The following is a 288,358-nucleotide window of genomic DNA, read 5'->3' as shown; positions in this document are numbered from 1 at the left end:
GAGTGAAGTCCTGACCCCTAATATCTCAGAATATGACCTTATTTGAAAATAAGGTCACTGTAGATATAATTAAAATGAGGTAGTAATAGATTGAGGGAGCTGCTAATCCTGTATGACTGGCATCCTTATGAGAAGATGATATGTGAAGCAAAGGTTGGAGCAATCTATGTACAAGCTAAGGCATACTAAGGCTTTTAAATCATCACTAGAAGCTAGGAAAGAGGCCTGAAAATATTCTCCCTTTCAGAAGAAACCAACCCTGTTGGTATCTTGATTTCCAACATCCACACTCCAGACCTCTGAGAGAATGAATTTTTGCCTTGAAGCCATCTAGTTTGAAGTTCTTTGTTATGGCAGCCATAGGAAGTGCATAAATCTTTAATTCTGATTTATGAAATTAAAAGCATATTTGAATATACATGGAAGGTATAGTTGACTGGTTTTCCTTACATACAAGAAAAGTCATTTCTAGAAACAAATATCTTTTTTCTGGCTTGCTTTAAAAGTTTTATTTGAAACATGTCATGAGATGTTTTTGTAAGTCTTCATTTTTTAGCTTATATAAGGAAAAAGAAAAACAAAATCATTATCAAAATGGTGATTCTCCAGATTGAGCATCATAAAGTGTTATTATTGGGCTGTGGTATAGTTCAGTGGTACAGCACTTTTCTAGCATATACAAGGACTTAGGTTTGGTTCCAGTATTATTTCAAAGAGTTTAATTTCTAAAGAAGGTGAGTTGCCAAAATGAATACTTAAAAGTGGAATCAGGTTACATATTTTGTACAGGGAGGATTACAAAATGCTAAAGATGACAAAAGTAAAATAAAGACTATCATATTTCAGTAATGTCATTTGAGTGTGTTAGTACAAATGTTTACAGTTAAAACTCAGCTTTCAAAGGCTTTGGAGGAAAATCTCCTGAAGTGCCGCCAGGTGGAGATAACATTATAAAAGATGTCAGTCAGAACAGTGGCTTGTCATCACCAACATGTACAAATGCTATGAGCAGCCACAATATGACAGTGACCCTCTTCATTTCCCTTCAGAAAAACCTTTGCCCTTGAAATATGAAATGTAGTGAATGAGTTGAACTGAATAGTTATTAATGTGTTTTGATTTTTTCCTTCCTTATCCCTCTGAAATGTATGTTATATAGTTTTTATAATTAATAATAAATACATAAATAATAAGAAAATAGAAATGCAATAATGTACACCTCCCCCCAACACACTGTATTTCAAGGAATTAGTTAAAATTAAAACACAATTTAAAATAAATTTTAGCCATGTTGTTATTTCTAAACTGAGGGATTAGAACCTCACAGATAATATAGGTATAACATTTATAAATTTGATACTTGACTCATTTGGCAAACAGTAACAAAAATATTTCTACTACAATTGTTGGAACACTGTAGACACATTTGTATTCTCAAAGTACCTTTGTTTAGTCTTGGATTTGCATCAAATTTAGTTGTACTTTTTAAAAAGTTTCTTCATTTGATTTGAACTTTGTAAAAAGCAATAGGAACAAAATTCTTTAGGAGTATTTTTAAGAGGGTTTTTTTGTTTCTTCATTGTTTATAAGCTTGCCTAAATGGTTTCTATTCAATCTAGTATTGAGAATAGCTGCAATTAGATTTATAAAAACTATAAAAGATGATTTATAATTTATTTGTATTTCTTTGCTTGCTGGTTGCACAGGTGGATGTTGGGGGACTGCGGGTTGATTTTTCCTGAAATCAGCCTCTATGTATACAGGAATATTTTGAATGAGTTAATTTTGTGTAACATTTGAGGGAAGAATTTCTAGTTACTCTAATATAATGGTAAAACAATCTAGTAGATATTATTGCTTGAAATGATTTTATATATCAGAAGGCAGTTTAACACCAAGACCATTCCAAAACCAAACTCAAAACTCTTTCAGTTACTATAGAAATGTACTGTTATGACTTTTATCTAGATGTCCCCCTGCCCAAGCCTCATATAGTCATGGGTTGGGAGTTTTGAAGGTGACTGGATTAGGCTGTATGATGCTGAGATTAAAGATGTCCCACCCTGGGTATGAGTGGCACCACCCAAAAGGTGGGTAGACTGCATGGAATAAAAAGGGACAGAAAGGTGCTTTGCTCCTTCATTGCTTTGCTGCCTTCTGCCTTCCCTGTTTTGCCATGAACTGTTCCTCCCAGGCTGTGCCCCTCTGCCATGCCACCTTACCTTGGAGCCAGCTGAATATGGACTGAAATTTCTACAAACTGTGAACTTAGATGAATCTTTCCTCCTTTAACTTTGGAAGTTGAGTATTTTTTGTCAGCAATGAGAAAAGTAAAACATGTATAGCTATTCTTTTAAAATTAAGTTGCTTTGGGGGACTAATTTTCTAGTATTTACCTTCATTTTTAGGACACAATAACATATTCTGTTTTCTGTACCTATTTTTCATATAAGGTATGCTTGAGATTTTCTCTCTGGTCTTTCACAACTCAGAATTCTTTGCAAACATTCCTACAGAATGTAGTTCCCAAGAAAATTAAGAAACAAAACTTTTAGTCAACCATTATAATCTATAGGAAAAAAATATTTTTAAAAATATAAAATCTCTTTAAGTAATTCTGAGTGCTAAAAAGGGCCAGTGGAAGAAAGCCTTTCTAATATTTTTCTTTTGATAAAGTCTTTCATAGAAAGGGTTATCTGATATTATGGATAATGACATGGTGTCCAACTTCAAAAGGTTTTTGATCATAGAGCATAGAATACCCTAATTCCATACAGTGGAGAAAAAATTTGCTTGTACACCCTGAAAAATCCTTTATGTAAAATGGAATCACAGATTAACCTGTGATCCTGCTGCTGTCCAGCCTTGCTTGATGAAACACTACAATTATCTAGAATCAGGGTAATGAGTTTACTGACAGCCAACTGGTGGACATTTTATTACATCTAGTTTTCAGAGAAGATGGAATTATCATACCAAGGTGAATTAGAGCTAGAATATGGCTTTGTTTGTGCTTCTTTAATTTTTTTTTGTTATTTCAGTCTCCTGTGATTGTTTTAACCTAAGCTACTATCTACCTTACAAGAACTGCCCTAGAAATTTTACTTGAACTTTGTACTGTAGGCAACATGTTTTCAACTTTAAAACCTCTATGAAAACAAATAAGACCCAAGAACTGATGTTAGGCCAAGGCTTGCTTACTGTCAAAAAATAGGTTAAAAACAATTTATCTTCAATTGTACAATTTTACCATTTACATTTCAGTCTTTGGCACTCTTTGAATGTTTTCTTTCTATGCCAGAAGGGTAAAAAACTAAATCCCTTCTAATGCCCCTGGTATTCAGTATTATTACTACTCAAATGCTTTGTTTCTATGTATCACTTAAAGAAAATTATTCTCTAATATTTTCATCCCACCATTTAGCTGAAATGTTGGCACTTACAGGCTATATAGATGAAGCAATTCCCTATAGAATTCAAGCAAAAGATCATTTTTGTTGTATTTCATCAAATTAAAGCTTTGGGCTATGGATTTTGAGGATATTATATCAAGACTATTTTCTAAACTACCTTACGTCTGTTCAAATGTACTTTGAATACTATATTCTGTGGAAGCTTAACATCCTTTTAGGGGAGAAAACAAAACAGTCTAATTCTATCAATTTGATCAAGGGATTAATTACTTATATTTAGCATTCTGGATAATTGAATGGGAAGGAAAATTTGTAGCCATTTAGAAGTCAGCTGGTGGGGAAGACACAAATGGGAAATCTGAGGAGGATCAAGAGGTTTCATGAGTAGAAAGACCTGGAAAACCTTCTAAATTACAAAACTGAATACCAGAAAAGTCTCAGTCTATGCATCTTATTTCTACATTCTGAAATACATTCTACAGCTTAAATGTGTATAACCACATAGTCGAACATTAAATGAGTGGAACATTAGAAATGACAACATAGATTATGATAGTAATTTTTTAAATTTAAATTCTTTTTAAACTGATAGGTAAAAATATACACATTGATGAAGAACTGTGTTTTGATACATGTATACATTGTGTAATGCTTACATCAGATTAAATATATCTATCCCCTCATTCATTATTTCTTTATGGTGAAAGCATTCCACATCTTTTCTCCTTGCTTTTTCAAATGTACAGTACATTATTGTGACCTATATTCACCTTGTTGTGCAAAAGAAACCAGGATTTCTTGCTTCTAACTGAAACTTGGTACCCATGTCCAACCTTTCCCCACACTTCCCTCCCTAATACTCTCCGCAGCCTGTGGAAATCACCATTCTACTCTAAACTCATATGAGATCAACTTCCTTAGATTCCATATTTGAGTGAAATCCTGTTGTACTTTATTTCTGGGCATGGCTTACTTCATTGAACATAAGGATCCCTCATCCCATCCATCTCCTAAATGAGTATTTCATTTTCCTTATGGCTGAATAGTATTCTGCTGTGTGTATGTACTATATATTTTTATCCTATAATAATAATTTCTAAGGCTTTTATATTACCTCAGACTTGTCCGGTACTATTTAAGCAGTTTACATATATTAGCTCCTTTAATTCCCACAACACTCTTATAAAAGGATTACTATTGTTGTCTCCATTACTTTCTGTTGTAAACTTGAGGTATAATGTACTTACACAAACATTTGGGACAAATGAATGCAAGACATAGTCCCTTACTCCCTTTCCTAGATGAGTTCCCTTTCTTTTTAATTTTTGTTTTGGGGCTTTTTTTTGTTTGTTTTGTTTTGTATGAGTCAGAATCTTGTTCTGTAGTTCAAGTTGGCCTTGATCTCACTATGTAGCCCAGGCAGGGCAATCCTCCTTCTTCAGCCTCCCAGAGTGCTGGGATTATGGGCATGCAGCACCATGCCTGGCAGGAGTTTGCTTTCTCGAATCATCTTCAGAGATAACTACTGCTCTTAATTCTATCACTAGACTTTAATTTATCTTGTTATAGAACTACATGTAAATGAAAGCATGCAGTATGTATTCTTTTCCATCTGGTTTCTTTTGTTCAACTTAATGATTTTTGTTAGTTTATTTTTTGTTTTGAGCAGTAGGTATTGAATCCAGACCATCTGCACTAAGTTACCTCCCTGGCCCTTTTTAAAAACTTTTTATTCTGAGACAAGGTCTCACAAGTCCCTAAGTTGCCAAGTTGTCCAGGCTGGAGTTGAACTTGGGATCCTCCTGCCTCAGCTTCCCAGAGTGTTAAGATTCTAACCTTTGTCACCACACCTTCCCAAATTAATGTTTTAAGATTCACCCATGTTATATATTGCAAACATCTATATCTATATCTATCTATATCTATAGCGATACCTATATCTATATCTATATCATCTATCTCTCTCTCCAGAGTACACCATAATTTATTTTCCTATTGATGGGCATTTTATAAGCTAATGTCAGTATGTTTGTATAAATCTTTTTATAGGCATATGATTTCTTGATCTAGCACTAGAATTATGCTGCCATTGTTTAGGAGTTTGAATTTTCTTTAGGAACCATGAGACATTTACCGTATAGCAGACATCCCTTCCCAGTACTAGTGGGCTATGAGTGGCACCTGCTTCTTGCTTTCTATAATTCAGCTATACTGTTTTTTTAAATATTATTTTATTGGTACAATTTAGGTATATAATATAATAACATTCATCATTGGAAATTTGCACCTTTACATAATCTCTCTTGGTTCTTAATTTTCTCCCCTCCCCTGCCCTCCCTTCAACCCCTCCATCCCTCCCTATTTACAAAGTTGGCTATACTGTTCTATATCAGGAGTCAGACCGAAGCTCTACATGACTCAAATGGGCATGTCAGATGGTAGACTGGGCAAGTATAGCTTCTCCCTCAATGGCTGCCATGGGAACCCAGGCCCTGGTCTGTGAAGTGGCAGGACTCTGCTGAGTTATGTGCAGCTGAGGTCAGTGTGACCCCAATTAAAAACCTTTCCTCTGAATTATGACTTTTCACTGACCCAATGGATTGCATGCTAATTGTACCCGGTCCCAGTACTGGTTTGTTCTATCCAAGCAAGATAACTAGTGTTTACTCCTTAACAGCCCTGCCTGGTGCCATCATGCCAGAAGTTCAGCAGTATTTCACTAAATGTCTTCAAAGCACACCCTGCTCCCTCTTCCTTCCCACGATTGTGTTCAATAAACACAGAATGTGCTTGGCGGCCTTTGTCTTTGCTGCCATCAGCAGCACTGACCAGGACCCAAGACTCAGCTTCTCCACTCTAAATCTTGTTTCTGTCTGTTCTTGAATTCACCTTGTGCTGTGGTGGCTCACATCCCAGGACTCACAGCAGAGGTCCTGGTAACGTCCCCTTCCTCATTCCCTACATTTTCCAAAATGGTTATATCATTTAACATTTCCACCAATGTATAAGAATTCTAGTTATTCCATGTCTTCACCAATATTTGGTTTAGTTAGCCTTTTTTAATTAACTTATCCTAGGGCTGGGGATTTAGCTCAGTGGTTCTGCCATCTGCCTAACAAGCACAAGGTCACGAGTTCAATCCCTGGTACCAAAAAGAAGAATAAAATTAACTTATTCTAAGGAGCTTGCAGTGGTATTTTATTTTTGTCTAAATTTGTATTTCCCTTATAAATAGTGATGTTGAGGTATTTTAATTTACTTACTGAATATTATGATTCTTCTATTATGAAGTGTCTTGTTAAAGCCCTTTACCTATTTGTACTATTATTATTAATGTTATTTGTATATTATAAATACAAGCCCTTTGTCAGAAATGTGCGATGTGGCGATCAAAGAAACTTGACCCAGTGGATCAGTGGTATACCTGCCCCAGTGGAGATCAACGAAAACAACTCTGGTGCTCACTGAGAAACAGAATGGAACTGGATCAGGAGAGTCTTGTACAGCCAAAGACAGTGGTGAAAGTACTCAACAATATTTCCCAAATGACAATTCCAGAGGAAAAAACATTGGGCCACTTTGTTGCTCTGAATAAAAGAAGGGAAGAGCTGTCCATCCACAGTGGACTACCGGCACTTGGTCAGCAGATTGAAACCAAACTCCACTGCAAGGACTACCTAGATCCACTAAAACTGGCCCCGGTTACAGGGACAGAGGCAGCCACTGATCAAAGAAAAGAGCAGGCAAGCAGCCTTGGCTGGTGGCAGGAAGGGGACACCGTGGATGTGAGCAAAGCACCCTAGGTAGTAGCGGGACAAAAGAGCCCACCCCCACCCTTAGCCAGAAGGGGAAAAAAAATCAAACGTGTGGAATGGAGGAGTCCATTCAAGACCTGGGAGGGGCCAACAGTGCACAGATCTGAGAATAGCCTCAGGCTGGCTCCAACAGAGGGCACCACGCATCTGGCAGAGAAAGTTGTGCAGAGAGGATCACAGAAGGGAGAGTTGGGCAAGCAAAACCAGAAGGCTGCTGACTGGGGAAAAGCCCCAGCTTTCAACCCCAGAAATCAGAAACAGCCTCATGTCCAACACTGATCTTACTACACACTTGATGGAGCTGCAGAGCACATTTATGTGCTCTGTCTCAGACACTAACACAGAACTGCAGAAACCAGAGGAATTTTAATATTTTTATTATCTTTCTTTTTCCTTGTTTGCTTGATTTGTTTCCCTGTTTTGGTCTGGTTGGGTTTAGGTTTTGGTTTTTTCTTTTCTTTTTTTCTGTTGTTGTTTAGGTTTTATACATTTATACATGTTCATTCTATTTATCTTCTTTTTCTCCCTCAACTCTCTCTCTCTCTCTCTTTTTTTTTGGCGGGGATACAGGGGATCAAACTTGAGTCTTTGTGTTTGCACAGCAGGCAACGAAACCACTGAGCTAAATCCCTGGCCCTAACTCTCTCTTGATTTTATGAAACTTTCATATGAATGAACAGTGTCTCTGACCTTTCTAGTTCACTTCAATATTCCTTTGCTTCCTCCTTCATGCTTTCTCTCCTGTCCTCTCCACTAATATCCCAAAGCTGGGTGTTCATCCCTTGCCCTCTAGCCTTTCTTCTACTATATTTCTCTTCCCTTGTCTCTCTGTTTTGTCCCCTACCTCACTTAAATTTTCCTCCAACAGGATAAAGTCACTTTAATAAAGAGAAACTCATTGCATACAAGCTCCTGATTTAAGGTGGATCTTGTTATACAATAGTAGAGCTTGATTATATGGTTAAAGATACCAAATTAATAGGGATCACAGTTTGTCAGTTGCTAGACTGTGTTACATGCTGTAGATACTGCTACTTGTACTACTTTAGCCAGGATATTGTACCTGTTGTAATTAATCTCCAATCTACAAAAACACTGCAGTTGTCTACAGTCACAACCACCACCACAGTACAGTACCAAAGAACTAGGTGCTGAGTTAACTACATAGCAATCTCTCCTTCCCAATAGATTGGGAAGGTAGGAACTTAAAATAAGAACAAAACCAAAACCACCTATACCTAGAAGACATCTCTGAGGAGTTGGCACTTCCTAGAGAAGTCTTAATAATAGTGATACAGCTATCTACCATAAGAAAGCTACAAGCAACAACTCAGAAAACAAAATAAAATTTAAAAATAGAAAACGACAAGACTTAAAAGCAAAGTGCAACTCCAGACATCAAGCCCAATCAGGACAAATACAGGAGACAATGAGATAGAGGAAATAGGAATCACCCTACCTGAACTTTATGAAACAACAGTTGCAGAGGTAAATAAACAAATTAAAGAAGCTGTAGAGAAAATAATTCCCCAAGTTAAAAAAATGGAAATGAAAATGAAGGACATGCTCAATCAAAATAGTGTAGAAACAGATTTTAAAAATGGAGGAACTTAGGAAAGTGATGGAAACCATGAACACCCAACACAGGAAAGTAATAGAATACATGACACAGATTCAAGCAGATATCCAGGAGATTAAAAACTCCATTGAAAGTATAGCCAATAGTTTAAATCAGGATGAAGACAGAATTATATATCTAGAAGACATGATTTTACATACTGACTATGAAAAGAAAGCTATCTTAAAAACAAGAAACCATAAAAAAATCTGTCCAACAAATGCAAGATGATGCAAAGAAAACAATATAAGACTGATCAGAGTCAATGAAAGAGCAGGAGAAGTGACAATTGCCATAAAAAGCCTATTCACAGATGTAATGCCAAAAATACTTGGCAAACATGAAAAAAGGACTGGATATACAAATAAGTGAGCATACAGAACTCCAAATACTCATGACCAAAATAAATCTACACTAAGGCATATAATAATCAAAATCCTAGAAATTCATCACAAGAACAGAATATTAAAAGCTGTTCAAGAAAAGAAACATATCAGCTATACTGAAAAGCCCATCAGAATCACAGCAGACTTCTCAAAATTAAGGCAAGAAGAGCATGGAGTGAAGTACTTCAAGCCCTAAAAGAAAACAATCTCCAACCCAGATTGATGTACCCTGCAAAACTAACTTTCAAAATCAATGGAGAAATAAGATACTTTCAAAAAAGAAATAAGATACTTTTCAAAAAGAATAATAAAAATACTTGAAAAAATTCACAACCAAAAAAACAGCTCTACAAAACATTCTGAAGGGTACTTTAGAAAGAGAAAATGAAAAGCATAATTCCAAGAACACCAACAAAAAGGAGCCACTAGGCAGGGCAAGAAATTAAAGAGGGGAAAGATAAGGAACCAAAAGCATGAAAATAATATGACAGGGATAAATGGATATATATCAGTTATAACCATCAATGTAAAGGCTCTCAATTCACCAATCAAAAGAAACAGACTGGCAGAATGGATCAAGAAACATGATTCAAATCTATGGTACATGCAAGAAATATATTTAACTGGCTGAGGAGCAGATCTGCCCCAGCACAGAGGAGGTGAACTTACAGACCACAAAACAACCGCCCCCAGCACCGAGGAACAGAGCTTCCCCCAGGGCAGAGGAGGTGACCTGCAAAGGCACCAGCAGCACACATCCCCCCACCCCTGTTGAAATGAGAAGACATTTAGGCAAGTCTCAAAACCAGACTCCCAGATCACCTAAAGAAACCCCAAAGGGAAACAAGATGGAACAATCTGATACTCAACCACCTGGACTCCCTGAACTGGCAACAAAAGAGAATCTAGAAACAATGAAATCAGAAATAATTTCTCAGAAAATAGCAGAGATTGGGCCATAGTACAAGACATGATTAATAAATCTAGAAAAGACACATATAAAAAATAGAGGAACTGAGGAAAATGATGGAATCTCAACATACCAAACAAATGGAATACATAAAACAGATGCAAACAGATTTCCAGGAGATTAGAAAATGCACGGATTACGGAGCAGAATGAGACAATATGTGAACAGAATTTCAGATATAGAATATAAGATTGCAGTTAGTGACCAGGAAAAGAAAAATTTCTTGAAAATAGTAAGGGACCATGAGAAATCAATCCAGCAGCAGCTAGATGAAACAAAGAATAATAATGTAAGACTGATGGCAGTCAATGAAGAAACATGAGAGAGTGCAGACGACATGAAAAAATTGTTAACAGAAGAGATGGCAGAAAACTTCACAAATAGGGGAAAAGAACTTGAAATATAGATAAGTGAGGTGTACAAGGCTCCAACTAGCCTTGATCAAAAAAAATCTACACATAGGCATATAATACTTAATATTCCAGAAACCCAACAGAAGAACAAAATTCGACAAGCAGTTAGAGAAAAGAAACAAATCACATACAAAGAAAAGCAAATCAGAATCGGAGCAGACTTCTCAATGCAAATCCTCAAGACAAGAAGAGCTTGGAGTGACATATTTCAAGCCCTAAAGGAAAACTACCCCCAACCCAGACTGAGGTACCCTGCAAAACTATCTTTCAAAATTGATGGAGAAATAAGATACTTTCATGACAAAGAGCACTTTAGGAACTTCAAGAATACCAAACCAGCACTCCAAACAATTTTAGACAATATTCTAGGAAATGACAATGAGGATCACAACCCCAGGAAGCACAGCAAAATTAATCCATTGGGTGCAACAAGAAATTAAACACAAAGGGGGAGAATCCAATAAAAAGAAAGAATCATGAAAATGATGTCAATGCATATCAGTTATAACCATTAATGTTAATGGTCTCAAATCACCAATCAAAAAAATAGACTGACAGAATGGGTCAAGAAGCAAGATCCAACAATATGCTACATACAAGAAACACACTTAATTCAAAAAGAAACTCATAGATTGAAAGTTAAAGGGTGAAAAACAATACTCCATGCTACAGGAACCCTCAAAAAAGCAGGAGTAGCTATCCTCTTGGCAGATCAAGTAGAATTCAAAACCAACACTGATTAAGAGAGACAAAGAAGGACAATACATTTTTATAAAGGGGACAATCTAAGAGGAAGAGATGACAATCATAAATATATATGCACCAAATACTAGTGTGCCCAAATATATAAAACAAATACTAACGGACATGAAAAATCAAATAAGCACTAATACAATAGGAGTTGGGGACCTAAATACCCCATTGACACAAAAAGATCAACTAGACAAACATAAGCAATGAAATACTAGAACTCAATCAAACCCTTGAACAAAGGAACTTAACAGATGTATACAGAGTGTTCCATCCTACAAAATCAGAATACGCATTCTTTTCAGCTGCACATGGTTTGTTCTTCAAATTAGACCATATACTCACTCATAGAACATGTTTAAGTAAGTGCAAAAGAATTAAAGTTATCCTCTGAATATTATCAGATCATAGTGTGATGAAATTTGAGATCTATAGAAACAAAACTGCAAGAATTTAATGAACACATGGAAACTGAACAACACAATTCTGAATAACAAATGGGTCACAGAAGAAATTAAAGAAGAAATCAGACAGTTCCTACAACTAAATGAAATGGCCAAACAACATATCCGAATCGATGGGACACAATGAAAGCAGTCTTAAGAGGGAAATTTATAGTAGTGAATACTCATATTAGGAAAACAGAGTGAGCCCAATTAAACAACCTGATACTGAACCTCAACCTTCTAGAAAAAGAAGAACAGGACAAACCCAAAGGTCATACAAAGGAGGAAATTATAAAGATCAGGGCAGAAATAAATGCAATGGAGACTAGAAAACAATACAAAAAAAATCAATGAAGCCAAGAGTTGGTTCTTTGAAAGCATAAAACAAATTGACAAACACTTAGCCAACCTTATCAAAAAAAAGGAAAGAAAAGGCCCAAATCCATGCAATTAGGAATGAAAAGGGTGAAATTACAAGGGACCCACCAGAAATCCAAAGGATCATCAATACCTATTTTGAGAACATATACACCAGTGAGATGGAAAATACAGAAGAAGCCGACAGATCCCTAGATACATGTGAATTACCAAAGTTGAATAAAGAAGACCTAGAAATTCTAAACGGTCCAATATCAATCAATGAAATTGAAAATGTAATTAATATGTTACCAATTAAGGAAAGCTCAAGTCCTTATGGCTTCACTGTTGAATTCTACAAGACATTTAGAGAGAAACTACTGCCACTAATGTTTAAACTCTTCAATGAAATTCAATGGGAAGCAACACTCCCAAATTAATTCCTGGAAGTAAGCATCACCTTGAACCCCAAAGTAGAGAAAGACCCAACCAAAAAAGAGAACTATATAGGCCAATCTCACTAATGAACATAGATGCAAAAATCCTTAATAAGATACAGGGCAAATAGAATGCAGAAGATCATCAAGAAAATCATACACCCTGACCAAGTGGGATTCATCCCAGGGATGCAGGGATGGTTCAACATATGCAAATCAATCAATGTAATACACTATATCTATCAATAGAACCAAGGACAAAAAACATATGATCATCTCAAAAGATTCAGAAAAACCATTTGATAAAATCCAGCACACATTTATGATAAAAACCCTACAAAAAACTGGATGGTCTCTACCTCAATCTAATAAAAGCCATCTATGAAAAACCAATGGTCAACATCATACTAGAGTGTCAAAAAATTAAATCCTTCATATTAAAATAAGGAACAAGACAAGGATGTCCATTATCACCACTCCAGTTCAATATAGTTTTGGAAACATTAGCCACGGCAATTAGACAAGGGAGAGAAATAAAAGGAATAAAGATAGGAAATGAAGAAGTCAAATTGTCATTATTTGCAGATGACATGATACTCTATATAGAAGACCCCAAAACTCCACCAAAAGTCTTCTGGACTTAATAACCACATTCAGTAGAGTAGCTGGAAACAAGGTCAACACACAAAAATCAATAGCTTTCCTCTACATGAACAACAGACTCACTGAGACAGAAATAGGGCAAACAATTCCTTTCACAATAGCATCCAAAAAACTGAAATACCTAGGAATCAATCTAACAAAAGAAATCAAAGACCTCTTCTCTGAAAACTATAGCACTCTGAAAAGAGAGATTGAAGAGGATATCAGAAAATGGAAAGACATCCCTTGCTCCTGAGTAGGAAGAATCAACATAGCGAAAATGTCCATACTTCCAAAACTGCCATATAGATTCAATGCAATTCCAATTGAAATCCCAGCAGCATACTTCATGGACCTTGAGAAAACAATCAAAAAATTCATTTGGAACAAGAAGAGACCCAGAATAGCAAAAGCAATCCTAGGCAACAGAGACATGGCAGGGGGTATCACAATCCCCAACTTGAAACTATACTACAAAGCTACTGTGATAAAAACAGCATGGTCCTGGCAAAGAAACAGAACTGAGGACCAGTGGAACAGATTAGAGGATGCAGAAACTAGTCCAGACACACTCAGCCACCTCATCTTCAATGAAGGAACCAAACACCCTCACTGGAGGAAAGATAGCCTCTCTAATAAATGGTTCTGGAAAAATTTGGTTTCAAATTTCCAAAGATTAAAACTAGACCTGTATCTCTCACCATGCACTAAACTAAATTCAAAATGGATTAAAGATCTAAATATTAAAACAGAAACACTGAATCACCTGGAACAAAGGTTAGATAGAACTCTTGAAGACAGCGGTGTAGGAAAAGCTTTAATGAACAAAGCCTCAGTTGCCCCTGAACTACCACAAACAATCAACAAGTGGGATATCTTCTTACTAAAAAGCTTCTGCACCACAAAGAAACCATCAACAGTGTGAAGAGACAACCCACAAAGTGGGGAAAAAAATTTCACCTGCTGTCCCTCAGACAAAGGTCTACTATCTCAAATCTATAAAGAAAGTAAAAAAATCAGACCTCCCAAATGTAAAGACCAATCCAAAAATGGGCATCCGAAATGAATAGACATTTCTCAGACAAAGAAGTGGAAATAGCAAATAAATATGTGAAAAAATGTTCAACATCACTCTTCCTTTGAGAGATGCAAATGAAAACTACACTGAGATTCCACCTCACCCCAGAAAGAAGGCCTGCTATCATGAATTAAACAAATAATAAATGCTGGTGGGCTTGTGGGGAGAAAAGAACACTTCTCCATTCTTGGCAGGGGTGCAGACTGGTGCAACCACTATGGAAATCAGTATGGAGATACCTCAAAGAACTAGGACTGGAAGTCCTATTTGACCCAGTTATTCCCCTGCTGGGTATCGTTCCCAAAGAATTAAAAGAATCATACCACAGTGATATATGTGCACCCATGTTCATAGCAGCACAATTTGTAATAGCTAAAACTTGGAAGCAGCCCAATTGCCCATCAACTGGAAGCTGGATAAAGAAAATGTGGGGATTTTTTATAAAATGGAGTACTACTCAGCCATAAAAAATGAGAAATTAGAGACATTTCTAGCTAAATGGATGCACATTGAGGCGATAATCTTAAGTGAAGTAAATAGGACACATATGTGTAAATACTGAATAGTTGAAAGAGACAGATGAAAGAAACTATGACAGATGAGACAACAAGAGCAGCAGCCCTCCTTCTGTCATCTTCTGTCTTGGGTTCGGGAAATCCTCAGTTGGTGAGTGGGTTTCCATGTCCTATTGGGGAGCCTAGGAAATTAGTCCCAGGGCTGCGCCTTTCCTCTCAAGGAGATAGAGAGCCACTCCCTCTGGTGGGGTTCGGGCCAATGCCCAAAAGGACTATTTCAGTCCTGATTCCTGGTCAGTGAACCAAATGTTCCAGAAATCTAGGAAAGAAATACATGGAGACACAGAATTTGGGTAAAATAATAAAATTTCTACTTGCAAGTGGGCAGGACTACCAGAAACCAGTCTGGTTAATATCCGTGTGCCCCTTTGTTCAATGTTTCCCTTTTTATATCCTTTTTAGCCATTATCTCATCCCTACTGGTCTTTGATGTGTAAATACTATTCCAATTCCTATTTATAAGTCACAGACACAAGATAGGCACATATACATTGTAAATTCACCCAGCCATTGCAACTTTGTTAGGTTAATGAAGTTACTGGTTAAAGAGTCAGATTACCATCACCTTAAACAATGAGAGTTATAGGAAAAGCAAATCCTAAAGGAACACATTACTTATTTTGCTTCTACAACTACCTTAATATTCAATCTACTAAGTTATCTAAAACTTTTCCCTATCAATATCATTTAAAGTGCACTTATGTACTGCGGAACTCTAGATAAGTTCAGCTCAATAGAACTATAACTTGAGCAACACATGAAAGAAAGAAGAAAAATAAGAAAGAAAAGCCAAGGAGAAAAAATAGTCATTGTTTTAATATATTGTATTTAAACCAAAATATGCAAAATGTCATTTCAAACTATAATCAATTTAAAAATCATTAATAAAATACGTTATATTCTTTGCTTTTTATAAGTCTTGAAAATCAATATGTATTTTACAATTCTAGCACATCTCGATTCAAAGTAGCTATGTTTCAAAGTTTCAAAAGCCATTTGTGGCTATAACTCTATTGGACAACAGCTGTAGGCTATAAATAAATGAAATGCCCCATTTTGAGTCAAATAGACTTTGACACTTCCATATCAGTCAAGCAGGGACTACCCCTAGAGAAGGAGGCAGGTGTGAAACTTCCTACTCATGGCTGGAAGAAGCAGCTCTCATCACTTGTAAGCAAATCTCTAAAGAAGTCATAATTGTAAGCCACTAGCTGCAACACTTTCAACTTTGGGTTTGGGTGTGTTGTCTGGAGAAGGTATCTGGGTGAGAATCCTATGGTGTCTACTATGCTAAAATAGCTAAACCCAAAAGCCTTAACATGTAGCAGAATGCTTGAGGTATTATGGATTGTATCTAGATATCCCTCCAAAGCCTCATGTGATCACAGGTGAGACTTTCAGAGGGCTTCATCTAGTGTGTGTGATGCTGAGATTAAGAGTGCAGTGCTGAGATTAAGGATGTGAAAGTGGGATTGAGGGTGCATGATTACTAAACTAGTGCACTGATTAGCTTAGTATAGTCCTGGTTATGGATAATGGGAAGGCCCATCCTGGATGTGGGTGGCACCACCCAAAAGGTAGACAGCCTGTAGGAGATAAAAGATAGAAGGAGGCTGTTTTAGCTGCTGCTGCTTCTACTTACTACCTGCCACCTGCAGCTTTCTTTCTTCTGCCTTCTGCTTGTTTCTCTTCTGTTATGTCCCCCCACCATGACAGTCTGCATATGGACTAAAACCTCTATAAATCGTGTGAGCTGAAATAAGTCTTTCCTCCTTTAACTTTAGGTATCAGATATTTTGTCTCAACAACAAGAAAAATAATCACAACATATGGCTTTATCTTATACCCCTTATTTTTAAGAAGCTTCCTAATGTGAGCTATTTCATAAAACAGTAAATGCTGAGCCATTCTACTAAGTAGGAGAGAAGGGAACACAGCAAACCTATCACATTCAGGAAGGTAAATCTGCCAAACACAAACAAAGCCTTAAATTAAAGCAGTCACTCTCAAATCTCGGTGCCAAGTCACCAGTATCAACAACATTAGCAGCATTTGAAAACCTATTAGAAATACAAATTTGGGAGATCTTGGAGTGGGGGTCAGCAACCCCTGAACAACCAGCTCTTTGAGTGATTCTAACCTGCAGTCAAGACTGAGAACCACTGAATTAAATGTATGTCCCTTTTGACAAAGCAGCCTCAGCCCCCACACACCAAAGTGAAACTCATTAAATGACTATATTTTTTACCCCTTTAAAGAAGGCAGATTGGCTGTATATATTTACAACTCTTTCACAGTGTGCAATTTCCATGAGATGCCTTGGGTGGGAGAGCCTTCAGAGTTGATGCAATTGTAATTAAGAGGGACCAAGTCACCATTTATGTATGGTAGAATGCTTGAGCCTAGTGTTCTATTTTCATAGTTTATGGAACAGAAAAGGATTCTGAATTTTTACCTGATTCATTTCTGGGAGAAAGTGCAGCCCAGTATGACAGCTGCTAATGCAACAGACCTAACACAATGTGACAGCGAAACAGAAATGACAGCCAGAATTATGCTTAACCCTTCTGCAAAGCTGCCCAAGATTCACTAAAATTTGTGACTAGGCAGATGTGTAGAATACACAAAATGCTTATGAGTTTTCCTTCCTAGAGATGTAGGTCTGCCTTCCAACTCACAAAAATCAAACTACTGCTCAACAGATAAAATAAGTTCAATTAAAGACCAAATACAGAAAAGTCATCAAAACAGAGCCAAGTAACAAAAATACACTAGGGACTATTTTTAACTTCAAATAAAGAACATTTAATTTAGCTAGTATTTTTAGGCATTTAAAAATTAATCATTGGAATATTGCTTGTTTATAACATAGGCAGAATCATGGCAGGTACTTAGTATAATTAATACAATGCCAATTCTTGCTCTCACATTTTTTGTTCATTACTATTTTGCTTCAATTCTAATCCATTATAAAACTGTGCAAAACTTGCTACAAATGTCCATGTTTTTATTCTAACTGTTTGCTAAAATGTTAAATAGGCAATACCATATTAAAATACACTTTTCCACATGTAATTTCTCTGTTACCTATTCTGATGTCTACTGCAGTAGTTCATTAAACACTGATAAAGTTTACCATATATACCATAGCTTATTAAACAATTTTCAGAGAACTAGAACATATTAAAATGTAATATTTAAAGATTGTGAAGCAGACATATATACTTGTGTAGGAGAGAGCACTTTAGGTACTTACTGTGTTTCTGGATTACAACCATGACCATTTTCTTTGTGCTTTTGTGTGTGGTTACATTTTCATCTTGATTACATGATTATTGATGTGAATTCTATTATATCCATTTACTAATTGCATGACACCTAGCAAGTAAGCCTTAATTTTCTGAGCTTCAGTTTCTTCCTCTGAGAAATAAAATAAAGACAGGCTTCCATTGAAAAATTGATTCATAATAGGACAAAGGTGAAATAAATTCTGGGCAGGCAAAATTGAGATGACATTTCAATATTTTCTATATTATTCAAATAATAATTCAGCATTTGAAAAATTAAAAATAAATCCAGCTTATTTTATGAAGTCTCAAATGACACATCAAGAATTAATCTGTAGAAAAAAAAGAATTAATGTGTAGAAGTTACTGGAAAGCATGTTCCTAATCAACATAAGAAAGAACTTAATAATTGTTAATAAGATTTGACAAAAAGCTAAATCAAAAGGTGAAGATATCCTGTCACAAAGCTTCCAAATTTAAATGCCTCTTGCCAGTGTTATAATACATGGAAATTTTTTGAATTGGACAAGAAAAAGCAATAGATACAGTCGAAAGCCCCTTTGCAACTATTTAGCTGTGAAACATTTATAGACATTGTAGCTGAAAATTGTCTATAGCAGTCAGATTCTTCTAAAAAGCCTCTCTGGCTTCTAAGGAGGCTGAATATGAATTTTTGACCAGCTCTTCAGTTGTTATGGTAACCGGAGAAAAGGACATAGCAGAACAGATTGGCTAGTGATTAGGGTTGTTAAATAGTAATTGCTGCAAACGATGAGAAAGCTGAGTGTGTGTAATAGTACTATGAGAAGAAAAGAGTGTTTGACCATCACTTTAAGAGGAAAACTCAGGATTGGATATACAACCACAACTGATGAGAGAAATTTCAAATATAAATCTCTGCCTAAACAACAGGAAGGAAGATACAAAGCTCTATGAATAAGCACTGGTTAGCATTTTTTAACATAATCATCCACAAATATCATTTTAAATTTTTAATTAAATGAGTATATCATTTCATCAGTGATTTGAAAATTCAAATATGATGGCTTAGATCAGGGATGGCAAACCTTTTAAAGCTTTCAATGATACAAACAGTCTGCTGAAGCATACATTCCATAAATGTGCCACCACTGGTTGAGATGATGCTATGAAATGGAAGTTAACTCCCTCCCATCTACATGAGCTCCTTGTCTAACTGGGTGGGAGTTGGGGAAGGCAGGTGGTAAGTCTACTTTAGTCAAAAACATATTGGCCAAAATGAAACAGAGAAGTCTAAATCAAATGTCTAAATGAGTCAAACAACAACTGGATAAAATGTCTTAATTAGCCTATAACGCGAGAGAAACAAGAAAATAATGTTTTCTTGTCATAATTTTTATCTTGTATATCTCTCTGTGCATCTCTTTTTTTTCCTTTTGCTCTTTCCCTTTCATGCCTTTCATAGCAACTGTATATTTTATACATTGATGAACATATCATACTTCTTGAAATGTATTTAATGCTTTGCCATAGATCATTTTAGTAGTAATTCTCAGATTCTATTATTCTACTTAAAAAGACAAGGTTTTTTTCTAGGTAATGCTTGTTCATAGGCCTCTGATATGTAACCTATACACTATTTGGAACATACTTTGTTTCTTTCCTTATATACATACCTAGAGTGAAGACTAAGTGTGTCCCTCCCAAATTAGCTTCCAACTTACTATGAGCTTTGCTGTTGTTCATCTTTGCTCTCCATATTAAAAGTATATACTCTCAAATCAACTTCTTATGTAGCTCTGTGAGGAACTGAATGCAGAACACACATATTTTCTCTTTTTCCCCCTTAAATTCTTTTATTGGTACATTTTAGGTATACAATACATTTACATTTATCATTGGAAACTTGTACCTTTACATGATGTACCTTGGTTCTTATTTTTTCACCATTCCCTGCCCTCCCTTCACCCCTTCCACCCTTCCCTATTTAAAAAGACTTTGTGTCCACTTTTTCCATTTCTCATAATTTTTCCTTTCCCTTCTTTCCTTTCTCCTACCCCTCCCACTTCCCCTACACCTTGGGACCTTTTCTTCCTATTTTGCATTGTCAATCATTCACTTTAATCATTCGTATATTTTAGGTAGACAATATAATGACATTCATCATTGGAAATTTGCACCTTTACATAATCTCTCTTGGTTCTTATTTTTCCCCTTTCCCCTTCCCTCCCTTCAACCCCTTCATCCCTGCCTATTTACAAAGACTTTGTTTTCATTTTTCTAATATTAAGTCCATTCCCTTCTTCCCTTTCCCCTACCCTTCCCACTCCCGCTTCCCCTTTGCCCCTTTTCTTCCTATTTCACATGATCTACTATACATTTTAGTCCTTATTTACACTTTCAGTTTCTCACACTACAGACACTATTCCATATTTACACATGTGGCTTATTTATTTCACTTAAGAGTATGGCCTCAATGTGCATCAATTTAGCTATAAATGTCTCTAATTTCTCATTTTTTATGGCTAAGCAGTACTCCATTTTATAAAAAAAAAACAAAAAAACTCCCATTTTCTTTATCCAGTCTCCGGTTGATGGGCATTTGGGCTGTTTCCAAGTTTTAGCTATTACAAATTGTGCTGCTATGAATATGGTTGCACATATATCACTGTGGTACGATTCTTTCAATTCTTTGGGGAAGATACCCAGCAGGGGAAATGGGTGAAATGGGTGAAGTGGGACTTCCAGTCCTAGTTCTTTGAGGTATCTCCACATTGATTTCCATAGTGGTTGCACCAGTTTACACTCCAGCCAGCAATGGGGGAGGGGTCCTCTTTCCCCACAGCCCCTCCAGCATTTGTTATTGGTTGATTTCATGATAGCAGCCATCCTTTCTGGAGTGAGGTGGAATCTCAGTGTTGTTTTCATTTACATCTCCCAAATGACCAGTGATGTTGAACAATTTTTCATATGTTTATTTGCTATTTCTACTTCATTGTCTGAGAAATGTCTGTTCATTTCAGAGGCCCATCTTCAGATTGAGTCTTTAAATTTGAGAGGTCTGATCTTTTTAACTTCTTTATAGATTTGAGATAGTAGGCCTTTAAGGAACAGCAGGTGAAGATTTTTTGCCACATTGTGAGTTGTCTCTTCACACTGCTGGTGGTTTTTCTTGCTGTGCAGAAGCATTTCAATAAAAGATTCCCGCTTGTTGATTGTTTGTGCTGGTTCATGGGAAACTGAGGTTTTCTTCATAAAATCTTTTGCTACACCAATATATTCAAGAGTTCTACTTAACCTCTCTTCCAGATGATTCAGCATTTCTATTTTAATATTTAGATCTTTAACCCATTTCAATTTCAGTTTAGGGCATCATAAGAGATTTAAGTCTAGTTTTAATCTTCAGCAAGTTGAAACCCAATTTTTCCAGCACCATTTATTAGAGGGTATTTTTCCTCCAGTGAGGGTGTTTGGCTCCTATACTGAAGATGAGATGGCTGAGTGTGTCTGGAATTGTTTCAGCATCTTCTAATCTGTTCCACTGGTCCTCAGGTTGGTTTCTTTGCCAGTACCATGCTGTTTTTATCACAGTAGCTTTGAAGCATAGTTTCAAGTTGGGGATTGTGATACCCCCTGCCATGTCTCTGTTACCTAGAACTGCTTTCCCTATTCTGGTTCTCTTATTGTTCCAAATGAATTTTTTGATTGTTTTCTCAAGGTCCATGGAGTATGCTGCTGGGATTTCAATTGGGATTGCATTGAATATATACAGCAGATTTGGAAGAATAGCCATTTTCACTATATTGATACTTCATACCCAGAGGCAGGGGATGTCTTTCCATTTTCTGATATCAACTTCAATCTCTCTTTTCAGAGTGCTATAATTTTCATAGAAGAGGTTTTTGATTTCTTTCGTTAGGTTGATTCCTAGGTATTTCAGTTTTTGGGATGCTATTGTGAAAGGAATTGTCTGATCTATTACTGTCTCAGTGAGTCTGTTGTCCATGTAGAGGAAAGCTTTTGATTTTTGTGTGTTGACCTTATACCCAGCTACTCTACTGAATATGGTTATTAAGTCTAGAAGACCTTTGATGGAGTTCTTGGGGTCTTCTATATAGAGTATTAGGTCATCTGCAAATAATGACAATTTGACTTCTTCACTTCCTATATTTATTCCTTTTATTTCTTTCTCTTGTCTAATTGTCATGGCCAATGTTTCCAAAATTATATTGAACAAGAGTGGTGATAGTGAACATCCTTGTCTTGTTCCTGATTTTAGTGTGAAGGATTTCAGTGTGAAGGATTTCAGTTTTGACCATTTAGTATGATATTGGCTGTTGGTTTTTCACAGATAGCTTTTATCAAATTGAGGTAGAGAACATCTATTCCGATTTTTTGTAGGGTTTTTATCATAAATGTGTGCTCTATTTTGTCAAATGCTTCTTCTATATCTATGGAAATAATCATATGATTTTTGTCCTTTCCTCTATTGATATAGTGTATTACATTGATTGATTTGTGTATGTTGTACCATCCCTGCAGCCCTGGAATGAATCCTACTTTGTCGGGGTGTATGACCTTCTTGATGATTTTTTGCATTCTATTTGCCAGTATCTTATTAAGGATTTTTGCATCGATGCTCATTAGTTAGATTGCCCTATACTTCTCTTTTTCGGTTGAGTCTTTCTGTAGGTTGGGGATCAAGGTGATGCTTGCTTCCAGGAATGAATTTGGGAGTATTGCTTCCCTTTCAATTTCATTGAAGAGTTTAAACAGTAGTGGCAGTAGTTTTTCTCTAAATTTCTTGTAGAATTCAGCAATGAACCAATGAGGATCTGGGCTTTTCATAGTTGGTATGTATTTAATTATGTTTTCAATTTCATTGGTTGATACTGGGTTGTTTAGAATTTTTAGGTCTTCTTCATTCAACTTTGGTAATTCATATGTATCTAGTAATCTGTCCATTTCTTCTATGTTTTCCATTTTAATGGCATATAAGTTCTTCATGTAGGTATGGATAACCCTCTGGATTTCTACTGGGTCTGTTGTAATTTCATGCTTGTCATTCCTAATTGTATGTATTTGGGCTTTTCATTTTTTCTGATAAGGGTGGCTAAGGGTTTGTCAATTTTGTTTATTCTTTTCAAGAACCAACTCTTGGCTTCATTAACTTATTGTATCATTCTCTTAGTCTCCATTGAATTGAATTCTCCTCTGATCTTTATAATTTCCTCCCTTGTATGAGCTTTGAGTTTGTCCTGCTCTTCTTTTTCTAGAAGCTTGACGTTGAGCATCAGGTTGTTTAATTGGGCTCACTCTGTTGTCCTAATATGTGTATTTACTGCCATGAATTTCACACATAAAACTGCTTTCATCACATCCCATATATTCTCATATGTTTTATTGTCATTGTCATTTAATTGTCAGAACTGTCTGATTTCTTCCTTAATTTCCTCTGTGACCTATTGGTTATTCAGAAGTGTGTTGTTCAATTTCCACGTGTTTATGAAATTTTGGCTTTTTCTTTTGAAATGGATCTCCAATTTCATTGCACTATGGTCTGATAATACAGAGGGGATAAATTCAATTCCTTTGTAGTTACTTAAACATATTCTATGAGCAAGTATGTGGTCTATTTTGGAGAATGACCCATGTGCATCTGAAAAGAATGTGTATTATGATTTTGTGGGGTGGAACACTCTGTAGACATCTGTTAAGTTCATTTGTTCAAGTGTTCAATTGAGTTCTAGTATTTCATTATTTATTTTTTGTCTAGTTGATCTATCTATTTGTGACAGTGGGGTATTGAGGTCCCCCGCTACAATTGTGTTAGGGCATGTATGACTTTTCATGTCCATTAGTATTTGTTTTATATAGTTGGGTGCATAGATATTTCTGATTGTCATCTCTTCATGTTGGATTGTTCACTTTACAAAGATATAGTGTCCTTCTTTGTCTCTCTTAATCAGTGTTGGTTTGAAATCTACTTGATCTGCAAAAGGGATAGCTACTCCTGCTTTTTTGGGGATTCCTGTCACATGAAATATTGTTTCCCACCCTTTAACTTTCACCCTATGAGTTTCATTTTGAATTAATTGTGTTTCTTGTATGTGGGATATTGTTGGATTTCATTTCTTGACCCATTCTGCCAGTCTATTTCTTTTGATTGGTGAATTGAGACCATTAACATTAATGGTTACAACTGATATGTATTGAATTATCGTTGTCATGACTTTTTCTTTTTGTTGGATTCTCCCCCTTTGCTTTAATTTCTTTTCACACCCAATGGATTCATTCCACTGGGCTTCCTGGGGTTGTGATCCTCATTGCCTTTTCCTAGGGTATTGTCTAAAATTTTTGTAGTTCTGGTTTGGTATTCATGAAGTTCCTAAGGTGCTCTTTGTCATAAAAGTATCTTATTTCTTCATTAATTTTGAAAGATATTTTTGGAGGGTACATCAATCTGGGTTGGAGTCTGTTTTCCTTTAGGGCTTGAAATACATCACTTCAAGCACTTCTTGCCTTGAGAGTTTGCATTGAGAAGTCTGCTGTGATTCTGATGGACTTTCCTTTGTATGTGATTTGTTTTTTTTCTCTAAATGTTTGTAGAACTTTGTTCTTCTTTTGAGTTTCTGGAAACTTAACAATTATATGCCTATGTGTACATTTTTTTTGAATGAGGCTATTTGGAATCCTATATGCCTCACTTATCTGTATGTCAAGTTCTCTTCCCCTCCTTGGGAAGTTTTCTGCCATTAATTCTGTGATCAGTATTTTTATGTCATCTGCACAATCTCCTGTTTCTTTGTTGATTCCAATCAGTCTTATGTTATTCTTCTTTGCATCATTTAGCAGGTGCTGGACTGATTTCTCATGGTCCCTTACAATTTTGAAGCAATTTTTCTTTTCCCTTTCACTAATTGCAATCTTATCTTCTATATCTGAAATTCTGTCCTCACATCGGTTCATTCTGCTGTGCAGACTTTCAGTGGAGTTTTTAATCTCTTGGCAATCTCTTTTATAGATCCCATTTGTTTCCTATGTTGGGATTCCATCATGTTCCTTAGCTCCTCTATTTTTTATCTGTGTTCTCTCTAGATATATTAATCATGTCTTGCACTATGGGTGCAATCTTTGCTGTTATTTGAGGAATTATTTCTGATTTCAATTTTTCCAAATCTTTTGTTGCCAGTTCTGGGAGTCCAAGTGGTTTAGTATTAGAGTGTTCCATCTCATTTCCCTTTTGGGTTGCTGCCAGTGATCTGCAAGTTTGGTTTTGAGACTTGTTTATGTGTCTTCTCATTTCAACTGGAGTGGGAGTGCTGTTAGCACCCACATGGCTCACCTCCTCTGTGCTGGGAGTGATGGAACACATATTTTCTCTTATGCACAGAAATGAGATGGCTTTCTAAAGTTAGATCATTGGCCAGAGTTTCTGAGTTATGAGAGCCACTCCCAAGATTTATTCTAGCAAAACAATCACCATCAACAGTACATTTAAGTGACAAAAAATGAATCACAAAACTTACTCATATGACATATTCAACCCACTCAATTAACTCAATATGTCACTTGAATGGAGAATGACAAGTGTGTTCAAGTTGGAAAATAAAGTGGCTGCAATCAAGGCTAACCTATAATTATGCAAGTGATGAGTGAATATTAGGATTTTTGACATATTTTGAACATTAGTAGAGATTTTGATAGAGACTAAGCCAGGTTCTTCTTTCTCCCAGTTGGATCATGACCACCTATCATGGTTTTCAAAAGAATTTGAGGATTACTTCTCAACCACAAAAGATGTCCAAACTATGAAGAAATGGATCCAGAAAACTCATGAATATGCTGGGTTAATCAATTTTATCCATACTAAAAGAAGCTTGACTGTTTGAGATTATAAATGGTGTCCTTAAAAGTATGTTTGAGCCCGGCTGCCATTCCACCACTCCCAGGGCAGAGGAGGTGAGCCAATCCCAGGATGCTCCCTGGTCACCATTCCACCACTTCCAGGGCAGAGGAGGTGAGCCATGCAGGTGCCAGCAGCTCCCCCCACCCCGTGGTAATGAGAAGACACATAAAAAAGCCTCAAAAACAAACTTCCAGATCACCTACCACAACCCCAAAGGGAAAAAAGATGGAACAATCTGATATTCAACAACTTGGATTCCCTGAACTGGAAACAAAAGAGGATCTGGAAAAAATAAAATCAGAAATAATTTCTCAAATAACAGCAGAGATTCTGTCCATAGTGCAAGATATGACTACTAAATCTACAGAGGATGCAGATAAAAAAAACAGAGGAGCTTAGGAACATGATGGAATCCCAACATAGGAAACAAATGGGATCCATAAAAAAGAAACAAACAGATTTCCAGGAGTTGAAAAACTCCATTGAAAAATCTATGCAGCAGAATGAACCAATGTGAGGACAGAATTTCAGATATGCAAGATAAGATTGCAATTAGTGAAAGGGAAAAGAAAAATTGCTTCAAAATTGTAAGGGACCATGAGAAATCAGTCCAGCACCTGCTAGATAATCCAAAGAAGAATAACATAAGACAGATTGGAGTCAATGAAGAAACAGGAAAGAGTGCAGATGACATTAGAAAAACTGTTCACAGAAGTGATGGCAGAGAAATTCCCAAGCAGGGGAAAAGAACTTGACATACAGATAAGTGAGGCATATAGGACTCCAACTAGCCTTGATCAAAAAAAATTTACATGTAGGCATATAATAGTTAGGATTCCAAAAACCCAACAGAAAAATAAAATTCTACAAGCAGTGGGGGAAAAGAAACAAATCACATACAAAGGAAAGCCCATCAGAATCACAGCAGACTTCTCAATGCAAACCCTCAAGGCAAGAAGAGATTGGAGTGATGTATTTCAAGCCCTAAAAGAAAATAGCCTCCAACCCAGATTGATGTCCCCTCCAAAACTATCTCTCAAAATTGATGGAGAAATAAGATACTTTCATGATAAATAGCACCTTAGGAACTTCAAGAATACCAAACCAGCACTCCAAACAGTTTTAGACAATATCTTAGGAAATGACAGTGAGGATCACAACACCAGGAAGCACAGCAGAATGAATCCACTGGGTGTGACAAATTAAATTCAAAGGGGGGGAACCCAACAAAAAGAAAAATTCCTGACAAGGTTTTTAAAATGTTTAACTTCATCTCCCTAATGATTTTATAACTCAATTTTGTTATTTTACTGATTAGTATTTTTCTGATTCTAGTGTTGCACACCTTTCCTTGTGCTGTACTGGCTATTTATCATCTTCTTGTGTCTACTTTTTAATTGGGTTGTCTATTAATGAGCTGTAAGAGTTCTTCACACATTCTGGTCATAGGTTATAGGCACTGTAAATATGGTCTGTTTAAGGACTACTTTTCATTATAACGATGTCATTTAAAGTTCTAAATTTTGATGGAATCTCATTTATCAATTTTTCCTTTTATACATCATGTTTTTTGTATCCTAGGAAGTTCTTGCCTACCCTAAATTCATAAACATTTTCCCTTATAATTTCTTCTTAAAGTTTTATAGTTTTAGTCGTTCATATTTAGGTTCATAGATCCTTTCAAGTTATTTTCATGTATGGAAATAAAGGGTTGAGGTTAATTTTTTATATGCAGATACCAGATGTTCTACTGCCATTTTCTGAAAACACTATCTTTTCCTCAGCTCTTGAACTGAGTTTTTATTCTATAAAATGTTAATGTTAAATAATCTTTCAAAACTCAGTGAAACATATATGTGTGGTTCTATTTCTAAATTCTCTGTTATATTCCAATGATCTACATGTCTTTCCTTGCACCAACTCTGCCTTATTATAGCTTTAGAGGAAATATTAAAATTATGTACTAAACATCTTCCAACACTGTTTTTTTTTTCCTTTTTTCTTTTCTAGTTTCTTTGTACTCCTACATAACTTTTAAATTTCAATATCCAGTTCTTCATTTATAGCAAGTATACATAGACCTGAATTTTTATATATACCTTGTATTTTCTAATCCTGCTAAATTCAAATACAAGTTCTAGGGCTCCTAATGATTTCTTAGTATTTTCTCTGTAGATGATCATCTCAGCTACATAAAAAGATTTTGCTTCTACCTTGCCAATCCTATCCTAATTGTGTCATTTTATGGCCAGACTATTTTGGTTTGGGCCTATGTTTCAAAGTTTAATGGACAGATGAAGAGTAGGCATATCTGCCCTTGTTCCCCACCTTAGGGAGAAAGCATTGTATCTTCTCCATTCATATAAGGCGTTTTTGCTGGAAGTATGAAGCACATGTCTTTGATCCATTGAGAAGGTTCTCTTCTACTTCTAGTCTCCTTATAGCTTTTACCACAAATAGCTGTAGAATTTAGTCCAATACTTTTTCTGCAACTAGTGACAGCATCATATGGCTTTTTTATTTCCTTTGTTAAAATGATGACTTTGGGGGTGGATCTTCCAATGCTGAACGAACACTGCCATCCCTATAATAAAACCACTTTCTACATCCTGCCAGATCTGACTTCTAATAGTTTGTTTTGTTAAACAAATTTCTATCTATGTTCATACTTTTTTCTTCTTTTATCTTTATCCAGTTTTAGGATTAGCACAATGTTGAGTTCCTAAAATGAGGGGAGAAGTGTTCCTTTTTTCTGCTTTAAATGGTTGATATAATTTGTCAGTGAAAATATGTATGAGTCTGCTGTTGTCATGTAGGTAGGTTTTCAACTAGGAATATACTTTCTTTAATAGGTGCTATGCAAATTTTATATTTCCTCCAGAGTTAGTTTTATTAATTTGCCTTCTGAGGTACTTCTTAGAAGTTGTCAAATTTATTTCAAAATAGATTTTTTGTAATATACTTTCTATAGCCTTTTAAATTCTGTAAAATGTGTGGTAATGTCTCCTAGATCTTGATATTGTAATTTTAAAAATGTATGATTCGTATTGTGTAATAGGAAGGAAAGGTCTAAAGGAGCAGGAGAAGAGGGAAGGGTAGGGGAAAAGAAAGATGGGAAAAGAAAAAATATGAGAAAAGGAAAAAACTGGAAGCAAAGTCTTTGCTAATAAGGAAGGGGTGAAGGGGAGGGGGTGAAGTGAGGGCAGAGGAAGGGGAAAATATATGAACCAAGATACTCATGTAATGGTACAAGATCCCAATGATGACTGCATGTGTATTTTATACCTAAAATGTACCAATAAACTTAATGGGGAAAAAAGAACCAAGATACATCATATAAAGGTTAAAAAAAAAAAAAAGTATGATTGAAATTTCAAATCTCAATGCTTTCTTAAAGTCAAGGTGAAATATCCTGAGATTGCTACAAAATCACTGAAAAGACTGCTTCCATTTCCAACATCCTGCCTCTGTGAAGGAGGGTTTTCTGCAGTGATAGCAACCAAAACAAGATGGGACTATCGAGTTACAGGAAAACAAGCTCAGGCCTCTCACTGATCCTGCACTGTTGTGGGCTGTATAATTATTTCATTGTAATGTAATAATAATGGAAATAAAGTACACAAAAAATGTAATGTGTTTGAATCATCCCTAAACCATCCCCCACTATCTTTTCCATGGAAAAAATGTCTTCCATGAAACTGGTCCCTGGTGCCACAGAGGTTGGGGATCCCTATCTTAGAGATTATGAATAGTATTGCAAAAAAAGTGGGCAGGCAGTTATCTCATTGGTATGCTAATTTCATTTCCTTGGATATATACCCAGAAATAGGATAGCTGAATAATACAGTAGATGTATTTTTAGTTTTTTGAGGAAATTCCACACAATTCTCTGAATCAGTATAATGAGTATACTAGTTTGCCTTCTGAACAGCAATGTGTAAGTCTTCCTTTTTCTCCACATACTGATTACATTTGTTTTTGGTTTTTGATAATAAACTTTCCAACAGAAGTGAAATAGTGCCACATTGTTTTCATTTGTATTGCTCTGATAGTCAATAATACTCAGAATTTTTCATATATTTGTTGATCATTTTTATTTCTTCTTCTGAGGGTGTCTATTCAAATCAGTTAACTATTTTTAAATAGTTTTACTGATTTTTTATTGTTCTTTGAGATCTTTATATATTTTAGACAATAACCTCTGTCAGAAAAATTGTTGGCAAATATTTTCCTGCCTTTCTATATGTTGTCTCTTCACTCTGATTGTTTTAGATTTTTTTGTTTAGGTTTCTCATATATAGACTTATAGTATCTGCAAACAGAAATTATTTAGTTTCCTGCATTTCTATTTGTGTTTCCTATTTCCTTTATTGTGAAGCTTTTTAATTTGAAATAATCCCACTTGTTCATATTTGCTTTTATTTCCTATGCTTTTGACTACTATCCAGAAAATCACTGCCTCTACCAATGCCTTGCAGTGTTCCCCCTATATTTTTCTCAATAGATTTAGAGTTTCAGATCTTACTTTGATGTCTTTGATACATTTTGAGTTGACTTTTATACAGGGTAACAGATAGACCTCAAGTTTCAATCTTCTGCACATGGATATGATGCTTTCCCAGAGCTCTTTATTGAACAGGCTGTTTTTTCTCCAGTGAATGTCTTTGGCACCTTCATATAGAATCAATTAACTCAGATGCATGGGGTTGTTTCTCAGATCTCTATTCTTTTCCATTGGTCTATGCATTTGTTTTTTTGCCAGTAACACACTATTTTGGTTATCATGGCTCTATAGTATGTCCTGAAATCAGTTATTGTAATGCCTTCAGATTTTTACTTTTTGTTCAAAATCGCTTTTCCTTTTTGGGGTCTTGTAATTCCATGAATTTTAAGATTATTTTTCTAGTTCAGTAAAAAAAATCATTGGTGCTATATGCAGATTGCGTTGACTCTGTACATTGGTTTGGACAGTATGAACATTTTAACTGTAGTATTTTTTCCAGTTCATGAACATACAAAGTCTTTCTATCTTCTTGTGTCATCTTCCATTTCTTTCATCTGTGTTTTGTAATTTTTGTTATAGAATTCTTTCATTACCTTGGTTAAATTTATTCTAAGTTTTTCTTTTGTTTTGTAACTATTTTAAAATTTAGTTTTCCTAATTTCTTTTTCAACAAGTACATTATTGGTATAAAGAAAAGCTATGGATTTTTGTATGTTGATTTTTTATTCCACAATTTTACTATACTCATTTATCAATTCTAATAGTATTCTGGTAGTTTTTAGGTTTCTCTACATATAGACTTATATCATCTACAAACAGGAATCATTTGACTTCCTTTTTTCCTATTTGTTTACATTTTATTTCTTTCTCTTGCCTAATTTCTCCAGCTAAAACATTTAGTACTATATTGAATATTAGTGATGAAACTGGATACCCTTGTACTGTTTCTGATTTTAAAGGAAACGCTTTTAGCTTTGCCCCATTCAGTATGATTTTGACCATGGGTTTGTTATATATAAACTTTATTATGTTCCTGTACAGTCCTTTTACAGTTAATTTGTTCAAGGCTTTTATCATGAAGAGATGCTAGATCAAATACTTTTTTCTGCATGTATTGGAAGGATAATATGATTTTATCCTTTATTTATTGGTTTGATATATTGCATTTATTAATTTGTGTGTTGGACCATTTTTGTGTCTCCTGATCATAATAAATGACTTTTGATATGCTATTAAATTTGATTTACTAGTGTTTGTTTAGAATTTTTCTATGTATGTCCATCAGATATATTTATCTGTTGTTTTGCTTTGTTTTGTTTTGCTTTTGATTTTGGTGTATGCTTTTCCAGTTTTGGTAATAGGGTAATGCTAGCCTCATAGAATGAATTAGGGAGTGTTCCCTCCCTTTCAATTTTTTGGAATAGTTTGAGAAGATTTGGCATTAGTTATACAAAAGTTTGGGGGCCGGGGATTTAGTTCAGTGGTTTCATCGCCTGCTGCGCAAGTGCAAGGGGCTGAGTTTGATCCCCGGTACCAAAAAGAAAAAGAAAAAAAAAAAGTTTGGTAAAATGGAACAGTGAAACTCTGTTCCTGGTCTCTTTTTTTTTGTTAGAATTTATTACTACTTCAATCTCACTGCTTGTTATTGGTCTATTCAGATTTTTTACATCTTCATGGTTTAATTTGAGTAGGTCATATATATGAGTACAGAAATTTGTCCATTTCTTCCAAGTTTTCCAATTCATTATATAGTTTGTCATAATCTTTAATGATCCTTTCTATTTCTGTGATATCAGTTTTAATGTCTCCTTTTTCATTGCTAATTTTATTTGAATATTCTTTCTTTTTTAATCTAGCTAAAAGATTTTCTATTATGTTTATCTTTTTCCAAAAAAAAAAAAAAACCCTCTGCAATATTCTGTCTCTCCACAATCATAATGGTCTAATCACCAAGGTCAAACAGTCTGCAGGCTCTTCAATATAAATAGGGCTCCTTCAGAGAATTTCAATTCACAAATCAAAATCAAAGTCAGATATGATACAGATGCTGGAATAACAAGAAAGAGAATTTAAAATAATAACAGAAATATGTGAAGGGCTGTAATGGATAAAGCAGACAATCTGTATGAACAGATGGGTGATGTAAGCAAGAACTGAAAACTCTAAAAAAAAAAATGGAAGAAATTGAAAATATTATAACAAAATTCTAGAAGCCTTTGATGGAATCATTAGTAGACTGGACAGGGAAATTAAAGCTTGAAGATATGTCCAGAGTTAGTACACTCAGGACTAAGTAGAAGCAAGGCACAGTTTTACTTTTGTTGAGAGCCTGTTAGCCACTAGGAAAGCACTTTCAGGGCCAGTCTCCTAAGCCACAGCCCCTAAGGGCAGCAGTGACTGTTAACATTCTTTCAAAGATTGTTTGTTTGTTTCAGATAAGATTTACCAGAGAAACATACAAGGGTTAAGGTTAGAGTTAACCAGCCAAAATTGACAAGTCACTCTGATTCACTCTTTTTAGGTGACCTAGATTAAATTTTGCTCATTACAATACTAAATTATCTGCCCATGAGGCATTTATATACATCATTTTTGAACATGTAGGATCTCAAACTGAGCATGTTCAGGAATGTTTTCACTTCTACATGTGATGACAAGTCTTTCTTTTAAGAATATGTAGGAGTTTACAAATAAAATGAATAAACCTTGCTTTCTTTGTCCAGATGGAGCATTACCTTAGGCATTACCTTCAGTGCTCTTCTTTGTTGATGCAACTGATAAAACCTTCATTCTTTTATCTCCTGGTTGTGCTATAGGAAAAGGTGACATAAATTTGAATTATTCTGCTGAGAAAAGATATGGTAATATTAAATTTAACATCAATAAGTTTTTTAAAGGACAATGAAGAAGAATAAGAACAGCAAGCATCTGATTGTTTTCTAGAAAACAGAATTCAGAAGATGGCTTTAGAGCATAGTAAGATAGACTTAGATTATGTATTGTTACACACAAAAATGAGCTATCTGAAGGACAATTGAAATAGATATCTAAACAAAATCCCAGACCTTGATTTAATGTGAACTGGTCTGGATTTGGCTAATAATTTGTGAGGTTCTTATTTTGCTTTGTTTTTTTTGTTGTTGTTTATCAAGACTGGCAACTAATTTGCTTACCTGTCAAATGCAGACTGATACCTCTATTCAAAACTATTCACTACTGAGCAATTTTCATTAAGAAGCCAGTCTGTCTTACATCCCATACAAACAGTGCTTGATTATTGTAGGTCAAAAGGGTCAGAGTATAAATTTTCTCATCTATAAAGCAATCTCACAGTGTACAACTCCAGTATAGTGCAACTGTGGTCCTCCAGTAATATCACCCTTCTGATGCAAATGGAACCCCTACTAGGAAGTACAGCCAAGTACTTTGAAAAAAAGGAAATAATTCTTACCCACAGAGTCACTTTCTTGACAAGCTTCATTTGTTATATCTCCTTTATTATATTCAAAGGACTATCAAGCATTTATTCAATAATCATGGATAATAATTTTTTCATTTTTAAAAGAATCACAGGCCCTATCAGTTTTCGTCCTTGACCTAGATTTAAGAATTTATTCATCTTGATTATTTATCAATTTTTTAAAATAGTTGAAATTCAAGGATTCATTTTAGCTAAATATTTCACACAATATTTAATAAATATTTCACACAAAATCCAAGAATTTTTTTCAAATTTAAAATATTTTATTTTTCTTTCCTGTTCATCTCCTTAAAAACATTATTGACCTAAGATCAATTGTAAGTCACATAAACACATCTCTCAAAACTCTGAGGTTTTTAAAATCACAAATTCTGATAAAGCAGAAAAGTTTAGAACTTTCACAAATCTTAGATTTGGTTTAAAAAGATCTTTTCAATACTTGTCCTTTCATTCTAATGAGAATAATATATCAAACAGACAGTAAAGGATAAAGGGTATCATTAAACTTCAATATGAGGTAAAAGATATGAATATGAAATATTCATAAGCAAAGAAAGGAGAATTGATGGGAACAGAAGATGACAAGAATGTTGTCTGAAACAAAGATTACAGAAATAATCCAGGATAATTAACTGAATGATTGCTCTACATTGTCATGAGTAAATTTATAGTGGGAGAGGAAGGAGGTTAACAGTTAAGTCTGGTTTTACTGTAAGACCGAGGGCCTTACCAAATGCTCTGAGGAGCTGACTAGTGAAGCACACCCAGGAATCCCAGCGGTGCCTTCAGAATGTAAGACCAAGAGCCTCACCAAATGCTCCAAGGAGCTGACTACAGGGAAGAACACCCAGGAAGGAACACACCAGACAAGTTGGAAAACAGACCTTTATTAGTCTGGCCAGATGGCACTCCCAAAGCAAAATAGCTTAGAGAGGCAACTGGTTCAGAATCCAAGGCTGTTTTTATAGGGGGTTGAGGGGGAAGTTAACATATAGAATTAAAGAAAAGGCGACAAAGGTTAGTGGTCGACTGTCACATATTGATGGTCAGCAGACATCTGCAGCTTGTTCTAACAATTGTGGTGCCTGGAATATCAGTTCCCGGTAAACAAAGAGTTGAGTAGTTTACTCTGGGACTCTAGGTCTGTTACAGATCCCTATCTAGCTTCCCTAAACTAACAAGCATCTCCATCCATTAACTCACATTTTAATCACAATGGGGCTGGAGAAAAAGGAACAAAGGTTATGCAGTCCCACATTACTTACTATCTTCCTGAAGATAATCTAAAAGAGGTGCTAAAATATTCAGTGTTCACAATACACTGCTTATAAATTGAGGTCATCCAGAGACTGAGATATATATGTCTGTTCAGCATATTTATATGAGAGTCTTCCTCTTATTTGATAGTGTAAATCTGGTAAGTGTAACCAGTATACCCAATATCTTCAAGTATTAGATACAACATAAAACCTATACTTACATACAATCAAAGAAAAAAAACATGTTTATTATAAGTTGCTTTAAATCTTGTTTTAAAAATACACATAACAGAAAAATACTAAGAAAAAGTCAGCAATATTAAAAATATTTTAAAAAATAAACAGATAAGATGATTCTTCAATAGCTACACTAAACAACCATGAAATAGTAGAAAAAAATATAATGAATGTAATCCTCAGGTGACAGCTAACCCTGCTGGCCCAGGCTTAAGTTTCCTCATGTCCATTTTCAGAGGGTCATTGTTAGTCTAGTCTAGAAATTTGTTATGTCTAGTACCTAGATGTTCTCCCAAAGCCTCATGTGGTCATAAGCAGGGTTTTTTAAGTGGTGGCTGGATATAGGGTATGTAATGCTGGAATTAAGTATGTGATGCTGGAATTAAGAGTGTGTGGATATCAAATTAGTTCACTGATTGGTTTAGCATAGTTCTGGGTATAGATAATGGGAAGGTCCACCTTGGGTATGGGTGGTACCACCCAAAGGGCAGGGTAGCCTGGAAAAGATAAAAAGAAGAGACAGAATGCTGCTACTGCTACTTTACTACTTCACTGCTTGCTGCCTTACTGCCTTCTGCCTGCCATGAACTGTCGCTCCTTCTCAAAACCCCTCTGCCATGCCACCCTGCTTTGGCACCAGCCAACTACAAACTGAAACCTCTACAAACTGTGAACTACAATAAGCCTTTCCTCCTTTAACTTTGGGTGTCATGTATTTAGTCTCATCAACAAGAAAAGAAAATAAAACAAGGTTCATAAGGGAACTACAAATCAGAAAACCCCACAACCCTAGGCACTGCTATACTAAAATAGCTAACACCTTTGCAGTTTACATGTACTCCTTCCAATAACCCTGTGAGATAAGAGCTCTCCTTTTCCATTTATTAATATGAAAATATAAATGAATAAAATACTATTGAAGAAGGTAGCCAAGGTCTAGGCATTCTTAAGAGCAAAGATCAAGCTGATTAAAGCCACTGAATCAGTTGAGGAAAGAGGACACAATATTGCCATTAGTCCAATCTAGTTTACATACCACTCTCAGGCTGATAAGAAATTCAAGGAAGTAAATTTACTCATAGATTTCTGCTTACAGTAGCAGAGAAGTCAAAGAAATCTGTCCAAGTAGACAAATGATGTGTCCATTGCTGAACAATCACTATTGCAGTGTAACAAACCACTCCAAATTTAGTGATATATTTTGTTCAACACCAAATTAGCACATAGAATTTATTTCCCCAAAGGATTAAAAGAATCATACCACAGTGATATATGTGCACCCATGTTCATAGCAGCACAATTTGTAGTAGCTAAAAGTTAGAAGCAGCACAAAGGCCCATCAACTGGAGACTGGATAAAGAAAATGTGGGGGTTTTTTATAACACGGAGTATTACTCAGCCACAAAAAATGAGAAATTAGAGACATTTATAGCTAAATGGATGCACATTGAAGTGATGCTCTTAAGTGAAATAAACAGGACACACATGCATAAATACCGAATAGTTTCTCTAGTGTGAGAAACTGAAAGTGTAAATAAGGACTAAATGGTATAATAGATTTTAAAAAAAGAATTTGTTTCTGAAAGAACATATTAGAAACTAATGCCATTCTAGAATATACAAAATATTTTTAAATTGTATATCTCAATATGCAAACAATAATAAAACTGGAGAACTAGCAGTGGAAAACAACTGTAATCCCAGCACTTTGGGAATCTAAGGTAAGTAGTAAGGTTGAGTCCCACCTGGGCAATTCAGTGACTTCAAGATATCTTGTTTCAAAATATAAAAAGTGCTAGGGATGTATGCCAGTGTGAAGCTCATGGGTTCAGTCCCCAGTAATGAAAAAAAAAAAAAAAAAAGTAGACTGGTTAGTAATATATACAGAGATCTGATGCTTCAGCTCACTGCAAGGTTTATCTTTAAATCAGAAATTCAAAAAGTATATTGCTGCTATTAATAAAAGCAAAAACAACAGAAAGAACACTAAGAGAATTGATGGATACCCTGGAGGTATTGACAGAGTGTGGTGAACACAAGGACAGTGAAGGCTAACTGCTCATTCATTACTTTCACATGTTCAACAATGGAGTCAGATAGTCAAGAATTAATGGGAGCACTAGGACCAAGGGCCAGAAAATGTCTTTATGGTTATTAAATTTCATTTGTCATTTTTATCTTGAATTGCTTTTGTGTTACTTATTTATGACTTTCTGTTGCTATTTTTGATATGCTAATTATGTAGGTGTTTATGAAAATTTGTTTCCTGGCCAATAGAATGGAGGAAACATTATTCAGGTGACTGAAAGAGCATAATTTACTTTCTAAAATTTATAAAATAGTATTAACAAATAGTTCATCATATACAAAAAAATCACTCTCATTCACCTTTTAATAATAAAAGAATTGCATATTTGCTTGCTTATAGACACACTCTCTGTTCATCAGTATTTTATTGATATTACCAGATAAAATCATTTATATCATATAATAATATAGTGCATTATCACTACGAATTTTGAATGGCACATCTAACATCATTTTCCATTCTCATTTGGTATGTTTCACACCTCAAATATGGCTCTGATTTTTTTACACTTACTATCATTTGGTACTAGTATCTCATTCACAAGAAATACATTGGAATAACAGAAGGTGAATTGGCCCTAATAAAAGCTGATTCTCTCTCACTTACTGACTTGGGCAACTACTAGCTCTGTGTTCTCAGAAAATGTATAGATTAGCACTATATTAGTGGTTTTCAAGCTTTTCCTCACATTATAATCACCCATAAAACCAATGCCAAAGTTACATCCATATCAACTAAATGAGAATGCCTGGACATAAGACTCAACTTGTACCAATGTTTGGGAAACCTTAGGACCACTTTATAAGTTGATCACTGAATTTCCTTCCACTCTAGAATTCTGTGCTATTGTATGAATCAAGGTATTCAATTAAAAATTTCAAGACAAGGAAAAGAAATTTGTGGAAAAATTGAATGTGTTAAGGAATCATGAAATAAAGAGATACTGTCATCTGAAGCCTCAAAATCAAGATGAAATCTGAAATCTTTTGAGAAGTAAATCATTAAGGTAGATGTTATCAGTTCCAACCATGGTCATTTCTAAAAGGACTGAAGAAATGAGTACATGAGGAGGTGCCTTCCTCACACTGCTGAACCACCGCCCCCAGTACAGAGGAGCTGAGCTACCCCCAGGGCTGAGGAGAAGCACTGCAGGCCATGGTACCACCACCTCCAGCACCAAGGAGCAGAGCTGCCCCAGTGCAGAGGAGGACCCCCCACCGGGAAAATGAGAAGACACTTAAAAAGGTCTCAAAAACAGATTTCCAGATCACCAAAAGTAACGCCAAAGGGAAACAAGAAGGAAAAATCTGATATGATACTCAACCACTCTGACTCCCTGAACTGGCAAAAAAAGAGGATCTAGAAAAAATTGAAATCAGAAATAATTTCTCAGATAACAACAGAGATTGTGCCCATGGTGCAAGACATGATTATTAAATCTAGAGAGGACACAGATAAAAAAAATAGAGTATCTGAGGAACATGATGGAATCCCAACAGAGGAAACAAATTGAATCCATGAAACAGATGCAAACAGATTTCCAGGAGATTAAAAACTCCATTGAAAGTTTACACAGCAGAATGAGCCAATGTAAGGACAGAATTTCAGATATACAAGATAAGATTGTAATTAGTAAGCAGGAAAAGAAAACTTTCATGAAAATAGTAAGGGACCATGAGAAATCAATCCAGCAGCTGCTAGACAATGTAAAAAAGAATAACAAGACTGAACAGAGTGAATGAAGAAACAGGAGAGAGTGCAGATGATGTGAAAAAACTGTTCAGAGAAGTGATGGCAGAAAAATTCCCAAGCAGGGGAAAAGAACTATACATACAGATAAGTGAGGCATATAGGACCACAAATAGCCATGATAAAAAAAAAAAATCTACACATAGGCATTTAATAGTTAATATTCCAGAAACCCAACAGAAGAACAAAATTTGACAATCAGTGAGAGAAAAGAAACAAATCACATACAAAGGAAAGCCCATCAGAATCACAGCAGACTTCTCAATTCAAATCCTCAAGGCAAGAAGAGCTTGGAGTGATGTATTTCAAGCCCTAAAGAAAAACAACCTCCAACCCAGATTGATGTACTCTGCAAAACTATCTTTCAAAATTGGTGGTGAAATAAAATACTTTCACTACAAAGAGCACCTTAAGAACTTCATGAATACCAAACCAGAACTCCAAAAAATTTTAGACAATATCCTAGGAAAAGACAATGAGGATCACAACCGCAGGAAGCACAGCAGAATGAATCCCTTGGGCATGACAAGAAAGTAAATGCAAAGAGCGAGAATTCAACAAAAAGAAAAAGTCATGACAATGATAAGTCAATACGCATCAGTTAAAACCACCAATGTTTATGGTCTTAATTCACTAATCGAAGAAATAGACTGGAAGAACAGGTCAAGAAGTAATATCAAACAATATGCTACATACAAGAAACACACTTAATTCAAAAAGAAACTCATAGACTGAAAGTTAAAGGTTGCAAAACAATACTCCATTCAACAGTTACCCCCCAAAAAGGAGGAGTACCTATGCTCTTTGCAGATCAAATGTATTTCAAACCAACGCTGATTAAGAGTGACAAAGAAGGATGCTACATCCTTATAAAGTGAACAATCCAACAGGAAGAGATGACAATCATAAATATATATGCACCAAACTCTAGTGTGCCCAGCTATATAAAATAAACACTAATGGACATGAAAAATCAAATAAACACTAATACAATAGTACTGGGGGACCTCAATACCTCACTGTCACAAATAGATCAACTAGACAAAAAATAAGCAACAAAATACTAGAACTCAATCAAACTCTTGAACAAATGAACTTAACAGATGTTTACAGAGTGTTCCACAAAATCAGAATACACATTCTTTTCAGCTGCACATGGACCACTCTCCAAATTAGACCACATACTCACTCAAAGAACATGTTTAAGTAAGTGCAATGGAATTGAAGTTATCCCCTTTATATTATCAGATCAGAGTGCGATGAAATTGGGGATCAATAGAAAAGAAACCGAAAGAATTTCATAAACACATGGAAATTGAGCAACACATTTCTGAATAACTAATGGATCAAAGGGGAAATTAAAGAACAAATCAGACGGTTCCTACAACTAAATGACAAAGCCAATACAACATATCGGAATCTATGGAACACAATGAAAGCAGTCTTACAAAGGAAATTCACAGCAGTGAATACTCATATTAGGAAACAGACCAAGCCCAATTAAACGACCTAATGCTGAAACTCAACCTTCTAGAAAAAGAAGAGTAGGACAAACCCAAAGGTGATAAAAGGGAGGAAATTATAAAGATCAAAGGAGAAATCAATACAATGGAGAATAAGAGAACAACACAAAACATCAATGAGATGGTTCTTTGAAAGAATAAAACAAATTGAGAAACCTTATCCACATTTATCAGAAAAAGGAGAGAAAAGGCACAAATCCATGCAATTAGGAATGAAAAGGATGAAACTACAAGGGACCCAACAGAAATCCAGAGTATCATCAATACCTACTTCCAGAACCTATACCCCAATAAGATGGACAACACAGAAGAAATGGACAGATTCCTAGATGCATATGAATTACCAAAGTTGAACGAAGAAGACCTAAAAATTCTGAACAACCCAATATCAACCAATGAAATTGAAAATGTAATTAAAAACTTATCAACTAAGAAAAGCCCAGGCCCTGGTGGCTTCACTGCTGAATTCTACAAGTCATTTAGAGAGGGACTACTGTCACTACAGTTTAAACACTTCAATGAAATTGAAAGGGAAGCAACACTCCAGAATTCATTTCTGGAAGCAAGCATCACCTGATCCCCAAAGCAGAGAAAGACACAACTGAAAAAGAGAACTTTAGGCCAATCTCATAGTTAACATGGATGAAAAAATCCTTAATAAGATACTGGCAAACAGAATACAGAGTGTCATCAAGAAGATCATGCACCCTGAACAAGTGGGATTCATCCCAGGGATGCAGGGATGGTTCAACATACAAAAATCAATAAATGTAACACACTATATCAATAGAGCCAAGAGAAAAAAACCATATGATCATCTCAAAAGATGCAGAAAAAGCATTTGACAAAATCCAGCACACATTTATGATAAAAACCCTGCAAAAAAATTGGATGGTCTCTCCCTCAATCTAATAAAGGCCATCTATGAAAAACCAACAGCCAATATCATACTAAATGGTCAAAAACTGAAATCCTTCACACTAAAATCAGGAACAAGACAAGGATGTCCACTATCACCACTCCTGTTCAATATAGTCTTGGAAACATGAGCCACAGCAATTGGCTCATGACAAGAGAAAGAAATGAAAGGAATAAAGATAGGAAATGAAGAAGTCATATTGTCATTATTTGCAGATGGCATGATACTCTATATAGAAGACTCCAAGAATACCAACAAAAGTCTTCTAGACTTAATAACTCAATTCAGTAAAGTACCTGGATACAAGGTCAACACACAAAAATCAATAGCTTTCCTCTACACGAACAACAGACTCACTGATAGAGAAATAGGGCAAACAATTCCTTCACAATTACATCCAAAAAACTGAAATACCTAGGAATCAAACTAACAAAAGGAATCAAAGACCTCTACTCTGAAAACTATAGTGCTCTGAAAAAAGAGATTGAAGAGAATATCACAAAATGGAGATACATCCCTTTTCCTGGGTAGGAAGAACCAACATAGAGAAAATGTCCATACTTCCAAAACTGCTATATAGATTCATTGCAATCCCAATTGAAATCCCAGCAGCATATTTCACAGACCTTTAGAAAAAAATCCAAAACTACATTTGGAACCAGAAGAAACCTAGAATAGCAAAAGCAATTCTAGGTAACAGAGACATGGCTGAGGGTATCACAATCCCCAACTTGAAACTATACTGCAAAGCTACTGTGATAAAAATGGCATGGTACTGGCAAAGAAACAGACCTGAGGATCAGTGGAATAGATTAGAAGATACAGAAACAACTCCATACATACTCAGCCATGTCATCTTTGACAAAGGAGCCAACCATCCTCTCTGGAGGAAAGATAGCTTCTTTTAAAAATGGTGTTGGAAAAACCTGCCAAATATTAAAACTATACCCATATCTATCACCATGCACTAAACTAAGATTGAAGTGGATTAAAGATCTAAATATTGAAACAGAAACACTAAACTTGCTGGAAGATAAATTAGGTAAAACACTTGAAGACATCAGCATAGGAAAAGACTTCATGAAAAAAACCTCAGTAGCACAGGAACTACACAAACAATCAACAACTGGGATCTCATCTTATTAAAAAGCTTCTGCACTTCAAGAGAAACCACCAACAGAACTGAGACAGCCTACAATGTGGGAAAAATATTTAGCAGCTGTACCTCACACAAAGGACTATTATCTAAAACATACAAAGAACTGAAAAAAATCAGACCCCAAAAATTTAAAGTCCCAATTCAAAAATGGGCATCTGAAATGAGCAGACATTTCTCAGAAGTGGAAAAAAGAGGTAAAAGCATCAAATAAACATATGAAAAATTTTCAACATCACTGGTCATTCGAGAGCTGCAGACCAAAACAACACTGCAATTCCACCTCACCCCAGAAAGAATGGCTGCTATCAAGAAATCAACCAACAGCAAATGTTGGTGGGGTTGTTGAGAGAAAGGAACCCTTCTCCATTGTTGGTGGGGGTGCACACTGGTGCAACCACTGTGGAAATCAGTATGAAGATACCTCAAAGAACTAGGACTATAGGTCCCATTTGGCCCAGCTATTTCTCTGCTGGGTATCTTCCCAAAAGTATTAAAAGAATCTTACCACAGCGATATATGTGCACCCATGTTTATAGCAGCATAGTTTGTAATAGCAAAAGCTTGGAAACAGCCTAAGTGCTCATCAACTGGAAACTGGATAAAGATGTGGGGTTTTTTATAAAATGGAGCGCCACTCAGCCATAAAGAGTGAAAAACTAGAGACATTTATAGCTAAATGGATGCATTTTGAGGACATACTCTTATGTGAAATAAATAGGACATACATATGTAAATAGCAAATAGTTTCTCTGGTGTGAGAAACTGAAAGTGTAAATGATTAAAATGAATAATTGATAATAGGAAATAGGAAGAAAAGGTCCAAAGGGGTAGGGGAAGTGGGAGGGCAAAGGGAAAGGAACGAATGGAAAGGAAAAATTATAAGAAAAGGGAAAAAATGGAAAAAAAAATGTCTTTGTAAAAAAGGAAGGGTGAAGGGGGTGAAGGGAGTTCAGGAAATGGGGAAAAAATAAGAACCAAGATATATCATGTAAAGGTACAAGTACCCAATGATAAATGTAAATGTATTGTATACTTAAAATCTACCAATAAAAGAATCTAAGGAAAAAATAAAGTACATGAAGCAAAAACTGAAAAATTACAATAACTAGTTGACAAATGTAGTCATAGAAATTTTTATACCTGTCTCCATAATTGATAGGATAAAAAGACAAAGTTAGTAAAGTTACACAATATTTGAGTAACAATCTTCACCAGCTTGATCAATTTAACATTTGAGTATTGAATCTGTTTCATGGATTCCATTTCCTTCTTATGCTGGGCATTCATGGCTTCCAGCATGGTTCTGAGCTCATCTACTTTTCTACCTGTTTCTGTTCTAGAGGCTCTAATCATGTTTTTCACTCTGCTTACCATCCCTGTAGTTATCTGGGAAATTATTTCTGTTTTGAATTTTTCTAGAGCCTCATTTATTTGTGTTGTTACTTCCTGTGCTATCAATTCAGGTTGTCCAGGTGGTTGATTGTCATATTTTTCCACCTTGTTTCCCCCAGAATTTGCCTTTGATGAGCTGGAAGTCTGTGTTTGTGTCCTGCCAAGGTGTCTTCTTATTTTTAATTCTGTTGTTGGTGCTGTTTTTTGCTTTAATTCTTGTGCTGATACTCCAATATTTCTTATTTTGAGTATCTTTAATACAGGTGTTTAGAGCCCCTATGGAGTGACTGCTTCTCATACATATCTTCCGGGTATAGCCAGACTTTTAGGCTTTGAGTCTCTAATGCCTCTTAGGCAATCTCATTTTCAGTACACCCAGGAGGGCAACTGATTAGATCAATCACAACACCTTAGCCCAGTTGACACAATCAACATCAAACACAGCTTAGAAAATGACAGTTTGTGGTAGCAGTTAATCTGTCATTTTTAACCACTGGAGCTATATCAGCATCTAGGGCCAGCCCAAAATATGTATGTAGTAAATAAACCCTTCAATATGGCAAATTTACCCTTCAGCATAAGGATTTAGCAGGGGTTGGGGAGGGAGGGGTGGGGAGATAGGGGGAGAGGGAAAGGTTAGAGGTGAGGCTAGAGGACACGGGAAGATCAGGCAAATTGTGGGGATCTGTTGGAAGACAGGAGGAGAAGACAGAGTGAAAGAACAGAGACAAGTACAGAACAAACTGACAAGAATAGCTAGAAATTGTATTCACCTTCCTATAAAAGTGACAGTGGAGAGGACAGAGAGAGAGAAAAATTCAGAATGGGACAGGAGTAGGAACAAAGAGGGAGAGAAATATAAAGCCAGAAGGTATAGAGAGAGAAAAAAAGAAAAGAAAAAAGAAAAGAAAAGAAAAAAAATATATATATATATAAACAAAACAAACGAATAAATAAAGGTCTCCCTTAGGATATGTCTCTGCTGTCCTGGTAGGCAATGTGGGCAGCAGTGTGCAGGTCTAAGTCGATTAGTCAGTCTCAGCAAGCCAGCTGTAGTCTACTGAGATTCAGACTGATTTCTGGCTGCAAGGTCCAAGCTGAGGTCCCTGACTTCTTGTAGGATTAAACTCTGCAAGGTTCTACTGCAGGTTCTAGCTGTCCTCCCTACTATGTGAGTCCAGGTTTCTATGGGAGGTGCTGATCCCATCAATTTACCAACCATGATGGTCCAGTGTGCTTTTATTGAAGAGTTTTTCTTCAGCTTCCCAGTGGGCTTCAATTTTCATTGAGGAGCGTCAGAAAGGCCCTCTCTGTTATTCACTTCTGCTCCATCTCTGGGGCTCACAACCATGGCCTTTATGTTCCCCCTGGTGCCTCTGCTGTGCAGATTCAGATGATGTGTGGTATCGTGCCACATGGTCTCCGGCGGGGCGCGGGGACTGCTAGCGTCCGCGCCACGTGCTCCATGTACTTTAAAACTATGCTATACAGGGCTGAGGATTTAGCTCAGAGGTTTTGTTCCCTGCTGCGCAACAACAAGGACCAGAGTTCGATCCCTGGTACAAAAAAAAAAAAAAAAAAAATTATGCTATACATGTCCAAAATTGTCGTGTGCTTTTGATTGATTCCTCAATCATTATGAAATTTTCTTTGTTATTCCTAGTAATATTCTTTATTCTGAAATACATATTACTGAATGTAGTCTAAAAAATCATTTTTAAAAACTTAGTTTTCCCACGATATATATTTTGCCATTCTCTTACACTCTAGTCTATTTTGTTGATATACTGAAATATATTTCTCATAGTCAGTATGAACGTGACTACAGTGTGGGATGTCTGATTTACATTGTAGCAGATAGACCATTTATATTTAAAGTGATTATTGATATGGTTAGATTCAAATTGATTATCTTGCTATTTATTTTTTATTTGTGCCATCTGTTCTATTTCTTTTTCTCCATTTATCTGCCTGCTTTGGTATTGCTTTTCTTAATTTTACTTTATTTTCTTTGCAAGCTTTTGTTTACTCTAGTTATTTTTAAAATATTACCTGTAAGTCATTTATTATGCCTTGGTTTAATTTCTTTATGACTTCTGTGCTTAGAACTTACTGAACTTAGAACTTGTTTTCTTAGATCTATGGCTTTGAGCTCTTTATTTTGGTGTTTATACCGGGCATATTTAACTTCTTACAGCCTACTTTCAAGTGACATTATTCTGCTTCACATATTATATGAGAACTTTATATTAGGATATGTCCATTTCTTCCTCCTTGATTTTTGTACTTTCTTGTTGTTTTCATTTTTTATGTTCTAGAAATATATATTTTTGCTATATAAATCAGTTAAAGTTTTTTAATATTAAGAAGAAAGGTAGTTACAAATTATTATAGTCTTCATTTGTTATTTACACCTAGATTTCAACTTGGTATCATTCTGATGGTGAATCCTCTGGAGTTTTGTTTTTGGTTTTGTTTTGGTTGTGTGTGTGTGTGTGTGTGTGTGTGTGTGTTGTGTGTGTTGCAAGATATATTTTTTTTTAATGAATACATGTTTGTAGTACACATAGTTAACAATGGGTGCATGTACATAATACTTGATTCTTTTTCTAATCCCCTTCCTCTTTCCTCCTGCCTCCTCCTCTAAATCCCCTTTCTCCATATTTATTCTTGTTGATATTATTAAACTTATTTAATATTTATGACATATAATATTTGCATTCATTCAGATTATTAGGTTCCTGTACATGGCATATGTTTATCCTATTTTTCCCCTTTTTATCCTCCTCTTACCTGTGCTCTCTTGGACACCTTTCCATTGCAAGAGATACATTCCCTTGTCTTCTATTCATCTTTTATTATTCCCTGTGTTTGTACTTTGACTTACTCAAGTGAGAGATACTCTATGGTATTTAAGATTGTGTGTCTGATTTATTTCACAAAGCATTATATTATCCAGGTGCATTCATTTTCTTACAAATGCCTCAGATTTGTCTTTCTTTGTAGCCAAGTAGTATTCCATGATTTATAGATACATGTTCCTTATATACTCATCTGTTGAAAGATGTACAGGCAGCTTCCAAGATTTAGATACTATGAATTGTGCTACTATAAATATTGGCATGTATGTGTCATGGTAGTATGATGTTTAACTCTTCGGGGAAGATACTGAGAAGGAGGAGAGCTTTGATCATATGGAATTCCTAATTTTAGTTTTTTGAGGAATTTCCACATTGACTTCCATAATGGTTGTGTTAATTACTTTTCTCTTATTACTGAGACAAAATACCAACATCCAAAGTTGAAGGGGAAATGGTTTATTTACCTCACAGTTTGTAGAGGTTTCAGTCCACAATTGGCTGACTCCAACACAGGGTGGCACATGGCAGGGGAACAACAGTGCATGGCATTAGAAGATAGCAAAGGCAACAAGGGAATCTTACAGTGTCCTGTTCCTTTTATCCTATCCAGACTACTGAGATTAGGGCAGTGCCAAACCAATCAGTGTACTGGTTTAAAAATTACACACCCTTAAGCCCAGAATCACACACTCTAGATTCAGCCACCTCTGAAAAAAACACCTATGCTGTAGAAGGCTTTAGGGAGGACATCTAGACCTAAACTATAGCAATACTTGAACTAGTTTGCATTCCCATCAACAATTTAGGAGGGTTCTTTTTTCACTGCAGCCATGGCAGCATTGTTTTTCTTTATTTCTTCATGACTGCCATTCTTTCCGGTATAAGATGGAATCTAGGCATTGTTTTAATCTACATTTCTGTAATGGCCAGGGATGTTGATCTTTTTGTCGTATATTTGTTGGCCATCTATATTTCTTCCTCTGAGAAGTGTCTGTTCATTTCACTTGACCATTTCTTTATTGCATCTTTTATTTTAGGTGGTCTAATATTTTTTGAGCTCTTTATATATTCTAGATATTAGTATTCTATCTGAGGAATAGCTGGCAAAAATGTTTTCCAATTCTGTAGGTTGTCTCTTCACTCCACTAATTGATTCCTTTGCTTGTAAAAGCTTTTTAATTTGATGAAATCCCAATTGTTATTTCTTGTGCACTTCCAGCTTTGTTTAAGAAATTCTTTCCTATACCAATGACTTCAAGTGTTTTACCTATTTTATCTTCCAGTAGATATAATGTTTCCATTTCAATGTTTAGATCCTTGATGATTTTGATTTTAGTTTAGTACATGGTAACAAGTGTGGATCCTGTTTCAATCTTATTTGAACAGATATCCAGTTTTTCTAGTGCCATTTGTTCAATAGGCTATGTTTCCTCCCGTGTATGCTTTTGGTCCCTCTGTCAAAAACCAAAGAGATGAATGTGTTCGGAGATGTTTCTATATCCTATGTTATGATCCACATCTCTGTTTTTGTTCCAGGACCAGGCTGTTTTAATTGCTGTTGCTTTATAGCATAACTTGAAGTCAGGTAATGTGATGCCTCCTGCTTTTCTCTTGTTGCTCAAGATTGCTTTGGGTATTCTGGGTCTCTTCTGGTTCCATATGAATTTTAGGATTGTTTTCTCTGAGTCTGTGAAGTATGCTGTTGGTATTTTGATTGGGACTATATTGAATTAGTGTAATAGTTTTGGGGGTATGGCCATTTTGACAATATTGGTTCTGCCTACCCAGGAGCAGGGGACATCTTCCATTTTCTGATGTGCTCATCATCTCCTTCTTAAGAGTACTGTAGTTTTCTTTGTAGAAGTCTTTCACTTTCTTAGATTAATTCCTGGTTATTTCAATTTTCTTGATTCTACTCTGTATGATGTTTTCATCATTTTCTTCTCATTGAGTTCATTTTTGATGTACACAAATGCTATTGATTTTTGAGTGTTGATTTTGTATCCTGCTAAATTGTCAAAGTTGATTATTAATTCTAAGAATTTTGGGTGGAATTCTTTGGGTGTTCTATGTAGATTATCAAGCCATCATGATAATCATGATAATTTCAGTTCTTCTTTTCCTAAATGCATCTTTATTTCTATCTATTGCCTGATTTCTCTGGCTAATGTTTTGAGTACTATGTTGAAGAGAAATGGTGATAGTGGACATTCTTTTCTTGTTCTCGATTTTAGAGGGAATGTTTTTAGTTTTCCTTCACTTACTATGATGTTGGCTATTGGCTTATCCAAAACAGCTTTTATCACATTCAGATATAGTCCTTCAATACTAATTTTCTTCAGATTTCTTAAGATGAAGGGGTTCTGTGTTTTGTCAAAAGTCTCTTCTGCACCTATTGATATAATCATGTGGTTTTTTAACTTGCTTCTGTTTATGTAATATACTACATTTATTGGCTTGCATATGTTTAGCTATCTTAGTATCCTGGGATGAACCCTACTTCATCATGATGTATGATTGTTGATGGTCTCTCTAGAGGGAGACCTGGAACCCCAGAAAGCACCGACTTTTAAAGAAAGAAAAGGAGACAGCCTGGGGGATGAACAGCAGTTTAATTCCTCTGGCACTATTCGACAATCCCAAAGGGAAGAAGCAAGGCTTTTATACATGTAGGAAAGCATCTTAGTTATTCTGGCTATTGTCTTTCTGATTTTAACCTCTGATGATAACCAGTGACTTTAAGTGACTCATAAAAGCTACAGGAGAATTCACAAGTCCCCTGTTTCCATTCACCAATCCCGTTCATCAAAGAGCACACTGCAGCCCTCTTTTTATCAGATAGTATCAGGAGAGCAGGATGATTTCAGCCGAAATCAAGCCCACCAGCCACCATAAACATCACAGATGTGCATACTGAGTCCTATCTCTCTTACTACCCATAGAGTCATTGGGTCGTGGTCCTCTGATCCCAGAAAATGGTAAATAAGAAAACCAGGAAAACCTGTTTTTCTCCTGTGAGATTTTTACAAGGTCTCAAAGTTTTCTGGCATTCTTTTAACAAGCAGACTTGTGGAATTTCCCAGAAACGACTTAATTCTCTTAGTTAACAAACTTCTTGTGATCTATTCTTACAACTAGATAGCTGAATTCTACCATTTCCCACATATGATCTTTTTGATGATGTGCTGAATTCTAATTGCTAATATTTTGTTGAAGTTTTTCCACCTATGTTAATTAAGAAGATCAGTCTGTGGTTTTCTTTTTCAAGTCTCTTTATCTGGTGTTGGAATCAGAGTGATGCTGGCACCTAAAAGTTAATTTGGAAGCACTCTGTCCCTTTCAATTTCTTTGAAGAGTTTCAGGAGCATAGGTGATGTACATCCTTAAAGGTTTTATGGAATTCAGCAGTGAATCCATCAGGTCCTGGACCTTTTTTATTTGGTAGATTCTTTATTACTCTTTCAATTTCATTGCTTATTAGTTGGTTTTCAGTGTTTTTCTGTTTTCTTAGGTTACCTTTGGTAATGTTTATGAGTCTAGGAATCTGTCTAGTTCTTCAAAATTTGCTAATTTTTTGGAATACAATTTTTCATAGTTCTTACTATTTTTTGGATTTCAATGGTGTACTGTTATTTCACCTTTTTCATTTCTAATTGCATTGATGTCAGTCTTTTCTCTCTTTCTCTTAGTGAGCTTTGCTGTTTATCTATTTTGCTTAATTTTTCCAAGAACCAGCTCTCTGATTCATTGATTCTTTGTGATTTTTGTTTAGTGTCTATTTCATTGATTTCTGCTCTAATTTTTATGATTTCCCTCCCTAATTTTTGGGGGGGCCTGGATTGTTGTTGTTTCTCAAGTATCTTGAGGTTCCTCATAAGGTTATTTACTTGAGTTCATTCTCTTTCCTTAATGTAAACACTGATTGCTTGAACTTCTCTCTTCGGACTGCTGTCATAGTGTGTCAAAAATTCTGTTGAGTTGTATAGGTATTGTCATTAACTGCTAGAAATTTTTTAATTTCTTCTTTGATTTCTTTTCTGACCCATAGGTTGTTTAGGGTGTATTATTAATTTTCCAGGTGCTTCTATATTTTTCATGTCTTCTTCTGTCACTGATTTCTAATTTCACTGAAAAGTGCTCTGATAGTACAAAGGAGGGTGATTTTGATTCTTTTATATTTATTTAAGCAGGTTTTGGGGACTAGTAGTACATGATCTATTTTGGAAAAAGTACCATGTGCTGTAGGAAAGAATGCACTTCTTTTGTAGTAGGATGGAATACTCTGTAGATATCTATTAGGTACATATTTTGTTCAAGTGTGTGATTCAGCTCTAATATTTCTTTATTGATTTTTTAGTTAATCTGTCTCTTCACAAAAATGAAGGGTTATGACCCCCGATTATGATTGTGTTAGTATTCATTTGATCTTAATATTCAGCAAGAAGATGAAGATGAGTGCTTCAGTATTTGGTGCATAAATATTTATAAGCATTATCTCTTATTTTTTCCCTTAATTAGTATGTAGTGGCCTTGTTTTTCTCTTGTAATCAGTATTAGCTTGAAGTTTATAATGTCTGAGGTTAAAAATTGCTACCCTTGCTTGTTTTCAGGATCCTGATGTATGAAAATGTTTTTTACACTCTTATTTTTAGTTTATGAATATCTTTTAGGATTAGATGAGTTTTTTGAATGCAGCAGACTGTTGGTTTCTGTTTTTTAATTTGGTCTGCCAATCTGTGTCTTTTAATTGGAGAATTGAGGCCATCAACATTGAGAGATATTACTGAGATGTGTTGATTATTTACTGTCACTGCATACTTTCTCTGTTGTTGACTCCTTTGTTTTTCTTTTATTTATTTATTTTTTTGGTTGTTGTTGTTGTTGCTGTTGTTATTGTGTTTTGGTTGATGTTTTCATTTCATCTGGGATTTTAGCTTTATTGGTGTCATCATTTCCATCTAGGATACTCTTGAATACTTTTTGGAGTTTTTGTTTTATAGTCATATAAATCTTGAGCTTTACTTTTTCATAAAAGTGTCCTTATTTCTCCATCTATTTTAAAGGAAAGCTTTGCTGGATATGTTGATCTGGATTAGAAGTATTTTGCTCTTAGGATTTGAAATATGTTACTCTAAGTTCTTCTGGCATTTAATGTTTGTGTTGAAAAGTCTGCTGTAATTCAAATGAGTTTATCTTTGTATATTATTTATAGTTTTTCTTGGACTGCTTTTAAAATTTTGGGCTTTTGTTGTTGGATATCTGGCAATTTAATAAGGATATGTCTTGGTGAGATTCTTTTTTCATCATAGTTGTTTGGTGTTCTGAAAGCCTCACTTTTATTTTGAAATCCTTTTTCCATATATGCTATGATTTCTGTAAATATATTAATAATTCCATTTATGTTAGAGCTTTTCTCTAACTCCAATTAGTGTTAGGGTGGTCTTTTTAATGTCATCTAGTAGCTCCTAACTGGTCTTTTATTTTTCTCTTGTTTTTGTTGGGGGGGGAGGGTGTTTGCAGAGTACTCATAATTTATCATTTTTTCTCAATTTCAGTTACTCTGTCTTCACAATGATCATTTCTGTAACTTATGAATTCTATGCAGTTTTTGGTTTCAGGTATTTCTTTCAGATATTCCTTTGAGGATTCTATATCTTTGGTGAACTTGTCATTCATTCTTTGAGCCAGTTTGTTCGGTTCTTCCACTTTTTTACTTATTTCCTTCATATCCACTTTGGGCATTCTGAGTGATGTTTCTGTGAACTTTTCTTTCACTTCCTCTTTGAACTCATCTAGTTCCTTCATCTCCTCTATAATCTTTTTGTAGAGTTCTGCTACCTGGTACTTGCTTTCCTCTCCATTTGTGCTCCTTTGATCTGTGTTAGGCAAGTTGGGAGACCTTGGAGAGGGCAGTCTTCTGTTGACTTACTTTCCCATGTTCATGTGTGTGTGTGTATCCACTTTTTATTGTTCATGGTCCCTAGGAAATCCAGATATTGGCATAGTGAGAAAACCAATTGTTCAGACACAAATATGTTACCTTGGCTATACTAGTAAATTCAGCAGCATCCATGGCATCATCAACTGGATATTGACAAACTCTAGGAGCCACTCATGAACATGCCCTAACCAGAAAAAAGAAGGCCATGATTTTAGTGAATGTAATTTGACCATCCATATATTTGCCTATAATACTTCAGACCATTAATTTCTGCTGGTTATAGGCAACATTTCTAGAACTCAAAGATAAAAATAGAATAACTGCCTTTTCCTCCAGAACTTTATCCCTTCTGATGATTTCACCCACGACATTTGGCCTCTCACAAAAGAATACAGACCCTGTGAACTTCCTGGTCTGATCCTGGCCCTCACAGGAGATACCTACTTAGTGTTCCCCTTTCCCAAGCCTGTCTCCCAAGGCTCCCTCACCTGGTGGTCTGTGGTAGGATAACACTTGAACCTTGAAATGAACTATCCTTCTGGGTGTCGGTCTTTTCTTTGATCAAGTCAGTCAGTTGGTTGTCACCTCTATTGCCCTGTGCTATGATGACCCTGGAAGCAAGGCTGTCATTGGTTGGAGGTGGGGGGCATGGGCAGTTCTTCCTGCCTTGATGTGCAGGGCCAGCACATGTGGCATGGGCAGTGGAGGCAGAGCAGTCACTGTGTATGGTCAGTCCCAGGATCCTTCCTTCCTCTGTTTTTATGTGTTAAAAAAGAAACTACAAAAACTCTGACTTGAGGTCACTAATACTTTCTTTTTTATTAGTATATGTTTGTGATACATGATAATCACATTTTGGAGGAAATGTATTATATTAATATTATAATGTATATAATATTATATATGTAGTCTTGATCATTTTTTATCATCTTCCCCCTACATTGCCCTCTCTCTCTTTCTCCATCCCCAAGAAGTCTACCTCCCTGTTTCCTACCCTTTCTCCTTTACTTTTCTCTTTACATTATTTATATTTGGGATTTTTTTTTATATAAGAGAAGCCATGTGACATTTAACCTTCTGTGTCTGATTTATTTCACTTAACATTATGGTCTCAAGATTCATACATTTCCTACAAATGAATCAAGGTATAAAAATGGAATTGACTTTTTGAGATAATATGATATCTCACAAAACAAAAATATTATCGCAAAAACTGAAAAGCCATTTGTTAAAGGTTTTTGTTGCAGAAATTAAATTTTATTACTTAGGCTATTGTTAGACCTCTGAGTATATGATATTCTATAGCTCTAGAAGAAAGTGATCCAGAGTTCAAGATAGTTGGAAATAAAAATACATCCACACTTGCATAAGATACACTCATCCCACTGTGTAAATCATTTGAGAAATACTTTCAGCATGTTAAGTTATAATAATACCCATATTGTTTAAATCAGTAAGCTTCTACTTTCCCTAAAAAATATTATCTATTTAATGCAAAGATGCAAAGATATTGTCCAGTCTCTTGAAATTCAAGCCTTTCAATTTAGTTTTTGCAGTATCATCTGAACAAATATTATTCATAACAATAATAATGTATGATCATGAGCCCAAATTAAGGTGAAACCAAACTCAAAGAAGGAATTAGTATGATCTGATTTCCCCAAGTCCCCCAAAATACATTTTTTATTATTTTCATTATTTGATACAGAATGTCTGTAAGTACTTCTAATAAGTAAGATAGAGCACCAGACTATCTGAGGAAAAAAAAAAACTTTTTCCATAGAAATAAACAGAGGAAGGATCTACATATGTGGGTAATTATTCTTTAATAAGCAGTTGTATTGATATGGAAAAGTTTTAGATAACTTAATAGATTGAATATTAAGGTAGTTGTAGAAGCAAAATAAGTAATGTGTCCCCGTAACTCCTTGTTTAAGGTGAAACTTCATTAACCTAACAAAGTTACCATGCCAGGGTGAATTTAAAATGTATATGGCCTATCTTGTGTCTGTGACTTGTAAATAGGAACTGGAATTGTATTTACATATCAAAGACCACTAGGGATGAGATAATGGCTAAAAAGGATATAAAAAGGGAAAAGCTGAACAAAGGGGGTATGGATACAGACCAGACTGGTTTCTGGTGTTTGTCCACTCACGAGAAGAAATTTTATTATTTTATCCAAATTCTGTGTCTCTGTGTATTTCTTTCCGAGATTTCTGCAACAGTATTATTCGTGGTCCTGACAGGAAACAGAGGCATGTCCAAAAGTATTTAAATGAAAAGACATAGATGAAGATCTTATACATAGAAATGTGTACAATGTGATTTATTTTAGCACAAAGCTATTACCTCTCTTAGACCTAAAGGGACAAAGAAGTGATCAGTGGTGGCAAAAACTGGACCAAATGAAGATGTGCCAGAATCATGGAATTGTGGCTGCAGAGTAATGCAATACTGCCAGAATTATGCTCCTCTTTAAGGCAGGAGAGAACAATCTCAACCTCTTTTCATTCCAACCTCTGATCACCAGCCAGTATTTCCAGAACACAGCCAGAAGCCATGGACAGGAAGCCCAGGTAATGATTTCTAGAATGCAGCCTTCCAAGATACACAACAAAACCCAACAGCAAGCAATAGTGAATGAATTCAAGGATAATGTGGTAGTAACTACAGAAAAATCAAAACAGGAGGATCTCAGAGAAGGAACCAACCAACAGATTGGTGACAGGTGCCTGTGCTGGCTCATTAAGTATTCACAGTCCTTGGAAACCCACACACTCACTTATGAGTCACCCTCTCACACCTTCCCTGTTTCATTTATTTCATTGCATAACACTGTCTGAAAGTGTTGTACTTGTCTATTTGTTATTATCTATCATCTATCTATCAGTATACACACACCAAAAGAGCAAGTGATTTCTGTGATCTAACACTCACCAATTCCTGGTACATAGGTAGTATTCAAGAGAAATTTCCTGAAAGATTTTTTTTTTTTCTAAATACATGTTTGAATGCCTGCTGCTTTCAATCCAAACTTTCTGGAATAGGGAAGCTTTAAAGCACTTTCCTATATGGAAAACTATGTAACAGCTACATAAAGACTTGCAAAATTAGAATAAAATATACAAAGGACCAAAATTCCTGGGCTAGTTTTTGCCTAGAAACAGATGTGGGGATAAGTCAAGGAAAATCACTGCAAGAATTCTTGATGAAAAGATTTAACCAACTTCAGGGAATCATACAACTGTGATTCTTCCAAATGGAATATCGTTCCAAATTAGTATGAGGATCCAGGAGAATCGATATGAATACTTCCAAACAGAACTTTGATGTGAGTTTTGCCAAAAACCAGCAGTGATGAGTTATGTCTGACAGCCCTTCAGTTGAAATCTACTTGGGCCAACTAAAATTATGTTAAATGAAATAAAAACATAGGTGACTACTTTTGTAGCCCAAAGAGGAATAAGTCTTTTTTTTTCCTCTTTCATTTGAAGGCACTTAGATATTAAAGAGCATACAAAATCATACAATTTTAATTTATGAAACATAAAAGTGGCTCAAAGGAAAAGTCAATCATAGTGTTTAGTGTAAGTGGTATTTATTAATTTAATTTTTATTGAGTATTTACTATTTGTCAGTAGCTATCACCAAGCATATAAAAATGAATAAGATACAATTCTTGTCCTCTGGAAGATTGCAGTCACATGGGCAGAAAGGATATGACAGCTATCTACATTACAATGCCTTCTTTCTAGAGGTAAAAACACAAAAATGAGCAAAAGGCACTGTCCAAAGAATTTTAAGAAGAGTTTCACAGAGGAAATGATATTTAAACTGAGGCTTAAGGATACAGAGAAATGTTTTATTTGAACATGTGGATACAGAAATGGAAAAGGTTTGGCAAGCACTCCATAATACTGTGAGTATTTGTACTTGTGTTCACAGTCTTGTGGCTTCTAACAGCAATTTTAATTATGAACTAAGAAGAAAAAGACAAATTCAATTAATTCATAAAGGATACCATTATGTCATGTGGAAACTAAGTAACTACAAAGTAACCCATATGACTACAGTTTCGCAGTAGTCCAAATAGATAAAAGTAGTAAAAACACAAACATCACACAGTACTTGGGAAAATGACCCATTGAAATCCAAACAACATTAATATTGCAAATGAGAATTCAATTTTAGCAACAGTTTCTGCCACATTGAATTGTTCTTAATTTGATCTTATTCAGTTTTGTGGCTCTAAATACCATCTCCAAAAATTTTAGCACTACCTTAGATTTCTCCTCTGATCTTCCTGGTATTTGTTCAACATATGTCTCAAACTAAACATGTCTAAATGACAACACTTTTTCTCTTTATTATCATTGTCCTTCCCACAGACTACTTCACCTCCATAAATGACAACTCTAGTTGTCCAACAGTTCAATCATCTAGTCATTCTTTAGCTTTCTCTTTTACATTCCTCATTCAGTTCATCAGCAAATCTATCCACAAAATATACCCACAATGTGATCATAGCTTACTAGCTCCAGTCTACCTTGTTGGTCTGAGTCACTGTACTCCCTTGCCTCTTAAGAGGTCTCCTTGCTTGCCCCTTATCACCCCTGCAGTCTCTCATTCATACAATCTTCAGAGTGATATATTTAAATATATTGTGGGTCTCCCCTCTATACAAAACTCTCCAATAACTTTCAATTTGCTTTAAATATGTATCTATGGATACACCTCCGTGTGTGTGTATTTTTGTGTCTGTATATTATCTAGATATCCCCCTAAAGCCTCATGTGGTCATAGGTGGAATTTTTTCGAGGTAGCTGGGTTGAGGGTGTGTGATGCTGGGATTAAGTGTTTGATAGTAGAATTAAGGGTGCTCCACACTGAATTGGGTGGCACTGCCCAAAGGGTGGGTAGCCTGGATAAAACATAAAGGCAGGCTTGGTTGCTGCTGTTGCTTTTGCTGCATCACTACTTGCTGCCTTCTGTCTGCTATGTCATGAACTGTTTCTCCTCTGTGATGCTCCTCTGCCATGCTGCCTCACCTTGGAGCCAGCTGGCTGGGCTGAAACTTCTACAAACTGTGAGCTGAAATAAACCTTTCTTCCTTTAACTTTGAGTGTTGGATATTTTGTCTTATCAATGAAAAAAGTAACTAAGACACGGTATTTCTGTATCTGTGGGTCTGTGTGTATATATGTAAATATACATATAAATAAAGTACATACATACATATATCTATATCTATCTATCTATCTATCTATCTATATATATATATCAACTTGCCTACAAAACTCCTGTATAATGTGCTCCCTCCTGTCCTTCCACTCTTAGCTCTCTGACCTAAGTCCCATTCTCTTCCTATGCTACAGTTTGGATCTTGAATGCCCCATATAGCCCCAGTCTTTGAAGACTTGATCCTCAGCCTGTGGTGCAGTTGGGAGGAAGTGGAACCTTTAGGAGGTGGTTCCTCATGGAAGAAAAGTCACTGGAGATGGGGATTCAAAGATAGTATTGGGATTCCAGCCTCTTCAGATTTCCCTCTCTACTATACATGACTACCATAAGATGAGCAACTTCCTACAGTTTGTGCTCCTTTCATCATGTTCTGCCTCCCCACAAGCCCCAAAACAACAAGACCAAGTAATCATGGACTGAAACCTCTGAAAGTGTCACCCAATATAAACCTTTCTAGCTCAGGCATTTATTTTAGTGAGAGAAAGCCAACATCTCATCAGTCATTCTGCTGCAGTGCCAGGCCTCACTGACCTCCTTGATGTTTCTCAAACATACCAAGCAGCCTCTTGCCTCACAGTTCTTTGCTCTGTTTGCCACTTCCTCACATCACCTAAGTCTCAGGGAGATCTTTCCTGGCGTTGTCCAAAATATAAATGGCTCTCCCCCTCTCTGTCTACATTCCAAACTTTATCTATCATATAATGCACGATTTGCCATGTTTTACTTGTTTATGTATTTCTTCTCTATTTCTTCTTGTTTGAAAAGGGCACAGATCTTTGTTATTCTCACTTCCTTGTGTATTATATCTTCTATTTTTGACCCACATAATCTGATTCATAAATAGTATTCAATTTTTTTAATGTCGCTTTTTGTTAGATTCTAACCTCTGGAAGATATGCAATTGTAGTGTGTTTCCCCTAACAGATAATTGTTGAACATTTAAGCCAGCAGGGGGCAGCAAAGCCTCACTAGCCATCATGTTGGGTCAGCAATTCAGAGGGGCAAGAAATGGACTATCAGGCTAGGTTTGAACTTGTAATACTTAAACTCCCAGAGTGCTAGAATTAAAAAGATATATGACCACAATCAGTTGAATCTGTAGGTTTTTTATTTTTAATTCCCAGGTGATTTGTTTGTGTTAGAGTTTGAGATTCAGGAACATAAACTGCAGCCAATAGTCATGACTCACCCGTTCCTTGTATTTCTGGTATGTAGAAGCTGCTCAACCAATAACATTTAGTGTTAAAACCACTTTGCAGCTTCTTGTTACATACTTGCTATTCTCCTAAAATGGCTGATGTGCTTAACCATGACCAAGCTATCTGCTGGACAGCACAGATGTAAAAAAAAAAAAAGGCTTCCCTATCTCCTTTGGCCTTCTTTGTCTTTCCATAGTCCTAACTCTGTCTTTATTCCACATATTGTACTTATAGAATCACTGAATGTTAAACTAGAGATGACTACCCCTTTGGTTCATTTTCAGGGAAGCAAGAGACAGGGATTTCTATTCAAATGATGTTTTATTGGAATATGTTTGCAACACAGAATAATTACATTTATTTTAAGAATTTTGGTCATTTTATCATTTTTATCTCCTTTCTCTCCCTCCACCTTCCTCTGATCCCCTTCCTAAAGTGATTTACAAACACATTTGTCCCATCCTTGCTACTTACTGAAGCAATTCTGCAGATTCTTTCATAAGAGCCTTTAGTTGGGTCATTGTGGCTGCCTCAAAGTCCTGAATGGATTCAAACATTTACTTTTTTATGATCATTTTGACATTTGGGAAGAGACAGATGTCACAGGCACCAGATCCAGTGAATAAGGTAAATGAGAAAACATCATAATATTTTTACTAGACAGCCTTTCCATTGAGTACCACTTGGAAACATCATTCACTATGTTTTTCCCATGTCATAAAGACAAAAAAGAGGACTTCTAGAACTACTTCAGAAATTGGCAAGAATAAGTGTTCTAAATGATAAGTTCCAATCAAGACGGCAGAGTGATGAGCAGCAGAGCAACGGCCTCTCTGAGATTTGGTGTCCAGATGCTAGAATATGCCAACGTGAGGAAGAGAAGAAGGAAGAAAGTGGGTCCCAGGACTTGAGAAGCTCAGAAGCATGAATTGAAGTTCATGGCAAAAACAAAGAGCAACACCTCAAGGCAGAAGAAGGAGGTGCCAAGAGGTACTTTTCCTTGAGCCCTGACTCACTGTGTGAGAGGGGCAACTCAAACCTGCAGATCCACAGTGACTACTGGTGACACAAGAGGCCTCCAAAAAGAAACACACTGGTGAAATGTAGTATTGGACTCAGCAGGCTGCAGTGGCTGGTGAGTTATTCAGGTTCAGATGTCTCTCAGGACAGGGCTAGTAGCCATCTTGGAGATGGTCCAACTGAACTCAGAGCAACTGCTGGCTCTATCCAGCAGCTCCCAATATCAAGGGGAGGCTGCTGAGTTCAAGTTGACAGGAAGCCAAGGAGCCAAGTTCAACCTGGTAAGAGACACATGCAATGTTACTGACTGAACAAATCTGATCCCAGCCTCAGAGCTAGAAACCAGCTTGAACTTCAGTGGAATTACAGGTGCAGGCTTGTAGGGAATACCCGCTAACTCACTGTAAAGCTATGAATGGTCTGCTGGGATTAATAGACATGGATCTGTACTCTGACCATTTTGTCTACAGTGACAACAGAGACATACATTAAGATGGACATTTTTTTTTCTTTTCATGTTTTTGTTTTGTTTTGTTTTTTCCTTTTAAAATTGATTTCATTGGTACATTTTAAGTATACAATATAATGACATTCATCATTGCAGATTTGTATCTTTACATAAGCTATCTTAGTTCTTATTTTTTCCCCATTCCCCTGCCCTCCCTTCAACCCCTCCAGCCCTCCCTTTTTACACAGACTCTGCACTTTTTCTTTTCTCATATTAATTCCCTTCCCTTCTTTCCTTTTCCCAAACCTTCCCACTTCCCCTTCCCCTTTGGAACTTTTCTTCCTATTTCATAAGAATCTATTATGCCTTTTGATTCTTATTTATACTTTCAGTTTCTCATACCAGAGAAACTATTGAGTATTTATGCATGTGTCCTATGTATTTCACTTAGGAGTATCACCTAAATGTGCAACCATTTAGCTATAAATGTCTCTAATTTCCCATTCTTTATGGCTGAATAGTACTCCATTTTATAAAAAAAAAAAAACCACACACACACTTTTTTTTATCCAGCCTCCAATTGGGCTGTTCTAAGTTTTAGCTATTACAGACTGTGCTGCCATGAACATGGGTGCACATACATCACTGTGGTATGATTCTTTTAATTCTTTGGGGAAGATACCCAGCAGGGGAATAGCTGGGTCAAATGGGACCTCTAATACTACTTCTTTGAGGCATCTCCATACTGATTTCTACAGTGGTTGCACCAGTCTACCCTCCCACCAACAGTGGAAAAGGGTTTCTTTTTCCCCACAACCCCACCAGCATTTACTATTGGTTGATTTCATGATAGCAGCCATTCTTTCTGGGGTGAGGTGGAATCTCAGTGTTGTATGTATTTGCAACTCTTGAATGACCAGTGATGGTGAACATTTTTTCATTTGTTTATTTGCTGTTTCTACTTCCTCGTCTGAGAAAGGTCTGTTCATTTCAGATCCCCATTTTTGGATTGGGTCTTTAAATTTAGGAGGTCTGATTTTTGTAAGTCCCTTATATATTCTAGATAATAGACCTTTGTCTGAGGAAGAGCTAGTAAAAAAATTTTCCCACATTGTAGGTTGTCTCTTCACTCTGTTGGTGTTTTCTCTTGCTGTGCAGAAGCTTTTTAATAAGAAAAGATCCCACTTGTTGATTCTGTGTGCTAGTTCACGTGTTACTGAGGTTTTGTTCATAAAATCTTTTTCTACACCAACGTCTTCAAGAGTTCTACCTAACCTCTCTTTAGCCAATTTAGTGTTTCTATTTTAATATTTAGATCTTTGATCCATTTTGATTATAGTTTAGTGCATGGTGAGAGACATGGGTCTAGTTTTAATCTTTGGCAAGTTGGAACCCAATCTTTCGAGTACCATTTATTAAAGAGGCTATCTTTTCTCCAGTGAGGCTGTTTGGCTCCTTTGTCGAAGATGAGGTGGCTGAGTGTGTCTGGGGTTGTTTCTGCGTCTTCTAATCTGATTCACTGATCCTCGGGTCTGTTTCTTTGCCAGTACCATGCTGTTTTTATCACAGTAGCCTGGTAGTATAGTTTCAAGTTGGGGATTGTGATGTCCCCTACCTTGTCTTTGTTGCCTAGAATTGATTGTGTTGTTCTACATCTCTTCTTGTTTCAAATGAATATTTGGATTGTTTGCTCAAGTCCTGTGAAGTATGCTGCTGGAATTTCAATTGGGATTGCATTGAATCTATATAGCAGTTTTGGAAGCATGGCCATTTTCACTATGATGGTTAATCCTACCCAGGAGAAAGGGAGGTCTCTCCATTTTCTGATATCCTCTGAAATCTCTTTTATCAGAGTGCTATAGTTTTCAAAGTAAAAGTCTTTGATTTCTTTCATTAGGTTGATTCCAAGATATTTCATTTTTTTGGATGCTATTGTGAAGAGAGTTGTTTCTCCACTTCCTCTCTCAGTGAGTCTTTTGTTCTAGTACAAGAAAGCTATTGACTTTTCTGTTTTAACCTTGTATCCAGCTATTCTACTGAATTTGGTTATGAAGTATAGAAGATTTTTTATGGAGTTCTTGGGTTTTCTATATAGAGTATCATGTCATCTGCAAATAATGACAAATTGACTTCATTTCCTATCTTTATTCCTTTTATTTCTTTCTCTTGGCTAATTGCCATGGCTAATGTTTCCAAAATTATATTGAACAAGAGTGGTGATAGTGGACATCCTTGTCTTGTTCTTGATTTTAGTGTGAAGGATTTCAGTTTTTGACCATTTAGTATGATATTGGCTGTTGGTTTTTCATAGATGGCTTTTATCAGATTGAGATAGTGTCTATTCCAGTTTTCTGTAGAATTTTTATCATGAATGGGTGTGGGATTTTGTTGAATGCTTTTTCTGAATCTATTGAGATGATCACATTTTTTTGTCCTTGGCTCTATTAATAGAGTATATTACATTTATTGATTTGTGTATGTTGAACCTTCCCTTCATCCCTGGGATGAATCCCACTTGGTCAGGGTGCATGATCTTCTTCATGATCTTCGTCATTCTATTTGCCAGTATCTTATTGAAGATTTTTCCAACTATTCCCATTAAGGAGACTGGCCTATAGTACTCTGCTTTTGGGACCAAAGTGATGCTTGCTTCCAGCAATGAATTTGGGAGTATTGCCTCCCTTTCAATTTCATTGAAGAGTTTAAACAAAAGTAGCAATAGTTCTTCTCTAAATGTCTTGTAGAATTCAGCAGTGAAGCAATCAGGATCCAGGCTTTTCTTCATTGGTAAGTTTTTAATTATATTTTCAGTTTCATCAATTGATTTTGGGTTGTTTAGAATTTTTAGGTCTTATTCATTCAACTTTGGTAATTCATATGTATCTAGAAATCTGTCCATTTCTTCTGTATTTTCCATCTTATTGGTGTCTAGGCTCTCAAAGTAGGTATTGATGTCTGGATTTCTGCTGGGTCTGTTGTAATTTCACTCTTTTCATTCCTAATTGCATGGATTTGGCACTTTTCTTTCTTTTTTTGATAAGGATGGTTAAGGGTTTGTCAATTTGGTTTATTCTTTCAAAGAAGGAACTCTTTGCTTCATTGATTTTTTGTATCATTCCCTTCATCACCAATGTATTGATTTCTGCTCTCATCTTCACAATTTCCTGCCCTGTATGAGGTTCAGATTTGTCCTGCTGTTCTTTTTCTAGAAGCTTGAGGTTCAGCATGAGGTTGCTTATTTGAACTCACTGTTTTCCTATATGAGTATTCACTGCTATGAATTTCCCTCATAAGACTGATTTCATTGTGTCCTATAGATTCCAATATGTTGTACTGGGATTGTCATTTAATTGTAGAAACTGTCTGATTCCTTTGTTAATTTCCTCTGTGACCCATTTGTTATTCAGGAGTGTGTTGTTCAATTTCCATGTATTTATAAATTTCTTGCAGTTTCTTTTGTTATTGATCTCCAATTTCACCACACTATGATCTGATAATATGCAAGGGATAACTTCAATTCTTTTGCATTTACTTAAACATCTTCTCTGAGCAAGTATGTAGTTTATTTTGGAGAATGACCAGTGTCCAGCTAAAAAGAATGTGTACTGTGATTTTGTGGGACAGAGCACTCTGTAAACATCTGTTAAGACCATTTGTTCAAGAGTTTGATTGAGTTCTACTTTTTCGTTGTTCATTTTTTGTCTAGTGGATCTATCTATTTGTGACAGTGGGGTATTGTAGTCTCCCACTACTATTGCATCAGTGCTTATTTGATTTTTCATGTCCACTAATTTTTTTGTAGCTGTTTGCACTAGTATTTGATATATATCTATATATAGATATATAGATATTTATGATTGTCATCTTTCTCTTTCCTGTTACAAGGATGTAGTGTCCTTCTTTGTCTCTCTTAATTAGTGTTGGTTTGAAATCCATTTTATCTGCAAATAGGGTAGCTACTCCTGTTTTTTTTTCAGGTTCCTGTCACACAGAGTATTGTTTTTCACTCTATAACTTTCAGTCTATGAGTTTCTTTTTGAACTAAGCGTGTTTCTCATGTGCAGCATATTATTGCACCTTGGTTCTTTTTTTTTTAAAGTTTACTGAAAAGTTTTATTGTAATCAAAACGTGACATAACAGGGTTGTAATGAATTCAGCAAATCATTCTGCTGATATTTTAGAACTTGTATCAGCTTTTGCCAGGCAATTAAAAAAAATTCAAATGTGAAAATTTCACAGTAAACTCCACCTCAACTAATTAATGGTGGTTAAAAATAATAGGCCCTAGCAAAACCTCTCACGTTACATTGTCACAACTCACAATTCTGTACAAAAGTTCATGCTATAAAGCTCTGATGTAAAAATCAAATAAGCAACAATATTTTAAGTATCGCACAGGGTCTTCTATGTCATTATTTACAAGGCTTGAATCTCTCTACATTGTAACAAAATTTAATACAGATGACTTAGTAATTAAGTCAATTTTAAAAATCTTACACAGGGACAGATTTCACTTTTTGGTCATCCTTCTCTTTTTCTTTATCTTTGTTCTTCTTTGACTTCTTTTTCTTGTGTTTGTGTTTTTGGCTTTTTTCTAATTCTACTTCAGTGCCTGCATGTTTCTTATGCTTCTTATGCTTTTTGTGTTTTTTATGTTTCTTCTTTTCTTTCTTTTTCCTTTTCTTCTTGCTGTCCTGACTTTTTGCTGAGCTGGCACCGCTACTGTGACTTTGGGTCTGACTTCCTGAAAGGCTGTGACTTCTACTTGGACTAACGCTAGGGCTGTTTTGACTCTGGCTCCTGCTTACACTGACCTGTTCAACTGCTGGTGCATCCAGGCTCTCTTTTGCTTTCTCCACCATTTTATCTTTCAGGTCCTTACAAATGTTTCCAGAAGTTTCCTTTTCTTTCACACATAGATTACTTTCACTGTCACTGTCATTATAGTCTGGTTCAAAAGCAACTTCTTCAGTTTCTCTAGTTAAGTCAGAGAAGAGTCTAGGGGAGAGATTTAACTGAGATTTAGGCTTTGGAGCTTTCTTGTTGATTTGCCCAGCAACTTCTTCCTTTTCAATCTGTGGGCCTGGTGGGTTAGGTATATAAGGTAACTTACTGGCACCTGATTCTTTACTGTTCCATGCCTCTAATACATGTTTCTCATGATCCTTACAAGAATTTTTATCTACAGATTTTGTCTCTTCAGTTTAGTATTAGTATCATAAGGGGACTTATCATCACGAGGTTTTTTTGTCTCTTGAGGTACAAGAAATAATTGTTTTGGAATCTGCCATTTCTTTTTCAGGAAATCTCTCTCCTCCTTTGGCTTATTTTTCTGTCCAGATGCAGAATCTTTATTCTGAGGAGAGTCTTTTCTTGTTAATTCATTTCTTTTTTATTTCATTAATTAATTTCATTAATTAATTTCTGGTTAATTCATTTCACTTCATTAATTTCTTTCATCTCTCCATTTGGAACCTGAATATTCTCTGTTGTCATAGTCTTTTTTTTTTTTTTTTTTGTCTCTGCTGGGAGTAAAGTCTTTATTTGAGGAACTACAGACAGATTCATGATTTTTGGAAGTTAGAGTCTCTTTGGAAGATTGAGATAGACTTTTAAAATTTCCTTGTTCATTTAAATGGTCCAAATTACTCTTTTTCTGGTTGAATGTTAGTCTTCCTTTTTTCAAGATTTTCTTTTTCTAATGCTGAAATGATCTCGATCTTTGGTTTTCCTCTTTTCATTAGATGTAGAATTTTTTGAACTTCTTACCTCATGTTGCATAATTTCATGGCTCACTTCTTTGGTGAGTTTCTGAATTTTCTCTGAGGACTCACTTTCTTTCTCAGTATACTTAACTGTATTTGATGGCTTAGTAGCAACATTTTTAATAACACTAGAAGGCTTTCCTACACTTGCTATACACTGTGTGGATGTAATATCTTCTTCAGATTCAAAGTCATCTTTATCGCATTTGCACTGAGGAACCTGAATCATAATAATAACATCTTCAGCCGGAGCTGTATTATCATTATTATATTCTTCCATAGTTTTAATTACAGTTGAATTTGTATCTGTTTTTTCTTCAGATTTCCACACAGGACTGCCACCAGTTGAGCTTGTACTGGTATAATCCACAAGAATTGAGCTGGATCCTTCAGTTCCAGTTACTTTTCATTTGGCTTTCCTTTGACTTTTTCCAGTTTAACTTTGCTAGAGGTTGATTCCAACTTTTCAGAGGGCTCTTTCGTACTAGATACATTTTCTGTACTCCCAATTTTTTTTCCCAGTTTCTTGGTTGAGATTAATTTTTTGGACCGGGGCAGATGAGGATGGAATTTTGTCCTTTTCTGGGGACGGATCCATCTTTTCAATATCCGGTTCCATTTTGCACTTTGGTGATGGTTTCATTATTTCAGTTACTTCTAGTTCAGAAATTTTCATTGACAAAGACTCAAAATCTTTATCTCCACCTTTTTTTTCAGTTTTCCTTTTTCTCTTTTCTCCCTTACTATCCAGTAGCTTGCTTTTCACATTAGACTTCTTGATCTTTTCTTCTTTATTAGTTAGCTTTTGTGATTTGACATCTTTGGAATAGTTCTTCTTTATCTTTTCCTCTTTGACTGGCTTTGTCTCTGGGTGTTCTTTTGCTGATTTAGAGTAGGCTTTCCTGAGGGTACCAATGATCTTTTCATCCTTCTGAGAGGAAGATGACAATTTAGCAGGATCCGTCTTTGGACTCTCCTCTTTGGCTTTTTTCAGTGGAGATTCAGATCGAGGAGATTTTTCATGCTCTCCATCTAGTTTTTCTTGGGGTCCTTTAGCGGGTTTTACAACATTTTCTTTTTTGGACACAGCATATCCATCATTTTTCCATTTCATCTTGTCACCTTTTGATTTTGGTTTATCATTTTCTCTCTTGTCTTTTTCAGACACTGATTTAAAAGTGATGGATTCTACATCCATTGGTTCATCCCTAGCAGGTGTAGCATCATCTCTGCTTGGGAGAACAAACAATGAATCTGTCTTATTTTCTTCAACACCTATAGGTTCTCTTGATTTTCTAGCAGTCTCTAATAACTACGGGTTCAGAAAACCTTCACTCTCCTCACCCTTTCTTCTTTTTCTGCTTCTTATGCTTATTTCCTTTACCATCTCCAGGAACACTTTCACTGTCCTTCTCTTTTGACTTTGCACTATCCTTCTGATTATGACTCTCGTTGAAAGCTTTTCTGGATAATTACCACCTATATTTCAACTTCTATGACTTTGTCCAACATAATCTTCTCTGTGACCTCTTGTGAAGGGTGAATTCCTGACATTAACTGGTAAAAACCTCTCTGGAGAAAAGTTCTCTCTGTGGAGGGTCTAGGCTGTGCTCCAGCAATATACCCTTTATAATATCTTTCGTACCACTCTATATTTTCATTCCCATTCTCAATAATACTCTTTTTCAAATGGATCTCTAAAATCCACATTCCTCCCATAATATGCTTTCATGTCATAAGGTGGTGGAACTTCTCTGTATCTATTAAAATATTCACATTGGGTTTCTCCTTGAGGGACATTACGTTTGTTGAGAGATTGTCCCCTAAATGCTTGAGGAGATCTTGATCATGAATGACAGCATCTATATGGGAGTGACCTTGATCTAGATCGATGATATCCATGGGACCTAGACCGAGATCGGTAATTGCAACTCTTGCCTCTAGCTCTTCTGGGGTATGGAGGTGATGGTGAATAGGAATGAGAATGTGAGCAGCTGAATGATCAGGAGTAAGAGCATGAGTGTGTTGAACCAGATCTTGATTTAGAGTAAGTATATGAACTTCTTGAATATGATGACCCACAATAGGGAGATTTAGACTCTTCTTTCAGTTGGCTCTGTTCTCGATAGAATTTCTCCTGGAAAAAGGTGGTGCTTGGTTGTTGGGACGGTATTTCAATGAGCTGTCTGCACTCCTGAGGATACCCATGGTGTTGATAAATTGGCAGGAGCTGGAGGAAACCCTGGAGGAGGGAAGCTATACCCAGCACCCAGCAGGTGGTGGCTGGCCAGGATGAAACTGAGGAGAAAACTGTGGGGGAGGAACACCTATAGCAACTTCTCTCCCCTCTTCTAATTTGCTATGGTGGAGAAACCAGATATCCAAGTTTGTTGGAATGTTGCCAACCTGGTCGACCACTACCTGGATGAGCAGCATTTATTCTTACTGGACCAGTTGTGGGAATCAGCTGTCCATGTAATAATGACTGCCCAAGCAAAGATGGAATTCCAAGAACAGGCACCTGGTAAACCTCTCCATAAGAGCAGTGATTGCAATTGAAGAAGTTCCCTTTGAGTGCTCTGATGTAAGGGCTGCAGCTGGCAATATTTTAGTATCAGAATCCCTAGAAAATAATGTAATTATAACACATTATCAAGTCATCAAATATGGTAGATTGTGAGTAAAATTAACAATAACTGTCCATCATCAAGATGAGTTAAGTCAAAAGTGATGAACGTTTCTAGGAGCTGACTGAATCTTTGGTGAGTTCTTTATGCATAAGTGCAAAAGTAAAAAGCTGCATCTTGCTTCTTGACCCATTCTGCCCATCTATTTCTTTTGATTGGTGAATTGGGACAATTAACATTGATGGTTATAACTGATATGTATTGACTTATCCTTGTCATGAACTTTTCCTGTTGTTGGATCTCCCCCTGTGCATTTAATTTCTTGTCTTGCCTGATAGATTCATTCTGCTGGGCTTTGTAGGGTTGTGACCCTCATTGTCTTTTCCTAGGATATTGTTTAAAATTGTTTGGAGTGCTGGTTTGGTATTCATGAAGTTCCTCAGGTGTTCTTTGTCATAAAAGTATCTTATTTTCCCATTGATTTTGAAAGATAGTTTTGCACAGTATGTCAATCTGGGTTAGAGATTGTTTGCTTTTAGGGTGTGAAATAGTTTACTCCAGGCTTTTCTTGACTTGAAGGTTTGTGTTGAGAAATCTGCTGTGATTCTGATGGGCTTTCCTTTGTATGTGATTTCTTTCTTTTCTCTAACTTCTTGTAGTATTTTGTTCTTCGGTTGGTTTTTTGGATACTTGACTATTATATGTCTAGGTATAGGTTTTTTTTTTCATGGCTAGTTGGAGTTCTGTATGCCTCAGTTTTCTGTATGTCAAGTTCTTTTCCCCTGCTTGGGAATTTTTCTGCCTTCACTTCTCTGAACAGTTTTTTCATGTCCTCTGGATTCTCTCCTGTTTCTTCATTGATTCTGATCAGTCTTATCTTATTCTTCTCTGAATCATCTAGAAGCTGCTAGATTGATTTCTCATGATCTCTTACTATTTTTCAGAAATCTTTCTTTTCCTGGTCACTAATGGCAATCCCATCTACTACATCTGATACTCCGTCCTCACATTGGTCCATTCTGCTGCATAAACTTTTAATGGAGTTTCTAATCTCTTGGATATCTTGTTTGCATGTATTTTAGGATCTGTTTGTTTCCTATGCTGGGATTCCATCATGTTCCTCAGCTCCTCTATTTTTTTTTATCTGTGTCTGCTCTAGAGTTATTAATCATGTCTTGCACTATGGACACAATTTCTGTTGTTATCTGAGAAATTATTTCTGATTTTATTTTTTTCCAGATCATCTTTCATTATCAGTTCAGGGAGTCCAGGTGGTTGAGCTTTTGTTCCATATCACTGCCCTTTGGGGTTGCCTTTGGTGGTCTGGAAGTCTAGTTTCAAAACTTATTTAGGTTTCTTCTCATTTCAATCAATGCAGACTGCTGCATCTTTATTGAGGTGACTCTTTGCTCTTCCAGTGGTCTTCAATTTTCAACAAGCCTGAGAGAGGCTTTCTCTATGCTGCTCACTGCTGCACCAATACTTGAGTTCAGAATAATGACCTTCTGGATCCCTGCCCTGGGCCCTTTTCCAGGTGGACCTCCAGCTGGGGCCTTCATGCCTGAGCAGCTGTTTTCCAGGCAGGACTTAGGTAGGGTCCTCCGTGTATCTGTGCTGCTGTTGTCTGGATTGGCTTCTGGCTGGGGCATGGGTGCCCAAGTCGCTGCTCTCTGCGGGCGGGGGGGTGGGGGTTGTTCCTGGCTAGGGCTTGCTCCTCCATTGTGCTATTTTCTGGGTAGGCTTCTGGCTGTTTTTTGTTTTATTTCTGCCCTAAAATAATGGTAAACTTTTACATGCAACAGTTATCCTGACCATTTCACTGATCAGGACAAATAAGAACCTGGAAAATACCACTTCTCCCTACCCCATCTGATAACAGTACCACACCCTGTGTAATTTATAAAGAATAAAGATTTATTTGGCTCATGGTTCTGGAGGTTGGGAAGCATGGTGCTGGCATCTGTTTAGCATCTGGTGAGGCCCTTCCTTCTTAGTCTTAACATAGCAAAGGGTATCACATGGCAAGAGAGAAAAATCATGCCAGAGAGAACTTGCCACTTCTACAGCAATCCATTACTTCCTGAACGGATTAATTCATTCATGAGTGCAGGGACTTTATGACCTAATTACCTCCCACGGGTCCCCCTTCACAAATTGCATTCATGTGAGACTCTGGGGATTAAATTTCCAACACATTAAATTTGGGGATAAATTTGGGAAACACATTCAAACCATAACAATTATCTTTAATCCACACTCTAGAGAAATTGATTAATGGTTGTAATAATTAGTGAGGAATCCATTTCCCGGAAATACTATACTTAGTATTTGAAAAACCAACCAGAATGACTAGGTAACCATTGACCAACACTAACAAGTTTGACAATTAGAATATGGATATTACAAATGATACTTCATTGATGCTGGCAATGGTGTGCAAAGTACTGGCAAAAAGAACTGCACAGTTTCCCGCATGATAAGTAATAAGAATGTAACAATTTCAGGAGGCTGCACTGTTAAGAATAGCCTGACTGTAAGCCTAAAGATTCCATCAGGTCTCATGTCTAGATATTTTTGTCAGTGTTTCTTGTCTGATTTTGCAAAGAGGGTAATGCAACTAGAATATTGTTTCATTTGCCTTGAGTGAATCTTTCTTGCAAAGTGCTTGAAAAAACAAAGAACATGGATGCCATTGAAGTCACAACATAAGTTAGTCACTTTTTTCCCTATCTACTTATTCTCACCTGTTTCTACCTGTGCAATATTTTGGTCTGAGTCTTGCCTTCACTGTAACGTTCTGTTAACAAAATTTGCAGGAGAAGACCTGGAGTTCTCATATGCTCCTTTTTAATCAGGCTATTTCTATACCAAAAAACATCTAATAATTATAAATTATCAGTTATTCATCCCTAAGTATTTGTTGCAAACTGTTTACTGTCTTTCTTATCAACATCTTTAAATGCTCAAGATTATAAACCAATTGTGAGAAAATTAAAATATGCTCATATTTAGTGAACAGTTATTTTATGTTAAAAGTAAACAAATCTTTACCATTAAAATGTTTAATTATTGGTTTTGTTTTTCCATTTGAAAATTTTAATTAAAATTATAAATAATTCTGTGTAGGTTCAGTTTTTATTACTAAATGGTTCCTAAATTGGAATTCATTTTTTTAGAAACTGACTGATAAACATCTTCTGGTTTCAAATTAATTGTTTTATAGGTGTTCTTAGGGCTTCAGAGAGTGGTTGCAAATGAGAAATCCCTTTATTGATTCTGTGAATGTTCTGATGAACCCCATATGATAGGAACTTTTCATTTTTGCATTATCACTGCAATTGGGAAAGAGCCCAATGAGTACTCAAGGAGAACAAAGACACAATGTTCAAAAACGTCAAACAGAAAATGTTGCCAAAAGGAAGTAAACATGATAGGAATTAAGAGACAATGGGAAATGACCAAAATCTGGCTGCAAGTTAGTGCTTACTTTAGTGTATATCTGGGCTTAAGTATAAAAAAAATATAATTTTGAAAATGTAAATTAAATGATTTAAATTGTTTTCTCATATTGGAATATTTTCTTTAATGGAAAGTAAATATGTATATTGAGTATATATGTTGAGAATTATTACATATACCCTTTTGATAAATGTTACATGTTTATTTCCATATTAAGGAAGGGCATCACCACATTTTGGATTAGGGACTGGGACTGAGAGGGCAAGGTTCTCAGCCTCAGTCTCTGTGAACTCTGAGGGCTACAGAACCCTTAGGGAGCACACCAGGACACCCCAGAACCTGGGAATGGAATCAGTGACCTTTATGGATATGGCTATAAACTTCACTCTAGAGGAGTGAGCTCTGATAGTTTCTTCACAAAAGAACTCTGCAGAGATGTAGAGCAGAAAACCCTGAGGTACCTGTTGCAATAGGTAAATGTGAAGACCCAAATATTGAAGATGAGTGTAAAAACTCCAGGAAAACTGTAAGGACTCAAGTTGTAGACAAACTCTGTGAATATACAGAAGGTAATCAATGTGGAGAAACCTTCAGGTAGACTATAGAGCGTGTTGTAAAGAAAACTCTCCCTGGAGTGTATCACCCTGTAAAAGCTGTTTATGTGGAGAGTTCCTCATTAATCATTTATCCATAAATATGCCCCTCAGAGCTCACGATGTATGGGAACCTTATGAAAATCAGGAATATGGAGAGAAGGCTTAAAACCACAGGGAAAATTAGAAAGCCTTCAGTTATTCTTAAGGCCTTCAGAAACATGAAAAGACTCAAATTGGAGAAAAATCTTATGAATGTAAGCGAGGTTGGAATGGCATTACTCATTCCCCTTGTTTTAAAAAACATGAACCAATCCATATTGGAAAGAAATGCTATGTATGTAAACAATGTGGCAAAACCTGCACAAGCTTCCCACAGGAAAGCTGGACATGGCAATACATGCTTATAATCTCAGTATACTGGGAATGCTGAGACAAGAGGATCACATGTTGGAGTCTAGCCTGAGCAGTTTAGCAAAACTGTCTCAAAATTTTTAAAAAAAATTTAAAAAGAGCTCAGTGAGAAATCTTCAGACACACACACACACACACACACACACACACACAATCTCAAAAGGCTCCATTTATAGGAAATATTAACTGTATTTAAGGATTATAGTGTATGGTCTTCATTCTTTGTCTTCTCTGTCTGTCTCTAATGACTTTCAAGGTATAAAGTTAACATCCAAATGCTACTAAAATAATCAACATCTTTTTATTATCAAAATATTCTAATACAGAGTAAGAACTATTTAAAAAGCTTTTAAAAGCCAAAGCCTCCTTGTTTTATATCAGTACCTACATCATAACACTATAGAAAACACCACTATGGAAAAGACAAAGAATATAAAGCTTTGAGGATTTTTAAAAAATACCCTGAATTTGTACATTTTAATTTATACTTTAGAGACATCTAACTTATAAAAATGGAAATAATCTTTAGGTTTGTGCTTTTTGGCAAAGGCAGTAAACTTTATAGTTTGTGCTTTTGGTAAAAATAAGGCACTTCCGAGATCTGTTTAAATTTTAATATTTATCCTACCCTCTGATCCTATTAGCACAACATCTCCCTTGTAAATAGACTTTTATGATTGTTTTAAAATTGGAAGCAGCAATAATTAAACACAAAAATACTTTGAGAATCATGTGGCTATGACTTTAAAACATCTGAAAATTTATGTAACTGGGAACCTTATTGCTTCAATAACTTAAGTATGTATAATATATTATAAAATGTTTCATCAAAAATTTTGATATTTAAAACTTTAGTTGCCTGACTATTTTATTCTATTTTAACTTAAAGTCTAAATTTTGGAGAAGTCAAATATAAATTATTTGGGCCTTAACTAATCTATCCTTTACTTATATGCAAAAATATATGCATGTCTAATTCTGTAGAGAGGATTCACAACTTTAAATGGCTTCTTAAAGAGGTATGTGATACAAATTGGAAAAGAAGTATAAAAGTCACCATGTTAGATAATCCTTAAGGCCTTGTTTGCAATCAATGCTATTGATGTCTGCCCAGACCATCCTGCTGACAAATGTTTAGTTGTCAATGTCAGCTAAAGGAACTCAAAACTACCCTCTTTTTAAAAGGAAGCCACATAGCTAAACAGGAGCTACCTATCTGGGAGGCTAAGAACACACCCATCACTCCATCACTCCATATCCTTATCCCAAGGCAAGACAGACATTGACTAATGACTGATCACCATTTACTACATACATAAGACTAGCCCCTTATCTCAAGGAGAGAGCAATTCTGAGGTGCAATTTAAGCTTTAGAACTTTCCTGATAACAAATTAAAGTGAGTCACTAGTAGAAATCATATTCTTGATTAGCCCTTTTTTCTTAGCCTGATCCTGTTTCTCTCCCTTGCTTTTCAAAGCACTCACTAGAAACCACGTAAGAATCCATATCTCAGGCTCTGCTTCCAGGAAAATGGAGACATACATTTTCTTTTCTTAAATTCTTTTATTGGTACATTTTAGGTATACAACACATTTACATTTCTCATTGGGAACTTGTACCTTTACATGATGCATCTTGGTTCTTATTTTTTCCCCATTCCTAGCCCTCCCTTCACCCCCTCCACCCTTCCCTATTTACAAAGACTTTATTTCCATTTTTTCCATTTCTCAGCATTTTTCCTTTCCCTTCTTTCCTTTCCCCTGCCTTTCCCACTACCCCTACCCCTTTGGACCTTTTCTTTTCTTCCTATTTTGCATTTTCAATTATTCATTCTAATCACTGATACATTTTAGGTATACAGTATAATGACATTCATCATTGGAAATTTGCACCTTTACATAATCTCTCTTGGTTCTTATTTTTCACCCTTGCTCAGCCCTCCCTTCAACCCCTCCATTCCTCCCTATTTACAAAGATTTTGTTCCTATTTTTCCAAAGAAATAGACAGATTTGTAGATATATATGAATTACCAAAGTTGAACCAAGAAGATATAAAAATTCTAAACACCCCAATATCAATCAATGAAATTGAAAATGTAATAAAAAATTTACCAACAAAGACAAGCCCAGGTACTAATGGCTTCACTGCTGAATTCTACAAGAAATTTAGAGAAGAACTATTGCCACTACTGCTTAAACTCTTCAGTGAAATTGAAAGAGAAGCAATATTCCCAAATCCATTCCTGGAAGCAAGCATTGCCTTGATCTCCAAAGCAGAGAAAGACCCAATCAAAAAAGAACTACAGCCAGGGATTTAGCTCAGTGGTTCCAGTGCCTGCCTCACAAGCACAAGATCCCGAGTTCAATTCCTAGTACCAAAAAGAAAGAACTACAGGGCTGGGATTTAGCTCAGTGGTGCCAAAAGAAAAAATAAAAAAGAGAGAGAGCGAGAAGTACAGGCCTTTTACTTAATATTCATTTCCTCCTCCACAGTTTTGTGGCAGTGAATATGGGACTTAAAAGTGCTGGTAATCTGGAGAAACATAGGTGTTAGAGCAAATTCTAGTGGAGTCAGTAAGGAGAAGCTTTGCAGAGAAACTGGCTGATGATGAAGGCACCTGAGGGTTCTAAGTATGCCAGAAGTTTAGGTTGCAAGGAGGGAGACTCAGGCTATTTCAAAGACTCTGTGGCCTATGCTAAGGATTTTGGGTTTTTGCCTGTGAGCCCTAAGGATAAAATGGGACTCATTAAACTCCCTCTGTTGGTCCTAGTCTCTCTGTTCAAAAATTACCAGTTTAAGCCACAGTACTTCCTGCCTGGTATCTTTCTTGATTACTGAACATGTCACTAGGTACAGTAAGCCCCCAACTTATGAATGAGTTCTGTTCCAGGAGAATGTTCATAAGTTAGAGTCATTCGTATCTGACAGAGTCTTGTATGTACCATATGAGTATGAAAGATTACAACTTGAATGTTCATAAGTTGAGGATTTACCATATTGTACTGATCAGCAGTCCTTTCCAGACTCTTGCTATCCTATCCAAAAATTTGGGGGGGCTGTAGATTTAGCCCAGTGGTACCACCTCCTGCCTTGCAACTGCAAGGTCCTAAGTTTGATTCCCAGTACCAAAAAAATAAAAAATAAAATAATAAAAAAGTTGGACAGGACAGTTGATGAATGTGAAAGTTTAACATTTATTTAGGGTGGAAGGGCTCAAGAAGAAAAAATGTTCTAAAAAGAAGTGCTCTGCAGAGTGAATGTGGGCCAGTTAAAGTAGGAAAAAGAAGTACACCCTGCAGAGTGCAGGGTGAGCTGATAAAAAGGCTCACACCAGCTACAAGCTTAATAACTTAGTAGCCACTGTCTTTTTATCCCTCACTCTGACATCAGATCTAAGCCATTCCATCAAAACTAAGCTTACTTGATTTCATGCCAGAAGAATTGAAGACAGTATTCCCTGATTGATATCAGGTCCAGGGCCCTGAAGCTGTTCTGTCCATGAGTCCTGAATTTCCATGATTAACAGTTCTCCCCAGTGGACAGTTCATGCCCAATTACCCAGCCACTTTGCTCTGCCCTAATCTCTTACCTCAGATATACTTGAATTAATGATTTAGTCAGATTTTCATTTTTAAAAAGAATCTCACTGATATAGAGACTTTGAAAGGGTGTAGCACTAAAGGCAAGTAGACAAGTTGACAAATTATTATATAAATGACCCAGAAAAGAGATGATGATGTTGTGAATTAAAGCAGTACCTGGAGTTAAAACAGAATATACAGGGGTAAGAGATATTAGTGTTACCATCCAAACTGGGGCTGATGTCTCATGAAAATCAAAGAATGAATTCTTGCAAAAGGAAGCAGTTAAGGGGAGTGTTTATTGGAAGTATAAGAAGAAAGCTCCCAATAGTTGGGAGGGGGTCCTGAAAAGGGTCCACAAGAGTGGGCTCTTTGTCTAGGATCTGTTATATCTAAGTGGCCAAATCTCTGGCCATAGTAGGTCAAGGTGGGTTTAGCTTATAGAATTTGGATATGGACAGTCTATTCTGTATTATAACCTATAGAGAAGCAGAGCATGCAGAGGCCATGCACCGATCAAGCACTCCTTGGGCAGTCAGAAATCTTGCTGTGTAATTAGGGAGAACAAAGCATAAAGGAAGAGGGGGTGAGTTACAACGGTCACTTCCCCTATTTTCTTTTACATTCCTGAGTTTAATGATAATATGGCTTGGGCTAACCCTTAACCCTGGACATGCTGTTTTCTTCAAAAGGCTGACCACTCTGACACAGGCCCTGCTCCTTACTAGCTGCCTATTTGTAAGCTAAATAGCTAAACTCCCTTTTTAAAATTTATATATTAATTGGTATATTTTGGGTAAACAATACATTTACATTTATCTTTGGATGTTTGTACCTGAACATGATGTATCTTAGTTCTTATTTTTTCCCCCGTTACCTATGCACCCTTCACCCCTACCACCCTTCCCTATATACATAGACCTTGTTTCCTTTTTTTTTCTTATGCATAGTTTTTCCCTTCCTTTCTTCCCTTTCCCCTTCCCCTTCTGCCACCCCTATCCCTTTGGACCTTTTCCTATTTCAAATTATCAATTATTTGTTTTAATCATTTTCATCCTTATTTACACTTTCAGTTTCTCACACTAGAGAAACTATTCGGTATTTACACATGTGTGTCCTATTTATTTCACTTAAGAGTATGGCCTCGATATGCACCCATTTAGCTATAATAACTCTAGTTTCTCCTTCTTTATGGCTGAGTAGTACTCCATTTTATTAAAAAAAACACGTCTTCTTTATCCACTTTCCAGTTGATGGACAGTTGGGCTGTTTCTAAACCTAAGCTATTACAAACTGTGCCACTATAAACATAGGTGCACATATATTGCTGTGGTATGATGTTTTAATTCTTTGGGGAAGATACCCAGTAAGGGAATAGCTGGGTCAAATGGGACCTCTAGCTCTAGTTCTTTGAGGTATCTCCGTACTGATTTCTACAGTGGTTATACCAGTCTGCACTCCCACCAACAATGGAGAAGGATTCCTTTCTCTCCATACCCCCACCAGCATTTGTTATTGGTTGATTTCTTGATAGCAGCCATTCTTTCTGGGGTGAGGTGGAATCTCAGTGTTGTTTTCATCTGGATCTCTCAAATGACCAGTGATGTTGAACATTTTCTCATATGTTTATTTGCTGTTTTTACTTCTTTGTCTGAGAAATGTCTGTTCATTTCAGATGCCCATTTTCGAATTGGGTCTTTTAATTTGGGGGGTCTGATTTTTTTCAATTCTTTATATATTCTCAATAGTAGGCCTTTGCCTGAGGTACAGCTGCTAAAAATTTCTTCCCATATTGTAGGTTGTCTCTTAGCTCTGTTGGTAGTTTCTCTTGCAGTGCAGAAGCTTTTTAATAAGATGAGATCCCAGTTGTTGATTCTTTGTGTTAGCTCCCGTGCTACTGAAGATTTGTTCATAAAGTCTTTTCCTATGCCAATGTCATTGAGAGTTCTACCTAACTTATCTTCCAGCAAGTTTATTGTTTCTGTCTTGATATTTAGCTCTTTAATCCACTTTGATCTTAGTTTATTGCATGATGATAGGTATGGGTCTAGTTTTAATCTTTGGCAGGTTGAAATCCAGTTTTTCCAACACCATTTATTGAACAGGCTATCTTTTCTCCAATGAGGGTGATTGGCTCCTTTGTCAAAGATGAGGTGACTGAGTATGTCTGGAGTTGTTTCTGCATCTTCTAATCTATTCCACTGATACTCAGGTCTGTTTCTTTGCCAGTACCATGCTGTTTTTATCACAATAGCTTTGTAGTATAGTTTCAAGCTGGGGATTGTGATATCACCAGCCATGTCTCTGTTACCTAGGATTGCTTTTGCTATTCTAGGTTTCTTCTGCTTCCAAATGAATTTTTGGATTGTTTTCTCTAGTTCTGTGAAGTATATTGTTGGAATTTCAATCAGTATTGCATTAAATCTATATAGTAGTTTTGGAAGTATGGCCATTTTCAATATATTGATTCTTCCTACCCAGGAACAAAGGATATCTTTCCATTTTCTTATATCATCTTCGATCTCCTTCTTCAGAATGCTGTAGTTTTCAGTGTAGAGGTCTTTTGCTTCCTTTGTTAGGTTGATTCCTAGATATTTCATTTTTTACATGCTATTGTAAAAGGAATTATTTCCCACATTTCTCTCTCAATGGGTCTGCTATTTGCATATAAGAAGGCTATTGTTTTTTGAGTGTTGACCTTATAACCAACCACTCCACTGAATCTGTCAATTAGGTCTAGAAGGCTTTTGACTGAGTTTTTTGGGTCTTCTATGTAAAGTATCATATCATCTGCAAATAATGACAGTTTCACTTCTTCCTTTCCTATCTTTATTCCTTTCATTTCTTTCTGTTGTCTATTTGCTGTGGCTAATGTTTCCAGAAATATATTGAATAGGAATGGTGATAGTGGGCATCCTTGTCTTGTTTGTGATTTTAGTGTGAAAGTTTTCAGTTTTTGACCATTTAGTATGATGTTGGCTGTTGGTTTTTCATAGCCTTAATCAGCTTGAGATAAAGACCTTCTATTCCAATTTTCTGTAGCGTTTTTATCATGAATGGGTGTTGGATTTTGTCAAATAGCTTTTCTGCATCAATTGAGATGATCACATGGTTTTTGTCCTTGACTCTGTTAATATAGTGTATTACATTTTATTGATTTATGGATGTTGAACCATCCTTGCATCCCTGGGATAAATCTGACTTGGTCAGGATGTATGATCTTCTTGATGACCCTCTGTATTCTGTTTGCCAGTATCTTGTTTTGTATCTATGGTCATTAGGGAGATTGGTCTGTAGTTCTCTTTTTGGGTTGGGTCTTTCCTTAGTTTTGGAATCAAAGTAACACTTGCTTCCAGGAAAGAATGTGGAAGCATTGCTTCCCTTTCAATTTCCTTGATGAGTTTAAAGAGTAATGGTGATAGTTTTTCTTTAAATGTCTTGTAGAATTCAGCAGTGAAGCCATCAGGACCTGAGCTTTTCTTTGTTGGCAAATTTTTTATTACATTTTCAATTTCACTCATTATAATTGGGGTGTTTAGAATTTCTATATCTTCTTCATTTAACTTTGGTAATTTGTATGTAGCTAGGAATCTGTCCATTTCGTCTGTGTTTTCCATTTTATTAGAGTACAGGTTCTCAAAGTAGGTATTGATGATCCTCTGGATTTCTGCTGGATCTGTTGTGGTTTCACCTTTTTCATTCTTAATTCCATGGATTTGAGCCTTTTCTTTTTTTGATAAGGTTGGCTAAAGGTTTATCAATTTTATTTGTTCTTTAAAAAAACCAGCTCTTCGATTCATTGATTGTTTTGTATCATTCTCTTAATCTCCATTCCATTGATTTCTGCTTGGATCTTTATAATTTCCTTTCTTGTACAAGCTTTGGGTTTGTTATGCTCTTCTTTTTCTAGGAGCTTGAGGTTCTGCATTAGATTATTTATTTGAGCTCTCTCTGTTGTCCTAATATGGGTATTCTCTGCTATGAATTTCCCATGTAGAACAGCTTTCATTGTGTCCCACATATTCCTTTATGTTGTACTGACATTAGCATTTACTTGTAGAAACTAATTTCTTCTTTAATTTCCTCTGTGACCCATTGGTTGTTCAGGAGGGTGTTGTTGAATTTCCATGTGTTTGTGGGAGTTTTGCAGTTTCTTATGTTATTGATCTCCGATTTTATTGCACTATGGTCTAATAATATACAGGGGATAACTTGAATTCTCTTACATTTACTTAGATTTGCCCTATGAGCTAGCATGTTATCTATTTTAAAGAATGAGCTGTGTGCAGCTGAAAAGAATGTGTATTATGATTTTGTGGGGTGGAACACTCTATAAACATCTATTAAGTCCATTTGTTCAATAGCTTGGTTCAGTTCTAGAATTTCATTGTTAATTTTTTTCCTAGATGATCTGTCTATTTGTGATAGAGTGGTGTTTAGGTCCCCCACTACAATTATGTTATTGTTTATTTGGTTTTTCATGTCCATTGATATTTGATTTGAATAGTTGGGGGCATTCATATTTGGTGCATAAATATTAAGGATTGTCATCTCTTCCTCTTGGATTGTTCCCTTCACAAGGATGTAGTGACCATCTTTGTCTCTCTTAAATAGTTTTGGTTTGAAATCTACTTTGTCTGCAAATAAGATTGTTACTCCTGCTTTTTTCTGGGTTCCTATTGCATGGAGAACTGTTTTCTATCCTTTTACTTTCAGTCTATGAATTTCCTTTTCAGTTAGGTGTGTTTCTTGTATACAGCATATTGCTGGGTTTTGCTTCTTAATCTATTCTATCAGTCTGTTTCTTTTGATTGGTGAATTGAGGCCATTAACATTGATAGTTATAATTGAGAGATATTGACTCATTCTTGCCGTGATGTTTTATTGTTGTTGGCTCTTTTCTTATTTTTCCCCCTTTCCCTTTAGTGTCTTGCCTTGAGTGGTGTCTTCTCTCTGTTGGCCCTCATGGAATTGTGAACTTTATTGTCTTTTTCTAGAATATTGCATAAAATTGTTTGGAGTGCTGGTTTGGTGTTCATGAAATTTCTCAGGTGTTCTTTGTCGTGAAAGTATCTAATTTCCCCCATTGATTTTGAAAGATAATTTTGCAGGATACAACAGCCTAGGTTGGAAGTTATTTTCCTTTAGGGCTTGAAATACTTCACTCCAGGCTCTCCTTGATTTTAAGGTTTGTGTTGAGAAATCTGCCATGATTCTGATGGGCTTTCCTTTGTAGGTGATTTGTTTCTTTTCTCTAACTGCCTGTAGAATTTTGTTCTTTTGTTAGGTTTCTGGCATCTTGACTATTATAATGTCTAGTTGTAGATTTTTTTTGATTGTGGCTGGGTGGAGTTCTATATGCCTCACTTATCTGTGTGTCCAATTCTCCACCTCTATCTGGGAAGTTTTCTACTATTACTTCTGTGAACAGTTTTTTTTTTATGTCAATTGTACTTTCTCCTGTTTTTCTATGGACTCCTATCAGTCTTATGTTATTCTTCTTTGCATTATCTAGCAGCTGTTGGATTGATTCCTCAAGGTCCCTATATTTAAGAAATCTCTATTTTCATGGTTCTTAACTGCAATCCTGTCTTCTATATCTGATATTCTGTCTTCAGATTCTCTTAGTCTGCTCTGCATGCTTTCAATGGAGTTTTTAAACTCCTGAATATCTGTTTGAATCTGTTTCATGGATTCCATTTCTTTCTTATGTTGGGCAATCATGTTTTCCATTTCTTTCTTATGCTGGGCATTTGTGGCTTCCAGCATGTTTCTGATCTCATCTATTTTCTTATCTGTTTCTTCTCTAGAGCCTCTAATCATGTCTTTCACTCTACACACCATCTCTGTATTTATCTGGGAGATTATTTCTGCTTTGAATTTTTCTACAGCTGCATGTGTCTGCTTTGTTACTTCCTGTTCAATCACAACGTGTTAGGCTAAATGTTACAATCAGAGATACCATAGTGTCATGTGCAGCTTAGAAAATGACAATTTGTGGTAGTTATTAATCTATCACATTTAACTATGTGAAGTATAATCACCTGTGCCTCTGTTGTGTGGGACCAGGTAGCAGAAGAGCCAGAAGGCAGGGCGGGGGGTGTTGGAATTGGGCTTTGCAGGTGCCCGCATGGCTAAGCAGAGCACAGGATGAAAGCAGGGCTCCAAGCCACTCCCAGGACCTCACCATGTCATGGGCAGGAACCGGAGTACAGCCAAGGAGCTTCACGCTGCTCAGCTGACCTGCAGAGAAGAATCAGAGACATGCATCTTTTAGATCTAACTTTTTATGAGACTAGAAAGTGGTCTTAGGATGCAAATGCTAACTAACAATCCATCTCTGGCATTGGGTCATTTATTCTGTATTATTCAGGAGCTAGATGACAATAAAGATGTAATCACTGATAAGTAGAATGTAATAGTTCCTGTCATGTGAAGAAGTTATTTTTTCACTGTGATGACTGGAATAAAATATAAGTGAATAAGAACCCACTGAGTGACACCAGTGGTATTGAACAACTGGCAAAATAAACATGAAAACAGTGAAATTGAGTAGCTCTTGCCAAGCATAATTCATTTATTTAAAAGTGATATGCTTATATCTGTTAATCAACAATTTAAAGCAAAGAGGATCAGGAAACCTCTTGGTAGCCAATTTCTTTATTTTTTGAAGCTGGAGGGCCTCTGTTAAAAGTAAGACTCACCAATGAGTTGTACTACTAGCAGAACTTCAGAGAAGGTTGAATTTTCAGTGCTGGCAAGTGTCTTGTACCACAGTCCTTTGATAGGAATGTGACATTCAGACTTGAGTTGAGTATCTAGGTAATACATACGAAAACAATGTAGTAGATGTCTAATACATATTTGTTCAATGATAAAAAGAGAAACATTAACAGGGATAAGTGAAAATATTGAGTTTTGCTTTCAACCCTTATTCAGTCAGAATTGGATTTGAGTTAATGAGGAGCTATTACAAATATAGTATGACTACCATGAGAAAGCTACTCAAATATTTGACTTCACTAATGGACATGTAATGTAATAGGCCATGGAGGTGAAAGTTTTTCTGTACTTGCATTGCCAGACTGCCTGCTATTTCTGGGTTGTTCATGTTTTCATGTTTCCACATCTCACCCTTCTTTGTTTTTTGTTTTTTGTTATTTTTTGTTTTTTTTTCTGTACCTGGGATTGAACTCAGGTTCTTGTGCTTGCGCAGCAGGCAGCAAAACCACTGAGCTAAATCCCTGGCCCTCACCCCTCTTTGTTATTGGTGATGGATGCAGTTTCACTGATGATCCCAAACACCCTGAAGCTTAAGGCCCTTGATTAAACAAAATGCTTCAGATTTAATGTTACTCTTTTTTTCTGTTGTTTCTTTCACTGTCACTAGATTGTTTTGAGTTGAATTATATTCCATTTATTGTGTGGCACAATCACTTGAGAAAATCATTTGCCTTAAACCTTGGATCTAGTAATATAACAAATAGTAATATAATTAATTTTCAAAACAAAAAGATGTCTCCACATGATCAGAAATGAGACACTAGTCAGCTTTTTATTTTTTTCCCCTCCAAAGAAACTAAAGCTAAACACCATCACTGGACTGTACACTCTGGTTGGATAAGGTAAACTTCCATATATCCCTGGTTTCTAAGGTTATTTCCAGTGCTAAAATTCTATAACTGTTATTTTACAGTTAAGGAAAGAACTTTAGGCAGGTTAAGTGATTTGTTCCATCATAGCACAAGTATTTAGTGAAAGAACCAGCCTGTTTTCTTCCACTGAAGTGTTTTTCATGATGATCCATCATACATGTTCCAAAAAAGGATATAGCTGTTATATAGATAAATGTCTATATGTGATATATTTAGAACTTTGTCATACTCTTCAGAATAAGTCTCAAAAATTTACTAAGAGATCATCGTAAAGTCAGCAAATGAAACCATTAGATTGAAAACTAGTGATCTCTTCAGTAAAGAAGAGAACTGACACACTTATAATATTAATGGATATGACCCAGGCACGATGTCATATGGCTGTAATTCTGGCACTCAGGAGGCTGAAGCAAAAGGATTATGAGTTTAAGCCCAGCTCACTATATAGTGAGTTCAAGGCTGGTCTGGACTATATACATAGTGAGAGCCTGTTTCAAAGATAAATAAATATATCCATATATATATATATTATATATATATATATATATATGGAAAGAGAGCTATATGAAATAATATCAATCAGTGTAAATGTAGCTATTTTGATAAATTTGTAAATTTCATTTTTTGGTACCCAAGACTACAAAATTTAAATAATAGGGCACACTAAAGCAAGAGGTGATATGAGAGAATCAGACTTTGTTGCAGCTAGAGAGGGAGCTAGAGATAGAAATATCACAACATTAACAGATTATATTTGCTTGGTTTGCTTTGAGAAATCAGCACATCTAAATCAAAGATTTTGTTTTGTTTTTCTCTCTCCTACCTCTTTCTTACTTTTTTTGGATAAATAGCAGAGATGCTTCCACAAGCCAATTTCATTTAAATTAAAAAAAGAAACAACCAACATTTGGAAAGGAACCCATAAAAACATTAGAAGATGGGAAGGGATATGTGACCTCTTTGAAACCAGTAATAGTGTCAACATTAAATAAATGAATAGGTTATCCAAAATTGCTTTGAATTATTAGCAAAGGCAACTCTATGGGGAGAAACATTATTTCAATATTCTGGGAGAAATTACTGTATTTGAATAATAAGTTAACATTAAAAATGTATATCCTTTAAAAGTAAGTTAGTAAATTAATGCTACCCTATCTAATAATTATTATAATAAAAATAATCATACTTAAATTATAAATATTTGCTAATAGAGAATAACATTTAAGTGATTTTATTGCTTAAAAACATGTTCAAATAATGTTCTTATTTCATAATTAACAGCAAATCATTAAAACCTAAAATTTATGATAAACCATTTTTAGAGTTGAAGAAACTTAGAGTCAGAATTATGGGGGTCAGGGATTTAGCTCAGTGGTTTCGCCGCCTGCTGCGCAAATACAAGGACCTGAGTTCGATCCCTGGTACCAAAAAAAAAAAATTATGGGACTTAATAAGTTCATATGGCTGAAAACTCATGAATCTCAAAGCTGGTCTGGACTGTACACATAGTGAGAGCCTGTCTCAAAGATATATATATAGAGCGGGGGGGAGCTATGTGAACTCGTGTTCTTTCAGTGTTTTCATAATGTTACATTTTTCTTCTTTTGAAAGAAGGTTTATTTGTTATGTGTCTTACGGATTGTGAATGATAATCCCTGGTAAAAATGCTCTGGCCTTAACTTTACTAATACTGAGTGTTTATTATAAAATATGTCCTATTTATTATTATATATAATTAAGTCATATATAATTATAAGTTGTGTAAAATAATAATATATTGCTAATTAATAACTCCTGATTTGCTGTCAAATGCTTTTTATTCATTTATTGATCATTTTTCCCTTTAGTCTATTAAAATGGGTTATCACACCAACTTTCCATTCTTGAGATAAATTGCACTTAGTCATGTTGTGTAATACTTCTTCTATTACAGCTGTATTTGCTTTGCTACTATTTTGTGGGGACTTTTACATTAATATTCATGTTACACTAATTTGCAGTTTTCTTGAGATGTCTTTGTCTGACTTCGTTTTCCCTTTCATCTGACCTTGTAATTCTTTTCATCGGTTTTTTTAGAGGGGGGGAGTCAGTGCATACAAGCCCTTGTCTTGAGACAAGATTTCAGACACTCCAGCCAAGTGAAAATTTCTGTATGTAACAGAGAAAGAAAGCTATATAATCCTTTGGGGTTTTTTTCCTACCTTCCTTCCTGTTCCACAAGCCAACTAATAAAATATGTTCTTTACAGTCCAGATTCTAGTGCTCGCTTGGGCAGCTCAAATACTATATTCCAGATCTTATTTATAGTCTTTTGATCATGTATTTTCATTGGCCTAAATCTACAGTTTTATGATCCTCTGCCAAATCAAGCGGCACCCCACTTCCTGAATGAGCCCTTTTGATGTACCTCCAGCCACCAACTTGCCTCCCCAGTATAATTTGCCAAGAGTACAGTAAGGTGTCTTTAGTCGAGAATCCTGGTTGTACTTGGTTGGAACCTTAATCAGAAGAAGGTAAGTTACCAATACGACACTATCAGGGAAGAAACTAAACCCAGGCGGTGGCGACACCTTTGGAAGAGTCTTAGGCAAGGAGAGGTGCCTGAGAAGCCTGCAGATTTTAGCTGCACGAGGACCCAGCAGGTGGGCTTGGAGCTTCCAAAGGGGCTGAGTGAGGTCTCCGGGGAACAGCGCAGACTTCCGTTGCCCTGGTAAGGGGACTAAGGGAAAAAACTTTCCCACGGTTCCTCCGGGCGCCGCTTGCGGGTCTGCGCGGGGTCAGGCCTCTGGGCCAAGGTGACGTCGCCCACTCGTGGCCCGGTGGGACCCTGCGGAGGCGAGGTGAGAGCCCGGGAGCGGAGTCCCAGCTCGCGGGGTCGCGGCTGCCGGCGCAGCTCGAGCGCTTTCCGCGGGGTTTGGCTCTTGTCGCTTCCCGTCTCCCCGAACCCGCATCCTCCGCCGCGGCCGCAAGTCCTCAGTGCCGGGCTGCGGACCGCCGGGTGCGCCCGAGGGGGCGTGGAGCTGCCTGGCCCCGGACGCCCACGCAGGTAGGGGTGGTGGCGGACAGCCCGGCGGGTCGCAGGGCGGCGCTTCCCCGAGAGCCTGGCCTCGGCCTAGCCCGGCCGCAATGGCCCAGGGCCCCACTGGCCCCGGTGAGGTCGGCCGCGGGGCGGGGCTGGGCTGGCCCGGCCCGGCTGCCTCCCTGGCCTCAGGTGACGGGCGGAGGCTTAACTTTGCACTTGAGGCTCCGCGAGGCGGCTCCAGGCGCGCCCCACCGGGAGGCTGGTATTACAGGGACTCTGGAAACCAGAGCCCCGGCGGCGAGGCGGCGGGGGCGTGGTGATGAGGCCGGGCGTGGGCCGGTGCGGAAGGCGGCTCTGGACGCCGGCCTGGCGGAGGGGAGCAGCTGCGTCCCCCGGGGCCTCGGCCGGGAGAGAGGCAGTCGACGCACACCCCCCTGCACGGCCAGCCTTCTCCACGCGAATACACTCTCTTTTGTCTGGTCCGTTTCAGCATTGGTGTTTGAGCTGCTTTTGTTGCAGCCTTTTCTGGAGTGCACAGACTTTCTGCGAGGCAGAGGTCAGAAGTGACGCTGAGAAGCGTTGGGAGGGAGGCGGGCCGAGGATCCTCTGGGGAAGTTATTATTAGCGCGGTAATTAGCGCTGGCGTGTAGATGTGGCCGTGTTCTTTTTCAAATAATCGGTGATTTTGTAGCTTCTAATAGATTTTAATGGACCCATGACAGCGCTCATTAGTTAACTTCAAAGGAGCGTTATGTGGGCAGGTTACTCATTACTCCGTTTTATTGCCGGGACTGCTGGGGCACCCAGGAAGAAAAAAATGATTGTATCAAAACTAAGAAGTCAGTCCTTGGGAAAGCGGGGATTAGAACCGTGTGACGGAGAGTTGTCCTCTCTGTTCCCGTTCAGCTCGGATCTGCAGACAAAATTTAGTGCTCAAAGGGAGCCAGGCAGGTACTCATTTTATTTTACATATTAATTATTAAAATCTTTTTTAAAAAATAGAATTGAATCTTTTCGGACTCCTGCAATAGTACCTCAAAAGTGATACTTAAAAGACCAGAATTATTTCAGTTGTTGAATAGTATCAGTAGAGTCGAAGAGTAAAATTCTTTTGTGTTAAATTTTTCATTTCCTCTATAAATATAGTGCGACTGGCAGCCGGAAGATATTTGATGATGATCATAGCGAAGACTTTGAGTATTAATAAGTAGGATGGAGGAGTAGAGCTGCTAGGTATCCCTGAATATCTAGCAGCAAGTTCGCTTTTCTTATAAGGAATTGAACATTTGGCAGAATCGTCATTTTAATTATGGTGATGAAAATCAACTTGTACAGAAATTGTATTCATGTAATATTGTATTTATTTCCCCAGAGCTGTGAACAATTTGCCAATTTCCCTAGTTTTACCAATGGAACTTTTCTAGCCCTGATTTTCTTCTTTTATCGTTTTTCATATATTATTTTTCAAAGTGAAGTTTTTCTTTTAAAATTTAAAAAAGAGCATTAAAATTGTTTTGGCTTGTAAAATAGAGTTGACTGGATATTTATTAGTGAATCTGAGGTCAGATCCCCGCCTCTTTAATAAGTAATTCTCATACATCAAGGAAGGAGTCTTCCTGGCACATAGGCAATGAATTAATAATCATTTTTAATAGACATAATATTTTATGGCACATCTACCTGAATAACAACTTGTACTAATATAATGCCTTTTTATCAAAAAGCATAAAGCTACAATATTTCACTTAGATTTTGCTAACTATATAGCACAAATTTTAGAGAACAGTGTGCCTAGACATAATTGTTACCTCATGGAATAGACAAAATTTTTCCTTTATGCCACTTGCACTCAGTCATCTGAAAAAACATAATATTTTATCCTTTCTTTCATAGGATTATTTGGAGAATTAATGAAGTAATGGCTAGAAAATACTGTAGTTTGAACTCTATACAGGGAAGCTGCCTCCTATCATTACAGGGTAACCAGACAGTGGAAAAACCCTTCCTTCCCTAAATGTGCTATCATTTATGTTTTAAAGTAATAGTCATTCCAAGTAGTCACCATAGGAGCCAAAAAACTTACTCCAGTAATGCTATTGCTATTTATAATTTTTAATCCTTTGGAATTTTGAGTCAATTTACATGTAATATAAAACATTACTATGTCAAGGTATGTACAATATACATTAAGTAAAACATAAAGTATTATGATTATTTTATAAGCACTTGTTTGTGGTACTGGGGATTAAACAGATGTAGTGCTGAGCTACATCTTTATCCCCTTTTAAAATTTTTTACTTGAGACAGGTCCCCATACTTTATCTAGGCCTGCCTTGAACTTGAGATTCTCCTGCCTCAGCCTTCTAAGTATGTGGGATTACAGGTGTGCACCACTATGCGTGGTATTGTTTGTTTAAATAATGAAAATAAATATAACATAGCTTGAGCATTTATTTGCTCCAGTTGGCAGAATGATTTCTGCCTGGTTGCAAAACTTAGTTCTAACTTTTCCACTATTAAGGATATTTAAAGGATTATCCTGACAACTTTGAAGGCAATTTTGAAGGTATGGGCAGTTTTAAAATACTTTAAAATAATGACATTATTAGAATAAGTTTGCAGCCTTGCCATAGGACTACTCTGAAAGGTACAGTGTTTATTGTACGCTAAAGTTCCATGCCTGTGTGTACATTTACACATTGTTACACATGTTGAAACTAATAATTTGTATTGTAATCTTACAGTGACTTCTTTTTACCAAATTGATATTTTTGAGAATCAGCTCTTTCACATACTATACGTTAAGTAGAATATATTAAGTAGATATCTTACTGGAAGAGTATTAGTTTGGAGGTATATTTCATATAGAAGTTTAAGCTTCACATAAACACAAGTATAAATCTTTGTAATAATTTAGTCATAAAATCTGGCTCCATGTTAAATGTTTTGATGCAAATACAGCTGAGATAAAATAGCCTTATCAAAATGCAGGATTCTATTTTTATAAATAATTAGCAGCTGTGTGTGCAACAGATTTTTCTGACCACACCACAGTCAAAAGATGAAATTCAGTAAATATAGTTTGAAGATCTAATTAACTTTTATTAGTGATTCTGAAATCATGCAGCATCTGATAAAATGAGTGGTCCTCTGGGCATTGTAGAACAGTAGATTTTCATAGGGTGAGAATAAGGAAATAGAATAATTGAAAAAGTCGATCATGTTACATTTCTTATAAGCATTAATATAGAAGAGATCCCCTTTGCATGCCAACTCAAGTTGACAGAGCCAGTTTGAATCGATTGCTGCATGTCTCTTTTCAGGAAAACCTAATCTGATTGGGTTTTACTTGCTTTTTAAAAGTTTCATTTTGATTATGTGGCACTTAACTTACCTGACTTAATTTTGTTTTGATCTATTGGGACCTACTGAAGGACTTTGGTTATAACAATGGTGTCTTATAAATTTTATTTACCCGTACTTACTACAGACACTCATTTTGTTCATTCATTTCCAGGCTTGAAAAATTGATAATTGTATCTTACATCTCAGACCATTTGTGTTACATAACAAAATACCTGAAATTGGATAACTTTTAAAGAATAGGAATTTACTTTTTACACTTCTGGAGGCTGGAAAGTCCAAGATCAAGATGCTGCTAGGTTTGATTTCTGGTGAGGACCCTCGTCTCTGCTTCCAAGATCAACACTTAGCCTCAGAGTAGAAGGCAGATGTGTAAAAACAGGCCTAAGCTAGTAACCCTAAAGCTTTTTTATAAAGCACTGATCCAGTCATGCAATATCATAGTTTAATCACTTCCCAAAAGACCTCTCCTCTTATTATCACCTCAATGAAGGTGAGGTTTCAGCATTAATTTTGGAGAGACACACTGTTGTGCCCAGATCACGAAGTCTCCAAAGACCACCAAGGAGCTGATTCCGATGCAAACACACAAGGGTTGTTTATTCAAGCTTGAGCAGGGACTCTCATCCGACACCGACGCAGCAGGTCAGGATTGAGAGCCCCAACTCTAAAACACCAGGGGTTTTTATAGAGGTTACAGCAAGGTGTGGGGTTTTCAAAAAGGCACAGGGTTTCAAATCACATGCAAATCACACGATTGGCTAACATTTAGCAAGTTTTGAAAGTTTAAGCCTGATTGGCTGTGCCTTGCGCACTGAACTGCAAATGGCTGCTCAAGTCATCAAAAAGAACATCTGGGATACTGGGGTATTGGGGTAACTACTGATTAGCTGTTGCAGGCCATCGAGAAGAGCATCTGGGACATTGAGGCAGCTACTGATTAGCTGTTGCTAGGCTAGTTGCTAGGGGACTGCTGAACATTATCACAGGCAGGTGGCCAAAGTACATCTTGTGGTTTTTCTTGGAACTAGAGTTTATGTCCAGGCCACCTCACTCTAAGATGGGGCCAAATTTTAAAATGGAGTCACTCAGGCCTCACATTCCCCCCTTCTCATGAGACTATCGAGGCCCAATCATGGGTCTCAGGGGGTTAACTCTATTGGGTTTTCTGATATAAGTTGATACTGTGACCTGAGAGCCAATACTTGTACTGCACTGACACGTTCTTTAATGAATGAAGCCAATTGGTTAAGTAAGCAAGGTCCAGATATCAAAAGAAGTAGCAAAATAAGCAGGGGACCTAACAGTGTGGAGATTAGGGTGGTCAATTATGGAGAATAGTTAAACAGTGATTTAAACCACCCTTGGGGTTGCTTGCACTCCCATTTGCGCTTGGCAAGGCCCTCTCTAACCTTTGCCATGGACTCTTTGATCACACCTGAATGATCTATGTAGAAACAACATTCTTCCCCCAGGGCGGCACAGAGCCCTCCCTGTTGTAGGAAGATTAAATCTAGGCCTCTTTTATTCTGGAGCACCACTTCCACTAGGGAGGTTAATGACTCTTGAAGGTGTGTGATGGAGTTTTCAAGTCTCTCTATATCAATATCTATGGCAGCCCTCAGATCATTATAATGCTTGTTTTGTAAGACTAAAGAGGAGACCCCAGTTCCTGCTCCCGCCAAACCCAGGCCTAGGAGTACTATCAGGGTGATTGCTGTTATGGGCTCCCTTTTTACCTGACTGGGGCCCCCCACTAAATGAGCTAGGTGAGTATAAATTTCCTCCTCTGAATGATACAGCAGTCTAGGTACTAATTGCACCAGCACATGAATGTCCTTAGTCCGATTGAGTACTCCTCCATGTACACATGGGGTGAGCCCAGTAGAACATGCCCACCAACCATCTGAAGGGGGTACAAAATATTTTTCTGAGGACATTGAGTGAGTCTGGCTACACAGGTGTTGATGGGTGGGAGGCACATCACCTAGACATGTGCCTCATCCGACCACCGACTGTAGGGTTAATCTAGCTGAACCCTTCTGCTGCCATCTGCATTGGCTACGACTATCTGATTCAGTAAAATTCCCCAGAAAGGCTATCCCTTCATAGTAAGGGGGCTTAATATCATAACATAACCAACAAGATTGAGTAAGATCAGGTCGAGAGGCATTTAGGGTTTGGAAAGTTTGGACCATGAGTTTCCAGAGTGGTTCGTCTGGGTTCTGGTCCTGTCCTGGGTCCTTGTGAATCAGTCGAATACCTCTTAAAGAAAATAACAGTTCTTTATCACCAAGCTCAGTGAGCACTTCAGTCTGGAGGTTAGGGATAATGGGAGGGGGCACCCCAAACATAATTTTAAAGGGAGTCAGTCCCATCTTATAGGGTGAATTGCATACCCTATAGAGGACAAAGGGAAGGAGAGCCACCCAGTCACCGCCAGCCTCTAAGGCTAATTTAGTTAAGGTCTCTTTTAGGGTCCTGTTCATTCTCTCTACCTGTCCTGAACTTTGGGGTCTGTATACACAATGTAATTTCCAATTTGCCCCCAGGACCTGCACTAAACTCTGACTCACCTTAGAGACAAAAGCAGGTCTATTGTCTGATCCTAACATAACAGGAAAACCATACCTTGTTAGGATGTCTTCTAAAAGCTTTTTGGCCACAGTCTGTGTCGTTTTGTGCTTGGTGGGGAAAGCCTCTGTCCAGCCCAAGTCCTCATGCAAAGCTTCATCAGAAATGGTGGGGGAGTTTTTTAAATCCTTGAGGAAGTCGGGTCCAGGTCAGCTGTCCGTTGATGCCCTGCTCTGGGTCGCTCCATTCAAATGCGAAGATGTGCTGGCTTTTGGGTCCCAGCGGAAGGCTAAAGAAGGCATCCTTGAGATCCAAGACCGTGTACCATTGATGGCTCGGGAGAAGTGAGCTCAGAAGAGTGTATGGGTTAGACACTGTAGGGTGGATATCTATGACCCTTCTGTTTACCTCACAGAGGTCCTGCACTGGTCGATAGTCATCCGAGTGGGGTTTCCGCACCGGCAGCAAGGGGGTGTTCCAGGCCAATTGACAGGGCCTTAGAATACCCTGAGCAAGCAACCTCCTGATGTGTGGAGTTATTCCTTTGCGGGCCTCTAGGGACATGGGATATTGGTGAACTCGTGCAAGGTCCGCTCCTGGCTTTATTTCTACGAACATAGGTATCCTGTGTGCAGCCAGCCCCGTGCCCCCAGTCTCTGCCCATGCTTGCGGGAACATGGCAAGCCATTGTTCCATGTCAGGATTAGGGGAGGGCTGCCCCTGGTGTAGCAGATATTCGTCCTCAAGGCTCATAGTTAACACTTGGATGGGCTTTCCCTCCTGGTCAAGGACCTCCGCACCCCCGTGCTGAAAATGGATTTGGGCTCCTAATTTAGTGAGCAAGTCTCTTCCAAGTAGAGGATAGGGGCAATCAGGTATAATCATAAATGAGTGGGTTACCCGGCCCACTCCCAAGTCCACCGTTCTTTGGGTAGTCCATGAATACTTTTTTTATGCCTGTGGCTCCTTGGACCCAGGAAGTTTTGTCAGATATATGGCCATGTGCTTTAAGCAGGACTGAATGTTGGGCGCCAGTATCTACCAGGAATTCAATGGGCTCCCCCTCCACTTTAAGGGTTGCCCTGGGCTCGGGGAGGGGCACCGAGCCCCATCCCCCCAATCACTTAGTTCGTCTATGGCCAGGACAGAGGCCTTTGGATGGCCCCCCTGTGGCCTTTTGGGGCACTCTTTAGCCCAGTGGCCTTCCTCTTTGCACTAAGCACATTGGTTTCTTCCCAACTGGGGGTGCTCCCTGCATTCCTCACCTCGTCCTTCCACTGCAATTTTTCTCAAGTGATGTTCACGTTCCCTCGTCTCTCCCACTGTGGCGGCCAGAAGGATTCAAGCCAGTTTTCGGGTCTGGCGGCTGTCAGCTCTCACCTGTCTTTCCTCTGCGGTTTCCCTGTTGTTGTACACTCTCTCTGCCACTGCCACTAAGTCCTGAATACTCTTTTCTCCCAATCTACTTTCTGTAACTTTCTCTTACTATCTGGTGCCTCCTGGTTGACAAAATGTATTATTACAGCTGCCTTTGTCTCATTTGCTTCTGGGTCCATAGGAGTATGCCTATGGAATGCTTCCTGAATTCTTTCTAGGAAGGCTGCAGGGCTCTCGTTTCACCCCTGTTGTACATCCCCTATCTTAGCTAAATTGGTGGGCTTTCGAGCAGCCGCTTTGAGAACTCCCAACAGAGCCTGGCGATAGACCCAGAGCCTCTCCCTACCTTCTGCTGTGTTGAAGTCCCACTTGGGCCGGGACAAGGGAAAAGAAGTGTTGATAGTATCAATATTGGTGGTGGGTTGACCATTGTCACCAGGAACCAATTTCCTGGCCTCATTTTGGATTCTCTCTCGCTCCTCCATGATAAACAGGATCTGGAGGAGCTGCTGATAATCATCCCAAGTGGGCTGATGCGTAAACAAAACAGTTTCTAATAGGTTGATCAAATCCCTAGGGTTATCAGAGAATTTGGCATGTTGAGTATGCCAGTTATAAAGGTCACTGGTGGTGAAGGGCCAGTAATGATGAGGCTGGTTACCATGCTCATCAGGGGTCCCTATCGCTCTCAGCGGGAAAACAGTAGAGTCCACCGGCCCTGCCTGCGAGATGGCATGCCGGTGGTGAGTGTTCTGGGCAGAGCCATCCCCACTGCCGGCACCTGGAGCCGGGCTTCCCTCCCCAATTCCGGCTGGGGCCGGGTCTTCTCTTTCTGCCTGTTGTCGTGAGGGAGAAGGGAGAGAGTAAGGTGGGGGGGGGATGAGATCTTCTTTGGTCTCTCCTTGGAGGACCAGGTAAAGCGGTGTGGTCGGCTCGGTTTCGGTCCGCCTTTTTCCATCGCACTCTCTGGGAGTCTTCTCACAGGCTGTCAGGATTACCTCCGGCTGCTGTTTCTGTGGAGGCAAAAAGGGGCTTGACCCATGGAGGTGGGTCGCAGATTAGACTCTCCCAAGTGACAATGTAGGGAACCTGATCAGGATGTCCGGTGTAGGGACAGAAAACAGCTCCGCGGACCTTGTGTATGACCTGTAAATCAAAAGTTCCCTCAGGGGGCCATCCCTTCTGAAAGGAAGGCCACTCCAAACTACACAGAACGACAAGTCTGGACTTCTTTATTTCTAATTTTAGACTATAAGCGCACTCTCTAACCTCTCTAAAATGGTCCGTCCTGAGGTACAGGGGGGTGGTCGCAGTCTGTCCCATCATCTCAGTCCAAGTCACCACAATAAACAAACAAACACAACAGAAAAACAAAAAGCAAGACAAAACTGTCCTCTGCCCGATCGGAGGCAATACTGAAAATGGGACGATGGCCTCATGCCGTACCGTGGGAGTGATCCGCACCGTCCCTCCAGGAGTCTCACAGACTCATACTCATGGGGCACTTCCGTCCTCTCCAGACTCACGGGGCACTCCGTCCCCTCCAGAAGGATCTGGAACGTCTTCCAGGATCCCAGGTCGGCGGCCCTCGCAGCGCATCTGCCTAGACCGTCTGCCGACCTACTCAGAGTTGGGCCCCCCGAATTGCAGACAAACAAAGAGACACCAGACACTCACTGGCTGTCGTCGACCCTCCAGTACGGGGATCCTGGGGTCTTGGGGATCCCGGATGAGCCCCTAAATGTTGTGCCCAGATCGCGAGGCCCCCAAAGACCACCAAGGAGCCGATTCTGATGCAAACACATGAGGGTCGTTTATTCAAGCTCCGAGCGGGGACTCTCATCTGACACCGACGCAGCAGGTCAGGATTGAGAGCCCCAACTCTAAAACACCAGGGGTTTTTATAGAGGTTACAGCAAGGCATGGGGTTTTCAAAAAGGCACAGGGTTTCAAATCACACACAAATCACATGACTGGCTAGCATTTAGCAAGTTTTGAAAGTTTAAGCCTGATTGGCTGTGCCTTGTGCTCTGACCTGCAAAAAGCTGCTTAAGTCATCGAAAAGAACATCTGGGATACTGGGGTATTGGGGTAACTACTGATTAGCTGTTGCAGGCCATCGAGAAGAGCATCTGGGACATTGAGGCAGCTACTGATTAGCTGTTGCTAGGCTAGTTGCTAGGGGACTGCTGAACATTATCACAGGCAGGTGGCCAAAGTACATCTTGTGGTTTTTCTTGGAACTAGAGTTTATGTCCAGGCCACCTCACTCTAAGATGGGGCCAAATTTTAAAATGGAGTCACTCAGGCCTCGCAACACCAAGCTATAGCGTATATCATATGTCAGTTCCAGAAGGTTTCTTCTAATGGTATTAACAGTTAAGGAGATAGTGACTTGATCTCCCTAATTTATCACTCAGAGTTTTATAATAAACATGTGAATTAATTTTCTGAGATAACAGGAGTAGGGGATTATCTGTACACTGTATAGCTTAGAATAAGTAATAATACTGTGGTTACAAATATAATGCAGTCTACTGCATAATAAATCTATAATCAAGGATATATAAAAGCAAGAGATACTTGTCTTTTAATATTCAAGTAAAAAGGTTCTATTATTCAGGAGCCAAATTTCTCTTTGAGATAAATCTAGGATTTTTAGATGCAGACTGTTGAAAGCACAAGTAAATTATCAGCAGAAAATTATTTTCCCATAGAATGGCCCTTTCTAAGACAAGTAAATGTGATGGTAAACATTTCCTAGTTATTCACGTAGTGTGTCTCCTAGGTCCTGTCCCACACCAGTCTCATCCTGAATGGTCCTTCATCTTTGATTGTCACCTTTGGGTAGGATATAGTTGGAGATAAGGAAGCTCAAGAAAAGAATGAGGATGTCTGTTTTATATATATCATTAGTTTTTTCCTGAATCTGGAAATTTAATAGTTCATTGTTAAAATCTTGTCAAAAATTTTCCTCATCAGAACAACCCCATAGAATTACCTGTATCAATTTTTTTTTGCTTTGGACCAAAGGAAACATTATTAAAACCCAGAAAGAGTAACTAGTACACAATAAAGTGTACAAAAATAGAATTGTGTTAATAACAAGTATTCTTGGTACCATGCACATTAACTACATAATTACCAAAGTATTTTCTTGCTTTCTTAGATTTTAGAATATTTTTTTGAGAAATAAATGAAATGATTGAGTCTCTTTAAACAGCTAGCTGAGGAAATGTGCAGCTGCTACATTGAAAAAAATCTTGGTAAATTTCTCTGTAGCAAGCAGAAATGCTAGGGAATATTCTGTTAGCAAAACTGTAATCTTACCTGATTAGTCCATGAATGGTTTGATAGCTGGAAAACCTTGTAAACAAGGATAGACCATTAGCATAGATTTTAAAAGCATCTTAGCATTGATTAGCATGGGGTTTTAAAAGCAGCTTTTTTTTTTTTTTTTTTTTTTTTTTTTTGTAGAATAGCTGAGATGTGCATGGGTTATTCTGAATGAGAATTGCCTGGCCTGTTCAGTGACCTGTGACAGAAACATCCAAAGCCAAAATTGACATATGGATACCAATTTAGGACAACATGGAATGAGTAATATGATCATGTGGGCTAGTGATATAGGTAAATTGAGTGCCCTCTGATCAAAGTTTCATGGAGATAGAAATTAAAACTGGGGTTTGTCTTTCTGACCAAATTCTGTTCAAATATTTGTCTACAGGGTAAAAATCTATTCTTTCCCACATCATATGCCTTCTGGGAAATATATAAATTATGCAATAAATATTTTTACAGCTGCACTTCTTGGCTTAGAACTATTAAAGTTATAGAGTCAGAAATAAAGCTTACCTGCTCAAGTCAAGAATTCTGCCAATCAAGCAACAGGGTATGATTGTACCTTCTTTCATCTTAATGTTCTAGCTTATTTTCCTCACTTGAGAATCCCATTTGCCCACCTAATGTTATCTGATTCCTCTATCATTTAAGACCTAGGTGTAATATTTCTTTCTCCACAAAGCCTTCTTTGACTGAGTTTCTAGTTTTTACAGTTTAACTAATAGTTCTATTTGTTAGATACTTTCTGTGATCATAATTATTTATTTTGGCCTTGAATTTTTTCTTCACTTAGATTCTTTTCCCTCAAAATCTCAAATCATTTATTCTCAGTTTCTCTCTGTGCACCCCCTCCTCCCCAGAACTTGTACCAATGGGAACATTATCATCTCTAGGGCTGAAGGGGCAAAACAGCAGCAGCAGGAACAACAACAACAACAAACAAACAAAAACACTGAAACCCAGAAAGGGAAGCTAGCTATGTGGAGAAGGCTACCTGACTAGAATTCTGGGCTGTCTGTGATCTGACAGAGAGGGAGCTAGGAGAATAAATACTCCAGCTTCACTTTCTTACAGCCCTCTTGATTTCCTGTTGATACTTTCCTCTGGCAAATTGAATTGGAAGCCCAAAGGCAAGAGAGCCCAGTTGTTATGTGCAAAAGCCAGCCTCCTGGGAATTAGAGCAAGGTAAAGGAGCTAGAGAGTAGATCTGGAAGAGGTAACAAAGAATATTCAGTATTGTTATCATAGCAGCAAGAGAATGTTTCAATTAGTTTGTGTCGTCTTTATTCCATAAAAAATACAACTATTTTTTTCTTGTCTGATTCAGTTGCTAATAACCAAGAACATTTTATGATTAAAACTTTTCATATAAAATGTAACCACTATCCCTTATTCTTTGTGGTGTTAAATGTCATCTGAATGATTTATGTTTTCATATTTCATCTATTGCTTGTACAGTGTACAGGTAGGATACATAGAACTGGCCATATGACCATTGATAAAATTGAGTCTTCAACATTCCAACCACATGACTGTCTAAATCAGTCAAGGTTGCTCATTTTCTCATTGAGCTGTTTTCATAGATTAATGACTTTTTGGTCTTGTGTGCAGTCTTTACTTCAGATCTTCTGAATCAAGCAGGCTTAGGGTGAGTCCTGAGCATCTAGTCTCTTAGAAAACATTCAAGTATTTCAGATGCACAATGAGGGAGACCACTTGCACATTTGGCCCAAATGTTTATAGGGGTAGCCCCTTCCCCCTTACTATAAATATATTGTACTTTAGTATTCAAGGATTAAATGGAAATCTAATGCTGCTCTATATATACTTCAAAGCAAAGCAAATTTTGTTTTTGTATTTTGCACATTGATAAATGCTTGAACTTACCTTATAGTTCTGTTTGTTAATCCCTGTGCTCTTGAATACTTCATTTGTTTTAGCCCCAAACTTGTTCTTCACCTAGATTTCTTTTCCTCAAAGGTACAAAATGACACAAAGCATGTGGTTTCCATATTTCTGATAAGACAAAGTTTTAAAAAATTGTAAACTTCCTGAAACATGTGTAGAAAATAGCATACTATCACCCATGACCCATCGCTTAGCTTTAAAAACATTAACATTTTATTATTCTAACTTTTGTTTTTTGTTTTGTTCTATTGCAGTCCTGGGTGAACCTTGGGCCTTTGCAAACCCCAGAGGCTTTTCACTGAGCTATATCCCCAAGCCCCCTATTTATGTTTTATTTTGAGACAGGGTCTCCTTAAGTCACTAATTTGCCTAGATTGGGCTTAAATTTGTAATCCTCCTACCTCAACCTCCCAGACGTTAGGATTACAGGTTTGCCCCATGGTGTCTGGCTATTTTTTCTAATTTTTAAAAGAAAAATGAAGATGAATTTAAGCCCTCTTGTCCCTTCCTAGAGGTCACTTTTCTACAAAGTAGTGTCTATTGTCCCAGTGCATGTTTTTCTGTTTTTGCTACTTATGCATGTATTACTAAATAAATTTAACAGTTTCACATGTTTTAAAACTTGTGTTACTATACTACATTCTTTAATGTGTGTATTTCTGCAGTTTTTTTAACGTGTTTAAAATCATTTTGAGTATTTTCTAGATACAGTTATCTTTAGTTTATTAACTTTTAATACTATATAGTATCCTATTATATGAATGAAGAAAAATATAATTATTAAATCTATTAGTGCATACTTTGGTTGTTTCTAGTTTTTGTTATTGTTGCAAAGTGTTGTCAAGAAGAGCATCCCTATATGATATAATGTTTCTTTATGTACATACAAACCTAGAAATAGAACTGCAAATCTATATAAACACTTTCTCTTAACAGATTTTATCAAATTATTTTGTAAAATGCCTAGTTATACCTTCACACAGCAGCTTATGACATTCTTGTTGCTCCTCTATATCATTTTTATACTTGGTATTATAAAACTTTAAATTTTCCAAATGTGAAATTGAATCTAATTTTGATTTTCATTTTCTTGATTTCTAGTGAAGCTGAACACTTGTGATGTGAATGTTGTCCATTTGGTCTTCCTCTTCTGGTTACTGCATTTTCATTTGCTTTGTTCATTTTTCTGTTGGATATTTGTCTTTTGAAAAATTTGTGCTGTTTAATTCATTGCTTATATACACATATTCATAAGTTTCTTGTAGCTTTGGGGCTGTATCTTAATTTGGTCTTATACTAAAGCTTAAAAATCATCAACATTTCAGTTTATCAATATATTCTATCTTATTTTTTGAAACAGTTTTATGAACCAGCAATGTAAGTCACAATCTTGGCCTTCACAAAGTTTGCAGCCTTCTACCTTATTGTCAAAAAATGTTTCTAGGTAAGGCAGAGTATGAATAGGTAAATGAAGAAATAAACATGCCACCTAGTTTTTTGTTGGAATATACATAAAATATTAATTTTAAAAATGTCTATAAGTTTCCTAGTTCTAAAATGTTATTTAGCTAGCAGCCTCCCATATGGCTTTGTCTCATTTTTTCATGAGTCTATGAAGATGTAGGATAAAATTAAAATTCACCATAAAACCAGTAATAATAATACAACTAAAACCCAAAACCAGAAGGAAGTGACTTAAATTAAGAAGCAGATGGTAGAAAGTAATTCCAGCATCAGTGTCTCCATATCCTATCCTTGACTCAGTGCTTCCTGCTTGGTAAATATAGGCTGAGAGGGTCCATTCTGCCCTTGTAGTAGGATCAGCAAACTGAACAAACAGCTCTCTCTACCTCTTAGATTCTGCTCTGTAAGATAGGAACTGATGAATTTTCTTTTACTTCCATGTTCAGAGCAAGTTCCAGGAGGCCACTGACAAAAGGAGGGTTTGTCTTGGGTACTACAGAGCAGAGACCTGAGGCACAAAGAACCCTGGTGATAATACATGAGCAATTGTAGTTAGTTTTTATCATGGGCTATTTCAGTTTCTCTCCCAGGGAAACAGGTAGGCAATAAAGGGCCTACAAAGTGCCCACTCTGAAAAATAGAGCAGGGAGAAGAAAACCAGTCATGATGGCCCATTAAAGATAAGGTTAAAGGGTGGAGTCTTTTCTGTATCACCAAGTTTTGACCCCATAGATTTGAGCAAATGGGCAGAAAAGCCATCATTGATCATGGGTAATTTCCTCAATCTGTCTGTTTACCTGGGCAATTACCTGGTCTGGGCAATTAAACTTGTGTAAAAAGAAAAACAAATATGGCAACCTAAAATAAAACCTCTGAAATATTGTGGAATAAGGGAAGGTTTATTATTGAAAGGAATATGTTAATTTCATAAATTGATTGGTAACATTTTCATGAATATAGTGTTTTGTATCTTTTTTCAAGGTTTTTGCAAATAATGGAATATTTAACCCCTTCATTGCTTTTATTAGGTGGATTTTGGTATTCTGTACCAAATTTTATGTGAGAGTAAAAGTACAGCAGCTGCTTTCATAGATAATATGATTTTTAAAACACTGACTTTAAAGAAATTTCACAAAATGAATCAACTTATTTCATGGGATGATCTTTAATAACCTAGAAAGTTTCATTTCAAAATTTGGTGTTGGATTTACTGAGAGTTGTGAATAACTGTTCAGAATGTAGAAAGCATTAATATTGGGAAACATTTAAAGAAGAAAAGTTAAACCCTATATACTTTAGCAGCCTCCAAGGGCTTCACTGAATGAGAAGACAGAAGAAGCAACTAGTGCAGCATAGCTATTTTATATAAGCCAAACTTTCATCTCAATATACCACTGAAGAGTATAATTGAATTTCAGGAAGATCAATGCTAAAGGACTATAAAGAGCAGCATCTGCAGCAGCAGTCGCTGACAGACAGTGAGAAATTTATAAAAAGAAGAGACTAAATGATAGTAAATTAGATATGTCTTGATATGGATTCCATAAAGAAAAGAGGAAAGTACAGTGAAAAAGACCATCAAATCCATATAGTAAGATAATAGCGTGTACAATAGTGTGTGAACTCTGACAACATATTGGACCTTGTTCTAATTTTAGAATAGATAAAGTAGAATATGTCTGATGTAGTATAAATGATGTTACATGGAGATAGTTACTGCTTCTGGGTTCTGCTTTTCTTATTGAAGCCAGCTTAGATACCAACAGGTAAGGGAGTACAGCCAATGATGTTGGTTGCCTTGTCTGTTCTACTATAGTGACTTTACAGTGAGTGCTTTGCTGTCTCAACTTAGAACTCTGTTAGGAATTCAACATCCTTAACCTTTCTCATCCTTGGAAATCTGAAAACTGGAATATTTGGAATGATTTTAGAAATTTGAGAAGTTCCTTAATTTCTCAGAACTCAGTATTCTCATCTATAAAATAGAGTTAATAATCCAGACCACATAGGAATGTCTTTTTTTTCTCTTTTTTTGGGGGGGGTAACCAGGGATTGAACTCGGGTCTTTCCGCTTGCGAGTCAGGCAGCAGAACCACTGAGCTAAATCCCCAGCCCTCATAGGAATGTCTTTATGATTGAAGAAGCCAATGTCATTTACTAAGTATTATACTCAAAAATAGTAGCTAGTTTTTAAAATAATAATATCAACCTCTTGACTTCATATATTACATGTGGAGATTTTAGTTTAAAGACTATAGAAGATATATCACCTTTTGGCCAATTGCTAATTGAAAAGAGGGAAATATGTATTTTATGATGGATAGTTTAATAAAGAAGATTATAAGTAATTTTAATGCATCCAGTTACATACAATAATCAAAACACATATGATGTCGTGAAACTTGGACTGTATTCTATAATAGCATCAGTCTCTGTAATAGCTTTATGAGGCTAATGAGACTAACCTCCTCTGCTGGTGTTTGCTGAATTTGTCTTGGTCATGGCAATAAATTATGCCCTGACTTTAAGCAGAATAAGGACAGGATGATTTTTTTTTTCTTTTTGGTCTTGCTTATGATTACTCGTGCACATACACTTACTCATTCTATAGATACTATGGAATACTGTTAGTACTATAAAAGTCAGTCCTCAGTATCTATGAATTCTGTATCCGTATATTCAACCAACTATGTATTGGAAGTACTGGGAAGAAAATTGTGTCTACTGAACATAAACAGACTTTTTTTTTTCCTTGCCATTATTCCCTAAACAATATTGTATAACAACTATTTGCATAGTATTTACATTGTTTTGGTATTAAAAGTAATCTACAGATTACACAAGAGGATGTGTATAGATTTCATGCAAATATGTATTATATAAGAGACTTAAAAATCTGAGCATTTTAGTACTGCTGGGAATCCTGGAACCAATAACCCATGGACACTAAGGTATGAAACCGTTGAGGAGTTTACAACTCATAAAGAAGGCATGAATGAAGTAATAATCAACAAGTGTAAATGTTCTGAAGGAAAACAAAGAGGGACTTCAGAGGAAAATAAAAAGGGATCATACTTAGATGAAGAAAACTGTCTCATGTATTAGTTAGCTTTTCTCATTGCTGAGGCACAGTACCTGACACCCACAAGTTAAAGGAATGGTTTATTTTGATTCATGCTTTCAAGAGATTCAATCTCTGGTGACTGGCTCCAGAACAGAAATAGCATGGGAGAGAGGCATGTGGAAGGAAAGATGCTCAATCCATGGCAGCCAGGAAGCAGGGAGAGCATAAAAGGACAAGGATATACTCTTCTAAACTCTGCCCTTACTTATCCACCTGCTCCAACCAGGCCCAACAGCATACCTAGCTATGACTACATCAGTGGACTAATCCACTGACAAGTATACACACCTTTCTAAAGCCCTACTTTTGAAGAAAGGAGATATTGGAATGACATTTTAGATCTAAATCATAACATTCTGATTCTGGCCCCCAAATGCTCATATCCATGCCATTATACAAAATTCACTCAGTCTACCTCTAAGAGTCACCAAAGCCTTACTGGTTCTACATTGATGAAAACTTACTAGTTCAAGCAAGAACCAATCTCTGAGATTCAAGGCAAACTCTTAACTGAGAGTACCTGTACAAACAACAGAAAAAGTTAAATATCTCCAACATATAATGACATAGGTTCAATATTCCTATTCTAAAGGGACAAGTAGGGAATAGAAAAGAATCAGACTAAAGCACCACTGAAATCCAGCAGAACAAAAATTAAATCCTATAGCTCCTTGTCCAGTACTGTGGCTGCTTGTGATGAGATGTGAGCCTCAAGGGGCTTGGGTATCCTCACTCCTATGGACATGCTAGTTGGAGCCTACATGGCCTCCTATCTCTTGCACTGACTCTAATCACTGCCTTTGTCTTTCCTGAACAGATGATTTATATTCCTGGCATCTGCCACTTCCTGGAGTCTCTACTGAACCTTTGGCTTCCCCATCACAGCTTCACACATTGCCCTTTCAGGAACACATTGTTTGGCCTTTCAGAGCTTCCTTTGAAGTCTGGGTGAAAGCCTCCTTGACCCCACAACATTTGCATTTTGCATGCCTAAAACACCAGCATTACATGGATAATGCCATGTCTGCTGCCAGCTTGAGCAGTAACCTGGCCCCCTCGGATAACAGCTGCAGTGACCTCTGAGGACCTGGAAGGCTGAATTTGGGGGAAATACTTCTCTAGGTTGCCATGAATGACCAGGGCACCCTGAGGCTGTCTTCTCAAAGCAGTTTTTCACAGGAGTTTACCCTTTTATACCCCCAAGCTTGGAAGCTTGAAATGTATAGGATCTGGCCATTTCCTGAGATGCTCTCAAGACATCTTTCTTATTGTAATGATGCAAAATACTTTACTTCTTTTAAATGTTAATCTTTTTCAGCAACTGTCCTCTCTTTGGCTTCAGCTTTATAGATGCTTTCTTTCTGGCAAAGCTGCAAGGTTTTCAGATCATGCAGCTCTGCTTTTTGCTCTTGATTCAGGTACAAATTTTTTGTATTAGTCAACATTATCATCATTGAAATAGAATGCCTGACACCCACAAGTTAAATGAGGAAAGGTTTATTTTGACTCATGATTTCAGGGGATTCAGTCCCTGATTGACTGGCTCCAGAGCCAAAAAAAGCATGGCAGAGAGGCATAGTGGAGGAAAGCCAGGAAACAGAAAGAGGGAGTAGGAGGTGTGGATAACAACACACCCTTCCAGGTCATGTCCCTAGCAACTTGCTTCAACCAGGTCCCACCTCCCAACAGCACATCCAACTATGAACAAACCAGTGGACTAATCCACTGGTCAATATAATGCTGCTATGAACTAATCCCCTTTCAAAAGCACCACCTCTGAACACAGGAGACTTTTGGGGGAGCATTTTTTATTTGAAACATAACACTGCATCACCAACAGAAGGGGGCCTTTAAACTGGCACTTGAAGTATATGACAATATTTTCTAGAGGCTAGAAACAAACTTTTCAAGGATCCAGGAATGTGAACAAGAGGAGGGAAACATTGAAATGGGGAGTGAAAAAAAGGCTATATTGCTGGACTATAGAGCATAGTTTGGCAAATCAGGGGACCTGTTTAGCAGAGGACTGGGAAGCCCCTAAAGGGAGGAAGAGAATAATAATCTGTTTTTCATTTTTCAAGAAGGATTCTGCCTTTAGTATGAAGAATAAAATGCTTCAGGTTTTCTATAAAAAACCTTGATGTCTAAAACCATAACTTCTGACCTACAATTTTTGACATCTCATATTTGCTTATTGTTTTTAGAATATGTAGGATGAAATATCTCCTTCAGTCTCTAAAAGAGATAAATTCTGTTCCAGTTTACCTTTCTGAAAAAGCTGGAAATAAGTATTTGTGCTCAACCCACCTTAATCCTCTTTCCCCCCCTTCCCTCTTCCCTTTAGGATTCTGAAGTTTTTAGATCAAATCCTAAGAATTGTGGCTATAATTTTGAATGACATTGCCAAATAACTGGAGTTAGTTTTTCTTTTCATGGTTCACAGAAGTGGAGGCTTCTGGTTATGATAACCTGAAAATGAAAATGTAAGTAACAAATATGCAGAACAACTCTAGAAATTCTTGATTAAACAATACCAAGATGCATAGATTGACTTGGAGTAAAGGAAAAAGCCAAAGGGGCTGAAAAGAACAAGGGTGGGGAGAACATAGGAAATACACACATGGCATAAATTCTACCCCCACGCCCCATGAAGGTGGATTTGCTATCTTCTTTAATGTAGGAGCTTGGATTTTAATACTCTTGGTTTTACAGAAAACTAAGACCTTGTGTACACCTGAGCCAGATAATTGGGAACTGAGACTCTTGAGTAAAGCCAAGATTTGGGAAAGACAACATTCTCATTTGAAAGGTAGTTTAGAGAAAAAATGGTTCATTGACAAAGAGAGATTAGAAAGAAGTACATATTGGCCTAGTCTCTGAGTAGATGAGGAAAATCTCATCTAAATATTCTATAAATTAATTTTTCTTAAACCTCTTATGGAAATTTTAAAGCATGCACAAAAATAGAATCATATAATGAATATCAGTCAGCTTTAATGATTATTTATATTTCTTTTTTCTATATTATATATTTTCTTTATATATTATTTAATTTGACCTATAAATACTTCAGTATTTATTTCTAGCCTAAGGACCTTAAAAACATAGTGACAATATTGTGTATCATATTCAACAAGATTAATATTTCTTTAAAGGTGATACACATTCCCTGACTGTTGTTAACTCTAGTCACTATACAGTGCAGTACATGTTAAAAATTTATTCCACTTTTCTATGTCCTATGGTCAATGGGTCTGTTGTTTAAATTTCAAGTTTCTCCTTCCTCTTTCACAAATTACATATTTGTTGAAACACATCATTTGTCTTGTAGAATTTGCTATTTTCTGGATTCAGCCAGTTATATCCTCATGGTGTCATTTAACATATTTCTCTGTTCTTCATATGGCACATAAAGTGGTTCTTAGACTTAGATGTTTGATATGATTCAGATTATTTTTTAATCTTTTGAGGATACTACTTGAATGGTGCTAAATTTTTCCTATGACATATCAACAAGAGTCTCATGATGTTCAGTTAAGTTGTATCTTTCAAAATTTGTAAATGGAAGATCTAACTAAAAGTATATCCAAGCATGATGATATTTGGAGGTAAGGCTTTTAAAAAGGTGATTAATGATGTAAAGTTGGGCCCTAATATAATCATACTGGTGCCCTAACACAGGAAATTTGGACACACACAGAGACTCCAAGGATGTGCACCTATGCAGTAATAATCATTTGGATAAAGTGAGAAGACAGCCATCCTCAAAACAAGGAAAGAAGCCTCAGAAAAAAAGCAGGCATGGTGAAACCTTAATCTTAGACTTCTACCCTTCACAACTGTGAGAAGATGAGTTTCTGTTGTTGAGCCACCTACACGGGGACACTTTATTATGGCAGCCCTAGCAAACTCATATAGCTGTGCTGTCATTACTGATTTAGTGTTGGTCTTTGATTTCATGTGGTAATAGCCTTATCCATTCATTATAAAATGCTTCATCATTCTTTTTATTTCTTATTTTTAATTAATAAATAATATAACTAAGGTATATAACATCATGTTTTGAGATATATATATATGCCCTGAAGTAATTACTATAATCAAGCTAATTAAAATAGCCATCACCTTAAATTTATATAGCAATAATTTCCTCTGCTTAGAAACATTTTATAATATCACAAGTAGAAAAATACTCTTAAATGAAAAGAAAAATGTACTAATCATCTCACTACCAGAGACAGATTGAAACAGATAACACCATTCTGTACATCAATTCATTCTTGAAAATAAAAAAATGGCAATACCATATATATTGTTTGTAACTTGTTGTTTCATGTAGTGGAGTGTACTGGATATCTCAATAAATTCATGTCAACACCATAATTTCTTAATGATATAATTTGTAACTTTTTAATTCTCCCATTATACTCACTTCCACCCCCTTCCACATTACACCCTGCCTCTTGTCTAATAATAGTATCCCTTCTACTTTCATGCCACTTCTTTTAGATTGAATATTAGGGGAAAATGTGATACTTGTCTTTCTGAGTCTAACTTATTTCATTTAAAATGATGATTTCCAGTTATGTCAATTTTCCTGCAAATGACATAATTTCATTCTTCTTTACTGTTGAATAATACTCCATTGGTTATATATACACCATATTTTCTTTATTCAAATGTTGCTGGGCACTTGGGTTGGTTCTACTTGGCTACTGTGAATTGTGGTTCCATAAACAAGGTATCAATATAGTATGCTGACTTTAATTCATTCAGGTATATACCAAGGAGTGGTATAACTATGTCATTTGATAGCTCTCTTCATTTTTTGATGAACCTCCATACTGAGCTATATAGAGGCTATACTAATTTACATTCCTAGAATGAGTGTAAAAGTGTTCTTTTTTTTTGTATCCTTACCAGCATTTATTGGTTTTTTTGCATGCTTTGATGATAGCCATTTTGACTGGAGAAAGATAGGATCTCAATGAAGTTTTGATTTGCGTTTTGCTAATGGCTAAACGTGTTGAACATTTTTTCATATACTTATTGACTATTCATAGTTTTTCTTTTGAGAAGTATCTAATCATTTCATTTTTCCCCTTATTGATTGAACTATTTGATATTTTGGTGTTTTTTAGTTCTTTATATAATTTACATATTAATAGTCTGTAAATAGACAGCTGGCAAAGATTTTCTCCTACTCTGTAGGCTGTCTCTTCACTCTGTTGGTTATTTCTCTTGTGGTGCAGAAAGTTTTTGATTTGATATAGTCCCATTTGTTAATTAATTTGGTGTAGTACCATTTAATTATTTTTACTATTATTTCCTGTGCTATTGGAATCCTATTCAAGAAGTCTTTGCCCAGGCCTGTGGCTTTAAGTATTTCCCTGTGTTTTCTTCTAGTGGTTTGAATGTTTCAGGTCTTATATACAATTTTTTTTTACCCATTTTGAATTTATTTTAGTGCAGAGTGAGAGATAGGGATCTAGTTTAAATCTTTTACATATAAATACCTAGTTTCCCCAAAACATTTGTTAAAGAGACTGTCTTTTCTCCAAAGTTCTTGCCCTTGTTGTCTTTCTTTTATTTCTGAAGCAAAGCATTTACTGATACATTTTAGATATACATAATGATAACATTCATCATAGGAAATTTGTACCTGCACATGATATATCTTGCTTCTTCTTTTTTCAAATTTCCCCAAGCTTTCTTCCCCTCCCTATTTACAAAAGCTTTGTTTCCATTTATTAATTCTATTCTTTTTTTTCTTGTCCCTTCTTTCCTTTCCCTCTCCCCCCTCCCTTATATCTCTTATCATTTGAACATTTTCTTCTCATTTCCCAATACCTATTATACATTTTGGTCCTTATTCCACTTTCAGTTTCTTACACCAGAGACCAATGCAGTATTTAAACATGTGTGTCCAATTTATTTCATTGAAGAGTATGGTCTCAATATGCATCTGTTTAGCTAGAAATGTCTCAAGCTTATGCTTTTTTGTGGCATAGTGAGGTGGAATCTCAGCATTGTTTTAATTTACATCTCTAGAATGACCAGTGATGTTGAACAGTTTTTTGTATATTTTTTTTGTATATTTATTTTGAGTTCTTTATATATTCTAGATAGTAATCCTTTGTCTGAGAAACAGTTGGCAACAATTTTTTCCCACACCGTGTGTCATCTCTTCACTGTTGGTGATTTCTTTTGCTGTGCAAAAGCTTTTTAATAAGATGAGATCCCAGTTGTTGATTCTTTGTGATATTTCCTGTGAAATTGAGGTTTTGTTCATAAAGTCTTTGCCTGTGCCAATATCTTCAAGAGTTCTAGCTATTCTATCTTCTAGGAGATTTGGTGTTTCTGTTTTAATATTTAGATCTTTGATCCATTTTGATTTGAGTTTAGTACATGGTGAAAGATATGGGTCTAGTTTTAAACTTTGGCATGTGGAAATCCAGTTTTTCCAGCACCATTTATTAAAGAGGTTGTCTTTCTTCCAGTGAAGGTTCTTTGCTCCTTTGTTGAAGATAAGGTGGCTTAATATGTTTGGAGTTGTTTCTGCATCTTCTATTCTGTTCTGTAGATTCTTGAGTAGCTTTGTAGTACAGTTTCAAGTCAAGGGTTGTGCCTTGCCTTTGTTCCTTACATTTGCTTTTGTAGGTCTCTTCTAGTTCCACATGAATTTTAAGATTGGTTTTTCTAATTCTGTGAGGTGTGCTATTGGTATTTTGATCGGGATTGTATTGTATCTGTATAACCATTTTGGAAGTATGCCTATTTTCACTATAGTAGATTTTCTTAACCAAGAAAAAGGGATATCTTTCCATTTTCTGATATTCTGTTCAATATCTTTTTTCAGAATACTGTACTTTTCCATGTAAAGGTCTTTTACATCCTTCCTAGATTAGGAAGGATTGATTCCTAGGTATTTCATTTTTTGAATGTTACTGTGAAAGATGTGGTTTCCTTAATTTCTCTCTCAGTGAATTTGTTATTTGTGTATAGGAATGCTATTGAGTTTTGAGTGTTGACATTGTATCCAGCCATGCTACTAAACTTGGTTATTAAATCTAGAAGTCTTTTGGTGGAGTTTTTGTGTCTCCTATGTAGAGTATCATGCCATCCAAAAACAATGGTAATTTAGCCAGACATGGTGGTGCATGCCTGTAATCCCAGCACTCGGGAGGCTGAGGCAGGAAGATTGCTGAGAGTTTGAGGCCAGCCTGGGCTACATAGTGAGTTCAGGGCCAGCCTGAACTACAAAGGGAGACCCTGCCTCAAAAGCCAAAAATAATTGTAATTTAATTTCTTTCTTTCCTATCCTGATTCCTTTTATTTCTTTCTCTTGTCTAATTGCTCTGGCTAATATTTCCAGAACTGTATTGAATAAGTGTGGTGACAGTGGACACCCTTGTTTTGTTCCTGATTTTAGAGTGAAATCTTCATTTTTTTCCATTTACTACGATGTTAACTGTTAGTTTGTCATAGTTGGCTTTTTTCTGATTGAGATAAAGACCGTCTGTTCCAATTTTCTGTAGAGTTTTTAATCACGAAAGGGTGTTGGACTTTGTCAAATGCTTTTTCTGCATCTGTTAAGACAGTCATACGTTTTTTGCCCTTGGCTCTGTTAGTATGATGTATTGCATGATTGATTTGCGTATTTTGAACCATCCATGCATTCCTGGAATGAATCCTACTTAATCATGGTGTAAACCTTCTTGATGAATTGCTGCATTCTGTTTGCCAGCATTTTATTGAGGATTTTTGGTTCTCTTTTTTGGTTGGATCATTTTCTGATTTGGGTATTATTGTAATGCATGCTTCAAGGAATAAATTTGGGAGTATTGTTTCCTTTTCAACTTCATTAAAGAGTTTGAGAAGTATCCACATATGTTTTTCTCTAAATTTCTTGTAGAATTCAGCAGTGAATAATACATCAGGGCCTGGATTTTTCTTTGTTGGTAGCTAAAAAGCTACCAACAAATTACATCTTCATTTTGAAATTACATCTTCATTTTGATATTGGTTTATTTAGAATTGGTATATCTTCTTGATTTAGCTTGGTAATTCCTATCTATCTAGGAATCAAAGTAGGTGTTGATGATCTTCAGGATTTCCGAAGAATCTGTTGTAATTTCACACTTTTCATTCCGAATTAAATGGATTTGAGTCTTTTCTTTCCTTTGTCAATTTTATTTAATCTTTCAAATAACCAACTTTTTGATACTTTCTATTGTTTTCTTGGTCTCCATTGCATTAATTTCTGGTCTGATCTTTATAATTTACTCTCTTGTATTTTCTTTGGGCTTGGCTTGCTTTTCTTTTTCTAGAAGCTGGAGGTTCAACATTAGGTTGTTTATTTGACCTTGTCTGTTTTTCTGATACAGGAATTCACTACTATAAATTTCCCTTTTAGGACTGTTTTCATTGCATCCCATACATTCTGGTATGTTGTATTGGCATTATCTTTTAATTGTAGAAATTGCCCCAATTCTTCTTTAATTTCCCAATTTCTTCCTTAATTTCATTTGTGACCCACTGGTTGTTCAGGAGGGTGCTATTTAATTTTCACATGTTTATGAAATTCTTGTGGTTTATTTTCCCATTGATTTCCAATTTCATTGTACTATGGTCCAATAATATGCATGGGATACTTTAAGTTCCTTTGGATTTACTTAAGTATGTTCTGTCAGCTAGTATGTGGTCTATTTTGGACCACATACTATTCCTATGTGCAACTGGTTATGAATTTCTTCAGATGTTCATTGTCATGAAAATATTTTATTTTTCAATTTTGAAAGATAGTTTTGTTGGGGACAGCAATCTGGGATGAGGGTGTTTTCTTTTGGGCCTTGAAATACTTCCAGCTTTCCTTGCCTTGAGGGTTTGTGTTGCAAAATCTGCTGTGACTTTGATGGGCTTTCTTTTGTAGGTGATTTGTTTCTTTAACACCTTTAATGTTCTGTTTATATGTTAGATTTCTAGAATATTGACTATTATGTGCCTTGGTGTAGATTTTTTTTTATCATGGCTAATTGGAGTTCCCTATGCCTCACTTATATGTATGTCAAATTAGTTTTCCTTCCTTGGGATGTTTCCTGCCATTACTTCTGTGAACAGATTTTTTTTTTTTAATGTCATTTGGGCTATCTTGTGCCTTTTCATTGACTCTGATTAATCTTGTGTTGTTCTTTGAATCATCTAGCAGCTGTTGGATTGACTTTTTCATGGTCCTTTGCTATTTTTAAGAAATCTCTTTTTTTTTTTTGGTACTAGGGATCAAACTCAGGACCTTGGACTTGCAAGGCAGGTGTCATGCCACTGAGCTAAATCCCAGGCCCAAGAAATCTTCCTTTTCATAAGCACTAACCACGATCTTGTCTCCTGTATCTGATATTCGGTCCTCACATTGGCTCATTCTGCTGCATATACTCTTAATGGAGTTTTTAATCTCATGGGAATCTGTTTGAATCTATTTCATGGATTCCATTTGTTTCCTATGTTGGGAGTTCATAGTTTCCATCATTTTCCTGAGCTCCTCTATTGTTTTTATCTTTATCTGCTGTAGAGTTACTAAGCATGTCTTTCTTTGTGATCATCATCAGTGTAGTTATCTGGGAAACTATTTCTGATTTGATATTTTTCCAGAGCCTCATAGAAGTCAGTACAGAAGATAACTGTGGCTGGAGACACATTCCTTGAAGGCCAGGCTTCAAGTAAAAAAGAATTTATTATATCCACATACTTTCCCTAAGGATGAATAGCAGTGATTACTATTCCCAATAGGCATCAATCACCTGGGTGGGGGACCAAGACCTTAACCCATCCCTTTCAGGAAAGGTCCCTGACCCATCTCTTCCAAAAAAAGGTCCTTATTTGTTCTATACACACTTGCTATGTGACTTGCTTCCCTATTTGATCCCCATTTAATCAATACTATCTAAGCAAGTATACTTATAATCTTATTGGTTGACCATAGTTTTGTCCCATGTCATACCCACCTTGTGATTTTCCATTGAATCACTATTACCTAAGAGACTATACTTGTAATCTTATTAGTTAACTATAGTTTTGTCTCACCTTATACCTACCTCACCTTGTGGTTTTGTTGTATAAAACTCTCTTGAAAAGCAGAGTCCATGGGTAACCCACTTTCTGGGCCCCTTTCTGTCTCTCTTGGGTAGAAGCTATTTTTCTCTTAATAAATATTTCCTACTCTTAACCTCTGTTGTTCCTAGAACTCATTTTTCAATGTTAGAGAACACAAACTAGGCATATTGGACATCTAGCATGTTGGGAATTATATAATATTTCCCTTATATTATTTGGTGGTCCATATATCATCCCTGTATCATTTGCCCTATATCATTGTGAATGGAATTTGCTTTCCTGATCTAGTTCATAGAAAGGGCATTGGGGCATTGACTTTTTAATTAATTTTATGTCCTGCTACTTTCCTGAATTTATCAATTCTGATAGTTCTTCCATGGAGTCCTTAGGGTCTTCTAGGTATAAAATCATACTGACAGTAAATAAGAATAATTTGACTTCCCTCTAATTTCTTTGTATCCATTTCCTTTATCTTGTCAATTTGTATTTATTTCTTTCTCTTGCCTAATTGCTGTAGCTAAAATTTCAAGTAGTAGAGTGAATAGAAGTGATGAGAGCAGTCATCCCTTGTTTCTGATTTTAGAGGAAATACTTTTTCCCCCTATCAGAATGATGTTCATTGTGCACATTGAGGTAGGATCCTTCCATATCTAATTTCTTCAATGCTTTTATCATGAAGGGATATTTTGTTGAGGACTTCCTGCCTCAATTACAATGATTGTTTGATTTGTATTCTTGATTGTATTTGTGCAGTGTATTATATTTATTGATGTGCATATGTTCAACCATCTTTGTATCTCTGGAATGAAATTAACTTGATCACACCATAGGATCTTATTAATATATTGTTAAATTTGATTTGTGAATATTTTATTAATAATTTTGAATCTATGTTCCTTGTCTGGCTTGGGTATCAGGATGATGTTGATTTTTTAGAATGAGTTAGGAAGCATTCTGTTATGGTTTATAACAAGATGTCACCCCAAACCTCATGCACTCATAAATGCAGCTATTAGGCAGTGATTAGATTATTGTGGCATGGTACTTATCATTGGATTAGTCCATTGATGCATTTATTGGTAAATGTGATGTTGGGAAGACATGGGTCACTGGGAGCATGGCTCAGAAGGGTATATCTCCCACCCTCCCCCCTGGATTGCTCTCTGCTTCCTATTGCCACATCATGAGCACTTTCTCCTCTCCTGTACCATTCTTCCATGCTACCCTACCATGGAGTCAGCTGACTAAGGACTAAAACCTATACAAACTGTAAGCCACAATAAATCTTTCCTCCTTAGAGTTGTGGGTACTGGGTCTTGTGTCTCAGCAAGGAGAAAATAAGACAGATTTTGGTGTCAGAGCAATGGGGTCATTGTGACATTACCTGACCTCATGGTTCAGAAACCTTTGGAAACGGGTTGTAGGAGGAATTTAGAATGGTCTGGAGACGCTGGCTGGAGAAGCATCCCTAGAATACTGTAAGGTGAGCTTGGTGGGATATTCTGGTTAGAGCTCAGAAGACTAAAATGCTGATAAAAAAAAAAAAAAAAAAAAGCAGATGGAAAAGACCAGGCTCGGGAGGTTTCAATTGGGAACAAGAACTCCATTGGCAGTTGAACTTCAGGCCATGTGTGTTACAGTTTGTGGACAATTTTTCTGCATTTTGATCATGTTCAGAGACTTTGTGAGAAACTGAGATTAAGGGCAACAGACTAAGTAATCTGCTGGAGAAAATTTCAAAGCTAAACATTCAGGCTGTGGCTTGGTTACTGCCAGGGGCTTTTAGCCAATTCTGCATTGAACATCAAGAGCAAATGGCCCAACATAATAATTTTAAAAGTTTTGAGTTTGGTCTGAAAGGATGGTCTAGTAAATTTGGGGCCTGCAAAGATGGAGCAGAGGAGAGCTTGATTGCTAATAGATTAGCATTTTTAAAAAGCTGAATACTTTGGAACAGGACAATAGGAAAAATGGCTTAATGAGGAATCAGGAAGGCTCTACTCTTTGTAGGGTCAAAATTGCAAAGGCAAAAGATATTTCTTTGGGTAGAGAACCCCAGGCCACTGTGGTCCATAATGGTGGCAGCCTAGGGAATGAGAATTTACTTCCTGGGATTCAGTTCACTATTCTCAGCCATCCAGACACTCAGAGACCTCTGCAACCCCCACACAAATGCAAAAGAGCTCAGCTATTACTCTAGCTGGCTATAGACTTTGGTGCCCTCCACATGGTGTTGGGTCTACACATATGCAGGATGCAAGAGTTGTGAGGTCTGGGAGACTTCCACCCAGATTTCAGGAGAAGGCCTGGGAGGCCAGTTAGTGCTCCTGGAGAGGGCAGTGTGTGGAGGTGTGAGGGTGAAGCTGAAAGTGCAGTAGAGACTCTAGGATGTTGGAAAAGCCAGGAATGTGGAGCATCTGAGGAAAGCTGCAAGGAGTGAACAAAGCTAATCCAAAAAAGAAGCTCATAGAGCTGTAACCACCACTGGCAATGTTGGATGAGCAGGGTTACCCAGCCCTTTGGAGTTCACATCTTGCCACGGATTGCTCAAGGTGCTGACATGGAACTAGAGGATTTCATGTTTTCCCTGCTCGATTTCAGTCTTGCTTTGATTTGTTTCATTCCTTTCTATCCCCATAATTATCCCTTTTGGAATGGGAATATTTGTTCTGTGCCTTTGTACATCAACAGTGTTTAACTTTCTTTTTGAATCTTACAGAGGCTCACAGCTATGAGTTTTCCTTAAATATCTAGGGAGACTTTGGACTTGGACTTTTCAGCAGTGCTGAAACTGTGAGGACATTAGAGATGGGCTAAATGGCATAAAGGGATGCACATGAGTCTTTTTGGGACTAGACGAGGAATGTTATACTTTATATCTAGATATCCCCCAAAGCTCATCAGTGGGGCTTGGAGATGATTGGATTATAGGGTGTGATACTCATTAATTGATTAGTCCATTATTAAGTGTATAGCTAAACGTGATATTGGGTGGTACAGCCTTGTGGAAGGAAGTGGGTCACTGGGGGCATGACATGGAAGGGTATATCTTCCTCCTTCCCTTGATATCTCTCTCTCTCTCTCTCTCTGTCTCTTTCTGTCTCTCTGCTTCCTGTTGGGCATGGTGTGAGCTGTTTCTCCTCTACTGTGCCCCACTGACATGCAGTCCTGCCTTGAAGCTAGACAACTTTATGGACTGAAACCTCTGCAAAATGTGAGCAAAAATAAACCTTTCCTCCTTTGAGCTACAGGTGTTGGGTATTGTTTCAATGATGAGAAAATAACTAAGACAGATTCCTTTCCTTTCTATTTTATGAATTTATTTGAGGAGCATTTGTGTTCTTCAGAGGTCTGGAAAAATTCAGTTGCAAACCCGTCTAGTCCTAACCTTTTCTTTGTTGGGAGTCTTTTCATTACTTCTTTAAATTCAGTGCTTCTTATTGATCTATTTAGAGTTTTTATATTGTCTTGGTTCAATTTCGGTAGGTTATATGTCCCTAGAAATTTATGCATTTCCTTTACATTCTTCAGCTTATTAGAATATACTATGTATGACTGAAAAATAAAAATAAATGAAAAATAAATGTTTAAATTTAAATGAATTTATTAAAGTAAAAGACACATTACTATTCCTGTCAGAATATTCTTCCTCTCTTTGAACACACTTATACTATCATTCTTGCCACTGTCTGAAGTATGCTGGACCCTTGAATTACAAACTCCATTGGTTCCTGATAGCTGGTTGTAACTAAGGCAATATAGCTGAGTTCTGGATGTTCACCTGGGTACGTGCTATAGATGACAAGAGGCAGATGAATCTTACATTAACCTAATTAACCCAAACTGTTCATATGTCAGGCCAGTCATAACTTGAGGAGCCACTGTTGTTCTGGAAGTCCTTTATCATGTGTGTCTTTAGTTGTGCTGTCTTGGCTGCCTTGATACCCTGAATTGGTTCAAAGCATGATCATTTTGAATTTGGGGAAGAGCCAGAAGTTTCATGGTGCCAGATCTGGTGAATCAGGTGGAAAGAACACACCATAATGTTTTAAAAAAAAAATTTATTATTATTTTTTCCCCATTCCCAGCCCTCCCTTCACCCCTTCGACCCTTCCCTATTTACAAAGACTTTGTTTCCTTTTTTTTCCCATTTCTCATAATTTTTCCTTTCCCTTCTTTCCTTTCCCCTAGACTACCCACTTCCCCTACCCCTTTGGACTTTTTCTTCCTATTTTGCATTATCAATTATTCATTTTAATCCTTGGTACATTTTAGGTATACAATATAGTGACATTCATCATTGGAAATTTGGACATTTACATAATCTCCCTTGGTCCTTATTTTTCCCCCTTCCCTGCCCTCCCCTCAACCCCTTCACCTCTCCCTATTTGCAAAGACTTTGTTTCCATTTTTTCTTTTTCTCAAATTAATTCCATTCCCTTCTTTTGCCCCTTCTTCTTTCTTTTGCCCCCTTTCTTCCTATTTCACATTATCGATTAGACCTTTTAGTCCTTATTTACACTTTCAGTTTCTCACACTAGAGAAGCTATTCAGTATTTACACGTGTCCTATTTATTTCACTTAAGAGTATTGCCTCAATGTGCATCCATTTAGCTATAAATGTCTCTAATTTCTCATTTTTGATGGCTGAGTAGTACTCTATTTTATTTTAAAAAACCCACATTTTCTTTATCCAGTCTCCAGTTGATGGGCATTTGGACTGCTTCCAAGTTTTAGCTGTTACAAATTGTGCTGCTATGAACATGTGTACACATATATCACTGTGGTATGATTCTTTTAATTCTTTGGAAGATACCCAGCAGGAGAATAGCTGGGTCAAATGGGACTTGCAGTCCTAGTTCTTTGAGGTATCTCCACATTGATTTCAATAGTGGTTACAGCAGTTTACACTCCAGCCAGCAATGGAGGAGGGTTCCTCTTTCCCCACAGTCCTGCCAGCATTTGTTATTGGTTGATTTCATGATAGCAGCCATTCTTTCTGGAGTAAGGTGGAATCTCAGTGTTGTTTTCATTTGCATCTCCAAATGCCGGTGATGTTGAACATTTTTTCATATGTTTATTTGCTGTTTCTACTTCTTTATCTGATAAATGTCTGTTTATTTCAGATGCCCATTTTTCGGTTGGGTCTTTATATTTGGGAGGTCTGATTTTTTTTAAGTTCTTTATATATTTGAGAGAGTAGGCCTTTGTCTGAGGAACAGCAGTTGAAGATTTTTTCCCACATTGTGGGTTGTCTCTTCACACTGCTGGTGGTTTCTTCTGCTGTGCAGAAGCTTTTTAATAAGAAGAGATCCCACTTGTTGATTGTTTGTGCTAGTTCACAGGCAACTGAGGTTTTGTTCATAAAATCTCTTTTCCTATACCAATGTCTTCAAGGGTTCTACCTAACCTCTGTTCCAGCCAGTTCAGTGTTTCTATTTTAGTATTTAGATCTTTAATCCATTTTGCTTTTAGTTTAGTACATGGTGAGAGATATAGGACTAGTTTTAATCTTTGGCAAGTTGAAACCAAATTTTTCCAGCACCATTTATTAAAGAGGTTATCTTTCCTCCAGTGAGGGTGTTTGGCTCCTTTATCAAAGATAAGATGATTGAGTGTGTCTGGAGTTGTTTCGACATCTTGTAATCTGTTCCACTGGTCCTCAGGTCTACTTCTTTGCCAACACCATGCTATTTTTATCACAGTAGCTTTGTAGTATAGTTTCAAGTTGGGGATTGTGATACCCCCTGCCATGTCTCTGTTGCCTAGGATTGCTTTTACTATTCCAGGTCTTTTCTTGTTCCAAATGAATTTTTGGATTGTTTTCTTGAGGTCCGAGAAGTATGCTACTGGGATTTCAATTGGGATTGCATTGAATCTATATAGCAGTTTTGGAAGTATGACCATTTTCACTATATTGATCCTTCCTACCCAGGAGCGGGGGATGTCTTTCTATTTTCTGGTATCATCTTCAATCTCTTTTCAGAGTGTTATTGTGTTCAGAGAAGAGGTCTTTGATTTCTTTCGTTAGGATGATTCCTGGATATTTCAGTTTTTTGATGCTATTGTGAAAGGAATTATTTGCCCTATTTCTCTCTCAGTGAGTCTGTCATTGGTGTAGAGGAAAGCTATTGATTTTTGTGTGTTGACCTTGTAACAAGCTACTTGACTGAATTTGGTTATTAAGTCTAGGAGACGTTTGGTGGAGTTCTTGGGGTCTTCTATATAGAGTATCATGTCATCTGCAAATAATAACAATTTGACTTCTTCATTTCCTATCTTTATTCCTTTTATTTCTTTCTTTTGTCTAATTGCCGTGGGCAATGTTTTCAGAAATATATTGAAAAAGAGTGGTGATAGTGGACATCCTTGTCTTGTTCCTGATTTGAGTGTGAAGGATTTTAGTTTTTGACCATTTAGTATGATATTGGCTGTTGGCTTTTCATAGATGGCTTTTATCAGATTGAGGGAGAGACCATTTATTCCAATTTTTTGTAGGGTTTTTATCATGAATGCATGTTGGATTTTGTCAAGTGCTTTTTCTGTGTCTATGGAGATAATCATATGGTTTTTGTTCTTGGCTCTATTGATATAGTGTATTACATTGATTTACGTATATCAAACCATCCCTGCATCCCTCGAATGAATCCCACTTGATCAGGGTGTATGATCTTCTTGATGATCTTCTGCATTCTAGTTGCCAGTATCTTATTAAGGATTTTTGCATCTATGTTCATTAGTGAGATTGGCCTATAGTTCTCCTTTTTGGTTGGGTCTTTCTCTGCTTTGGGGATCAAGGTGATGCTTGCTTCCAGGAATGAATTTGGGAGTATTGCTTCCCTTTCCATTTCATTGAAGAGTTTAAACAGTAGTGGCAATAGTTCCTCTCCAAATATTTTGTAGAAAGCCATCAGGACCCAGGCTTTTCTTAGTTGTTAAGTTTTTAATTACATTTTCAATGTCATTGTTTGATATTGGGTTGTTAGAATTTTTAGGTCTTCTTCATTCAACTTTGGTAATTCATACGTATCTAGGAATCTGTCCATTTCTTCTGTGTTGTCCATCTTATTGGTGTATAGGTTCAGGAAGTAGGTATTGATGATCCTCTGGATTTCTGCTGCATCTGTTCTAATTTCACCCTTTTCATTCCTAATTGCATGGATTTGGGCCTTTTTCCTTTTTCTGACAAGGTTGGCTAAGGTTTTGTCAATTTTGTTGATTCTTTCAAAGAACCAGCTCTTGGCTTCATTGATTTTTTTTGTATCATTCTCTTAGTCTCCATTACATTGATTTCTTCTCTGATCTTTATAATTTCCTCCCTTGTATGAGCTTTGGGATTGTTCTACTCTTCTTTTTCTAGAAGCTTGAGGTTCAGCATCAGGTTGTTTAATTGGGCTTGTTCTGTTTTCCTAATATGTGTATTCACTGCTATGAATTTCCCTCATAAGACTGCTTTCACTGTGTCCCATAGATTCTGATATGTTGTATTGTCATTGTCATTTAATTGAAGGAACTGTCTGATTTCTTCTTTAATTTCCTCTGTGTCCCATTGGTTATTCAGAAGTGTGTTGTTCAATTTCCACATGTTTATGAAATTTTTCCAGTTTGTTTTGCTATGGATCTCCAATTTCATCACACTATGGTCTGATAATATACAGGGGATAACTTCAATTCCTTTGCACTTATTTAAACATGTTCTATGTGTGAGTATGTGGTCTGTTTTGGAGAATGAATCATGTGCAGCTGAGAAGAATTTGTATTCTGATTTTGTGGGGTGGAACACTCTGTAAACATCTGTTAAGTTCATTTGTTCAAGAGTTTGATTGAATTCTAGTATTTCATTACTTATTTTTAGTCTAGTTGATCTATCTATTTGTGACAGTGGGGTGTTGAGGTCCCCCACTACAATTGTATTAGTGCATATATGACTTTTCATGTCCATTAGTATTTGTTTTATATAGTTGGGTGCACTAGTGTTTGGCGCATAGATATTTATGATTGTCATCTGTTCCTCTTGGATTCTTCCCTTTACCAGGATGTAGTGTCCTTCTTCATCTCTCTTAATCAGTGTTGGTTTGAAATCTACTTGATCTGCAAAGAGGATAGCTTCTCCTGCTTTTTTTCGGGTTCCTGTCGCATTGAGTATTGTTTCCATCCTTTAACTTTCAGTCTATGAGTTTCCTTTTGAATTAAGTGTGTTTCTTGTATGCAGCTTATTGTTGGATTTTGCTTCTTGACCCATTCTGCCAGTCTATTTCTTTTGATTGGTGAATTGAGACCATTAACATTGATGGTTATAACTGAAACATATTGACTTGTCACTGCCATGACTTTTTCTTTTTGTTTGGTTCTCGTCCTTTACATTTAATTTCTTGTCATGCCAGATGGGTTCATTCTGCTTTGCATCCTGGGGTTGTGATCCTCAATGTCTGTTCCTAGGATATTGTGTAAAATTCTTTGGAGTGCTGGTTTGGTATTCATGAAGTTCCTAAGGTGCTCTTTGTCATGAAAGTATCTTATTTCTCCATCAATTTTGAAAAATAATTTTGCCAGGTACATCAATCTGGGTTGGAGACTGTTTTCTTTTAGGGCTTGGAATATGTCACTCCAAGCTCTTCTTGCCTTGATGGTTTGTGTTGAGAAGTCTGCTGTGATTCTGATGGGCTTTTCTTTGTATGTGATTTGTTTCTTTTCTCTAACTGCTTGTAGAACTTTGTTCTTCTGTTGAGTTTCTGGAATCTTAACAATTACATGCCTATGTGCACATTTTTTTTGATCAAGGCTATTTGGAGTCCTATATGCTCCACTTATCTGTATATTGAGTTCTTTTCCCCTGCTTGGGAAGTTTTCTGCCATTATTTCTGTGAAGAGTTTTTTTTATGTCATCTGCACTCTCTCCTGAGAGTGACTCTCTCCATTCATTGACTCCAGTCAGTCTTATGTTATTCTTCTTTGCATTATCTAGCAGGTGCTGGATTGACTTCTCATGTTCCCTTACAATTTTGAAGCAGTTTTTCTTTTCCTGGTCATTAATTGCAATCTTATCTTCTATATCTGAAATTCTGCCCTCACATTGGCTCATTCTACTGTGTAGACTTTCAGTGGAGTTTTTCATGTCCTGGAAATCTATTTGCATCTGTTTTATGGATTCCATTTGTTTCCTGTGTTGGGATTCCATCATGTTCCTGATCTCCTCTCTAGATTTATTAATCATGTCTTGCACTAGAGGCACAATTTCTCCTGTTATCTGAGAAATTCTTTCTGATTTCATTTTTTCCAGATCCCCTTTTCTTTCCAGTTCAGTGGGTCTAGGTGGTTGACTATCAGAGTGTTTCATCTCATTTCCCTTTGGGGTTTCTGTAGGTGATCTGGAAGTCTGGTTTGGAGACTTATTTAAGTGTTTTCTCATTTTGAATTGGGCTGGGCGCTGTTAGCGCATGCACAAATTACCTCCTCTGAGCTGGGAGAGGTGGGACAGGGGCTGGGAGCAGTGGTAGGGATGGTGACCCAAAAGCCCTTTCCTGTGGGCTGAGAGCAGCGGAAGGCATGGTGGCCGGGAAGCCCCTTCCTCTGGACCAGGAGCAGTGGGACAGTGGCTCAGAAGCCCCTACCTCTGGTCCGGGAGTGGCGGGACTCAGTACCATGGTCTCGTGGTCCGGTGTCCTCTGTGTCTTTGTAGTGTGGAACCAGGTGGCTATAAAGAGGAGTGGGGGGGGGGGATTGTCCAGTGGATTGTTGCTGGGGCATGGGCTGATTTGGCGTGTTCTGTGCACCTCGTGACCTTGGTAGTGCATCTGCCGGAAATTCCATTCCTAAAGTTGCCCATAACAAAGAATTCGGAGCCATCCTTGACTTTTGGATTCCACATTTAATCTGAAAATCTTATCAGCTAGCATGTTAGTAGCAAAACTGTATAGTTAGATCCTTATATTATGCGTATATTGCCCTAAAAATGTTTTCCATTTTAGTAGAGTTTGTCTGGTAAAAAATCACTTTCATAACTATATTCCTACTTTATTTCAGATAATTTTATTTAAAACTAAATCTAGTAATCCATTTCAAAAGTGTTGCTAACTCCATGTTTCCTCTCTAATTTTAAGTAATTATGTGTAAGTTACAGGTTTACTAGGGAGGGGGCGGAACCTTATAAAAGCACATTACATACTAGGGCAATCCTTTTGATTCAATAAGAATCATATAATGATGCAAATCATAATTTATTTTATGAACTGGACTTTTTCCCCATGGTTTTTGTTTATAGGTGAATTTAAGTGAAATGAAGACTGATTTATACCTGATATAGTTGAGATTCCTTTCAGTGTTCAAAGAACAGTAGATCTTCTTGCCTCCAATTCTGTTCAACAATATGCATAGTACAAGGCATCCTGTTATATTGCAGGGGGTGATAAAGACATGAAATACTTTTTGTGCTCTTTTTCTGAGAGTTCCTAAGTAAAGGAAGAAATGCATACACATTAGTGTGATATTTAATGGTGGCTCAATGACATAAGTTCTAAACAGAGTCTTGGATAACAGATGGACTATTTAAAGGTAAAGACCATTGAGGAAAGATAGAGCAAAGAATAAAAACAGTAGGAGGTTTAAATCTTCCTTTGGGAAAGATGGTGGGATAAATTAGTAAATAAACCCAAGTCTCATGGCTGCCCAGTCAGTGATTTATCTATTAGGAGATACCTTTTTTTTGTATATAGACTAGCAATATTTTAGAAGCTAGTAATCTTTTAAAGTAACCTAGTGAAACCATATATCTTTATATCCACAAAAATCTTTCTATATACCTGTTCCTTTTGCCTTTGAAGAAAGAGGATTTCCAAGCCAAAAGCAGTTTGCCTTTCCCTGCTGTCACCTTGTGATCTGAATCTTCTCTTGATTATTTGTATTTTGACTCATCAGAAAGAATATATCCATTTAATAAAAGTATGGAAAATTAGACAAATACTAATTAAGTTTTGGTTAAAACTATGCTTCATATTAATGTATTTCACATAAAGTAAATATGTTTTAATCAACAAATGTTGGTCACTTTCCAAGAAGAATGTTTGTGAATATGAACCCTAAAGTGTATGCAACTGTCAAGATTGACTTTATAATTTTCAAAGCCAGAAATGTATAATATCAACAATTATTGAAGAAGATTGAGTTCTATGTAATTCATGATTTAAACAGTTTTAGGGTTAATAAATTAGGGCTTCCAAATATTGTTTTAATCACTGCAGCTATCAAGGCTAGAATTATAGAAATACCAGTTTGCAAATAACCTGATCCAATCTGCTATTTGTCCAGATAAAGTATCTGGTATCCTTGACAGAGACTGAAAGAAAAAGGCATCCTAGATTACAAGCTAGCTTTTATTAAATAATGTATATGTTGGGGGGGAATATATATATATATATATATATATATATATATATATATATATATATGTGCCGGAAGTATCTATTGAACAGAGCAAGGCATGTAAATCCCATAGGAATGTAGTCATAACGGTAAAATATTATCTTCATTTCCACTTAACAGTGTTACATTTTTTCTTGATATATTCCTAAATGGTTGAAAAACAAATTTTGTGTTTGTTTATTGTTTTGCAAACTCAGTTATTTACATCTCTACACTATTTCACAGATCAGTGATTGCATTGTTGTCAGTACATCTTATTAGTGGCCTGCTTGGATTTGGGTACTTTTTATTTTCGTTCTTCTACATTCATAATACATATCAGAAATATTCACCGTTGGCAGAGGTCATTGACATACTATCAGTTTTACATAATAATATCTGTATAGCTCATTCCTAATAGAGTTATTATGTATGATGTTCTATGCAAGTGAATAGTCACTGGTTCCAAAGCCTACTTTTGCAAAGCAGTTGTGGATTACTTCTAAAGTTACTGTGTCCAAGATCATAATGAGATTTCTTTTACATTAAGAAAATACTATTTCTTAAGATCTACAAAGGGGATTTTTTTTCATGGGGACATAATGTACTAGCACTTCTAAAAATGCAACCTTTGCCACAGAGATAGAGAGGGAAAGAGGAGAGAAAAAGAGTAAGAGAAGGAAGGAGGGAAGGAAAAAGAGGAGAGAGAGAGAGGGAAGGAGGAAGGGAGAGAGAGAGAGAAAGAGAGAAAGAGAGAGAGACAACATAAAAGCATAAACACCTTTTTAGTTTAAGCTTCCAGAGGGTATAGGGAGCTAAAGAAAAAAGTAAAAACCCAAGGAGCCAGGCATGATGATGGATACCTGTAATTCCAGCTGTTCAGGAGGCCAAGGCAAGAGAATCACTTGAATCCTCAGTTCAGTACCACCCTGGGTAACAAAACCCTTCTTCAAAAAATAAGAAACAAAGACACCCCCCCCGCCGCCGAAATAAAAAACAACTGAATTTCAGAAGTAGGATAGTTCTGAGATAGTCTTAAATTTGATGTCATTTAAGTTTTCGATCTTCCAAGTTGATATACATTACTCCTTTCATACATTTGGCAATTTCACCTTACTTGTCTTTTTATGTTGGCCCAATTTTAAATAGACATAATTGATAAGGGAGTCCCAAAATCTTTGGTTATTTCAGTTATTGATTTTTCTTTTTTGTTCAATAACAGGTGATTTTTACATCTTAAGAAATTATGAATTCAGTGTTTCTTTATGCCATGACATCATTCTATGTATAAAGTATAACAGAATAGACATTGGTGTCTTTCAACCTGTAGTTATCCGACTACATGTAACAGAACCACCTAGTGTACTTGTTCAGTATACTGAGTGTAACGATAGAAACATTGACTTGGTATCCCTTGGATTGTGTCTCAGTGTCCTGCACTTAAATACACTCTTTAGATGCTTCTCAGACCGTATCTTTGAGGAGGTGACATTGAGTTGAGATCTTAGTGGTGAGAAATGTGTCAACTAGATAAAGACCTGGGTGAAGAGGTCTGGAATGGTTTTTTCCAAATAGAAATATAATGTAAACCATGTCTATAAAGCCCACAAAGAAAGAGGTGAAATTAATTGTATATTTTTGTAGGATATTGAAAATCATTATAACATTTAGTTAATAAAATTGACTAATAAAAATTATCTATTTTGCATTATATTTTGCTGCTAAGTCTTCTAAGTAAAGTGCATGTTTTATACTAACTGTACTTTTTCTGTTCAAATTAGCTACAGTTCAGGTACTCAGTATCTATCTCTGGCTAGTGGCCACCTATAAATTTGCACACATTTGTACTAAATGAACAGCCAGTACAAAGACTGTGAAGGAGGTTCATATGAGATGTGTATTTGGCAGCTGGAAGTTGAAATTAATGTCTAGATCTTTAGAATAAAACTAGATATAGGGGCTGGGGATTTAGCTCAGTGGTTTCGCCGCCTGCTGCACAAGCGCAAGGACCCGAGTTCCATCTCCGGTACCAAAAAAAACAAACAAACTAGATATATAGGTTTAAAAATCATCAATATGGAAGAATTATCACAGAGAAGGAGTATAGTTTTTAGTGATTTTCAGTGATAACTTACAGAATCACCTGTGGGGCTTTTTCTTTTACATAGTTGCATCCTACAAAAACATAAAACTAGATATATAAAACTAGGTATATAGGTTTAAAAATCATGATATGGAAGAACTGTCACACAGAGAGAATATAGTTTTTAGTGATTTTCTCACCTGTAGGGCTTTCTTTTTTTTTACATAGTTGAATACTACAAAGACATGGAAGAATCTTGGCAAGGGGCAGGTATCTTGGGATTGGGAAACACAGGTAGGTATGCAGTTCCTCCATATTTGATTTGGATAGGACACCTCCCTGCAATCTCTATTCCTTCCTGAGAACCCCTGGTTAAAAGGAAGATGAGGATAAAAGAGGCTAAGAACTAAATGGAGAGGTAAGATTAGTGCTAAAGAAGTTGAGGAGGGCAGGTAGTTCAACAATGAGGAAAGAAGAGGGTAAAGCTTTTGCAGATTAAGGTTTTTGATGATTATTGAGGTTGTAATTTAAATAGAGTTGTCAGTTGTGCAAAGATGAGTTCTGAATATGAGGCAGTGGACACAGGGTTGCAGCCTAGCACTAGAAGGTCAGATTGGGATTGACTTCTGGAGGAGTGTGCTGTTCCTTCCCAGGCAAGGTTCCTTAAATTCTTTAAATTTGGTAATGGTTTATTGATGTTCCTTTTTTATACTCCTTATAGCTATTGCATTTTAGTTGTTTGGTTGTATGCATCTCAGTGTTCACCCTAACTACACCATAGAATTACCTGGGAAGTTTTTTTAAAAGTACCTATTCCTACCATTTTCCCCATCTCAGAATAAGTCAAAATTTCTAGGATTAGAGCCTAGATATCACTAATTTTTAAATCTTTTAAAAAAAATTATTTCCTTTTTTGTTTGTTTTGCGAGACAGAGTCTTGCTATATGGTTCAAACTACAAAACCTCAAACTCACTATGTAGCCCAGGCTGGACTCAAACTCAAAGTAATCCTTCTGCCTCAGCCTCCTGAGTTCTGGAATTATAGGCTTGTGCCACCATGCCTAGCTTAATATTTTAAACTTCTAAAGTAAGTTTTACATGCTAGGATAGAAAATGATTCACCTCTATATATAGTGAATACCTCTAAGGCAGAAAATGTTTTATTTGCTTAATCTTCCCTGAGTTTGACTTGTTGTTTAGCTTATTGTTAGCTTTTAATAAATGTTTTATGAATGAGAAATGAAAGAACAAATAAATGAGGAAATGTCACTATAGATAGAGGTAGCCCCTATTGGGTAGCCAAATAAGTTAACATTGCCTTACTTTATAATGAGCAGTCACCAGGCTATTAAATACACTGTGTCTATTTTGGAATCCTTACATTTACTAAAGTATGAGGCTTTTACCCCAAATTGGTCTAAATTAAAGTATTGATATAAAACATCAGGTATAAAAATAAACCAAATAATTGGTGGATCTATTCTTTGCCTTATTGTTTGACCATATATATCACAAGATGTTATGAACTATTCCAGAGTACAATATGAAAGAGAAATTATTGCATTAGGATAAGAATTTCTGCCATGAATTTAAAGTAAGCATTTCTAATTTCCAGAAAATTAACTTCAAAACCAACTCATTTTATATTTAAGATTTACTGCTGTAGCTATTCAAAATACCCTACTTACATGATTATTTATACTTCTTTGTCATGACTTAAAGGTAACATCAACTCTTCAGCAGGTGCTTTTTATCACTTTTATTGAGAAATGGAAAACAATACACATAAAATGTTCTGTAAAAGAAATAATCTGACAGTCACTAATGTATCAGTATCATAATTAAATGCAATTTTCCATCTCTGACTTATTTATAGACTGCCTTGTAATTAGTAAGTACCTGTTCCAACTCAATAAACCTGTTGTAGGAGTGACCCCAAAATCAGCATAGAAAAATTCCCACTAGAGAGTATTCAGAGGTGGGGCCAGTTGGGATTGCAAAGAAAGAAGCATTTACTCCAAAGTGATAAATCTAAAGCATGTATTTAGGGAAATGTGCAGTAGCTGCAGCTTATCTTCACCATAGAGAACAAGAGAAAAGGGATGTTTTACTTAAGGAGAGATCAAGATACAGAGTTTATATGAGGGCTTATGGAATTTTGACTCAAGGCTAGGGCCAGTTTCTTTCAGTGTGTTGGGCAACAGTGTAAACACCTTTATCTGTGCTCGGGAATGTTCAAGTTTCCTGCTTGGGTTTAAGCCTGCTGTGTCAGAGCAATCAAGTCACTTTGTGATTTTGGGTCAGGAGAGAGAAAATGGGGGAAACTTGGAGACCCTGCAGCACCACAACAAATGGCAGTTCTTTCTTACTTTCCTTATAGCTATTGCTTTACTAAGGACTTGGAAACTGAGTTTATCTGAGATTTTAATACCATATTAATGTTCTCACAGATGAAAAGAAGTGAAGAATTGATAACTGAAAATCATAATGAAGAGGAAATAAGCATTCTTCATTGTTGGAAATGTAGAAAATATATAGCAAGTTCTGATTACTTCATGAATTATAGTGAGAATCAAGCAATTAAGGTGAGTATTGCTGACTTCAGTACTGTTTTTTAATAGAGGAAATCTGTGAGCATACCCAAACCCATGCATACTTACTCCACAGCCCCTAAGGTTTCACCTGGTCTGACCCAGTGAAAACAGTACAAGGTAGTCTTCAAAAGGCAAAAACCATCCTTCATCTTCCACAGTTAAAATTAATTTTAGCATTAACTGCCAATGTTAACATGTTCTTAACAGTTTAAATGCAATATCATAAACATAAGTTGAAGACAATAGTCTTTGTCTTTTTACCTCTGCCATGAATGAATCTTAGTGATCACCACACCATTATATCAGAATCCTAGTAAGAAATGGAAAATTTTTATATAGATTTTTTTTAAGTATTCAATAGTGACTTAGGAGATAAAATTTATGTATAATATAAAAATAACCCATAAAAACATGAGTAATATTTAAAAGCATTTGATTGGTCATTCTAATAAAAATAAGTTTTGAAAACAAAAAATCCCTTAACTTTTCTAAGAATGATTTTAAGATGTTATATCAAAGAGTTAAAAACTAGGAAGTAATTAGTGGACTTTGCAGGAAATTCTAAGTGTAAAAACATGACTGTAATAACCTGTCATGTTTTCTTTCCCTGCTTTATTCACTTAACAGTTTATCATGAGCATCATTTGAGCAGTGCATTTGTTTACATACTAAGTATCCTGAGTGTAGCTTGGGCAGGTGTCATTTCATTCAGTTGATTCTTATTTGAGGGAGACAGACTTATACATCTGTTTCTTTGTTTTATATTGACTATTTTTTGCATCCTTTTTAATTTAGAGCATTGTAGTCACCATTGATATTTGTTTCTAGTGAAATCTAATAAGTTCTAGTTATTTTCTTTTACTAATTTATTTTGTGAAAAATTACATATAATTTTGTGCTACAATCTATAAAAACTCTTATTGTAAATACATTAGAGATAATTTTATACATCTCCAGAATGCAATGATACCCTTTTACAATATTAATTGGACATGTTTGGGACACTGAGACTGAATAGAAAGGAAGTGCCAAGAGATCTGCAGAAAAAAACTGAACAAAAGAAGAAATGTTAGCATATCAGAGAGGAAAAGTCTGTTATAAAATGGAAAGACAAAAAAGACATCTCCTGTCATCAACTATTCATAATCCAGAAATTATAGAACTTGAAAGAAGAAACAAAAGTAAAAAAATTCCAATAGTGGTCTATGATTATAATAGTTCTATGGGTGTTGACAAAGTTGACCAACATCTAACAAGCTGTCCTGTAATTTAAAAGTGAGGAAAAAATAGTATTATAAAATAATCATCAGGGTGGTGGCAGGGGAATGGCAGGGCAGTGAGTGCCAGCAGCATGGCTTTTCCAGTACAAAGTGGCCAAGGTCTGGAAATCAACAGCCTGGAGAGGAAACAAAGTGAGTGGAGGGCACACAGGAACAACAAGGGAATTGACAGAGGAAAAGAAAAAAGAATCCATTACTACAGAAGAAATAGCTCACTACCGTAGACCAGAGACCATGCAATGTGCCAGAACGGTTCTGTAGCTGTTCCAGCAGGGAGGCAGTGAAAACAACTTTGCTGTTCACTGTGAAAGGAAGACCAGACCTGGATTGGGAGAATTTTATGCAACTGGAGGAAGCAGTGAAAACATGAGACATTGTTTCTCAAATGGCCCCCCAGAGTCAATGGTTGGTGAGTGAGGTGGAATGTCAACCTGGCACACAGTTGCAAAGATCAGCACGGGGAAGTAGCCATTGTATTTCAAAAGGGCAAGAATTCCAACAGCAGAGCAGCCCCAGGAGTGCTTCACTGCCAGTGTCCCAGAATGGAAGAAGGTAAGGGCCATCCAGTCACAGCGGACTGCTAGCAGTTGGACAACAGACTGGAGGAAATTCTGGTGAGAAGTAGGGCCTGGGACTACACAGAATCCCCTCTGGCGGCTGCCAGAAACCAGTTTTCGATCTAGCTACAAAGGGCTGAAGGCATACCCCTACTCTGAGACTGGAGGTGTGGATGGGCAAGCTGCTTTGGCCAGCATTGGTACAAGGGCGCCTTCCACACTCTATGGCTAGCACATGAGAATAATCATCACTGTGGAACAGAGGAGGCCAAGCAAGGTCCAGGAGGGGTCAACTGTGCACTGACCTGGGAGCAGCCTGCATCTAAAGGGGCAGGCAGCCTGGGGCTGGCTGCATCTAAGGGTGCCACAGGTCCCAAAGGGAAGACATGAGTGAGCCACCCAAGGGACATCTGGAAAGTTACTAGCTGAAGAATGGCCACAGCCCCCACATCTGGAGGCCAAAAATAGCCCCATACTCCACACTAATCTTACTGCGGACTTGGAGGAATTACACAGCACATTTTCAGGCTCTGTATCAGACACTAAAACAGAGGACACCAGAGGAATTTTATTATTTTTCTTTGTTTGCTTGATTCATTTTCCTTTTTCTGTCTGATTGGGTTTTTGTTTGTTTGTTTGTTTGTTTTGATTAGTTTTTTTACCTATAGTTTTTTAGGTGTTTTTCTTTTTGGTACCAGGGATCAAACTTGGGAACTTGTGCTTGTGAGGCAGGCAGTGGAACCACTGAGCTAAATCCCCGGCCCCTTTTTACCTTTAGTTTTGTTCTGTTCTATCTGTCTTCTTCCTCTCTTACCTCAACTATCTTCTTGACTTTATGATATTTTCATGTAAGTGAGCAATAGCTCCTGTCTTTCTGGTTCGCTACAATATTCCTTAGCTTCCTTCTTTATTCTTTCTCTCCTGCCCTCTTTTCCAGTTTCCCAAAGCTTAGGTGTTCATCCTTTACCCTCCAGGTTTTCTTTTTCTATATTTCTCTTCAATTATCTGTTTTGTGCCCTAGCCCTGTTAAATTTCCCCCCACAGGGTAAAATCACTTTAGTAAAGGGAAACTCATTGCATAAAAGTTTCTCATTTATGTTTGATTTTGTTATATAACTGTAGAGCTTTCTTGTATGATTAAAAGTACCAAACTGTTATCACAGTTTGTCAGTTGCTAGACTGTGCTTGATGCTACTGTTATTGCTAATTGTACATCTTTAGCTAGGATGACATACCTGTTGTAATCAATTGTCCTCCCTTGTGTGATAACAGTGTGATTGTCTGGGATCATAACCATCACCATAGTCCAGTACCAAAGGACTGGGTGCTGAACTAAATAGATGGCAACCTCTCATCCTTAATAAATTGGGAATGTAGGATCTTGGGATGCATTCAAAGACCAAGAACCACCTATACTTAGAAGACATCTGTGAGGAATAGACATTTTCTACAGAAGCCTCAAAACTAGTGATAAAGCTATCTACCATAATACATCTACAAGCATCAAGTTGGAAAACAAAATAAAACAAAAAAATAGAGAATTATAAGTACTAGAAGCAAAATGCAACCCCAGACATCCAGCCCACCCAGGACAAGTCCAGAGGATGACAAGATAGAGGAAATCGAATGCTACCCACTTAACCTTTCTAAAATAATACCGGCAGAAGTAAAAAAACAGATGGATGGGGCTATAGAGAAAATAATCTTGCAGATAAAAAAATGACAAAATGAAAAACAAGCTCAATGAATCTAGAGAAGACACAGATTAAAAAAAATAGAGGAGCTTAGGAAAATGATGGAAACCATAGATACCCAACATAGGAAAGAAATGGAGGGCCAGGGATTTAGCTCAGTGGCACTGTGCCTGCCTTGCAGGTACAAGGTCCTGAGTGCAATCCCCAGTGCAAAAAAAAAAAAAAAAGAAAGAAAAGAAAAAGAAATGGAGTTCATAAAATAGATTCAAACATATCCAGGAGAAGAAAAACTCCATTGAGGGTTGGGGATTTAGCTCAGTGGTACTGGTGCCTGCCTGGCAAGCATAAGGTCCTGAGTTTGATCCATGGTACCAAAAAATTCCATTGAAGTATACTCAAGTGAACAAAAGTGAGAACAGATTATAAGATCTAGAAGACAAGACAACAGTTACTGACCATAAAAAGAAAGATTTCTTAAAAATATCAAGAGAACAGGAAAATTAGTCCAACAATTGGAAGATGATGTAAAGAAGAACAATATAAGATTGATCGGAGTCAATGAGAAAGCTGGAGAGAACCTGGAAGGAAGCTCCCCCGCCACCATCCCAAGCACCTAGGGTAGAGAAGCTGAGCCAGTCCCAGCACCTGGAAGGAAGCTCCCCCACTGCCATCCCAAGCTCCTAGGGCAGAGAAGGTGAGCTGTGCGGGTGCCAGAAGCACCTCCCCCCCTCCATGGAAATGAAAACACACATAAACAAGCCTCAAAAAATGACTTCTGGATCACCTACAGCAACCCCAAAGGGAAACAAGATGGAACAGTCTGATGCTATGGACTCTCTGAACTGGCAACAAAAGAGGATCTGGGAAAAATGAAATCAGAAATAATTACTCAGATAACAGCAAAGATTGTGCTCATGGTGCAAGACATGATTAATAAATCTAGAGAGGACACAGATAAAAAAAATAGAGGATCTGAGGAACATGATGGAATCCCAACATAGGAAACAAATGGAATCCATAAAACAAATGCAAACAGATTTCCAGGAAATTAAAATCACCATCGAAAGTCTGTGCAGGAGAATGAACCAATGTGAGGATAGAATTTCAGATATAGAAGAAAAGATTGCAATTAGCAAAGAGGAAAAGAAAAATTGCTTTAAAATTGTAAGGGAACCCAAGAAATCAATCCAGGAGCTGCTAGACAATGCAAAGAAGAATAACATAAGACTGATTGGAGTCAATGAAGAACAGGAGAGAGTGCAGATGACATAAGAAAGCTGTTCACAGAAGTGATGACAGAAAATTTCCCAAGGAGGGGAAAAGAACTTGACGTACAGATAAGTGAGGCATATAGGACTCCAAATAGCCTTGATCAAAAAAAATCTACACATAGGCATATAATAGTTGGGATTCCAGAAATCCAACAGAAGAACAAAATTCTACAAGCAGTGAGAGAAAAGAAACAAATCACATACAAAGGAAAGCCCATTAGAATCACAGCAGACTTCTCAATGCAAACCCTCAAGGCAAGAAGAGCTTGGAGTGATGTATTTCAAGCCCTAAGGGAAAACAGACTCCAACCCAGATTGATGTACCCTGCAAAACTATCTTTCAAAATGGATGGAGAAATAAGATACTTTCATGATAAAGAGCACCACAGGAACTTCATGAATATCAAACTGGCACTCCAAAAATTTTAGACAATACCCTAGTAAAAGACAATGAGGATCACAACCCCAGGAAACCCAGCAGAATGAATCCATTGGGTGTGACAAATTAAACACAAAGGGGGAGAATCCAACAAAAAGAAAAAGTCATGACAAGACTTTTAAAACTTTTAACTTCATCTCCCTAATGAGTGTATAATTCAACCTTGTTATTGTACTGATTAGTATTTTTCTGATTCTAGAGTTGCACACCTTTCCTTGTGCCATACTGGCTATTTATCATCTTCTTATGTCTTCTTTTTGATTGGCTTGTCTATGAATGAGCTCTAAGAATTCTTTATATATTCTGCTCATAGGTTATATGCATTGTAAATATGGTCTGTTTAAGGACTACTTTTCATTTTAATGATGTCATTTAAAGTTCTAAATTTTGATGGAATCTCATTTATCAATTTATTTCTTTTATACATCATGTCTTTTGTATCCTAGGTAGTTTTTGCCTGCCCTGAATTCATAAACATTTTCCCTTAGAATTTCTTCTTAAAGTTTTATACTTTTAGGCTTTCTTATTTAGGTTCACAGATCCCTTCAAGTTATTTTCATGTATGGAAATAAAGGGTTGAGGTTAATTTTTTATATACGGATACCAGGTGTTCTAGTGCCATTTGCCAAAAACACCATCTCTTCCTCGGCTCTTGAATTGAGTTTATATTCTATAAATGCTAATGTTAAATAATCTTTCAAAACTCACTGGACCATATATGTGTAGTTCTATTTCTAGATTCTCTGTTTTATTCAAATTATCTATATGTCTTTCCTTACATCAACACTGCCTTGATTACTGTAGCTTTATAAGAAGTCTTAAAATTGGGTACTAAATGTCTTCCAACACTGTTTTTGTTTTTGTTTTTTAACTTTTCTTGGTCCTTTGTACTCCTACATAACTTTTAAATTTCAATATCCAATTCTTCATTTATAGCAAGTATACATGGACCTGAATTTTTATATATACCTTGTGTTTTCTAATCCTGCTAAATTCAAATACAAGTTCTAGAGGCTCCTAGAGATTTCTTGGCATTTTCTCTGTAGACGATCATTTCATCTATATATAAAGATTTTGCTTCTACCTTGCCAATCGTATCCTAATTGGGTCATTTTATTGCCAGAGTATTTTGGTGGGGCCTAGGTCTCAAAGTTTAATGGACAAATAAAGAGTAAGCATATCTTCCCTTGTTCCCCACCTTAAGGAGAAAGCATTATATCTTCTCCATATAAGGCATTTTTTCTGGAAGTATGGAGTACATGTCTTTAATCTGTTGAGAAGGTTCTGTTCTACTTCTAGTCTCCTGATAGCTTTTACCATGAACAGCTGTGGAATTTAGTCCAGTACTTTTTCTCCAACTAGTGACAGGATCATATGGCTTTTTCCTTTCCTCTGTTAAGATGATGACTTTTCGGGGTGGATCTTCCAATGCTGAACAAACACTGCCATCTCTATAAGAAAACCACTTTCTACACACTGCAGATCTGACTTCTAAAAGTTTGTTTTGTTAAACAAATTTCTACCTATGTTCATACTTTTTTCTTCTATTATCTTTATCCAGTTTTAGGATTAGCACAATGTGGAGTTCCTAAAATGAGGGGAGAAGTGTTCCTTCTTTTTTCTGCTTTAATTGTTTGATATAATTTATCAGTTAAAATGTATATGAGCCTGCTGCTGTCATATAGGTAGGTTTTCAAGCTAGGAATATACTTTCTTTAATAGGTGCTATTCAAATTTTATATTTCCTGCAGAGTTAGTTTCATTAATTTGTCTTCCAAGGTACTTCTTAGAAGTTGTCAAATTTATTTCAAAACAGATTTTTGAAATATGCTTTCTATATCCTTTTAAATTCTGTAAAATCTGTGGTAATGTCTCCTAGATCTTGATATTATAATTTTAAAAAATGTATAATTGATATTGTGTAACAGGAAGAAAAGGTCTAAAGGAGCAGGGGAAGTGGGAGGCATAGGGGAAAGGAAAAAAGGGAAAAGAAAAAATATGAGAAAAGGAAAAAAGTGGAAACAAAGTCTTTGCAAATAGGGAAGGGTGGAGGGGGTGAAGGGAGGGCAAGGGAAGGGGGAAAAAAAATAAGAACCAAGATACTCATGTAATGGTACAAGATCCCAATGATGAATGTAACTGTATTTTATACCGAAAATGTACCAATAAACTTAATGGGAAAAAAAAAATGAAAAAGCTGGAGATAGTGCAGATGCCATCAAAGAAGTAATGGCAGAAAACTTCCCAAATGAAAAAAGAATTAGACATCTGAATAAGTGAGTCATACATAAGTAGCCATGACCAAATAAATCTTCATGAAGGCATATAATAATCAAGAGTCCAGAAATTCAACACAAGAACAAAATATTAAAAGTTGTTAGAAAAAAATAAATCAATCAATTATAAAGGAAAGCCCATCAGAATCTCAGCAGACTTCTCAGCACAAAACCTCAAGGCAAAGAGAGCTTGGAGTGAAGTATTTCAAGCCCTAAAAGAAAACAACATGCTACCCTGCAAAACTGTCTTTCAAAATCAATGGATAAGTAAGATACTTTCATCATAAAGAACAACAGAAGAGGGCCGGGGAGTTAGCTCAGTGGTTCCACTTCCTTCCTTGCAAGCTCAAGGTCCTGAGTTCAATCCCTGGTACTCCCCCCAAAATAAATAAATAAGAACAACTGAAGAAATTCACGGCCAATAAACCAGCCTGACAAAGTGTTCTGCAGGGCATTTTAGAAAGAGATCACAAAAACCACAATTCCAAGGACACCAATAGAAACCACCAGGCAGGGCAAGCAATTAAACAGAGGGGAAAGACAGAGAACCTACAGCAGGAAAATAATATGACAAGAATAAGCTAATACATATCAAGTATAACCATTAGTGTAAATGGTATCAATTTACCAATCAAAAGAAACGGACTGGCAGAATGGATCAAGAAACAAGATCCAACAATATGCTGCATAGAAGAATCACATTTAACTCAAAAAGAAATTCATAGGCTGAAAGTCAAAGGATGGAAAATAATATTCCATGCCTCAGGAACAAACAAAAAGCAGGTGTAGCTATCCTATTTGCAGACAATGTGAACTTTAAGCCATGACTGATCAAAAAAGACAAAGAAGGGCCAGGGATTTAGCTCAGTGGTGCTGCCACCTGCCTCACAAGTGTGAGATCCTGAGTTCGATTCCCAGGTAACTCCCCCCCCCCAACAAAAGAGAGAGAGACAAAGAAAGTCACTACATACTTGTTAAGGGACAACTTCAAGAAGAAGAGATAACAATTGTATATGTACCAAATATTGGTGCACCCAACTACACATAAAGAAAATATTCACAGAGAGGAAAAATCTAATAAGCACTAACACAATTATAATGTGCAGACTTAATACCCTACTGTCACAAATAGACATATAAACTAGATTTTTTAAATGAACAAACAGTAGCCCAACTGAATTATACTTTTGAACAGATGGACTTAGTAGATGTCCACAGAGTGTTCCACTCCAAAACATCAGAATACAAATTTTTCTCAGCTGAGTGTGGGACAGTCTCCAAAATAGACCACATACTAGCCCATAGAACATGCTTAGGTAAATGCAAAGGAATTGAAATTATCCCATGCATATTATTTGACCATAGTGCAATGAAATTGGAAATCAATGACAAAAGAAACTACAAAAACTTCATAAATGCATGGAAATTAACACTTCTGAACAACCAATAGGCCAAAGATGAAATTAGGAAATTAAACAATATCTACAATTAAATGATAATACCATTACAACATACATCAACTTATGAAATGCAGTGAAAGCAGTCATAAGAAGGAAATTTATAGCAATGAATTCTCACATCAGGAAAACAGAATGAGCTAAAATAACCTAATGTTAAACTTAAGCTTCTAGAAAAAGAAGGAGTCAAGCCCAAAGCTCATATGAGGGAGAAAAGTATAAGGATCAGAGTGGAAATTAATGCAATTGAGATTAAGAAAACAGTAGAAAAAAATCAATGATGTGAAGAGTTTGTTCTTTGAAAGATTAACTAAAATTGACAAACCCTTAGCCAACTTTACCATAAAAAGGAAACAAATCCATGTAATTAGGAATGAAAAGGGTAAAATCACAATGGATCCTGTGGAAATCCAGGAGATCATCAGTACCTACTTTGAGAACTTGTATTCTAATAAGCTGGAAAACACAGAAGAAATGGACAGATTCCTAGATACATTCGAATTATCAAAGTTGAATCAAGAAGATACAGATGCTTTCTTGCTGCCTTCTTCATCTAGTAAACACTGGGAGGTGTGCAGGTCCCAGCCAGAGGCCCACCCAGGTATCATTGTTAAGCATGTACAGGCCTCAGCCAGAACCTTGTGCAAACAACAGCACAGTGCAGGGATCCAGAAAGCCACCATTCTGAACCCAGGAACTGGCCTAGTGGTGAGCAGCAGAGAGGAGGCCTCCCTGAGGCTTTCTAAGAATTGAAGCCCACTGGGTGAGCAAAGAGTCACCTCAACAAAGGTGCAGCAGGCTGCATCTGTTGAAATGAGAAGACACCTAAACAAGACTCAAAACCAGACTTCCAGATTATAAAAGCAACCCCAAGGGGCATCAAGATGGAACAATGTGATCCTCAACCACCTGGACTCCCTGAACTGGCAACGAAAGAGAATCTAGAAAAAATGAAATCAGAAATAATTTTTCAGATAACAACAGGCTCTGTGTCCATAATGAAAGACATGATTAAGAACTCTAGAGGAAACACAGATTTAAAAAAATAGAGGAGCTATTTCAATGCTCCACTGAAAGTTTACCCAGAAGAATGAGCCAATGTGAGGACAGAATATCACATATAGAAAACAGGATTTCATAATTAGTGATCAGGAAAAGAATGATTTCTTCAAAATAGTAAGGGACCACAAGAAATCAATCCAGCAGCTGAAAGATAATGTAAGGAAGAATAACATAAGACTGATCAGAATCAGTAAAGAATGAGGATATAGTGCAAAAGACATAAAAAACTTCACAGATGTAATGGAACAAAACTTCTGACGCAGGGGAAAAGAATTTGACATACAGATGAGTGAGGCATATAGGACTCCAAATAGCCTTGATAAAAAAAAAAACTACAATAGACATGTAATAGTCAGATTCCATAAACCCAACAGAAGTACAAAATTCTACCAGCAGTTAGAGAAAAGAACAAATCACATACAAAGGAAAGCCCATCAGAGTCACAGCAGATTTTTCAACACAAATACTCAAATCAAGAAGAACCTGGAGTGAAATATTTTAAGCCCTAAAAGAAAACAGCCTCCAACCCAAATTGATGTACCCTGCAAAAAACTATCTTTCAAAATTGATGAATAAGATACTTTCATGACAAAGAACACCCAAGAACTTCATGAACATCAACCCAGCACTCCAAACAATTTTAAACAATATCCTATGAAAAGTCAATAAGAGTCACAACCCTACAAAACCCAGCAGAATAAATCCATCAGGCAAGAGAAGAAATTAAATACAGAGGGGGAGAATCCAACAACAGGAAAAGGACATGACAATGATAAGTCAGTACATAAAATTATAACCATCAGTGTTAATGGTCTGAATTCACCAATCAAAAGAAATAGGCAGAATGGGTCAAGAAACAAGATCCAACAATCTGCTACATACAAGAAGCACACTTAATTCAAAAAGAAACTCATAGAGTGAAAGTTAAAGGGTGGAAAACAGTACTCCATGTGATAGGAACCCCTCAAAAAAGCAGAAGTAGCTATCCTATTTGCAGATCAAATGGATTTCAAACCAACATTAATTAAGAGAGACAAAGAAGGACACTACATCCTTGTAAAGGCAACAATCCAAGAGGAAGAGGTGATAAAAATAAACACATAAGCACCAAACACTAGTGCACCCAACTATATAAAACAAATATCAATGGACATAAAAAATTAATTAAGCACTAATACAGTAGCAGTAGGGGGCCTCAATACCCCACTATCACAAATAGATAGATCAACTGGACAAAAAATAAACAACTAAATACTAGAACTCAACCAAATTCTTGAACACATGGACTTAACAGATGTTTACAGAGTATTCCACCTCATAAAATCAGAATACATATTCTGTTCAGCTGCACATGGGTCATTCTCCAAAATAAACCACATACTTGCTCATAGAACAATTTTCAGTAAATGTAAAGGAATTGAAGTTATCCTGTATATATTGTCAGATCATACTGCAATGAAATTGGAGTTCCATGGCAAAACAAACCAAAAGAATGTCACATAAACACATGGAAATTGAACAACTTGCCAAAGATTAAAACTAGACCTATATCTCTCACCATGCACTAAACTAAAATAGAAATGGATCAAAGATGTAAACATTTAAACAGAAACACTAAACTGGCTGGAAGAGAGTTTAGGTAGAATTCTTGAAGATATTGGCATAGGAAAAGATTTTATGAACAAAACTTCAGTCCCACATGAACTAGTGCAAAGAATCAACAAGTGGGATCTCATCTTATTAAAAAGCTTCTGCTCAGCAAGAGAAACCCCCAACAGCACGAGGAGACAACCCACAGTGTGAGAAAATATTTTTACTAGGTGTTCCGCAGACAAAGGTCTACTATCTAGAACGTATAAAGAACTTAAATAAGAACCCAGATCTTCCAAATTTAAAGTCCCAGTCCAAAAATGGGCAACTGAAATGAACAAACATTTCTCAAAGAAGTAGAAGTAGGAAATAAACATATGAAAAAATGTTCCACATTACTGGTCATTTGAGAGGTGCATATGAAAACAAAACTAATATTCCACCTCACTCCTGAAAGAATGACTGCTAACAAGAAATCAACCAATAACAAATGTTGGTGGGATTGTGGGGAAAAAGGAAGTCTTCTCCACTGTGGGTGGGAGTGTAGACTGGTGCAACCACTATAGAAACCAGTATGGAGATACCTCAAAAAACTAGGATTAGAGGTTTCATTTGACCCAGGTATTCCCCTGCTGGTATCTTCCCAAAAGAATTAAAAGACTCCTACCACACCAATACACATGCATGCATGTAACAGCCCCAGTGCCCATCAACTGGAGACTGGATGAAGAAAATGTGGTTTATTTATAAAATGGAATACTAGTAAGCCATAAAGAATGAGAATCTAGAGACATTTATAGCTAAATGGATGCACATTGAGGCCATACTCTTAAGCGAAATAAATAGGATACATGTGTAAATACCAAATAGTTTCTCTGGTGTGAGAAATTGAAAGTGTAAATAAGGATCAAAATGTATAATAGATAACGTGAAATAGGAAGAAAAGGTGCAAAGGGGAACTGGAAGTAGGAGGGGTAGGGGAAAGGAATAAATAGCAGAAAAGGAAAAAATGGAAACCAAGTCTTTGTAAATAGGGAGGGGTTGAAGGGAAGGCAGGGAATGGTGAAAAAAATAAGAACTAAGATATCATGTAAATGTATAAATTCCCAATGATGAATGTCATCATATTGTATACCTAAAATGTACCAATAAAATTAATGAAAAGAAAAAAAAGATACAGTGCACCCTTGACTTATGAACTCAATTTATTAATAAGGGGTAGTTGTAACCAGTTGGTCAATTCAAGGCTCAGGCTCCTATATACAGTCTTTAATGTGTCTCTTCTTTGTACAGGCAGATCTCAGTATCCTTAGACAGACATTGGTCCAGGATTTCTCAACCCTAAAAGGAAAGGATGTGGTAATGTTCCTTCCAGAACTCTTGAATGGTTAAATCTGTGTCTGAGAACATCTGGAAGCACCAAGGGCCAGAATTCATGTCATAACTCAAAACTTTGGTTGTAAGTTAAAGTCAAAATTCTGATCATAACCCAAGGTGTTCATATGTTGTGGCATTTGTAGCTCAAGTGTCTACTGTATTAAAATTCTAAATAACCTAATATCAGTGAATGAAATTGAAAATGTAATTAAAAACTTACCAAGAAAAAAAAGCCCAGGTCCTGATGGTTTTACTGCTGAATTCTACAACAAATTTAGAAATCTAAAGCCAGTTCTTTTCAAATTCTCTAACGAAATAGAAAGGGAAGCAGTATTCCCCAAATCATTCCCAGAAGCAAGTATTACCCTGATAACAAAACCAGAGAAGGATCCAATCAAAAAAGACAACTACAGACCAATCTCCCTAATGAACATAGACACAAAAATTCTCAATAAGAACTGGCAAACAGAAGCAACAAATCATAAAGTTATATACTATGATCAAGTAGGATTCATCCCAGGGATGCACAGATGTTTCAGCATATGCAACTCAATAAATACAATACACCAAATCAGACAAATTCACATGATTATCTCATTAGATACAGAAAAAACATTCAACAAAGTCCAGCACAATTTATGATAAAATCTCTACAGAAAATTGGAATAGATGATATTTACATCAATTTGATAAAAGCCATCTATGACAAACCAACAGCCCACATAATACTAAATGGTCAAAAACTGAAAACTTTCATTCTAAAATCAGAAACAAGACAAGGATGTCCACTATCACCACTCCTATTCCACATAGTTCTGGAAACATCCAAAGCAATTAAAGTAAGAAAGAAATAAAAGGAATAAAGATAGGAAAGGAAAAAGTTAAATTATCATTATTTGCAGATGACATGATTCTCTATATAGAAGACTCAAAAGCTCCACCAAAAATGTTGTAGAGTTAATAACCAAATTTAGTAGCATAGCTGAATACAAAGTAAACATTCAAAAATTAATAGCCTTCATGTACACAAATAAACTCACTGTGAAAGAAATGAGGGAAGCAACACCTTTCACAAAAGCATCAAAAAAATACATAGGAATCAATCTAACAAAGGAACTAAGGGATCTTTACAATGAAAATTACAGTACAGTATATTGACTAATATCTAGAATGTACAAAGAATTGAAAAAAGTCAGACCACCCAAAGTACTAATATTTAGAACTTATAAAGAATTGAAAAAAATCAAACCACCCAAATTAAAAAACCCAATCCAAAAATTAGCATCTGAGATGAATACACACTTCTCAGATGAAGAAGTACAAACAGCAAATAAATATATGAAAAAATGTTCAACATCATACCACAGTGATATATGTGCACCCACGTTTATAGCAGCACAGTTTGTAATCACTAAATTTTGGAAACAACCCAAATGCCCAGCGACTGAAGAATGGATCACAAAGATGTAGTTTGTTGTTGTTGATGATGTTGTTTTAGAATGGAGTACTACTCAGCAGTAAAGAAAGATAGGCTTGAGACATTTCTAGATAAATAGATGCATCTTGATGCAAGTTTTGTTTTTTGATATCAGGGATCGAACTCAGGACCTTGCGCTTGCTAGGCAGGCAGCAGAACAACTGAGCTAAATCTCCAGCCCTAGATATATCTTGAGACCATACTCTTAAGTGAAATAAATCTAACTCACATATGTAAATATTGCATTGTTTCTCTGGTGTGAGAAACTGAAAGTGTAAAGAAGGACCAAAGTGTATAATACATATTGTGAAATAGGAAGAACTTGTTCAAAATAACACTGAGTGTCCAGATAGTTTGTTACTAATTGAAATGTTTTATGCAAAAAGGAAAAAAGGTATAATTTTGTTAGGAGATGAGTTGAGAGATAGCAATTGAAAGTATTTTTAAGATCACGATACACAGTGTATTTACCATTGTTATTATGTAATTATTTTGTTATGAAATTTTTTTCATGTTTTTAAAAATATTTCCTTTATTTATATCTTCTTGTATTACATTAAAATAAAGTTTTAAAAATAAAAGTAAAATATTTATGCACCTTCTGGACTGAACATTATGGAACTTGTTTGATATTTATTCAAAACAAAGATGTTCAAAAAGTTATTTACAATTTAGATTAGGTCTTATAGATCAATTAATTGAAAAATATGGGATAGTGCAATGCCATCCAGGACATGTATCATCGATGCCTTCACCATTATGTTTAGTGAGTAGACATTTTATTGAAATTATACTATAAGAAAAAAGAAAAGGTCAACATGACAGTGTAAAGCATGCTGTTCAAAGAAAGACAATAATTGCAAAAAATAATTCAGAAGGACACTAGATACTACTGTCCAGGTTGTACCGCTGTTTTGTGTATTGAATATTTTAAGATATCCCATACACAGAAAAATTATTGAATAAATTTGATAAAATTGTCATTTCTGTATTTCCTATCTTATAAAAATTAATGAAAAAATTATGCAATTTTTGGTCATCCTGTGTTTAAATAATTGGACTAATAAGTGGTTAATAGACACACTCAATTTTTTTACTGTTTTAATTTTTATCTCATCCATCTTTAGATTACTTTGCTAGTCTAACAGATCTGATAATATCACTCATTTACTCATTAAGTACTTAATGTGCAAGAACAATTCAAGCATTTCTGTAGGATGTATTGAGATAGCGGATTCGAGCAATACAGAATAAAAACAGCCCCCTCTGGGAGCGTAAAACTTAAGTGAAAATAGACAAACCAGTGAGGATAGCCTGATTTGATGAGTAGTGTAACAGGAATACAAACTTCTATCTGGGGTAGTCATGGTAGGCTTCCCAGAAGAGGGTTTCTTTTTATGTGTGTATTTATAGGTAGGTAGGTGTATATATATATATATATATATATATATATATATATATATATATATATGATGTGTATATTTATATGTATGTTTGTATTTAGATGTTATATATAAATATATGTGTTTGTATCATATAACATGTCATATCATATAATTGCATACACATATACTTTCTTGCTATAAGAAATAGCACATATACAGTCATCGCTTCTGCTTCTGTAAATTGAGTTTTTTTCAGCTCTATGAAAGCTACAGCACATACAGAAATTGAGATGTAAAGGAATCTGGGATATTTGAGCTTTAGTTTTCCAGTTACTGGCACAAAACAAAGAATGAGACAGTGAATTTAGAATAAGATTTTGAGATAATCTAGAATGTCTTCAAAGAGAAAAGAGGACTTCTACTCTCCTTTCAGGGCTGATCTTCATGAAATGTGAGGAAGAATGAAAAGCAAAATAATAATGTAACTCCTAAAAAATGTCAACATAAAATAACAAATTATCTCCATTTGTGCAATCTTAGTTTTGTTACAGCTTGAATATGTCAAGTTTATATGGCCTATAAACATTCAAATATTTAAGTAGGATGTTGATTCTATGTATATGTTATTCAGAAGAATCTGAACAACAGAAATCTGAACTAAACATGTAAATTTGGGAGTCAAAAGCATGTAAGTAGTGAGTGACACTGTGAAAGTAGATGAGATCACCATGCAGTGTGTGAATGGAGTGAAGGAAAAGGGCCTACAAACATATATAGGATAGACAGTGTGGAGCCAGAGTGACTCCATTTTGGAGCTGTCTCCTTTGTTCTCTCAGAGTGACTCCATTTTGGAGCTGTCTCCTTTGTTCTCTCAAACTTGTGCTTATCCACTCAAAATTCCTAAGTTTATTACCCAGCCATCTGTGTACTCAAGAAGGACATTCCGGACACACTACCTATAAGGTAAACAGTTAATGGCTAACTGCCCACAAAAGATAGATGTGACCATTAGTCAGTGGACCTGCTAACCATCAGCTTATGACAGTCGGCCCCTAACCTTTGCCCCCTTCTCCCTTGCAAAAATCTATACGTAACCCCCTTAACCCCCCCGAGCCTAACCAATCAAAACCCTACACTTCATATGTATTTAGCATTAACCAATCACCTGGCTACTAACAACCAAAGCTTGATGTATATTCAATAAAAACCCTGCTAGTCTCGAGGCTCGGGGCTCTCAATCTCGATCCGCTGCGTCGGTGACAATTGAGAGTCCCTGCTTAAGCTTGAATAAACGACCCTCGTGTGCTTACATCGGAAACGGTCTCCTGGTGGTCTTTGGGACATCGCGATCTGGGCACAACATTTGGGGGCTCGTCCGGGATCCCAAGACCTTCAGGACTCCCGTACCGGAGGGTCAACGCCGGCTGGTGAGTGTTTTCTTTGTGCTTGTAAAGTCTGGGCCTATTTTCTGGGAAGGTCGGCAGACGGTCTAGGCGGACGCGCTGCAAGGGCCGCCGACCCGGAATCCTGGAAGACGTTCCGGATTCCACTGGTGGGGACGGAGTGCCCCAAGAGTACGGGTCAGTGAGACTCCTGGAGGGACGGTGCGGGTCGCTCCCGCGGCACGGCAGGAGGCCGTCGTCCCATTTGCATTGCCTCCGATCGCGCGGAGGACGGTTTTGTCTCACCTTGTGCTTCTCTGTTGCGTTTGTGTGTCTGTTTGTGCTGACTTGGACCGAGACGATGGGACAGACTGTGACTACCCCTCTTTCCCTTGTAACAGACCATTTCAAAGAAGTTAGGGAGAGCGCTCATAACTTAAGTTTAAAAATTAAGAAGACTAAGTTCATCACCCTCTGTGGCTCAGAGTGGCCCTCCCTCGGGGTAGGATGGCCCCCCGAGGGAACTTTTGATTTGCAGATAATTCGCAGAGTTCGTAAAGCCATCCTCCCCCCCGATCAGATACCCTACATAGCCGTTTGGGAATTTCTGGTTTCTAACCCGCCCCCATGGGTTAAGCTCTTTTTGCCTTCACAGCAGCAGCAACCGGAGTTAATCCTGACGGCCAAAGAAAAGGCTCCTAAAAAGCGCGCGGATGAAAAACAACCCGAAACCAAGCCAACCGCGCCACTTTACCCTGTCCTCCAGGGAGGGACCGAGGAAGATCTTATATTTCCTCCCCCTTACTCTCTCCCCTCTCTTCCGCCACAGCAGGCTGGAGGAGGTGACCCAGTCCCAGCCGGGGCTGGGGAACCCGCCCCGGGCGCCGCCGACAACCGTAATGGTCCCGCCCAAAATACTCGTCACCGGCGCGCCGCCTCGCCGGCAGGACCGGCAGATTCAACTGTCTGCCCGCTGCGAGCAATAGGGCCCCCTGATGAACATGGAAACCAGCCTCATCATTACTGGCCCTTTGCTACCAGTGATCTTTATAATTGGCGCCGACAACATGCCAATTTCTCTGATAACCCTAGAGATTTGATTAACCTGTTAGAAACTGTTTTGTTTACCCATCAGCCCACTTGGGATGACTGTCAACAGCTTCTGCAGGTTCTGTTCACCACTGAGGAACGAGAGAGAATCCAGAATGAGGCCAGAAAATTGGTTCCTGGTGACAGTGGTCAGCCCACCACCAATGCAGACACCATCAACACTTCTTTTCCTCTGTCCCGACCTAACTGGGACTTCAATACGGCAGAAGGTAAGGAGAGACTTCGAGTCTATCGCCAGACTTTATTAAGAGGTCTCAGAGCAGCGGCGAGGAAGCCTACAAATTTGGCTAAGGTAGGGGATGTACAACAAAAGTTAGATGAAAGCCCTGCTGCTTTCCTAGAAAGAATTCAGGAAGCTTTTCGTAGGTACACTCCTATGGACCCAGAAGCAGTTGAGACAAAGGCAGCTGTAATAATACATTTTGTCAACCAGGCGGCACCAGACATTAAGAGAAAGTTACAGAAAGTAGATAGGTTAGGAGAAAAGAGTATTCAGGACTTAGTGGCAGTGGCAGAGAAAGTGTATAACAATAGAGAAACCGCAGAGGAGAAACGAGAAAAAGCTGATGACCGCCAGACCCGAAACTTAGCTCGGATCCTTCTGGCTACCACTGCGGGAGAGCAGAAAGAATGTGAACGTAGACTAAAAAAGATTGTGATGGAAGGAAAAAACAAAGAGAGACGCAGAGAGCGCCCCCAGTTGGGGAAAAATCAATGTGCTTATTGCAAAGAATACGGACACTGGGCCAGGGACTGTCCTAAAAAGAAACAGCGAGAAGGACGCCCCAAGACCCCTATTCTGGCTGCGGATGAATTAAATGATTAGGGGGGACGGGGTTCGGCACCCCTCCCCGAGCCCAGGGTAACCCTAAAAGTGGAGGGGAGACCTATTGAGTTCCTGGTGGATACAGGGGCTCAACATTCAGTCCTACTCAAACCGTGTGGCCATATTTCTGATAAAACCTCCTGGGTTCAAGGAGCTACAGGCATGAAAAAGTATTCATGGACAACCCAAAGAACAGTAGACTTGGGAGTGGGCCAAGTAACCCACTCATTTATGGTTATACCAGACTGCCCCTACCCCTTATTGGGAAGAGACTTACTTACTAAATTAGGGGCTCAAATTCATTTCCAACCCGGGGGCACAAAAGTCCTTAATCAAGAGGGAAGGCCCATTCAGGTACTAACCATAAACCTGGAAGATGAATATCTACTACATCAAAAGAGGGCCCCTCCTGATCCTGATATGGAACAATGGCTCTCCATGTTCCCACAAGCATGGGCGGAAACTGGAGGCATGGGGCTAGCTATACACAGGGCACCGGTGTTTATAGAAATAAAACCTGGAGCAGATCCGGTACGAGTTCGCCAATATCCTATGCCCCTGGAGGCCCAGAAAGGAATAACTCCACATATCAGGAGGTTACTTGCTCAGGGGATTCTCAGACCTTGCCAATCGGCCTGGAACACCCCCTTGTTGCCAGTACGAAAACCTCATTCTAATGACTATCGGCCAGTGCAGGACCTCCGGGAGGTAAACAAGAGGGTTATGGACATTCACCCCACAGTGCCTAATCCATACACCCTATTGAGTTCTCTTCCCCCGAGCCATCGCTGGTACACAGTCTTAGATCTCAAAGATGCTTTTTTTAGCCTTCCACTGGCACCTAAAAGCCAAAACATCTTTGCGTTTGAATGGAGTGATCCAGAGCAAGGCATCAACGGACAGCTGACGTGGACCCGATTACCTCAAGGATTCAAAAACTCTCCCACCATCTTCGACGAGGCCCTACATGAAGACCTGGGTGAGTTTCGCCTCCAGAACCCCCAACTAACTCTGTTACAATATGTAGATGACCTTCTTGTGGCAGCTGAGACACAGGAAGACTGCTTAAATGGAACCAAGAGACTCTTGATGGTCATAGGAGAGCTGGGGTATCGGGTGTCCGCTAAAAAGGCCCAGATCTACAAACCCGAGGTAAGCTACCTGGGGTACGTGCTTAGAGAAGGGCAGAGATGGCTGTCGGATGCTAGGAAAGAGACAGTTCTTAAGATACCCACACCAGATTCCCCTCGAAAAGTCAGAGAATTCTTGGGATCGGCGGGCTTCTGCCGCCTATGGATACCAGGGTTCGCAGAGCTCGCAAAGCCCCTCTACGAGGTAACTAGAGACAGTCAGGCTTTTCAATGGACAGAAAAGCTACAAAAATCTTTCGATCAAATTAAAACAGCCTTGCTGACGGCACCAGCCTTGGGCTTGCCTGATATTACTAAGCCATTCCACCTTTACATTGATGAAAACAAAGGAGTCGCTAAGGGCGTCCTGATCCAGTATCTAGGGCCATGGCGCCGCCCAGTGGCGTACTTATCAAAAAGACTTGATCCAGTTGCGTCAGGATGGCCCCCGTGCCTAAGAATGATTGCAGCAGTAGCTCTAATGGTCAAAGACGCTGACAAGTTGACATTAGGCCAAGAACTGTACGTGACCACCCCTCACGCCATTGAGGGAGTCCTAAAACAGCCTCCGGATCGATGGCTCAGTAATGCTCGCCTGACCCACTACCAGAGCTTACTCCTAAATCCAACCCGAGTTGTCTTTCAGGCCCCGGCTGCTTTAAACCCAGCCACACTGTTGCCAGACCCGAACTTAGAGGCTCCGCTTCACGACTGCACAGACATCCTGGCCCAGGTACACGGAATTCGAGCAGATCTGAGTGACCAACCATGGCCAGACGCAGACAACACCTGGTACACTGATGGGAGCAGCTTTGTTCGTGAGGGCCACAGGTATGCTGGGGCAGCTGTGGTGACAGAAACTGAGGTCATTTGGGCAGAACCATTGCCCACCGGGACCTCAGCACAACGGGCAGAGCTCATAGCCCTGACCAAGGCATTAACTTTAGGACGGGGCCTAAAGTTAAATGTATACACAGATAGCCGGTATGCCTTTGCCACTGCGCACGTCCATGGGGCCATCTACAAAGAAAGGGGACTCTTGACAGCTGAAGGAAAGACTATTAAAAACAAAAAAGAGATCCTTGCCCTCTTAACAGCCCTCTGGCTACCGAAAAAATTAGCCATTATCCATTGCCCAGGACACCAGAAGGGCGACACTCCAATTGCCAGAGGAAATAATCTAGCTGACCAGACGGCCCGAAAAATAGCTTTAAAGGTTGATCTGACACTGGCCACTCAGCTGCCCGATCCGGGAAGTGCAGCCCTCCCAGAAAAGCCCCAGTACACTGAAAAAGACTTAAATTGGATAAAACAATTACCTACGCCCCAGTGCCTCAACGGGTGGTGGAAATCTTCTGATTGTAAAGTCATCCTGCCTAAGACACTGGGAGAACAAGTTCTCTCCAAGATACACCGGACCACCCACATGGGCACTCGGAAAATGCAAGATCTCCTGAGACATGCTGAAATTAAGATCCGTGATGCTAATTCTACAATTGAACATATTGTTGCTACCTGCAAAGCCTGTCAATTGACAAATGCCACCCACAATAGGGCCAACCCAGGAAATAGGCTGAGGGGAAACCGACCTGGAGCCTATTGGAAATTGGACTTCACCGAGGTAAAACCTGGAAAGTACGGTTATAAATACTTGTTAGTTTTCGTAGATACTTTTTCAGGATGGATAGAAGCGTTTCCTACCAAACATGAGACAGCGCAGAGTGTGACTAAAAAGCTGCTAAAAGACATCCTGCCAAGGTACGGTTTTCCAGTAATGCTAGGATCAGATAATGGACCCGCCTTCATTTCCAAGGTGAGTCAAACCCTAGCACAGGTGTTGGGGACAGATTGGAAATTACATTGTGCATACAGACCCCAAAGCTCAGGACAGGTAGAAAGGATGAATAGAACCTTAAAAGAGACCTTAACTAAATTAACCTTAGAGACTGGCGGTGACTGGGTGACTCTCCTTCCCTTCGCCCTTTATAGGGTGCGCAATTCACCCTATAAAATGGGGTTGACCCCCTTTGAAATCATGTTTGGAATTCCCCCTCCCATTATCCCCAACCTTCACTCAAATGTACTTGTTGAATTTGATGACCAAAAGTTGTTACTTTCTTTAAAAAGCCTCCAAAGTGTACACGAAGACATCTGGCCTAAGTTAAAAGCCTTATACCAGACCGGACCACCTCCTGAGCCCCATCGCTACCGACCTGGAGACTGGGTCTTCGTTCGGAGACACCGGCAGAAAGACCTTGAGCCCCGTTGGAAAGGACCCTACGTCACAGTCCTGACCACGCCCACTGCTCTCAAGGTCGACGGGATTGCTTCGTGGGTACACTACACCCACGTTCGCCCTGCAGATCCTCACACTGTCCTAGAAGACTTCGTTCCATCATGGCAGGTGTCCAGAGACCAAGACAGTCCCCTCAAATTCAAGCTACGTCGTCGACGATCGTGATTATGGTAACTGTACTTTTGACACCGACACTAGGAAGACAAAACCCATATGCTCCCTTAAATTTAACCTGGATGATCATTAGTACGTCTACGGGCAACATTGTTAATAGTTCATCTGAAGTGGCTCCACCACTTACCTGGTGGCCAGACCTAGACTTTGACCTGTGTTCGCTCGCCACAGGGACTTAGAACACTGGAAACTGGAAAATCGGGCCTAGAGGAGAGCCAATATGTAAAAAAGGCATAGGCCAATGTAATACCAATAGAACATCCCTGCCCATGGCTCCAGTACCTATGGCCCCTCCTAGACTTGACCCTGGGTGTAGCCATTCTCTTGATAGAAACATCCTACAAAGCACCCCCTTTTATGTTTGTCCGGGAAAAAGGCGCACACAGTCTCAGATAAACAAGTGCGGGGGACCTGACCAGTTCTATTGTGCCAAATGGGGATGTGAGTCCACGGGCACCGTCTCCTGGGCCCTGCCTGTCAAGGACGATTTTATTTCTTTAAAAAGAGTCCCTGGGCCCCCTGGCCTGCAGACAAATCAAAAGGGTGGTAATTTCTTAGTTCTTAGTGGCCCCTGTACCGGGTTCCTCTGTAACCTGGTCAGACTTTCATTCACGGATTCAGGTAAAAGGTACACTAAATGGGAAACAGGCCAGACTTGGGGACTCCGTCTATATCAAGATGGTTATGATACCGGGTTGTTATTCACTATAAAACTGAAGGCAGAGCCGCTCACCATAGGGTCTCCCCAATTGATAGGGCCAAACTTGGCGCTAGCTCCAATAGCCCCTTTCAGACCTATTAAGCCCCCTCCCCCAAAAAGCTCGCCTATGTCACCAAAACCAAACGCCTCCGTACGGCCATCAGACTTAACCTCCGCTCCCACATCCCCGCCCTTGATTCAAATGATCACCCAGATTGATAAAGTCGATCATAACCGGGACCAGGACCCCCTTTGGGAACTGATGGTTCACACCTTTAAAGCCCTAAATGCATCTAGGCCAGACCTCACTCAGTCCTGCTGGCTATGTTATGATACTAAGCCCCCATACTATGAAGCAGTAGCTTATCTAGACAATTTCACTAAGTCAGACAGCCCGACTCAATGTAGATGACAACAAAAAGGGACAGCTAGGCTGACCCTACAATCAGTAACTGGACAAGGAACTTGTGTCGGCAGTGTCCCGGCCTCCCACCAACACCTTTGTAACAAAACCGTCCTTAGACCTAGGCCTAAATATCTCATTCCCCCTTATGATGGATGGTGGGCCTGTTCCTCTGGACTTACCCCTTGTGTACATGGGCTAGTGTTAAAACAAACAAGAGATTTCTGTGTACTTGTACAATTAGTCCCCCGGTTGTTATATCACTCAGAAAAAGACATCCCCAGCCGCCTGGCTGAAACCCAGGTCAGAGTTAAGCGAGAACCTGTAACGGCCATTACTTTGACCGTTCTCTTAGGATTAGGACTAGCTGGGACAAGAACGGGAGTTTCATCGCTACTAATACACAATAAATATTATAATGACTTAAGGACAGCCATAGATATAGATATTGAAAGGCTAGAAAGCTCCATCTCCCACCTCCAAGAGTCTTTAACTTCACTAGCAGAGGTAGTCCTCCAAAACCGAAGGGGGCTGGACTTAATTTTCCTTCAACAAGGAGGACTCTGTGTTGCACTAGGTGAAGAATGCTGTTTCTATATAGATCATTCAGGAGTAGTCAAAGAATCCATGGCTAAAGTTAGAAAAGGCATCGCCAAACGTAAACAAGAAAGAGAACAATCTCAAACCTGGTTCGAATCTTGGTTTAATTCTTCCCCTTGGCTCACTACCCTAATTTCTACCCTGTTAGGCCCCTTGCTTATCGTGTTGCTACTATTAACCTTTGGACCTTGCATACTTAATAGACTAGTTTCGTTCATTAAAAAGCGAATTAACGCTGTTCAGTTAATGGTACTCAGGTCCCAATACCAGCCAATACCTATTGATTTGACAGAATTAACCCCCAGAGGCCCATGATTGGCCCTCTACAGCACCCTGAGAAGGGGGGAATGTGGAGCCAGAGTGACTCCATTTTGGAGCTGTCTCCTTTGTTCTCTCAGAGTGACTCCATTTTGGAGCTGTCTCCTTTGTTCTCTCAAACTTGTGCTTATCCACTCAAAATTCCTAAGTTTATTACCCAGCCATCTGTGTACTCAAGAAGGACATTCCGGACACACTACCTATAAGGTAAACAGTTAATGGCTAACTGCCCACAAAAGATAGATGTGACCATTAGTCAGTGGACCTGCTAACCATCAGCTTATGACAGTCGGCCCCTAACCTTTGCCCCCTTCTCCCTTGCAAAAATCTATACGTAACCCCCTTAACCCCCCCGAGCCTAACCAATCAAAACCCTACACTTCATATGTATTTAGCATTAACCAATCACCTGGCTACTAACAACCAAAGCTTGATGTATATTCAATAAAAACCCTGCTAGTCTCGAGGCTCGGGGCTCTCAATCTCGATCCGCTGCGTCGGTGACAATTGAGAGTCCCTGCTTAAGCTTGAATAAACGACCCTCGTGTGCTTACATCGGAAACGGTCTCCTGGTGGTCTTTGGGACATCGCGATCTGGGCACAACAACAGAAAAAGAGAAGATTGCAAAGGGGAAAAAAAGCAATGAAATATAACACTGCAAATTACAAAGCAATGAATATGTTCCAGGAAAAAGGATTGGTTACTAGTACTGGGTGTTGTCAGATCTAAAAGTCCAGCAACTGTCCTCAGAGGGCAGTTGTGTACTTCATTGTTCTAAAAGATGATGTGTGAAAGATGCCTTTTGTCTTTGTGAAGAGGTGGTAAACTATAGAACTATATGTAATGACTCTAAATGAGAGTTATAAAAGTGCATTAATTTTATCAAAGAGATCATTGGTCAAAGTTCATTGAAACTGAGAACTTAGGAATACTTTATAAAGGACTCTAATTATTGGGTATGACTCTTTTACTTCCATCACCAGGCTATGAGTTGTTTCATCTTTACAATACCATTGCCAGTACAGTGAGTGGCATGAATATGATCAGTGAATGTTAAGGTGATTATTGTATTATATACCTCCACATTTTTAAAGATAATTTTCTCATTTTGACTTAGGATTTATTATTCTAATAGTATCTTTCATGCCATGCCTGTAATATTGAAATAAATATTTTATTGCTTATTACATTTTTAACATTTCATCTTCCCATTTCTTTAGGGTCAGCACATATTTACTTATAGTATTATAACATGTTATGGACTGAATTATATGTCCCCCAAATGTATTATGTTGACACTACAGTGTGACTATCTCTGGAGACAGAGAATTGAAGTAACTAATATTAAATGAATTATAAGGTTGAGGCTGTAATCCAGTATAACTGTGGTGTTATAAAAAGATGAAGAGAAAGACAAGGTGAGGACACAAGAAGGTGACTGTCTTCATGGTAGAAATATAGCCTTCACCACAATCCAAATATGCTGGCATCCTGATCTTGGTCTAGAACAGTAAGAAAATAAATTTCTGATGTTTAGGTTTCTCAGTCTATGAAATGGTAGCCAGTGTTGTGTTATAGACACTGGAAGTTTAAAGAGCAGAAGAGAGGTGATTTGTCTTTGTGAAGTTTTAAGAATTTATAGTTTAATGATAATATATTAATATTATTAAATAATTATAATTACACTATATCATAGTTATAGATCAGTTATAATTATAATTAATAAGAACATTAAATTTGTGATTTAACATTTACATTCCAATATTTATAATACAGACCAATAAAATTATTAGATATTGGTAAATGATATACATAGATATTGGTCAGTCATATAAGTGTTCAATTCTTATCTATTTGAATGGCAAAAGGAAAAGTGTAGGGAAAGGCATATAGACAAGGTACTCTGTATAGCTGTAAGAGGAAGGCTTTTCTGAGGAAGTACCTTGTGTGGAGATCTAAGTGAAGGCAATACAGGAAGCGGGGCGTATCTACAGAACTAAAGAAATTACTGTAATTGGAGTTCAAAGATCAGCAAGGAGTTTGGTAAGCTGTAAGGCTAAAAAGCTGAGTGTCAGTTAAGTCATTTATGATGTTGTTAATCAAATTAAAGTCTTTGATCTGTATCCTAAAAACTGAGAAGTCACCAAAAAGAAGTGATGCGACTTTTGATTTTTAAAAAGATCATTGTGATTATAGTATGAAAAAAGAATTGGAAAGGTGTTAACAGTGGATGCAGGACGGCTGTCTGTTCTTAAGTGAGGGTATTTTTTTAAAAATTCACTCTGCTGATTAAAGAAATCTTCACCCTTTACCTTCTCAAAGTACAAGTAGAAAAACCAGGCCGTCTAGTAGAATTTTGATTCATTTACATTTGTAACACTTAAAACCTTTAGTTAATAATGTGAATCTGAATGACATTTTTGTTAACATAATTTTTTTCTCTTTGGTGTTTACAGGTGCAGTAGTTTAATATGGTCACTTTAAATGACTTAGCTAAGGGAATACTATTACTTTAGAAATGCGAAGTGTTAAAAATCTTTCAAAATTTAAATTGTCAAATTCTTTACATTTAACCTTTACTTAAAATATTAAGGGCCATGTAATGATAAAAGTTTATATAATTTATAATTTTAAAATTAAATGATGTTCTCATTGTTCTCACAGCAACTGAATACACGTCCTACCATTAATGAAAAATAAGAGTGATGCGTCAGCTCCCCCTGCTGCTTGAACAAGTTATTTCACTCACATTTTAACAACATTTTACTGACACTCTTATGTTAAATCCACTGTCAGATTTTTTTCCTTTCCTCCTTCCTGAACATAACTTTGAAACATGAAAATTCTTTCAATATGATTTTAAAAATTTCTAATGAAATGGTTTTGCTAAATTTTAGTTTAATTTTGCCCAAGAAGATAACCTCTTATGCCATTACCCTAAAGGCTTCAAATGTCTCAAATCAAGTTGCTTCTTTTTTCATCATTTATCTTCAAAATATGTCTATTAAAACTTGTTTTAGGGCTGGAGGTGATAGAGCATTTGCTTAGCATGTGAAAGGCACTGGATTTAATTCCTAGCATCACAAAACAAACAAAAACAAAATACCTTTGTTTTTGCATATATATTTATGTAATTTTTAAGAATTAAGTGATTTAAACTTTGAAACTTTCATGGTTGATGTATCCTATTTTACATATAAAATTATATTGAAGTAAATATTACAAATGTTATACTTGTTTCCTTTTTTAAAACTATGTATTTTACAGTCTCATTTATAATGGAGGCTTCTGTATTTACTCTGGTTTTGGTTTGTCTGAGCTGCATATCTAAATTTTCAGAAAAGCAAACAAAATTCTATACATTCAACTCAGCCTTTTATACATATTTTACCTATGTCAATTACAGTAATTGAGTTTCCTTTTTTTTTGCATGAAAGTATGCTTCCAACTATCTAAAAAAATGTATTTAGAGAAAAATGTGATTTATATCAATAGTTTTCAAATGAAGGAGGTCAGGTTTGAGTGTCAAAAAGCAGAAACAGCTGCGGGATCTTTTTTGCTCTGTCTGCCTCTCCCTACATAAGATTACTTTTGGTTAATTTAAAAATACGTTATGCCCCAGTTTTAGGTTTGTTTTTGGTAAGCTTAGGGAAGAATAGGAGTATCATGCCTTAACGCATACTTACAAAAAATATGTAAGAATGTGGCTCTAAAAATTATATAATTTGATATATTTTGTATTTCTTTGGTATAAGAGTTAACGGTGGAAGCTTACTAAGGACATGAAATCTGAAGCCAGATTAACTGGTTGGAAATCCTTATTTTGTAACTTAATATGTGACTTTGATAAGTTATTTAATTTCTCTTATTTCAGAGAAATTGCCCTTATCTGTAAGACTTTTTAAAAAATCACATAAAATAGTGCTTGGAGCATAGTTAGCACAATATTAGTATTTGTTACTGAGTGAAAATCAGAATAGGTCTTGTAAAACTTCTGTCACCTATGTAACTGGCTCTAACATTTATTTGGACAGGAATGTTCATGAAGCATTTCAATAATTAATAGTAGATAATAGTTTCTTAGTGTTATGATCAATGTTATATGATTAAATATCATGATTAATTTATATGATTAGATGAATTAATGAAATGTGCATAATAAAATAATGACATATTTGATACCTAACACAGTCCCTGGAATATTAGTAACTAAGTTTCTTTACCCACTTTGTGTAGTCAGCCCTGTGTCTAATAATAACTCAATAAATATTGTTAGGTTGACTGTCATTAACTCACTTTGACATTAATAATCTATTCTTGCTACCAGTGTAAACATTTTCTTTCATTTCCTCCTTTTTTCCTTACCTTCCTTCCTTCTTGCTCATATTTTTGTATGGTGTTTGTGAGGTGAGGTATTTAACTAAAGGTACACTGTTTATTTTATTTTGTCACTTCTAGGAAGTTTCCCAAGATTCTTTATGTGACAGATTTGTATAGCCCATTTAAATTTGTTAAAATGGTTCTGGGCACAAATAGAACAAAATGTTGAAGATTTCGATTTTCAAATGAAAATGTCTTAACTACAGAATTCCAAACAGCATATATTAAATATTTAGTATATTTTAGGTGTTGTCTTAAGATGTGAGGGTACAAAGAGGACTAAGTGCATGATCCACAGAGCTGACTAACTAATGTGGTTTGGACTTGGAAACTGAACCAAGAAAGGCCTCTATTATTTGGATTAGAAATTTTCAGGGTATGAAAGATTTATTGCCAATATGAAAAAAACAGGGTTGTGTGTTATGTGCATACAAAATGAAATTATATTTTAATTGTTAAGTGTCTTGGTTACTTTCTTCATCACTGGGACACAATACCTGACACCCACAACCTAAAGAAGAAAATATTTATTTTAATTTACAGTTTGTAGAGGTTTCAGTCTATAATTGGCTGGTTCCAAGACAGGGTAGCATGGCTGTGGGGCATGGCAACAGGAAGCAGAGACAAGAGAGGAGGGATGAAAATAGACCTTTCTGGGCCATGCCCTCAGTGATCCACCTTCCCCACCAGGCTTTACCTACCAACTATTTAGCTAAACATTCAACCGTGGACTAATCCACTGATGAATGTCAGCCCCTCCATGATCCTATCACTCAGATATAAACCATAACATTAGGATTTTAGAAAATTACAGTTATTCCTTGGTATCTGTGAGAGATTAGTTCTAGAACACCCCCACAGATACCAAAATCTGTACTTGCTCAAGTTTTTTATATAAAATGGTATAATCTTTGCATATAACCTATGTATAACTTAAATAATCTCTAGATTACTTATAATATCTTATACCATGTAAATGATGTATAAATACTTGTTTGGGGAATGATGATGAGAAAAAAAGTCTGTACATATTTAGTATCGATGTAGTATTTTTTTTGAACATTTTAATCTATGGTTGGTTGAATTCAAGAATTTAGGACCCATACCTACAAATCAGAGAGTAATTTATTTGAAAAGAAATAATGTATTTGGAGAATAATTTTTATTCCTGGAAGAATATAATCTTAATCATAAAAATATTAAAATACAGTAGAAGTATTTAACGTCTGAAGCAATATACAGCATTTAGAAACATTTAGATATATATTTAACTAAAAGACAGGAAATTTTTCTTTTGCCAATGTACTCTACCTTTGAAAGTAGGTTTCTCAAACATCTTGATAAAGTAGATTAGAGATCTTGAGTTTAGTACTTTTTCCAAGTCATCCTAATTTATACATGAGTTAGAGAGAAAAACTAATAATTACTGAAATGTTGCTGCAACTTAAATTTTGCAGAACTTAAAAAGGTGGAAAAGACAGATGACAAAGTCACACAAAATAAATTGCGATTCTTCATTTTAGTCTGAAAAAGAATCACATGTATTTGTTTTTTAGGAGGTAATTACTGTGGGATGTGAAAGTTGTGTATATTTTCACTAAGTACCCCAAGTGCCTTTGACATTGGTATCTGGGGACTAGATTTTGAGAAACACTGTTCTAAGGTGGTCTTCACAGAGCTTGTAATTTTGGTCTGGATTATTTTCTTCAGTGCTTGTCAAAAAAGACCCTTGCCAGAGTGCTGCTGTTCTATCTATTCTATATAAATTGCAATCCACAGATTTCTTGGAACAAAGTTTGAAGACCTATAATTATCAATGACTCTTTAGTTCCAAAATCTCTCCTTGTAGGGGTCATGTTTAGTAACATTTATAAACAGTTATATTGTGGATTTAACAGAAAGGATCCAAACATATTTGCTTATTTTCACACAATTTCCTTGCTACAGAATGAGACCCGTTGTGATTTAAAATTCTTCTATTCATCCCCAAACTGAAGATATTTTTTCTTGGCATCTTTGAAAGAAGCTAAAGGATTTTTACCTAGAGTGGTTTTACCTTATGATCTAGTATTGAAGGGCAGGGTGCTCATTCTGACTTCATGTGTTCAGACTCCATGTGTTCAGTTCTCTGCCATGTGGACAATTTAACTATCTCCCTTAAGCCTCAGTTTTCCTGTCTGTAGTACTGGTGAACTAAATGAGAAAATACATGTAAAATAATTGCAACCACTCCTGGTACATAAAACTTCTTCCATTTAAATTCACTTTTGGAAATTCTGGGACCCAGTTTCACTATTTCATACTTTTTACTCTGTGTTAGCCTAATTCTAGGTTACTTTTTAAACCTTCTAATTTTGCCTAACATTTTTTAGCAAATTAAAAACAACTATTAAAATCTGAATTCTGGGCCGGGGATTTAGCTCAGTGGTTTCACCACCTGCTGAGCAAGCGCAAAGACCCAAGCTCAGTCCCCGGTACCAAAAAAAAAAAATCTGAATCCTATAGCAGACCAGTTTACTTCAAGCCATTAGCAGATACTTTACAAAAGATTTACTAGTCTGTCGTATATTTACGCTTTCACAGACCTGCACTGAATGCACCCTTTTGCCCATTCTAAGAATTAATAAATCACTTAGAGGTCCCGCTTCAAATGCGTTTTTGATAGAATTCCCCAGAGATCTTAAATTCTTCAAATATTAAGGAAAAGTCTAAACAACTTTTTAAAAAGTCTGTTTTTATGTAATTCAATTTATATTTATATTTCACCCTGATTTTCCAAGATACACATACAAAAAGGTGATGACCTTTTTCAGAATTTTTTATAGTGTATATGAAGTAGTAAGGATTAATTTTTCCCAATTGAGGGAGAAATGAAGATTAAAATCTTATGATTTGTAAGTGTTTCTTTGTCACTGTTCTTTAAGGATATTTTACCTGTTATTTTTTTTACCAGTGTTATTAGAATGTAATTTACAAATAAAAATATACACTTCAATTAGTTTTGACCATTATATGCATGCTCATGTAATCGTAACCATTATATGATGTGTAGCACTGTTTATTTCTTTTTCATGTTTTTTTAAACAGTATATGTTAGACTTTATCATATTTTTATTGCAAACACCTATATTCTCATTATTGGGTGTGATGCTGTTTTCAGTAAGAGCAGAGTTTGGTCCTCAACAGTTCATCTGGATTTTCTGCAAATCATATCAATTTATTTCAGACTCTTCCAGCCACCTTAGGATGGTGCTCTCTTTCCATTAAAAATGTTACTGTGCCCTAGATACAGACAAATATCAACTCAGCCCCTAATCTTTTTCCCCAAGACCCCTTTTTACTTCCAATTTTTACCATTGTGGTATGAGCCATTCTTTGTGTTATTTTCTCATCTATTATGTACTTAAATACAATATGCTGTGTTTTTTTCCTCATTATCTATTGTTAAATTCCTCACAATCTCATTGAAAACTGTCCATTTATATTTTCTACATTAGCTATTTTTCCTTTCTTAAAATATATTTTCTGTAGGTTCGGTGGTGTGATAGGAGAATAGATTATAATACATTCTCACCATTGCCTATATTTTCCCTTATATCATTGTATCAGAAAATACAATAAGATAAAACTTTGCATGTTTTCTTGGTTCTGTTGTGAGGAGACCTGTTAGGGAACCATAAATGATTGAGCTAGAGACTTTTTCTAGCATCTCTTCCTGTTTTCTTAACTTTGCCCCTATTCAGTGATGTCCTCTTCAAATTTCCAGGAACTTGTCTGGTCCTCTCTCATTCTCAATTTTGACATGCGAAGTTGGAAGAATTCTAGTCTGTTAGGCAGAATTGGAGTTTAGTCCTTGTGGATATGACTGAATTTTCTTTAGCTAACTATATAACCTTTCCCAAGATACCTTTTATTTGTCATTGAAATATTTTCAGCCTGTTTTGTAGGATTTTTGAAAGATTAGAATTGAAAAAACGTAAAGCCTTTATTTTTCTTTTTTATTAATTACATTAATTTTTATTTGATACCTAATATAAAAGTTGTACATATTGATGGGAATAACATGATGTTTTAAGACTTGTGTATATCTTTTTTTTCTTTTAAATTCTTTTATTGGTATATTTTAGGTATATAATACATTTATATTTATCATTGGGTGCTTGTACCTGTACATGACGTATCTTGGTTCTTATTTTTTCCCCATTATCTGTGCATCCTTCACCCGCTCCACCCTTCCTTATTTACATAGACTTTGTTTCCATTTTTTTTTCTTTTTTCATAATTTTTCCATTCCCTTCTTTCCTTTCCCCTTCCCCTCCCACAACTCCTCCCCATTTGGACCTTTTCTTCCTATTTCACATTATCTATTCGATTTAATCATTTTAATCCTTATTTACATTTTCAGTTTCTCATACTAGAGAAACTATTTGGTATTTACACATGTGTGTCCTATTTATTTCACTTAAGAATATGTCCTCAATATTCATCCATTTAGCTATAAATGTCTCTAGTTTCTCGTTCTTTATGGCTGAGTAGTACTCCATTTTATAAAAAAAACCCCACATTTTCTTTATCCAGTTTCCAGTTGATGGGCACTTGGGTTGTTTCCAAGCTTTAGCTATTACAAACTGTGCCGCTATAAACATGGGTGCACATATATCTCTGTGGTATGATTCTTTTAATTCTTTTGGGAAGATAGCCAGCAGGGGAATAGCTGGGTCAAATGGGACCTCTAGCCCTAGTTCTTTGAGGTATCTTCATACTGATTTCCACAGTAGTTGCACCAGTCTGAACTCCCACCTACAATGGAGAAGGGTTCCTTTCTCCCTACACTCCCACTGGCCTTTGTTATTGGTTGATTTCTTAGCAGCCATTCTTTGTGCGGTGAGGTGAATCTCAGTATTGTTTTCATTTACATCTCTCGAATGACCAGTGATGTTGAACATTTTTTCCTATATTTATTTGCTGCTTTTATGTCTTTGTCTGAGAAATGTCTGTTCATTTCAGATGCCCATTTTTGAATTGGGTCTTTGAATTTAGGGGGTCTGCTTTTTTTCAGTTTTTAATATATTCTAGATAGTAGTCCTTTGTCTAAGGTACAGCTGCTAAAATTTTTTTCCCACATTGTAGGTTGTCTCTTAGCTCTGTTGTTGGTTTCTCATGCAGTGCAGAAGCTTTTAGTAAGATGAAATCCCAGTTGTTGATTCTTTGTGCTACTTCCCGTACTATTGAGGTTTTGTTCATAAAATCTTTTCCTATACCAATGTCTTCAAGAGTTCTACCTAACTTATTTTCCAGCAAGTTTAGTGTTTCTTAAAATTTAGATCTTTAATCCACTTCGATCTTAGTTTAGTGCATGGTGATAGATATGGGTCTAGTTTTAATCTTTGGCAGGTGGAAATCCAGTTTTTCCACCATTTATGAAATAGGCTATCTTTCCTCCAATGATGGTGGTTGGCTTCTTTGTCAAAGATGAGGTGGCTGAGTATGTCTGGAGTTGTTTCTGGATCTTCTAATCTATTTCACTGATCCTCAGGTCTGTTTCTTTGCCAGTACCATGCTGTTTTTATCACAGTAGCTTTGTAGTATAGTTTCAAGTTGGGGATTGTGATACCCCTAGCCATATCTCTGTTGCCCAGAATTGCTTTTGCTATTCTAGGTCTCTTCGAGTTCCAAATGAATTTTTGGATTGTTTTCTCTAGTTCTGTGAAATATATTGTTGGAATTTCAGTTGGGATTACATTAAATCTATATAGTAGTTTTGGAAGTATGGCCATTTTCACTATATTGGTTCTTCCTACCCAGGAGCAAGGGATATCTTTCCATTTTCTTATATCCTCTTCTATCTGTTTTTTTCAGAATGCTGTAGTTTTCAGTGTAGAGGTCTTTTCTTCCTTTGTTAGATTGATTCCTAGATATTTCATTTTTTGGATGCAATTGTAAAAGGAATTGTTTCCCTAATTTCTCTGTCAGTGCATCTATTATTTGTGTACAAGAAGGCTATTGGTTTTTGAGTGTTGACCTTGTATCCAGCTACTCCACTGAATCTGTCAATTAAGTCTAGAAGTCTTTTTGCAGAATTTTTTGGGTCTTCTATGTAAAGTATTATATCATCAGCAAATAATGACAGTTTCACTTCTTCCTTTCCTATCTTTATTCCTTTCATTTCTTTCTGTAGTCTAATTGCTGTGGCTAATGTTTCCAGAACTATATTGAACAGGAATGGTGATAGTGGACATCCTTGTCTTTTTCCTGATTTTAGCGTGAAAGTTTTCAGTTTTTGACCATTTAGTATTACATTGGCTGTTGGTTTTTTGTAGATAGTTTTAATCAGGTTGAGATAAAGACCTTCTCTTCCAATTTTCTGTAGGGTTTTTATCATGAATGGGTATTGGATTTTGTCAAATGCCTATCTGCATCTATTAAGATGATCATATGGTTTTTGTACTTGACTCTGTTAATATAGTGTATTACATTTATTGATTTACGAATGTTGAACCATCCTTGCATCCCTGGGAGAAATCTGACTTGGTCAGGGTGTATAATCTTCTTGATGACATTCTTATTCTGTTACCAGTATCCTGTTGAGGATTTTTGCATCTACGTTCATTAGGGAGATTGGTCTGTAGTTCTCTTTTTGGGTTGGGTCTTTCCCTGGTTTTGGAATCAAAGTAACACTTGCTTCCAGGAGTGAATTTGGAAGCCCTGCTTCCCTTTCAATTTCCTTGATGAGTTTAAAGAGTAATGGCGGTAGTTCATCTTTAAATATCTTGTAGAATTCAGCAGTAAAGCCATCAGGACTTGGGCCCTCCTTTGTTGGTATATTTTTTACTACATTTTCAGTTTCACTCATTGGGGTGTTTAGAATTTCTATATCTTCTTCATTTAACTTTGACAGTTCATATGTATCTAGGGATCTGTCCATTTTTCTGTGTTTTCCATTTTATTAGAGTACAGGCTCTCAAAGTAGGTATTGATGATCCTCTGGATTTCTGCTTGGTCTGTTGTGACATCACCTTTTTCATTCTTAATTGCATGGATTTGAGCCTTTCCTTTCCTTTTTTGATAAGGTTGGCTAAGGGTTTATCGATTTTATTTATTCTTCAAAAAAACCCAACTCTGATTCATTGATTTTTTGTATCATCCTCTTAGTGTCCATTTGATTTCTGCTCTGATCTTTATAATTTCCTCTCTTGCATGAGCTTTGGGTTTGTTATGCTCTTCTTTTTCTAGGAGCTTGAGTTTCTGTATTAGGTTATTTGTTTGAGTTCTCTCTTTTTTCCTAATATGGGGATTTGCTGCTATGAAGGTCCTTCTTGGAACTGCTTTCATTGTGTCCCGTATATTCCTGTATGTTGTACTGGCATTATCATTTACTTTTAGAAACTGTCTAATTTCTTGTTTAATTTCCTCTGTGACCCATTGGTTGTTCAGGAGAGTGTTATTCAATTTCCATGTGTTTGTGGGAGTTTTGCGGTTTCTTATGTTATAGATCTCCAATTTTATTGCACTAGGGTCTGTTAATATACAGGCCATAACTGCAATTCTTTTACATTTACTTAGACATATCCTATGAGCTAGCATGTGGTCTATTTTGGAGAATGACCCATGTGCAGCTGAAAAGAATGTGTATTCTGATTTTGTGGGGTAGAACACTGTAAACATGTATTAAGTCCATTTGTTCAATAGCTTGGTTCAGTTCTGGAATTTTGTTGTTGACTTTTTGTCTAGATGATCTGTCTATTTGTGATAGTGGGGTATTGAAGTCCCCAACTACAATTGTATTAGTGTTTATTTGGTTTTTCATGTCCATTAATATTTGTATTGCATAGTTGGGGGCATTCATGTTTTCATATATGTTTATGATTGTCATCTCTTCCTCTTGGATTGTTCCCTTCACAAGGATATAGTGACCATCTTTGTCTCTCTTAATTCATTTTGGTTTGGTTTGAAATCTACTTTGTCTGCATATAAGATTGCTACCCCTGCCTTTTTCTGGGTTCCTGTGGTGTGGAGAACTGTTTTCCATCCTTTTACTTTCAGTCTATGAATTTCCTTTTGAGTTAGGTGTATTTCTTGTATATAGCATATTGCTGGATTTTGGTTCTTAATCTATTCTGTCAGTCTCTTTCTTTTGATTGGTAAATTGAGGCCATTAACATTGATAGTTATGGTTGATAGATATTGACTCATCCTTGTCATCATGTTTTACTCTTATTGAGTCTTTTGTTTCTTATTTTTCCCCCTTTCCCTTTAGTTTCTTACCTTGCCTGGTGGCTTCCCTCTGTTGAGCCTCATGGAGTTGTGATCTTCATTGTATTTTTCTAGGATATTGCTTAAAATTGTTTGGTATGCTGGTTTGGTGTTTATGAAATTTCTCCAGTGTTCTTTGTCATGGAAGTATCTAATTTCCCCATCGATTTTGAAAGATAATTTTTCAGGATACAATAGTCTAGGTTGAAGTTATTTTCTTTTAGAGCTTGAAATACTTCACTCCAGGCTCTCCTTGATTTGCAGGTTTGTGTTGAGAAATTTCCCAGGATTCTGATCGCCTTTTCTTTGTAGGTGAGTTGTTTCTTTTCTCTGCCTGTAGGATTTTTTTCTTGTTGAGTTTCTGGCATCGTGACTGTTATCTGTCTATCTGTAGATTTTTTTTGGATCATGGCTACTTGGAGTTCTATATGCCTCACTTATCTGTATGTCCAATTCTCAACCTCTGTCTGGGAAGTTTTCTACTATTACTTCTGTGAACAGTTTTTTATGTCAGTTGTACTTTCTCCTGTTTATTCGTGGACTCCTATCAGTCTTATGTTATTCTTCTTTGCATCATGTAGCAGTTGCTGGATTGATTTCTCATGATCCCATAGTATTTTTAAGAAATCTCTGCCTTCATGGTCCTTCACTGCAATCCTGTCTTCTATATCTGATATTCTATCTTCAGATTCCCTTCATCTGCTCTCCATGCTTTCAATGGAGTTTTTAATCTCCTGAATATCTGTTTGAATCTGTTTCATGAATTCCATTTCTTTCTTATGTTGGGCGATCATGGTTTCCATTTCTTTCTTATGCTGGGCATTCATGGCTTCTAGTATGGTTCTGAGCTCATCTATTTTTTTATCTGTTTCTGTTCTAGATCCTCTTATCATGTCTTTCACTCTGCTCACCATCTCTGTAGTTATCTGGGAGATTATTTCTTCTTTGAATTTTTCTAGAGCCTCATTCATCTGTTTTGTTACTTCCTGTACTATCAGTTCAGGGTGTCCAGGTGGTTGATTATCAGAGTTTTCCACCTCATTTCCCCCAGAATTTGCCTTTTGTGGCGTGGAAGTCTGAGTTTGTGCCTTGCTTAAATGTCTTCTCATTTTTGTTTTTGGTACTGTCCTTGCTTTAGTTCCTGGCTTGATACTTTGAAGTTGCTTATTGTAAATATCTTTGTTAATGTATTTAGAACCCTTATGGAATGATTGCTTCTCAGAGGTGTCTTCCAGATATAGCAAGTCTTTAGGTTTTGAGTCTCTAATGGCTCTGAGGCTATCTCATTTTCATTATACCAGGAAGGACAACTGATTAGATCAATCACAACATCTCAGCCCAAGTGATACAATCAGCAACACCATAGCATCAAATACCTTTTAGAAAAATGACAATTTGTGGTAGTTACTAATCTATCACCTTTAACTGTGTGAATTAAATCAAAATCAAGAACCAACCGAACATATGTTTTTGGTGAATAAACTCTTCAACATAGCAACTTTGCCCTTCATGATGGGGAGTTAGAAGGAGTTGGGGAGGGTGGAATAGGTAGGTAGAAGGTAGGTGAAGTTTAGCAATGAGACCAGAGGACACAGGTGAGAGAAAGAAAGAGAAGAAAAGAAAAATAAAGAAGAAATATGAATTTGGGCCAGTACAGGAACACAATGGGAGATGAAGAAGAATGTGTGTCAGCAAGGGAGTGAGGGAGAGAGAGATAGAATAAAGAAAAGAAAGAAAAAAGAGATAAAAATTTTAAGAGTAGAAAAAGAAGGAAAAAAATGTAAGCTCAAAAAAAATAGTGGTAATTTTGAAAATAACAAATGAAAGATAAAAATGAATGGCCTCCTTCAGGTATGTCTCTCCTGTCACACTAAACAATGTGGGCAGCAGTGTGCAGTTATAAGTCAATTAGTCTCGGTAAGCCAGTCACAGACCCGTGAGATTCAGGCAGATTTCTGGCTGTAAGTCCCAAGTTGAGCTCCCTGTCCTCCTGCAGGGTTGAACTCTGCAAGGTTCTCTTGAATATTCCAGCTGCATTTCCCCTGAAGATAGTCCAGGTTCTGATGGGAGATGATGATCCCTCTGACTTACCAAGTATGGTGGTCTGGTGTGCCTTTATTGCAGAGATTCTCTTCACTTTTCCAGTGGGCCTCAGTTTTCATCATTGAGCCTGAGAGTGGCCCTCTCTCTGTTGTTCACTTCTGCAGTTCAGGACAATGGCCTTCATATCCCCCTGTGCCCCTGTCACGTGGAACCAAGTAGCTGCACAGCCAAAAGGCCAGATGCGGGGGTGGGGGGGTGGAGGCTATTATTGCACGCGCCCAGGCTGGTGCACTGGCCGCCGGTGGGCATGCCTGGCGGGGGGGGGGGGTCCTCCAAGGCTTGTGTATATTGTATAAATCCAGTAAACATATCTTTCTACTCAAACCTTTATAATTTATTTATGATACAACTTTCATAATTTTCCAGTTTTTTGAAATGTATAATACATTATTGTTATCTGTAGTCTCCTTACTGTGTAATGATACACCAGAACTTGTTCATATCTAATTGTAACTTAATACCCATTAGTCCTGAATTACCACTGATTATTGTTCATAGTATATTAGTATATAAAAATACTATTGTGTACAGTTTTTAAATGATGAATGTGCCCCAACATATCAATAACCCAAGTTCCCTTTCCTTTTAATTTACAGTTTAATATTTTTTCTTTGTGCTTGTGTTCTTTTGGCCTGAAAGAAATTAGATTAAGATAACTTCTTTATAGATCTTACCAGTATGTAAACAGATCATACTAAAACTCTTATCTAAATCTGGACATCTTTTAGTATCTTTAAGATCTAATGATGGAAGACAAAAGTAGCCAAACTTGGAAATTAAATCTAGAATTTCTGGGTGATCTTGGCCCTAAGGCACAGGTTCTTTCATATCACTGTGAATACAGACTTGAGATTTTTTTTTTTTTGACCCGGGGATCAAACTCGGGTCCTTGCGCTTGCGCATCAGGGTGCGAAACCACTGAGCTAAATCCCCAGCCCTGAAATATTTTTTAGAAATTTGCTTATTTGTTATCTTTTAAATCTACAGTAATGAGTTGGGCAACTGCTTGGGAAATAGATGAGAGAAAGTACATAATTGTGTTTTGGTAGCTTGTAGCACTATTTACTGTAAAATCTGATCCTGAGAAATACTGTGTGGGTAGAAATCTTACTTTTTTTGTTCCTCTCAACCAACATCTCTCATTTTTTAGAGTGAAATTTTCAGATCCAGAAGAGACCCTAATAGTTATATAGCAGTAATTTACAGCTAAGAAACTGAGACCCATAGAAGTAAAATCATTGGCCTAAGGTCTCATACGTAGAAAGAGATATATCTTATCCTGATGACGCCAGCATTTTTCTGACATGTTGGAAAGTCATTTTGGTCTAAGTTGTGTATCGCATTTATTTCTACAAATCTACTTCAGAAAGTGAAAGAAATTATCCTTCAGATTTTTGTTGGTCTTCACTGGAATTTAGTTTGAGCTTTTTTAGCAGCCTGCCTGCACAATTATTCTTATAAGGGAGAGAAACTGTCTTTTTCTGTACTTACCCTATGTTCATGTATACAGCTCTATAATAAAGGATATATTAACAAGAGAATATCCAAGGTATATGTTTAATGTAAATGTTATGTGACATAGAAACCTTCATAAGGAAATGAAGACCTGAAGAAATTGTTAAACTTGGGTGTTTTTATGTTAGGTTGGATGTAAGAGCATAAAGTCATGGAGGAATATGGTAAGACAAAGAACACATGATACAGTGATAACAACCAGCGTGGCTGTTTGTTCAGATTCTTTCTGATCTTTCCATTTCATAGATCAGAAGGAACCTTAGCAGTTACCTAGCAGTAATGCTAGCAGAGGAAATGATTATTTCCTCTGGATATGGCAGGGTGGGGTTGATGGTCTCATGACCTGCTTCAGAGGAGATCAGAAAATCTTTCTAGATTTTCCACTTCCTTCAACTGAGAAGAGCAGGAGGATATCCTGAAAGAACTTCCTGTTTCTGCTGCTTTTGAGTATGTCAAGATGGCCCATTTGGGGGCATTGTGTCCAAACCTTATCATTCCTCTTCTTCATCCACCTGCATGTTTATTGAGTAGTATCCTGATAGAGAGTATAACAACTTTTTTATTTTGTTAGTGGTAAATCAACTACAATCAGAGAGTGAAGGCTTAGAAAAGTTACTATAAATGGCACTATTTATCTCACATGCAAGGAGAAAAAGAACAGGGCACTAGATTTGTCCATTCAATAACATTGCTAAATTTTAAAATTTTACTTGATGACTTAAATAAAATAGATGGTTTTTTATTTTTTTTTAAATCATAAGTAGTTATTTCCTGAAGACAATATATTTTGGTCTTTATAGATTTGTTTTTGATGATAGGAGCCAGAGAAGGAGAGTAGTGTATTTGCTTTTTAGCTAAAATTTTATTTTTAGTTTTTGAATTTTATTTAAACATGAAATTTGTGTACTAAAATCTGAATGGATGATTACTAAAATATATTTTTATATAATAGGATAGACATGCTTCTGTTGACATTCAAGATCTTTGTCATGTGTGGCACATGAACATAGAAGCTCTTCCAGAATGGATAAATTACTTAATACAAAAGGTAAATTTGTATTCTGATTAAAATTGGTAATATTACAATGTTCAGCATATTTTTGTTCTTTTTTCGAGCTGTTTTTCTTGGATAGGTAGTTTCAAGATACATGAATACTTACTCTTTTTTTTCTTTTTTTTTTTTTGGTACTGGGGATCGAACTCAGGACCTTGCACTTGTGAGGCAGGCGGTGGCACCACTGAGCTAAATCTCCAGTCCCAACAGTTGTGTTACTCTTGATTGCACTTACTGCCTTCTTCCCTATTGTTGGAGCACTCCAAGTACTTTTCTGCCTCAGATTTTATACTTGGAATTCCCCCTTTGAATGTTATTCGCACAGATACTAACTTGATTTGTTTCTTGTTTTCTGTTGTTTACTTTCAAAGAGACCGTGTGTGGTTGACTTGTTAACTGTACCCAACCCATACCCTTAACTCCATTATCCCTATTTGTATTCCAGTTCTGCCTTCTCTGCTTTATATACCTGTCTATATTTCATAGTCTCATGTATACTATAGGTAACATACATTAGTTATAACTATATACAAATATATATGACATGTAAATGTATAATTACATGTATATTTGTATGTTACCCACACACACATATAGCTTATTTATCTTGTTGATTGCCTGGTTACCCCAGAATATATGCTTTATAAAATCAGAGATTTTTACATTTTGGTCATTACTGTGTCCTCAGCATCATGAATATTATTTGTTAAGTGAAGTATCTTGTGTCATTCTTAAATACACATGTAGACATGTAAAAAAAAGAGATAATGACTTATTGGTATTATCAGAATTAAAATTGCACACTTTAAAAGATCTTCAATGTAGTACTGTAAGAATAGCAATTCACATTTTTTAATAGCCCGGTATAATTATTTTTCCAGTGCAAAATACTTGTCTTAGAAAAGGAGAAGTAATATTATTTTTGGAAAATATTTTCAAATAACATTTTTCTACTAAGTAGCTTTTGTTGTTGTTGTCTACCAAAGTAACATTTGGTAGATAGCCCTTGCATCCATTATCACATTGTAATGATTTCCTGGGAGAGTGCCAGTTCACTGCTTTTAAATGTCCTAGACTGTCTGTTGAAAAGACCATTTTTAGCAGGTTCATAATTAATTTTTAATCTGATTATAGAAAATGTGCTGATGTATGCAATCAATATCTTTTAGTTGTATATAAAAAGCCAGAAAAAGCTTTATTCTATTTGTTGGGTTAAGTTCCCTCCCCTGGTGCTTGGTATGCAAGGAGTGTATCAAAACAGACACTTTTCTGTGAGATTTTACTTGCAAATTAAGCTCTTTAGGCTGATTTGCTTCCTAGGTCCATAGAGTTATTTTCATTAGTTCACAGCATATCCATATTTAGCCTATTGTTTAAGGGATTCTTTTTTGGAATTCTTAGGAGTATTGTTTGGTTGGGCATGATTTTCAATATGGTATCATTCTAGAACTTTGTGGCTGCTTATCTCTGTTTATTGGAAGGCTTGTTTCCATTTGCTGTTCTGTCTCCTAATCAGAAAACAGAAAGCAATCCTTTTCTGTAGCATAGAAAACTTTCATGTGGTCAGCTTTTTCTTTTTCTTTTTTTAATTCACATTCTCTTTGGTAACTTTATAATGGAAATATTGTCTTTATTTTCCTTTATTACCTATAGGCACAGTGGACAATTGGAAAACTGAATTGCCCTTTCTGTGGGGCCCATTTAGGGGGCTTTAATTTTGTCAGCACTCCAAAATGTTCCTGTGGCCAGCTTGCAGTTGTATATCTCTCCAAGAGCCGGACCCATTATCAAGCAACACAGGCAGACAGACTAATGAGACCATTGCCGAAATACATGTCGCATCCTAGAATTCAGTCAGGTTGTGACAAGAAAACTCTGCTGACAGGTGGTGGCTCCAAAAACAGAAATCGCAGGCTTTTAAACATGGCCCAAAATAATAATGGCCTTGGAAGATTAACGGAAGCACTCTGCCTGGAGGTGCGATCAACGTATTTTCAGATGAAGAATGAAAAATTGCTCTTCAAAGCACCAGATTCAAAATACCAGCTTTTTGTTCCCCAGCTTGTGTCTGGTAGATGCACCACAAGAGCTTTTCATAGAAAATCACATAGTTTGGACCTGAACATCAATGAGAAGCTAACTTTATTACCCACTTTATATGAAATACATACTAAGACTACTGCCTATCCCAGGCTAAATGTAACACAGCCTATTGACCTTTCAGACTTGCCTTTACAGTCTAATAAAAATAGCTGTTCTTTTCAGAATCCAACTAGTTTTGATACTGATTTGCTGCTACAAAGATTTTCAGTGGCTCCCCGTGAGTCCCAGACACAAAGAGGAGGAGAATTTCAGTGTGGTCTAGAAGCTTCTTCAGTGTACTCAGACCACACTAATAGCAATAACCTGACCTTCCTGATGGATCTACCTTCAGCTGGCAGGAGCATGTTAGAGGCCTCGGACCAAGAAGAGCAACTTTACCCTCTAGACTTCCTGCGTTCAGCCAATAAATTTTCACTGGGCAACATTAATCAGAGGCTCAATAAGAGAGAAAGAAGCAAGTTGAGGAATCTAAGAAGGAAACAACGAAGGCAGGAAAGATGGCTACAGAAGCAGGTAATTTTTTAAAAGAGTTTATTTAAAATTTTATATTTATGAATATTGTGGTTTGGGAATAGAGCTAACTTTAAATATCTGTATTAGAAAACTCTGGTTTTAATTTTTGAAATGACATTTCTTTGAAGGTACACTTGATAATCATGTATCCCTATTATAATTAATATGTATAACCGGGTTTCTATATTTCATACATGTTTAGAAAAAGCCTCTTTTTCCTCAGTTTTTCCCAATTCTGGTAATATTTTAGAAGAACATTAATCTTGTGGTATTGAAACTGCTTTGTCATGAACATTTTAAATTTACTATGTGATTGTTTTGCAGTGACTATATAGATTAGATTAAGTTGAAAAATTGTTTTTCTAAATACAATCAGGTATTAAATTCATTCACTTCTCATCACATTTATTTTAAATGGATATTTCCACAGAACCTTATTTACTTTTGTGCTCACATGACCCAGATATGATTAACTGTGCTAACTTTTGGGAAATATCTAAAAGGTAATTTACCTTTACTATAGTTTTGTAGGAGAGTTTCCTTCTCTATGATTTGAACTACTTGTGTGCACTATAATAATAGGTTCCAGGGTGGTATGTATGGAAAGACTGAACACCAAATGTTAGATGATGTCTAAATGAATACGGTGCTATGAAAACTTGGAACTGTGAGGACTAGAATGTTTCTGTGTAAACATTTTTTAGCAAATTGCCTTTATTATTTGATTATTATTAGTAGATTATAGTTCTTATTAATGTATTGAATATTAACAGTGTCCCCAGAACTAAAAGATAGGAAGCTTCCATTCATATAATAGTTCATTCTTTTTTAATATAATTAAATGAACTTATTATGGTTTATAAAGCTAGTCATAGAGTCAATAAATAAAATTACTGCAATTCTTCAAATTAAGTTGCTTTTTCATCTTTCAGTTCCAGAGTAGAATGAAAAATAATTTTTGTAATATTTTTGACTGGTTGCTAATAAGAACATTTCAATTTGGTTTATTTGCAAGTGATGGTGTAATGTAATACTGACATAAATTTTATAAAACGTAAAAAAAGAATATGTTTATCATCATTTTAATACACTTAATATTATATCTTATTGAAGCTGTGAAATATAAACATTTCAGAATTTATCTTATACCTAGATAAATTGGAGATGATCATGTTAAGTGAATGTTGAGAAGGAATACTTTAAAAACACTGCAGAGAGCTCTAGCAAATAAGAATTTAAAAGTATGAAAATTATACTTAATCTATATTGTTAATATATGTGGATAATATCATTGAAAAATGTATGTTATGCTTGGATTAGGTACTTTTGAAAACCTCAGCATAGGAATGTTCTATTATATACAGTTTAGTGCAAAACAAGAGAAAAGTTCGGGGTTTTTTGATACAGATGAAGTTATTTTTATTCATCCTCACACATATGATTTGACCCATCCGCTTAGCAAATTGATCAGAATTAATGTGTCTTAACACAGGTCACTGTAGAGAGTGACATGGCACAATCCTGGTAGGTTTGGTTGGTTGCATAGCAGCTACAGGCAAATAAATTCCCAGTGTCTCCTTAGCAAAAAAAATAATAATAATAACAATAATAATAATATGAAAACAAAAAATAGCAAAAAATTAAAAAGTCAGAGCAACTTAAAAGTTTCATGAGTTGATGATGTGATTTCATGCCATTATTAAATTCTAAAAGACTTTGTACTGAGCCACCTCCTCAGTCCTTTTTATTTCTTAATTTTGAGGCAAAATCTAGCTAAGTTACTACCTTTTCCAGGCTGGACTCCAATTTGGGCTCTTCCTGCCTCTGTCTTCTAGAGTGCTACCACAACCAGCTAACAACAACAACAACAACAATAATAATAATTTTAAAAAGTCAATCTCACTAATTCAAGGAAAAAGACAAATCCTAGCAAGAGTTAACATCTAAGATAAATTATTGGCATAGTTATGAAGCTCATTTCATTTTTAGTAAAAATTCTGTAAACATGTCAAATGCCTGTTTGGGATACTATGCACTGTTTGGGTCAGTACTTCAATACAGATTCTGCCTTTTCTTTTTTGTTTTTAGGTACTAAGGATTGAAGATAGGGCCTTCAAACTAACCTACAATCCCAGTCCTTTTTAAATTTTTTTTTTTGAGACAGGGCCTAAGTTGCTAAGTTGTTCAGGCTTTGCTTGAGCTTGTGATCCTCCTACTTCAGAGCTCTAAATAACCCTCCTTTTTTAATAAGAAAGCTAAGATATGAAATATAGAGTAATAGTTACTATTATTAATTTTTTCAAATTTTATATTCTTAATTGAAACAAAAATTTTATGTATTTACAGGTATCATGTGATGTTTTGATATATGTGCACATTTTGTGATATTCAAATAAGAGTAAGCATATCTATATCTTAAACATTTGCATTTCTTTATAATGAAAACATTCAGAATTCCTTCTTACATTTTTTTGGAAATATACAGTACATTATCATTATCTATAGTCTCCTTACTGTGCAGTAAAACCCTGGAACTTATTTCTCCTGTCTAACTGTAACCTAGTACCCATTGATAACTTTTATTCCATCACTCCCTTCCTCCTTTCCTCTGGCCTCTAGTGACAACTGTTCTGTTCTCAAACTCTGAGATCAGCATTTTTAAATTCCACATATAAGGGAGATCACCTGCTATTTGTCTTTCTTTAGCTGACTTACTTCACTTAAATATAATGACCTCCGATTTTATTCATCATTTTTTATGCTGACAGTATTCTGTTTTACATATCACATTTTCATTACTCGTTTATCCACTGATGAATACTTAGGCTGTTTCCATTTCTTTAGTATTGTGAATAGTGCTTAGATAAACATGGGAGTGCAGATATCTCTTCAACATACTCATTTCATTTCCTTTGGACAAACTAATTGAGATTGCTAAATCATATGATAGTTCTATTTATTTATCTATTTATTTATTTATTTTTAAAAATCTCCATACTGTCTTCTATAATGGCTATAATTTATGTTCCCATGGACAGTATGTAAGGGTTCCATTTTCTTCAATTCCTTACCAACGTTTTATTATCCATTTGTGTATATATAGTTGGTGTTATAAGAATGAGATTACATCTCAGTGTGGTTTTGGTTTGCATTTCTCTGTTGATAGGGAGGTTGCACATTTGTTTTGTACCTATTCATATTTTTATGCCTTCTTTAAGAAATGCCTGTTTACATCAATTACCTATTTTTTAATTGGGTTATTGGGGGGGGTTGCTATTGATGTTTTGGAGTTCCTTTATATTTTCTGAATATCAACCACTCATTAGGTGTATAGTTTGTAAATATTTTCTTCCATTCAATAGGTTAACTCTTAATTCTCTTGTTTTCTTTACTGTGCAGAAGCTTTTTAGTTTAATATAATGCAATCTGTTTTTGCTATTGGAGTCTTCAAAGTCTGACCCTTCTGATGTCCTGAAGCATTTAGCTGTATTTTCTTCTAGTAGTTTCATAGTTTCAGATCTTGCATTTAAGTTTTTAAACTACCTTGAGTTGCTTTCTGTATATGGTAAAAAATAGGGGTCTAGTTTCATTCTTATATCCAGAACTGTATTCCCAGGACCATTTATTGAAGAGACTAGTCTTTTCCCAATGTGTATTCTTATCATCTTTTTCGAAAATCATTTGGCTGTAGGTTTACATAGGTTTACTTCTTGGCACTCTATTCTGGATTTTTTGGTCTATATATCTGTTCTTATACCATTTCCATACTACTTTGATTACTATAGCTTTGTATTATATTTTGAAATCAGGGAGTGTAATGCCTTTTGCTTTGTTCTTTTTACTCAAGATTGCTTTAGGTATTGGTTTTTTGTTTATTTATTTATTTTTTTTATAGTTCCATGTACACTTTAAGACTTTCTACTTCTGTGAAGAATGTCATTTGTAATTTGACAGGGATTACATTGAATCAGCAGATCAATTTGGGTAGTATGAATATTTTAATAATATCACTTTTTCCAATCCATGAACGTAAGACATCTTTCCATTTTTTTGTCTTCATTTCCTATCAGTGTTGTACTTTTCATTGTGGAGTTATTAATAATTATATAAAAAATTTCAAATAATTGATTAGGAAACAAGTTTCTTATTTTCACTTGACGTTTTTAATGAATTTTTATGTAAGCTGGAAATCATCCAATGGCATATACTATAATAGAAAGTATTAACACTATAGAGAGTTATTTAATTTTTAAAAGCTTAGCTATGTGAAGAAGGCTGGTCTTGAAAAGGAAACTACAGCCAGGTATCAAGATTTTTGCTCAGCAAAAGTTATTTGAGGATCAGCTTTGGGGAAAGATATAGTACTGACCTGCATTTAACCACCAAACTTCTTTTTTATCCAGAGTAGTTTTTTCCTTTAATTATTATGCAATAAAATTTACTTATTCCTGGCATATAGCTTTATGATTTAAACATATATATAAACTCATAGTTACCAAAACAATGGAGATATGGCATAGACTCATCCCCAAAATTCCTTTGTGCTATATACCTTTAAAAATCACACATTTATGTATCCCTATTCCCCAGAAACTAGTGTTGTTTTCCAGTATTTTGGTTTTGTCTAATATTATAATATTGTAAAGTAATGTTATATAATAAAATTATACAACATGTAACCTTTTGGAACTGACTTCTTTTACTCAAGAGGATTGCCTGTGAGATTCATCCTAATTGATGCATATAATTATAGTTTGTTCTTTTTTAGAACAATAGTACTCCATTGTATGAATGAACCATGGTTTATCTATTCAGCTGTAAAAGGACATGTAGTTTGTTCCATGTTTTGGCAATTATGGTACACCTCCTGTAAGCATTAATGCACATATTTTTGTAACTTTGATTTCTCTAGGGTAAATGCTCAGGAGTAGGATTGCTGGATCATATGGTAAGTGTATATTTAACAATATATAAAACTGTCCGACTATTTTCCAATTTGCATTACAAGCAGCAATGTATGAAATTTCTATTTTCTGTGCATCCTTGAAAGCAAACACCTGATATACTCAATATTTTAATTTTAGTTTTTCAAATATTGTAGATATTTAGTGTTATCACATTGTGGTTTTCATTTACATTTTCCTAATGATTTTGAATATTTTTCATGTGCTTGTTTTTCATTTATATATACTCTTTAGTTATATATACTCTTTCAGTTATTTTGCATACATTTCAATTAGGTTATTTATTTCATATTCAATTTTGAGACTTTTTTATATATTTTGAATATGAATGTTGCATTGGATGTGTAATCTGTAAATATTTTCTCCCAGTCTGTAGCGTGTAATTTTTTCTTTTTTTTTCTTGTAGAGCAAATGTGTTTAATTTTAATTAAGCCAATTTTGGTGCTATATCTATGAATTTTGCCTTATCCTAGGTCACTGGTGGTGAGCCTATGGCATGCATGCTTCGGCAGGCTGTTTGCTATAATTGAAAGCTCTAAAAGGTTTGCCATCACTGTCCTAGGTTATAGTTTATATTTATAGTTTTAGGTTTTATATTGAGAGCTATGATTTATTTTGAATTAATTTTTAAAATAAACTGTGAGATTTAAATCAGAGTCTGTTATTTTGAGTAGATAATGCTCAATTGTTCCGGCAACATTTGTTGAAAACAATTTACTTTTTCTATTGAAATGATTTTGCAATTCTATAAAAAAATCAATTGGATGTATATGTGTGGGGCTAGTTCTTGACATTCTGTTCCATTCAATTCATATTTATTTTTATTCTTTTGCCAATAGCCCTTTTTCTTGTTTGGTGGAGCTTTATAGTAATTCATAAAACAGGGTGCTGAGTCCTCCAACTCTGTAGTTCTTTTTCAGAATCATTGTAGCTATTTTAATTCCTTTGATTTTCTTTATAAAATTTAGAATGAGCCTGTTTATATTTACAAATATCCTGTAGGATTTAAATTGGAATCGTGTTAACTCTGTATCAACTTGGGAAGAATTGAAACCTTCACTGTCTGGACTTTTCTAACCCATGAAAATGATACATATTTCCTTTCATTTAGGTCTTTAGTTTCTTTCTTCAGTATTTTTCAGATTTCAGTGTTAAGAACCTGTGCATATTTAGATTTGTACCTAGGGATTTCATCTTTGGGAAAGAAGTTATTGTTATTCTTGAAATTTTTGATTTATGAATGTACACTCAGTGTTAAAAGAAAAAAAATTATATCTTATTTTTGTACTTTGTAATGTTGGGAGCACAAGTCTTTAACATCTTTTGTCAGATTTACCTCTAAATATTCATATTTTAATGCTTTTGAAAATAATACGTTTTTACTAAATTTCAATTTACATTTATTCATTATAGTATTCATAAGTACAATTGATGTTTATATGTAGACCTTACACGCTACAATCTTTCTACTGTCACCTATAAGTAGAATTTTTAAAGATACCATTTGATTTTCTACTTACATGATGATTTTGTCTGCAGATAAACACATCCTTACTTCTGCCTTTCCAATCTGCAAGTTTTTCTTTTTCTTGTGTTACCACACTGGCTAGAAGTCTTTGAACAGTGCTAATTAGAAATGATAAAAACAGATGCCCTTCTGTTTTTCCTGTTGTTAGCAGGAACACAATCAGTCTTTCATCAGTTTGATATCATTTGTATTTTAAAGATGCTCTTTATCAGGTTGGGGAAATTTACTTCTAGTCCTAGTTTGGAGATAATTTTATCATGAATGGAGGGCCTGGGATTTAACTTAGTGGTGCCACTACCAGCCTCGCACGCGCAAGGTCCTGAGCTCAATCCCCAATACAAAAAAAAAAAAAAAAAAGACCTGAGCAATTTTTATCATGAATAGGTGTTGTATTTTTGTCAGATGCTTTTTTTGTGTGACTTGATAAAATAATTTTCAGTATTAACATTATCAGTTATTGAGCCAGGGTTCATTCCAACAATAAAATTTACTTTGTTGTGTTGAATTATTCTTTCCTTATGTTGGTTGATACTGCTTGATTCAGGGATTTTCCCCTTCTGCTCGTAAAGGATATTGGTCTGAAATTTTCTCTTTTTCTACATTAGTTGTTCAGTTTGGTTATCATGGTAGTGCTGCCCTTATGAACTGAATTGATTCTCTCTCTTCCATAGTCTGTAAAATAGGTAATATTGTGGATAGGTAATACTATTTCTGCTTCAGTGTTTGGTAGAGAAACTACCTAGGCCTAGAGGTTTCTTTGTTACAAGGCTTAAAATCACCATGAATTTTTTTTAACTTTATCGTATTGGTACATTTTAGGTATACAACATAATGACATTCATCATTGGAAATTTGCACCTTTACATAATTCCCTGGGTTCTTATTTTTCCCCCTTTCCCTGCCCTCCCTTCAACCCCTCCATCCATCTCTATTTATAAAGACTTTGTTTCCATTTTCTCATATTAATTCCATTCCCTTCTTCAATTTCCCCTACCTTTCCCACTTCCCCTTCCCCTTTGCCTCTTTTCTTCCTATTTCACATTATCTATTATAACTTATACTCCTTATTTACACTTTCAGTTTCTCACACTAGAGAAACTATTCTGTATTTACACGTGTGTCCTGTTTGTTTCACTTAAGTGTGTCACCTCAATGTGCATCCATTTAGCTATAAATGTCTCTAATTTCTCATTTTTTATGGTTCAGTAGTACTCCATTTTGTAAAACACCACATTTTCTTTATCCAGTCTCCAGTTGATGGGCAATTGGGCTGCTTCCAAGTTTTAGCTATTACAAATTGTGCTGCTATGAACATGGATACACATATATCACTGTGGTATGATTCTTTTAATTCTTTGGGGAAGATATCCAGCAGGGGAATAGCTGGGACAATGGGAATTCCAATCCTAGTTCTTTGAGGTATCTCCATACTGATTTCCACAGTGGTTGCACCAGTTTACATTCCTACCAGCAATGGAGGAGGGTTCCTCTTTCCCCACAGCCCTGTCAGCATTTGTTATTGGTTGATTTCATGATAGCAGCCATTCTTTTTGGAGTGAGGTGGAATCTCAGCATTGTTTTCATTTGCATCTCCAATTACCGGTGATGTTGAACACTTTTTCAAATGTTTATTTGCTATTTCTACTTCTTTGTTTGAAAAATATCTGTTCATTTCAGATGCCCATGTTTGGATTGGGTCTTTAAATTTAGGAGGTCTGATTTTTTAAAGTGATTTATGGATTTGAGATAGTAGACCTTTGTCTGAGGAAGAGCAGGTGAAGATTTTTTTCCCACATTGTGGGTTGTCTCTTCACAGTGTTGGTGGTTTCTCTGGCTATGCAGAAGCTTTTTAATAAGAAGAGATCCCGCTTGTTGATTGTTTGTGCTAATTCACAGGCAACTGAGGTTTTGTTCATAAAATCTTTTCCTACACCAATGTTTTCAAGAGTTCTACCTAACCTCTCTTCCAGCCAGTTCAGTGTTTCTATTTTAATATTTAGATCTTTAATCCATTTCGATTTTAGTTTAGTGCATGGTGAGAGATATAGGTCTAGTTTTAATCTTTGGCAAATTGAAACCCAGTTTTTCCAGCACAGTTTATTAAAGAGGCTATCTTTCCTCCAGTGAGGGTGTTTGGCTCCTTTATAGAAGATGAGATGACTGAGTGTGTCTGGCATTGTTTCAGCATCTTCTGATCTGTTCCACTGGTCCTCAGGTCCATTTTTTTGCCAATACCATGCTGTTTTTATCACAGTAGCTTTGTAATATAGTTACAAGTTGGGGATTGTGATACCCCCTGCAATGTCTCTGTTGCCTAGGATTGCTTTTGCTATTCTGGGTCTCTTCTTGTTCCAAATGAATTTTTATATTAAAATTCCAAACAACCCAATATCAACTAATGAAATTGAAAATGTAATTAAAAACTTACCAACCATGTAAATCCCAGGTCCTGATGGCTCCACTGCTGAATTCTACAAGACATTTAGAGAGGAACTACTGCCACTACTGTTTAAACTCTTCAATGAAATGGAAAGGGAAACAGTACTCCCAAATTCATTCCTGGAAGCAAGCATCACGTTTATCCCCAAAGTAGAGAAAGACCCAACTGAAAAGGAGAACTATAGGCCAATCTCACTAGTTAACATGGATGCAAAAATCCTTAATAAGATACTGGTAATAGAATGCAGAAGATCATCAAGAAGATCATAAATGCTGACAAAGTGGGATTCATCTCAGGGATGCAGGGATGGTTCAACATACGCAAATCAGTCAATGTAATACACTATATCAATGGAGCCAAGGGCAAAAACCATATGATTATCTCCATAGACACAGAGAAAGCATTTAACAAAATCCAACATGCATTTATGATAAAAACCCTGCAAAAAATTGGAATAGATGGTCTCTACCTCAATCTGATAAAAGCCATCTATAAAACAACAGCCAGTATCATACTAAATGGCCAAAAACTGAAATCCTTCACATGAAAATAAGGAACAAGACAAGGATGTCCACTATCACCACTTTTGTTCAATATAGTTTTGGAAACATTAGCCACGGTAATTAGAGAAGAGAAAGAAAAGGAATAAAGATGGGAAATGGAGTCAAATTGTCATTATTTGCAGATGACATGATACTTTATATAGAAGACCCCAAGAATGCCACCAAAAGTCTTCTAGACTTAATAACCTAATTCAGTAGAGTAGCTGGATACACGTTCAACACGCAAAAATCAATAGCTTTCCTCTCCGCGAACAACAGACTCACCAAGAGAAACGGCAAATAATTCCTTTCACAATAACATCCAAAAAACTGAAATACCTAGGAATCAAACTAACAAAAGTAATCAAAAACTTCTTCTCTGAAAACTATAGCACTCTGAAAAGTGAGATTGAAGATGATACCAGAAAATGGACAGACATCCCCTGCTCCTGGGTAGGAAGGATCAGTATAGTGAAAACGGCTATACTTCCAAAACTTTTATATAGATTCAGTGCAATCCCAATTGAAATCCCAGCAGCATACTTCAGGGACTTTGAGAAATCTGTATGAATTTAAATTCTTTAATAATTGTCCTACAATTCAACTTATCTATTTCATATCAAGTAAGTTTGGGAAGTTTGTTGTTTTCAAGGGCTTATCTAAATTGTCAAAATTATTTATGTAACATTGTCATAGATTTATTATATTACAATTTGTTTTGGATCTGTAATGATACCCCTTTTCAATCCTGGTAATGAAAATTTGTCTGTCTTTGTCTCTCATATCTAACTAGAAACTTATTAATTGTATTCATCTTTTCAAGAAAGCTGTAAATTTTTGCTTTTTTCTGTTTTACTATCTTCAAAGTCATTGATACCTATTTTTCCTTTGTTTTATTTTTCTTTCCTTTTCTAAATTTCTATATGATAAACACTTACATTATTGCTTTGAGGTCTTTCTTTTTTCTCACCTAAGCATTTAATGGTAACTTTTAATTACTGCATTAGGTATATACTACAAATTAGGCTGTATTTTATTTTAACTTTGATCAAACAATGTTCTTATTTTCTTTGTGATTTCTGTGGCCCACCTACTTTGCCTAAATTGATAATATAAACATGAAAAAGCTAAAATATCAGCATTTTGAAAAAATTAATACAAATTAATCCTGGGGTAAAACATTTCTTTCTCTGGGTTGAAATTAAAAACTGTGCTAATCATTATGGTTACATAATTTTTCTAAATAGTTCCATTTAAACAGTATTTCATTTTGCTATGTGTACATTTCTTAACCTATTTAATATGAATAAAAGAAAATCTCTGTTTAAGAACCACATAAAGCTATTGTGGAAAATAGTGCACCTTATTTTCTGTACAGTATTGTACATGAAAATATAAAATAATTGACCATCATGTTTATAATAAATTACTGGGTCACTACAATACTTGTAGTACATATTTCTTAGTAAGCTAAAGATTTAAGATGCCTTATATTATTAAAAGAGTGTAGGGCCGGGGATTTAGCTCAGTGGTTTCACTGCCTGCTGCTCAAGCTGAAGGACCCGAGTTCAGTCTCTGGTACCAAAAAAAAAAAAAAAGAGTGTGATTAAAAAATAAAAAATAAAAAAATAAAAGAGTGATTTAGGGACTGGGGAGAATAGAAGCCAATATGTTTTATTAAAGACCTGCTTATTCAGGTTTATTTAGAAAAGATATGTCTCCCATAAGGTCACTATGTTTCATTTTTATTTGCACATAGGAACCCTGTTGTACTTTTTCAGTTTAGTTTAGTTTTTTTTTTTTTTCCCAGTACCAGGAATTGAACTTAGGACCTTGTGCTTGCCAGGCAGGCACAGTGCCACTGAGCTACATCTCTGACCTGTTCACAGTTTAGTTTTTAAAGGAGTCCACTTAATCTTTTATCACACAATTCATCATCAACAAATGTGTACAGTCATATTGCAAATATATATTTGGGTTGTCTTTCAGAATTATAGCAATCTAAGTATTGAATGTTATTCCCTAATCATTCTCTTTCCAGAAAATTAATGGTTTATTGAAATGAAAACCCTCAGTAATGAAAATAAAACAGTTTTAATCAGATGATACAGATTTTGATGGTTTTCTTAACATAGGAACATAGACACAAATGCTCTTTTAGGAAAGAATAAAATTAATAGATTGAAAAATCATCATGACCTTCAGTCATGTATTGAGACACATCAGTGTTTATTGCTTAGTCTCTTTTATGTCAAATTATTTACTATAAGTTTGTCACTCTCTTCACTTATGAATATGAAAGTTTTAGGGATTGTTCAGTGGATAGGACTTATAATTTGCTTCAACCTTCTGTAAAACCATCTAGAATAGTAGAATAATAAAATATACTACACTGTCAGTTTAAATAAATATAATTAAATGTTTAATTTAGCCTTCCTAATATTTTGAATAATTTCAAAATACACATAAGTGACTGTGTAGAGTGCATCTATGTCTTTACCTTAAGTAATTTCATGCATCTAAATTTTCTAATGTTTAGCACAGTAGTATGTACATAATAAGTGCTCAGGAATATTTCAAAACAAGTTCTTTTTTAATTTTAGGATAGTTTCCAGTTTATAGAAAGTTTGAAGATAATGCAAAAGATTACTATTTTCTCTAGACCCATGTCTTCCCTACTATTAGTATCTTAGATTAATAGAGTACATTTGTCACAATTAATGAACAAATATTGATATATTATTATTGAAGTCATAGTTTATTCATAATTTTCCAAGATTTTCCCTAATATACATTTTTGATCCAAGATCTCACCGAGAATACCACATTACATTTAATTGTCATGTCTCATTAGTTTTCTCTTAGCTATTAGAAAGTTTCTACCTTCCTTCTTTTTTATGAACTTGACAGTTTTGAGGTATACTGACTAGATATTTTATAGAATGTCCCTTATCTGGGATTTGTTTTTAAAAGTTTTTCCTATGATTAGACTGATGTAATGGGTTGTGTCATAGGTTCTCCAAAACTCATATTTAGTGATTTGCCAAAGGAAATCATACTCAGAACTATCTTTTATTGTAGTGAAAAGATAGGCATCATTATCAGCAAAAGGAAAAAATTCATAAAGCAAGATTTGCAGGAAACAAGAAATAACTTTCCAAGAGTTCTCACTCAGTGAAGTTTCAAAGAATGTGCTTAATTTCCCCAGCAATAAGTTGTGATTGTATGAAATATTGTGTACAAGGGAAGTTCATAGACTTAGCATTTAAGATTTTCATTGGGGGTGGTCATATAAGCACTTTCTGCCTAATACATACCAAAAATTTCAAATTCCCAAAAGGAAAGATGTTTTGCATAAACCACAAGTAGTAATCTACTTGTGGCACAGTGAGCTACTCTTATCATTAAGTGTTATGGCTTGTGTCTAGATGTCCCCCCAAAGCCTCAGGGAGTCTTAGGTGGGGCTTTTTCAGAGGTGGCTAAATCTAGAGTGTGTGACAGATTCATGGTGCAATGCTAGGACTAAGGGTGCTAGGATTAAGAGTGAGTGATAACTGATTAGTTTGGCACCATCCTAATCCTGGTAGCCTGGATATAATATAAGGGACAAAAACAGGCTTGTCTGGTCCCTTGCTTACTTTGCTACCTTCTGCTCACCATGAACTATTTCTCCTGTGCAATGCCTGTCTGTCATGCAACCCTGCCTTGGAGCCAGCAGATTATGGACTGAAACCTCTACAAACTGTGAGCCAAATAAACCTTTCCTCCTTTAACTTTGGGTGTTGGGTATTTTGTGTTAGCAACAAAAAAATGACTAAAACATGAGGATGGTGGTATCCCTCCTAGTATTTAAGCTCCCAAATCCCAGCCACAGACCAACCTTGAAGGTTCAGAAAAGCCTGCTATATTATCTCTTTATGTGTATGAATTTTGGGGAAAAATATCACACAGGTAAAATGCCAGTCTCATCACATTAAAAGAATGTATGCTATCCACTCGATTTATCACTTTTAATGCTAATTCAGAAATGTTTTGTAACAGAAGAAAAATGAGAATTGTCATTCTTAATGTCCCTTTTGTTAATTTCCTATTGTGGCTCTAACAAATTGCCATAAGCATAAGTATCTTAAAATAACATAATTTCATCTAGAGATCACAAGTCTGAAAATGAGTTTTATGGAGATAAAGTCAAAATGTTGGCAGGGCTGTATTCCTTCTGAAGGCTTCAGAATAGAATCTGTTCCCTTGCTTTCTCCATCTTCTAAAGTGTGTCATCATACCTTGACTTGTGGCTGCCTTCCATCCATGGCATCACTCCTGCCCCATGGGTTCTTTTGTCATATCTTCTCTCTGACTTTTAAGGATCCTTATTACATAGGGCCCATTTAGGTAATCCAAAGTAACTGCCTTATTTCAATGTTTGTATCTTAATCATAGCTACAGAGTCCCACTTGACATATAATGTAATGTATTCACAGATTCCAGGAATTAGAATATGGACATCTAAGCCCTGGTAGACAGTCATTATTCTACCTAATTTACCTTACTATATACCAGATATTTTCCCAAGTGCTTTATTTCATTTAATTTTGACATCATTTTATGAGGTAATTTCTTTTTATCTCCATTTTATAAATGGAAAAACTGAAGTTCAGAGAGATTGAAATAATTTCTGTAGAGCCACAAATATAAAATTTAATAAATCTAGGTACCAAATTTTATGCTTTTAACCAATAATCTGAAGTGCCTCAAGAGTTTTTCCCCATATATTTTGTCTTCCTTTGATGATTCAGAAAACATTTACAATCATATACCTTTATATTCGTTCATTCTTTCCTTTAATTAACCAAAACTTAATTGATTATTTACTCTTTGCCAAAAACTGTGCTCAATATTAAGGTAATGAGTAATGAATTATCTCATTATTAAGACAATGAATGAAATATCCTCTCTTCCCTCAGAGTCCTTTGAGTCAGTGGTGACCATGCATATGGATCTCAGTGATCATTTTCATATATGGGGATAGAATATGGAATTGTACATTTTTAGTCCCTTGACAGATCAAAAAGGTTAAGATATATTGTGCTCTTGGAGAGTTTATAGGATAATAGTAAAATTTTATCATGCTACCATCAGCTAAAAATCTGTCAGTGCTTTTACTACTTTTCTTATTTGTTATCAAAGAACTACCCTGAGTTAATGCTTGCCTTTATTTATTTTTAAGGATATATAAATACATTATCCATTCTGTTTTCAAGTTTCAGGTGTCATCTGCAGTTTTCTGAAAGTAGGTATGTCCCCTAAATTCAGGATAAAATCACTAACAAGTGTTGTGCTTCCTTATGGAGTGGAGCACTAAGAGAAAAGTAAAATGTTGTAAGCCAGCAAGTCACAGAAAATCAATCATTCATACCTTGGTATTTGGCAGAATTCCTTTACTTGAATATGATACATCATTTCTTCATTCTATTTTATTTCCATTAATAATTACTTATTTTTTTAAATTTAATTTTATTGGTACATTTTAGGTATACAATACAGTGACATTCATCATTGGAAATTTGCACCTTTACATACTCTCTCTTGGTTATTTTTATCCCCTTCCCCTGCCCTCCCTTCAACCCCTCCATCCCTCCCTATTTACAAAGACTGGGTTTCCATTTTTTCATTTTCTCATATTAATTCCATTCTCTTCTTTCCTTTGCCCTACCCCTCCCACTTCCCCTTCCCCTTTGCCCCTTTTCGTCGTTTTTAAAATCTATTATATCATTTAGCCCTTATTTACACTTTCAGTTTCTCACACTAGAGAAAATATTTGGTATTTACACGTGTCAGGTTTATTGCACTGAGTATCTACTCAGTGTGCATCCATTTAGCTCTAAATATCTCTAAATTCTCATTTTTTATGGCTGAGTAGTACTCAGTTTTATTAAAAAAACAACATTTTTATCCAGTCACTAGTTGATGGGCATTTGGTCTATTTCCAATCTTTAGCTATTACAATCTGTGTTGCTATGAACATGGGTGCACATATATCACTGTGGTATAATTCTTTTAATTCTTTGGGTTAGATACCCAGCAGGGGAATAGCTGGGTCAAATTGGACTTCCAATCCTAATTCTTTGAGGTATATCCATACTGATTTCCACAGTGGTTGCACCAATCAACACTCCCACCACCAGTGAAGCAGGGTTCCTCTTTCCCCACAACCCCATCAGCATTTGTTATTGGCTGAATTAATGCTGGCAGCCATTCTTTCTGGGGTGAAGTGGAATCTCAGCATGGTTTTCATTTGCATCTCTCGAAGGACCAGTGATATTGAACATTTTTTATGTTTATTTGCTATTTCTGTTTCTTTATCTGAGAAATATCAGTTCATTTCAAAAGCCCATTTTTGGATTGGGTCATTAAATTTGGGAGGTCTGATCTTTTTTAAGTTCTTTATAGATTCTAGATAGGAGACCTTTGTCTGAGGAATAGCAGGTGAAAATTTTTTCCCATATTGTGGATTGACTCCGCACTTTGTTGATGGTTTCTCTTGCTGTACAGAAGCTATTTAATAAGAAGAGATCCCACTTGTTGATTGTTTGTGCTAGTTCATGGAAAACTGAGGTTTTGTTCATAAACTCATTTAATAAAACTGGTGTCTTCAGGTGTTCTACCTAACCTCTGTTCTAGCTGGTTCAGCGTTTCTGTTTTAATATTTAGATATTTAATCCATTTTGATTTTAGCTTAGTGCATGGCAAGAGATATAGGTCTAGTTTTAATCTTTGGAAAGTTGAAACCCAATTTTTCCAGCACCATTTATTAAAGAGGCTATCTTTCCTTTAGTGAGGGTGTTTGGCTCCTTTATTGAAGATGAGATGGCTGAGTGTGTCTGGCGTTGTTTCTGCATCTTCTAATCTGTTCCACTGTCCTCAGGTCTGTTTCTTTGCCAGTACTATGCTGTTTTTTATCACAGTATCTTTGTAGTATAGTTGCAGGTTGGGGATTGTGATACCCCCTGCCATGTCTCTGTTACCTAGAATTTCTTTTGCTGTTCTGGGTCTCTTCTTGTTCCAAATGAATTCTTGGATTGTTTTCTCAAGGTCCATGAAGTATGCCGCTGGGATCTCAACTGGGATTGCATTAAATCTATACAGCAGTTTTGGAAGTATGGCCATTTTCACTATATTAATCCTTCCTACCCAGGAGCAGGGGATGTCTGTCCATTTTCTGATATCATCTTCAATCTCTCTTTCCAGAGTGCTATAGTTTTCAGAGAAGAGGTCTTTGATTTCTTTCATTAGGTTGATTCCTAGGTATTTCAGTTTTTTGGATGCTATTGTGAAAGGAATTGTGTGCCCTATTTCTCTCTCAGTGAGTCTGTCATTCGTGTAGAGGAAAGCTATTGATTTTTATGTGTTGCCCTTGTAACCAGCTACTTGACTGAATTTGGTGATTAAGTCTAGAAGACTTTTGGTAGAGTTCTTGGCGTCTTCTATATAGAGTATCATGTCATCTGCAAATAATGACAATTTGACTTCTTCATTTCCTATCTTTATTCCTTTTATTTCTTTCTCTTGTCTAATTGCCTTGGCTAATGTTTCCAGAACTATATTGAAGAAGAGTGGTGATAGTGGACATCCTTGTCTTGTTCCTGATTTTAGTGTGAAGGATTTCAGGTTTTGACCATTTAGTGTGATATTGGCTGTTGGTTTTTCATAGATGGCTTCTATCAGTTTGAGGTAGAGACCATCTATTCCAATTTTTTGTAAGGTTTTTTATCATACATGCATGTTGGATTTTGTCAAATGCTTTTTCTGCGTCTATGGAGATAGTCATATGGCTTTTGTCCTTGGCTGTATTGATATAGTGTATTACATTGATTGATTTGTGTCTGTTGAACCATCCCTTCATCCCTGGGATGAATCCCACTTGATCAGGGTGTATGATCTTCTTGATGATCTTCTGCATTCTGTTTGCCAGTATCTTATTAAGGATTTTTGCATCTATGTTCATTAGTGAGATTGACCAATAGTTCTCCTTTTCGGTTGGGTCTTTCTCTGCTTTGGGGATCAAGGTGATGCTTGCTTCCAGGAATGAATTTGGGAGTATTGCTTCCCTTTCAATTTCATTGAAGAGTTTAAACAGGAATGACAGCAGTTCCTCTCTAAATGTCTTGTAGAATTCAGCAGTGAAGCCATCAGAGCCCGGGCTTTTCTTAGTTGATAAGGTTTTAATTACATTTTTGATTTCATTGGTTGATATTGGGTTCTTTAGAATTTTTAGGTCTTCTTTGTTCAACTTTGGTAATTCATATGTATCTAGGAATCTGTCCATTTCTTCTGTGTTGTCCATCTTATTGGCGTATAGGTTCTGGAAGTAGGTATTCATGATCATCTGGATTTCTGCTGGGTCTGTTGTCATTTCACCCTTTTCATTCCTAATTGCATGGATTTGGGCCTTTTCTTTCCTTTTTCTGACAAGGTTGACTAAAGGTTTGTCAATTTTGTTGATTCTTTCGAAGAACCAACTCTTGGCTTCATTGATGTTTTGTATCGTTCTCTTAGTCTCCATTGCATTGATTTCTCCTCTGATCTTTATAATTTCCTCCCTTGTATGAGCTTTGGGGTTGTCCTCCTCTTCTTTTTCTAGAAGGTTGAGGTTCAGCATCAGGTTGTTTAATTGGGCTCATTCTGTTTTCCTAATATGCATATTCACTGCTACGAATTTCCCTCGTAAGACTGCTTTCATTATGTCCCATAGATTCCGATATGTTGTATTGTCATTGTCATTTAATTGAAGGAACTGTCTGATTTCTTCTTTAGTTTCCTCTGTGACCCATTGGTTATTCAGAAGTGCGTTGTTCAATTTCCACGTGTTTATGAAAGTTTTTGAGTTTGTTTTGCTATGGATCTCCAATTTCATTGCACTATGGTCTGATAATATACAGGGGATAACTTCAATTCCTTTGCACTTACTTAAACATGTTCTATGTGTGAGTATGTGGTCTATTTTTGAGAATGACCCATGTGCAGCTGAGAAGAATGTGTATTCTGATTTTGTGGGATGGAAGACTCTGTAAACATCTGTTAAGTTCATTTGTTCAAGAGTTCAATTGAGCTCTAGTATTTCATTACTTATTTTTTGTCTAGTTGATCTATCTATTTGTGACAGTGGGGTGTTGAGGTCCCCCACTACAATTTTATTAGTGCATATATGACTTTTCATGTCCGTTAGTATTTGTTTTATATAGTTGGGTGCACTAGTATTTGGTGCATAGATATTTATGATTGTCATCTCTTCCTCTTGGATTCTTCCCTTTACAAGGATGTAGTGTCCTTCTTCGTCTCTCTTAATCAGTGTTGGTTTGAAATCTACTTGATCTGCAAAGAGGATAGCTACTCCTGCTTTTTTGGGGGTTCCTGTCACATGCAGTATTGTTTTCCACCCTTTCACTTTCAGTGAGTTTCCTTTTCAATTAAGTGTGTTTCTTGTATGCAGCATATTGTTGGATTTTGCTTCTTGATCCATTCTGCCAGTCTATTTCTTTTGATTGGTGAATTTAGACCATTAACATTGATGGTTATAACTGAAACATACTGACTTGTCATTGCCATGACTTTTTCGTTTTTGTTGAGTTCTCCCCCTTTACATTTAATTTCTTGTCATGCCAGATGGGTTCATTCTGCCTTGCTTCCTGGGGTTGTGATCCTCAATGTCTGTTCCCAGGCTATTGTGTAAAATTCTTTGGAGTGCTGGTTTGGTATTCACGAAGTCCCTAAGGTGCTCTTTGTCATGAAAATATCTTATTTCTCCATCCATTTTGATAGATAGTTTTGCAGGGTACATCAATCTGGGTTGGAGGCTGTTTTCTTTTAAGACTTGGAATATGTCACTCTAAGCTCTTCTTGCCTTAATGGTTTGTGTTGAGAAGTCTGCTGTGATTCTGATGGGCTTTCCTTTGTATGTGATTCGTTTCTTTTCTCTAACTGCTTGTAGAACTTTGTTCTTCTGTTGAGTTTCTGGAATCTTAACAATTATATGCCTATGTGTAGATTTTTTTTGATCAAGGCTATTTGGAGTCCTATATGCCTCAGTTATCTATATGTCAAGCTCTTTTCCCCTGCTTGGGAAGTTTTCTGTCATTATTTCTGTGAAGAGATTTTTTTTTTTTATGTCATCTGCACTCTCTCCTGTTTCTTCATTGAGCCCAATCAGTCTTATGTTATTCTTTTTTGCATCGTCTAGCAGCTGCTGGATTGGTTTCTCATGTTCCGTTATAATTTTGAAGCAATTTTTCTTTTCCTGGTCACCAATTGCAATCTTATCTTCTATATCTGAAATTCTGTCCTACCACTGGCTCATTCTGCTGTGTAGACTTTCAATGGAGTTTTTCATGTCCTGTAAATCTATTCGCATCTGTTTTATGGATTCCATTTGTTTCCTATGTTGGGATTCCATCATGTTCTTCAGCTCCTGTCTAGATTTATTAATCATGTCTTGCACTAAGGGCACAATTTTTCCTGTTATGTGAGAAATTCTTTCTGATTTCATTTCTTCCAGATCCCCTTTTGTTGCCAGTTCAGTGGGTCCAGGTATTTGAGTATCAGAGTGTTCCATCTCATTTCCCTTTGGGGTTGCTGTAGGTGATCTGGAAGTCTGGTTTTGAGACTTATTTACATGTTTTCTCATTTCGACTGGGGCAGGGTACTGTTAAGGCCTGCTCGGATTACCTCCTCTGAGGGGGGTGAGGTGGAACAGGGGCCGGGAGCAGCGGTAGGGATGGTGATCCAAACCCCTTTCCTGTGGGCTGGGAGCCACCAGAGGGATGGTGGCTGGGAAACCCCTTCCTCTGGACCAGGAGCAGTGGGATGGTGGCTCAGAAGCCCCTCCCTCTGGGCTGGGAGCAGCGGGAGGGATGGTGACTGGGAAGCCCCTTCCTCTGGACCAGGAGGAGTGGGATGACGGCTCAGGAGCCCCTACCTCTGGGCCGGGAATTGTGGGACTCAGTACTTTGGTCTGGTGGTCTGGTGTCCTCTGTACCTTTGTAATGTGGAATCAGGTGGCTGCCTGCCTGCAGTGGGGTGATTCGGTGTCTTCCACGTGACTCAGGACCTCAGTTGGGCGTGCACAGACCTGCCTGTCTGCAGCAGGCTGATTCGGCATGTGTTCTGCGCGACTGGGGAACCTCGGCAGGGTGTCTAAAACAATTATTCTTATTCTTATTTCCAAAACAAAAAGATTGACATTATGTGAAGTTTCACAATTCTTGGTATATTTTTTATATTCATCATTTCCTCCATACTTTCTGTGTGCAATATACTCTGATCAACAAGGATTGGGGAAATAGATTTTTAAAAATATAGTGTTTGCTCTATGGGAGCTTACAATCTAATAATTGAGATGGGCGTGTAAGCAGTGATGATACCGTAATTTGGTCATGGGTGTAAACGGATATTGCAGGAACAGCAAAGTCTACATGAGCAAGAAGGGTCAGAAAGGATTGTTTTTTCCTTCCTGAGTTTCTTGCATGAAATCTTTGGACAGTTAGAAGTTGATTAGGCAGGTGAGACAGAGAAAAGAGAGAAATAGCACTTGTCCTACTCAGGGATTAACCACATTTTCTTGTAATATTGGTAGAAGAATGGCTGTGAAGACATGTATGATTAGGAATCAAGATAGAAAAGTATATGGAAGTGCAAACAAAAGACTATTTTATGCTTTGCTAGGAAATTTAAAATAAGATGAAGTGCCAGGGGTTTAGCTCAGTGGTGCTGCTGCCTGCCTCACAAGCGCAAGGTCCTGAGTTCAATCTCTGGTACCAAAAAATAAAAATAAAAATAAATAAAATAAGAGGAAAATTGATCTGATAAATTTATGTTTTTGAAGTTGGTTTAACAGAAGTATGAAAGTATGAATAGGGCAAGGGAAGAGGTACATAGGTTAAAGTCAGAAAAGAGAATAGGATGTTGTTATAGAAATTCTAGAAGAGAATTTGAGGGATAGAACCAATAAAATAACATGAGGGATCAAAAAAATTGGATAGACCTGAGTCCCAGTAGTCCCAGTCAAGGATTTTTGATGGATGAATTGAGAACGACCTTCCCTTGGATGAAAGATAGGTAAAGGAGGAAGTTTGGAAGCCTACATTCTTATAGGATATGGGACATATAAATAGATATGTCGAACAAATGATTTATATGTTCTACATATTATGTATAAATACATATTTAATACACATAAATAAATGCATATATATTATTTAAATATATATATAGGGTTTAAACTTTAGTAGGTATCTTTGGGTTGAGATATAGTTTCAAGAAATCTTTTAAGTAATAACTGATTAAACAGATTAAACACGAGTGATTAGTCCAATGACAGGAGAGTGGATAATGTGAAAAATGAAAAGAGTTATAGATGCAAATTGAGTAATACTGTCATTAAGAATAGAAACAAAGACACAATAGATGTTAAGACTAGTCAGTGTTTGTCAGAGAGTGGGCTACTTGAACTTGAAAACACAAAGAGTATTTTTAATAGAAGACAGTCAATAGGACAATAATAGGTAGGAGAAGCAGCTTACATAGCCATATGTATAAGTATTAATGGAAGTGTTTTTGTTTGTTCCTTGTTTTTCTCACAGAAGAGTAATATCTGAAAGAAGATTTGGGGAGGGGGTAGGTTCATACCAACACCACTTCCTTTCGCTGTGAGGAATGTGCTGTAAGAGAATTGGAATTTTATGAAAAGGCTGTAGAAGTGATGCACTGGGAAAAAAGGACTTCAGGCAAGGCAAGGACACATCTACAGGTGTGTGAAGAGGCCAAAAGAGCATACTGTGGGTTTCTGAGGGCATGTTGGAAGGAGTTCCATGAGAGAACAATAGTTAAAGAATGAGTTGGAGAAAAAGTACACAGTAAGAGGGTAATTATTTACAAAAGATCAATATCTAGAGATGCTTTCTTGGTCCTAGGAAAACTAGTCAATTTAAATATCGACTTTGGTTACAATTATAGCAGCTTAGCTCTATCTACTCATCAAGGCTTCTTAGAGAACTAGTGGTATATTGATTGATCTTTAGCTCAAACACAACTTGTTTTTTAAATTTAATTTTTTGTTTTACTTAATTTTATGAGTACTACATGCTCATAGTTGTGCATGCTTGTAGTTGCAGCATTTGAGAGTGTGAGGCAAGAGGAGCTTTTGAACCTAAGCCTGGGCAGTATAGCAAGAAGCTGTCTTAAAGAAAAGTCAAACACAGAACAAACCTCTAATAATCATGTTCCTTAGACTCAAAAAAACAATTATTCTCACCCCTTTGAGATTATATCCTGATTTAATTTAAAGACTTTGCACATACACACTTTATATGCACACAATAAGTAAATACAAATATAGTGAGTGGTGTGTCTTATGCATATATTACATAATGGATACATATATGCATATAGACTTTTTCATGAAGATTATAATGCTGCATAGTGTCATAAACAACTCTACCCTCCTTTTAACACAAGAGAGAAGTAAGGCACGAGCAGTTTCCACTTTCTATGTCCATAGTCTTGCTCCTTCCATTCTTTTCCCTCTTGTGTTTTTTCTCTCTTTTCTTTAATATCCTGTAACTGTCACTTCTTTTGAGGACTGATTTCAAACAGGCCATCCAATAATACTCTGTTAATTACACAGTACTCTAATCAGTTTTTTATGTATGTCTTTATTATTTTTATGCTGTCATCCTTTATATATCCTCATTGAAAGGTTATTACACTTTTATGCCATAATTTTAGAGAAGAAATGTGTGATGGTTTTTCCCCTAAAAATTTCTGTGATAGATTATCACTGACAGTATACATTATGTGAATTTGAGGTAACTTCTGTGTTTCCTTGTGCCTCACAAAGCAGTACAGTTTCTTTTTTAGTATTCTTGTGTGCCCAGGCAAACACCTGAAAATGACTTATTCTTTTCTTAGCAGAAGTGGAAATAATTTTCAAAAACTTTACTAAAGACCATGTTATGTTTATCTGAAATAAATTGTTCTTCTAATAAGCCACTATTCAGCAAAGCTATGGAACATCAGAATAAATCACATGTGCCTTTGGAAATTGTGATTATATCACAGTTGTTCACCTCTGACTGTATTTTCAAACTTTAAAGTTTATTTTTTAAATGAGGCTGAGTTTCCAGTGGAGCACCAAAGCTTTTGTCATGAATGTAAAGCAATGACCTACTTTTAAAAACTTCAGTTTGGAATTTAGAGGTAGCCATCAATTTTTAGTTATTATAGTCATTCACTGAAGGAAATGATGTAGACATTTATTGCCTGACTAAAATTCATGGGCTAGTTAAACCCCATGTACCATGATTTGCTGGTAAGAACTACCTCTTCTCATTCCCCTTCTTTCCAGTACAAACACAAACACACACACACACACTATTTTTTACTAGACTATAAAAAACTATAAAATACATAGTAATCCATGAAAAGATCTCTTTGGAATACAGAAGTAACCCTCTGTAATTCTCTTGTCTATATTTACCACATTTTTAGAGAGGAGTTTTCTTTATTTGTTTTTGTTTGTTTGTTTGTTTTGTTTTGTCTTGTTTTTGGTACCAGGGATCAAACTCAGGACCTTGCACTTGCAAGGCAGATGTGGTGCCACTGAGCTAAATCCCCAGCCCAAGAGAGGAGTATTGTTTTTGTGAACCAAGCCTGTCGGGAGAATTTAAATGATGAGCTTCAGTGTGGTGCCAGATTTTATGCTATCAAAGCAATGCTTTCTTCAGTTTGACAGTAAATAGTTGGGCATGGAAATGGGAATTTAAATGAATAACAGCACTAATCACTTCCTTGTATAGTCATCTAACCAATGAAAACTACTGCAAATTTCCCTTCTAGTTACATTTGCCGAACATGCGAGTGGCCTTAAAAGGGGAATTTATTTAATGTGCTCTTGTGTCAGATTCTTCTTGTGTATATAATTTGATTCTTACAATAGTTGTATGAGATAAAGTGGTATTATTCTGATTGTGCAGGTGAGTAAACAGACTATGATTAAATAGTGATCTTAAGGTCACAAAACTATTAAGTGGCAAAATTAGGAATGCAATCTATTCTTTGTGAAGCAATACATTTTTAAGGAATTAAATAAGACTGGGCAAAAAATACTTAATTTGAAGGAATCAAATATTTCCTGTACTTGGTAATGACTGATTTTCTACACGGGTGTATTAATCTGAACTAAAATAAATAGATAAATTGCTTTTCCCCCAAAACTAAGACCTAACAGAAAATAATCAGCCTTGAAAACTAGAGATCAAAAATGCTAGCCCCAGGCAGCCTATCTTTGCCTTACCATCACTATTTTCTTGCTCAGTGGCTACTCTGTTAAGGTAGTAAGATAGGCTGACAGGGGCTAGGGTTTTTGATCTCTAGTTTTCATGGCTGATTATTTTCTTGTTAGGTCTTTGGGCAAATGGTTAGCAATGGTAGAAATTAGACAAAACACTTAATGGATGTGAACTCAGATTTTGTATTAAAGTATTATTTTTTAAATCACAAAGTTTAAGGTATATGAATAGACATTTTAAATATGCTGAAATATCCCTTTAATGTTGAATATAGATACATATGTTGCTTTTAATATTAAATGAAGTTAATACACATCATCACTTTAGCTGTATTTATTTCTTTATTTTGTGACCAAAATATAAAAAAACAATGGTATTGCCTTGGTTACTAATGTTACTTAGTCATTTAATAAATATTTAAATGATTATGATGTGAAAGGCATTATTCTAGGAAACATAAAGATAAGAAAAGATAGATATAATCCTTTATCTTTTGGAAGTTGTAGTGAAGGAAGCATATAAGTCAATGGAAAAGTACATTGTGATAAGTCCTAGGAAGAAGAATTCACGGTGTTATCAAAGCATTTAATAATACTAAGTTAAAAATTACATGTTTACAACTATATTTTTAGAAATTGGGTTCCAGTATTTTATTTTGTTTTTCAGAAGCTACTAAATAAAAATAAATTATAGGCAATTTTAAGAATACTAAAAGGGATGTTATGCAGCCTTATAGAAAAAAGTATAATAGCAATTTAATAACATATCTTAGAAATGAATAACAATGCAGTACAACATTTAATTTCACTTTCTGTTTTTTGCAGCATTTAAAATGCACTGAGCACTAAAACAGAATATCTCATCCTTGTCACTACTGACATTTTGGATTGGATAATTTTATTATAAGGGCTACCCATACATCACAGGATGTTTAGCAGCATCCCTGGCCTCTACACATTGGATGTCAGTAGTAATCCCATATTCCCAGTCATGACAATAAACAGTATTTCTAGACATTTCCAAATGTCCCCTTGGGGAAAAATTACCCTGGTTAAGAATCACTGCTCTATATTTCATGTCCATTATTAAGGATAGGAAAAAAAACAGATTTGTAAAATATTCACAATGAGGAAATATATAAATATGTACATCATGATTTTATTTTTATAAAAACATCATACACCTTAAAACTCCAGTGACAAAATACGAACAGTTATCTTGTCCATCAGACTAAACTGTGATTTTCTTATATTTATTATAATTTTTAGTCAGAAAAACAATGTATTCTATTAATATTCAACCATTTAAATGAAAGATATAATTTCCAAAGATATAGTAAACTTTTTAAATTTAGTCTCATACTTGGAAGATAGAAGTAAATATTGTATATGGTAACTTAATTTTTATTGATCTCCATAGAATGAAAGTCAAGCATATGCCTAATAGTTTCATTTTTGTATAGCCACCAATGTTAGGATAGTGTATCCCCTAAACTTGAACATTATTTTGGAAAACTAGATTGTTGTGCTTTCTACCTGTTACACATGCTTATCAAAAAAGCTTGCCTATTCTTGGAGAGGAGATTAAAACCAGGACATGACACAGTAGATACAATAGAATAAATAAAATGTGGCTTCTCTCAGTTACACATTTCTGACTAGCTTAAAGGGTATAATCTGTCTCAAGATTATTTCTAATTTCTTAGAAGTTTAGTTTTATAGCTGGGTGTGGTGATGCACACCTGTAATCCCAGTACTTGTGAGTCCAAGACCAGCCTGGACTACATAGAATCTCAAGGCCAGCCTGAAGTAAATAGTGAGACCATGTTTCACACACAAAAAAGTTTAGTTTCATTTAAAAAAGAACAAGCTATTAGCTGGCATAAGTTTTTTGGTTTTTATTATTTTGTGTTCTCACTGTAATACTTACAAAGGTAGTTTTCACACACATTTTCAGGAACATCCCCACGTTTACTAACAGTTCCCATCTCTTTAGTGATAACCTTTTCTATTCTCTCTAACTCAGGAAAGAAAATCAGAATGCAATTAGAATTTCAGTATATAAAATAGAATAGACAAGAAATAAGGAATTTAAAAACTAAATTATTGGCAAATATTAGTAACTATTGAAAACATTATTGTAGTTTATTCAACAAATATTGAGTGGCCACTGCATAACAGGAAATGTATCAGGAATAGTTTCAAGCCTAGTGAAAATGGCATATATTAAGCTCTCATACACAAATACATGAAGTTTAAACTATGATAAACATTGTGAAGAAGTACATGTCCCCATAGGTGCACATAACTGGGATTTACTTTAGATTGAGGAGTCAGGAAAGGCTTTCTAGAAAAATGTGTATTTTTTGTCAATATCTAGTAAATGAATAGGAATTAATTAGGAAGAGAAGTATGAAATTTAAACATCTAGATAAACAGAACACACATGTATGTCACAATGTATACCTTGAATGAGAATGGTATACTTAAGGAAGACAACTGGAGCTATCTCCAGAAGAGTTCCTCTTCCCATAAAGTTGGAGTTCCTTAATGCTTGGTCTTATGCTACATTATCTTTCTATCTTTATCTTTTTTTTCTTCTCAATCAATACAGTTTCCCTGGAAAGTGGACCTGCAACTTCTGTTAATACCTCTATAGATAATCTTCACATTTAGGATTCCAACCCAGATATCTCTCTGTCTCTGTCTCTCTGCCTGTCTCTCTTTCTCTGTCTCTGTCTCTGTCTCTCTCTCTCTCTCTGCTCCCCCCCCCTTTTTTGTTGTACAAGGGATCAAACCCAGGGCCTTATACCTGCTAGGCCCTGATTTCAGTCCCCAGCACTGTGGGGGAAAGGAGGTGTGTGTGGGTGTGCATTTAGGCTGGAATCCTAAATCTGAAGATTATCTGTATATAGGTATTAACTGAAGTTGTAGGTACATTGCCTAGGGAAATTTTATTAAGAAAAAAGAGAAAGTAGCTTAAGACAATGCATTGTAGAACTCCAACTTTATAGGAAGGTGAAGGAAAATGCACTTGAGGAATGAGCAGAAACAGAAGGACAAAAGAATGAATGTTTTATCATGAAGATGAAGTTACACATATTTCAAAGCATTTTTAAAATATTTAAGAGTGTTAAATAGGGAATGCAACCAAAAGTTCAAGAAAGACAAAGACTGAAAGATATCTATTCAGTCTAGAGACAGCAGGAAATGAGTTGAAAAATGTTTATAAAAGAATGTCATAATAAAATTTAAAAAGGACAGACAATTCTTTTGAGAAGTTTGGTTGTAACAAGAAGGGGGAGGTAACAAAAAAAAGAAAAGAGGAATTTTATTGATTTTTGTTTTGGGGTTTATTTTCTTTGTTTTGTTTTCTAATGTGAGAAGCCATTAAAGATAGAGATGTAGATCCAAACCCAAAATATAAATAAAGAGCAAAATAAAAGATAGATAATAGGAAATATGGTGATAGATAGTTGGCAAAAAGGAAGGGGATCCTATAGATGGAGGGAGAGGGGACAGTGGGGAAAGTGGTTGAAAAAAACCTATGTGGTGTCATGTATATGTACCAACCTCCCATAAGGAGTATAATCTTTATGTACTGCAAACAGGTTCTAATAAAAATAAAAATTTAAATCATTAAATTGTACCCTTAAAACAAGTGAAATTTTTGGTAGATATATTCTATCTTTAAAAAACCAAAAATGAAAGAATAAAATATGATTACTTTAAGTATACTTTTAAAAATAACAAGATACAAGAGCCAGCCAGTGACTTAGTACAAGGGCCTGGAAAAACATTAGAGTTGTTCCCATAGTCTTGAACTCCCAGTCTAGAAAAGTATAGTACAGCTATGAGAGAAATATGTAGAGTATATTTGGAGAGAGTTTTTCAGAAAGGCATTGATTTTAATGCTGAATTAGATGACTTTTTAAAAAATTCTTTTATAGTCTTATGCCAGGCTTGGGAGAGTTAAAGGGATCAAAGGAATTTCTAACTGATCTCTAAAATAAACAGAATTTTAAAGGCTAATTGTTCCATATGTTTTTGTTAGTAATATTTTCCAACTTACAAATCCTATCTCCTTTAACCTGACTTTTCATATGTAAAATGTCCATTTGAGGTTTTTTAACCCACTTTTTCTTTTTTGTAAAAAAATTATGTCCTATTCTCATCTCATTGACTGGCTATATTCCTCTTCTAACTTCTCTTTTAATACAACTGCTGTATTTTTAAAAAATTTTATATATTACTCAATTATATGTACTTCTTCAAATTGAATTCTTCCATTCATACATCTGCTTATTCTTATTCATAGGCATTTTGTTTTCTTACGTGCTTTGTAATTTTTAAGTGTGAGCTTATTTTTGTAGGAGTTGGTTCTGTATGAGTCACAGGTGTTCTGCATTCTCGATGCAGGTCCATGGTCTGAGTTTTATGTTTGACTTTGCTATGATTTACTCCTTTCAGTAGTAAAGGACTTATTTTAATGTTACTTTTTTCTGTTCAGGGCTTCTTTAGAGGAGATAACTTTGCCTCACACCCACAAATAGTGTATGGTTGAAGTGCTAGGCTTCTGTACCATATGCTCAGACCAAATAGCCTTTCTAGTATGATTCTATACATACATCTCAGAGTTTTGAATCCAACTAGTATCCACACATGTATATTAGGTTTTTAAACCTTTCATATGGCATTTTTATTTAGTTAGCACTAGAGGGCTACTTTCTGCATTGAGTTGGTTCTCCATATTGATAAAAAAATGTTTTTCTGGCTACGTAAAATCTGCTAGTTGTTCCTTAAAATATATGTATTTTGATGACTGATATGGAAGCTAGCATATGTTAGAAATCCAAAACTGTCATATTTGGAATATGTATTTGTGCAAATTTCAAGTCATATTCTGAGACTAGAAATACAAATTCTTATAATACAACAATGACATTTATAAAAATTTACATTCCTTTAAGACTCAAAAGAATTCTGTAACAACTAAATCTGTATATTTAAAATAACTTTCCTAAGATGATTCTTAAGCATTGCCATTTTTATAACATTAATATCTAAGTTTATTCTGACATAGTGTGAACCTTGTGCCAAGCATATGAAAATGCAATAGAGTGTGATTCAGAGAAAACTTGGCAGTCTTCACATTTATGTGAAGAGGTTAACTATGAAAAGAAGAAATTTGTTCTAAGAATGAGTTATAGTCCACAAAGTTTAAATATATAGAAAATATAATTTGTATTATTTTTAATTAATAGTTATTTGTGTGTAATAAAACAGTCTATATTTATTGAATTAATCAATTTAACTTCTATTTGTGCCCACTTTTTATCAGGGACTAGAAACTAAATTATAATCAATGGAGAGTCTTCTTCTGTTTTATTCCCTTGGGCTGATTTCTTAAGTTTCTAGAGCCATTGAATTGTCAATGTTTTGGCAGACTGGGAGGAATGGCTATGATGCTCTCAGTTAACTATATTATGATACTTTCTCCCTTGTTTTGACAAAATCGTCTTTCCTATCCACTCAATTCCCAAAGAGTATCATCCTCTGACCTTGATTTTTCTTTAGACCATATGCTGGCGATTGAACAGTCTGGGCTCCCTTTGCTTACAAAACCCCAAACTTAATGGGATGCCCTATCTTGACCACATCTTTCCACCAGTCCTCAGCTGAGGCAAATACATTGCAGAGTATTGTCCCAAGATCACTAGTAACTTGTCCCAACTCCATAGAATCTTTATCTAGTATGTGTTGAGGATAAGGAAAACAGGAAGATCTTTCAAATCTCATTTATCTCAGAATCTAGACTTTTGAAAATGAAGCAGCAGAATTTTAATAATTTAATTTTTTATCTATATATCATTGTGTCATTCACTCCCTGAAGAGTAAAATATAATCTGCTTTTGCCTGAACAGAGAGGAAGGATCATGGATAAGTAAACCTAGGGAAGAACACAAATTAATTAATATATAAATATTCTTTCTGCTACAAGGAAAGAAAATAAAAGGGAAAGAAATAAGGCATAGAAAGAGGCCCACAAGATTTAGTGGAAAAAAGAGAAGACCAAAAGACTTCTTTACATTTTGTGTATAAAATCAGAAATTCCATGATTTAGAAGTAACTGGATTTAGTGAATCTGGAATCAACTGACAGGTGTGAGGACTGTTGTTGGAGGTTGAAAATGGCTTTTTGTTATGGAGTGGTGTTCTTTCTCACTTAGAATCCAATGGGACTTCTTACCTGGACAGAAATAAAAAACTAAGATCTTTGACTTCCTTTAAAAAATCTTCAAAGGAAATAGGGTAATGCAAATCAAAATTTTAAAAAAATATAAACTCAAGAGATATGATTATTTTAAGGCTTAAAAGAGAAAAATTTAAAAGTTCATTATAAAACTAATGTATCCTCATTTGCTGTACTGAAAATTAGCTCCTGCTTATTTTGCTTTCAAAATGTCTTAAATTCCCAATGCAACCACTCTAGTTCAAGTCCTCAGTATCCAGGTCTTAATTACTGCCTCTTTCTGCTTATTCTTAAAAATATCCTCTCTTCATGATTTTCTGCTTTAAAAAGCTAGTTTATAAATCTTGCTGTATATGTTCACTGCAGCATCCCTAGTGCCTTGTGTATTCCTGCTGTAAACAGAATTATATCTCCCCATAGTTCATATGTTTAAGCTGTAAACTTCACTGTGACTGCATCTGGAGATAGGGCTTTTTGAAGTGACCTAAGGTTAAATGAAGGTAGGGTCCAAACCAGTAGAATTAGTAGCCTTATAAAATGAAGAGAGAGCATTACTCTGTGTCTTCACACCCTCTGCATGCACATTTGACCATAGTTAGAAGAGAGCCCTCACCTGATCATGGTAACACCCTGGTCTCAGAATTCCAGCCTTCACAACTGTGAGAAATAAATTTCTGCTTTTTAAACTACCTGGACTGTGGTATCCTGTTAAGGCAGTCTGAGTAGATTAAGATACAGTGATGCCCACAGCCTGGAATAATGCCTAACCTACTTAATAAATATTTTACTACTGTGGAAATTAGCACTGCTATATTGCATTCAAAAACATAGTAAGATTTCTAAGGCTGAGCAGCAATGAACTCTCTGGTAAGCTTTGTTGACCATACCACAAAATGAATTGTACACAACATAAATACAAATGAACATGGCAGTATTTCAATGAAATTTTATTTACAAAAAGAGGCAGCAGGTTGGATTTATTACACAGATAACAGCTGGCTCATTCCTGACCAATAGCAACTGATTCACCTTAACTATCCAATGCCCTGTATTTAGTGGAAAAACTCTCATCTTCTCACAGTAATAGGTGCTTCATTCCATTTGCCTCAAATTTCTTCTCCATTTATTTCCATGATTCCAATTTCTATTTTTCCTTTCAGGCCCAGGAATTAAAGAAAAGTACATAGGGCCTGGGATTTAGCTCAGTGTTTCCACCTGCTGCCTTGCAAGCTCAAGGTCCCGAGTTGAATCCCCAGTACCAAAAGAAAAATAAATAAAAAACAGTTCATGCTCACAAGAATCTTATAGATGTAATAAAAGGATGTACGTAGATAATCTAAAAAGGTCCTGAGGAGGTGTTAAAAGAATCATAAGGGGCCTAATCACCCCGCTGCAGACAGGGAGGTCTTCCCGTGCCCTACCAAGGTCCCCAGTCATGCAGAATATGCCAAATCAGCCCCTGCAGACAGGCAGGTCTGTGCACGCACTACTGAGGTCCCAAGTAGCACAGAAGATGCCAAATCACCCTGCTGCACACAGGCAGCAACCTGGTTCCACACTATAAAGACACAGAGGACACCAGACCACGAGACCAAGGTACTGAGTCCCGCTGCTCCCAGCCTAGAGGTACGGGCTTCTGAGCCGCCATCCCACTGCTCCTGGTCCAGAGGAAGGGGCTTCCCGGTCACCATCCCTCCTGCTGCTCCCAGCCCACAGGAAAGGGCTTTTGGGTCACCATCCCTACCGCTGCTCCCGGCCCCTGTTCCACCTCTCCCAGCTCAGAGGAGGTAATCCGTGCAGGCGTTAACAGTCTGCCGCCCCAGTCGAAATGAGAAAACATGTAAATAAGTCTCAAAACCAGACTTTCAGATCACCTACAGCAACCCCAAAGGGAAATGAGATGGAACATTCTGATACTCAACCACCTGGACCCACTGAACTGGCAGCAAAAGGGGATCTGGAAAAAAATGAAATCAGAAATAATTTCTCAGATAACAGGAGAAATTGTGCCCCTAGTGCAAGACATGATTAATAAATCTAGAGAGGAGCTGAAGAACATGATGGAATCCCAACATAGGAAACAAATGGAATCCATAAAACAGATGCAAATAGATTTCCAGAAGATGAAAAACTCCACTGAAAGTCTACACAGCAGAATGAGCCAATGTGAGAACAGAATTTCTGATAGAGAAGATAAGATTGCAATTAGTGACCAGGAAAAGAAAAATTGCTTCAAAATTATAAGGGAACATGAGAAATCAGTCCAGCAGCTGCTAGATGATGCAAAGAAGAATAACATAAGACTGATTGGAGTCAATGAAGAAACAGGAGCGAGTGCAGATGACATAAAAAAAAAAAATCTCTTCACAAAAATAATGGCAGAAAACTTCCCAAGCAGGGGAAAAGAGCTTGACATACAGATAAATGAGGCATATAGAACTCCAAATAGCCTTGATCAAAAAAAATCTACACATAGGCATATAATTATTAAGATTCCAGAAACTCAACAGAAGAACAAAGTTCTACAAGCAGTCAGAGAAAAGAAACAAATTCCATACAAAGGAAAACCCATCAGAATCACAGCAGACTTCTCAACACAAACCATCAAGGCAAGAAGAGCTTGGAGTGACATATGCCAAGCCCTAAAAGAAAACAGCCTTCAACCCAGATTGATGTACCTGCAAAACTATCTATCAAAATGGATGGAGAAATAAGATACTTTCATGACAAAGAGCACCTTAGAAACTTCGTGAATACCAAACCAGCACTCCAAAGAATTTTACACAACATCCTAGGAACAGACATTGAGGATTACAACCCCAGGAAGCAAAGCAGAATGAACCCACCTGGCATGATAAGAAATTAAATGTAAAGGGGGAGAACCCAACAAAAAGAAAAAGTCATGGCAATGACAAGTCAGTATGTTTCAGTTATAACCATCAATGTTAATGGTCTCAATTCACCAATCAAAAGAAATAGACTGGAAGAATGGGTCAAGAAACAAAATCCAACAATATGCTGCATACAAGAAACACACTTAATTCAAAAGGAAACTCACAGACTGAAAGTGAAAGGGTGGAAAACAATACTGCATGCGACAGGAACTGGAAAAAAAGCAGGAGTAGCTATCCTCTTTGCAGATCAAGTAGATTTCAAACCAACACTGATTAAGAGAGACGAAGAAGGACACTACATCCTTGTAAAGGGAAGAATCCAAGAGGAAGAGATGACAATCATAAATATCTATGCACCAAACACTAGTGCACCCAACTATATAAAACAAATACTAATGGACATGAAAAGTCATATATGCACTAATAAAATTGTAGTGGGGGACCTCAACACCCCACTGTCACAAATAGATCAACTAGACAAAAAATAAGTAATGAAATACTAGAGCTCAATTGAACTCTTGAACAAATGAACTTAACAGATGTTTACAGATTGTTCCACCCCACAAAATCAGAATACACATTCTTCTCAGCTGCACATGGGTCATTCTCAAAAATAGACCACATACTCACACATAGAACATGTTTAAGTAAGTGCAAAGAAATTGAAGTTATCCCCTGTATATTATCATACCATAGTGCAATGAAATTGGAGATCCATAGGAAAAGAAACGCAAAAACTTTCATAAACACGTGGAAATTGAACAACGCACTTCTGAATAACCAATGGGTCACAGAAAACTAAAGAAGAAATCAGACAGTTCCTTCAATTAAATGACAATGACAATACAACATATCGGAATCTATGGGACACAATGAAAGCTGTCTTACGAGGAAAATTCATAGCAGTGAATATGCATATGAGGAAAACAGAACGAGTCCAATTAAACAACCTGATGCTGAACCTCAAGCTTCTAGAAAAAGAAGAGCAAGACAACACCAAAGCTCATACAAGGGAAGAAATTATAAAGATCAGAGGAAAAATCAATGCAATGGAGACTAAGAGAACGATACAAAAAATCAATGAAGTCAAGAGTTGGTTCTTCAAAAGAATCAACAAAATTGGCAAACCTTTAGCCAACCTTGTCAGAAAAAGGAAAGAAAAGGCCCAAATCCATGCAATTAGGAATGAAAAGGGTGAAATGACAACAGACCCAGCAGAAATCCACAGGATCATCAATACCTACTTCCAGAACCTATACGCCAATAAGATGGACAACACAGAAGAAATGGACAGATTCCTAGATACATATGAATTACCAAAGTTGAATGATGAAGATCTAAAAACTCTGAACAACCCAGTATCAACCAATGAAATTGAAAATATAATTAAAAACTTATCAACTAAGAAAAGCCCGGGCCCTGATGGTTTCACTGCTGAATTGCACAAGACATTTAGAGAGGAACTACTACCATTACTGTTTAAACTCTTCAATGAAATGGAAAGGGAAGCAATACTCCCAAATTCATTCCTGGAAGCAAGCATCACCTTGATCCCCAAAGCAGAGAAAGACCCAACCGAAAAAGAGAATTATAAGCCAATCTCACTAATGAACATAGATGCAAAAATCCTTAATAAGATAATGGCAAACAGAATGCAAAAGATCATCAAGAAGATCATACACCCTGATCAAGTAGGATTCATCCCAGGTCTGCAGGGATGGTTCAATATACGCAAATCAATCAATGTAATACACTATAATCAATACAGTCAAGGACAAAAACCATATGTTTATCTCCATAGACGCAGAAAAAGCATTTGACAAAATCCAACATGCATTTATGATAAAAACCTTACAAAAAATTGGAATAGATGATCTCTACCTGAAACTGATAGAAGCCATCTATGAAAAACCAACAGCCAATATCATACTAAATGGTCAAAAACTGAAATCCTTCACACTAAAATCAGGAACAAGACAAGGATGTCCACTATCACCACTCTTCTTCAATATAGTTCTGGAAACATTACCCATGGCAATTAGACAAGAGAAAGAAATAAAAGGAATAAAGATAAGTAATGAAGAAGTCAAATTGTCATTATTTGCAGATGACATGATACTCTATATAGAAGACCCCAAGAACTCCACCAAACGTCTTCTAGACTTAATAATCAAATTCAGTTAAGTAGCTGGTTACAAGGTTAACACACAAAAATCAATATCTTTCCTCTACACCAATGACAGACTCACTGAGAGAGAAATAGGGAAAATAATTCCTTTCACAATAGCATCCAAAAAACTGAAATACCTAGGAATCAACCTAATGAAAGAAATCAAAGACCTCTTCTCTGAAAACTATGGCACTCTGAAAAGAGAGATTGAAGATGATATCAGAAAATGGACAGAGATCCCCTGCTCCTGGGTAGGAAGGATTAATATAGTGAAAATGGCCATACTTCCAAAACTGCTGTATAGATTTAATGCAATCCCAGTTGAGATCCCAGCAGCATACTTCATGGATCTTGTGAAAACAATCCATAAATTCATTTGGAACAAGAAGAGACCCAGAATAGCAAAAGCAATTCTAGGCAATAGAGACATGGCAGGGAGTATCACAATCCCCAACCTGCAACTCTACTGTGAAGCTACTGTGATAAAAACAGCATGGTACTGGCAAAGAAACAGACTTGAGGACCAGTGGAACAGATTAGAAGATGCAGAAACAACGCCAGACACACTCAGCCATCTCATCTTCGATAAAGGAGCCAAACACCCTCACTGGAGGAAAGATAGCCTCTTTAATAAATGGTGCTGGAATAATTGGGCTTCAACTTGCCAAAGATTAAAACTAGACCTGTATCTCTCACCATGCACTAAACCAAAATCAAAATGGATTAAAGATCTAAATATTAAAATAGAAACTCTGAACCAGTTGAAACAGAGGTTAGGTAGAACCCTTGAAGATATTGGTGTAGGAAAAGATTTTATGAACAAAACCTCAGTTGCCTGTGAACTAGCACAATCAACAAGTGGGATCTCTTCTTATTGAAAGGCTTCTGCACAGCAAGAGAAACCACCAGCAGTGTGAAGAGACAACCCACAATGTGGGGAAAAAATCTTCACCTGCTCTTCCTCAGACAAAGGTCTACTATCTCGAATCTATAAAGAACTTCAAAAGATCAGACCTCCCCAATTTAAAGACCCAATCCCAAAATGGGCATCTGAAATGAACAGACATTTCTCAGACAAAGAAGTAGAAATAGCAAATAAATACATGAGAAAATGTTTAACATCACTGGTCATTCGAGAGATGCAAATGAAAACAATGCTGAGATTCCACTTCACTCCAGAAAGAATGGCTGCTATCATGAAATCAAGCAATAGCAAATGCTGGTGGGGCTGTGGGGAAAGAGGAACCCTGCTCCACTGCTGGTGGGAGTGTCGACTGGTGCAACCACTGTGGAAATCAGTATGGAGATACCTCAAAGAACTAGGACTGGAAGTCCCATTTGAGCCCACTGTTCCACTGCTGGGGATCTTCCCCAAAGAATTAAAAGAATCATACCACAGTGATATGTGTGTGCCCATGTTCATAGCAGCACAGTTTGTAATAGCTAAAACTTGGAAACAGCCCAAATGCCCATCAACTGGAGACTGGATAAAGGAAATGTGTTTTTTTTATAAAATGGAGTACTACTCAGCCATAAAAAATGAGAACTTAGAGTCATTTATAGCTAAGTGGATGCACATTGAGGCAATAGTCTTAAGTGAAATAAATAGGACACATATGAATAATTTCCAAATAGTTTCTCTGGTGTGAGAAACTGAAAGTGTAAACAAGGACTAAATGTATAAGAGGTAATGTGAAATAGGAAGAAAAGGGGCAAAGGGGAAGGAAGTGGGAGGGCTAGAGGAAAGGATAGAAGTTAATGGGATTAATATGAGAAAATGGAAAAATAGTTACAAAATCTTTGTAAATAGGGAGGACTGGAGGGGTTGAAGGGAGGGCTGGGCAAGGGTGAAAAATAAGAACCAAGAGAGACTATGTAAAGTTGCAAATTTCCAATGATGAATGTCATTATATTGTATATCTAAAATGTACCAATGATTAGAATGAATAATCGACAATGTCAAATAGGAAGAAAAGGTCCAAAGGGGTAGGGGTAGTGGGAGGGTCAGGGGAAAGGAAGAAGGGAAAGGAAAAATGCTGAGAAATGGAAAAAATGGAAATAAAGTCTTTGTAAATAGGGAAGGGTGGAGTTGGTGAAGGGAGAGCTAGGAATGGGGAAAAATAAGAAGCAAGATGCATTATGTAAAGGTACACTTCCCAGTGAGAAATGTAATTGTGTTGTATACCTACAATGTACCAATAAAAGAATTTAATAAAAAAAAGAAAAGGAATCATAAGGACATAAAGGAAGAGTGGCACATTTAACAGAGTGTACAGTAGTAAAAGGAGACTGATAGGTCTCACAGAGGAAATGACAATGTTAAAGATGTGACACTACAAAGAATGAGATAGCAGAAAGCAGAAGAAAGATAAGACTGAGGGAAGGGGAAGGCACACAAAATGAAAAGAAAAGCTGAAGTATAAAACACAGATATGAAATCATCCTATTTGTGTACAATATGTATATATCTAGGATAAAAAGGGGAAAATTGATCAATATTTTTGCTTTTAGAGATACTCATGATACATTGGTAAAGGAGAATAGCAGAAGTAGTATATTTATGGATATACATGCTGTTTATATTGTGTGATCCAACAAAGGAATGGAAGGATTCCCCAGTGTTGCCTCAAGGATGGATGCCTCTAAAAGATAAAGAATGGAGTGGTATGATGTAAATAGTACAATTTTAGCTGAAGCTAACAAACTTAACTGAAGGTTGGCAAGTCAGTGTTTTTCTCATCCAATTCTGGAGATAATTTTTGCATTCAAGGGTACAGACTCTGACCTTATATCCATGTTCCTACTGTTCTCATATTGCCTAATGTTGCAAGGTGGCTAACAGATTCCAATATCAGGACCAATCATAATCAAGGAAGAGAAAAGAATAATGTCAACTATTTCTGCCATTTTCATCAGAAAATCAAAAGCTTTTCCAGAAACCTTCAGCATTGGTTTCCTTTCATCTCCTTCACCAAAACTGGACCAACTAGCTGTAAAAAAGCCTGCTTAACTAACTAATAGTAATCTGTGGGTTCTGTAACCTAGAATTGTTCTGTAAAGAAAATGATGAAGAAATGTATTAGGTTAATCAACCAATAGTATGTGCCACAATTTGCCTTGGTGTTGTAAATTATTGCATTGTCTTTGGTGAAAAAAATGGCTTTTAGAAAATAATTATCTAATTCAGTCTTGCCATTAGCCAGCTAACTGGTCTTTCATCCTAAACATGTATGATTTTTGAGCATCAAAGTGTCATGTGCAAAAAGGAAAGGAGAAGATGGTGACTGCTGTGGCCTGTGTTTAGATGTCCCCCCAAAGCCTAATATGGTCATAGGTGGGGCTTTTTCAGAGGTAGCTGGATCTAGAATGTGTGACACTGAGATTGATTCTTGGTACGATGCTAGACTCAAAGGCACCAAGATGAAGAGTGTGAACGCTAACCACCCTGAGTAGTCCAGATAAGATAAAAGGGGCAGAAAGACACTGTTAAGGTCCCTAGTTACTTTTGCTGTCTTCCACAACCATGAACTGTTGCTCTTCTGCCATGTACAGTGGAGCTTGGTGATTATGGACTGAAACCTCTACAAACTGTGAGCTAAATAAACCTTTCCTCCTTTAACTTTGGGTGTCAGGTATTTTTGTGTCAGCAACAAAAAAGTAACTAAGTTGACTTGGTGACCTCATCCACCAGTTAAAAATCATGATTTGGTTGGTTACCTGTTTACCTGACTTAAATATACTTTACTAGTACATGAATGGACATTTCTCTGGACTCAGAAAGAAAGTAAAAATTTTGCTTTCCTATAAGAGAAAGCAGTATATTCTGGAATCCAATTAGAAATATTTGTCAAGCAGCAATATAGAGTAGAAATTGTATAGATTGTGAAAGAGATGATGCTACATCCAAATAAGCAATTATGAGAACTGAACTAAGGCAGTTGCAATGACAAGAGAGAAAAAGAATAAAATATCAGGGCTGTTAAGCCAGAGAAATTTAAATGAATTGATGGCTAGTAAGAGGTAGAGGTCATGATAATGGCGAATTCTAAAATGACTAAGTTTCTTTCTTGGACGAAAGAATAGTTGGATAGAGTAACAGACACTAAGACTTTGGAAGAAGTACAACGTTAAAAGGAAAGTTAATTTGCCTTTGAACACACTATGCTTTGGAATGGGTATTTGGCTATACTTCAAAGAGATGGCAATTTTATCGATTAATGATTTGGGGGTTCGGGAAAGTAACTTGAACTAAACTAGAAGTTTTTGAGTCAGCATGACAGGAAAGGATTGAAACAATAATAATTACAGATATTGCTAATACACATTATTCAAAGAGAATGTATACTGGTAGAAAAGAACAAGTCCAATGTTGTACCCTACAGAATACCAATATTTAGTGGTTGGCCAGAGGAAGGAAAGATGGAAACAGAATCAGAAATTAAGAAGAAAATTCAAGTGGCTTCCTCGAATGGAACAAATTTTAAGACTGACCAACAGTATTAAATGCTATGAAATTATCAAGTACAGTAACAACTAAAATAGTCCATTGGATCTGACATTCGGGTCATTGATATTTGGCTACACCACCTTTGTTTTTTTAATTTCAATGTAATTTAGATATTAATAAAATTTTTTTTAAAAAACAGTCTTCTATGGAAAAATAAAGCAAAATTTCATAACAAATTAATTAAAGAGTAACATTAGTTAATGCACTGTACCATAATCTTAAAAGAATGTAGAAGACTTTTATTTTAATAATGTGTCATGGAAAAATAGAAATGAGCAAGAGCCTGAGATTGAAGGGAAGGAGACATTTGATTGTAGCTGGCTAGAAATGTAGTATTTTTCTATGTCTTAATTTTCTAAATCAGTGAATATTCACTGATTCTCTAAACACATTTAAGACTACTTACAGTTACTTTTCCTCCTACAATATTCCCTTGATGAGTTAGTGAAGAGTTAACCAAGTCTTTTTATTACCATTTTGACCCAGCTATTCACCTGCTGGTTATCTTCCCCAAAGAATTAAAAGAATCATACCACAGTGATATATGTGCACCCATGTTCATAGCAGCACTGTTTGTAATAGTTAAAACTTCGAAACAACCCAGTTGCCCATCAGCTGGAGACTGGATAAAAAAGACAATGTGTTTTTTAATTTAAAATGGAGTACTACTCAGGCATAAAGACTGAGAAACTAGAGACATTTATAGGTAAATGAATGCACATTGAGGTGATACTTTTAAGTGAAATAAACAGGACACACATGTGTAAATACTGAATAGTTTCTCTAGTGTGAGAAACTGAAAGTGTAAATAAGGATCAAAATGTGTAATAGATAATGTGAAATAGGAAGAAAAGGGGCAAAGGGGAAGGGGAAGTGGTAGGGACAGGGGAAAGGAAAGAAGGGAATGGAATTAGTATGAGAAAATGGAAACAAAGTCTTTAAATATCGATGTGTGGAGGGGTTGAAGGGAGGGCAGGGGAATGGGGAAAAAATAAGAATCAAGATATATTATGTAAAGGTACACATTTCCAATGATGAATGTCATTATATTGTACACCTAAAATATACCAATAAAAATTAATTTAAAATTGTCTGCTAGGAACAAATGTATGTGTTCTAAAATTTATTCATTTAGCTCCTAACTGTGTCAAGGTATTTAGGATTGTATCAACAACTAATATAGTTCTTATCCTCACTCAAGGCACTTACATTTCTGACAGATCAGACAATAAACACAGTTAATAAGTAAAATTATACTTAGATGGCAATAAAGTCCATGGAAAAAGAGGTTAAAATAGGAGTGTTGAGAGGTGGAGGAAGCACATTGTGATATGAAATAGGGATAGTTAAGGTAGATCATATGTACTGAGATGACAGTTGATTACAGACTTGAAAATGCTAAGAAGCATCTGTGAAAAACAGTTGAGATAGAGAGGACAGTGAATGTAAAGATCATAAGGCAACAGTTTGACCAATGATCAGAGTAGGAAAATCAGGTAAGTCAGTGTGATTAGAATGTGGTTAGAGATAGAGATAGTATGAAATCAGATCAGAAAGAGTGGCTGGGAAGAATGGTACAGGGCCGATAGTCTATTAAAAGCTTCTACACAGCAAAGGAAACAACAGAGTACAGTGAAGAGACAACCTTCAATACGGGAAAAAAAATTTGGCAGCTATTCCTTGGATAGAGGATTATCTGGAATATTTAAAGAATTTAAAAAATTTGACACCCCAAATAAAAGAACTAATCATAAATGAGAAACTGAAAAGAATAGACATTTCTCAGAAGAAGAGGTACAAATGACCAATACATACATGAGAAAATGTTCAACATCTCTGGCCATTAGAGAAGTGCAAATTAAAACAACACTGAGATTCTAGTCAAAAACAATGACTGTCAATAAGAAATCAACCAATAACAGATGATGGAAAGGCTGCAACTAAAAAAGGAACCCTTCTACATTGTTCATGGGAATGTAAGTGCAACTACTATGAAAATCAGTAGAGATTCCTCAAAAAATTATGTAAGTAGAAATTCCACTTGACCCAGCTATTCCCCTTCTTGATATCTTTCTAAAAGAATGAAAGGTATATATTACATCAATACATGTATGCCCATGTTTATTGTAGCTCAATTCATCATAGCTAAATTTTGAAAGTAGCTTATGTGTCCATTAGTAGATGAATTGGTAAAGAAAATACAGTGTTTATACAAAATGGGGTACTACTTTGCTATAAGGAAGGATAAATTTGAACCATTTGTAGGAAAATGCATATATCTTTAGACCATAATGTTAAATGAAATAAATTAAACACACAAGATTACATATCACAAGGCTTCTCTTAGAAACACAAAATGTAAATAAAGAGCAAAATAAAGATATTAGGAAAGAGAGAGAGAGATACCTTTTGTGAAAGGTAAGGGGACTAAGAGATGAAGAAAAGGTTAAAGAGGGGGAGGAGAAGGGGACATAAAAAGAATTAAGGTGTGTTATGTACATATACCAAAGCTCTACAATAAATGTAATCATTATGTACTGCAAATATATATTAATGAAATTTTTTAAACTGGAGATGCTAGAGAGGGAAAAGACGATAGTATTTTACTCCTAGTGATTTTGCAAGCCTTTTATATTTGAGCAGTCTGTGACTTGATGTGATGTTTTAAAATGATTTTTCTAGTTTATAGACTGAGAATAGAGTATTCAGAATATGATGAGAAGAATGTGCACACTAGGTTGAAGCAGAGAGATCTGTTAAGATACTATTGTAAGAACTTCAACAATAGATGATTATGTATGTGGACCAGAATGATGAATTTAAATGTATAGAAAATACAGAAAACGATGATAGAGAAAAATATGTGACTGAAAGCATAGTATTAAATATTATGGATTTATTATAGAGAAATGATTGAGAGTTTAATCTTTGAAGTCAGAGATGTGGCTCAAAAAAGTTATTGTGACTTCAACCTTAATCCCTTTTAGCTTCAACTTCCTAATCTGTACAATAGGGATTATTATTCTGCTTGCATAGCTATAACAAAATAGCATACACTGGGTGGATTTAAACAACAGATATTTGTTTCTTACAGTTTAGGAGATTAGGAAGGACAAGGTCAAAGTTCCAGCAAATTTTGTTTTTGAAGACCTGCTTATAGACAACTGCCTTCTTACTATGTATGCACATGGCCTTTTTTTGATATATGTCTTCATGAGGGGGTGTCTATCTTTTTATAATTCCATCATGATTATCCCATCCTCATAACCTCATACTCATAATCTAATATAAACCCAATTATCGCTCAAAAGTGCCACTTCCAAATATCATAGCACTAGAGCTAAGCCTTCAAATTATGAATTTTGAAGAGACAAACATTTAGCCTATAACAGGAAGAAGAATAGTTGTCATGACACTTAAATTTGATGTTTCACATAAAAACACTTAGCATTAAGCCTAACACACAATATAATTGCTAATGTTATTGTCACAGACTATTTTTTTGGCTGAGAAACAAACTTGCCATATTTCCTGAACAATTTTAGGACACTATGGATTGACACAATCAATCTAAGTAATAATACTATCAGGAAGAGGTAGGAAGATTTTCAAATGAGAGACATATCTGATAGTATGATTTAAATACACTGTCTCCTCCAAAATTCATGTTGAAATTTAGTCCCCTTGTGGTGATATTTTAAAAGCTTAATATCTTTCAGAAGCAAATCTCTCATGCATGAAATAATGCCTTTATAGAAGAGCTTCAGAGAGTTTACTCCTCATGCCTTTTTGCCTTCTTCCACATGAGGATGCAGCAGTAAAGCACCATTTTGGAAACGAAAGAGCTCTCCCTCACTAGAAACCAAAGTTGGCACCTTGATCTTGTATTTCCCAGCCTCTAGATCTGTAAGAAATAAACTTGCCTGCATTATAAATTGCCCTATCTGCAATACTTTGTATAATAGCATAACCTAAGATGTCTGGCTAAATTACATTTCAATTTGAGAAATAGTAACATGGAAGAAAATGGATCACAGTTGTTAGTCGTTATTAGTAAATTTTCTAATCATGAAAGTGTTCAATAGTGATATGTAGCATCAAAAATGTGGTTAAGTAATATGGTGTCATTTAGATTAGCAAGTATATGTTTAAGTTAGATTAGCAAATTTATTCCATATCCTAGTAACCAGAATTATAGAGAACCTAATAGGAACTAGCCTAAAGCCATAGAGCCACTGTTCTATAACATGAACTATACAAAGACATGAGTTACCAAACAAAGCATGTAGTAGCCAGAGGACTTGAAGATTAAACATTTATGATTTATGAACTAGAAGGATATACAAACCCAAGATCTTAATCCCAATACACTCACAGAAAAGCAGTATAATTGTCAGATTAAAGAAAGATAAGGTAAACGTTATAAAATGATAGATAAGAAACCAGAAAAAAACAGTCTGAGAATTGAAAAAAATAAGGCGGAATCACTCCCAATTACTGAGTTGACACTATTCACTTTTTAAAGACAGATTAAACTTTCAAATAATTAAAGGACAGAGAATATTCATCTTTAACTTGTGTGTTTGGCTTATTCATTCAGTAACAACCAATTCTTAACATCTGCAAAACACTCTGTTCTACAGGCTTAAATTGAACACAGAGGGGTGTATGATCCCTTTTTAGTGTACACCCCAGTAAAGGGATTTACTATTTGTATGAGAAGCTGAATATGAATTTCACAAGGTGGTTTCTGTGGTTTCTCGTTTATCCAGGAACACAGATGTCCTCTGTTTAGTGAGCTTGTTAGTATCTGCAGTTAATTTAATGTTTGAAATAACATTTAAAAATGCCTTGATAGATACAGATCCTAATTTAGAATCACCAAAATCATATGATTTAAACTGTCAAAATTTGAGAGTCTCACAGTGTTAGAATACTTCAAGAGTGTGATTGGACATACAGGGTAACTTTCTTATGCTCATCACTATTCCAGGTGCAATGTGATTCTAGGTGTCATTCAGTTACTTTCAGATTACAAGCTCAATATATACGTTTTCCGGGTGTTTTTGTTTGTTTGTCTGATTGTTATGTGTTTTGGTTGTAATTATAATTTAAATATAATTTAAATAAATATCAGTGAATATCACAGTAAATTACTAGATAAAGAAGCTGTTTAGCTAAGAAATAAAAATAAAGGTTATAGGCTACACTGGAAAAAAGGCTAAAATATCTCAGTTACTTATACTGGGTGTACATCCTCTCAGGGAAGCAAATTTGTAATCAGGGCAGACAGTCTTCAGGATGAAATAATGTAGTACTAACTCTGGAACATAATGAAATGAAGAAGATAAAGTTGTAGTTGTGTAAAGATATAATTGTAGGTTTTAGAAACCAATAATAACATCTCAAAAGTTTCAAGAAATAACCAGTGTTTTGTTTTGTTTTGAAAAAGCATTTTTATTCATTTACTTTTGCATCAATATTTTATTGCCATTCATATTAATTTAAAATAGTTGAAAAGGACTTGACTGAAAGTCCTTTTACATCATATCAAAAATATATAGATTGAAACTCCTTTTACAACCTATTTAAACTCAGCTCTTATTTTTTCATTTCTCATGAGTTTTTTTGTGTGTAGAGGTGTTGATACTGGGAATTGAACCTAGGGCCTTTCTCATATTAAACAAGAGTTCTACCAGTGATTTACATCACCAGCCATTTTTTATTTTATTTTAAGACAGAATCTCACTAAGTTCCCCAACATTGCCTCAAATTTCTTGTATAATCAATAATATCACCCTTTAATGATGAGGTCTCAAGGTGTTTTGATAGCTGGGATACTAAAATAAACCAAATTCAGGATACTAAAATAAACCAAAAAGCCTATGTGGGAGATGTTCTTGTCCTCATACTACTAGACAAAAATTGTGTCTGTGTGTAGGGAGGAGGGTGTATTGCAGACCATAAAATGATCACAATATATTATATTGATATAACAACTTCAGATCACCAAACAGTTTTACATTCTACTTGTGGTGCTATAAAACTCCAGAGAATATTTCAAGTAGATTAGGAAAAAGACATTATTAATAAGAAGGGGAGGGGTGTAAGGGGAGGGGGGGAATGAGATAAAATTTTTAAAATTAAAAGGAAAAAGGCATCATTATTTACATATAAGACAGATACAGCTTAAATCAATTGATTTGCATATTTTTTTCTAACCTCAGTAATAGAGTCACACTTGATGTGTGGTTTGGTGATAAAGAGATGCTGCTTTGATTTAAGTAGGGTGTTGGGAAAACCTCTGAAGTATTTAACTCAAGACCTAAAGCAATGAGAAGAAGCAGCTATTTATATAGAGACTAAGGATGAATATCTGAGGCAAAAGAAATAGCAAACACAAACTTATATGGAATATTTAAAAAGATAAAAGGCAAGTACTATACTTTAAATAGGTAATAATAATAGGATAGTTAAACAAACCGTAGTAAATTTGAAATTGTATTATGCAGCCATTAAATATTGTTTGTCATAAGTGGAAAGTTCTTAATCTATCATAGTACCTAAGAATCTAGAAACATAATTTTAACTTCCATATATTATAAATATTTAAAATTAAAATAAAAGTGTAAAAGGAAACCTATCAAAATATTAGCATTGTTTTATTTGGGAAGAAGAGATTTAGGTGATTTATTGATGATCTGCTTAAGATTATTTCTACATTTTCTATATTTTATTTCTTAGTTTTATTTCAAAGAAGGTATTCAAACATTTTTTGGAAGAAACAGCATTATCATGATACTGAAGTTCATTTAAATGTTAGTGTGTATTGAATGGTTTTATTCTGAAAAGTAATATACATAGGAAAGAAAAATTAAAATTAAAGTCAAATATTGCTATTAAAGAATCATCTAATGCATCCTATTTTAAAAAACACTTTATACTATATATAATAATATTCACTTTATAATACAAATATATTGTTTTAATTGCATGTTTGTAGCTATGAATCCATAATGCATGGACCTATACTTCAAAATCACTTATAGGAACACCAAAAATGTATACATTTTATTGTAAATAAAGTTTATACTAAAAGAAAAAATATAAATAAAATAGAACATATTCATACAGTAGAATATGATTCATCAAGAATGAACAGTATACAAATTTTTTGAAATAATGTAGGAAGGCAAATGTCATATATTTCCTATAAAAACAGTTTTTTCTTTAAAAGATCAGAAGTTAAAAACCTCCTGGTGATGATTCCTTCTTAACAAATGTTTAGCATTTTCAAAGTTTTAAAAATAGATTCTAAATTTTTAAATATTTACATTAATCATTTAGAAACAAAAATAAAATACATTATTGCTATAGAAAATTTAAATTTAAAAAGTTTATGTCATGTAGCAACTATTGGATCCATTTTTAATATTCTCATTACTTTTAAGGTGTCTTTGTGTAGATGGTCTTTGGCACCATCATTGTCTTCTAGATCTGAAATTCTGTCCTCACATTGGCTGCCTCTGCTGCCCATACTTTCAATATAATTTTTAATCTCCTGAATTTCTGATTGAAACATTTTCATAGAGTCTTAATTCTTTGCTAAATTGGCCATTTATGTTTTGTATTATTGGGTTTAGCTCATCTACCTTTTTGGTAATGTCTTCTGAAAAGCTCCTGGATCACTTTGGTTATTACTTTTGTTACCTGTTTAGTTGTATCTTGTTATCCTGCTAAGTATCTCTTTGATCTGTTTTCTAACCTCCTCTGTTATCTTTTCAAGTAATTTGGGTGTGTGGCTTATGCTTCTCTCCCCCTCAATGTCCCCTGGATTGGCTTCGGGGAAGTTGAGAGTATTGGACGGCATTTTGTTGCCTTGTCACCTCATGTTTCAGGTGTGTGTGTGTGTGTGTGTGTGTGTGTGTGTGTGTGTGTTTTGTTTTGTGCTGAAGTTTGTGCTTATAGTATAAAGACTTGGTTGTGAGTATAGACATCTCTTTAGTTGTTTTCCAGTGATTTCAATACTTTGGGTGTTGCTAACTGTAGTCCTTTGCCTCAGCCCCAAGATCTGACCACCTTGTTTAATTTGGGAGTGTAGGATGCATTGCATTTGACCTAACACCAAGTTCTCTAAGAATGTACTGGAGTATTGTTAATGTCACAAACATAATCTGAGTGTTGGCTTATAGGCAAATAGCAACAATTATGAGACCCTATTCATATCAAGCAAATTGCCCACAGTAGTGTCATCCAAGACAGACTGGATATTAAAATATAATAAGAACCAATCTTGTACCACCTTTAACCCTAGAAAATAAATCCACAATTATGTGTAAACATTGAAAAACCCAGGTATTAACTTACAGGGAATATGTGCTAAATATGACAAGTATATTTCTGCTAATGATACACAAGAATTAAACAGTAATTTTATAGTTAACTATCTAAAGATTAATAAAGCTTTATGGTTATACTATTAAAAATATGAGGGAGTGGAAATGGGGTTATGCAAGAGGAAAAATTTGGAACTTTAAGCTATATTGTATGAGGAGAGAGAAGTGGTAGAAATGATCCTATGGAGGGGTAGAAGATATTTATAGAATTAGGTAAGAGTAAGAGAAAAAATAAAGAGAAATAAAGGATAAAACAAAAAGAGAGAAAAAAAATATGATGAGTAAAAATGAGAGAAAAAAATTAAAAGAAGAAGGGGAAAACATAAAAAGGAAGTAATAAAAGAAGATAAGAAGCATGGAGAAAAGGCAAAGGAAAAATCCCCAAATAAACTGGTAAAGAAGAAAGGAGGAAAGAAGAAAAAAGAACAAAAGCAAAGCAAACCAAAGACACATACCAAAAAAAATTTCTGTGATTTTGAATATGTGGTGAAATTTCTTCTGGGATCTCCAATTTTGGCATAGTATCCAAGTCAAGATGTGTCCCTGATCATCTTGGTAGATAAAGAAGTAAATCAGATCCCAGATCCATGCAGTTTGCATGTACCACCAGGCAGTAGGATTAGACATTCAAATCCAGAGCAACTCAGATGGAGCCTGGCCTCTTACCATGTGGGCAGAGGCTATGTCCTTTAGTTCAAACTTGCCATGGGGTCTCTTTCCATCATGCTTTCTGACCATGGTTGTCTCCTGTGGCGTCTCTCACCCAGTCACTGTGGGAATGTCACACTAGGATCCCTGAAGTGAAGCAATCCCATGGCTGCTCTGAATCCTGGCTTCAGTCAACCCTTCCCCAGAATGTTGTACAAGCAAGCCCTTTCTCTACAGTTATGGAGGATGCTTCACAAAATAGTAATGTGCTTATTACTCACTTTGGGAATCTAAAAACAATTATTTAAAAGAATAAATATTTCATAATGATTATATCACAGTAGGAAGGCAGGCTAAGTAGAGAAAAATAATTAACTTTTTACATCCCAGTTTTTCACACTATTTTGGAAGCTATAAAATACACTATAATTTTAAGATGACTTTTTTAATAACTTTATTACACACACACACACAAAAATTAAAACCATTCGAAGAAGAACAATGCAAGGGAAGAAAACCTACAATAATGTTCAAATACAGTAGAACTCAACCAAAACAAACCTGAAAAGCACTTAAAAATTTTTCCATATAACTGAAAAAAGCATCTCAAGCACCAACAAGACACCAGAGGATGTAATTTGTTTCAGAAAGATCCCAAAACCAACATTGTACAAATAGTGGTCTAGAAAAAGCTCGTTAGCTAGCAGACTCCACATAAGCCAAGCTTCTCCCTAATTTAAATTTCGACACAGTCATGTGACACATGATGGAAACACAATCCAAGAAATATGTTATTAGGCAATTTCATCCATGTATATCCTTAATTACACTTTTCATTTCTCACACTAGAGAAACTATTTGGTATTTACACATATGTGTCCTATTTATTTCACTTAAGAGTATGGCCTCAATATGCATCCATTTAGCTATAAATGTCTCTAGTTTCTCATTTTTTATGGCTGAGTAGTACTTACTCCATTTTATAAAAAAAAACATGTCTTCTTTATCCAGTTTCCAGGTAAGGTACTTGGGCTGTTTCCAAGCTTTCGCTATTATGAACTATGCCACTATAAACATGGATACACATATATCACTGTGGTATGAGTCTTTAAATTCTTTTGGGAAGATACCCAGCAGGGAGATAGCTGGGTTGCATGGGACCACTAAGCCTAATTCTTTGAGGTATCTCCATACTGATTTCCACAGTGGTTGCACCAGTCTGCACTCCCACCAACAATGGAGAAGGGTTCCTTTCTCCCCACAGCCCCACCAGCATTTGTTATTCATTGATTTCTTGATAGCATCCATTATTTCTGGGGTGAGGTGGAATCTCAGTGTTGTTTTCATCTGCATCTCTCGAATGACCAGTGATGTTGAACATTTTTTCATATATTTATTTCCTGCTTTTACTTCTCTTTCTGAGAAATATCTGTTCATTTCAGATGCCCATTTTTGAATTGGGTCTTTGAATTTGGGGGGTCTGATTTTTTTCAATTATTTATATATTCTGGATAGTAGTCCTTTGTGTGAGGTTCAGCTGCTGAAAATTTTTTCCCACATTGTAGGTTGTCTCTTAGCTCTGTTAGTGGTTTCTCTTCCAGGGAAGAAGCTTTTTAATAAGATCCCAGTTGTTGATTCTTTGTGCAAATTCTCATGCCACTGAGGTTTTGTTCATAAAATCTTTTCCTATACCAATGTCAAGATTTCTACTAATTTATCTTCCAGCAAATTTAGTGTTTCTGTCTTAATATTTAAATCTTTAATCCACTTCGATCTTAATTTAGTGCACAGTGATAGGTATGGGTTTAGTTTTAATCTTTTGCAGGTTGAAATCCAGTTTTTCCAACACCATTTATTAAATAGGCTATCTTTCCTCCAATGATGGTGGTTGGCTCCTTTGTCAAAGATGAGGTGGCTGAGCATATCTGTACTCACTTCTGCATCTTCTAATCTGTTCCACTGGTCCTCAGGTCTGTTTCTTTGCCAGTACCATGCTGTTTTTATCATAGCAGCTTTGTGGTATAGTTTCAAGTTGGGGATTGTAATACCCCCAGCCATATCTCTGTTGCCTAAAATTTCTTTTGCTCTTCTAGGTCTCTTCTGGTTCCAAATGAATTTTTGGATTTTCTCTAGTCCTGTTAAATATATTGTTGGAATTTCAATTGGCATTGCATTAAACCTGTATAATAGTTTTGGAAGTATGACCACTTTCACTATATTGGTTCTTCTTATCCAGGAACAAGGGATGTCTTTCCATTTTCTTATATCCTCAAGATATCTTTTTTAACAGAGGAAAATATGTGAAGTCTAACAAGCGTACAAAAAACACTTTGGAAAAGAAGGGAAATTTAACCTACTAGGAATCAAAAAAGGAAAACAGGTCATGTAACTTATAAATAAGAACTGAACATATACTTCCTAGTTTCAACTAAAAAAGTATGAGCAACATATGGGTAGTGTAATGCAAAAATCCCTAAATCATTCTTAAAATCTTAGTAAGAAGATAGTAAATACCTCACTTTCTTCCTGTTATTTCTCTTTCTGTATCCCTTGCAGGCAGTAAAAAAACAATTGTGGCCCTTTCCTGTCTAGCCTAGGAAAAGCCCTCAGAAACCTCAACAGGGCTGGAGATTTAGCTCAGCACTTTCGCCGCTTACTGTGCAAGTGCAAGGACCCGAGTTCAATCCCCAGTACCAAAAAAAAAAGAAACCTCAACAAAATACTCTAAATACTTCAGGCAATAATTATTAATTTAATAAATGTTATTTATTTTATCTTGGCTAATACTTATTTGCTATTTCTGACACAGTCACATCTCAGTGAGACTTGATTAAGCTGCATTTAAAGTTAGTGTTATATTTAGAGCATATGTTCTTTGATTTAAAATGTATAGTAGAGAAAGAAGAGATTAAAAACTAACTATGGGGACTGAGGCTGGTCCTCAAACCAGGAGCCATCATCTCATAATAGCATGAGTCAAAACACAGTCTCACCTCTTTTAAGTACTTACATGTTATTGGAGTTGTAGGGCAAAAGCCACGGCCCCAGAGGTCCCAATAGACCAGGCTCAGCCACCCATCCCATAATGTCAGTCAAGGAGACCACCATTGGTGGAAGATGGGAAAAGCACTTTAATCAACATGGCCATCCTGAGAAGCACAAAAGGTTCAAGATCTGCCTTTAAGGTACTGATAGAAAAGGGAACAAAGGCAAGGGTTAGGGGTTTTCATAGTTAGGGGGTTTGCATAGCTGACAGCTGTAGGTAATCCTGGTCAAGTCATGGTCTGGTTGATCCATATTGCATAACTAGTTCAATGATGTCCTGGGAGAACTGTCATCATTTGAGGGGACAATTCAGTTTTCATCACGAGATGATGGCTCCTGGTTTACGGAGCAGCCTCAGTTCCCATAGGGGTCATTGTTCCCGATTGTGGGGATGTAGGGATCATGACCTTATCATAAAATGGTTTATGAGGCACTGCTTTTCCTGGAATCTGAGATGACTCTAGGTTTAATAATGACTTCAGACTTTTAGACATTACTCCAGGGATTCTGGAATTAGACCTTATAAGAGCAAGCTATTGGATGTCTTTATCAGTCATGAAAATTACTTGAATTACTCATATCTTCGTGTCCTTAGTCTTGAAGGGGAATGAGATAGGATGAGTAAATTTAAGGGTAATACAGACACTTCTTAAGTGATTAACATGCCTACATACAGAGCTGAGCTGACTGCCCAAAGTTTTCAGGTAATAAAGGAGACAAAATGAACCAGAGATGCCAAGCTTTATCTGCCCTTTAATTGTTGGCCATCTGCAGGCCCAACTTCTAGCCCTCTGTTGCAAAAGAAAGCCAAGGTTATTTTGATTGTAGTAATTATGCTTAGGAAGAATGAAAGATGAAGTTGGAAGCAAAGAGAAACCAACTTATACAAAGCTTTGAATAATTGATTCAGTCAGCCTTCATTATGCATGAATTCCATGTTTGTGAATTTGACTGTTCACTAAAATTTATCTTTAAGCCCAGAATCAATACTGACAGTGCTTTCCTAGCTGTTTGCTGACATAGGTAGAACAGCAAAAAACTAGAATCACCTAATATGTATGTTACTGTAGTCTGTTCAGTGACACATTTTTGCATTTAAATAAGGTATCTTTAAACAGGGACACATTAAAGAAGTTTATATATTGATGGATTGATGACAGTGTTGTAACCATAGGCTTTCAGGAAACTAATCCTGTACTTCTTCTTTGAATAGTGGTTCAGTATTTGCCAATTTGATGTTCATAAGGACATTATAACTATCATAAATAATAAGAATCAACTGTATGTATCAAATTCTTATAAGTATATAAAATTCTCTTCTGTATAATTGTATATTTTACTGTATCTATGTCTTCAAAAATTCTGTCCTCTTCACTTCCTTTTATATACAAATAAATTGAACTGAACTATCATGCCTGTAAAGTGAGAATTACAACATTCACCACAGTTTTTCTGATGATTTTTGGGGGAATGTGTGCTGGGTTTTGCAGAAGGATTAGGGTAGTGTTTCCTGCCATCTCATTCCAAAATACTGTGTCCCATCACCCAAGACTACTTTCCTCTTTCACTTCCCACTTTGCCCAGGTTAAGAACATAAAAATTGAGTTTTCTTTATTCCTTAATTAAACTAACTCAAAATTAGAATATAAGACAAATTTTATTAAAGAATAAATAAATGAGACAAACCTAACAGAACCACAAGAAGAAATAAATGAATCCACTAGTCTAATGGAACTTTTAAGAACCCTTCTATCAGAAATAGATCCAGCAAGTAAAAAAAAAATTAGTAAGTACTTAGTTGTACTCAGTACCAGCAATCAAATGGATAAGATTGTCATCTATAGATGCCTCTATCCAACAGCGGATCACACATTCTTAACATTGTCAAGTTCATATGGAACGTTCACTAAGATAGACCACATTCTGAGCCATAAAACACACTTAATAAATTTACAAAAATAAAAATTATACTGTGTCTGCTTTGAGACCAGAGTGGAATTAAAGTAGAAATCAATAATAGAAAGATACTGAAAAATCTCAAAGTACTTGAGATTTGAAACATACTTGGTCATAGAAGAAATGATGAAAAAGAAAAGCAAAGTAAGCAGAAGAAAAGAAATGATAAAAATAGAGCAGAAATGAATGAAATTGAAGACAGGAATTCAAAAGAGAAAACTCAACAAAATCAAAAGCTGTTGTTTTTTTTTTTTTGAAAAGATGAATAAGATTGATAAACCAGGCTACAAAGAGAGGGTGAGAGATCGGGAAAGGGGAAATATGAACGAGTGAAAGAAACCCTCTTTTTTTCCTTTGGGTGTTAGAATGATCCAAGTACATGAGACTTGCAGCTTTTGTAGCCATTTGAGGACACAAAAGAGAATTAAGCTGCTGGACCTTAGGATAAAACTATCACCTCAGAGAGCAGAGTCAAGAAAATTCACGCTCTTAGAAATGTCATTTAAATTACTAAGTTAATTTTTGTTTCAAGCTATGTATTGGTCAACTTTCCTGTTACTGGGAAAAAATACTTGAAACCCACAACTCAAAGGAGAAGAGGCTTATTTGGTTCATGGTTTCAAAGGGTTCAATCTATAATAAGCTGGCTCTGAAGCAGTAATATCTTGGTGGAAAGGCTCCACAGTAGAGTGTTGCTCACATCATGGTTGCCAGAAACAGAAAAGGGGAACATCTTCAGAAAGGAAGGGACTAGTTATTGGATCTAGGATTCAAAATCATGCCTCCATTGACTCATCCAGATACATCCCAAAGTGTGCTTTATTAATCCCCTAGGCAGCTCTCAATCCAATCAATTTGACAATCTAGCTTAATCTCTCACATTTCACCCCTTGTCAATTTGACTCCCAAACACATCTCCTTTTTTTTTTTTTTTTGGTACCAGGGATCGAACTTGGGTCCTTGTGCTTGTGCAGCAGGTGGTGAAACCACTGAGCTAAATCCTCAGCCCAAAATTAGAGTTTTGTGTTTTGTTTCTTTTTTGGTACTGGGGATCGAACTCGGGACCTTATGCTTATGAAGCAGGCAGTGGAACCACTGAGCTAAATCCCCAGCCCTGCATCTCCTTAAACCATGCTTAATCTGCAAATAAACACAAGGCTATACAATGAAAATGTATTAATGCCTTCCCCCACAGTTTCAACAGTTCCAGAATTGGTGTAAAGACTAAAGTCTCCTGTGAGACTCAAGGCAAACTCTTAGCTGTAAATCCCTGAAAAGTTAGCAACCCAGTTACATAATCCCAACATACAATGATGTAGGGTAAATATTCCAATTCCAAAAGGAAGGAATAGAAGTATGCAAAAGAATAGGATTAAAGCAATCCAAAACCCAGCAGAGCAAAGATTAAATCCTGTAGCTCTCTGTGTCTGGCATTCAGAGCATATGGTAGTAAGATATGCATTCCAGAGGGTTTGGATGCCCCTAACCTTATGGCCTTGCCAGTTGCAGTCCACATAGCCTCCTCTTGAGTGGTTGTGCTTATTGCATGCAGCATTCCTCAGCAAATGTTCCATATTTATGACATCTCTGATTTCCTGGGATCTCCAAGTCACCTTTAAATTCATTCCCACAGCTATACATCCACTTTTAAAAGGCAAATTGCCAGGTCTCCCAGATCTTCCTTTGAAATCTGGGTGGATACCTCCATGACCTCACAACTTTTGCATTCTGCATGGCTGAACAACCAACAACACATGGATGATGCCAAGGTCTGCTGTCTGTCGGAGTAGTAGCCAGGCCTCCTTGGATTATGGCTGTCATGGCCTCTGATTGCCTGGATACCTGAGCATGGTAAAATGAATCTCAGGGAAATATTTCCCAAGGAGTCCTTTCTCTACCTTATGGCCCATAATCTCTCCTATCAAAGGAAAAGTTTACACTTTTGTACCTTTTAGCCTGAGATGACCAAAATCATGCCTCCATCACCCACACAAATACACCCAAAAGTATGCTTTACTAATCCCCTATGTGGCTGTCAAGCCAGTCAAGTTGACTCTTAAGCCTAACTTTCACAAATTGAATATATTTCTGGATTTTTAAATAACATACCAGCAAATTACATTTTGATTTTGATTTCCAATTACCCACTCAACTCTGCCACTTTGAGTTATGTTTTCTGTTACTTATAACAGAGTACGGTGATTTCCAAGAGGCAACTATAAATCTAGACTTGGAATTCAGAAGAGAAGTCAAATTAAACATAGTTAAGTGGAATCAGCAAAATAATAGTAGATACTGGAGACAGTGGGAAGGGGTAAGCTAGAGAAATAGAAGGTGTCCAACAAAATCTTTTGGAACATCCTCACAAAAGGAACATTGACAGAGAGATACACAGTAGTCCCCCTTATTCACAGTTTTGCTTTCTGTTGTTTTAATTACCCCAATCAGCTATGATATGAAAATATTAAATGGGAAATTCCATTAAAATTTTGTAAGTTTTAAATTGTACTGAATAGTGTCTTGAAACATTGTACTGTATCACTCTATCCCACCTGGGACATGAATCATCCCTTTGTCCAGTGTTTTCCACACTGTATACACTACCCACTCATGATTCACTAGCAGCTGTCTCAGTTATTAGACTGATTGTCATATATCACAATGCCTGTGTTCAAGGAACCAGAACTTTACTTAGTCAAGACACCGAAGCAGAAGAGTAGTGAAGCTGACAATTTTATTATGGTATATTATTATAATCATTATATTTTATTATTGTTATTTTCTTGCTGTGCCAGATGTATAGGTGAAAGTTTACTGTATGTATGTGTTTGTAGCACAAAACATTATACAGTAAAACCTTGGTTTGCAAGTATAATTCATTGCAGAAACACACTTATAATCCAAAGCACTTGTATATCAAAGTGGATTTCCCTGTAAGAAATAAAGCAAACTCAGATAATTCATTCCACAACCCAAAAATATTCATATAAAAATGATTACAATGTTGTAAAATAATACAAAATCATAAAGAAAATACAAAGAACAAATTAACTTGTACTTACCTTTGAAAACCTTCATGGCTGGTATGAAGGAGACAAGAAGGAGGAGGGTTATTGTATAGGACAACATCAGAATCACTATCTATTAGCTTAATGGAATTTATTCTTTTTGTACAACTTTAACAAGGAATCTATCTAATAACAATTGCTTTTGCCTCCTTTTGAGGATTTCACAGAAATGTGGCATTGCATTGTCATTAAACAGATTTCATCACTTGCACTGCTGCGTCACTTGCACTTCTTATTCAGGTGGTACTTTTCTGCAGAATTTTGCATTGTTTGCCACATTTTACACTACTTAATCTCATATGAAGGGAGAGAGTCATCCACCTTTTTCTCCTACTCAGCAGATGAGAGAGAACAACCATTGACTCTGCTGTGATCATGTGATGTTTGGCATCAAGTACGTCACCATATTGCAAGACATCACTCATTTATCAAGTTAAAATTTCTTAGAAATGTTTGCTCATCTTAGAGAACACTTACTGAACAAGTTACCTGCAATGCAAGATTTTATAGTCTAGGGTTCAGTACTGCAGTTTCAGGAATCCACTGAAGGTCTTAGAATAAATCCCTTACAGATAAATGTGGGGATTACTATAAACAAGTCAGTAACAATAAACAAAATGTGATTACTCATAAAATGGAATATTTTTCAGCCGTGGATAGGAACAGAGTTGGACAGGTGACTCACACCTATATTCAGCACTTTAGGTGGCTGAGGCAAGAGGATAGCAAGTTGGAGCCCAGCGCAGCTGATTTAGTAAGACTCTTATCTCAAAATAAAAATAAATTAATTAATGAAAAGGTTTGGGAATGAAGTTCAAAGCCATGGCCCTGGGTTTAATCCACAGTACTTAGAAAAGGAACAGAGTACTAGTATGTAGTATAACAGGGATGAATCTTTAAAACATGTTAAAGAAGCCTCAAACTAAAAGACCATTTATTGTATGATTTCATTTATATAAAATGTTCAGAATAAGCAAACTTATTGAGATAGAAAACAGATTAGTAGTAAGCAAACCAATGCAATTTACAGAAATTTATCAATCCACGACTATGCTTTTGTAGTTGTTCGCTGAGAATGCCATTTTTAGTTCTTTTTGTAAGTACTGTTTTCTTAGTTTTTCTCTTTATTAAGCTTGACCATTTTCACTTTTCATGTAAAATGATTATTTTGATTTAATATTTATATCTACTAGGACAGCAAGTAGTCTGTGTAGTGTTGCATTCCCCCACTCTAAATGAGATAATCTCAATTTTAATGGAATTTTAAAGAAAAATGACAGCATATGCTTTTGGCATTTTCAGTTTTATACATACACTGTATCCCAGCAGGTCACTGATTCATTAGTTCAAGACAAGACCTGAGGGGATTAATCAAGCTGCAGAAAGAATAAATAGTCTGAATAAAATTTTATGTCTGATAGCCTTGGTATTGTGAGGACTATCTTAACCCACAAATATCCAGAGCAGTTGTTGGTGACTGGGGAAGATAGCTTATAGGATTAAATATTGAGAAACTTCTCAAGCTTTTGGGCTACACAGCCACAGAGTTCATTTGAAGCCCCAGCAATTCTATTATTTATTTACTGAAAGTTGCAGGAATTTGGTCTATTTCTTTTGTAGCTGTTAGTTACTAACACACACTCCACCTTAGGATGATGTTTTACTTTTTTCTTTAACCCTAAACCTAAAGCCAGGACAAGTAGATGCTTTTGACAAATATTCCTAAACTAACTCTAAACTAAAGCTATTATATTTCTGTCTTGCAAAGTGATTGATGTAAAAAAAAATCTAGATCATAATTTCCAATCTCTCAGAAATGGCTTATTAATGTAATGTTTTTATTAGTTGAATATTTGTATTAAATCCTAAAAAAAAATCCTATATTGGTTACCAATTTTCAATTAGAATGTAAAAAATGAAACTAAAAGTACATAGAAGATAATTTAATCTTTCCAAGATGCTTCAGAAGCCACCTCTGGGTCTTACAACAGTGCTTCTTATTTTAAATGAAGTTATTTATCACCTTAAAGAACTACAAAATGGATTAATCTCCAAATTGATACTGTGGTATAGGTATGGGTTTTTGAAGTAAATGCTATATATTCTCCCTCTAAAAACAGTGTGCCAACATTTTCATTTTCCTTCTTTGAGCTTTTCTTTCTTTGTATCCCATCTAAATGAGAATTTATCATAAATTAGACCCTACCTTAAATTTTCCCTGTAAATTATCTTATTTGGTATTATAGTTGATGAGATTATTAATATTTCCAATTCTTTAAATACATCTTATATACTTTGATAGAATACCTAATACATGCATAAGGCTCAAATTACCTTTGTTTCCTATGAGTTTTCACACTTTTTGGTCTCACGGCCACTTTAAAAGCTTTCTTAACATTTGTGCAAGTCTCAGGGAAACTTTATGTATGTGGATTATAAATATTTACCAAACTAGAAATTAAAACTAAAATTGAAGTATTTAATTCATATAAATATAGTAAACCATTGCATATAGCATAAAATTTTATGAAAAATAACTGTTTAAGAAAAATGACACATTTTTTGCAAATCTCTTTAACATTTAGCTTAATAAAAGTCACATGTATTCTTAGATCTGCTTTTGTACGTAATTTATTGCCACATGTTACTTTGTTTAAAGTATTTGAAGAAAATCCACTCAGATATTGTCAGAAACTGGAATAGTGTAAGAGCTTTTCAAATTAATTTTGGGTGTCTTTAATACTACAGAAAAATTTGACAAGTGCTAGATTCCTAAAGACTAGTTTCAGTGTAGAATCTAACACCCAATATTAACTTTAAATATTTTATTTTAAAAGTCTATTGATCTGTCTTTGTACTTTGAGTGCTTCATTTGCTCTGCATGATTTTCATAGCATCATGTACTGAATAGTGAAAAATACTAGTTTTCTGAGGTATGCAGCTCTTCTAAATAAATGTTCAAGCACTTCATTATTCAGTATCCAAAAACTGTTAATGTCACTAGCAGTCTCTTCAGAAAAGTATTTTTTTAAGTATTGGGAAGCTAAAATCAAATACAAATTTTGTAAAATTCTGACTTTTGCCTGAAAGCTCCAATTTTATCATTTTGATCGGCAGCAATACTGGGTGTTGTTTCCCTTGAAGGGACAGATTTACTTTGTTCTTTTTTGTGAAAATGTCTGCCAAATAACTGAGTCTGAATAATGTTTGACAATTATTCTTTTAAGTAAAATAGTGTTCCTTGAAAAAAGCAGCTAGTGCAGCTCACAACTCAATAACAAATGTGCTTTTGCATAGAATAACTATTCTGCTTTGATATGTAGCAGAAGTGCTTTTTAGGTGCATCTCGTTTCTGTCACATAAGATATTTTAAAATGTATATTCAAGAGGGAGAGCTTAATATTGCAGATTCATCAAGGATGTTCATAATGGAAACTGAGGTTTTATTTTCCTGCAAAAAATAACTGACTTTTTCCCTCTGCAAGTACACTGTAGTGAAGAATACAATAAATCACTTTTTAGGCCTACTCTTTTTATTCTTGCTAAGGCACTAGCAGTTTAACTCACTGTTAGTTTTTTACCATTAGAACAATTATCAATACAGTGAAAAGGAAAAATAACATCTTAGTATCATAATGAGAATAATTCTGTACTTCCAGATCCCCTTAAAGGGTCTTGTTCCCAGGCTTCTGTGGATCACACTGAGAATCATTTTCCTAAAGAATCCCTTTTACTCATTAAGAATTTCTTTCCCACAAGTACCCTGTCTCTGTATTTTGTACCAAAGGATTATGATTTAATAAACTCACACAAAGATACTATACTGCACTGCCCCTTCCTGGAAGAGTTTCTGTGTAAAAAAAAATTTTTTTTAAAGCCTAATTAGAAAGGACAATTTATGTCCTGTGTTATAGTCATAAACTTCTATATAATTGGTTGAGAGCATACTCTGTGTAAGACACTTTGATATTTAGAATTGAGGGTAGTGACTTTTTTTTGCCAACTTATCCCTGCATCCCTCAAATTGCAATAGGTGATAAATCTGTATTCCAGGTCACTTCTGTGCTTAAATCTTAGATTGGAAATAAAATTATGTAAGTCTAACACCTTTAATTCATGATCTAAGATAAGGAATGTCAAAAATCTGCAACATTTATTTATTGTAGTAAAGAAGATGGTTTGAATACTTTTCCTTTATTTCTATATTTCTGTATGACAAGAAAATATTGAGTCTATTAATTTTGTACTGAAATACATACACACACACACACACACACACACACACACAAACCCATACACATACATATATGAATTAGGTACAAATGTTAACACTTCCTTTGCAGAAAACTTTTAGTGAAAGCAAAATATGATATTGATTAATTTTTAGCTGATATTAAAGAAAGTAGAATTCAGAATAAGTATACCATACTGCAGAAAATGTCAATGGACAAAACTCAGGAATTTCTAGAAGTTTAAAAGCAATTGGATTTGCATTAATTTAAAAGATGAAGCAAACTAATTGCTTTTTTAAAAGTCCAAGAAAAATATTAATGAAAAATTGAGAGCAGTTCTCATCAGAGACCTGGAATAATTGCAAGGTCAAAAATCAATCAGGAGGAACCTTAAATGCATATTGCTAAGTGAAAGGAACCAATCTGAAAAGCTACATATTGTATGTTCCAGTTGTGTAGTGTTCTAGATCATTTACAGATAGTAAAATGATCAGTTGGGGAAAAGAATGACAGGGATAAATAAGTGGAGTACAAAAGACTTAAGTACCATGAAACTATTCTGAAAGATACTTTAACGGTACACATTACCTTATGCATGTGTCAAAACCTATTGACTTATACAGACATTACAAAAAGTGAACCCTAATACACACCATTAACTTTAGTTACTAATAATGTATCACTGTTTGTTTATTGATTGTAATGAATGCATCATACTAATACAAGATGACAACAGGTAAAACTTTAGGGTTGGGGTAAGATTATGGAAGTTCTAGTACTTTCCAGATAATTTTTCTTTAAACCTAAAACTGTCTTTAAAATACAGTCTATATCTTTAAAAAAGGAGAGAGTAACTCAGAAGTTGAATCCTTTGGTCTCATGCTTATGAAAACACATGAGAAAGCCTAATAACCATATTTTGGGACAATAGAAATTGTTCCTTAAAAAATAAAAGATTCCATGCCACCTAATCAATGCATAGACCTAGCTGGTAAAATAATTACTATACAAGACATCATTGGGAAAATAGATGAAATTTGATGTAGTGTGGATAACAAAATAAAATCAAATAAAGAACTTCATGAAGTGGGATGGAATCTCAGTGTTGTTTTAATTTGCATTTCTTGAATGACCAGTGATGTTGATCATTTTTTCATATGTTTATTTGCTGTTTGTACTTTATCTGAGAAATGTCTGTTCATTTCAGATGCACATTTTTTGGACTGGGTCTTTAAATGTGGGGGTGTCTGATTTTTTTGAGTTCTTTATATATTCTAGATATTAGTCCTTTGTCTGAGAAACATCTGGTAAAAATGTTATCTCACTCTGTGGATTCTCTTTTCACTCTGTTGGTAGTTTCTTTTGCTGTGCAAAAGTTTTCCAATATGATGAGGTTCCAGTTGTTGATTCTTTGTTATATTTCCTGTGCAATTGAGGTTTTGTTCATAAAGCCTTTGTCTACACCTATGTTTTCAAGTGTATTATCTTTCAGCCAATTGTTTGTTTTAATATTTAAATCTTTGATCCATTTCAATTTTAGTTTAGTGCATGGTGAGAGATAAGGGTCCAGGTTTAATCTTCAGCATGTAAAAAGCCAGTTTTTCCAGCACCTTCTATTAAAGGGGCTATCTTTCTTTCTATGAAGGTGTTTGGCCCCTTTGTCAAAGATAAGGTAGCTGAGTGTGCTTGTAGTTGTTTCTGAATCTTCTATTCTGTTCCAAAATGGCTATTGTCAAGAAATTCACCAATAACAAATTCTGTTAGGCTGTGGACAAAAAGGAACCCTTGTCCACTGTTGGTAAGAGTGTAAATTGGTCCAACCACTATGGAAATCAGTATGGTGATTCCTCAAAAAACTAAAACTAGAGGTTCCATTTGACCTAGCTATTCTCCTCCTTGGTATTTTCCCAACCACAGCGATATATGCACACCCATGTTTATAGCAACACAGTTTGTGATAGCTAAATCTTGGAAACAGCCTAGATGCCCATCAATGAATTAATGGATAAAGAAAATGTGGTTTTTATATACATTGGAGTACTACTCTTCCATAAAGAAGGATACACTTGAGACATTTTTAGGTAAATGAATGCACCTTGAGATATGTTTAAGTATCACATCATTTCTCTTGTGTGAGAAACCAAAAGCATAAATACGGACCAAAATGAATAATAGATAATGGGAAATACAGAAAAATTGAAAGGAAGGTGAACAGTGAGGGGGTGGGGAGAGAATGAAAGGAAAAAATGGAAACAAAGCTTTTGCAAATGAGAAGGGGAGGACGGGTTAAAGGGTAGAAGAGGGAAATAGGGAAAAAGAAAAGAATCAAGACATATTATGTACAGATACAAATTCCCTATGATGAATATGATCAATATGTATGACAAATATGTACTAATAAAAAATAAAGTTTAAAAAACTGAGAACTTTATTTCATCAAAGGACATGAGGATGAGTGAAAAAAAGGAAAATATCTAATCAGTAATATCTAACCAGTAACAACAAATAACTAAATTAAGTAAAAATTCCTATATGTGCATAAGAAAAATACAATCCATTTAAAAATAAATTGGCTAAAGCCACAAATATGAAGTATGATTGAAATATTCAGAGAATGTTTACTTTTTGAAAACAATTATTATAGTAAAAAGCACATTGCCATTAATCTTTCCTAAATACACCCCCCAACATACCTTGCTACATTGTTCTTCCCACTTTCTGAAGTAGTTCTAGACCTTCCTTTTTGTCAATGTCTTCAGGAGATGTGATCAAAAATGTGGTGAATGCTGCTGCCAAGTGCCGTCCAACAGGAAAGTAGGCTGGGAGGACTGGGAGGACATTGCAGTGTATCCTTATCCACCTTATTCACCAGATCTGGTACCATGTGATTCTGGCTCTTCTCCAAAGTCAAAAGTTCATGAAAGATTAAATGTTTTTAATTCAATCAAAATATCAAAGTAGCTATAACACTGCATCTAAAGACATTCACACACACACACACACACACACACACTTCCAGAATCCTTCAGAAAGTAGCAAAAATGATGGGATCATTATGTTTGAAGTGAGAGAGAATATTTTAAGGGTGATTAATGGCAATGGGTCTTTTACTGTAATAAGTTCTTTTGTGAATTTAAACATTCACTGTGTTCTTCAATCAGACCTTACATATCCTTCATAAAAGAGAAACTACCAATAGGTAACAGAAAGAGGATGGCTGAGGGAAAAACAAAACCATCCCAATAAATCAAATAATAGTTTATCCAGTCATATTGAAACAGTACAAATGGACCAAGAAATAATTTACAATTATGGCAGCAAGTAATAATTTGTGAGAGGTAATTTATAAGAACAGAAATTTATTTCTCACATTTTTGGATACTTTAAAGTCTAAGATCAAGGCCCCATCAGGCTCAATATCTTGTTAGGGCCCATTCTCTGCTCCCAAGATGGCATCTTAAACACTACTTCCTTAGAGAGAACATATACTGTGTCCTCACATGGCAGAAGAGTGGAGGATAAAAAGGGATGAATTCTTTTCCCTTTAGCTTTATGTAGGTCAAAAATCCCATTCATGCAGGCTCCATCTTTGTAATACCCCTTAAAGGCCTAATCGCAGAGATTTAAATTTTGACATGAATTTTGGAGGAGACAAACATTCGAACTATAGCAAAATGTTTTTTTATATTCTCAAGGTTCTTTGCCTCCTTTAAATAAGTTTTACATTTCATGTAACTTACAGATATTTCTTAAACCCAAGACCCCTTCAAATATTAATTGTTGATCTTATTGAAGTTAAAAGAGAGAAATATACCATGTAGACTCCTATTCCACTTCACAAGACTGATACCAGATCTTGTTTGAAGAAAATGTTCTCACAGCTTTGGTGAAAACTATACACCCTATAGGAAGGCATAGAAGAGATGGAAGAGAGGGGAAAAAACATGGCTGTGGTTAACATTTATAAAATACTTTCTGTGTCAAATATTGTGACAAATGCTTTAAGTGGATTACCTCATTTAATCTCCCAGCTTCACAAATATGAAAATTGTGAGGTTAAGTGGTTAAGTAATAGAATTCCTGCTCCCAGATCTTGTGTGACTAACCTCTGAGCTGCCTCTTTCTTAACCATTCCATTTGGGAGAAGGAAGGAGCTCGTCATATTTCCTAGCTATGTAGCTAATCTCGTAATTACCTTCAAGTTTCTTTGCCCTGTTTACCCCCTGATATTCCCTTGGCTTTGGCCAGATCTTGACTTTGAGGTATAGGAAGGGGAAAAACATTGAACAGGAAATGTCCCATGCACAGTTAAGATAAAGTAGGACATCTTCCTACCTTCACTTTTTCATTATGGACAGATACACATATGATAATTGTGCAACCTTGTGACAACCAGCTTGTTTGCCTTGTAGCTTTAGAATAAATGAAGAGTATATAATCCTGGGACTGATACATAGAGCATTTAATTAGTGCTGGCTAAACAGATAATGTAATACTTAATGTGTTTAGGTATATTTTAGCATTTAACGTTATGTAAAAATACTACAGAATAATGTAACTTCTGGGTTTTTCATTTATATATATTCAGTTTCTTCTTTGAAAAGTAGCACTATATCACTTTGAATATGTTACAGACACATATGCTTCTCAAATATTTTCAGTTTTACAAAATGTAAAATCATTCTCAGGGAATCCAATATTGCACTAAGGAAAACTTTTTCTTCTTTTTTGCAGAATTTGAATAATGAGATGAGTACAGATGATGACAATGAATATGCAGAAGAAAAAGATAGCTACATATGTGCAGTATGTCTGGATGTTTATTTCAACCCTTACATGTGTTACCCTTGCCACCACATCTTCTGTGAGCCCTGCTTACGGACCCTGGCCAAAGACAATCCTGCAAGTACTCCCTGCCCACTGTGTCGGACAATTATTTCTAGAGTCTTTTTCCAGACAGGTAACTTCTTCCATTAACATGATCATCTGGTTTTGCTGAATATTTCTTTGTTCTACATTTTAAGGTTTTTTATAAATTATTATAAAAAGTTATTGAAAATCATATGAAGTATAATTTGTTACTCTCCAGTTTATTATAAGGCAGTGATAACCCAATTCATAAAATTGTGTTAGATTCAGAAATGAGAATAAATCCTTATCTCTAATGCCCTAATTCTACATTCAGATCCTTTTTGAAACACCCTAGTTTGTTCAGTTTTTATATGGACATCCCCATTGTCAAGGAAATTTCATATGAAGACACACTGTTAATTATTTCTCATGTCCGCCTTCACTACTACTTATTTTGTTGTCACTTTCTGAAGCAGTTCTGGAAGTCCTTTTTTGTGAATGTTTATAATTGTGCTGTCACAACTGCTTCAATATCCTGAATGGATTCGAATGTTTCCCTTTCGTGGTCATTTTGATCTTCAGGAAGAACCAGGAGTCACATGGTACCAGAAAACAGTAAGGTGGATGAGTATACACTATAATATTTTCCCATTCTGTTAGATAGCACTTAGCCCCAACATTAACTGTATTTTTAATAATACCTTCTAAAGACACAAAAGGACACTTCCACAATTTTTTAAACAATGGGATAAGTATGTTCAAAGGGAGGAAATTTATTTGGAAGAGATGTAATGGCAATATGCCTTTTAATGTAATACATTTTTTATTCATTGAGTTTCTTGGTACATTTTAGGTATACAATATAATGACATTCATCATTGGGAATTTGTACCTTTAAATGATATACCTTGGTTCTTATTTTTTCCCCATTCCCCTGCCCTCCCTTCAACCCCTCCATCCCTCCCTATTTACAAAGCCTTTCTTTCCGTTTTTTCTTTTTCTGATATTTTTTCTTTCCCTTCTTTCCTTTCCCCTATCCCTCCTAATTCCGCTCCCCCTTTAGACCTTTTCTTCCTGTTTCACATTATCTATTTTACATTTTGATCCATAATTACACTTTCAGTTTCTCACACTAGAGAAACTATTTGGTATTTACACATGTGTGTCCTATTTATTTCACTTGAGAAATGTCTGTTCATTTCAGATGCCCATCTTTGAATTGGGTCTTTAAATTTGAGAAGTCTGATTTTTTAAAGTTCTTTATATATTCTAGAAAGTAGTCCTTTGTCTGATAAACAGCTGGTAAAAATTTTTTCCCACATTGTGGGTTGTCTCTTAGCTCTGTTGGTGGTTTCTCTTGTGGTGCAGAATCTTTTTAATAAGATGAGATCCCAGTTGTTGATTCTTTGTGCTAGTTCCCGTGCTACTGAGGTTTTGTTCATAAAGTCTTTTCTTATGCCAGTGTCTTCAAGAGTTCTGTTTTAATATTTAGATATTTGATCCACTTTGATGTTACCTTAGTGCACGGTGAAAGATAGGTGTCCAGCTTTAATATTTGGCAGGTTGAAATCCATTTTTTTTCTTTTATTGTTACATTTTAGGTATCCAATACGTTTACATTTATCATTGGGTGCTTGTACCTGTACATGATGTACCTTCTTATTTTTTTTCCCCATTGCTTGTGCACCCTTCACACCCTCCACCTTTCCCTATTTACATAAATTTCATTTCCATTTTTTTCTTTTCTCATAATTTTTCCTTTCCCTTCTTCCCTTTCCCCTTCCCCTCCCACCACCCCTACACCTTTGGACGTTTTCCTATTTCAAATTATGAATTATTCCAGCACCATTTATTAAAGAAGCTATCTTTCCTTCAGTGAGGCTGGTTGGCTCCTTTGTCAAAGATGAAGTGGCTGAGTGTGTCTGGAGTTGTTTCTGCATCTTCTAATCTATTCCACTGATCCTTGGGTCTGTTTCTTTCCCAGTACCATGCTATTTTTATCATAATGGCTTTGTAGTATAGTTTCAAGTTGGGAATTGTGATCCCCTCTGTCATGCTTTTGTTGCTTAGAATTGCTTTCGCTATTCTAGGTCTCTTATGGTTCCAAATGAATTTTTGGATTGTTTTCTCTTGTTTTGTGAAATATATGTTTAGGATTTCAATTGGGATTGCATTGTATCTATATAGCAGTTTTGGAAGTATTGCCATTTTCACTATATTGGTTCTTCCTACCCAGGAACAAAGGATGTCTTTCCATTTTCTGATGTCCTCTTCAATCTCTTTTCAGAGTGATGTAGTTTTTAAGATAAGGTCTTTTACTTCCTTCATTAGATTAATTCCTAGATATTTCATTTTTTTGGATGCTATTGTGAAAGGAATTGTTTCCCCAATTTCTCTGTCAGTGAGTCTGTTATTTGTGTATAAGGAGGCTATTAATTTTTGAATATTGACCTTATATCCAGCTACTCTACTAAATCTGTCAATTAAGTCTAGAAGTCTTTTAGCAGAGTTTTTTGAGTCTTCTATGTAGATTATCATATTGTCAGCAAATAATGACAGTTTAACTTCTTCCTTTCCTATCATTATTCCTTGTATTTCTTTCTCTTGTTGCATTGCTGTGGCTAATGTTTCCAGAACTATATTGAACAGGGGACATCCTTGTCTTGTTCATGATTTTAGAAATGAAAGATTTCATTTTTTACCTTTTAGTATGATGTTGGTAGTTGGTTTTTCATAAATAGCCTTTATCAGGTTGAGATAAAGACTGTCTATTCCAATTTTCTGTAAGGTTTTTATCATGAATGGGTGTTGGATTTGTCAAATGCTTTTTCTGCATCTATTGAGATGATCATATGGTTTTTGTCCTTGACTCTGTTAATACAGTGTATTACATTTATTGATTTGCATATGTTGAACCATCCTTGCATCCCTGGGATGAATCTCACCTGGTCAGGATGTATGATCTTCTGCATTCTATTTGCCAGTATCTTACTTAGGATTTTTGCACCTGTGTTTATTAGTGAGATTGGCCTGTAGTCCTCTTTTTTGGTTGGGTCTTTCTCTGCTTTTGGAATCAAAGTTGTGCTTGCTTTCAGGAATTAATTTCAGAGTATTGCTTCCCTTTCAATTTCAAAAAGGAGTTTCAGAAGTAATGGCATTACCTCTTCCCTAAATTTCCTGTAGAATTTGGCAGTGAAACCATCAGGACCTGGACTTTTCTATGTTGGTAAATTTTTAGTTGTGTTTTCAGTTTCACTGATTGAAATTGTGTTGTTTAGAATTTTTGTATCTTCTTTGTTCAACTTTAGTAATTCATATGTATCTAGGAATCTGTCCATTTCTTCTGTTTTCCATTTTACTGGAGTAGTTTCTCGAAGTATGTATTGATGATCCTCAGGATTTCTGCCAAGTCCGTTGTAATTTCACCCTGTTCATTCATAATTGCATGGATGTGAGCCTTTTCTTTCCTTGTTTTGAAAAGGTTGGCTAAGGGTTTGTCAATTTTGTTTATTTTTTCGAAGAACCAACTCTTTGCTTCATTGATTTTTTTGAATCATTCTCTAGTCTCCATTGAATTGATTTCTGCTCTGATCTTTATAGCTTCCTGCCTTGTATGAGCTTTGGGTTTGTCTTGATCTTCTTTTTCTAGGAGCTTGAGTTTCAGCATTAGGTTGTTTGAGCTCTCTCTGTTTTCCTAGTATGGGCATTCACTGCTATAAATTTCCCTGGTAGAAGTGTTTTCATCATGAAGAATGGAGAGAGTGTCATGGGTTCTTTTAAGGCAATGATGGATACAATGATTGCCTTTTGAGAACCCACCATACAGCCTATCTATATTTTCCAAAAGTTCTAAAGTGAAACTTTCCTAATAAAATAATAACAATATAAAGTATTTTGTCTGTATCATAGCAAGATCTCAAGAAACGTTGTGCCAAATTGGGCTTAGTAGTTTGATAGAATTTCTTTTGGCCTGTTAGCCCTCTAATGAGAAGTGAACAAACAATTATTCTTCAGTAAGGAAGCATTTGCTGAAATGATTTTTCAATGCTCTGAAGCCACAAAAAAATTTCAATGAGCACAAGATAAAAACAATTCCCTCAGTCAAAAAGTTTGGATAATCTCACCTAAGAAATTCTTTCTCCTGGGCCAAAAGACTAAAAAGTGACTGTAGTAACTCTATTCTGTTACAAAAATTGTATTTAATTATGAGTGTCAAATATTGTATTACCAGATGCTAAAGGGAATTATTGCATTAAAATTGATAAATTTTAACTAAAGGTTATCTACCTAATGAGAATTTCTAGGTATTTCATTTCTGCTAAGCATTAGTGCTCTCTATAACTAAGATATTGTAAAATCTGTAACTCTACTTTGACAAAATAACAAATTTTTTTTTATTTTTGATCATTTTCATCCCTATTTCATGTGCTTCTGTCATCAGCCTGCATATTACAGAATGAGGCTTGAGTAATAGATTTAACAGAATAGTCCACTAGAAAAAGGTATAAAAGATTCAAATTGAATTTCAAATAAGTATTTGTCAGTAATGGACAAAATGTTCCTGGTTGGCTGCCCCTTTCACAGACTGCAAATCCTTTCTTACTCATCATTCCCTAGCCCATGCAGTTAAGTTACTGGTAGACCTTCAGCTGTCACACAGTGAGAACCTGCCAGGTCTCAAGAGCTGGCCCTACAACTTCAACAGTTCTGTTTTACATTATGTATTTCTGTAATTCGAACTGGTATTTTTCTGTTGAATACAGACCATAATATCAAAGTCAAGTTTTTTTCTAACTAGTGTTGATGACCTTAAGCATTTCTAAGTGCCTCACATCGGTATAAAATGAATGTCACCCTAAGTGTTAGAGTCCTTTGCAAATGTGAATTTCTTCTCCTTCTTGCAGAAGTGCAGAATAAGCATTGCCCCTCAAGCCCTGAAAAGATCTTTGAGACAGTTTATGGATTTTCATTGCTGTAAAGTACAGTGGGTTTCAATGTCAAATATCTGAACCCTTCTCAATTCCTGTGTAAGGGAAGGATCTCACATACCTTAATGCTTTCCTACTTTGGTCCCTTAATAGGTAGCTTTGTCAAATAGTCAAAAAGTACATTGTATAGTTTCCTTGAAGCTGGGAAACAAAATACTATGGGCATCATTATTATTTTCACTTCCCTCATTTACTTCCTAGAAAAAGTTTGTGGTTAGTTATCAAAATCACAAGTATTGGATAACTCTTACTTATAATGTCCTTTTGATGTGTTATATTTCCAAATAAGTCTTCCATTTAAGAGAGGGTTGTGCAATGACATCCCTCTGATTATTGAATCAGCATTTTAGAACATGAATACAGGCTTCCCAAAAGGAAGAAGAGGGAGAAAGGGAGAAGGAAAGAGGGGGAATAGTAAGAACTCTTGAGGTAAATTCTTCACCTTAGTTTATTATCTCTCACATGAAATCTCTAGTGACTTACCACAGTACTTGTTTCTGGTTAGCCCATGTGTACTTAAAATGAATATTCCCTTTTTAACTTATAAAAGCCTCTTAAAGAGTTGAGAATTTAGTTATACATTTTAAAATTCTGAAATATGCAGCATTAGTCTCAGTAGATATTTACATATGATATTTTACATATGATAGATATGTAAAATAAGACAGATGATGAAGTTAAAAGTTCTAAAATGGTTTTTCCTTTATACTGTTGCTCCTGAACCAAATTGCAATCTAGCTATTCTCATGCTACACACAAAATAAACAAGTCTCTTTTTGTCTATTTCCATCTTAGTCAGCAGTTTTCTTGAGAGCCAGAATTATATTTTGTTCATCATTGTATCCCTCATACCTGGCATAATAGATAACATAGGATCTATACAGTAAATATATATATTCTACGTGTAGTCATATCAAAGTTGCATGAGTTTGGTTAAGTTATGTTGGTGTGAACTTTTAAAAAGTAAATCATTTTTTTTTACTTCATGGACTTAAAAGAGGTCTGAATTTATTTTCATAATACTGCAGCAGTCATCTGTTGTGTTTTTGTCATTTTATTCCATATTTAAAATACTATTTTGGTGGTCTAATTTTTTTTGAGTTCTTTTATATTCTAGATGTTGCTCCTCTATCTAAGGAATAGCTGGCAAAAATGTTCTTTTTCCCATTCTGAAGGTTCCTTCATTCTACTGATTGTAGAAGCTTTTTAATTTCATATAATCCCAATTGTTGATTCTTGCGGTTATTTCTTGTAAAATTGGAGTTCTGTTCAGAAAGTCTATGCCCATACCTATGACTGTTTCTGTTTTCACATTTAGACCTTTGATTGATTTTTATTTTAATTTAGTACATGGTGAGATATATAGTTCTAGAATCAGTCTTCTGCATGTGGTTATCCAGTTTTCCCAGCACCATTTGTTGAATGGGCTATCTTTCCCTGGTGTATGTTTTGCCCCTTTGTTGAAGATAACTTAATGTGTCTTGGGATGTTTCTGTATTCTCTATTCTGTTCCAGTAATCCAAGTGTGTTTTTATGCCAAAAGCATGCTGATTTTATCACTGTTCCTTTGTAGTCTATTTCCATCTTTTAGTCTGCAGTTTTCTTGAGAGCCAAAACTATATTTTAAGTCAGATATTGTGATGCCTCCTGGTTTACTGTTGTTGCCTGGGATTGTTTTGGTTTTCTGAGTCTCTTCTGGTTCAGTATGAATTTTGAGATTGTTTTCTCTAGTTCTGTAAGGAATATGTTAGTATTTTGATTGGGATTGCACTGAATCTGTATATCAGTTTTGGGAGTATGGCCATTTTGACAGTATTGCTTCTGCCTGTCCAGGAGCAGGGGACATCTTCCCATTTTCTGATGTCTTCTTTAATATCCTTTTTCAGAGTACTGTAGTTTTCCTTGTAGAGATCTTTCACTTCCTTGGTTAGATTAATTCCTAAGTACTGTATTTAATTTTTCTTCATGCTATTGTGAATGTAATTATTTTCTTAATTTCTTTCTCATTGAATTCATTATTAGTATACATGAATGCCACTGAGTTTTATGTGTTGAGTTGGTTTCCTTCTACACTGATAAAATTTGTTATTCTCAGAATTTTTTTTGGAATTCTTTGGCCATGTACAGTAGCATGCCATCTGCAAATAATGATAATTTGACTTGTTCCTTTCCTATACATATAACTTTTATTTCTTTCTCTTGCCTGATTGCTCTAGCTAATGTTTTAATTACTGTGTTGAACACAAGTGGTTACAGTAGGCATGCTTGCTTGCTTCTGATTTTAGAGGGAAAGCTTTCAATTTTTCCCAGTTTAACATGATGTTGGTCATTGGTTTGTCATAAGTAGCTTTTCTCAATTTCGGGGGAGGTCCTTCTGTACTTACTTTCTTCAGGGGTTTTTTTAGCATGAACATGTTGGATTTTGTCAAAAAGCCTTTTCTGTATCTACTGATATGATCATGTGGTTTTGTTCTTGATAAAAGACCTACTCAAGAAATGGGCAAGTAAAATGAATAAACACTTCTCAGAAGTACAAATAGGCAACAAACATAAAAAATGTACATCTGTGGCTGTTAGAGAAATGCAAATTAAAACAACACTGAGATTCCATCTTAAACCAGAAACTATGGTAATCATCAAGAAATCAAATAATATTTTATTTGCTGGTATGGCTGCAGTGAAAAAACCATCCTGCATTGTTGGTGGGAATGTAAACTAGTTCAACCATTATGGAAATCAGTATGGAGATTTCTCAAAAACCTAAAATTAGAAATTCCATTTGACCAGCTATAAACCTTTAGGTATCTTCCCAAAAGAGCTAAAGACATATTACTGCAATACTTATATACCAATGTTTTTTTATTTTGGTACCAGGGATCGAACTCGGGTCCTTCCGCTTGCAAGGCAGGCGGAGGAACCACTGAGCTAAATTCCCGGCCCAATATATACCAATATTTATAGCAGCACAGTTCATAATAGAAAAATCTTAAAAGCAGTCTCTATGCCCATCAACAGACAAATGGATAAAGCAAATGTGGTATCGCTACATAATCCTACTCAGCTATAAAGTAAGGTGAATTCAAGACATTTGTAGGAAAATGGATACATCTGAAAAATATGTTAAGTGAAATAAATCAGACACACAAGCTTAAATACCATATGTTATTACTCAGTTAAGTAAGGCAAAATACAAATAAAGAGCAAAATAAAGGATAGATAGATAAAAAGAAACAGGGTAATACATCTTTTGCAAATGAGAAAGCATCCAAGAGACTTGAATGTGAGGGGAAGAAGAGAGGGGAAATGGAAGTAAAAAGATTTGAGATGTATTATGCACATGTGCCAAATACCCACAGTGAATGTAAACATTATATGTCATAAACATAACTAAAAGGAAGAAGAATGAATGAATGAAAATGGGGGTTGGGGATTTAGAGACAGAAGGTGGTAGGTGGGGAGGGTAAGGGGATTAAAAAGAATCAAGTAGTGTTATGTATATGTACCTACTCCCTAACTTGAATGTAAATTTCTTGTACTGCAAACTTTACTAATAATAGAAAAAAATGGATTGAATCCTAAAAAATTTAAAAACAAACTTTTCTTTTGCTTTACTCTAGAACTGAACAATGCCACGAAAACATTCTTTACTAAAGAATATTTGAAAATAAAACAAAGTTTTCAGAAATCCAGCTCTGCAAAATGGCCCCTACCAAGCTGCAGAAAAGCCTTCCATCTTTTTGGAGGTAAGGAAACTAATAGCAAAAGAAAAAAAGAAAAATAGTCCAGTAACTTTTGTCCAAGTCTGCTCTTGTAACTAAATTTTCTTGTCTTAGAAATATTAGTGGAAGTATATTAGTGTTGATCAGTTTTAAATGAGGATTTTGCTAATTATTTCCTTACTAAAAGCTACAAGGATACAAATAAAGAAAATGAAAACTATACATTAAAAGCAAATTTGAAGGAAATCATGATTAAATTGACTTTGCTTGGGGAGAGTGTTGGAGTGGTAGGGATTGGGGAAAGATTAATTGATGAGTACAAAGAGCAAGCAGTTCTGATGTCCTGTTGCACAGTAGGGTTAGTATAGATGAAAGTAATATACTGTATATTTCAAAAACTAGAAGAAAGGATTTTGAATATTTTCACCATGGAAAAGTAATAAATCCTTGACAAGATGTTTAACCTGATAGTTTAACCTGATTTAAACAATGTATACATGTATAGAACCATTAATATGGTATCTGTGTAGTATTTATAATTTTTATGTTTTTATGTATTTGTTAAAAATAAATTTAATAATGAAAATAGACTTTGCCTTGCCATCAGTGTTTAATATATAGATAATAAAAATACATCCCCAAAGTATCACATGAAAATTATAGAGCTTCGTGGAGGGGGTGTCACAGAGATATCCAGTGGTCTGGGACCAATTTCTGGGTTCAAGTCCAAGTAGCTACATGACTTCAGAGATACCATGGAAGCCTCTTTTTTAACTTATTTTAGATCCATAAAATGACAATAATTTTATCTACCCTTAAAGATCAAATGAACTAATGTGGAAACACATTACAAATTATAACTAATTGTACTATATGAATTATTATGAGGATTATCAAAATATAAATATAAAAATATAAAATATTAATATGAAGGATTATCAAAATAAGGGCAAGACAATCTCTAATATCTTTTTCAGCTGTGAGAGTGTTACTGTATGATGATACAATATGAATATACAATATAATTTTAACTTATAAAACGATGATAGACTGTGAACTACTGTGTTGTTTTAGTATGTGCCACTTATATTATGGGGCCTTATAGGAAAAGTCCATCTATGGGAACCACAATCTTCAGAGAACAGGAGCAACTTCTACATAAGAAAACCAACAAGACTGATACAGCTGTATCAAAAACAAAATCAGACAGGTGCAGAGCTTGTGTGACTGAAGAAAAAGGGAATTGATATATGAAATGTCTTAAGCTTGAAGGAAGTAGTTTAGGGACATGTTATGAACATGCTTCTTTATAATATGGATAATAACTAAAAGTTTGTTATCTAGGTATTTTGTATAGATAGGTTTAATACATCCCATTTAACAAAAAATATAATATGAAATTAAAATCAACCTGAAAGAATTTCATAACAAAAAATGAAAATTTGCAATTAATAATTTAGTTTATGTTCTTTGAAAGGTTCTCTTGTCTTCTACCTTTTGCTCTACATACAAATATTTAAAAGAATCACTTTTCCAATAACCCCATACTTTCCTGTCTTTCTGTATTCTAAAGTAGCACTGAAGCAATTTGTGACTTGTCTGTCTACTTTTGACAACTCTTAATGAATTATAGTTCTTCCTTTCTTTCATTTTAATCATTTTTCTGGAAGGTGTTGTCTTATTTAAGAAATTCCTCTCCATTCCTAGGGTCACAGATATTTTCCCATGCATTTTTCAAATAGTGGTGTAGGTCTTTGAAATTGATTATTTTTTTATGAGTTTTTTGCTTTGTTGCATTCAATTTCTTTGAGGATTTTTGCAATTTAATTTTTTCTTCCTACTATTTATTAAAAATAATTCATCATTTCTTCACTGATGTACAGTGCTAAGCTGTCATATTTAAATTTCCATGTGTGTGGTTCTACTTCTGAGATATTTATTTGGTTCCATTGTTCTCATTGTTTATTCCTATGCCAATACCATACTGTCTCGATTACTAAAGCTTTATAATAAATCCCGATATATCTCTTCCAACTTATCTTGCTTCAAGAGTGCCTTAGCTACTTTTTGGCCATTTAAAATTAATTTTGGAATCATCTTGTCAGATTCCATGTCATATTAGAAAAATGTGGTACTGTTAAATGTATAAATCAATACTCTCGTTTCTCTTCAGATTGTATAAATCTTTGGTCTTTTAAATGTATAAATCAATTCGGGTTGTACTGACACCTTACAGAAATTGCTTTTCCTACCCATTAATGTAGTTTATTTCTTCATTTATTTAGATTTTCTTTGATGCTTTACAATTACATTTTATAATTTTCTTTGTAAATGTCATGCATCTATTAATCAGATGTACTCCTATGTTCTTGCCATGTTGTTGGCCTCGTCTTCCTTTTTTGAACTATGTGTACAGAAAGGTGTGCCAGTCATATTTCTTAATTCTTGGCATCTTGTCCTCACTATTTCACACATTCATTTCCCATGGCAAACTCTCTACCTCTGAGCTACAATCTCTAGTCCCGTTTATTCTTTTTGCTTCAGAAATTTACTTTTACAAATAAGACTGTATGTTTCTTTCTTCATCTTTGTTTTATTAATTTTTTTCTTAAGTCTGTTTTTATAAAACATCTTTTTAAATAGGAATGCATTAAATTTTTCCATTTTAAAATTGTGGGGATAAAGTTGTTTATACTATTTTAATATCTTTACTCTCTCCTATAGTTATAATTATGCCTTTTTTTATTCTTATATCTGCCCTGCTCTGTTTTATTCTTATTCCCCAATTTTCCATTTTACTTAATTTTACGAATTAACTGTACTGTACTTTTATTTTTCTATTTTATTAATTCCTGCCCTTTACTGAAACTTTACTTTTACCCTCTGTGGTTTTATCCTGTTTTATTGTTTTGCTTTTGGTATTGAAGATTGAACCCAGGGACTTTTAAATTTTTTTTCTACTTTTTTCAGACAGTGTGTCACTAAGTTGCTTGAACCTTGTGATACTCCTAACTGAGCCTTCCAGAGTGCTGGGATTATAGGCATGCACCAACACACCTGCCTTATCACATTCTTTTTTTTTATGAAAAAATAAAACAAAATTTCATGACAAAACAGTAACACAATAGCAGAAGTTACCACATGGTATATCATTATCTTCAAAGTAGTTACTCAGAGTACAAGACATTGACAAAAAATATTATATTTTCAAATGAGGATCAAAATAGGAGAAAAATAAGTAGGAAGTGGAGAGATGTTCAGATAGTTCTCCAAATTACTTATTCCTATTTTTGTACCATATTACAGTAACTTTTTAAGTAATAAATTTTTATCCTTCTTACTAGACAGTCCCCTGTTTAAGCCTCTTCTAAATTATTGAGGCCATGAATTTTCTTCCCATTACATGTATTTTTATTGCTCTTCATTTATAGTGTTTTTGTAATACATCACAATTAAATATTGATTTGATTCATCTTTAATAAAAGTATTAGAATTATACAAAATCAGATCATATTAGAAAACTATTGTCTATGATTACCATAGTTTAGTACCCTACTTGACATTTCATGTCATTAATACTATGTGTTCGCTAAGCAATGTACTTTTCAGCTTAGTTTTGCACAGTTGGTAGAAGGAAGTAAAAGTGGGAAGAGGGATCTCTTGATAAAGAATACACATTTCTATATATGCCTTTAGCCCCATAAAATTATAGTGTTTTCCCATAAAAAAGAACCATTTTAACATGACTATAGATTTCCTATCCAATAAGTCTCATGCAGTTCTTTAACTCACTCAGCCATACAACTAGCTCACATTTAGACCCATTTCTTTTCTCCCTATGAAGTAAAATCTTGAATATACTGAGTAAATACACATTATTAATTTTCTGTTTATAAACACATGACTCATATATTCAAACAAAATGAATAATAAGAAAAGGAATGCAGATATTCTGGGTAAGTGTGAGCTAGCACTTTGCATCTTTTATCCGTTCTGATTGTACTCAGTCACAGTTCTTTCTCCTGAAGTCTCTATCATTTCCAGGCATTGGATCTTGAGATTATTTATCAGTATCTAATTCACATGGTGTCAAGCCATCCTCTGATTATTTATTCCCTAAGAAATTAATCATATGTATATCATTATTTATTATATATAATTTTATGTGTGTAACAAAAACACATACATACACAAAGCAAACTTGCTAAGAAGTTTTATTAAAATCTTCTTGCTAAGAAAAATAAAAGTGGCAGTCTATATTGTTTTTTTCTAAATATACACATGTCAAAGAAGTGAAAAAAGGATTTAAACTTTCATGTCCTAATTTTGCTGGCTATAACAAAAACATGCAGCTGAAATTCAGGTGCCTGAGATATATTTATGACAAACCCATCCATTGCTCAAGAAACCCTGAGATATTGTTTTATTTGGTCATTAGTTTTTCTGAACGTGTTAGATTGTTTCTACAAGTTTAAACATGTTCAGTATAAATCATCGAGTATCCACATTGAAACAAATGCTTGTCTCTAAGAGGAAACAAAACAGTACATGCTCAAACACCAGGAGTTTGAATATAGCCCAGAAATCTGCCATCTCAGAATGTTGGAGATAAGTCCAAGAAATTTTAGAAAATGCTATAGTGCTGCCTTTTAGCAGAAAGTAAATTAGCCTTTATAGTTCTGCTGAAACTGCAACAATTTTGGTCACAAGCTGTTTTTTGAAAAGATCTAGGAGTTCTTATATGTCTTTTTTTTTTTTTTTTGACAGAATTGGGTTCTGGTTTTGCTGTAAACTTTACTTATAAGTTTAAATTTTATTTCAGAAGTCAATCTTGTAATAATTCCTGCATTATCATAAACTACTATGAGAACAAGTTGGTTACATGTAATCCCACTAACATAACAAAATCATGGTCTCTGACAAATTAGGATGCCACTTCAAGAACAGCTTCAACAGGAAGGTGAGCCAATCCCAGCACCCAGGAGGAAGCTCCCCTGCCACCATTCCATGCTCCTAGGGCAGAGAGGAGAGCCAATCCTAGTGCCCAGGAGGAGGCTTCCCCCACCACCATTCCAGCCTCCTAGGGCAGAGAAGGTGTGTCAATCCCAGCACCCAGGAGGAGGCTCCCCCACCACCATTCCACGCTCCTAGGGCAATGAGTCACATGGGTGCCAGAAGCAAGCCCCTATTTCATCAAAATAAGAAGACATGTAAACAAATCTCAAAACCAGACTTCCAGATCACCTACAGCAACCCCAAAGGGAAACGAGATGGAACAATCTGATACTCAACCACTTGGACTCCCTGAAATGGCAACAAAAGAGGATCTGGAAAAAATGAAATCAGAAATAATTTCTCAGATAACAGCAAAGATTGTGCTCCTAGTGCAAGACATGATTAATAAATCTAGAGAGGTCACAGATTAAAAGAATAGAGGATCTGAGGAACATGATGGAATCCCAATATAGGAAACAAATGGAATCCATAAAACAGATGCAAACAGATTTCCAGGAGATTAAAAACTCCATCAAAAGTCTATGCAGCAGAATGAACCAATGTGAGGACAGAATTTCAGATATGGAAGATAAGATTACAATTAATGACCAGGAAAAGTAAAATTGCTTTAAAATTGTAAGGGACCATGAGAAATCAATCCAGAAGCTGCTAGATGATGCAAAGAAGAATAACATAAGACTGATTGGAATCAATGAAAAAAGAGGAGAGAGTGCAGATGACATAAAAAAGCTGTTCACAGAAGTGATGGCAGAAAACTTCCCAAGCAGGGGGAAAGAACTTGACATACAGATAAGTGAGGTATATAGGACTCCAGCTAGTCTTGATCAAAAAAGATCGACACATAGGCATATAATAGTTAGGATTCCAGAAACCCAACAGAAGAACAAAATTTGACAAGCAGTGAGAGAAAAGAAACAAATCACATACAAAGGAAAGCCCATCAGAATCACAGCAGACTTCTCAATGCAAACCCTCAAGGCAAGAAGAGCTTGGAGTGATGTATTTCAAGCCCTAAGGGAAAACAGCCTCCAACCCAGATTGATGTACCCTGCAAAACTATCTTTCAAAATTGGTGGAGAAATAAGATACTTTCTTGATAAAGTGCACCTTAGGAACTTCAAGAATACCAAACAAGCACTCCAAGCACTTTTAGACAATATCCTAGGATCAGACATTGAGGATCACAACACCAGGAAGCACAGCAGAATGAATCCGTTGGGTGTGACAAATTAAATGCAAAGGGGGAGAATCCAACAAAAAGAAAAATTCATAACAAGGCTTTTAAAACATTTAACTTCATCTCCCTAATGATTGTATAACTCAATTTTGTTATTGTACTGATTAGTATTTTTCTACTTCTAGTGCTGCACATCTTTCCTTGTGCTGTACTGGCTATTTGTCATCTTCTTGTGTCTACTTTTTAGTTGGGTTGTTCATTAATGACCTGTAAGAGTTCTTTACATATTCTGGTCATAGGTTATATGCATTGTAAATATGGTCTGTTTAAGGACTATTTTTCATTATAATGATGTCATTTAAAGTTCTAAATTTTGATGGAATCTCATTTATCAATTTTTTTCTTTTATACATCATGTTTTTTGTATCCTAGGAAGTTCTTGCCTACCCTAAATTCATAAACATTTTCCCTTATAATTTCTTCTTAAAGTTTTATAGTTTTAGTCTTTCATATTTAGGTTCATAGATCCTTTCAAGTTATTTTTATGTATGGAAATAAAGGGTTGGGTTAATTTTTTATATATGGACACCAGGTGCCATTTGCTGAAAACACTATCTTTTCCTCAGCTCTTGAATTGAGTTTATATTCTATATAATGTTAATGTTAAATAATCTTTCAAAACTCAGTGGACCATATATGTGTGGTTCTATTTCTAGATTCTCTGTTTTATTCCAATGATCTGTATATATGTCTTTCCTTACACCAACACTGCCTTGATTATTGTAGCTTTAGAGGAAGTCTTAAAATTAGGTACTAAACGTCTTCCAACACTGTTTTTTTCTTTTTCTTTTTACTTTTCTAGGTCCTTTGTACTCCTACATAACTTTTAAATTTCAATATCCAATTCTTCATTTATAGCAAGTATACATAGACCTGAATTTTTATATATACCTTGTGTTTTCTAATCCTGCTAAATTCAAATACAAGTTCTAGGGCTCCTAGAGATTTCTTAGTATTTTCTCTGTAGATGATCATTTCATCTACATATAAAGATTTTGCTTCTACCTTGCCAATCCTATCCTAATTGTGTCGTTTTACTGCCAGACTAGTTTGGTTTGGGCCTACATTACAAAGTTTAATGGACAGATGAAGAGTAGGCATATTTGCCCTTGTTCCCCACCTTAGGGAGAAAGCATTGTATCTTCTCCATTCAAATAAGGCGTTTTTGCTGGAAGTATGGAGTACATGTCTTTAATATGTTGAGAATGTTCTGTTCTACTTCTAGGCTCCTGATAGCTTTTACCATGAACAGCTGTGGAATTTAGTCCAATACTTTTTCTCCAACTAGTGACAAGATCATATGGCTTTTTCCTTTCCTCTGTTAAAATGATGACTTTTGGGGGTGAATCTTCCAATGCTGAACCAACACTGCCATCCCTATAATAAAACCACTTTTTCATACTGCCAGATCTGACTTCTAATAGTTTATTTTGTTAAACAAATTTCTATCTATGTTCATACTTTTTTCTTCTATTATCTTTATCCAGTTTTAGGATTAGCACAATGTTGAGTTCCTAAAATGAGGGGAGAAGTGTTCCTTCTTTTTTCTGCTTTGTTTGATACAATTTATCAGTTAAAATGTATATGAGCCTGCTGTTGTCATATAAGTAGGTTTTCAAGCTAGGAATGTACTTTCTTTAATAAGTGCTATTCAAATTTTATATTTCCTCCAGAGTTAGTCTCATTAATTTGTCATCCAAGGTACTTCTAAGAAGTTGTCAAATTTATTTCAAAATAGATTTTCAAAATATGCTTTCTATATCCTTTTAAATTCTGTAAAATCTGTGGTAATATCTCCTAGATCTTGATATTGTAATTTTAAAAATATATAATTGATATAGTATAATAGGAAGTAAAGGTCTAAGGGAGCAGGGGAAGTGGGAGGGGTAGGGGAAAGGAAAGAAGGGAAAAGAAAAAATATGAGAAAAGGAAAAAAATGGAAACAAAATCTTTGCAAATAGGGAAGGGTGGAGGGGGTGAAGAGAGGGCAGGGGAAGGGGAAAAAAATAAGAACCAAGATACTCATGTAATGGTGCTAGATCCCAATGATGTATGTAAATGTATTTTATACCTAAAATGTACCAATAAACTTAATGAGGGGGAAATAAAAATAAAGAACAGCTTCAGCAATCATACTCAGAAGTCTTCTAAACTCTGCTTATCACATATAGTGACAGGAAGCTCACCACCTTACCTGTCCATTTTGACAGCTTTATTAGACAAATTTGAGTGTTTAATTGAACTCTGCCTTCTCATAATTTCCGTTTATTGGTTCAATTCTGTTTTAGTCTAATCTTCTTCCACATGACTATTCTTCAAGTACACAAAGACACATATAATAAGCCCTGTAAGTCTTTACACAATATCTGTGTCCCTTTAGTTTTTCCTCATAGAGTTCAGGATCCTGTTCTGTTTGTCAGTTTCAGAGATATGAAGCAGCTAGAAACTGTCAGCTCAGTACACATAAAAAAAAACTGTTATTGTAATGCCTGGAAATGGTAGATACTTCTAGGGAAAGAACAATGACTGACAGAGTCATTAGTAAAATGCATTCCTATAAAGTAGATATGGACATATAAAGTATAGGTTCATATTTATCTAAATTATTTCCATTTTTTTTCCACATTTCCCATTGTTAGTTTTGGTATTAGGTCACTGAATCTGTGGTCTTTGTCTCAGGCTAAATAAAGAGTAAAACTTTGATTTGTGAGCTTAATTGATTCCAGAAACATGCTTGTAATCCAAAGCACTTGTATATCAAAGTGAATTTCCCTATAAGAAATAATGCAAACTCAGATGATTTGTTCCACAACCCAAAATATAAAAAAATGATTACAATACTGTAATATAGCACAAAGTAATAAAATACAAAATATAAAGAAAAATTAATCTGCACTTACCTTTGAAACCATTTTTGCTGGTGTGAAGAAGACAAGAGAGAGGAGGGTTCTTGTGTCAAATGACTTTCACTATTACTAACAGAATCATTGCTATCTATTGGCTCAGTGGAATCTTTTTCTTTTCATGCAGCTTTAACAAGGAACCTATCCAATGACAATTGCTTTTGCCTCCTTTTGAAGATTTCACAGAAATGTGACATTTCATTGTCATTAAACAGATTCATCACTCGCACTGCTATAGCCATATTTGCATGATGCTTTTCTATAAAATTTTGCACTGTTTCCCACATTTTTAAAATCTCATTTGAAGTGAGGGATTCCTCTGCTTTTTTCTCCTCTGCAGAATAAATCTCTTCCATAAGCTCTTGCTACTGGAAGGTGATCACCCACTGTTCCATAGGGGAGGGGAGGGGAAGACAAGCGAGCAACCTTTGCCTTATTTGTGATTGTGTGATGGTGTGATGTTTGGCATTGCATACTACTCATATTGCAAGATATCGCTCATTTAGCAAGTTAAAATTTATTAGAAATTTTTGTTTGTCTTGCAGAATACTCACAAAGCAAGTTACTCCCAATCCAAGGTTTTACTGGACTTCAGTTGGGCCTTGGACTCAAAATTGCCTTTTATATCTATACTGAGCTCATGGTATAAATGAATAATTCAAGTTGTATATTTGGCTCAAATTTCACCACTTCATAATTATTAAAATAAGTTCTCCTGGTGGGAAAGGGTAGTCTTGACTGTTTTAAAGTCCCAGTACCAACACTTCCCCTAATTCCCTACAGAATAGATGATATTAAGTTAAAATGTTCAAATGTACAATAAGGTGACTGATACTGGACACTGAGGTTTTGAACATTTGTTAAAGAAAAGCTAGAAAGAAGTAAAGGATCTCAACATAACCTGACTCAGACTGGATTTTTGATGTCTAATAACTGTTATTATTTAATTTTAAAAACTTCAAAAGTGTTCAAGTATTATAAAGTGTGACCACTCTGTGACTGCCTTGTTGCGGCAATGAGGAATATATACTTACTGTGAATCATTCTGGGAAATAGTGGCCAGTCTTGAGAAAGATCAAGGAGGTTGACCATAACACATTCACAACGGGTTGATAATTCCTATGTCTCGCTGCTGGGTAACTCTGAACTACTAGTGGTACATGCAGGACTGTCCCATCAGGTGACATGGGACAGTACCATCAGGTGGTACAAGCCGCCCAATGGGACAGTCATGCATGTACCACAGGTGGTTCAAGCCAGTGGGAATGTGTTAAATGTGTTGAGTGAAATAATGAGCACTTTATCCTTTTCTACAATCATAATTAGTAGAGGACCCTTGGATACTCACCCTTGACAGAGTTAGGCTAGGAATGGAAAAGTACTCTAAGGAGGAGGCTGGGTCTGTGTGGTGCCTGCAGGTTATTCTTGGTGTTGTCTCAACCTTTTAAAGATCAGAATATGTTTTGAAAAATTATAGCAAGTCTTTTCTATGCTATAGGTAGACCTATTATATTTTTAAGACATAGTGACAAACGAGGGTACAGGGCTGTCCTCTTCTGCTTCAGCACTTGAATTGTAGTTGTCTCATTTGATCATCAGCAACAGATATGGAATTGGCCGTAGAGGAAGCCAGACTGGAGGGTTGCCTGGGACTGGACTCAAGACCACAGTGAGAAACCAGCATAGAACCCCCAAGTAATAGCAGGAATAGATACAAATTGTACCCATTAATCTTAATTGTCAACTTAACTGAATTAAGAGATTCCTGAAGAGGTGACTGAATCATGAGGGACAATATATACATCAGTGGATGGCTGAATTGCTGATAGGAGGTAGGGCCAATTTGTAAGAGGTGGGGCACTGGGTTTGTACCTTTGGACAGTGTATCTTTTCATGTTGTTCTTGCTTGCCACCATAAAGTGAGCAGTTTCACTTCACTATGTGATGTTTCTGCCTTGGAGCCAGCTGATCATGGACTGAAACTTCTGAAATCATGAACCAAATTAATGTTCTCCTCTTTCAAGTTGTGGGTGGCAGATACTTGTGCCAGCAGTAGGAAAGCTGACCAATGCCTAAGTTAAGCTTATTGCTCCTAGCAACAAGAGTGGGGATTTCTGCTTCTGAGATGGAAATAGTAAGTTATTTCAAGATGTCACTCCCAGTGGCAATATCGGGGGGGGGGATGATTAAAGATCATATTTATAAATAATCAGAGACCTGTGGAATTAAAGAAGACTAGGTAAATTAAAATTCCAGTATATGAGAGCCACTTAGAAAAGCTAATATTAAAAAAAAAAAGAAAAGAAAAGCTAATATTGTATTCTGTTTGCTTCACTATGAGTCAGGAATTATCTAATCAGTCTTTCAGTTGGTAAAAGACTCTACTGGGGGATGAATAATCAGGTTTTGATAATCATATGGACTAATATGTTAGATTGGAAGAGGAATCCAAACATAAAGCCAGTTTTCTCCAGGAGACATTTGCTGAGAGCTATAGCAGTACAAGAAACTAAGTAGCTGACTCAAACAGGCAAAATGAAATTTCTGTCTCATACTTTAGGAATCAAATCATACTATAGTGAGGCACCTATAACATACTAAGAATCCTCCTTAAAACACTCTTCATATCTTAAACTTATGTAAAGCTACAGAATGATATCTACCTCTGAAAAGCAGAACTTTGATATTAGAGGCACTACAGGCCACTACGACCTGCTAAATTATTAACTAGACAACTCAGAGGACCATCCTCAAGGGGAGGTCAGGCCCTGAAAAGCAGAGCACACAAAACAATAAAACAATTATAACACTGAAAACTTCCTGCTATCCCATATTGAACAGTTCTACAATGCTTTGGAGCTAAAGTCCCATTAGAGAAATGAGGTTGCCATAAATATAGGATAGGTCATGCATGTAAATCAGAGGTTGACTATATCTAATGAAACTATATCCTAACTTCAAGTACAACTCTGCTTATTACTTATTGGATGGGGTGATGAACCCCTCACCCTATTTACCTGAAAAAAGCCCCAGCTTTCCCTGAGGGGAAATAATATCAACTTCAATATTGGTGGATCCATTATATAATAAAGAACTAAAACATGCAAAGGTTTAAGAAAATGTGAATAATCAAGAAAGAAAGCACAAAATACAAATAGGTCTTTAGATTATCTAGATTTTTAAACTAACAGACTACAACTTTAAAATACCTATTATGAAAAAATCCTTCTTTTAGCTGGAACTACTGTCTTTCAGTAACTTGAAAAAATGATGACCACAAGGTGAAAGAGAGGAGGCACCCTAAATGTGTTTTCTAGGCCTTTCAGAAAACAGACTTGTTCCTTTGGCCACTAGCATGTGAATTTAACAGAAAAGTGATATTGCAGAAATCAAGAAAATGGATATTGTTCAAAAATGAGTGCCCCACAAACATTACCATGGCAAAATTGGAAGTCTACAATATTACCCAGAATGCTACTGATATTGTTGTAAACAAATTAAGAGCAAGATTGTTGCCAAGAAGATGAACATATGTACTGAGCAAATTGACTACATGATAAGAACTGAGGTAGCTTTCTGAAAGACAAGAAAATCATCAGAAAAAGAAGGAAGCCAAAGACAAATGTACATAGACTCAACTATGGATGATATGACTATATATCAATCCTGCTTCATTCAAAGCATACTGTGGGAGAACTAGAAGAAAGGAGCCTAAACTGCTCATTCCATATGAATTCATGGTTTAATGGCTGTAATAAATAAATAAAAGTTTCTTTTTTGTATAAATTATTTTATTGGTATATTGTAGGTATGCAACATGTTTACATTTATCATTGGGTGCTTGTCCCTGTACATGATGTATCTTGGTTCTTAATTTTTTCCCATTACTTGTGCACACTTCCCCCCCTCCACACTTCCCTATTTACATAGACTTTGTTCCATTTTTTCCTTTTCTCATAATTTTTCCTTTCCCTTCTTACCTTTCCCTTTTCCCTCCATCTTGCCTTACCCCTTTGAACTTTTCTTCCTATTTCAAATTATCAGATATTCATTGTAATCCTTTTAATCCTTAGTTACATTTTCAGTTTCTCCCACTAGAGAAACTATTTGGTATTTACACCTGTGTGTCCTATTTATTTCACTTAAGAATATGGCCTCAATATGCATCCATTTAGCTATAAATGTCTCTAGTTTCTCATTCTTTATGGCTGAGTACTACTCCATTTTATTAAAAAACCCCACATCTTCTTTATCCAGTTTCCAGCTGATGGGCACTTGGGCTGCTTCCAAGCTTTAGCTATTACAAACTGTGCCACTATGAACATGGGTGCACATATATCGCTGTGGTATGATTCTTTTAATTCTTTTGGGAAGATCCCCAGCAGGGGAATAGCTGGGTCAAATGGGACTTCTAGCCCTAGTTCTTTGAGGTATCTCCATACAGATTTCCACAGCAGTTGCACCAGTCTGCACTCCCACCAACAATGGAGAAGGGTTCCTCTTTCCCCACAGCCCTGCCAGCATTTGTTATTGGTTGATTTCTTGATAGCAGCCATTCTTTCTGGGGTGAAGTGGAATCTCAGGGTTGTTTTCATCTGCATCTCTCAAATGACCAGTGATGCTGAACATTTTTTTCATATGTTTATTTGCTGCTTTTACTTCTTTGTCTGAGAAATGTCTGTTCATTTCAGATGCTCATTTTTGAATTGGGTCTATTCATTTGAGGGGTCTGATTTTTTTCAGTTCCTTATATATTCTAGATAGTAGTCCTTTGTCTGAGGTACAGCTGCTAAAAATTTTTTCCCACAGTGTGGGTTGTCTCTTAGCGCTGTTGGTGGTTTCACTTGCAGTGCAGAAGCTTTTTAATAAGATGAGATCCCAGTTGTTGATTCATTGTGCTACTTTCCGTACTACTGAGGTTTTGTTAATAAAGAATTTTCCTATGCCAGTGTCTTCAAGAGTTCTGCCTAACTTATCTTCCAGCAGATTTAGTGTTTCTGTTTTAATATTTAGATCTTTAATCCACTTTGATGTTAGCTTAGTGCATGGTGATAGGTATGGGTCTAATTTTAATCTTTGGAAGGTTGAAATCCAGTTTTTCCAACACCATTTTTTAAATAGGCTATCTTTCCTCCAATGAGGTTGGTGGCTCCTTTGTTAAAGTTGAGGTGACTGAGTATGTCTGGAGTTGTTTCTCTATCTTCTAATCTATTCCACTGATACTCAGGTCTGTTTCTTTGCCAGTACCATGCTGTTTTTATCACAGTAGTTTTGTAGTATGGATTCAAGTTGGGGATTGTGATACCCCCTGCCATGTCTCTCTTGCCTAGAATTGCTTTTGCTATTCTAGATCTCTTATGGTTCCAAATGAATTTATGGATTGTTTCCTCTATTTCTGTGAAATATATTGTTGGAATTTCAACTGGCATTGCATTAACTCTATATAGCAGTTTTGAAAGTATGGACATTTTCTCTATATTGGTTCTTCCTACCGAAGAACAAGGGCTGTCTTTCCATTTTTTTATATCCTCTTTGATCTCTTTTTTCAGAGTGCTGTAGTTTTCAGTGTGGAGGTCTTTTCCTTCTTTGTGAGGTTGATTCCTAGATATTTCATTTTTTTGGATGCTATTGTAAAAGGAATTGTTTCCCTAATTTCTCTCTCAGTGAGTCTATTATTTGTGTACAAGAAAAGTATTGCTTTTTGAGTGTTGACCTTGTATCCAGCTACTGTACTGAAGCTATCAATTAAGCAAGAAGTCTCTTGGCAGAGTTTTTTGGGTCTTCTATGTAAAGTATCATATCATCAGCAAATAATGACAGTTTAACTTCTTCTTTTCCTATCTTTATTCCTTTTATTTCTTTCTGTTGTCCAATTGCTGTGGCTAATGTTTCCAAAACTATATTGAACAGGAGTGGTGATAGTGGGCATCTATGTCTTGTTCCTGATTTTAGAGTGAAAGTTTTCCATTTTTGACCATTTAGTATGATGTTGGCTGCTGGTTTTTCATAGATAGCCTTAATCAGCTTGAGATAAAGAACTTCTATTCCAGTTTTCTGTAGGGTTTTTATCATTAATAGGTGTAGGACTTTGTTGAATGCTTTTTCTGCATCTATTGAGATGATCATATGGGTTTTTTCCTTGGCTCTGTTAACATAGTGTATTACATTTATTGATTTACGTGTGTTGAACCATCCCTGCATCCCTGGGATAAATCTGACTTGGTCACGGTGTATGATCTTCTTGATGACCCTCTGTATTCTGTTTGCCTGTATCTTGTGGAGGATTTTTCCATCTACGTTCATTAGGGAGATTGGCCTGAAATTCTCTTTTTCGATTGGGTCTTTCCCTGGTTTTGGAATCAATGTAACACTTGCTTCCAGGAATGAATTTGGAAGTATTGCTTCCTGTTCAATTTCCTTGATGAGTTTAAAGCATAATGACAATGGTTCTTCATTAAATGTCTTTTAGAATTCAGCAGTGACCCCATCAGGACCTGGGCTTTTCTTTGTTGGTAAATTTTTAATTACATTTTCAATTTCATTCATTGTAATTGGGGTGTTTAGAATTTCTATATCTTCTTCATTTAACTTAGGCAATTTGTATGTGTCTAGGAATCTGTCCATATCTTTTTTGTTTTCCATTTTATTAGAATACAGGTCCTCAAAGTAGGTGTTGAGATCCTCTAGATTTCTGCTGGATCTGTTGTGACTTCAACTTTTTCATTCTTAATTGAATGGATTTGAGATTTTTCTTTCCTTTTTTTGTTAAGTTTGGCTACAGGTTTATCTGTTTTATTTATTTCAAAAATCCAACTCTGATTCATTGATTTATGTATCATTCTCTTAGTCACCATTGCATTAATTTCTGCACTTATCTTTGTAGTTTCCTGTCTTGTGCAAGCTTTGGGTTTATCATGTTCTTTTTCTAGGAGCTTGAGGTTCAACACTAGGTTGTTTATTTGAGCTCTTTCTGTTTTCCTAATATGGGCATTTACTGATATGAATTTCCCTCATATAACCGCTTTCATTGTGTCCCATAAATTCCTGTATGTTGTACTGGCATTATCATTTACTTGTAGAAACTGTCTAATTTCTTCTTTAAATTCCTCTGTGACCCATTGGTTGTTCAGGAGAGTGTTATTCAATTCCATGTGTTTGTAGGGCTTTTGCGGTTTCTTATGCTATTGACCTCCAATTTTATTGCACTATCATCTGATAATATACAGCGAGTAATTTCAATTCTTTTACATTTAATTAAACAGGTCCTATGAGCTAGCATGTGGTCTGTTTTGGAGAATGACCCTTGTGAAGCTGAAAAGAATGTGTATTCTGATTTTGTAGGGTAGAACACTCTGTTAACATCTATTAAGTCCATTTGTTCAATCTCTTGGTTCAATTCTAGAATTTTGTTGTTGACTTTTTGTCTAGATGATCTGTCTATTTGTGATAGTGGGGTATTGAGTTCCCCCACTACAACTGTATTAGTGCTTCTTTGGTTTTTCATGCCCATTAATATTTTTTTTCTGTAGTTATGGGCATTCGTATTTGGTGCATATATATTTATGACTGTCATCTCTTCCTCTTGGATTGTTCCCTTCACAAGGATGTAGTGACCATCTTTGTCTCTCTTAGTTAGTTTTGGTTTGATATCTACTTTGTCTGCCAATAAGATTGCTACCCCTGCTTTTTTCTGGGTTCCTGTCACGTGGAGAACTGTTTTCCATCCCTTTACTTTCAGTCTATGAATTTCTTTTTGAGTTAGGTGTTTCTTGTACACAGCATATTGTTGGATTTTGCTTCTTAATCCATTCTGTCATTCTATTTCTTTTGATTCATAAACTGAGGCCATTAACATTCATGGTTATAATTGATAGATATTGACTCATCCCTGTCATGATGTTTTATAGTTGTTGGCTCTTTTATTTTTTATTTTTCCCCCTTTCCCTTTAGTTTCTAGCCTTGCTTGGTGGCTTCCCTCTGTTGGGCCTCATGGAGTTTTGACCTTCCTTGTCTTTTTCTAGGATATTGTTTAGAATTGTCTGAAGTGCTGGTTTAGTGTTCATGAAATTTCTCAGGTGTTCTTTGTTGTGGAAGTATCTAATTTCCTCATCGAATTTGAAAGATAATTTTGCAAGATACAACAGTCTAGGTTGGAAGTTATTTTCTTTTAGGGCTTGAAATACTTCACTCCATGGTCTCCTTGACTTGAGGGTTTGTGCTGAGAAGTCTGCTGTGATTCTGATGGGCTTTTTCCTTTGTTTCTTTTCTCTAACTGCTTGTAGGATTTTGTTCTTCTTTTGGGTTTCTGGGATCTTGACTATTATATGTCTAAGTGTAGATTTTTTTTGATCGTGGCTCATTGGAATTCTATATGCCTCACTTATCTGTATGTCCAATTCTCTACTTCTATCTGGGACATTTTCTCCTATTACTTCTGTGAACAGTTTTTTTATGTCAATTGTACTTTCTCCTGTTTTGGGGGGGGACTCCTGTCAGTCTTATGTTATTCTTCTTTGCATCATCTAGCAGCTGCTGGATTGATTTCTCATGGTCCCTTACTATTTTTAAGAAATCTCTATTTTCATGGTCACTAAGCACAATCCTGTCTTCTATATCTGATACTCTATCTTCACATTCCCTTAATCTGCTGTGTATGCTTTCAGTTGAGTTTTTAATATCCTGGATATCTATTTGAATCTGTTTCATGGTTTCCATTTCTTTCTTATGCTGGGCATTCATGGCTTCCAGCATGGTTCTGAGCTCATCTATTTTTTTGTCTGTTTCTGTTCTAGAGCCTCTAATCATGTCTTTCACATCTGTGTAGTTATCTGGGAGATTATTTCTGCTTTGAATTTTTCTAGATCCTCATTCATCTCTTTTGTTAATTCCTGTGCTATCAGTTCAGGGTGTCCAGGTGGTGGATTATCATATTTTTCCACCTCGTTTTCCCCAGAATTTGCCTTTTGTGAGGTGGAAGCCTGAGTTTGTGATTTGCTTACATGTGTTCTCATTTTTCTTTTTGCTATTGTTCTTGGTTTAATTCCTGGGTTGATACTTCAAAATTGCTTATTGTAAGTATCTTTGTTGCTTGTGTTTAGAACCCTTGTGGAATGATTGCCTTTCAGAGGTGTCTTCCAGATATAGCTGGTCTTTAGGTTTTGAGTCTCTAATGACTCTGAGACTATCTCATTTTCATTATACCAGGAAGGCACTCAAAACATCTTAGCCCAAATGATACAATCAGCATCACCATAGCATCAACCACAGCTTAGAAAATCACAATTTATGGTAGTTATTAATGTATCACGTTTAACTGTGTGAATTAAATCAAAATCAAGGACCAACCAAACATATGTTTATAGTGAATAAACTCTTCAATATAGCAACTTTACCCTTCGAGTTGGGGAGTTAGGATTTCGGGAGGGAGGGACAGATAAGTAGAAGGATCAAAAAAAGGTCAGCAGTGAGGCCAGAAGACAAAGGAAGATCATACAAACTCTAAGAAACTGTTGATGACAAGAGGAAAATGCACAATGAAAGAACAAAGATGACAACAGAACAACCTAACAGCAATAGGGAGGCTAGAAACTTTACTTACTTTACTTTAAAACTAACGACAATTGAGAGAAGGAAAAAGAAAAGAAAAGAAAAATAAAGGAGAAATCCAAATTTGGTCCAGAAAGGAACAAAAAGGGAGATGAAGAATAGTGTGAGACAGTGAGAAAGAGGGGGGAGGGGGGGAGAGAGAGAGGAAGAAAGAAAAAAAGAAAATAAAAATTTGAAGAGTAGAAAAAAATAAGAATTAAGAATTAAAAATAAGAGAAAATAAATTTTTTTTCAAATAACAAAAAATAAAATGAAAGGCCTCCTTCAGTGTGTATCTCTACAATAGACACTGTGAGCAGCTGTGTGCAGATATAAGTCAATGAGTCTCAGCAAGCCATTAGCAGACCTGTGAGATTCAGGCAGATTTCTGGCTGCTAGTCCCAAGTTGAGCTCCCTGTCCTCCTGCAGGCTTGAACTCTGCAAGATTCCACTGCAGGTTCCAGCCGCCCTTCCCCTGAAGATAGTCCAGGTTCCGATGTGAGGTGGTGATCCCTCCAACTTACCAAGTACAGTGGTCTGGTGTCCCTTTATTGCACAGATTCTCTTCACTTTTCCAGTGGGCTTCAGTTTTCTTTGAGGAGCCTCAGAGGGACCATCTTTCTGTTGCTCACTTCTGCTCTATCTTGTGGAGCTTAGGAGAGTGACCTTTATGATGACCCCCTGTGCCTCTGTAGTGTGGAACTGGGTAGCAGTAGAGCCAGGAGGCCAGGAGGCCAGAGGCCGGGGCGGGGCGGGGAGGACTGAGCCCTGCAGGTGCAGGCTAAGCTGGTTGCGTTGTGCGAAGCGTGGGGAGGACCAGGGGCTCCCAGCCACAGCGGGTCTTCACCCTGCGCCCTCTGGTCATGGTGGGCGGAGCCCAGGACCAAAAGTTTCTTTTAATTGAGTAGAAGTGTGCTGCTCCCTTTTACCAAAGCAATATAGACAACAAACCTTAAACTTATCTGAAAAAGTCAATGAAAATGAAAAAAATATGGACAGTGTAGATAAAAGATGTGAAAGGTGTTTGTTGGAAATGGAAGTTATAAAAAAGAATAAAATAGGTCGGGGGGGTTAGCTCAGTGGTTCCGGTGCCTGCCTCGCAAGTGCAAGGTCCCAAGTTTGATCCCTGGTACCAAAAAACTTAAAAAATAAAAAATAAAATAGGCATTCTTGAATTGCAATGTGAAATATCTATATTTAGAATTTATTAAATGGTTTAACAGCAGAATTTAGGGAAAACATGCTGGTGAATATGTATAATTGGAGTCCCTGAAGGTGAGGAGAGAGTAGGAAGCAGAAAGATATTTACAGATTATTGTCAACAATTTTCCAGAATTGATGAGACACATTACTGACAAATTTCAGTATGACTTGATTGGGTCTATTAGGAAGGGAAAGCTATCTAGCAAAATCATACCCTCTCTGTGAAAAAGCAAAGATAAAGGATGATTAAAAAGCATTCAGCAGGAAATATGTTACCTTCAAAGAAGCCGGGGTGACTAACCTCTGGATCAGAAACAGATGACAAGGAGACAATGGATAACATCCTTAATATGCTGAAAACAAAATCTGCTATCCTAGAATTCTTTACCCAGCAAAATTACCCCTCAAAATGAAGATGAAATAAATTCACATTGGGTGTCCTATAATCCTACACTCAAGAAAAACTAAGGGTAATTATTTAGGGGAAAAGAAAATGATTCTAGCTAAAAGCACCATTAAGGATAATTATATTGATAAATATGAGTAAATTTTATCTATTTAAATCATCAATAATACTTGCTGAATTTAAACAGAAAATTAAAGATATCACAGCATCAATAAAAATAGCAAAATTAGTAAAGGAAGTTAAACTACTACAAGATTTTTCATAGTTTGAGGAGTGTTAAAAGTACTAATTTAACATATACTGTCATAAATCAAAGCTGCATATATTTTCTCACTATAGTAACTTCTCAAAGAAAATTGAAGGAATGTATATTTAGAAAGCCAGTAAAGATTCTGCTTCTTTGGACTTCCTCCACAAAACCCATAACTCCAGTGTACTCGTGGGGAAAGCATGGTGAGGGACACATGGTGAAGGAAGTCTGTGTTTCTCAGACTATTAAGATTATGAAAACAAGGAAGGTCTGGGAAATTGCCACAGCATCTTGGTTAGGATACCCAAGCAGATAAAGGAGAAGATGAAAGTGTAAATAAGATCTAAAAATATAATGGATATTGTGAAATAGGAAGAAAAAGTGCAAAGGGGAGGGGAAAGTGGGAGGGGTAGTAGAAAACAAAGAAGGGAATGGAATTAATATGAGAAAAAGAAAAAATGGAAACAAAGTCTTGTAGCTAGGAAGGGGGTGGCCGAGTTGAAGGGAGGGCAGGGGAATGGAGAAAAAATAAGAACCAAGATGGATTATATAAAGGTCCAGATTTCCAATGATGAATGTCATTATATTTTATACCTTAAGTGTACTGATAAAATTTATTTTAAAAACTAATGAAATCTGAATAAGGACTCTAATCATTAATGTTGGTTCATAATTGTGGCAAGTATACTAAGATGTCAGTAATGAAGGAAACTGTATTATCCTAACTTTTTCTAAATCTAAAACTTTTTAAATTTTAAAACTCATTAAAAACAAAATAATATGGGGAAAGTGGAAAAACAAAAGTACTTGATTATTCCATAGGAAATTACTAAGGGAAAAATAAATGAATAAACACCAGATACATCAGATAAAAGGCAAATAAATGTAAACATTCAAATTAAAAGAGATTGGAAGATTAAGAAAGAAAACAAGAACCAACTAAAATGTTATTTATGAGACAACATTTAAATATAAAAAGGCACAGAAAAGTTAAGAGTAAAAATATAGAAAATTATGTGCTATGTAAACACTAACCAAAAAATAGCAGGTATGGATAATGAATATATTAATATTAAATATGTTAATATAAAAATAAGCTCTAAGCAAATAGGAATTGCTAGGGATAAAAAGGAATGGTAATTAAAGGGACAATTCAAGAGGAAAAATATAAAATTATAAGCTTTCATACAACTTAAAAACAGAAGAAGAAACAAGAAGCCCTTTATTCTTCAAGCCAAGTTACCACAAGTCTTGCATTTGTGGTATTACTAGTGACTGCCTATACTGAACAGCAGTTTGTTTCTCATTTGGCTAGTGAGCTATTCACCAGAATCTATATAACATAGTTTGTAAGCTATATCTTAAATCTCTTAATGGGCTTCTAGGCTACCTCATAATAGAGTATTATCTACCCAGGTTTATATCTCCTTTCAAAATTAGGAAAGCAGTGAAAACCTTGAAATCAGAGATGTCACACTGCCCAACTCCAGGAAGCACCTTTGGCATAGGGGTGTATGTCAGTGGTCCACAACCACTAGAGATAATTGGCACTAGAGATAATTTTTTCATTAGGGGATGGTGGTCTCAGGATGATTCAAGTGCATTACATTTATTGCCCATTTTATTTATATTATTGTTACATTTTATTATATAAAGAAATAATTATACAACTCACCATAATTGAAAATTAGGTATTAAAATAATGGATAGGTCATGCAAAAACTAAAATACTATAATTATGATTCTGACTTAAGGCCTACTAGCAGATTCAGCTGTAAAATTGTGGTGCATCAACTCACTTGCCACTATACAGTTTGCCATGTGATACACCTTGTCACTTGCCACTCACTGATAGGGTTTTGATATGAATCTGCAAATAACTGAATTATTATGGTCTCTATGTACTCAAACCCCTCTGCTAATGTTAATTTGAATTTTTCAGCCATCCCCCCAGCACTAGCATCACCACCTCAGCTCCACCTCAGGTCATCATACACTAAAACCTTATCAGGAATGTGCAACCTACATCTTCTCAGTTGGGTTCTTGCTTCTATGAGAATCTAATGCCACCACTGATCTGACAAGAGGCAGTACCTAAGAGATAATGTGAGTGATGGGAAGTGGCTGCAAACACAGATAAAATTCCACTCCATCTACTGCTCACTTCCTGCTGTGTGGCCCTGTTGCTTTCATGCCAGGGACCTGTATTCATTGGTGGCCCAGAGGTAGGGAAACCCTGTCTACAGAAAAGGTACTTTCTATACATGAGGAATTTATTAATGATCTAAAATCAAAATTTTCAGACCTTTTTTTCTCAGCTAATAGAGCTGATTTACCACAACACAGCTATAGCTGCATCTTTCATCTTTATATTGTGAAGTAGGACTAATTTATTATACTTAAAACAAGATCATTAAATGAGATACACTCATAAATTTCAATAAATCTTATAGTATTTAGCTCATTAAAGTTAATAGGAGAATTTTCAAACCTTTTAATGTTTATAGATAACTTGGTATTGGATCTTGCAAACAACTCGACAATTTAAAACTTGAAATTATTGCCTTCACCAGTCTGTGGCTTGTGTTGTAATTGACCAATGCAGTTTAGGATTTTACTCATTCAAAAATAAAGGGGTGGTTGCAGAAAACTTTCATAGCTATGCTGGCAGTGATATAATTCTTATTAGCAAAATATTCTACATACATGTTTGAAATTTTCTTAGTTATATTGTAATAATTCCAAGTTCTGTTGAGAAATAATAAATACTACATTTTTTGTGAAAAAGCACAATTTTGGAAATACAGTAGTGCTACTAGTATACTTTATGATCAGTTAAAATTTATTTTCTGCATTTCTAATGTGCTGAAATACTTCACAGGTAGATTCATTAAATGCAAGATTATATATAATTTATGTATTTTATAATCTGAAAATATTTACTGTCTCTCCCATTAATTTTTTTCTTCAAGCCTACATTTAAATATCTTTATCCTAAAGGCAAACAGAGCAAACATAAATATATGTCATAGGGACTACTTTATCTTGTGTTACTTTTTTCTACACTTGATCTTAGTCAAAAGGCCGAGAAGCGATTGTGTTACTTTTTTCTAATCTAAGAAAAAAAAAGGCAATGGGATAATTTCATAAAATATCCCAGAAAAACATTTAAAAGAGAATTTAAATTACTTGAAACTTTGAGTTCACTCTGAAATGGGAATTATGCTTTCAAATTTACTCTACATTTCTTATGTTTTATTTCCTAGGAGTTCACACATATTAAAAGAATAAGTTAATAAGTCACTTTTTTTAAAACAAAGATTATACAAAACACTGGTAGTTATATATGGGGCTTTAAGCTGATTTTTTGATAATATGACTTCTATGAAGTACGAACTGATTTTTTTAGGAGCACTAGCAGGGCTTTAAAAAACTTAAATATAGCTGAAGCAATAGTGCATTTTGTAAACTCTCAAAAATATTCTTTAAATTAGATAACAATATTTTTTCATGAATTCAGTTCTTTTAAATTAGTGGGGCCTGACTTTTCTGAATAGCATTTCCTATTGAGATGATATTCAAACTATTTAACAACTGGTAATATAAATTCTCTATATAAATAAAAAATTAGAAAATATATTCCTTTCATTCCTAAAAACTATATATTTATATAATTAATTACTGTTATAATAACTCATTTAATAAATTATTTACCAAATTATCTAACAATTTCCACTAATATATTTAGAATTATAAAAATATTTTGTTTTATATGATATTATTACTTAAATAACACCTTATCTCAGCCATGATCTGACAAAATAGATTCATCCAATAATAGACTTTAGTTATGATTTTTAATCACCTATGAGTCATTTTCGTAAGTCCTTATTTGGTTTTTAAAAGATTGCCAAATGAACATACCCTGCAATGTCTCCAAAGGTTATTTATTGGTCAATTTCTACCCAATACTGCTGTGAGACCAAAACAACACTGCTGTACATTTGCACACCTGGCCAGATGTAGATCCTATTTATTATACCAAACAAAAATGCCCACATATATTTCTGAAAGTCTGCACATCATCCCTAGAAAACAGCTGAGGTTACAAACAGGCAAAAACATTAATTAGTGTGGTACTTTCTTTAAATGTCTAAAACCGGATTTTTAAATGAGAATACATTTATACAAAGTAGTCAACAAATGTAGTGGATATTAAAATTTTAAACATTTTATTACATTAAAAAACACATTGCCTTAACCCTCTCAAAATGGTCTTCCTCACTTTAGAACATTTATCTCATCATTCTTACCACTTTTCTGAAGCAGTTCTGAGAGTCCTCTTTTGTAAGAATCTTTAGCTGTGCAGCCGTGCTGCCTCAGTGTCCTGGATTAATTCAAAACATTTATCTTTCAGGGTTATTTTGATTTGGGGGACCACCAGAAAACAGTGAACAAAGTTGATAAGGATACACCATTATGTTTTAGTTGACAAAAATGGTCATAAACAATTTGAATTGATTCAGTTCATCAAGGCAACCATAAAAATACACTCACAAAAGAGTACTTCCAGTTTCGCCGCCTGGTTCACAAGCGGAAGGACCGGAGTTCGATCCTCGGTACAAAAAAAAAAAAAAAAGAAAAAAGAAAAGAGTACTTCCATTCCAGAACTGCTTCAGAAAGTGCCAAGAATGATGGAATGAATGTGTTCAAAGAAAGGGAGAATATTTCAGGAGAATTGATGGCAATATGTCTTTATTGTAATAACATTTTTCAAATTTTTATTTAAGCATTCACCATATTTTGATCACACCTTGTATAATCTATGGAAATAAAGACAGTGATTTTTTAAAAACAGGTGTCTTCTCAAAAAGCAATTTGTTTAGGGCCGGGGATTTAGCTCAGTGGTGCCTCCACCTGCCTCGCAAGCACAAGGTCCTGAGTTCAATCCCTGGTACCAAAAAAAAAGAAAAGAAAAAGAAAAAGGCAAAAAAAAAAAAAGCAATTTGCTGGAAATATTTGCTACTGAGATAATTGAACTATCTCATAGCTTTGAAACATCTTAAATTTATAGTACTATCAAAGATATAGAAATAAATTGACTTAGCATTTATTTATATGTGACCCATGGCACATCAACTAAATTCTTTTTTCTTTTTCCTTTTCTTTGTTTTTCCCATACTGGGGATCAAATTCAGGACCTTGTGCTTGCGAGGCAAGGGTGGTGCCACTGATCAAAATCCCTAGTCCAAATCAACTAAATTCTTAAAGCATACGGTGTTCTTTCTTGATTTCCAATCTATAAAATGGAGGACATTGTATCTTGAAGACGTCTTGATAATTATAATGTTCCAGTACACTCTTTCACAAAATAATTCAGGCTTTTTGAGGTATTTCCTCATAAGACTTTTGTAATGTGTTACAAATTAAGTTAAATTTAAAATTTAAGATCTCTAAACTAAGGTTACTGTTAAAAGTTTACCAGTGTTTTTAACATGTTTATATAATTACAACAGATATGTAATATCTACTTTGTTTTTTATTCTGTGTTAATAAAAGTTTAAAAATTATATTTCTTTTTTTAACTTTTTATTTTACTGGTGCACTTTAGATATATAATGATAACATCCATCACAGGAAATTTGTACCTGTACATGTTATATCTTGCTGATTCTTTTTTTCCCGTTCCTATCAAAAATTATATTTCTTAGTCAAGAAAAAACATTAAATTATGCTGCATAGGAGAAGATACTCAATTTTTATTATAAAATGATTACATTAAAATCTAAATTTGATAGTAAAGCCAATAAACAAAAAATAGCGATAGTTTTCTAAATCTTAGAAAGCAACCATTCATTCAAAATTAACTTCAATAAATAACTTCATAATTGCTTTTTGCATACCTTTGCAATACAAAAATGGCCTTCTGAAGTTTGCTATGTGTTTACTCTGAAAGCAAGAGTAAATAAAAATAAATTACGTTTCACCTAATTTTAGCCAATTAGACTAATATGAACCTAGAATTCATATGCAGAAATGTAAATATAATATCAATATAATCTAGTACCATATATTATAATACTCAAAATATAAGGACAAATAAAACATGTAAATCCATGTTTATTTTTGGCACTTAAAGTTGTAAAAATTAAACACATTTATATATTTTTAAAAGATTGAAATAATACAAAATATCTTCTCTAACCATGTACAGATGGAAATTCTCACAAATGTGTTGAAAATAAATAATACAGTCTTCAACAACCAGTTGGGTCAAAACAGGGGAAATCAGAAAATCACTTGAAGCTGAATGAAAACAAAAATATAACAAAACTTTTTAAGATTCAGCAAAAGTACCACATCAATGAAATGCAGGGAAAGAATAACATTTCAGTTGATACAGGAAAACATCTGACAAAATCTAGCACCCTTCCATGATAAAAAAAGATAAACACTTATAAAATTAGAAATAAAGGGAGAATTTCCTCTGTATCACATCAGGCATTAAGAAAGAAAAAGCTCTCACAGCTAACAACACACTCAGTGGTAAAAAAAGTCTAAAATTAGGAGTAAGACATGAATGCCCACTTTCACCACTGCTATTCAGCATCATGCTAGGAGTTCTAGTAAGAGCAATTAGATAAGAAAAACAAAAACTCTGAATGTGAGAATAAATAAAACAATCTATGTTTATAGATGACATTACCCAGTATACAGAAAATTCCAAATAATTTTTGAAAGGTAACAGAGTAATAAACAAATTTAGCAATATTACAGAATACAATCTCAACATACAAAAGTCAGTTTCATTTCTATGCACCAGTTGTAAGCAATCCAAAAAGATTAACAAAGTAGGACTGGTGATGTAGCTCAATGGCTCCACACCTGCCTGGCAAGCGCAAGGTCCTGAGTCAATTCCTGGTACTAGGAAAAAAAGAAAAAGAAAAAAACTAAAAAAGATTAAGAAAATAATTCCATTTACAATAGCATCTAAAAAGAATAAATTATTGAGGAGTAATTTTAACCATGGATGTGAAAAGCTTGTACACTGAAAAGTATAAATCATTGCTGAAAGAAATTAAAAACAATCCAAATAAACAGAAAGACTATATGTTGATGGATTAGATTAATATTATTAAGACATAAATACTACCAAAAACTAGCTGCCGATTCAATAAAATCCCCATCAAAATTTCAGGAGCTGTATTTGAAGAAATGGAAAGACTGATTCTCAAATTCATATAGAATTTGAACGGGCCCTGAATAATTAAACAAAAAACCTTAAAATAGAACTACTATATCCATAATGTCAAAGCTAATGACAGTAGTAATCAAAACAGTGTGGTTGTGGCATAAGGTTAGTCATATAGATCAGTGGAATAGAATGTTGAGTAATAAACCATATATCTCTGGCTAACTGATTTTTGACATGGTGCTAAGTCCATTCAATGCAGAAAGGAGTGCTAGGACAATTAGATTTATACAAGAGATTTACAATCAGAGATACATAATTACAAATTGATATACTATTACAAATAGAGATATATAATTAAATTTACTTCAAGAAGGAGTGCTAGGACAATTAAATTTATACATGCAAAGAATGAACTGATCCCTTACATCACACTACTCAAAAATTAAAAAGAAAGATCATACAATAGACAATAAATATGCACAATTAATATGTCCATTAAGTGTATATACATAATTGAATTATGACACCAAAAGCATAAACAACAAAAAGAAAAAAAAGAAAATTTAGCTTCATCAAAATAACATTTTGTGGCAGAACATATTTATCAAAATGATAAAGGCAACATGGCACCTACAGAATTGGAGAAAATATTTGCAAATGAAATACCTGATAAGAAGTTAATACTCAGAATTTATGCAAAAATTCTGTAACTCAATAACAAGAAGGCAAGCAAACCAATTTAAAAAGAGTCAAGGACTTGAATAAACATTTCTTCAAAGAAGATATACAAATGTCCAAGAAGCACTTGAAAAGATGCTCAACATCATTTGTCATTAGGGAAATGGAAATCAAAACCACAAGAATATTCAAACATATGAGAATAATAATAGGAAAATAACAAGTGTTGGCAAGAAGAAATTGAAACACATACCTTGCTGGTGGGAATGTAAAATGGTACATACTGAAGTTTCCTCAAAAACAGTTTGAAGTTTCCTCAAAACCCCAAATATGGAATTACTGTATGACTGTATAGTTTTCCTCTTACATATATACCCAAAGGAACTTAAAACATGAACTCAAACAGGTTATTTGTATGCCAGTGTTCATTACAGCATTATTCACAGTAGCCAAAAGGTAGAAACAGCCCATTTCCATCAGCAGTGGAATGTATAATCAAAATGTGATATATACATAAAATGGATAATAAAGAATAAAATTCATAAAAATGAATATAGTTCTTCTATATTAATATGGACAAGACCCGGGATTTAGCTCAATGGTTTCATCACCTGCTGCACAAGCGCAAAGACCCGAGTTTGATCCCCGGTACCAAAAAAATGTATATATATATGGACAAACTTGTAAACATTATAATAAGATAAACAAGCCAGATATAAAGGGACAAATATTCTATGATCCCATTTATTTGAGAATCCAGAATAGGCAAATGCATAGACACAGTAGATTAGAGATTACGAGGATCTGAGAAAAAATGGAAATGGGGAGTTATTGCTTGATGGTTATCATTCTGTTTGGTGTAATGAAAAAATTTTTAGAAATATGTAGTAGTGATGGTTGTACAGCTTTGTGGGTGGACTTAATGTTATTGAATGATTGTATGGTTAAAATGGCAAGATACATATATATTTATATATATTCACATATATATACACAAATATATAATAAAATTTACTTTGAATCAAAACATTTAAAATTTTTGTAATTTGGCTTGACTCTAGTTTTATAAATAATCAGTTACACATTATAATTTTTATATAAAAGATTAATTTTGCAGGGTTAAAATATTTGACTTTGAGAGCCTAAAGATATAGAAGATGAACATGACATTTAAAATCTATTTGCAATAACTTTTCACGTATATTAACTTAGCGACTCAATAACTATTTGTGACTATAAATATATCACTCCACCTCTGCTAAGACCTACTTATATCAATCAATTTTGACACAACAAAATCTTATGTAATATGAAGAGTACAGAGCACCAAAGCACGGCTTTAACCTTTATGTGTCCCATCACACATGAATAAGAGAGTATGTCTACTTTTTAATGCTGGTTTCAGGGCTTCCCGAATTAGGTGGTAAAGAATATTTGTCTCATGAGAACTGCAAGATTTATTTCAAATACATTAATGATAATATTCATTTCCTCTGAAAACATATTTGAAAGGTTTGATTTGGGACATTCTCCAAAAAATGCTAATTATTCTATTCTCTCAAGCCTATTTTTATATGCAGGCACTAATCCATCTATCCAGCAAATATACTGAGTATCCACTGCAAGCACAATACAAACTTCCTATATTGCAAAGTCAAATAAGATAAATGTTGACAGTCTGTCTCTGAAATAAGCTTTGAAATAATAGAGCCCAGCGTATGGTCTGTGATTATGGAGATAAATTTGAACCATATGTTTTAGAAAAAATAGCCTTGTTTTCTAAGATATGAGAGAAATTGTACTAAGGTAAAATTCTTTTTACAAAATGATTTAAGAAGAAACAAAAGTAACTTTTGGATTCTAGAATGCTAATAGTTCTTTATATTCCAGCTAAACCTGATAGCAACTTGGAGATTTTCTCTACAGATCTTTCTTGCTCTTTTATTTCACTACAATTAATTTATCCAAGAGCTTTTATTTTCCATGAAAAATAAACAGATTGAACTTCCATTTTTACTGCATTTCTTAGTTTTATAGGCTATTTTACTATTTTTACTCCAAATTTAGATTAACACTGAAATAATCTCCTCTGAGCTGCTAAGTGCTCCACTCCACATCACTCTAAATTTTGGGAGCCCAGATGACAGACCACCATCTGTCTGGTACATTGCTGGTTGTTGTGGCAGAGAAAGAAACCCTTAAAACATCTTAAACTGATAAATTTCCCCACCCAGAAACAAGACACATTATGTTTATTGGACAGTCGTTTTCACTGGTCAAGTTTCATAGACATGTCTAACACCCAGGGGGCATAAAAGTATGAATAAACCAGATACTCAAGAGAGAATAGCCTCAAATATATTTGAAAAGCCCTAAGTGTACCACACCTAGGCAAAACTTAGTTCAGCTCATTTGGAAACTTGAGTACATAGGTTAATAATGTATAAAGATTACCAAAAGTGACTCAAAAACTAGAAGATATGAATAGACCCCAACAACTATTAAAGAAATGGACTGGTATTAAAAATCACCTCTAACCTAAAATGACTTCAGGTCCAAATAGTTTTATAGGCTACATTTATGAGACCTTCAAAAATTCTATTTCTATGGAAATTCTTTCAGAGACTTAAAAGTGTATATGAGACTTTTGGCTGTAGAAATATCTTTGAAAAGATACTCTAGAACAAAGGCAGCTAGTACTTCTACTTGCAAGGTGTGCAGAGAGATCCATGGAGAATTATCACCTAACAGCCAACATGTTTTATGAATCCAATAAAATTACAATATACAAATGAGCAAAATAGCATAAACAGTATTATAGGCTAATTTCCCTTTCAACATTAAAATGCTATGTAAAACATTAATGAGTTTAGTCTATCAGTGTATAAAAGCCAGTATGTTTCTATGGAATTTATGTTAAGTATGAAGGAATAAAACATAGAAAAACTTTTCACTGTATTTTGAAAAGTTATTCAACATTAGGAAAATCTTCAATATATCATATCAAAGAAGAAAACCATGTGAACATCTTGATACAGAGAAAATATTTTCACTTAACAATTAGTATGTAGAATATTGGCACAAGAATCAGAATCTTTACACTTCTTGAATAGTATAATTTCCACTGCAGTATACTTTATTTTCTCACTAGAATATATGGCAAAAATTTATAAGGCATGTGTCCTTATGTGTTCTTTACTTTAAAATGCATAGTTAAAATATGAGTTGTGATCAAAAGAATACTGTGAATGTTTAAATTTTTTAAAAAAATTATTACAGTAAAAGACATATTTCCTGTTAATCCCCTTGCTTTGAACACACTTATCCTGTTTTTCTTGTGACTTTTCTGAAGTAGTTTTAGTCCTCTTTTATTATGAATGTCTTTAATTGCATTGTCATGGCTACCTGATGTCCTGAATCAATTTACAGCATTTACCTATCATGGTCACTTTGACTTTGCGGAGGAGCCAGAAGTTGCATGGTCCAAGATCTGATGAATAAGGTGGATGAGGATACATTGTATGTTGGATGGCACTCGACAGACAGCAGCATTTACCATATTTTTTATCACATTTCATAAAGACATTGACTGTTAGCATAATAGTTTTCAGTATACTATCTCCACCTAGGCCATACATTTTAAGTGGAGACAAGATTTGGTTTCTAGAGCACAAATCATAGACATTACAGGTTTTTGGCCCTCAGAAGCTCAACCCTACCCAACAAAATCCTCCTTACTATTTATCTTATTGGGGAAAAGTTAAGTTTAACTTAAATTTAAATTAATTTGATTACCATAAAATAAATTCAACCTGTCTTCCATGAAGATAATAACAAAGATTACAAATTGTTGTAGAGTAAGAATTTAAAACAAAGTACCATGTCTTAAAATATCTTTAAATCACTGTCCACTAAAGTATATTGTGTATTCTCTCCATAATGTTTAATAAATTCTGAAGCTTCAGTATGATATTCTGACAACCTATTTGAAGTTAGCAACTGACTTAGAAAAAATTGGCTCATACTTGAAACAGTTACAAAGCCATTTGTTTGAACAAAGAACAGTAAGCTTACTGATTTTTTCAGAAAAAAACAAATAGGAACGAGCACTGGCAGGGAAAGGCAGCTTCTTCCTCATAACTACTATTAACATTAGTACTTAAGAATCTAACATTTATTGAACCTTTACTATGGACCAGGCATGTACTTTACATGTATTAATCCTCCTAACTGTCCAGTGAATCCTCCTAAGTGCCTAATGAATTCAGAATTTTCATTAACGTTTTATAAATGGCACCTGCAATCAATCACAACGATAAATATTCTGACAATTTTTCTAAAGTCATAATTAACCTGATGTTTACCAAATAATATCTGTGAGGTGATTTTTAGTCTGACTTTGATTTAGAAATTGCATTCATACCATGAAATTTAAGTTTTAGAAGTTCCAAAACTCATTATCATTCCTTTCCTTTTCAGTTAAAAAATTAAAAGAAATTAATGCTAACCAGCCATTTATCACCTTCCCATTTTACTACAGAAAGGGTTGTCCTTGATTCAGTTTGACTTTTAATAACATACTGCTACTCAGATTAATGCAACCTTGTCGAAATAAGCAGCCTGATCAAGGGCAGAAATTTAACATTACTCAATTGTTTAAATGGATGAAATAGAATTTGCTTCAAGCTGTAACTTCACAGTACCTTTATCACCAGAGCCAGAAGTTCTGTTCAGTTGAAATTGCTGTCCTTATTCCCTTACACTAATAAATACAGAAATACTTAAAGTAGGCAATGGAAAAGTAAAAATCAAAAGATTCAGATTTTTACTCTTAGAAAGTTGAATTTTGTTTTTCAGATACCTTAAATATTATAAATTGATCAACCAACAAAACAATTGGCATTGAAGTTTGTACTCAAACTATTAAGTAATTAGCATGTATATATACAAAGAAAAGAAAATAGCATTTCACAAAATATTATGTGTCAGAAATGTTACCAGGGAACTTTATCATGGAAAAAAAATGCCAGGAACACAACATAGCGCTCAATGAAATCATGGCACTGTGTTCATAATGCAGCTTCCTTTCTGAGCACTTAGCGGAATCTAGTGAGCTTTAAAATAATTTGCTTATTTATTTTCTAGGTTTCCACAGACGTGCAGCTCCAGTTACAAGAAGGCAGTTCCCACATGGTGCACATAGGATGGATTATCTGCACTTTGAGGATGATAGCCGTGGATGGTGGTTTGACATGGATATGGTGATCATCTACATTTATTCAGTTAACTGGGTCATTGGATTCATTGTTTTCTGCTTTCTTTGCTATTTTTTCTTTCCGTTTTAGGAATTGTCATACCTTACGACAGTTGAACAATCATAAATGTAAATAATAATTACTTAGACATTTTTTAAATGTGCTTCGAAGCTTTTGTAATGTTGATTATATAAATCATTGGTGTTTATAGAAAGTGTGAAAATAATGGATTTATTTATTAATGTTTTTCATGTGACAAACTAAACTTTATTCAAGAGGTAATTTAGCACTTAGCAACAATGCACTATTAATTTCATAGTTCTTGGGTTTAGGATTTGAGGCTCTAATTTTACAGTGCCACTTTATACTTATTTTGATTGTTACAGACAGCTTTTTCTCTTCACTTAAAAATTGCAAATTACAAATTGAAAATAATAATCTGGATAGAAAGTATATTAATAAGATGTTTAATTAGTTACTACTTATTCTTAGGCAAATGATATGTATTAAAGATAAACCATATTCTCTGGGAACTAATCTAGCAGGGTATATTTTCATTTGGTTTCTGAATATTTCTATTTATCTCCCCTTCTATTACCAATAAAATCGCCTATCCTTTTTGTACAGACCTAAAAATAGCTTCAGTACAACGTTTTCTATTGTAAACAACAGAATAGTAAGTACAAATGGACTGAGACTAACCCCCACCAATAGATACTTTAGAGAGCCATGTTAACCTTTATAATTTCAGGATGAATCACTTGAAGAAATGAAAAAAGAATGACTGACTTTAGTAATCTAAAAGAGCGATGCATGTTCAAAATGTAATTTAATGATTCATTTAACTAGAAGATTGTCAAATATATTGTAAATGTTTAATAAAGAGTGACTTTTAAATTTTTTTATTTTTGGTGATTGATTTAATGGCTGGACTAAAGAACTGCTGAAAATAGGTATATGTAGAACAAAAACCCAATATTTTTATTTATATTATACTAACCCTTAAAATTATTTTTTTCTTATTAAAATAAAAAAGTCTGAACTTTTCAAGTGTAGGAAGAAATTGAGCAGGTATCTCAGTTTTCAAAAGAGAGGAAACTAGCAGAAAGACACATATGTTTATTTATTCATTACCTCAGGTGTATTTTGTGGAACCTTGGTCAAAAGTTTTGATTATGAACTACGGATCAAACATCTGTTATGATATGATATATCTGATAATTCGATGAGTATAGTCTAAGATAAAACAGGCAAGTCTCTCCTGGCCCTACAAATATTGCCACTGTTCGGAAAAATTGGGATGGTTCAGGCTATGAAAAGTCAAAATTTGACCTACTTACTATTGACTGTATTTAAGTATGAGCACTTGACTGTTGGTATGTGATTTTCAAAGAAATACAGAAGAGTAGTACAGATTTTTATTGATAGTAATCTTATTATTGTTTAAAATTATATGTGTAAAAAAATAATAGCATATATTTGATGCCATATCCAAGAAATAGGAAAGTACTATAATTTAGAAACAGATAAATTTGTGTTTATAAAAAGATATTTTTACTCACTAATTTGTTGCTCAAAGTAAAGATAATACAAGGGAAAGTGTCAGCCCTCCTGAAATATATATCAGAATTGAAACATTAAAGCACACATGGGTGGAGTAACATTCTAAGAACTTAAATTCCAGTCATATCCCAGGCAACTCCTTGCTGATAATTCCCTATTAAATATGTCTGGATTCATTCCTAAACTACCTACTAATGATTTTAATTACACATAAATTAAAAGAAATAATTTTATAGATACATATTTCTTAGAGAAACACAGCTGATTAGTCATGTCCGTGATTGATATTACTTTATAGATCTGGGTCTGTAAACTAAATACACATCTATGTCACACCCATTAGTAAATATAGCACCTTTAAAAAGACAGTATAATCTGAAGGACCATCCTAAATGGACTGCTATAACTTGATCTGAAAATTATGTCATGTGTTCTACTAAAAATAAAAGTAAACTTAGAAAATATGTTACTAATTTCATTTCAAAATATTTTATAAATTTCATACACATAGGGCTAAAAGCTGCTAAATATCAAAGTATAACATTTCCTAAAGATGTCATTCATTCTCTTCTGCCATCTAGCACACAGCCATTCAGTAGTTGAATTACGCTCTTTTTATCATCTTTCAGAGTATCACATGAAAATTCATTTCAAATAAAGAATCAAAGGAAAAGAAATATCCTAAAACTAATAAAATACTATATTTGTCCCAACAATTTTATGAGCTGTTACTGTCAATAATATCTATTTCTCCTAAGCTTAATTATGAAGATTAACTCTAAATATTTCATATATTCATAAAAATATGCCCGAATGAAGGTACATTTCTAGATACTTTCAGCAAATAATTTATTTCTTGATTTTATAAAAGCAAATTTAAAATCTAGACCTATTTATCTTACATTCAGCTGAAAGTAAGGGAATCTAAATTCAACAAAATTTAAAAGAAATCAGAATTTATATAACTCTTACTGTGACTAAATTTGAGAATGAGAAGGGAAAACATTTAGTATTTCTGTCACCTACATTATCAATGCCACAATAGTATTAAGTGCTAAATCTAACAGCAGTGCTACTTCTGCTTTAGAATCTTCTTAAGACAAATCTTGAAGACAAAAAAATTCAACTCTAATATTTTCATGTAAATGTCTTCTGTATGATTCAATGAATGCACATATCCTTAGAAATTTCAATTTTATTTATTGGTATATGTTTGCAATACATAATTACATTTACCATGAGGAGCTGA

The 288,358-nt window shown here is 35.7% G+C and overlaps 2 protein-coding genes and 1 pseudogene across 11 annotated transcripts; 2 read left to right on the top strand and 1 right to left on the bottom strand.

The window, feature by feature from the left end:
• Positions 1–65,594: 65,594 nt before the first annotated feature.
• LOC101701590 (E3 ubiquitin-protein ligase RBBP6-like) lies at positions 65,595–71,142 on the bottom strand (annotated as a pseudogene).
• Positions 71,143–87,573: 16,431 nt separating this feature from the next.
• On the top strand, positions 87,574–286,447 carry Rnf180 (ring finger protein 180). Of its 10 annotated transcripts, none has more exons than XM_087189565.1 (8): positions 87,574–87,710; positions 131,412–131,546; positions 173,564–173,659; positions 175,319–176,281; positions 181,194–181,229; positions 242,995–243,220; positions 251,717–251,842; positions 285,437–286,447. In XM_087189565.1, exons 2-8 carry the CDS (start codon positions 131,412–131,414, stop codon positions 285,634–285,636), a joined length of 1,782 nt encoding a protein of 593 aa, XP_087045691.1. In that variant the 5' UTR covers positions 87,574–87,710; the 3' UTR covers positions 285,637–286,447. The 10 variants fall into 10 exon arrangements, with proteins under 10 accessions (XP_087045691.1, XP_087045696.1, XP_087045693.1 ...); XM_087189567.1 differs by lacking the exon at positions 87,574–87,710 and adding an exon at positions 87,757–87,907; XM_004862880.4 differs by lacking the exon at positions 87,574–87,710 and adding an exon at positions 87,993–88,243.
• On the top strand, positions 147,616–156,921 carry LOC147824436 (uncharacterized). Its single transcript, XM_087189561.1, is given in 1 exon segment — positions 147,616–156,921. A coding segment is annotated over 1 exon segment (5,166 nt). The 5' UTR covers positions 147,616–149,163; the 3' UTR covers positions 154,330–156,921.
• Positions 286,448–288,358: the final 1,911 nt, after the last annotated feature.

This window comes from Heterocephalus glaber, unplaced genomic scaffold (genome assembly GCF_053883595.1).
Source record: "Heterocephalus glaber isolate CG9 unplaced genomic scaffold, H.glaber_assembly_v1.0 deba00001543, whole genome shotgun sequence".
Classification (NCBI taxonomy): domain Eukaryota; kingdom Metazoa; phylum Chordata; class Mammalia; order Rodentia; family Bathyergidae; genus Heterocephalus; species Heterocephalus glaber.
The sequence above is the reverse complement of the archived record's forward strand: the minus strand, read 5'-3'. Positions and strand labels throughout refer to the sequence as shown.

What these genes read in the sequence shown, in the direction of transcription:
- Rnf180 (XM_087189562.1), top strand. Translation starts at nt 88,539, where the DNA reads ATGAGGCCGGGCGTGGGCCGGTGCGGAAGGCGGCTCTGGACGCCGGCC. An exon ending in AGACTTTCTGCGAGGCAGAG is followed by an intron (nt 88,776 to 131,411) that starts GTCAGAAGTGAC and finishes ATGTTCTCACAG; the next exon opens with ATGAAAAGAAGTGAAGAATT. An exon ending in TAAATTACTTAATACAAAAG is followed by an intron (nt 173,660 to 175,318) that starts GTAAATTTGTAT and finishes TATTACCTATAG; the next exon opens with GCACAGTGGACAATTGGAAA.